This window comes from Siphateles boraxobius, unplaced genomic scaffold (assembly GCF_051911475.1).
Source record: "Siphateles boraxobius isolate OS27281-9 unplaced genomic scaffold, OSU_SipBor_1 12, whole genome shotgun sequence".
Taxonomy (NCBI): Eukaryota; Metazoa; Chordata; class Actinopteri; order Cypriniformes; family Leuciscidae; genus Siphateles; species Siphateles boraxobius.
The window spans coordinates 17,621,861-17,880,022 of NW_027508722.1; the positions used below are offsets into that span (position 1 = coordinate 17,621,861).

Below are 258,162 nucleotides of genomic sequence, written 5' to 3' on the forward strand. Positions count from 1 at the left end.
GTGGCCATAGCATGCAGTGAAGCAGCCGCCTGTCCCGCCGCTCTGTAAGACTTCGCCACCAGGGTCGACGAAAATCTACAGGCTTTGGATGGGTGCTTAGGCTCGCCCCGAGAAGAAGCACTCTGCGGACATAGTTGCATGGCAACAGAGCGTTCAACCGGGGGAAGCCCAGTGTACCCACGGGCAGCTGCCTCATCGAGGGGAGGAAAGGCGGATGAGACCAGCGAGCGGTCCCGAGAAGACAGGGGGGTCTTCCAGGACTTCGAGATCTCATCATGCACATCCGGGAAGAAAGGTATTGGGGTTTGCCGAGGACGAGGGTCGGCGGCCTTACCCAAAAACCAATCGTCCAGCCGCGAGCGCTCAGGACAGGGTGGAGGCCTCCACTCAAGTCCGATGCTCGCGGCTGCCCGGGAAAGCATGGCCGTCATCTCCGGATCAGACTCGAGCACAGCCGTATGCACACCGGAAGGTGGCAGCTGTGACGAGCCCTCACTTCCAGAAGAGTCAAACCCGCCTAGTGATGCTGCAACAGACATGGCATCTTCCTCTGTAGCTTCAACTGAAGCCCGCGGGCCACCAGAGGGTAGACCCGCGGGAATCAGCAGTTCACTAGCGGGCACCGTCATTGAAGAGGGGGGCTGGGGTCGCGGACACATAGTCGGCGCCTTGTTCCAGACCGTAACCCTCAGATCACCCTGGCCACCAGCCGCAGGACGGGGGGTGGATGAGGGGACTCTCACTCTTGCGAGTTCACGGAGTCTCGACCGTAATGACGCGATGGTCATGTTCCCACAGAGAGAACATGAGTCATCCACGAGCGCTGCTCTAGCATGATCAATGCCCAAACATACTATGCAACGCTCGTGCCCATCAGAGTCCGATACCAATCTGCCGCAACCAGAAGTACACGGGCGAGACATCTTTAAAAAGACGTGCCACGTGTAAGCTCTTTTAGTGAGAGAAAACTCAAGTGTTGAAGCACCCGGGGAGAAACGCACCGACTGGCAGACCACTGCAACAGATCAGCAGGAAGCACGCTCTCGCCGTAGATCGCCGTCACACCAACACTCGAGGTACTCGTTTGTAAAGCTGACAATTCAGAGATGGCTTGTGGAGAGAAGAATACACTTGGCTCCGAAGCGAAAACATATCTGCTTGCTGCCGGCTTCCTCCTTTTATACCCACGAGGTGGGGCGGAGTTACGCCATGCAAATTCCGCAGACCCATGGCATTTCTTTGCCATTGGCTCGTTTTGTAATACTCGAAGTTGATAGGCTTTCTAAGCGAAACCCCATTCGTCGTCATCCGACGTAACTCGGAGTGACAACGAAAGGGAACCATAATTTTAGCTCGTTTTTTGACTCGCCGGAAAGGATGATCCGATCTTCCAGCGCATGAACAGATGAAGAGAGGGCTAGGAGATGCGCGATAAAGGGTCGGCCCTGTGGAATAATGCGCATCGCATAATTTAGGTGGCCCAGCAGCGAGAGGTTTTGAACAATCTGTGCTGTCTGTAAAATTGGATGCGATTAAAATGATGCGATTGATTTTTTCCTTAGGCAGTGAGGCCTGGAATTTTGCTGAGTCCAGATTGATGCCTAAGAACTCGATGGATGTAGTTGGACCCGATGTTTTCTCCTGGGCTAACGGAATCCCTAGCTCGGCGAAAACTTTTTTCACTGTGAGGAGGTGAGCCTCGGGGATGGTATCGTGAGGTGAAATTATTAGGAAAACGTAGAGCAGATGGAGAAGATGAGGAATTCCATAATTATTGGAAAGGATCCAACATATGGCTTCAGAGAGACTGTCAAAGATTTTTGGGCTGCTTTTGCAGCTGAAAGTTAAGCGCATGGCGAAATAATACTTTTTCTGCCAGTTTACACCGAATAAGTGCCATGAATCGGGGTGGATTGGCATTACTTTAAAAGCAGAGGAGATATCTACTTTTGCAAGCCATGCACCTCGTCCAGCTATTTTAATCATGGTTATGGCTTGTTCGATGTCATGATAGTTGAGAGAATACTCTTTGAGAGGGATGAGACTATTGATGCTCGGATATGGAGAATTATGGGGGGCTGAAAGGTCGATTATCAACCGCTTTTTTCCAGAGAATTTCCTGGTAGCCACACCTATGGGGCTGATGCGAAATTTGTCAAAAGGGGGGCCTCGAATGGGCCCATCATGAAACCGGATTCAATTTCTTTTTTAATTAGCTTTTTTACTACTCCAGGCTCTGCTAAGGCGGACTGAAGGTTAGGTGTCCTAACCACTGATGGAGATCAGTGTCCAACGCTCCCCAATTCGGACACTGATTCCATTGGGAAACGCGGACGGCGCATTTTGCGGAAACAGCTTGTGGTACGTATAAAAAGGACTACCCCCATAAGACAACGCGAGCTCCGCTATGATAGACAGATAGTCGTTCAGCTCGCGCCATCTATGGGGAAAAGACGAGCATACGATTTCTGTATAGCGGCTGAAGGCAATACAGAATTCGGCTAGTGACAATGAACGTGATGTAACCTGTGAGTTATTTTTAAGAGTGACTGAAATGTCGCCGCAGTCTACTTGGCGATTGGACTCGGCTGGGGGAAACAGGGACAGGAGAGAACCCAAATCAACATCTGCACCTGCGAGGATTTGAGCTCTGATGTTGATCGTCACTGGAGGAGGTTCAGTTGCTACTGCATTCGGAGGGGCTGGTTGAGGAGTGGCTGAGAAGAGAGAGAAAGGAGAACGCACTTGGAGAGGGTTAAAGGGATGGAAAATCGGGGCTGTGGCCGTTTGCGGAGGCATCCTCGCGCGGACATCGGCCCCCGGGTTAGGTGGAGGAGGAATAGGAAGAGCATAGTGTGGAAAGGGAAGGGGAAGGAAATGCGCCGGCGATTGACCGGCTAACGGAGGCATCCTCACGTTAGGGTGAGCACCTGACGCTTGGGAAGGAGGAAAACTGAAAGAAGTAGAAGAGAAGAGAAACGTTTGGGGATCGTGTAAGAAAGTGGAGCTGCCGGGATCTAGAGTGTGAGGTACCACGAAGGGAGGGGCTGAGGAGGGGAATTGACCTGGAAAAGGTTGGCGCCCTTCCGTGACTGGTTCCGGGGCGCGGCCCAGGCTAGCGGAAGGTCTGTGACGGCGTAGCACGGGGGCGGGGCCCGGCGTTGCAAGTGAGGAAGGAGGTACTGCGGGACGAGCGATCGGGGCCCTGCGAGCCTTGTTTGTTCGAGCCGAAGGAACTGGAGCTGAAACAGAAAGGTGAGAAGATTGTAAGGTGACATATAAATTAAATATTTCTGCTTTTCTCATCCTGCGGGAGAAATTTGCATCGGAATTAATTAGGGCTTGTCTTAGCCCCCTAACTGTCCACTTCCCTATGGGAGGGATGTTTGTGTGAGCTGGAAGGTGGGAAGGCGCGGAGGAAGACGATGATGAAGATGATGAGTTCCTCGCTGGCGGTGGTGAGGGGAGTCTTCGGCGTCTTGGAGTATGCAAAGAGGATCTGGAGGGCCGACGTCCCCTGGTTAAGGATGGAGGCTCAATGTTGTCGTTGGCTGCTGGAGAAGGAAGAGTCGCTGGATCTGCATTTTGCGGTGGAGATGACTCCGTGATGAAAGATTCATCGTCGGAGGGGAAGAACTCGGACATGACTGCACGAAGGCGGAGTCAGATGCTGAGAAATTAGTCATGAGACAGGAGGTAAGGGAAGGCTTTATTTATACTGGCTTCTTCTTGTGCTGATTGGATGAATACCTGAACATGCTCCTCCCGAACTTTGATACATAAAACTTCATTTAGTATTAGCATTACAAACACTGAATTAATACCAACATATAACAGTAAGTAAAGGACATGCTATATCAGATAATTGGGAATGTTGGACAATATTTATATATAACAGCAATAGAATAGCTTTACAGTCAACTGTTGTTTTTGTTTTTTTGCAGTAGCTAAGTATTAATGACCGTTAAAGCAAGCCGAGATAAAACACACAGCCACTGTCCATCATGTTCTATAAGATCATCATGTTTGTAGCATGATCCAGGGGATTACCCATACAGAAATGTAATATGTCAATATAAGTAAATTACATATATAGCCTAATGTCAGTGCCCATGTATGTCTGCTGCCTATATGAGAATTCATATAAAACACATAGACATATATGAAACAATATAGCAAAAATGCCACATGTAAGTGCCATATATTTTCCCATAACTGCACATAAATGTTAAATATATGTAGCCTAAGACGCATATGTATGCATATATGTACTTATTTCAATGCATCAGTATCACATGCATGTTTGTTTACATACATTTATTAAATATGTGGGAAACAAATATGTATGTCACATATTTATACTTAATGTGTCAGGGTTACATCATCCAGATCACCATCTCTGCCCACTCGTTCCCTTTCACCCAACCAGACTTTTCCCCGTTCATTATCCCCTGAGTACTAATCACCGTCACCTGTGTCCCATCAACCATATGGACTATAAAACACTCACCTTCACTGCAGTCACTTGTCTGGTCTCGTCATTCCATGGCTCACAGACTTCCCGATCACTTACCTTCTACTTACCGTCGCTTCACTCATCTTGGATCAACCCATCCGTACCAGCCATCGCCACGCCACCTGCAAGAGAGGGAAAGAAAGAGAGAGACTTAAAACCACAGCTAAGCTTCATTGAACTTTCTATGTTACTTCTTCTCACCTGTTATCTCCGACCGCAATCCTTCTGCAAAATAAACACTGATAACTTACCATCTTGTCTGATTCCTCTGTGATCCGTGACAGAAGACCAGACCACAGAAAGGAGTAATTATGCAGAATCAGTCGGATTTAGAAGAGGATTCCTCAGCGGCTAATCCTCCGGTCGCCGCGGCACTCTTTCCACCACCTCCACTTCCGCAACCTCCCGCTGCTTCGTTCACTGCCTCTGCGAGTCCCATGGCCCTGCCAGCGCCCTACTCTGGTGAGGCGGAGAACTGCAGTGGGTTTCTTCTCCAGGTATCCTTGTATATCTCCATGAATGAGCATCAGTTCCGTAGTGATACCGCCTGGGTGGCTTTCATTATCTCACTGTTATCTGGTCAAGCACTTCGATGGGCACAGTCATTGTGGGATTCAGATGCCCCGGTGGTCAAATCCTTCTCAAGTTTTAAACAGCACTTTAAAGAGGTTTTTGGGCAAACAATATCAGAACTGTCCATTCACGACCAACTCTATAACCTCCGTCAAGGAAATTCTTCAGTGAGTTCGTATACGCTTCAGTTCCGCACACTAGCCGCAGCTAGCGGCTGGAATGAAACCGCCCTGATCACCGCCTTTCGTCATGGTTTGAATTCCAACGTCCGCCAGCTGTTGGTGGTGTATGAGGACAGCATGGGGTTAGAGAATCTGATCCAGCAGACAATCCGTACAGCCCAGCGTCTCACCGCTTGTGATAGGTTTGTACCCACTGTAAGTTCTCCGGCGCCTTCAGTCACTCCTCCAGCACCAGTTCCAATGGAAGTAGACTCCACCCACCTTTCTACAGCTGAACGCCAGCGCAGATTTCAACATTCCCTCTGTCTATACTGTACTTCCGACAAGCATCTCCTCAGTTCTTGCCCTGTACGACCTCCGCGACAGGCGGTAAGTGCCATTCAACTCTCCCCGAAGATTGAGCCTCTCACACGTACCGGAGTACATGTATTAACCTCCTGTGTTTGTCTCCCAGCGGAAGCCCTCATTGACTCCGGGTCTGCGGGGAACTTCATATCCACCCAGTTTCTCCAAAAGTTGAATATTCGGCGACGCCGTCTGTGCCGAGATCTTCCCGTCCAAACCATACAAGGCAAGCCATTAGGTCGTGGTCGAATTCGCCATTATACACCCACTCTAACTCTTCGTATCGGCTGTTTACACTCTGAGGAAATTTCTCTTATGGTGCTGGAGGAGTCCACCGCGGATATCATTCTGGGACGTCCCTGGTTAGTACAACATCAGCCGGTACTCCACTGGGGAACTGGAGAGGTACTCCGTTGGGGTGAAGATTGCCATAGATCCTGCCTCAGTTCCATCCAGAAGGTTCATTCTTCGTCCCGTTCCAAGTCACCCGCGGGGGAAACTAGAGTTCCTGTCTGTTCTACTTCGGTGGAAAGCCCTGAAGTCCAAGTTCAAGGCGAAATCCCAGTGGAGTACCAGGCGTTCCAGGACGTATTCAGTAAGGAACTGGCAACCAAACTACCTCCACACCGGCCATGGGACTGCGCCATCGACTTGCTACCCGGAGCCACCCTTCGCAAAGGTCGTATATATCCTCTGTCCATCCGGGAACAGAAGGCCATGGAGGAGTATGTGAAGGAAGCTTTACATCAGCAGTTTATTCGACCATCTACCTCCCCTGCCGCTTCGAGCTTCTTCTTTGTGGCCAAAAAGGACGGAGGCTTGCGGCCCTGTATCCATTACCGTCATCTTAACTCTCAGACTGTCAAATTCAGCTATCCCCTTCCTCTGGTACCTGCCGCCCTGGAACAGCTGCGTGGTGCACGCATTTTCTCCAAACTGGACCTTAGAAGTGCGTATAATCTGATCCGAATCCGGCATGGAGATGAGTGGAAAACTGCCTTTGTGACCCCCTCGGGCCACTACGAGTATCAGGTCATGCCTTTCGGACTGTCCAACGCTCCTGCCGTCTTCCAAGGTCATATGAATGAAGTCCTTCGAGAGTTCCTCAACCGTTTTGTAATCGTCTACATTGATGATATACTCATATACTCTTCTTCTATGTCTGAGCACCATCAACATGTCATCCAGGTCCTCGAGAAGCTGAGAGCACACAGGTTATATCTGAAGCTGGAGAAGTGCGAATTTCACACCTCTACCGTTCACTTCCTGGGTTATGTCATCAACCAACAGGGCATCCAAATGGACCAGAGGAAGGTGGAAACTATCCAGAACTGGCCACAACCCTCCTCCGTAAAGGAACTGCAACGATTCCTGGGGTTCGCGAACTTCTATAGACGATTCATCCGGAACTACAGTCATATCAGTGCTCCCCTCACTTCTTCCCTCAAGGGACGGCCCAAGTCTCTGTCCCTATCTCCCTCCGCAGTACAGGCCTTCCAGCGTTTAAAGGAAACTTTCATCACTGCTCCCATCCTCATTCATCCAAACCCGGACCTTCCGTTTGTGGTAGAGGTAGATGCCTCATCTACTGGAGTAGGAGCAGTTCTCTCTCAGCGGCAGGGTGAGCCACCCAAACTCCTTCCATGCGCCTTCTTCTCCAAGAAATTAGCCCCGGCGGAGCGGAACTATGACGTCGGTAACCGAGAGCTGCTGGCCATCAAACTGGCCCTTGAGGAGTGGAGGCACTGGCTGGAGGGAGCTAACCATCAATTCACAGTAATCACCGATCATCGCAACTTGGAGTACTTAAGGGAGGCTAAAAGACTGAACCCTAGACAAGCCCGCTGGGCTCTATTCTTCACACGCTTCAACTTTGTGGTTTCATATCGTCCCGGGAGTAAGAATTGCAAGGCTGATGCACTTTCACGACTCCATCACACCTCTGTTGAAGATCTTCATCCCGAACCTATGCTCCCTCCAGCCGTAATCCTCAGTCCAATTGTCTGGGAGGTTGACCAACAGATCGCCCAGGAACTGACACGTCAACCCGCTCCGCCGGGAGGTCCAGAAGGGCGTATTTTCGTACCTCCACATCTACGTACTCCCCTTCTGGACTCCGCTCACTCCCTTCCGGGCTCTGGACATCCGGGTAGCAAGCGTACCCTCTCGCTCCTCAGTCAACGGTACTGGTGGCCGTCCATCTCCAGAGATGTCTCCAGGTTCATCCGCGGTTGTTCAGTCTGTGCCATCACCAACACCCCGAGGAGAGTCCCAGAAGGCAAGCTCGTGCCGTTACCTCTTCCCAGGCGACCATGGTCACACATTGGTGTCGATTTCATGACTGATCTACCCAATTCAGAAGGCTTTACCTGCGTATTCGTTGTTGTGGACAGGTTCTCTAAAGGTTGTAAGCTGATTCCCTTACCTGCTCTTCCCACTGCGTTACAAGCAGCTGAAGCTCTATTCCACAACGTCTTTAGGAACTTCGGCCTCCCAGAGGATATCGTCTCGGATCGGGGACCTCAGTTCATCTCAAAAGTATGGCAAGCCTTCTTCAAACTCCTCGGGGTCACCATCAGCCTTTCCTCAGGCTACCATCCGCAGACTAACGGCCAGACTGAGCGGAAGATTCAGGAGATTGGACGTTACCTGCGGACGTACTGCCATCAGTACCAGGACAGCTGGAACCGTTACCTCCCATGGGCTGAGTATGCCCAAAACTCTCTGCGGCAGAACACCACCGGGCTCACCCCCTTCCAGTGTATCCTTGGTTACCAGCCTCCACTCTTTCCTTGGTCGGGTGAGCCCTCGGAGGTTCCAGCTGTCGACTTCTGGTTCCATCAGAGCGAGGGGGTATGGGACTCAGCTCATGTGCATCTACAGCAGGCAGTACGGAGACACAAGGAACAAGCGGACCGTCACCGACTCGACACCCCTCAGTATCAGCCAGGTCAAAAGGTGTGGTTGTCGACTCGAGACATCCGTCTCCGTCTACCTTGCCGTAAGCTGAGTCCTCGATTCATCGGACCATTCACCATCCAGAGGCAGTTGAACGAAGTGACCTACAGGCTCAATCTTCCCCCTCATTTCAGGATTGCTCCTTCATTCCATGTTTCCTTACTTAAACCCTTCACTGACCCTGTCACCCCTGTTCCCTCAGATAACCTTCCCACTGACGTACCTCCTCCCGTTCCCGTTGAAGAGGAGCCCATTTATCGAGTCCGCTCTATCATGGATTCTCGGCGGCGAGGTCCTCGGCTGGAGTACCTGGTGGACTGGGAGGACTACGGACCAGAGGAACGTTCCTGGGTCCTGCGAGATGACATCTTGGATCCAACGCTACTCACCCAGTTCCACAGTGATCATCCGGATCGTCCGGCTCCCAGGGGTCGTGGTCGACCTCGCCACCGGCAGCGCCCGTCTCAGGCGTCAAGAGCCGCCTCGGGAGGGGGGGGGTACTGTCAGGGTTACATCATCCAGATCACCATCTCCGCCCACTCGTTCCCTTTCACCCAACCAGACTTTTCCCCGTTCATTATCCCCTGAGTACTAATCACCGTCACCTGTGTCCCATCAACCATATGGACTATAAAACACTCACCTTCACTGCAGTCACTTGTCTGGTCTCGTCATTCCATGGCTCACAGACTTCCCGATCACTTACCTTCTACTTACCGTCGCTTCACTCATCTTGGATCAACCCATCCGTACCAGCCATCGCCACGCCACCTGCAAGAGAGGGAAAGAAAGAGAGAGACTTAAAACCACAGCTAAGCTTCATTGAACTTTCTATGTTACTTCTTCTCACCTGTTATCTCCGACCGCAATCCTTCTGCAAAATAAACACTGATAACTTACCATCTTGTCTGATTCCTCTGTGATCCGTGACATAATGTTGTCCATGTATGCGAGAAACCAATACTAAACTGTAATATATGCAGATATATGGTATCATATATACAGTAGATTAACTCAAGTATTTTCTTCACATGTTTGGACACATAAATGTTCATATATGTTGCAGGCATAGGCTATATTGTGTTCTCAGATAAGTCAAATATATGTATAAATATATGTCATGCTATTTAAAAATATAAAATATATGGCCATACATTACATTTTTGTATGGGTAAAAAGTACAAAATATATTTCAGGCCTAGTGGAGTTGGTAACTAATAATAGTAATAAATGTGTAAAGTTGCATAAAATGGAAATACTCAATAAAGCAAGAAAAACTACCTCAAATGTGTATTTAATGATTGGATTAACTGTTATCTGTGCTGTTGTCCAGTAACTCCAGTTGGAATTTTCACCCCAAAATGGCGGCGGCGCTACCAACGCGCCACCTAGTGGCTGTTTCCAAAAAAGCATCAGAGTTTCGCCTCTTGTTCTTCTAAACTCTGGCCGTTTCTCAATATGCGTTCTTGTCTGTACTTGTGTTCTTGTGGACTTGTGAAACGTCATCAGTCGCTGCCCAAGTACTGTCTCAATACACAAGTTTGCATTTTGGCAAGAACGGTTAAAAATCCCGGAAGTGTTCTTGACACGCCCATTTTACCGAGGATGCATCGGTTGGTTACTTGTGTGAACTTGACAGCAGAAATATCCCAGCATTCATTTCGGCATTCAAGGCAGGAGCGGGGAGCAGAAAGGCAGAACAACAGTAAGTCGTTTTTCTACAATTTCGTATGCTATTTCATCACTAAATTCATTTCTGAGAACATTTGATGCGAGAAATCTACTGTGTAGATTTCAAATATTGCCATTTTTACGAAAATGTATGGCGAATCGAAAATATGCTCAAACATTTTCGTTAGTGAAGAATCTCCATAAGCGCACGCGGGTGTAGCTAGTGAGCCAACCGACCAGTCATGCTAAAAACCTGGCTGTTTGCATCAATAATTCTTGTTATGTTTGGGTACTGAAGACGGCGCTGTGCGGGGGTATAGCGCAATACCAGCAAGAACACATCGCCTCAAACTGTCAGCAGCGTTCTGTGTGCTCGTCACCTTGTAAGTTCATTCTTCCAAGAACAACTAGCAAGAGCGCTCTCCCCAAGAACACAAGTCCGTTCTTTGCATTCTTGGTTTTGAGAAACGGCCTCTTTGTTACTAATGGCTGGCATCTGGATGTAAGCCCAAGTAGAGGAGAACGCGCATGACGTCACATCTTGTGAATTTTCGCGCCAATTCGGACCCGACGACTCCACACACAATTGACCTATGGCTAAGCCACGCCCCCAAACGCGATGAGCCAATCACAGTGCGCATAGCTCCCAATACACTCGGACATTCTCTGCTTCCACGTCCATTGAAATGCATTGCAGTTAGTCAGTTTTCATTCGTTTTTATATGTTTTTTCTTGTCATTTTAAGTTTAAAATGGTCAAACGGTGTGCATGGAGTACATGCAACTCCGACACAGGTATCCCGAGAGGCTGGGCGACGGTGTGTATTTTTTACCCTGTCCAAATTAAGCCACATCTCAACCGAGATAAGTGTCTGCTCTGGATTAAGTTATGCGGTAGACCACAACACCAACTAAACGTGGATAAATTAAACAAGGATGTCTACATCTGTTCTAAGGTAACGTTAAGTCAACAACGTATTTGAACGTTATTTTTAACATCTAACTTAACGTTAGGCTAACGTTAGCCTAACATTAGAAAACGTTAACGTTAGCTTCTAACTTAGCTACGTTGTACATCATGTCCCTTAGCTTCATTAACGTATTTGTAAATAACGGAGATAACAAATGTTAGCAATGTTGTGCTGAATGATTAATGTAAATACTGTAGCACCAAACTAATGGAGAGGTAAGTTACTCTTGGTAAAGATGGTAAAAAGGCTTGTCCTGGAAACGTATGCAACTTAGACCTGTACATATTTAATTTGATCACAAACCATTAATTACATATTAAAGCACAACATTTTAGAAAACTTTCTACCAAAACAACTGGGGAACTTTGTGGGGGTTTTTTAAAGCAAAAACATGTAGCCTTTTCACTCCTCTTCAACATAACTAAATATAGGGCCTGTCACCGAATGTTGACTGTTTGTCCGAGTGAGTGTAGGGGGCATGGCTTAGCCATATCAATTGAGTCTAAAGGCTGATAGAGACAACCGTGGTGGACATTAAGGTGTCATTCTTTCTATTACATTATGGTTGGCTCATAAATGTACAAATGAAAACTCTATCTTAAAGATTTTTTTAAAGGGTAACTAAACACTAAAACAACTTTTTTTAGTTAATGATCTCTATGGAGCTTCATAAATGCTGTTCATTGATTCCAGTATTTTTTTTTGTCATTTGGGTTTAAACAAGTGTTTTAATTCTACAATATATGGTTTAAAAAGGTCTGAGTGCTGCCCTCTTCAGGTTGAACGGTGGCTACTGCAGTTGAATTTTTCTATTGGTGGTTGCAGTGGTTCGTGACGTAGCGGTTGTTGGTGACGTAGGCAGGTTCCATACAAAGAGATGCATCTCAGGTGCACGCCTCCCTCCGCCGGGCTCTGCCCACTTTTCCAGCATTTTTCAAATATTGCCAGTGGGTGGAGTCAGGCTATGACCAGGGGTTTAGTTACCCTTTAAGTAAAAAGCTACACAATGCTCCTTTAAGAGTCCTGACCGCAGCGGAATCCTGGAGAGTGACGTAGGACTGAGAGAATCCCCAGTTCTGCGGCACAGCGCCACAATATAAAGTTAAGAAAACTAAACAATCGAGAGAATGTCTACTACCTCAGATTTAACGTTTTATCTGTACATCAGCATCAGAGAATAATATTATAATCTCGTTCATGGTAGAGAAAGCTGCTTACATGTGCAAAACTAATGTGAAGACTTTGTTAACACAGCTTTTGTGTCTTTATCAGCTTTTCCACGTATCTATACTGGTCCTGATTATCATCACAAATACTTACCACTTGCTCCATTTCTGTAAATCCGTTTTTATGAATGAATGACTCTCTCACGGTTGCTCTATAGTTTTCTTCGTCAACAGCCGCTTGCACCCCCTGCTGGTGAGGCCAACTAACAGCTCTGGAGATTATCAATCGGCAATCTACTGATATTCCTTCCGTTCCTGGATATTAAATGTTGAATTTTCTGTCGAATTTGAACTATTGAATATGTGGAAGCGAATTTGTAAAGCTTAATAAAATGGACTGAAAATTGCCTGTCGAATATTATAGGTTGTATTTTTAAACAGAATGAATATTTTGGAAGTGAAATCTGATAGGTGGAAATGGATTATTGAATTTTTAATAATAAAAACATGTGTCAAATGTTTTGATTTCAAATATTCACAGCTTAAGGTAACACTTTAGAATACGGTTCCTTCGTTAATGAATAACTACACAAGAACCAATGAGTAACACAATATTAAGAATCTAGTAACTATTATTAACTAACAAGAAACTCTGATTAACAAACTAGTAATAGCGCACAGATGAAAGTGGTAGTTCACTATTAACTAATAAATAACTACTATTTTTTTAATGCTTCCCAGAGAACTACTGAAAAAGTTTATTAACAATCTAGTAACTATACTATTAACTAAAAAGAAACTCTGATTAACAAATTAGGAAGTAATAGTGCACAGATGAAAGTCATACTTCATACTTTTATGGGAATTACTAATTATTTGGATCTGTATTCTAAAGTGAAGATCATGGGAACTAACTAGTAATGACTCAAGTGTTACTACATGATCTAGTCATGATTTGTGCAACCAAACAAAAAAGTCATTTCAAGCGTTTGAGATTTTTGGTGAACTTTAGTATACTTTTAGAAAATTTCTTTAGAAGTATAGTAACACTTGAGTCATTACTAGTTAGTTACCATGATCTTCACTTTAGAATACAGATCCAAATAATTAGTAATTCCCATAGAACTATGTAGTAACACCTGAGTCATTACTAGTTTGTTCCCATGATTCTTACAGTAGTTACTAATGAAAAGCCAATAAAGTGTAGAATCTTCTCACTCACAAGACACACACACACACACACACACACACACATATATATACACATATATATATATGCTAGGAGACATACATAAAAACACATTTTTTTGTGAGGTAAGTTAAATAATAAATTCAATCTATATGGTACTTGGATGGCTGATGACTCAATATGTTCCAGTCGTCACCGTGACTCTAGTGATTCAATGCCAGTCCAAAGGAAAATTGGCCACAGGACAAGTAAGGTCCTGAGTCCCGACAACTGCATTTAAAAATCTATTTATTTAAAATGATTCAGTTGATAAATAGACAGCATAGGCCAATTATTAAAAGCTTACATATTGATAATTTAAACAACCTTGTGTATTCGTTTACGGTAGCAGTTCAAATGTTAATGTAGTGCTAGTCATTTATCCTGCATTGGTTATTGATTAGTTTTGAATGAATTATGAAAATTTTCAGTATAGTTCTCTGGGAAGCATAAAATAATATAGTAGTTATCGAAGTACCAATTTCATCTGTGCACTATTACTTCCTAATTCGTTAATCAGAGTTTCTTTTTAGTTAATAGTATTTACTAGATTGTTATAAACTTTTTCAGTAGTTCTCTGGGAAGCATAAAAACAATAGTAGTTATTGATTATTTAATAGTGAACTACCACTTTCATCTGTGCACTATTACTTACTAGTTCGTTAATCAGAGTTTCTTGTTAGTTAATAATAGTTACTAGATTGTTAATATTGTGTTACTCATTGGTTCTTGTGTAGTTATTCATTAACGAAGGAACCCTATTCTAAAGTGTTACCCAGCTTAAATATACAACCATGTTGATTTTCAGCCCATAAAAATGAAAGCCCTAAAAATGTAATGCATTAAAATGCAAGCAGCGTTAATGCAATGCATATTTTTTCAAATAGCAATTCAACAAGCTTTTTTGTTTCAAAAACATTTGTCATTATTTTACTTCCATACTGGAACACAAAGCACAAGACAGAACTACTAAGGAAAATAGAAAATATCACAAAACAAAAGCACAAGCAATTTATAATTTGTGACAGAATATTACTATGTGCCTGGGAACAACAGCACGCTTGTGTGATATTGTTAATTAATCCTTTCACTAATTGGCTCAGTGTAGAACACAGACATTTCAGACATTTACGTTTATTTCATTTTGTGTTTCAGAATGACGGTCGAAATGAGACGGTTCCACTTATCTGAGTAAGTTTTTTAGTCTAGTCTCTTTACAAAGCATTGCTGTTATTAAACGTGAATGATCAATCATTGACAAATATTCCCATTTGTAAATGCCATTCAAAGTGTCAAAATATTTTTCTCTTTCCATTTCTTCACACTTGCAGTGTAATGGATTTGCAGGCAATCGAGGCAGTTTCTGGACCTCTAAATGAGGGAATTGTCTCTATCTGCAACATCTGCAAGTCTCTCTTGGATTCACAAGTAGATCCCAACACTGGCACATGCTCCAATTACAAACAAATCAGGACAAAAATTGAAGATGCTGAGCAGTCCCTGAAAAAATCCGAGACAATGATTGAAGGAAAACTGGAATGTTTGGATGAACACATAGAGCAACTTACTGAAGAAAAAGAAAATGTTGAGCAACGGAACAAAGAAAAACACATGGCCATGGATAAATTACACACCGAGAAGGAATCTGCTGAAGAATCATTAAAGAATTCTAAAGCAGCTTTGGAGCAGGCTAAAAAGATTGTAGCGTTAAGAAAAGATGAAATAAAAAGAGAGACGGATAGGAAGAACACATGTAAAGGTGTAGCAATTGCAGGGGCAGTAGTGACTCCAATACCAGTGTTCGGATGGATTGCTGGTGAGAAATCCTCTCTGATTCACTTTTCTTTATATAATAATCTTAATGAGTACAACTAGTATTTGTGGCTGATATGATTTCTTGCTTTCATTTAGGTCTAATAATGATGATTACAGGAGCATGTTTATGTAAGGATGCCACAAAGGCTATCAGCGATGCTGAAGATGAGCTAAAAAAAAATGAATCCCAAGTGAATGACAACAGCATAAAGGTGACTGATTACCAATCCGAGATCTCTACCATACAGAATGAGATTAAAGAGACTGATAAGGTGCTGGATAAAATTCAGAGGGAGATTGAAGAGGTGAAGCAGCATCTAGAGGCCACAGCTGATTTTCAGCAAATAGTCAGGAAAGCTGTGAACCTTCTGAGTGTTCTTAGTGGAAGAGTTACTGTATTGGAGAGGCAAACTCAACGTGTCATCCTCTGGGAGCCTGTGATAAAGTGCATGGAAGAAGTGATGAAGGCAGCAGGAAATGTTGGAGAGAATCGGCTCCTTTTTAATCAGGGTGTACCAGGCTTCATAAAGGCTTTGAAGGAGAATCTTGGAGGACTGCTGGCTTTATGCAACTCACTCAAAAATTCTGAATATGGCAGCTGTTACTGATCATCTAAATGTAGAATGCATAGAAACTACCTTACAAGCATGGCAAGAAACAAATAATGACATTATAAGACTTTGAAATGCATTTGCATGTAATATTTCTGAATGAACGCATTGTATAACAACAAACAGTATCATAGTAATACTTTTGTATCTTAAATGGTAACAGTAAAAATAATAATCAGAACATTTATCTAGAAACATTTTAAGTTGTATTTTATGCATTTATTTATAAACAGGCTACAAAATTAAAGGTTTTAATATCTATATATAAATATATAGCTGGCAAAATTAATTATTAACATGTTAAAATACAATACAATTGCTGTAAAAATTAAAAGATTTATTTTAAAAAAGTGGGGCATTTTACAGAGTGATGAATTGGTGTGAAATATATTCCCAGCTCCTCCAATGAAAAGGATTTTTTTTTTTTTTTTTCATTTTTTAAGTACAACCTTAGGGGACAATTTAGTATATAGCTATTTACCACCGACTCCTGACAGCTCATGGTTAGGGGTTAACTTTAAACTTTAAAGGGTTACTTTAAATGTCACCATTGTAATCACTGTGATATAATGTTGTGCAAGGTAAAACGTTTGTGTGTAAAAACAAACAAGATCAATTCTATTAAACATTTTATTAATACTGATGTTATTTAGGCTATAGACTGGAATGTCCTCAATTTGGTTTGGGAAAACAAAAAGACGATTACTGAACATAAATATGCCATCAAGAAGGTAAATTAAGAATATATCAAATGGCAAAACATTTAAAAAGTAATGCATACCGTAAAACTTCAAATAATAGCCGAGTCCTTTTACACGCCTGGTGTGGCGACAGGTTTGGGAAGCCTAAATAAAGACCGGTCTCAAATAGAGGCCGGGTCTGTTCTTTAGTTTCGGGTTGTATTTAATCTTCTAAAACCCGTCAGATCGTCCGCTTTTTGGCGGCCGCCAAAGCAAATTTGTGTCCCTCCAAAGGCTTTTTTGGTCGATGAGTGATGTAGAATAGAATGACTGCTGCGCGCAAACGAGCAGAGAGAGCGCCCCGGCCGCGCGCGCGCACTCACGTCTTCAAACAACACGAGCGCTGTCTTGCTCTCTCTCCCTCGCGCATATTAGTCAAAATCAATTGACACGATATTAAAAGGTCGGAAGACCGCAGTTTCACGTGAAGCATTTGGAGATTTTTAGAGATACAAGCCTTTGCAGCTCGACGATTTGGGAAAATAATCCATCTACCGAATACTGTATTGATCATGTGAATAGTAGCCTAGGCCTACTATTAGAAAAGGGAACAGATAAGTTAAACTGAATCAAAGAGAGATTTATCATATATGATTTATATGATTTATTTTGAATTTATAAACTAAAGGCTAATCCAGGACTGAATGAGTACTTGGATTTAACTAATTTTTATAATCTTCTTTTCTTTTTTCTTTTCTTTTTTTATTATTAACATTTGAAGTGATGTTTTTGAGTATGGAAATAAACTGTATTGGTGGATTTTAAATGCTGTAAAGAGATGTTGGTCACATGACCCCTTTAACTAATCATGACATAATAAATGATACTGCTTTCATCTGTTGCTGAGTTTGCTGTGCTGCTGAGGAAAGCATTTGCCGAAACGCAGAAAAGTGTTTAGGTTTTTATGTAGCCATCCGATAATAAAGGCTTTTTAATTTGAAAGAGTGCCATGGTCATTCGTTTTCTTTGATGGATTATTAAAACGTTTATTTAAAATGTAATGTTTGGTAATACATTTGTATTTTGGCAAGTGTCCACTAGGACACTTGCCAAACAGCACATTAGCACATTAAAGCAGCACATTAGACAAATATAGATGACAGTTATGATAGTTTTCAGGCATGCTTTTTTAATATTGCCGTAATTGTAAGTTGAGCATCGTCTGCCGCAACCTAATAGATCATCTTGTGTTTTGTTTTTACAGCTTCTCATTTTTGTCTTCAACCGATTACACACAGCAGGTAGCTCATTTGAACATGAAAATGAGAAAAGGCTTGTAAGCGTCAGCCTAAAAAGCTGTGTATAATTTAAATATATTTTATTTAATGTTCTTTCTACATTGCATAACATATTCATGTAACATATGCCCTTGTTCATATTCTCAGTAGTGCTAAAACATGAATGATTATACTATTACAATATAACTATAATAATTTATTATTAATAATAAAACTACTGCTAATAATACATATTATATCATCATCATGATAAAAAAGAATAACTTGATTATTTCAAGTAAATATATTTTTTTATGAAAGGAAGTATAACATTTTACAGTATCAAGTAAATCACTGCGAAGAATAATACTAGTGACCAGCAGATGGAGACAGTTATTGCCGTTTTTACACTGAACCATTCATTTGTAAAATTTCAGACGAGGTTTTAACATGCAGTTACAAGTTTGTCAGTTAGAGTAAATTTACCTCCCTAATGATACTTTAGAGCAAAAAAAAAAAAACTTTGAAGTCTGTTCAACCATTTCATTGGTACAATTCGTTCATTTAATTTACAATTTAAAATAGCACATTGTACTGGCACATGGTATAAAGTAAAATTATTAATAGTAAGAATAACAATGTTAAACAAAATAACACTTAACAACAGGCGTGAAAAATATCTGTAATGCTTCTTTTGTAGTGGATCATCGTTTATAAAATCCACCTTGTGCTATAGCTTTCAGAAACACATTGATAAATTATCTAAATAACACATACAGTTTGTTTGCACAAAACAATGCATGCATATGTAGAAAGGCAGTGGGTTTTCTCAATCACACAAGCTGTTAATAATTTTATATAAACCATCCTATATATAACCATATATATATATATATATGCTAAACTAATCAGATGTGATGTATTTGGACCTGTTGTCATTTTATTGACAGCATATGCCAATGAAGAAGATGTAGTTTATGTTATATATTGATATTTAAAAATAAGTACAAAAATGGATTCATGGGCTCAGGTTTAAAAGTTAAAAAAGCTGTGGAATAATATTCATTCCAACTTAAATTAAAAATTGAAGTCTAACAGTCCTTTGAAGAGTGATAAATAAACTGTTTTTAATAAATGCACATGAATGCAGAAGCAAATGTCTCTTGAGCGTTCTGAAATCACAGGAAATAGCCAAGTGTTTCCTGTAGCAGTGAACCCAATGAATTTCCTGTGACATTCCTACATGATTAAGCAAACAGTGATGGAGAAAAAGAAGGATGAAGCAGCAGGAAGTCTGACTTATTCAAAGAGAACAAAACTGCTATGTTTTACACCGTGACTCTTTTTAAAACAACTTCCGCATAATCATTAACCAACACTAAATTTGCTTCTGCCCTCTCTCTTCTGGCCATCATTCTTCTCTTTTTCATTAAGAAACGAAGGACAAAGATCATGGCAACCAGACTCAAACTGGTGAGCAGCAGTACCAATCCAAGAGCCAGAAGACGTGACGGACCACTGTTCTTGTACTCCAAATGGTCCCATAAACCCAATGACACAATACTCAAACCAACCAGAGTGCCCCAAACCCCAAAGGCCAACATACAGGTGCCACAGGACAGCTCCGCTCCCCCCGTCACCACCGTGACACCGGACACAGAAACCAACCCATTTGGTAACGTTACAGTTTGAGACTTTGGATCATATTTCACGGTTTGGGACGGGTTAGGCTGGGCTGAAAGGTCCTCGGATGTTGCCATCATTAATGTGCTCCACAAAAGTAATATCTTTCCAAAGTTGCCTGCCTCTTCTGTTGATGTATGATTTTTATAAACTCCTTAAATATCGATGATTTTAACACAATAACTATTTTAGGAAGCAGTTGTCCACCCAGGCTGTGCTTCTTCTGTGGATGTCCTTCTCATCTTTCACATAGGGTTGTGTCAGTCATTTCTATACTCCCTATAAATGATACAAAAGCACAATATACATCAGCATATAGCCTTTGCATAGAAAACATTGTGATGACACCAAATAAAGTTATAAATTGTAGAAAGACTACTATTAAGTGAATCAATACCCATGTATGAAAATGTAGACCACATAAATTTGAGAAATATTGATTGTGTTTTTTTTAGCTCTCATTATAAGAATTACACTTATGTTGTTCTGTTAATAGTCAAAATTAGTATTATCTATCAGTATCTTGGCTAGTTAAAAAATGTCATATAAAGTACACTACCAATCATAAGTTTGGGCTCAGTAAGTTTTATTTGTAGTTTTTTTTATTTTTTTTTTATGAAACTAATGCTTTTCTTCAGTAAGGGAGCATTAAATTGATGAAAAGTGACAGTGATGGCATTTATAATGTTACAAAAGTTTTCTGTTTAAAATAATTGTAGCTCTTCTGAACTTTCTATTCATCAAAGAATCATGAAAAAAAATGTATCAAGATTTTCACAAAAATATGAAGCAGCACAACTTGAGCAGCAAATCATCAAATTCAGAATGATTTCTGAAGGATCATGTGACACCAAAGACTTGAGTAATGATGCTGAAAATTAAGCTTTGCCATCAAAGGAATAAATTACATTTTAAAATATATTCAAATAGAAAACACATTTTAAATTGTAATAATATTTCGCAATATTACTGTTTTTACTGTATTTTATATCAAATAAATGCAGCCTTGTGGCGTATAAGAGACTTTTTTCAAAAACGTTTAAAAAAAAAGTACCGAGCCCAAACTGTATACCTTAAAATTAAAACGTTATAAAAAGATGTGTTGATTGAATACAAACATATCAAATGCATAATATGTATTTAGTCAAATGTATACATTTCTCACCTTTTTCTTGCATGTAAAGTTACACCAATATCTTTGTATTTCAAAACATGAAGAAAAAAATTCCTTTACAAATAAAAATCTTTATTTATAAATATTGTAAGTCCAGTCTTTTTCCTAAAATTCAGCAGTGTAAAAAATGTTTTCCAAGGACATGTTTTCTCTCAGGCAAGAACATGTTAAATGCGAGTGCAGTGCTCTACGTCCATAAACATAGTGTACAGAAGACCAGCCTGTACCCACCACAGAGCCGGTGAACTGTTGTTTTTATTTTCCTTATCATTTGTTTGTTTCCATTGCCCTTTGTGTCCTGAAGGAAAGCGATGTCTGTCATTAGACATCATTATGACCCATTAACTTGTATTTATCTAAGACTCCCTCCCTTCCTCTGCTCCCACCCTCACTCCTGCTTTTGCTTAAGAATCGGCTGCATTTTTAAAAGAGGTATTGTTTTCTAGGCAGAAAGTTTGGTTTTTCTTTCGAAAGAAATTTCCCCTGCCCTTTTGACATTTCAATCGCGATCCTGTCTTCGTGCCTCATTCTTTGCGTGCAAGAAATTAATTTAGTTGATTTACCTCTCAGATATCTCTCATAATCATTTCCAAGCTCAAGAAATATCTGAAGCCAGTTGGGTTTGAGTCTTTTCAGTAAAGACACACTGAATTTGTTTATCAGAGACATCTGTTCTTGTTTAGGTATTCCTTAAGATCTATACTCATTCAAAGCCCAAGTTGATCCGTTGAACACCCAAAGGCATAAGATGTTCGTTAAACATTTGAAAACACCTTGATGTCGGTAAACACTTGCATAAGAGGGTGTTTCCTTTCAAATCTTGTGGCACCATTGTTGTTTCAAGTGACTTACAAGTCAGCTTGTTTGGAGCTGTGCACCTTAAGGAAAGGGTACAAAGTATTTTTGATAGATTGTTTATTATGTTGTCATTTGCAATATGTTTAGATTCACTACAGTGACATGAAACCACACTCACATAACATCCACAACAACTATAGGCTAAATATCTACCAGACCGAGCAATCCTTGTAATTTGCTGTCAATGTGGGCACATTGTAATTAGCTCTGACAAGTAATCCAATAAATGTGCTCTTGAAATTCCTGGAATAGCACTGAGAAAATCCCTGCGCATGCTAAAAGAAGGAACAGTTAGGTATGTCTGGTGTTTCCGAGGGAGTTAAATAAATCCAGGGTGATTAAAGGCAGGGCAGACCTGTATCAAGAGAATGTTTTGGAAAGTTTCAAATGCAGCCTAAGATTTAAATGTATGACCTGATGAGGGGAAATGTATGGGCACAGGGGGAAAAAATCCAGATGAAATGTGAAAAGTTCCCTTTTTTGTCCTGTCAGTACTGTAAAAAGTTCAAATACTTGTATGCTTAATAGAACGTTTACAAGAAACCGCTTTCAACTAAAAACTGACTTTTTTTTATATGCGTTTAGCATGTGAACACCACCCAAGTGTGTTGCTCATTCATAGCAATGAATTGAAAACACCGCTTTGATCGCTCTTCACCAGTGTGAACGCATTGTTATGATAGAAAAAGCAACGTGGCTGATAATATTAACTATGGAAGAGGTGTGTCACTAAAGCCCAGAGAGAAGTCAATTTCTGCTACACATAGCTAAAATACTGCCAGTATTTATTTAGAATGACCCAACAGGATTAAGGATGCCGTGTGTCACAGGTTCAACAATCGTAAGCCAATCTTAATTTGTATATTTACAAATGAACCTAAACACAGCCCCTATGAAACAGTCATTAGTTACTAAACCAAATATGACCTCATGAATTTACTGGAGTAACAACAGTTTATGTGCAAGTGTCAAAGGACACCATGGGCAACATACAATCAGTGAGCAGGATAAAGTCATGTTGCTTATGAGTTTGACGCCGAACTAAAAAAGATGCATAATACATTAAATTAGAAAACCAGCACAAGCGATGACAACATGCAGTTCCAATAAAGGACAGATGACAAAAAAAAATTGTCATCAGGTGAGAAGTACAGGAATGAGATTAAAAGATTGTTCCTGGAAAAGAGGGTACGGAAGATATCGGGTCCAGGCTTAATGGTCCCCTGATTACAACTTGCAATTGAAATACCATCAAACAAAACCACAGGAGTTTCGAATAGACCTCAATGAACTTGATACTGACATCAGCAAAAGCTGCTGTAACTGGTCTGAGATCGCTCTTGTAAATGGTTGCGGTTCTGAATACTTGTTCACTACTTGTTGATTCACGCTCAGTGAAAGTGTTGACAGTTTGTAAATGCTTCTTCAAACAAAACAGATAAAGCTGATTTTTTTTAAAGCCATATAAAACCTATAGCAGGTGCTGCTATGAGACAGTTTTATAAGAAACAACATCGTTAAGTGAAGGAAAAATAAGTATATATCTACAACAAGGCCTTATTTTTAAGGTCACAGAAGGTCAGTTTGGTTGTCTGGATGCTGCTCTCTGTGCCAAAGTGCTCGGATGTCTCATTAAGAGGACTAGACTGTCAGTTGAGGACATCACTGTATATTCAGGACTCATTGATTGTTATTGACCTTATCACTGCGCTTTTGCTGCTGAAATGATTTGAAGTCATCTTATTCTTTCACAATAATAAACCTTTACTTTTTAAAAAATAATTGTTTATATTGTCCATATATTTCTATACAATTGCCTTATTGTATTTCTTGATATCAGTCAGCTGTTATCCAAACAAAATATGTCGGCCACCAAGAAAGTTCTGCACTTACTGTAAATAAAGGATCTCTGGAGTTTACCTGCAAGGTTGATTAATTAATAGAAAGTGAACTATATCATATATTTATTTACTGCCATTTTTAAATGGTATATATGATGCATAAATAAATCGATAATTAGTTAAATATGCAATTTGGGAAAAAGCTGGAAATTTGCACTACAATGCAATGTATAAATTCATAAACACACCTATAGTATAAGGTGTGAATCCTTACTGATTTGTGCAAAGTGTTCTTGATTTCAAGCCAGTTTCGCAATTTCAACATGTTAAATAAAAATGTAGGTTAGCTAATGTTAAAAATGTGACATGTAAATAAGCAGAATTCAAAATAATGCTTGATACGTCACACAAACTACAGTAAATGTTTATTTTGTGTGACATAACATGTTTATCATCAACAAGCTTAAGATGTGTGACAACTGGGTATTTCCCTTGTAAGGCAAGTGACAGTTTTGTCAACTGGCCCAGAACTCATTTACACTGACAAACGAACAATAGATAGATATGTTGATAGATAGATATCTATTATAGATAGATAGATAGATAGACAGATAGACAGATAGATAGATAGACAGATAGACAGACAGATAGATAGATAGATAGATAGATAGATAGATAGATAGATAGATAGATAGATAGATAGATAGATAGATAGATAGATAGATAGACAGATAGACAGATAGATAGATAGATAGATAGATAGATAGATAGATAGATAGATAGATAGATAGATAGATAGATAGATAGATAGATAGATAGATAGATAGATAGATAGATAGATAGATAGATAGATAGATAGATAGAAGATGTTGTTTTGATTGTATTCAGGGTTATTACTGTAATAATTAATGGAAGGGGATAGTCCCGAGCTGTTGATTTGGGGCTCAGAGGCTCAGCCATGTCAAATCCCTCTTTAGCGACTTAATCCCTGCATTCAAAGGTAACAACCTAAGTTCACCTGCCCCACCCTCACTCGCTCACTCACTCACTCACTCACTCACTCACCCAACAGCAGCCACTGTCATCAATCGGTGGTCACACTTCCCTGTACATTTGAGAGCTTCATTACAACGGACGTTGTTCTTTCTCTGCTAACTCTTTGGAGTAACATCTCTAAATCCATAATTTTCAAAGGAGTACTGAGCACCAGGATTTTGGGGACATTAATTACAAGCACCCAACAAAAAAAAAGAGATTCTCCGAGAACATCTCAACAAGAGCAGCTTCGAAGTAGAGTGTTTCTCTGATTGGGAAAGGAGGACCTGACAAACAACACTTCCTGAACCCCTGCCTGTGCCCTCCACCAGCTGCCAAAAATGGGGAATGCCAAAAGCAGTGCTATGTCCAAAGAGATCCTGGAGGATCTCAAACTCAGCACCAAATTCTCAGAGGATGAACTGGCACAGTGGTACGAGAACTTCCAGAAGCAGTGCCCGTCTGGCCGTATCACACCAGACGAGTTTAAAAAGATCTATGAACGCTTTTTCCCAGAAAGCGACGCCGCATCATATGCCCAGCATGTCTTCCGCTCCTTTGACACGAATGATGATGGAACGTTGGATTTCAAAGAATACATCATCGCTCTACATATGACATCAACTGGAAAGACGGAGCGGAAGCTGGAGTGGGCCTTTTCACTCTTCGATGTTGACAAGAACGGCTACATCACCAAGTCAGAAGTGAAAGAAATCTGCCAGGTAGGTGAAATGTTACCTTCACAAATGTGAAACGTTTGTGGCACTGTTGTGTGGCTTCCCTTCAAAATCATATGAGTGAGTGTATTTTTGTAGGGAGACTGGGGCTAGTTGTCACACTTTTTTACTGTGATTTCTCAGAGTATCAAATAATATTGAACATTTCACCCTTTTTCCCGAGGAACAAATTGACCTTTTGTGAAAACATGCCCCAATATGCAGGGTGTGTTGTCACACAGGGGCAAGTTGTCATAATGGAACCTCCCATTAAAAAGCCTATCATTTCAGTAAAACAATTATTAAATGAAAGAATTAAAAAAGAATATAGGAACAATGTTAAAACATTTTTCAATGTATAACACTTAAAGAAGTGACAACGTGGTAGGATAAAAATGTGCCAACTTACCCCAACCAGTCATTCATAATAAATATTTGTCTTGAAAAATGTTCAACTTTTAAGTTAAACTCTGTCTTCATTATAGCTGACTCTTTTCTGAATTTATCCCAGTGTGGTTTTAGTGTTCACTTGTTACAAATGATAATATTAACATTTTAGAGGACAAAATTATTCTGATTTAAGATGTTTGAAACCATCTTGAAAAACATTGGATTTAAATCCTTATACTGTAGTAACTGAAATACATATGGAGTCTTAATACAGACCACTTCCCCCTATGTGACAACTTGCCCTTGCCCTAATGTAGTGCTTATGCATTCTAACCTTTCTGCTGATCAATGAACCAGACTTTAAATATTCTCTTTATTCTCATTCTAAGTTTTGTTTTGTCAGCAATGTATTGAACACAAGGCCTCATTAAAAATAAGCCAAATGTCTTATCCTGTAACTTTGAAGCCAGTGCCTTGGAGCATGGCTAATGGAATTGGCCAATCCCAGAATAATCCATCTGATAAATGGTTTAGCTTCAACAATAAATGCACACAGAGGCCTTTTCGGAGGTAGACAGACAGGTGGCTGGGGGGATTACAGTGTGAGAGACTTTTTTTAGAAAGACTCTGGATCAGTGGGTCATAGAAGTCACAGTAAACAGTGGGAACATAAATTGCATATTACATGCCCAGAAGGACAAACATGAGGGGGAAAAAGCAAGAAAAGTGTCACGGAGATCGGTACAGTAATATAAATTAAAGCTTTGGAAGAGAGTACACCACCACGGAAACTTAAAATGCAATATGGATACTATTGGACAGGAGATACACTTACCTTTTTAACGCATTGTTTACGGCATTGTTTATACATTAAGGCATTTGTGGATGTATATTAAAATGGTTATTCTCACACAGTTAGTGTCAGATAAGCATTGACCTCATACTCAGGCTTTGTGATCACTGGTTTGGTGGTTTATAAGTGTAAATGTCTCTGTCATCTTGCCGGTGACTGAATGCCAAAGAGTAGCCAATTAAAGACTGAGCTTGTTGAGGCCAGCGAGTGGTTTTGGCAGGAGCTTTGCCACTGCATCTAATCTGTATTATTCTTACGAGTCTTATGTGTCAGAGATAAACATCTCCTCAGATCAATGAACCACTCAGATCCAGGTCAGCTGTGGTCAGGCAATACTAAAGCCTATGTTGATGACCCTTGGCATTAGTGGTCCTAATCTATGATGATTACCTCCAGACAAGCATCATCCGAAGAGCAGATGGTCATTCATTTGACACTCCCAATTATGGCTGATGACTAATGGATGTGGTTTTCACTGTCTGAAAATTAATTATGTAATAAAACATTGCATAGCCTGTATTGAGATTTAAGGTGTTTACTTCTGATGTTTTGGGGAGAAAATGCTATGAGATTGGGAAAGGGCTAGACTATTATTAATAATATAATAAAATAATAATTATCTATATTATCCTGTCTAATAAAAGGCAAACAGATAATACACATTTAAAAAAAACGCATTTAAAAAAAATAGCTAATTATATATATATATATATATATATATATATATATATATATATATATATATATATATATATATATATATATATATATATATATATATTAATATCAGTTAAATTTAAGTCACTGTGTTTGGATATACATTGTGCTTGGAGTTCCAAGCCCATAATCTGTAAATGAAAGAGAGAGGTTTTTGAAATTATTCAGGTTACACTATATTTCAACTATGGACATTCTACTAAGTAACTTTGCAAGTTTGTCAACTAACTCGCATTAATTTCCAACTACAAGGCAACTAACTCTCATTAGATTATTAGTAGACTGTTAGGTTAGGGTTAATAGAATAAGTTGATATGAACTTGCAAAGTTACTTATAGTCAGTAGAATGTCTGTTTGGGGAGCATCACAATAAAATGTTAGCAGATCTAAAACAGACAGTCTTACTGACTAGTTGAAATGTAGCTTGCAGAGTTACTTTAGGTAGAATGTTTAAAGTGGACTATTGAAATAAAGTGTAACAAGTTTTCAAAAGAGCATGGGCATTAGTCTGTTATTCGTCCTCCCTTCACAACTTCACTTTTCTTCCATCATGTTGATCTTCAGGCTATCTTTAAGCTGATCCCTAAAGAGGCCCAAGAGGATCTTCCAGCAGACGCGAACACTGCTGAGAAGAGAGCAGACAAACTGTGGTCGTACTTCAATAAAAAAGATAATGGTAATATCTTTGTTTTTAGATTTTAGATTTTAAATAGGCTAACTATTTAACTGTTTGTATATCGTTTAAAATAATACAATAGATGTATTATTATCAAATATCTGCCATCCCCGGTTACATGGTAAATAACTAAAGTTTCAAGTCCGTTACTTGAATATACATTTTCATGATAGTAGATGGTAATGTCAAAAGGCTGCTGTTAAAATCTATCTAATCTCGATATTGTCCAGTAACATTGAGGGTTCTCCCCCTCTCTTTCTCTTTTTTTTCCAGAGCGATTGGCTGAGGGCGAGTTTATTCAAGGTGTTCTTGACAATGAAGACGCTATCCACCTTATTCAATATGAGCCCAAAAAGTAACAAAAAACGTGAACAATAACTGTATTTTTATTATCATGTGGTTTCCTTTTGTGCCCCCCCCCTTTTTTTTTCATTTTCATTTTGTTTGTTTTTAACTTTTACCCCTTTAATCTGGGCACATCTGTCTGTTTCTTGTATTAGTGCAAAATCATTTTGTCAATATCTGAAAGCCCATTAACTGCAATATATTTGGAGCAAGTCATGATAGATGGAGTGAGGATAGGTTAAAGTGATTATTATTAAAGATTGTAAACTGATAGTAGAGTGTCACTGCTGAGAACATAATGTGTTGAACTGTGTGAAAAACTTAGACTTTCTGACAGATTAAATAATAACGATACACTTGAGCTGTAAGCAATCTTTTTTTTCTTTATAAAATTAAATGAGAGCAAGATAATTTATGTTCCTCTAGTAAAAGAAGTCAAATGCAGATGAAGGCCAACTAAAAAAAAAAGAAAATGATGTATCATCCAGGATGATTGCACAATATATTCAATAATGTTTGTCATTTAAATTGTAAACATTGAAGTTTTTTGATGTCCACAGCAGAGGAATAAAACTAAAACAATAAAAGCTACCATGAGTCTTACTATTCTGTGTCAGTATGTGTGAATTTATTTGGGTGAGGTGAAGAGTTCAAGAGAACCGCTGGAATGGGCTGCACATTAATCTCTGATGGTCTGCTAGCAGCCGAGAGGTTTAACATTCTCGTGGCAATATATTACCCGTAATCCTAGATTATCTTTGTGTGTCAACGCATGGCAAATTTGGGCCAGATACATACTTCATGCAAACAGGTAAATGCGAGTCTGTATGTGACTTTGTAATATTGTGTTGAAGAGAGTCATCTTTATGCTGTTTATGACACTGTTTACTAACCCTTCTTTTCCTCACTGTCCTAGTCCAAGTCAGGATTACTAACATAATCGCCTGTCCAAAATTGCAAAGTAGACATTTCAAAATCTCCAACTTCACAGTCCATCCTCTCTCTCCAGTCTCTTTAACTCTTTCTCTGCCATTGACACGAATTTCCGGTGTTATGCCGAATTTCGGCTCCTTGCCAAATTATTACCTCCCTTGTTGAAGTCAGTACTTGATTGCCTAATCCTAACCCCTCCCCTAATCCTAACCCCTCCCCCACAACTAATTCTAAACCTACCAATACTGGGGGGATCAGAATTCTGATTGATTTATTGCACGTTACGTGTAAACACAGCCATTACTCATTAAAAGAATAGGGACAACCCTTTTAGACCATGCGCCTGGCACTCTGACCATTTTTCCCGTCATTAAATTAGCAAAAGTGGATTAGGACACGCCCTAAGTGCACTTGCATTGTAGAATAGGGCCCACTAACACAGGTGAACGGAAGAAGCAGAAACAAGAGATAAAAATGCATATGTAAAATAACGCAATCATCAATATTAAACAGCATATAAATCAAAACTGCTTAATGTTATATGAAATGTCGACCCAGGACGATCTATGACTGAGCAAGGGGTCTTGATGGACTCGATCTACTCTATGTTTTGATCATTGTTCTGAATCCGATCCAGACGTAGCCTGACAAAAAACACGATTTTTGCTCAAATTTTCTTAATGAAACTTACCCACATTCAAGTATAAAAAAGAATGTATTAAGCTAGAATAAAGTGGATTTTTATGTTTAAAAGCAGAGGGTCTGTTCTTTCTTTTGATATGTTGCATGCTCAGATATTCATACAACAACATATTCTGGGGGTCATGATACTTGTGAATATGATCCAAAATGGTGGGGGCAACTTTTTTCAAAAATGCTGGCGGGGAAAGAGTTAATATAGGTTATAATTTTTTTCTTTGTTTTGACGTATTGAACATTTGTGATAATGAACTTGAACCGTTAGAAATACAAGGAACACAAAGAAGGTCACATTGGACAACAGTGAATAAGTTACAATATCATTTACAGTATTGACTATACCTCTCAGAAGTAGTAGAAAACCCTTTGACACAAATAATCACAACAATTGATGGTTGCAACAATTCCACATTTAGTAAATATTTCAAGCATTTTAGATTTTGTTAGTAATAATATTCTTTTAAGCAAGTCTGTACATTAGCTATGGTACCAGATGCTTTTCTGAGCAACAAAGTTATTAAATAACACAGATATAGCATAAAAGATTAGATAGAACACCTTTTTGTTTAAAATATAACAGATGAGATGCATAACTAAAAATAATACAGGCTTCGTGATCTGACACAATCTCAACGTAATCCACTCAAGAGTCTCATACCTTTCAATATATAAATTAAATCTCGTGGAATCCTCACACTTGAAAATCCAATCACTGAATGATTTACACACACCTTTCTCCTTTCTCACATCTGCTGTGTGTCAGTATCTCTCACTCATACTGACTGAATTTCAGCCACACACATACCTAAAAAAAAAATCATCTAGGGACATTTTGCATAGACAATTTTAGCAAGTCAGTTAATCAGACAAACGAAACATACAAGGCCTTTGTTGTAAAAACTCATTAAAGGTATATTTCACCCAAAATGAAAATTCTGACATCATTTACTCACATTCTTGTCGTTCCAAACCCGCATGACACAAAAGTAGATATTTTAAGATACGGCGCAGTGTTTTTTAATGGCAACCAAAACTATTTGATTACCAACATTCTTCAAAATATCTTCTTTTGTGTTCCACAGACAAAAGAAATGAATTGAGGTTTGGAACAAAATGAGTTTGATTAAATGAAGTCAGATTTTTCATTTTTGGGCGAATCAGCAAGGAGAATCTATTCCTTTCATGGCCTCCTTCATCTCATCTATCTCTCTCTCACAGTCCTCACACGTATCCGGTCTGCATCCCCCAACCAGTACCAAGGTGGGCACATCTTCTTCTTGCACCATTCTCATGCTCCCATTGGATGCCCACACAGAGTCCATCATCCCATTCGGGCACTGTAACAGGCCACTGACGGAGTAGAGCCCGCCCCCTGGGACCACCTCATCGTAGGATGGAGCATGGGTTGTAGCGCGGGCCTCTTCTAATCGAAGTCTCTGGCGGTGATGCATCTCAATGACTGTTTTGGTGTAAGAATTAAGGGTCATAACCGCAGCACCCATGCAGCAGCTGAAAGACACCCATGCCAACCTTGGAGTTGAGAAGTGAGAGAAAGGACCATGCAAAAGAAAGAGGGAGATTAACAAACAACTAGACAGGATTTACAGGTTTATGTCAACAATCAGTGAACTATTTCTCAAAAATATCTTAATAATAATCTTAATAATTGTTTGACATTTAAGTGGCATTTAACATCATGAACATACCAGGGCACAACATGTCTTCTATATACTGTATGTATATCATAGTTTTGATGTTCCATATTTTTAATATAGGCTATGAAAACTTATTTTATATTATATTTGACATCTGGCCAAGGGGAAGCGAAAAAATCTTTACAAATATTATATTATATATTTGTATATTTACATCATGTTGCTATTATTTGGATATTTTTAAATAAATGGTGATGATTAAATGATGACTGAATTTTCTAAAGCTTTGTTAAAGTGATAGAATCATATGAAACGTTGAAAGCAGCACAAAAAAATCACACAGAACAGAATGAATGCTTTGTGTCAAGTCAGAAAAATGCATCTAATGAATGTGATGGTTTTGAATTAATTTCACTGATTAAATACATAGAAGCAACCTTTTAATTCCATGTATTCAATATTCCATGAACTGAGAAAAAATCCTAAACATTTGCATGTTTCTAAAGTTCATTCCTGACCTGGACCTGCTTCGGCTATTTTTTTTTTTTTTTATTGCTGCAAATTGTAAACTACATTACCGCACAGTATATCCAAATTTATATCTGTCCCACAGTGTAGTACACTCAAATAAAGCAATATATACTACATAAATAGCAAATCTTGACTGCTTGATTGCTTGCATCCTTGCAAAACATAAACTATATTAGGGCGATCACCCAGCTCTAATCTGCTAAATGCAACTAAAAGGCATGAAAATACTAAAGATATGATAAACATTAAAATCATTATTTTCTGTAAAGCTGCTTTGAAACAATATATATTGTGAAAAGCGCTATACAAATAAATTTGATTTGACTATACTTAAAGTTCCAGCTACACTTTTGATCGGATATCAATGATATTGTGTAAACATGCAATTGTACTCACGCAAATGACCAACCGTAGTCCCAGGTCTGAGGTCTCCAGTCTTTGGGCCCCACAATCACAGTCAGCTGAAATACGGTGGTGTACATCATATGAGCCACCATCCCTAACAGTCCTGAAAGATATAACTAGAGGGAATTAGGACAATATAAGATGCCTGGTATCTAGACTATGTAATGCAAATGATCACAATATAATTATTTTAACAATAATTACCAAAGACTGCAATACCCAAATGTACCACAAGAGAGAAGCAATCTCTTACCTGAGAGCACAGTGCACATGGCTGCAAAAGCATTGATTTTGAGCGCATGCATTTCTTTATGAGCACACAACACTTCCACCCACATGAGTAGAAACCCCATCCCCAACAAACTGATGTACATGAACTCAGCAATCATTGACAACCACAGAACACCTGCAGCAGGCACAGAGGAACACATGCATGGTACACTTATATAAGAATATACTGTACAAATAGAGAGAGACTTGATTGACATTCTGCATAATATATATATATATATATATATATATATATATATATATATATATATATATATATATATATATATATATATATTAACACGCACACGCACTGCACTCTCACCATGAGTCTCTCCAGGAGTAAGATCTAAGAACCGGCGACATCGTTCTCCTGTAATGTAGCAGAATGAACAAGAATATCAATGAAATGGTACAATTTTACAATTTCTTTGAAAACTGGTTACCAAACTCAAGACATTAAACTCCCATCAAAATACACATTTTTCATTTCATTTTGATTAACATTCCATGTTATGATAATGGTAATGAAATCCACTTACACCAGTCTACATTATTGTGGAACATGAACCAACTGGTCTACATTATTTTGTATGTAATACTTCATCACCATTCATTTTCAGATACTGTTTCTATGGTCCCATGTTCCACTTTTCCAGACCATGTTTTTAGATTTGTCCTGACATTGACATGGCCCTTGTTAAGAATATAAAAAAGCGGGTTGAATTTTTTTTTGAACATTAGATAGCCTGTTACAAGTGATTGTTTTTTGTCAAGATTTTGCTAAATGCCATCAAGGTCCTGAAATTAGTATTAAAGTTATTTTTAAAAAAAAATTAATTTACCCTCATCTCGCTCAAAACCCCTATGACTTTCTTTCTTTCATAAAATACTTGGCAGAATGTTTATGCAGCTCTTCCATAAACTCATGCAGTATTGCAAGTCTTCTAAAGATTTGAAAAAGAAAATAATGCATTGCTGCATCTCTGAAATCTTGTATACATTTGCATGTGTACAAACATTGCACAAATTCTGAATTCAGTTTCATTGTACCGGAAAGAACAGTATGAAAGTGCAGCCTAACATCTCCTTTTGTGGTCCATAAACATAATGACATTGTGGCTTGACGGTGAGAAGATAATTTTAGGGTGAGAGAATTTCCATTTTGGGGTGAACTATCCCTTTGATGTCTCTCAATGAGACTTTTTCTTACCATCAGCATGTTTTTCACAAGACTCCCAAAATCCTGTGTGGAAATATCTGAAGGTGTACTTGTCTTCTCCCGTCTCCCAAATGTAGTGAACTGCATTGGCCAATTGTCTTTGACGAATCCTGGCTAGTTCCTCCCTTCTCTTTGGTGGTAAAGTGCCCCGTGGATCTGGGGTGGGGCTTTCTGAAAAGAAAAAAAAGACAACCAATTAGCCTGTTCGTAACCTAAATAAGTGGAGTGTACATGCACTGTAACTTTTCATTGCTCATATCACTCCGCTTGTCTGTGTTCCAGAATCCAGACAGTCTGTCAGTCATAGTGGAGATTCATTGACTCTTTCTACAGACTGCATTATTTCACCAGTAGGTGGCGACCATCTTTATAAACAGTGTTGGGGCTAACGCATTACAAATAAATTGAGTTACGTAATCAGATTACTTTTTAAAAGTAACTAGTTAAGTAATGCATTACTTTTAAATTTACAACAAAATATCTCGGTTACTTTTTCAAATACGTAACGCAAGTTACTTCCCATTTACTGTCCCATTGTTGAGAGAAATCAGGACTAATGTGCAGAGGTGTTGTGTGCGCTATGTAAACATGATAGTTATTGTAGTTCTAGATTAAATGTGAGCATGTGTTTACTCATCGCACTCGCATAAAGACAGATACAGTATTCCTCTAAATGAATAAAAAACAGCGAAATGCAAACTGCGAATATCACGCAAACAAGCGATAAATAAATGTGTAAAAAAACACAAATATATTTTATGTATTTAATTTCACTTTATAAACCAGTGTCTTTGCTGCTGACCTTCCATGATACAACTGAATTAAGATAAACATCACATTTGTGTTTAATTTTGTTTTTATTGCTGAAATGAGTGTTGAACTAACCTCTCCTGCATCCTATTCTTCTGCAGCCCAGAATTGCAGCACAGTCGAAAAGTTTGCCCTACTGTACATCCACCAAATATGTATTTCCTTCATCCTGAGGCTTATTCATTTCACTCTTGGTGCGAAAGGGCTTTTACATTAGCCAAAAATAGAATTTAGTTTTTTTTCAACACTGTTTATGAATGAGTCATTGAATCATTCACTCAACCGATTCATTCAAAACACTGGCTTATTCATTCAGGAACAAAAACACTACTGTTGCTTGGAGATGCGCAAAGATTAATTTACTTTCATTTAATTTGGGACTATTTATGTTGATGGGTCAAATAGGCAGAACAATATTGTCTCTAAAAAGTAAATAACTCAATCATAACTTCTTGTAATATCACACTCTCAATTGTTATGTCGGTCTGAATATCAGCACGATTGTGATTTATCACACCGGTAAAATCAAACCAGAAGATTAAGGTGCATGTGATATATCATACCTGTAGTGTAAGGCTCACTATTGTTCTGGCCGCAGTTCTTCATCTTGACAGGTGAAAGGCAGAGAGGTTTGACCACCTTGTGCGTTCCTTCACACCAGTAAGACGTACAGAAAGCCAGGACAGATAAAGCAAGGGCAAGGGAGGTCAGGAAAAGAGAGAGCAGGGAGCGAGAACGCCTGGACATGTGGTCCAACATGCTACCCAGACGTAAGGAAGAGAAGGGCAAACAGGGATGCCTGTGTCCACTCACAAAAAAAAATCTTTTGGGATGAGAATGAAATAGAGAAAATTATATAAAGCAGAGATGAGAAAGAGATCACTGTGACAGATGGTAGGATATACTACATAAGGATGTATAAGGATGAAGATGTGGATTTATTAAAGGAGAGGGTCAGACAAAGAAAGAAAAACATATGTCCAAGGCTTATACATTTAAACTTTGTTCTTGGCAGATGTTTATTAACCAAAGCAACAAATGAAAAAATAATTGAATAGTTCTAAAAGACAGACAGTTTACATAAACTACACAGACACATTACTTACTACTTTAGCACTATGTGTTAATATGGTTTGGCATTCGTATATCATTATTATATGGATTGTGTTAGCTTAAAGATTTGTTGATATTTTTATATGAAGTAATTTACTTTATTATTATTTTCTATCACCAAATTCTGTAACGCAAATCACTTCATGTCATAAAATTTCTTGATTAGAATTTTTAAAATATTAAAATATTTTTTATATTAGTGATCTGTTATGTTGCTTTGAAAACCAAAGGAAAATAAATGTACTAATTACTTCTTCCAATATCAATCATATACAGTTCTTCTCATAGGTTTATACCCCTTGCAGAATATGTAAGATGTTAATAATTATAATAAAATAAGATCATAAAAATTGCATGCACTGTTGCAAATTAGAGATGTATATAGTCTGCAAGACAAAATAATCACTTAATCTACACAAATGAACCAGTTCAAAAGTTTACATACCTTGAATCTTAATACTGTGCGTTGTTACCTGGATGATCAACAATTTTATGTGTTGATCGTTTTTCATGAGTTGTTGTTAGGAGCAGTTAAACTGCCCAATGTCCTAGTGTTATTTTATTGAGATACTACTTTTATTATTTTTTATATATTATGATGGGTTTTTTTTTTCATTTTCATCTCATTTAAAGTTTTGTTTAATTAAGTCATTTTTATAAATTTGTATTTCATTTTTATTTTTTTAGTTCTTTGATTTCCATTACACGAGAGTAGATGTTAAAACTTCATGCTGATTTGTACTCGGCTTTCGCCAAGATAATCACCAACTAAGACGTAGTTTTACAGTAACCTATGCTTCTCCATCCATTCTTTCCATCTGGTGACGTGAATCTTCTGTCTGGTGTTAATACAGTGTATTGCGCGTCAGCACACACAACGGCTGCAACCACAGTGCGGTCCCCCCATAACAACCCTCTGGATTGAGCGGAGTAGGGAACATCTCTAGGGTCTTCAAGTGGGCACCTTCCGTCCTCAGTGTTTCGTCGACTAGCCCACGACACCTCAAGAGGTCTCGACAGAGCAGAGTCCCAGAGTCACCCCCCTCCGTCCCCCACTCAACTCAGCCCAGCTTACTGACCTCTACTTCCCTCTTGCTGCTGAGACCTAACCACAATCTCACAATCTCTCCGCAACCCAACCATACGCGCCAACCCGTTTGACTAAGGCTGTCGAGCCCCACTGGTGCGTTAATATGCAGTTTCAGAGGCAACGGTTCCGTATGGCATACCATCTACCGCAAAACACAATATCTGCCCAACCACCCGTCATTCACGCAATATATACAGGAACGTAATGACTGTAAATACTATACAACCTATACAAATAAACCAACAGTTGCTGCTGAGACCTAACCACAATCTCACAATCTCTCCGCAACCCAACCATACGCGCCAACCCGTTTGACTAAGGCTGTCGAGCCCCACTGGTGCGTTAATATGCAGTTTCAGTGGCAACGGTTCCGTATGGCATACCACCTACCGCAAAACACAATATCTGCCCAACCACCCGTCATTCACGCAATATACACAGGAACGTAATGACTGTAAATACTATACAACCTATACAAATAAACCAACAGACCTTTCAAGTTTTCAAGAATTCTACGAAACCGTAGCATGGCGGCCTGTACACAGCCAGCTAGAATCTTTCCGTCTCAACCACAGCCAGTTGCTGCTCCTTTCTGCTGCTTCAGATAAGTTCTTTACTGTGCGACGCAACTCTTGGCCACTGAATCCGACGTCTCTGAGGAACCGGGTTGTAGAGTGTGCCACAAAACCACGACAACCCACTTCCACTGGATAAACCTGGACTCTCCATCCTCGCTGTTCTGCTTCAGTGGCCAGATGAGCATACCGCAGTTTCTTCCTCTCATATGCCTCATCTACCGCATCCTCCCATGGCACTGTTAACTCTATCAGTTGAACAATGCGTGCTGATCCAGACCACAAAACAATATCTGGTCGTAGGTTAGTGGTGGCAATCTCAGGTGGAAAAGTAAGCCGTTGATCAAGATCAACCAGCATCTTCCAGTCCCTAGCAGCTTCCAGTTGTCCTGGGCGAGAATTGGTGTTAGCACCTTTTCTTGGTGGTTGCTCGCCTGGGCGGAGGAATATTGTCTTCTGCGTGTAATGTTTTGCTAGAACAGGCGGCAATTTATTGGTCATACTACGCTTGCCTTCCAATGTTAAAGCCAAACATCGCAATACTTGGTCATGGCGCCAAGTAAACCGACCCTGGCTAAGAGCCACCTTACATCCTGTCAAAATGTGCCTTAATGTGGCAGGTGTTGAACACAAAGGACAAGATGGATCCTCTCCTACCCAGAGGTTTAGGTTCTGCGGTGATGGGAGAACATCATATGTTGACCTAATAAGGAAACTGATCCTACTCTCTTCCATTGACCAAAGGTCTTGCCAGCCCATTTTGCGTTGTTCCACACTCTCCCATCTCATCCACTCTCCCTGCTTGTCCTGGGAAATGGCCTTTATACATCTCATCCTCTCCTCCTGCTTTCGCACCTCGTTGACTACCAGCTTCCTCCTTAAACTTAAACTAAATGAAAATGAGAAATATTGCAGCTAGATGAGATAAAATAAGTTTATTTTTATATTTTATTTTATTTCAGTTGTTTGCAACATGTTTTTTTTAATGGTTTTAGTTTTAGTTTCAGTTATCATGCACTGTTCTTCAGAAAAATCAAATTATTTTGTTTTCTAGCATCTTCTGCTTTTCTAACTCTTTCCAGCAGAGACTGTATGATTTTGAGATCCATTTTTCTTTCACACTGAGGACAATTTAGGACTATTACAACTAACTATTACCAAAGCTACAAACATTCACTGATGTTCAAGGCGGCACCATGATGTATTAGGAACCTATAGGGTGTACATTTGTCTAATTTAGTTTCAAGATCATTTCTTTTAGTACTTCACTTCAGTACCGCACTTTTGGAGTATCACATATTGAATAAAAAATAATACAAAATAATCCAATTCAAAAAGTTTACACCCCCTGCACCATCTTGAACATCAGTGACTGTTTGCAACGTTTGTAATAGTTGTGTAGTTCCTCAGTTGTTCCTCAGTGTGAAAAGATGGATCTCAAAATCACAGTAACTGTTGGAAAGGGTTCAAATATGCAGAAGAATGTGCAGGACCTGAAGAACAGTGGGAAGTTTAACTGCTGGTTATGTTAATTCAGAACAGTACTAAAAAAAAAACATGCAATTTTGCAAGGGGTATGTAAATTTAAGAGCAGAACTGTAATTTAAAGGTAAAACATGTTTATGAAATGCAGAATAAATGATACGGAACTATTACTGATATTCCCTAACGCATCATCCAGCCTAGCACTGTATGGGATTAAAAATAAGAAAAGGAAAGAGAGGGAATTCAAAGGATTACGTTTGAAGTTACGTGATGAAATTATTAGTTAAGCTCTTGCATTAAGTCTAACTTTACTTGTAATCCTCTAATAATCTGTTTTAATCTGTTTGGGCTTTGTAGGTGTGCATGTTTTTTTAAAAATGCTTTTAAGGATTCCTATGCATTATTTTTATCCTCAAACTCACATTAAAATTGAGCTATATGATTATGTAAAATAAAAACTATATTTTAATATATCTGAATAAACCTGACTACATTATAGATTACATCAACAAAACTCATTTTCAAAAGTCATATCAACTGAAAACAGTTCTTTAAGGCAACATTTGCACATTTTCACTTTTTACAGAAAAACAGATCCTAAATGTAATTTTATTTGAATGTGTTTGTAAGCGATACGAAAGAAATGATGTGTGCTAATCGATAGAAATGCTTGAATCATTCATTTATTGTTGAAGAGTAGTACCAGATGTATCTGAGGTATCGAGAATTAAAGGTAGCTATATTTCACAAGAAAATCAACATTATTCTGCATTTAAAAAGCTGATTTTTACCTGTGCACATTAATCGTCTTACATCATGTCCATCGTAATAATTCCCCCCTGTTTCGATCCGTTAATTTTCATCTTTTTCTTCCTTCTGTGCAGTTGTTAAACACAGAAGGTCTTGTCTCTTTGGTTCGGCATGCGGTTTCCCTCTTTACCCTTCTGCGATTATTTCTGCTTTTCCCCTTTTCTGGTAAAATCCTGCCCAAATCTCCTCCTTTTCCTGCCTTTCCTTGGAAATTGGTGTCACACTCTACCAAGAGCATCCATAATCCCTCTTCAGTCCATCTGTTAACGCCATCTCCATCTTTCTATCCTGTCTTCTTTTATATCACTCCATCCCACCCTTTTTAAACAACCCTCTGTCCCACCTGTTCTTCACACCCCTCTGTGTCTCCACCGGCCCTTACATGTGACCTGTTCTGTCCTGGGGCATTACCCACCCCTCCTGTAAAAAGTAATCACTGTGTACTACTGAGAATCACATATTGTCCTTGTCCCTGTAAATCACTTCAACACGAGCTTAAATATAAAAAACATTCATCAGAATTTGTTGCTAAAGGTATTTGGTGTTCTTATGATTTCCACCTATTCCTCCCACCTCCACTGCGCTTTAAAAAAAGTCCCACGAGATGATGCATTGTTTTATAATATTATTTACACTTTATTATTTACAAAAAAACGAGACATGAAAAATGTATAAGACATAAAAACACTGATGATGCGTATGGGATGTTTTTGTTACTGTATGTGTATAGATGTATAAATGAAAGTCGGAAACGGGGGGGAAAAAGAGAGCTGCACGGTCATCCCCAGGCCTGGGACTTGCAGTAATGGAGAACTAGTTTCCCATCACTTCCAAAACACTGTAAAACAGAGTAGAAGAACAAGGTTTACCTATTAAATCAGAGAAACACATTGTTCCTTCACAGAAATCCCCACCAAATATGTATTAGCCTATTATATTCATTATACAGTATTACACACAAAAAAATAGACACTTGTGTATAGAGGATTGTTATGAGTATCAAGTCTTCTGAATCATGCCGATTTTGTCAGCAAAACAATGCTACATGTATGTAGTAATGACAGTAAATTATGCATAATTTCATCCAACTAAACCAAACCCTGCTTTTAATCCTAGCCCTATAGTAAGTACATGTTAATTGATATTCTTCAATACTTATTAAATGTATAATTACACTGTGATTAAAATGCAAACCAAATGGCCATCTGAAATGATTTAAGTCTACTTTCAATTTCCTTAAAAAGCCAGATGAGGGCAGAGTAGCATTTGGCAAAACACATACACACACACACACACACGCACACTCACACTCACACACACGCACGCACGCACGCACGCACGCACTTACGCACACACACACGCACACACACACACACAAAAACATACCTCAAAAACATACCTCAAAAAGCACACCCACTTCTTGGTCTGGTGATGGAGCAAATGACTGATTGACATAAATGAACTGGTGGAAGAGCAGAAAAATAAAGATAAAGCATTCAGTACAGAAGAGCAATAAGAAAAAACTAGCTCATCTCATAATTCTTTTTTCTGTTTGAGTTCATGAGTAAAATTACTTTGATTGGGTTGGTTAATAAATACAATTATTTATTAGAAAAATCACATAAATTATACATACATACAAACATACATACACTATATATACAGTATATATATATATATATATATATATATATATATATATATATATATATATATATATATATATATATATATATATATAAAATAAAGATAAAGCATTCAGGACAGAAGTGCAATAAGAAAAAACTACTTAATCTCATAATTATATATATATATATATATATATATATATATATATATATATATATATATATATATATATATATATATATATGTATATATAATATTCATTAATAAAAAGGTTGATACAAATGTATTCATTAAATATATTTATGACAACAGATATTTAACTTGACAAAATGTATTGTCCAGGAATGTATCTAAAGCAGTGGTTCTCAACCGAGGGCCAGGGCCCAATAGCACAGTGAATGCCAGCCCTGGTCCTGCACAGCACTGCACAGTTTAGAAAAAGACACTTGAAGGTAAGCCTGCAACTTTAGTCAAAAAAAAAAAAAAAAAAAAGCGATACGCAGAAAAGGAGACAAGAGGCCTTTTTTAATGGATGTCAATGAGAGAGGCTTCACTACGCTGAATAAACCGCTTTTGTGAGGAAATATCTTATTTCATGAATCGACAGCCTGCTAATCTTCAACGTGTTTTAGATCAAACAATACTTTTGTTGGTAACCGTATGATTTTACTATAATAGAAATGTCATTTTACAAGAGAAGGCAGAGTAGGGAATGTCACGACAAGTAGGACTCATAATACGGCTTTACCACCAGCAGATGTGTAGTGGTATTTAATAATTGTTGTGTTGTGTGATATTGAGTGATGTTGTATATTGTCTTAAGAAAATAAACAAAACATTTTTGTGGGTACAGTGTAATATCATATATTTATAAATCCCTTTCCAATTGATTATTAAATTGTTTAATTAAGATGTATACAAAGTTTCCATGACAGAGTTTAATATAGGCTAAATGTTTTCATTACTACAAGATGCCAGTTTGCTAAATTTCAAATGATTATAAATCAGAAAGCACAAACTATGCAAAAGCGGCAGCCCTTCCGACGCACTCAAGTGTCCGAATTCACTGACTCGTTTTTATTCACTCCCTCAAGTGAAATATATTAATGGAGTAATGTAGGGAATAGTGAATGAGGAGGCGATTTCAAACACAGCCCATCTCTGATTTAGACGTCTCCCTAATCAAACACACCTGATTCAACTTATCAGCTCATTAGTAAAGACACCAAGGGTGCGTCTCAATCAGCTCCCTAGCTCGTCAATCAGTATATCGTGTACACAAATCCAGCCGCTGGTAAGGACCCTGGTTCACTACACATTGGTACAGTGATTACTCAATTTCCGGCAAAATTACTACATACAACGTCAAAGTACAACATTGTAGAATGTTCCAATCTTGCAACATTTCAGCTGAATATTAATAATAAAAGCTAACTAGGTGTGTTCACTACCTGTCTAGCAATGTGCGTTTATGCTGATAAATAAATAACAAACAGGTTGTCTTTTCAAATCTTCGATCGCGTGTCATTATATTTATTGAGTTGGCTTGTGCATTTTATGCTTCAGAAATTTGACGAATTTTCCAGTAAGGGAGCATAGTGCGCATCGATGCTTCCTGGTTTTTGCGGTGTATTGTGGGATTTTTAGGGAGAGAACGTTTCAGGATTTCGTGATTGAGACAGGCCTTATAATGGCCGTCAAATATTGTGTTGGACAATGGGAAGTTGCTCAAAAAAGTTAAGCCCAATGATAACTCCCAGGAAATGGCATGGCATTTTCAAGACCTGTTCCCTTGCACCAGTCTCAAGGCCCGAGCATACTTCATTTTCCAAGTTCCGTGTCCGCACAGCTTTCAAATGTACACTAACTCAACCAGATGAGCGCAGACGGGCACGTTTGACACAATTGCTTTTCCAGACTCACAGGATATCATAGGGCAGCACTGAGTCGTGTAATTTACAGGATGTTCACTCAGAGGGATAGAAGAAGAAAAGTAGATTACATGCAAGAGTTAAATAAGAACCAAAAAAAAGATAACAACGGAGAATGATATAATGCTTTGTATACTGTTTTTGGAACAGCATATTGTTTTGTATCGCTCTGTACAACAACTGTACAATATATGCACAGTTGCGTATTGCCACCTACTGGACTCTTCTGTCTCAAAATTCACCTTGCGCATGCGCTGTTGTACGCTGACCCTCCTGATGGCGAAAATTATGATGTCTCAATATGATTATCTTTAAGAAGCTTTCAAACTGGGAAAAATTAGTGGTTGTGTTCTTTTGTTGGTGGCACAGTGGTCTGGCAGAGGAGGGTGAGCCCACTCTGCCTTACACAGCTTGAAGCGAGTTGGTCATGGTGGGGTGAATAACATACCAATTGTTCACTAGGCTCCAGTTTGAGAAATCGTGAGATGAACTGAGCGAGTGACTGTACGGTCCTCCCTTTCTCCACGGACCATTTTTTGGTCTTCATGATGGGCGTATCACCGACAGCCTTTAACAGCACATCAACTGAAAGATAAAATGAGAATAAAATAATTCACAACATATTCAGACAAGCTGAAAATAATTAGAGATTGCTCTTTTAACAGTGTACATAAGCGTGTTACGAAACACAAAAATGTACTCTTAAAACAAACAAACACACAGTCCAACTTTACATTAAGTGTCATTAATTACTAGCAACTTTTACATGTATTATTTCGGTTTATTGTGTACATACATGTTTTACATTGAACTTATATTTAAAAAAAGACCATGCATGTAATTACGGCTGTAAATTTTTAATTACATCTTTAATTAAACCGTTGACAGTTTCCTTATCTCTTAATCCACCCTTAAACAAAACCAGACCATCAAACCTGTACCAAACCTTCCCCTGCCTCAATAGAAGCAAAAGTGTTTTGCAATACAACATAAAAAACAATGAGTACATTGTACCTAAAAAGTTTTTTTATGGAAGTATGCAAGACATACATAGTAGCTAAAGGCACCTAATATAAATTAACACCCAATAAAATTAACTGTATTTTTTTACAAAGGCCAGCTAATTACTGTTTGATGTCAAACTACTTTGTTTATTAAATTTAAAGCAGGTTAAGTAAAAATGTATAAGTTATATTAAAATGTATGAGTATATTACTCTGTTAATCAATAATGATGCTAAAGGCTCTGAAATAAAACATTATATAATAAACACATTAATACGGTACGATATGGCCATAGGCTCCACAAAGGGGTTCCCAACGTCACAACAAATTGTGATTATAATACTCTGTATTATCTTGTCACCTGTTGTTGAATGATTCTACAATAATGTTTTAGGCCATTCGGTTAATTAAAACAGCGATTATGCCTAATTTTCTTTAAAAAAATACAACTCTTACAAACACTTTCATGGTAAAGAAGCACATGCCTGCTTGGCCAGACATTGGCTGCCTACATACAAACGGGAAGTTCATTGGCTGGCAGAGCTATCGATCTTTGCGAAATCACGGAAGTAGCTCGCTGATGACCAGCCGAAATAAACACTGCAGCAGCGTTTAGCAATGAATTTATAACAGTTTCTCAGGTCATGTATATAACTCATACTCTTTTTCTTCTCATCCGATAATCCAGTGTGTTCAGTGACAGTTTGTTGTATCGAAGGTTCATCTTTTTGATTTTCTGTAGGAGATTCTGCGTTGTCAGACATCCTCCGACGTACACAACTGGCAGCAACACTATAAGACTGCGCATGCGTGCTGAGCTGAGCTGAATTTTCAAATTAGAAGTCTCTGAGGGCGTTCTATTTTTAAATGGGCTACCATATAAAGCACAATTTATTTAGTTAATAATTAGCTTCAATACAGTTTAGTAAATAAAATTCGCTTTAATTTAGTGCCAGTAGATTATAAGAAACCGTATATGCTAATCCAACCACTGGATGGCAACATTTTCATAAGAATGGTTACATAAGATAAGAACTTCTGGAAAGCTTTTTGTTAGTGTGTAGTGACAAGTGATGAATATATATAATTTATGCGTGGTGGTATTAAAGAGATCTACTGTGTAAGAAGCCTAAACTTCTTGACTTTTTTTCCCTTAACATTTTTGTACTCACAGTACAACACTAAAGGCAAGGCAAGTATTCCATTCAAAAGATAGAGTATTCACAGGGGAGCATATATAAATCCATGTATAAATAGGGCCTACTGTTCAGACTTATTTTGGCATTGTAAAGATAAAAATAGCTGGATTTTGTTTCATTCTTGTAAATGGATATTCTCTAATAAATCCAGTGAACCACTCCCTCAGTAATTCTGGGTTTTATAGGTGACCTTATACACTGGCAACACTTCCAGCCATTCATCATTGTATTCGTAACCCTAGTGATAGTGTGTGACATAAGCTGTGCTAAGAAAGAGGAAGTGATGTGCTGTGATTCATGGCTCAGCTGCAGCATCCTTGAATTCTCTTTCCAAGCAGGATATGTGGGCCACCAAAGCAGAAAGGATGTCAGCCTTTAATCTACAATTAATTTAAAGATCTCAGTTTTCTTAACCCATGCCATTATATTTGAGGCATGAAAGGAATCTAAACTCTCAACAAAATTAAAACTTTGCTGAAAAACCTGTTGTATAACCTTCTGTCCTCTGATTGATAATTCACACTTTTGTTAGCAAGTAAAATGCATTTTAGTATTGTAAATATGTATCCCTTTATCTTACCTATACGTTTGCTGTGAAATCTTAGACCACTGTAAAAAAAAGTAAACTTAACAAGTAAAATAATAATTAATAATTAAAAACAAACAAACAAAAAACTATATATATATATATATAGTATATAATAAAAACTATATATATATATACTATACTACCTATATAAAACTATATATATTTTTTTTCTCTTGTTTTTTTATGAATGTATCATATTTTAAAAAAACAGGCTTTTGAGGAACATTTATTTGTACATCTCTCCATAACATTGCATTATATATTTTGCCTCCCAGAGCTTTGATCATAAAACAAAGCATTTAAATATCATCTTTTTTTAGACATATTATTGGGATATATGGAGTGATGACTGATATTTATATGAATTTTATGTAAGTAGTCTGTTATACTCATTGATTTACATTAAAATCAAAATGTCATCTTAATCTTTGGCCATATAAAAACTCCATATTCTGATGGTCTCCATCTTCTCAGTATATCATTTGCGGCATAGGATATAGTACTGAGAATATGGAGATCCATCATCAGAATATGATACACGCCATAAAACCCCGATGCATCAAATATGATACAAAATGTATGTAATTTATATATAAAATGTATAATTTATAGGCTATATAAAATTTATAAATGCCTATTTTTTAATTTTGTCTTAAGTTTGAATAAACTGTTCCATTCTCACAAATATTTCTATTATTTCATGTCACACTGTTAGCTCAAAGAAATCAAACTTTTTCATTATGGATTTGTCCTTCGATTATAATATTGATGGTGAAAGTGATAGGCCCATACATGGAGATACAAAAACAAAACATGGCATTAGAACAGGTTCTGCTTGGACAAGCTCTGTTCAAAATGTTGACAGACTGGATTCCAAAATGTGTTTTCATTGTGATTCACCCATGGCAATAAACTCAAACACGCAATGTACTAACAGGCCTACACAAGGGTATAACAATATCTCTTATATTTAAAATAGTCTCCTCACTTCTAAAAAAAAGAAAAAAGTTAATCACTTTTTTAGATGACCAATTTCCTTGTTCAACTTTTCATTTTTCACTTGTTCAATCAACCCTAACAATTCCCACTTTTACTCCTGATTCTACACTTGAGTGAGGTTTAAAATTTAAAAAGAAAACTCAAGTGAAATCATTCTGAAAAGAAAACAATGCCTAGACAGCGCTGCTTCAGTCAGTATCGGCTACTTTCATTCACTATTACCCTATGACTATTACAGCTGTTGCCAAAGCGCTCCCATGTAAAACATCACGTCACTTCCTTGCCCATCCCTAAAGGAAAAAAAAAAGGAAAAAGAAATATCGGAGTGAAGAGCGACGCAAGAAAAGTCTGTAAAAGAAGGAAAGTGATATTTACAGAATCGTTTAATTAAAAGTGGAGCAAATAGATACAATCCCGTTGACAAGCACACGGTGATCAAAGTAAGTCTAATTCCCTCGTTTTGATTCGGTAACTCCGTTGCGCGCGTAACTTTTGGCAGTTACTCCCACTTTAAGAGACTTTGCATTAAACTATAAATACTATTCGATACATACGTTGATTTTTGCTCTATTAACGTTACAGCTTCATTGGACAGGGCGACGCTTTCCTGGGCAACTGGCAGGTCTTCTGCTTAAAATTTTAATAGCACTGGTAAGTTAATTACTTGACTGCAATTAGCCTACTTTATTTCGTTGTTATCGAATGTGTATAAAATGTGTATAAAGGTGTTTTACCTCAGAAAGTACGTTAAACCTAAGATTTATTTTTACTTTATAGCCGCGGTAAATAGATCTGGTAAAGACGACTAGAAGAACTGATACCCTTTCCAGCTGTTGCAGTTGTTTATGAAAGAGTTAGGACCAGTCTATGCTTAGGAAACACATTTCGATAATCCCTCTTTTTTATTATTTATAAATAAGCTTCTCGGAGGATGCAAAAAAATGAATTTTAACAACTAGGCCTAGAAAGATTAACTTTTATTGAATTATAAAAAAAAAATTCTGGGGGGTCATTTTGTAGTAGGCTGTTAGAAACTATCCCTTGGCTTCAAATGTGCTCTATAGGCTCCAGAAACAAGTGACATTTCTGTCTGTCAGTTAATTAATCGAATTAAGTTTTAAAAAGATCCGTGGGCACGTTTATAATGTTTCTCAGACTTTGTGTCTCAACTATAGACTGTAAAAAAAAAAAAAAAAAGAAGGTCTCAACCTCGCGAGAATGCTCGAGGCAAGAATGCATTTATGCACGCTCTTCACATACAAGTCCGAGCTTGGATTTGGCGTCTGCCAACTACTCTTTTTCACTACCTTTACTCAATCATAGCTCTTTTTTGTGGAACGTAATGATTTCATACCTGTTTATTGATAAAATCCGGAAATATACAAATTGAAGAACATGAGTCTTATACTGATAATCTCACCTCACCCAAAACAGCAGTTGAGTCCCACTGAATTGAAACTTCAAGTTTTACAGAGAAAACAGTATGAGGAAAGAAATGTAAGAATGTCAAAAACAAGCAACATTATATTATAATTAACTATAATATAATTCATAAAATGATATATAATCTAAAATTATATTTATGATTTTAGGGGATTTAGAAATGTGGATATCAAGCAACATTAAATAATTATAATATAATACCAGCAGATAAGATGTTATTCACTGTAAAAAAAAAAAAACCTTGCTGCCTTAAATTTTTAAGTACAATCAATTTGGTTAAGTCATTTCAACTTAAATGACATTGAACTGACTTAAAAAATGAGTTGAATCTTGTATTACTTATATAAAAAAGTTGAACTTATATTAACTTATTTTGATGAATTAAAGCAATGTAAAAACATATGCTGTCAACTTTTTGATCATAAAATGTTTTACTGCGTAATATTATATTATAGTAATATAGTTATATAGTTAATATAGTATATATGAGATTTAGGAATGTGAATAACTAGCTTGTTTAAATAATAATTAACTATAATATAATATCATACACTGCCTGACTTAGGATTTAAATATGCAAGTGTCTTCCTAGTTCCTACATGGTTGTTTAAGAAATGAAAAGCTACATCAATTAGGGTGTGAAGAACTGTTGCCAAACACATAACATGCTAGAAACATAATAATCACTGCAATAATGATCCAATCATTGACTCTTAAGCAGTTGCCTATTTAAATCTAAACAGCAACTGTTGTTTAAATGTTTTTATTACACCTTTCCCTTCATCTTGCTTTGCAATTTTGTTCCTCAGTTGCTACCATGCCACTCCACAAATCATCTCGAACCCCTCGTCTGGACCCCACCATGATCTCTGCTCCCCTGGGTGATTTCCGTCACACCATGCACATTGGTCGTGGTGGAGACGCTTTTGGTGACACCTCCTTCCTGTCCAGCCATGGCCCCTCTAGTCCTAATCCCAACTCTGTGCAACCAGTCGGGGAAGCCACTGTAGAGACCACAGACATTCAGATGAACCATAATGATGATATTGAATATGCTGAAGAAGATATCGGTCCAAGTGAGCTCCGGCACGCCGATTCAGTTTCCTCCTTTGACCTCGACTTTGATTTAGGGCCTTCGATTTTAGGAGATGTACTGGGAGTGATGGATGGACTGACCATGGGTTTTCACAAAGACAGCGAAGAGGTGTTTAGTCCCAACAAGAGCTCAAGAGATGTGATGATGTCGCCAAGGAGTGCTGCCAATGAGTTGAATGAGAGGATGAGAATGGAAAGCGTGACCAAAGAGGTGAGCCAACAACATGAGCAACTGAACGAGATGAATGGCGTGAAATCAAAAGGGCTCAGGCCTAAAGTGCGATTCAGCGACAAGCGTGATGAGATCATCGGTCGGCAGGAAGCAATTGAGGGGCTAGACGTGGAAGGTGAAGAAGAAATGAGCTTGAGACCAAATAAGGAGATGCAGGAGATTAGTGGGAAAATAGTTTACGACAAAGACCCAAGACAAGAAGAGATGGTTAATCGGAAGGAGGACAACTCTCCAAGCACCTCTTCCTCAATGAGCTCAGAATATGAGGGAGTCTCACCGTTGGATCGGAGGAGAGAAAACCAACATCTTTCAGAAACAGATTCAGAGGAGGAGGGTGTCAATGGAGAACAAGGATACATTTTTGAGGACGAGTTCGATGATGAGATTGGCCTATAAGAGGACATCGCGACCGATTTGAGGACAAGAAATAAGTCATAAGCAGAATTTATGGATCATGATGAACAGGATCATTCTTTAAAAAAAAATCCAAACATGGCGAGTTAATGAAAATTTCCTTCTTGAGGTAATAACTGGACTATTTTGGACTATTAGACTCATTTTCAAGTCCATTTTATGAAAGACAATCTGACGGTTTTGTCTTTTTATTGGATTTTATAAGTACAAATTTTGAGAGTCTCCCAATGCCAGTGTGTCGTCTTAAAGAATAACCCAAGAACAATTTTCTGCCTATATTCCCAAGGTATATAAAACGGTTTAATATTTCCACTTAATAGTTCCGTTATAGGGTACTTTACCTTCTTCAGTTAACTGGATACAGCTTTAATCTTAATGGAGAGTGAATACCTGCAGTACAGACTCTTATTTTAAGCCAAACACCACATTATTGTTTATATTATGGTTATACAGTGCCTTACAGAAGGCACTGAAGATGTTTTCCATCTTTGTCTTGCTTAGTTTCACTGAAAAGCCATGCAGCGAAGAAGCTTTTCTTTTTGTGGGAAGTTGCAAGGATGCTGAATCCATTCACAAATGCTGGAATTTTCTCCTGGGAGTTTTCATTATTACATATGCATACATACATTACATACTCTAAAATGCAATAAGCAATCAGATTGCTTTTTGTTTTTGGAGATGTAGTCTTTTAAAAAGTGTAAAAATGAAATGCACACAATATAGTTACACACTACAAAAGTCTTAAAGCTAAACAAGTGCAAAATGCATAGTTTTTAAACTGTGAATGGAAAAACAAAACTCATATTCTGGTTGATCATGTAGGTTTTGACCAGATTCATAAAGGGAAGCATGAAAAGCTTTAATAGGTTGGGTTTATTTTTTTAAAGCAATTGCTTTTATCTTGCTTTCACATTTGTATGATTTGAATACTATAACGGACAATCAGTAATTATTCTACACTCAAAACCACTCTGCCAATTGAAATAATGTAGATAGACCAAAATGTAATTAAAGTTTTATAAAACTGCCAACTGGCATTTTGTATTCTTTGAATGTGCTGATGGAAGGTAAATGCATTTCTGTAATGCTATTTTTACTGATATATATTTTTTATTTTAAAATCAGGTAAATAAATGTTTTACTATCTTTATCACCCTCCCATTTTATTTTGATAGTATCAGTGTGGGATCATTTTTCCTGATGTTTTTATTTATGTATGTGTTGATGACTTTTCAGAATAATTCTAAATGACATGTTATGGAATTTTTGTAATTCCTGTTCTCCAACTACAAATGCCACAATCATGACCACAGGTCCAGAATTGTTTGTCTTACAGCATCAACCAAGGATCAAAGTAAAAAACTAACAATTGCTGGAAGTGGAGTACTTGAAAAAAATTCTTTAAACAAATTTGTTGAAACTGTAAACAAGCAAGTACTTCATACTTACACTGGAGGGCATCATTTTGTTTTAAAACCATTTCCTCTTTCCATCAAGAATCACTGAATTGATCAGCTATCAGTTTTTATTTCAGCCTTGAGGGTTGCACCTAAAACCTAAATTGTATTTAAAACTTTTTTTTAATTCAAGATTTGCATATAACGTTGTATCTAGTTAGGCTTATCAAATTTCCTTCAGTACTCTAAAAAATGTTTTGTGCAAACCATATAGAAGGAATTGAGGAGTTTTCTAATTTTTTTAATGAAGAAATAAGGACTAACAATTGAAAAGGCTACTATGGCTTTTGAAAATGAACCTTAATAAAAACCTGCAGTCTGCCTTTAGACCGAAACCTCTTCCTGTTATGTCCATTAATTTACCTGTGAAAACAATTCTAAACTTTTTTTTTTACTGAACAGATACCCAAGGAAAAGTGGCTCTTTGGAAAATATGCTGGCTGTAAAATAAACAAATGAAGTTAACAGACAACCAATAGACTTGATTCAGAACGGAGTTTTAACAAATTAATAATTTGTCACATACAATTACATCATTTCTGTCTCAAGAAGTTGAAAAATTGGTTCCACAAGTACAAGAAAAGTGTGGGAAACTGACAGAAATGCGTACAAGTCATCGATACCGAGATGTTTCATTCATCCATCTATGTATATGTACATTAAAAATTATACACATGCACACCGTTTCTGCCTGAAACAAATCTGTCCAATCTGTCGGTTTCATACTCTCTCTCTCTCTCTCTCTCTCTCTCTCTCACACACACACACACACACACACACACACAGTTAAACAGAAATAGTTCTGAAGATGTTGAATCCTGACAGCGCTGTGGAAATGAGAACTCCAGGAATCTGTGGGTGCCAGTGGACTTCCTTCACTTCTTTCTGGCCCTGGTGAAGGAACAGTAGCTGTGGTGGTAGCTGTTTTAAGCCCTCTGCCTGTCCTCCCACGTCACATGATTCCACTGACAGATCCCATTGGCTGATGACGTCATCAGCTCCAGAGGCAGCAAACACACTAGAGTCAACAGGGCTCCACTGGACCGACGTCACGGGCGCACTGTGCTGCTTAAAACTGGCCACTGGATGTCCAGACTGAAAAAAACAAAATGTGCAGTAAAAAAAATAATTAAAAAAAACATATCTACACACTACCAGTCAAAACTCAGTGGTCGGTAAGAAATATACATTCAATATATATTTATATTTTATTTTATTTACCAAGAACCAATGAAATAGATCAAAAGTGACAAATATTTTTCTAATGTTATAAAAGAGTTCTATTTTAAATAAATACTGTTCTTTAGTACTTTTATATTCAACCAGGAAGAAAAATGTATCCTGGAAAAGAATGTATCATGTTTCCAACTAAAACATTAAGCAACACACTGTTTTGTCAGACACTAAAGACTGAATAAAGGACTGCTAAAAATACAGCTATAATAAAAATCACAATAAATTACATTTCACAATATATGAAACAAATTTTGAATTGAAATAATATTTTACAATATTACTGTAAATGCAGCCTTAGTGGTGGGCATGAGGGTTTTTTTCCCCAGAAATCCTACAGACCATGAACAATTGATAGCTATATATTTGAAAATATCCGAACTTTACCACATTTTTCACAGTTGTCTATAACTTTTCACAGTACTGTAGTTTGCAGGTAGGTTGTTCCAAACATCCTGGAACAATATACCAGGCAAATAGTTCCCACAGTTGCTATGGGTTTATATGGCCTCAATTGCATTAGTCTCGTCACGTGATCCCAGACTAACCGGTTTCACTTTGCTATTTTCCAGTTGGATAATAAAACCATAATATTTGTTTCCTTTTGCTCATGCTCACCTGGAACTGCCTTAAATCCCAGACTTTCAAGAGGCCATCATCTCCTCCAGACAAAATAAATGGTTCAGTTCGGTTCCAGCTGATAACATTGACATCTGAAGAATGAGCCTCATTGGCTGAAAGCATAGAATTAGGTGGTGCCCTTAAGTCCCAAATGCGAATGGACTGATCCACTGAGCACGATGCAAAAACCTGGTGGTGGGAGAGACACTCATTTAGACATTACATCCATTAATCAATATCCATTAATATCATCTTACTCTGTAGACCGACACACCGTGGCTTCAGTAGGTGACCACTGGAGGTCCTCAACAGACTTGCTGTGTGAGCTGAAAGGCCGTTGGTCAATCTTCCAAGTCCCACCCTCCTGTGGCTCCCAGACATGAATGTTCTTCTTGCAGTCGCCGCTTACCAGGCGTCCTAAGGTAGGTAAAAACTAAATTATTTGAATCTCAGTAGTTCCTTTAACAGTTAGACATCTATTTACATAGAGATAAGATCCTGTTCTGTCTGTCATATACACTGTGTTCCAAAGTATTATGCAAGTGACATATCAGTACAATAAACATTTAGTTATAACAAATAAAGTGTGCTGTTTTATTTCTCACATTTTTTAGATAACTGGTATCAATTTCTTTGTTAAGTCTTTTTTTAAGTCTACTTATGGTAAACCTTCTTAAAGAGGTTGTTTCACATTATAAAGCAAGTTACAGTTCTCATGCACTAAGGGGAGGAAGAAAGATCTTTCTGAAGATGAAAAGCATGGAAGATGTTGAAAAAGGTCTTGAAAAATGCATGTAAACTCATTGGGTCTCATTTATGAAACACGAGCAGAACGAATTTGTGTGAAAATCGTGTTTAAAGTGGTTCTGGCGTAAATTTTCGGATTCATTAAAATTTTCCAAATGTTCCGTATTTTCCAAATGTTAGTTGATACGAAAGAAATCTACACCTGCTCCCAGCCACGTGTAAATAGTGCGCTTAACATCCGAACGTTTTGCTCATTAATACGGCTCCATTTTAATTCGCCTTAATTGGATACATATTTACACAGCATTTGGAAAAAAAATATTATACATAGTAAATACATTCGGTTTTTCTTTTTACTTTTATTATGAGAGCGAGGAATAGCATCTGCAAACGGAACAGTTTAATCAAATAATTAATTGCTTTCAATAGGGCTGGTCAAACTAACAGCCCCGAAATTGTTATGGAAATTGTTCCAAAATCAGGCATAACACGAAACATTTACAATGGCTGATATAGCACTTTTGCTAGATTTGGCAGATAGAGCGCTGCACAAAAGGCGTATTTTCAGAGAAAATTACAATATCTGCACCTGAGAAATTTTTCTTTTTCATTCGCTTTTGAGAAGACATGTTGAAATCCTTCCTTTTGTGTGATAATATGATGCCCATATATAGTTGTCAGTCGGATTTAATGGGCGGGATTTATGGTAATTGAGAATGAGCGTGCACACGCGCCCCATTTACGACTGTTTGGAATTCATTAACACACACACACACTTCACTATCACATCTGACGGTTACGAAGTATTTGTGAATCAGGAGAAGAGTTTTCAGAAAGGTCTCTTTGCGCGCAAATCACTCACATATTTACGAATGTTTCGTGAATGAGACCCATTTTATGGAAACTGAACGGATATTGTCAAACTATTATTTTCATGATTTCCATTACACGAGAGTAGATGTTAAAACTTCATGCTGATTTGTACTCGGCTTTCGCCAAGATAATCACCAACTAAGACGTAGCTTTACAGTAACCTATGCTTCTCCATCCATTTACGCTTCTTTCCATCTGGTGACGTGAATCTTCTGTCTGGTGTTAATACAGTGTATTGCGCGTCAGCACACACAACGGCTGCAACCACAGTGCGGTCCCCCATAACAACCCTCTGGATTGAGCGGAGTAGGGAACATCTCTAGGGTCTTCAAGTGGGCACCTTCCGTCCTCAGTGTTTCGTCGACTAGCCCACGACACCTCAAGAGGGCTCGACAGTGACTCTGGCGTCCCAGAGTCACCCCCCTCCGTCCCCCACTCAACTCAGCCTAGCTTACTAACCTTTACATCCCTCCTGCTGCTGAGACCTAACCACAATCTCACAATCTCTCCACAATCCAACCATATACGCCAACCCGTTTGACTAAGGCTGTCGAGCCCCACTGGTGCGTTAATATGCAGTTTCAGTGGCAACGGTTCCGTATGGCATACCACCTACCGCAAAACACAATATCTGCCCAACCACCCGTCATTCACGCAATATACACAGGAACGTAATGACTGTAAATACTATACAACCTATACAAATAAACCAACAGTTGCTGCTGAGACCTAACCACAATCTCACAATCTCTCCGCAACCCAACCATACGCGCCAAACCGTTTGACTAAGGCTGTCGAGCCCCACTGGTGCGTTAATATGCAGTTTCAGTGGCAACGGTTCCGTATGGCATACCACCTACCCAGGGAACTACACTGCGACCAAAATGGTCGCATATGCGACCTTTTGAAATGCCATTGCGACCCTAATTTTTAATGGGTCGCAAATGTATCACCGTTTGATTATTTTTGTACCTACCTAATGTTTTAGGCAATATGCTATGATTTACTATGAGCATTTATTAAAACAGAAATGTGTATTTTAAGAATACGTTTTATAACGCGCTCTGAGCATTCAACACATCAAGTTGGCTTCGCGGATTCGCGCTTGTTTAACTGAGAGAACGAGCAGAGAGAGTGAAAGCCCCAGTCGCGCGCGCGCTTTCTCTCCCTCCCTCGCTCATAATAATGAATTGAGTTGACTGAATATCTTTGAGAATACACGATGGTAAAAGGTCGGAAGACCGAAGTTTTTTTTTTTCTGAACTACCACTGGTTGTGAATTGTGCTAAAATAACGTTGCCTCATCTTCTCTGAAAAGCTTTCCACACATTCAGATGGCATAAACCACTCTTTCAATAAACAAAACAAAAAATCTATCTGGTGATGAAATGTTTTCTGTGTTGAGACAAATCTTGTGCGATGTCCTAAACTGCCTGGATAATCACACAACGTGTGCCGTGGTCCGTTAATGACACGTCCGATTCGCGAACTGACTCCTTTGAACCGATTCACTTTAATGAATGGTTAAAATAACAACTGATCTGTCCAACACTGAACTCAAGAGTCATTCTAGAATGATTCATTCTTTCCAAGTAGAGCTATTCAAGTCATCTGGTGAAATTGTTTTTATATCGCAATATATATCGCAGAAAAATCAAATATCGCAATGTCATTTTTTTACCAATATCGTGCAGCACTACTGTAAATTCCGTGGGCCTTCAATTGCAGGACTGTCCAAATTTGTAACTGCGTCAAAACAATTCAAACACGAATCATTGAAGCTTCACAATGACATATTATATTTATTTTACTTTTCCTTAAGAGTTCAGAAGTCTGCCCATCTGTGCCAACCATAGCATGGTGAAATCCAAAAGAAATTAATTTAGCACTTTATTGTGTAGGCTACTGTATTTTCTATTGCAGTAAATCTATCCCAACCATTTTTAAAGAAAACAAGAAGGCATGTGTTTTAAAAGATGGAGAGTAAAATAAAAAGCACATCTGTATGCAATACAGTTTCACTATTGGTCATTATTATCCAGAGCGGCTTACTATATAAATAATTTGTGCGACCAAATCATGTTTTGCGCTAGTAACTGAAAAAGTTAGTAGCGCAAGTGCCACCAGTGGAAAATGTTAGTGTAGTTCCCTGCACCTACCGCAAAACACAATATCTGCCCAACCACCCGTCATTCACGCAATATACACAGGAACGTAATGACTGTAAATACTATACAACCTATACAAATAAACCAACAGACCTTTCAAGTTTTCAAGAATTCTACGAAACCGTAGCATGGCGGCCTGTACACAGCCAGCTAGAATCTTTCCGTCTCAACCACAGCCAGTTGCTGCTCCTTTCTGCTGCTTCAGATAAGTTCTTTACTGTACGACGCAACTCTTGGCCACTGAATCCGACGTCTCTGAGGAACCGGGTTGTAGAGTGTGCCACAAAATTACGACAACCCACTTCCACTGGATAAACCTGGACTCTCCATCCTCGCTGTTCTGCTTCAGTGGCCAGATGAGCATACCGCAGTTTCTTCCTCTCATATGCCTCATCTACCGCATCCTCCCATGGCACTGTTAACTCTATCAGTTGAACAATGCGTGCGGATCCAGACCACAAAACAATATCTGGTCGTAGGTTAGTGGTGGCAATCTCAGGTGGAAAAATAAGCCGTTGATCAAGATCAACCAGCATCTTCCAGTCCCTAGCAGCTTCCAGTTGTCCTGGGCGAGAATTGGTGTTAGCACCTTTTCTTGGTGGTTGCTCGCCTGGGCGGAGGAATATTGTCTTCTGCGTGTAATGTTTTGCTAGAACAGGCGGCAATTTATTGGTCATACTACGCTTGCCTTCCAATGCTAAAGCCAAACATCGCAATACTTGGTCATGGCGCCAAGTAAACCGACCCTGGCTAAGAGCCACCTTACATCCTGTCAAAATGTGCCTTAATGTGGCAGGTGATGAACACAAAGGACAAGATGGATCCTCTCCTACCCAGAGGTTTAGGTTCTGCGGTGATGGGAGAACATCATATGTTGACCTAATAAGGAAACTGATCCTACTCTCTTCCATTGACCAAAGGTGATGATTTTAAGCATTGAAGAGCTTGGTCAAAGAAAGGCTTAAGGAAAATGTTAGCAGAGTACACATGAAATACTGTTTCACAACAACCAGTCTCTCTGACTAGCACATTTTATTTCAACAAAAACACCTGCGTTCATTCGGTCACTGATTAGGTCACATGACCTTGTAGTGTGATTGCCAGGCTCACCTGACTTTCTGTCAAACGAATGGATTGCAATAAAAGGGCATACCATCAAGTGTAGTACTAGTATGGAATTCTTCAGTGAATAAAACTATTTAAAAACGAGTCTTCATTTATTTCTAACTTTATGCACAACTGCTACCCTGCAAATACATGTTTGCTGCTCAACAGTGGCTTTTTATAGCTGCCCTTTTAATACAATTCATTTGTTTGACAGAAACTTTCATAAATAAGCCTTTACCTTACCGAGTGCTTCTGTGCTCTAAATTTCTCACAAATCTTTTGCTCGTTCGATAATCTCCATTCAGTCTTCACACAATATTAGTTGTTTTCCTGCCTTTTGCAAGACATTGCACCATTGCATGCTTTATCATCTTCAGAAACATGAGAACAAGAAACAAGAGACTTGCTTAATGTGGAACAACCTCTTTAAATAGGGTTTCCATTTACCTAAGAAGACCTGGCAAACTATTTAAAAAAACCTGTCTGATATTGATACCAGTTATCTAAAAAGATATGAGAAACAAAATAAACAAGCACTTTCCTTGAAAAACTAAAATCTGAATGTTTATTGTACTGAAATCCTACTGATATGTCCCTTGCATAATAACTTGGAACACAGTCTATAAAGTCACAATCCATTGTTGTGTTCAACTTGAAGCGGCGCTGCGCTCTAATCGATCTCATAGTAATTTGATGTCATACACCAAATTGTCAGCGCTGTGCCGCTTCAAGTCGAACACACTTCATATTACCCACCTGGTACCTTGGGTGACCAATCAATGGCAAATCCTTCTGACATGTGACCAGTAAAACTGAAAAGGGGCGTGGCTTCCTTCTGTTGCTTGATAAAGGCCGACATCACTGATGAACTATGTACTGCCTCAAGCTGAGGTCGGAGGTCAAAAATCTCCACCAGGCCTTTCTCTGACCAGACAGCAGCCAATGCCTGTTCCCCTCGCTGGGTGACCTATTCAAGTATTAAGATAATAATAATTTTAGATGAGTGAGAAAATTAAACTGGTCAGGCTGAATTAAATTTCTGATATGTACTCGGCAAAAAAGTTTCACAGCATTTTTTTTATGTGTAAATATTTGTATGAACATAAAAAGAATGAACAACTGAGACAAACTGAACAAATTTCACAGACTTTGGACAAACAGAAATGAAATGTAGGCCTGGTTTCACAGACAGGGCTTAGATTAAGACAGGATTAGTTAATTTAAGACATTTAAAAAGCTTTTATACACATGCCTTAGAAATGCCTTAGATTACTGGTGGTGTGCATCTTTTTTTTATAGTTGCTTTCAGTTAAAACATGCATTGTAGTCTGGGACTAGGCTTAAGCCTTGTCTGTGAAACTGGGCAAATTAGTCCCTGAACAAAAGGAAGGGTCAATATCAAAAATAGCAGTCCTCATTGCAGTTTATTGCTCTGTTCACCTCTGCAGTCCTCATATCTCCTGCACCAGGACTATGGCAGGTGATAAGGGACCCTGGGCATATTTCTTCGGGTGTTTTACAGAGTCAGTACTAGAAATGTCTATTTAATGTCCCAAGTTATTGTAACTGTGACTTTAATTGTCTAGCACCTGTAAACTGTTAGTGTCTTGAGGACTGCTCCACAGGTGCATATGCAATAATTGTTTATGGGTCATTAAACAAGCATGAAAAACATTGTCTAAACCCTGATCTAAAGATCTGTAAATCTTATTTGGATTTTACATAATTATCTTTAAAACAAAGCATACTGAAAAAGGGACGTTTCTTTTTTCCTGAGTTTATAAATAAGTAGATTAAATATGAAAGCAACTCGACTTACTCTGACTCTGTTGATCCCACCGTAATGTGGCATCATGGCCAGTTCCAACTGTGGTTTCTTATCCTCATCTTCCTCATCTTCGTCACTTTCTCCATCACTGCTTTCATTTTCATCTTTTTCTTTGTCAGTTTCATGAAGATTGTGCATGCGCATGACAATAAGCCTGGATAGAGATTGAGAACAATTCATTATCTTTAGGTCTTTGTAAGAAGCCAAACATAATAAAGGTATTAGATGTTTGCTGAAGATAATGCAAAGTAACAAGCTCTGCCAGTATTGTTGCCAGTTTACCTGTTGCTGAACGCAGTGTCTGCCTGTGTTCCAGCACAAAGCACCATAGAGAGAGGAAACTGCTCCCTCCCCTCTCCTTCACTATCACGCACCACATCAAAACTCAGACATGGGGCACCTGCAGGGGAAAGAGAAGTTCGCCTATTATATATGCATTTAATAAGAGAGCAAGTATGTTTTTTAGAACAGATACATCTGGTTATTAACGTAAGAGTTCTTCTATTTTAATTCACGTTAATAAGGCTTCAAAACATTCTCACAAAACCTGTCAAAAACTTATTTTCACTAAAATGAATATCACTCATTTTAAGAATAGGGGAAAAAAATCTAAGTAAGAAAATAAAAATAATTTAGCTAAAAAATTAATCAGTTTGATGAAGAACATCTTCATTTTCAAGCACATTTCACCCAAATCCCATTCTCACTTTCAAAATGACAAAAAGGATAAAAAGTACCATTTATAACAAAACAATATGTTTGACTAACTTATGTTAATTTTGTACTAAAAAATAATAGTTTAGCGTTATTGTTTTGTGCATAATTTGTATTGTAATAGGCATTACGACATTGAGCATGTCAAAAGAAAAATGTCAGAATGCATTAGTGTAACGTTAATGAATGGGAGTTTGTAAAATGTCTTAAAAATAATGCCTCAATTCAAAATATTGTTATTATAATAAACAAAAACAATTATTATAATTTTGAGAAAACAATGCCTACATTGCCATTAGGATATTGTGACAATTGTTTTAGGACAATTACACTTTAGTTACCTGCCATTTGAATTTTCAATGATGATACACATGTGAGATGACAGTTACACTTTAGGATCACATACCCAGACATCTCTTAGCACAGATGCAAATAAAAAACTTTGGCAGTTTCAGGGTATCGCAGTATTACAAACAGACTGTAATACAAACACCTTGGTCATTCTCTTGACAGAACTTCAAACAGTACTACGCGACACTAATATGCCCAAAAAACACGTTATTGCCATATTGCATAAACTGACCGGTCTGGCACTCGTGATACATGCGGTAAGCGGAGCGGTCCATCTCGAGCTCTTCTCCCGGCTGGAGCGCCTCCAGACCGGGGACATAAACTTTTTCCTCTACGTCCTCGTTCTGTCCACCTCCCTCCACATCACCCTCGTCGCTTCCACTCGCCTCCATGTCCTCAAACTCATCCTCATCCTGAGGCAACGTGTCTTCATCGGCCGCGGACATTTTGAGAGAACGGACTGTTTCCGCTTCACGTCACGTGGTTTAAAGCGCACCCCGAACCCTATACAGAGTTGGTAAGCACCCAAGTCCCCGGGCTAGCGGGAATTTTTGTCCCAGACAGTCCTTATATCTCTAACATTTAAGTAATCTTATAAATATCTGAGCATTGAAATATAATCTATGGCACCCTAATCCGTCCCATTGACATTGGTTAAAATGAACCAACAATGAAAAATTATAGTAAAGCATTTAATGTCAATTTCAGCATTTACTAATAGGCTACATTATCTAAATCGTTATCTAAGTCGTATCTGTTAATATTATTTAGGCTAAGGTCTAAAATGAACTAACAAAGAACAGTGTAATTTTTATATGCAAACTGTTTACAAAGAATAATAAATTCTGTAACAAATGTAGGCTATTGTTAATGTTAGTTACTGATCATGTTAACTAAAAGGACCTTTAAAGGGAGTCTTGGTCTACGTCTTCCAACCTGGCAATCTTAATTTTAAAATTGCCAACATTCTCTTTCATAAAGTCCAACTGAAAAGTGCCTAAATCCATCTAAATCCATCCAAAATCCATCTAAGTGGATCAAAAGACCAGCAAACCAGTTAATGCTGGTTTAAGCAGGGGCTTTTTTTACCTTCCAGATGGGTTGGTGCTAGTTTGCATGTGGTTTGGATAAATATTGTGCTAATCTAAACAAATGCTGAAATGTAACAGGGCAAAGTCCTGCAACATTATGAACAACCTTGTTTAATTTCAACAATGTAACTAAAATGTAATTTATTGTGTGTTGACTGGCAAATTTTGTTTTATGTGTGTTTTCGAGATGTGTCAGCCCTAGTCCATATTGTGGAATATACAGCAGAATTGTTAGAACAATAGGTCTCTGTGGTGTCTTGTTGTTTGTGCCATCATCTGCAATTCCTTCCAACTAGAAAGTCCTCATACAAACACTCTGACAAACAAAAGAGTCTCTTTCAAAAACAACTGCAATAAATAGACAGTTCAGGCAAACACAGAATTAATCTTAAGAAGATTTTATTCATGTATAAAAATCTACATGTAAAAACAGACAACACATGTACACCAAAAATGTTAAATTCATTTGAGTAAAATATTGCTTGTAGTAACCTTCTCTATGCAAGACAATAATACTTGTAAACATGACTTGAGTAACCCTTTTGTAAATATCTTTTCTTTTGCAGAAAGTAGCAGGTGCTGTGGTTCCAATGCTACAGTTGTATTTAATATGGCTTGAATTTACTGTATTACATGACATGAGTGTAGTTGTTCGCTCTTGAACACTGAGCGATAAGTGGAGCTTTTTGGCTTAATCTATTCTTTACTTTTTCACTACATTCAATGTTAAAACATTCAGTCAACAGGTTTTACCTGAATTATCTTGGATAACACACAATTCACTGTATAAGATAATAGAAACAATGGATAAATGATAGAAACAATAGTGCAAAGACATGATGCAGAAGAAAAAAACATAATTCACATACATAAAAGAGAACCTCATATTAGCCATGTTTCGGTTTCCAAAATATCCCTTTTCTCCAACAGAACTGATCCATAACTACATTTATCCAGAGAGCATTTCTTCGAAATCTCATGCAAATGCCAAGCTTTATTTATCAGTGTAAAACAAAATTGGCATTCCAACTTGACTAAAATCAAGGCAACACAGTAGCGGTCCTTTCAAAGTGAAGCCTTCTTCTGGCCAAGTTTTGTGGCATATTTAAAACAGATTTCTTGACTTTCACCAGATCAGACTTGATATTATCCATAGAAAAGATAAGCTCCAGTGAGTGAAACCTGTGCAACGTGTCTTAGAATGGCTGTTGGTCGGACCCCGGTCGAGCTGTATTTTACCCGTCTCTCCTTCTATCACAGGCTGTTGCTCATCCACCGGTTCACGATTCTCCACATTCTCTCCCTCCTTTGGATTTTCTTGATCCTCTTCACTTGGTGTGGGGAAGACGCAGTTATGCTCTCCGAAAGCACAATTCAAATCGAGCCATCGTGTGAAGAAGGATGAGGTGAAGGAGAGAAGTCCGTCAGGCGATGACTGAACAGATGGGAAATCAGAAAGATCTGGACGATCCGGGAATTTCTGTTTACAAAAAGATACGGGTGAGAACATGATATACAGATGTTCAATCTGTCAAGCCTACAATAAAGAATGAAAAACTTACTGATACAACATCTGATAAAACAGTGTAGTAGCAAGAAGTATGGTTTGATCAAAGTCTGTTAGAAAAAATAATTGTATATGATGATATACCACTTTTGCTATGTTGTCCAGCGTGTAAATCAGCTCACTGATGAACCTGTACTTGAGGTGAACTCTACTGAGGTGCTGGAAGAGCTGACTCCAGGAATTTGACAGGAACACAGCAGCACTGAATACACAGCACTAAAACACACACACAAACAAACACACACACACACACACACACACACACACACACACACACACACACACACACACACAAACACGCGCACACACACACACACACGTAATTTAGAGCAAAATTGGATCTTTGTAACAAAAAATAAGGACTATCATAGTAAACATTTATGGGTTAATGACAAATAAGGACGGCTGAGATGGTAAATCAGGAGAAGTTTTAGTTTTAAAAACATGTGACAAGTTCTTAGAAATGTAATCTATCTATTCCTGTTGCTTTCATTTGGGAAAATATGCCATATCCATCTAAAGATTTAAATTTAATGACTCAAAATTACTAAAAATGTAATATAGATGTAATGTAATCACGAATATAATATGGTTACTCAGTCTGACCTGAACAAAAAGTTTACTTCACTGCTATTTTTAAAGAAAATAATAAAAGATAATGCCATTCTATGCCAATTTTTTTGGTTTTATTTTTTCAATTATGTATTTATTTATTTATTATGATAGAATATATATATATATATATGTGTGTGTGTGTGTGTGTGTGTGTGTGTGTGTGTGTGTGTGTGTGTGTGTGTGTGTGTGTGTGTGTGTGTGTGTGTGTGTTTTACAATCTCCCAACAATTACATCAGGACATTTTTAATAGTAGGCCACATTAAATGGCACAAAAAAAGAAAGAAAGAAAAAAAGTTTTATTTCAGAAAAATAGAAAATGTTTATCAGGTTTATTTAAATGTTTGTCTGTGACTGAACTGCATACAATGTATCAAAATTGTGCGTCACTTCACTGACCCGTACAGAACTGTCATTCTTACCGGCTCATTGCACAGCGCGCTGTCGTTGAAATAGTGGGACACGACGTAGTTCTTCGGAAACACTTGTGGCTGCAACACATTTAAAATGTCAATTTACATCCTTTGATCTTTACTTTAGGTTGCATGATCTTCTCACACGTTACCAAAACCGCAGAACAACAATAAGGTCAGTGCAAAATGACACGGGAGAGATAAATGAGATTGTGAACTTTCTAATAAACAATAAGCAGTTTTTTAAAGGGCGAAACTCACGAATCCGTTCGTTCTTTCAATGTTTATAGAGTCCTGCAGATTTCTGATCGTCGTCTTCATAAAATCATTGCACCCACTTCCTTGAACAGTCAATATTGATAGAAGTAACAGCACTGAAAGGCAAATTAAACAAAGTTTCAGAGCATTAAAAGCCGTAAAAAAAAAATCAGAACAACTACGCATTTTAGTGTCGCAAACACCATGCACACTGTCTGATAATACAACCATTTTAATACGCGCATCAATTGATGGACCTTCGTCAGTGCTGCGCGCGTATCACGTTACCTGTTGGTGACATGCTTCTACCGGCCAATGCGGCCCATATTCCCCATGTTCTTCTTAACCAAGTCCTTTTGCGCGACAGATTGTTGCAGGAAAGTTATGGAAGAATCTCAGTCTCAGCCTCTTCTAGTGTCTACTAACCAACGTCTCCTCTTCCTCTTACTGCTGCACTTTCTCCTCGATCCCTCATTGACAGCTGCACTGCGTTCTGTCCCTCCCTGGGTCAATCCCAGTCAGTCACTTGGAAACTTCCAAGTCTTCAAGGGGGAGAGCAAGATATTCCTCTATTTCCTGTCAGATTTTAGTTTCCTGTTTCTTTTACTCTGCTAATTTTCCTTCTTCCTTTATAAATCCCTTGGTTTTGAGGCTTTTATTTTCAAGTGGCAAGCTAGTGAGCAGCATATTTGATCTGTTGTTGTAGGCTACTGGAGCAAACTGTGTGGAGGCTGTTTGCTCACTGAAAGTGAAACTCCTGGTGGTTCAATCTCACTCCCTGCTCTCTTTAAAGCTCCCCACCCCTTTACCTCATTAAACAGCATGCACTCCCCCTCTTTTCTTCTCTTTATCAGTACTCAATGCACGGTCTTTCCCGGGCTTAGTCACAGTCATGCACTCTGGCAGTCTGTTTTTAATTTCCCTCCTCCCCACTCAACTAGACCTATCCATGTCTGTTGCTTTCTCTATCCCACAACTCATCAAGTGAAATGATGACTAAGCACATAAACTTTCACATCTGCAATAAAAGGATGTTATATTTGATCATGTTTAAGTAATTCATACTGTTCTAGATTAGTCATTGTCAGGCATCGGCATGTGATGCCTATAAAATGAGAAGATTCAGCTATGTCGTCATTTATATAGACTAAGCGGTCAGTTTGTGGTGCATTTAGTTCAAATACAGTTACATTAAAGATTGCACCAAAGAAAGAGATGTTCTTAGTGCATAATTAATGAGTGAAAAAACATTTTCTCTGTTGGGATATAGTGATCTATTTTCATGTAGTAATGTTACAGTGTAATGAGTAAACAAAAATAAAATTGAGAAAGTTTTATGCAAAGTAAAGCTTGCCTTGTACCATCTGGAATAAATAAATGTATGATTGTGAGTAATAGATATCGTGGCAATGATCCAGCAATTCCTACTTTGCCATCAATCAACCTGTGCAGACAGGAAAGAGTCTCTTGCAATCCTCTTCAGGGTGACATTCACACCTACACACCACATTTAACTGAATTCATTTTTTATTTAACCTGCATTGATAGACTCGTTACACATTTTTAAATCTAAAATGATTTTGCACACCCAAGATAGTGTGTGATAGACAGTGTGTGTGTATAGTGATATATAACTTCTGCTCTGCACGGTGTACATTAATATAGGAGGAAATAACCTGATCCTTTCAGTTAGGCTCATGAAACACTAGTATGTCCTTATGTAAGAGGTGCTTATGGTGGGGGTACATGTTAGAAGTGTTTATTGCATAACTTGAGGTCTTGTAGCACTTTGAAACAAGTTGTAAAAGCTGTAATGGGTTTAGGGTGATTGCTAAATATTTCAGAAACTCTCAGCAATTAAACGGACAGTTCACCCACAAATGAAAATTCTGTAATAATTTACTATTATGTCCTTCCAAAGAAGATATTTTGAATACATGTTTAATAATGTTATTATTAACTATTTTTATAGTTAATAATAATGTCAATAACTATTTTTGTCCATACAATGGAAGTCAGTGGAGTCCAAAACAACACGGGACCTCTTTTTTTTTCTTCTTTTGTTTTGCATGGGGAGAAAAAACATTGAGACATTTATCAAAATATCTTCTTTTGTGTTCCAAAAGAAATGTGAAAATTCTTCGCCACAAGATGATCACGATTGTGGTCAGTAGCTAATGGAATAATCACATTGCACTAATTAATTACATTACTTAATAAAAAAAAATGTAAGTAGCATTTTACAAGATTTACAAGCAGCATACAGAGTTTTTTTTAGCATGTGTGAGTTTAAAATCCATTTATTTAAAATAAGTTAACAAATAAGGATAAATAAAATTGCTGATGAAACAGACATTTTCTCTCAGACATGTCAGATGAACAGAGATATGTGATGATGACGTGAATTATAATGGACATAAAACAGCATTATGTCAACTGATACTCTGCCTAGTTCCCATGAAGTCAGTGGACCATGTGCTATATTAGATACAGTGAAAAAGACAGAAAATGGACATGTCTAGTCATGACGGTAAAAAAACATTCCATTTAAATGCACATGCCTTAAGTAAAAGTTTTTTAGGTTTCAATCACTATGGTAGCTTTTACTTTCTCTCTGTACCATGCAGAAAAACACATTCTCAGGCTTGGCCCCTTTTTCCCGTAATTGACACACAAACACGCACCCACACATTCCTTTCATCTAACTCTAGCAATGAGTCTATTGTCCCCTTTCTCTCTCTCACTGGCTCAGAGTTCTTTCTCCACCTCTGACTGCAGTCATCAGATGGCTCTTGTAGAGCTTGCTGAGTCCTGTCATCCAAAACTTAAGAAGACGCACATTGTCCTCTTCCCCGGGCCCCGTGGCCCCGAGCAGGGCTAAAACCTTTTGAGTGTCCTCTTTACCTCTGCCATCCACCTTGGAGAACTTAAACAACACTTTTACTTTGCTGAAACAGAGAGAAAAAGAAGAGCATGTGGTGAGAGGAAGCACAGGAGGTTAGCAAGGGAACAATAAACAGACAAGACAAAAACAGGACAAAGAGGAAATTGGTAAGAAGGGAGTAAGTGAATAAGAGAGAGAGAGAGGGGGGGAAAAGAGAATTACAGGAAAAAGGCTGAATATTTCACTTTGTGAATGCTACATGACTTTTCTAAATTGTCTCAAATAAATATAATGGCACATTCCACAAATGCAAGTATATTTTTGGTAACCGGTCATTCACTGTAGTATAAGCTATTTTTAATTATTCATTAATTTTACCAACCAAAAATTACGTAACAATGGTCCTAAATCTTTAAACTGTAGTTTTCATTTTATATGTCATTCAAAAGTTTGAAAGAAATTAATACTTTTATTCAGCAAGGAAGCATTAAATTAATCAAAAGTGGCAGTAAAGATTTCTATTTCAAATAAATGCTGTTTATTTCTATTCCTCTAAGGATCTTGATAAAATAATCTCGCTTTCCTCAAAAATATTAAGTAGCATGTGTTTTCAAACTTGATAATAAGAAATGTTTCTTGAGCAGAAAATCTGTATATTAGAACGATTTCTGAAGGATCATTTGACCCTGAAGACTGGAGTAATGATGCTGAAAATTCACAGAAATAAATTACATTTTAAAATATATTAATATAAAAAACAGTTATTGTAAGGATATTTCACAATATTACTGTTTTACTGTATTTTTGATAAGATAAATTCAGCCTGGGTGAGCATAAGAGACTTCTTATAAAATCTTACTGATACAAACATTTGAACGATATATACATTAGTGAACATTTGAAGTGGATCAAAACCTTTCATCAAAGTTTTACATGAATTTTGAATAATACCTTTTCTTGTCTTAGGACAACTTTGATTAACTTTTTTGATCCACTTCAAATGTTGACTACTGTGTATGTATGTATATATGTTGACTAAAGTGTGTTTATATATATATATATATATATATATATATATATATATATATATATATATATATATATATATATATATATATAAATAAACAAATGTAATAAATTAGACAAAATAATATAAATCAAAATGAAAAGCAACTCTTGAGCAAGTATTTTGGATATATTAGGGGAAATTTTGGATATATTGTGTTTGGAGTAAAGACTGTCATGTTTCTAAAGTGATATATTTAAAAGAAATGGTGGTTGTATAAATCTAAATAAAAAATGCTAATTTACTTCATCCACTCCTCTTTCAGACAGAGGAGGCAGAGAGAGACCACCTCCACCGACAGATTCTCATTAGAAAGAGCCACTTCGATCTTATTCAAGAGAGTTGGACCTAAGAAAAAGAAAAACCATGAGGAAGCCACATTATAAATGAATTCACTCAGTACAAGTGCAAAATACAATAAATAGTGTGTCTGTTTGAATAGGGGTATACACAGGTTGCGAACTACGGGAAAGCTAGGCTCCCCTTAATAAGAAATGGGCTCCCCTGAAAACGTGATTCGTGAAATTTTGGGTGGTCTCAAAAAATATTGTCAAAGTTTTATTTGTGTAATGTGATCATCGTGGAGTATTATTTGTAAAATAGCAAAAATATAATTAATTCATGCATGATGCATGATGCATAATTCATGCATGCACCTCAATAAAGATAACTATGCTATTCTTGTCATGAGCATCAAGGTGTGGTGGCGCTGCGGTGCAAATTCCAATCATGTTTAGTACATGGTAACTCAAAGATTCGTAGAAAAAATATAAACTTTGGAGGCCATTGATCTGCACGCAAAGTCCTTGAAATCCATTCAGTGGTAAGGTAAGGTATGTTATTCTCAATTATGTGTTGTGGCTGGGATGTTATAGTTCTGCGTGACTCTCGATGTGTTAGGCCTTAATGAACGGAGGAATTATGGTATTCTTCTGTAGCCTGACGAGTAATTTAACCCTCGTTCAAGTGAACTCATGGACAGCCTATTTATAGACTATTTGTGGATGGCTGTTTGCTGTTTGACTTATCAATTAGTGTTGATAAAGTATAATAGGGTGGATCCTGTATAGTGCATACACTTGTAGACTAGCTGTTATGTATCTTTGGAAGTCCTTGAAATGAATGGATTTCATAGCGCAGCGCCGCGCATTCCGCGTTCTGTCTGAAAGGCGCTAAAGTCCTCGGCCACCCCGCCCCGCCCCTTTAAAGACTATACATCTTTAAAGACTGTGGCAATACTACATGTGCCCATGCGTTTACCTTTATCCGTTGGTTGTGCGTTGGCACTGCTAATGTTGAACTGGTAAAGTGAGAGTATGTCATCATCCGAGACAGGATTTACACAACCGCGCTCAACGTTAAGTACATCCACCAGCACAGAAAACTCTGGAAGACAGATTGAGAGAGAGAGAGAGAGAAAGAGGGAAAGGGGTTACACCATTAGGATTCTCAATGAGTGTTGAACTTTGAGATGAACCTGACACTGAGTTATAAAACAATTTCACTATGTTTAGTAAGAAAACAGTCACACAGAAGTTGAGAAACATGATGTAAATCACATTCCGACAAAGAAAACACCAAAACACTTTGTTTGAGGCCTCTGCTACATCCATGTGTGTTTGTCTTGATTAAAATAAAATACAATCATGTTATAAAAACATTATGTTCCCCTGAAATGATAGATAAAGATTACGAGAGCACTGCTGCCATTTCTCAGTGTCACATATGCATAGTGTTACTGTTTGTGTATGTTTGACCCAAAGGAATCTTAGCTACGGCAGCACTCTAAAGATAAAATCAGAATACAATAGGTTAATGGGGCTCAAATCCCTTTAAGGCTTGGATCTTAAGTGTCTTTTAATGTGGTGTAGACATACAAAAGTTAAACAAACTAGCTGTGTCAAGCTAAATATACAAAAGAGGGTTTACAGTGAAAGAGAAAATAAACAGTAGATTATTTTACAGTACAGTACCTGAAGAGCTGACATGGGCTGGGATGGGTACATCTGGGCTAAGGCCAAGGAAGTTGCATCGATATGCTTCCTCATAGTGAGGACTGTACGGAACTGCTCGGACACAGCCAACTGGAAGCAATGCCTGTGAAATGGTCAGAAAACTGAATTCAGGATACGCTTTTTAAGATCATAAGAAACATTGTCTTCAGTCAAGGGTGTCCAGACTTTTGCCTGGTTGTGTATAAATATAACACAGATGTGCTTTATGGTGAAGACCTGGAATCACTTGATTAGTGTGATGGAAATAGGTATTTAGCTAACCTTTAGCACATTAAAAGCTGACTGGATAAGACCAGCGTCTGCACCTCTCCATATGACTTGGTTTCCCATGAGAACGTGCCATGTCAGTTGTCTGAAATCTGTGGTACCCATGACCTGCCAATTAATCCAAAATAACATAGTCAAATTTAATATTTATATATATTTTTCAAACTGATGTTGGTAACAGAGTAAACATTTATTTGCCTGTCTTAAATGTCTCAATGATTTGAACTTGGGCCCAATAAGGTCCTCTTGTCTTCCATCATCAAATTGAAAGTCTTTAGCCTGTACACTCTTTGATTGGCTGGCCTGTGAGTTAGATCCGCCCCCTTCAGCACCATCCCAGCCACTCATCTCTTCCTCTTGCTCTGTGGAAGAATTGTACAGAATGTTGCGGTGAACCTTTTTTAAAGCTTAAGTCTACAGTATAACCTTAGGTTATGCAGAGTCATTGCTATCATTCTGACTATAAAAGATAAGTTGAACAATCTCTTCAGGGGTGTTTGTTTGTCAGTCTCTGGATCAGAATGTTGGAAAATGAAAATCTGGGCCAGACACCCAGTTAACAGTTCAAAAATCAATTTGTTTTAAAAATCAATTTGTTCGCAGACACTCTAATTAAAATATTCCTACGGAATCAATAGTATCCCATGATTTTTAAAAAAATCAGTTCAGCCATTTACATAACAGAAACATAACATTTGATCACATTTTCAAATCTTTATTCCTTTAATGTTTTTTTTTAAAGAATTATTTTACTCTGTGTATTAATTTTACCAGTTTGTCTTTCAATGAGAACGAGTGTGTCTTCTGTTGGTGCTCCTTCTAAAAGCTTCTCAGTCAACCGACTGCCACAAGCTTTCAGCAACCTATAGTACAGATAATTAAAGTAAGAGGAATTATTATGATTTAAAAATACAAAATAGAGAGGTTTAAATTGTATGTGTGTTTGCTGTGGTGTTTGCTAAGGAAAGCATCACTATTAATATTGCTCATACACATTTAGGGTTAGGGATCTTACCAAACTCCTAACCCTAAATGTTTGTTCCAGGTACATGAATGATACCTCTAACAGTGCTGTGAAATAAAGTGTAAAATAAGAAATAAATAATGTCACATTGTGAGATATAAAGTAGCAATTTGAGTTATAAAGTCACTATAATAAGAAATAAAGTTGTAATTATAAGAAATAAAGTTGTAATATTGAGATATAAAGTCACAATTGGAAGAAATAAAAAGGCAATTAGGAGAAATAAAGTTAGAATAGTGAGCTATAAAGTCACAATTGTGAGATATAAAGTAACAATTATGAGAAATAGTCACAATTGTGAGTCTCAGTTATGAGAAATAAATTTGTAATTGTGAGATATATTTACAATTGTGAGAAATTGGCACAATTGTGAGACAAATGTGCAATTATGAGTAATACAGTTGTCATTGTGAAATATAAAGTTACATTAGTAAGAAATAAAGCTGAAATTGTGCGATAAGTCACAATTATGTGAAATTAAGTCACTATTTTGAAATAGAAAGTCACAATTGTGAGACATAAGGTGACAATTATGAGAAAAAGGTGCAATTATGAGATCTAAAGTCAAATTTTTGAGATCTGAAGTCAAAAATTGTGAGACAAAGTCACAATATGAGTTATAAAGTCAAAACTATTCAAGATTAGTTTTACAAACCAGCTGAATGAGGAGTGCAGACTAGCCCACAGGTTTTGGTGCTGGGTTAGAGATGTGAGTGAGCGGGCTGCGTTTCCGCTGCGCTGGTGGGGGAACACTGCCGGAGAGAAGGCACTGTTCATTCGCACAGACCTCTGAGGACACACACACTGCTCACTGTCAAACACCTGCAGGATAACAAACAGAGCAAAATATTGTATTTTCAACACTGCAAGCAACTCATCACTCCAAGAGGCACTCCATCAATCACGGTACTAAAGTGGGTCTGCAGTCCAGTACCTTAAGAGCTGTGTTCTGTAGACTCTGAATGGTTAGCCGCAGGTGGCGCAACAGGAATGGCCAGGAGTTGATGAGGTAGATCCTGTCCATAGCTACCACGACAATGCTGTACCAGCGCTGGAAGCCCCGTGCCAGGCTGTCTTTGATGAAAAACGTGTGAGAAAAAACAAATCCATGCTGTTCGTCTCCAAAGAAGATAGGCCCCTCTCGACCAGGACAAACCTGCAAAAGCAGATGATATAAAAAGTATCTCATATATGCATTTTTTTTAATTCATTGATGCAAAAAAGCATATACATACCTCACAGCTGAGGCTGCGCACACACGCCTGTCGCACCACACTGAAGAGCTGTGGCTGGCGTGGATGTTGATGGCTCAAATAGCGGATTCCTGTCTCACTGTCCACACTCACAAAGCCTGGGTGAGATGCAGGAAGGGAGCGACAGCCCTGGTGAGAGAAAGACAGATATTATACGATATTAGAGAGAAAAACATTTTTGAGTGTATTTGGGCTGTGACAAGAATACTTTCTCACTTCACACATGTCTGCTCTTTGTGTGGCAGAGCTGTTGGCTCTCATGGTGAGACCTTCGCCCTCTCTGTCCCCCTCTCGGTCCCTGTCACCAGGAATGGCTGAACCAGGAGATGGGGATGGAGGGTGGACGGCCTCAGTACAGAATAGCGTCCGAGGGCCATGGAGTTCACAGAAGTGGCAAAGGGCAACTAAAGCGTTCATCTGGAGGGAATCAAAAGGTTATATGAGAATATGCAATATCATCAATATATATATATATATTTTTTTTTTAATATTTTGATTTTGATAGAATGAGGTTGGGTTTTAGATGTTTATAAACCACAACAGATATTTAATGCATAATCTTAAAGGGACTTAACAGTGATGCCAATGACTATGAAAGTAAACATAAATCTTATCAACTGTACAGGCAAAACCATTATACATTTTGAGACTTTGCTTCCATATCACATCTTCTTCCAGACTAGTGGAAAACATCCAAATGTTACTACACTTTCTCTATTTATGTCTGTAGATTTAAAAAAATACATATGTTTAAAGGCTGTTTTCTCAAAATTAATTTTTTTCCCTCATGCACTTAGCCAGAATTCTCCACATCAGTAACACTAACAAGTTTCCTGTTTTATTCCTATATATATTCTGAAGTTTTTCACAGAGGGTTTGTTCATATATAAATTATACTTATTTATATAATATTTTATTCCTAAAAGTATGGTGATTTTTTTTCCACAAGTTATAAAAAGATATCTAAAATCCTCTGTAAAAAGTGTCAACAAAATGAAACAAGATCCAATGTTTAGATTTCTGTTCTACAAATGAGGGCATTTTTAATTAGATAATGCCTTATTTGCATATTTAAACATAACATTTCAGGAAATTGTATGTGTTGTGATCAACTGGGGAAGTATGGTGACATAAATATATATATATATATATATATATATATATATATATATATATATATATATATATATATATATATATATATATAAAACAAACAAGATCCTTACCTTTATCAGCTGGGTAGAGCTTTTGCGCCGACTGGTACTGCCAGTCAACTACCAAGAGCACAACATTGCAATGGAGCACTGACAATATCAACTATCTACAGGTTTTGCATGGCTATCAATGTTGTTTACAATGTAATTTGTTACAAGTCAACATAAATGGCAAACTATCCTCGCCGATGTACAGTTTACTAAATCGTCGATGAAATGCGATCGTAATAATTAGTTTTATCGTGTTTACATTGTTAGGTGCATCCTTTTTTAGTCTTATGCGTCATGTGATGGGAAGTCACGCGCTAAGATCACAACAACGTGTGCGTGACTCACACAGCTGCTCTTGTCTCTCAATGGTCATCATCGGTACAGGGCAAATAATCCACGAATACGGTTTTATTTTGGACATGATGGCGCCATGTAAATGTTTCTTATTTCAAGTGATATAATTAATTATGGGCTCTTCCGTAATCCGCTGAATGCCTTTTGAGATCCCTGGTCAATGAAAGAATCTTCTGAGGAATCGGATCTTTTCGATGATTCAGTTAAACCCGTTTACAAAACCGGTCTGAATGAAAAACTCATGAATCATAGGGTGAGTTCACCCAAAAATGAAAATTCTGTAATCATTTACTCCCCTCAAGTTGTTCTAAACCTTTGTAACATTCTTCGTTTTTCTGAATTTTACTAATAACCTAACAGTTGTGGGGGTTTTCAATAAAGTCAATGATGCCCCAACACAACTTTAGAACGAAATCCATTAGAACAACTTGAAACTGAGTAAATGATGACATGATTTTCATTTTTGGGTGAACCATCCCTTTAACAACTCCAAAATATGCAAAACAAAAAAAAAAGTTCAGATCCTAAATTTACATCCTATGTAAATTAGTATTGTTCATTGTAAATGCAAATTGCATTTAATGTTTTTTTTATGAGTGGAATCATGGCTGCAATAGACTGACCTGGGATACATTAAATGACAATACATTTATTATTAATAAAACATCTGAAACACGAATACACCGTTGTAGTATGTGCTGGCATATCTATTGGAAAATTGAGTATTTATTATGGATTTGAGGTTTGTATGAACAAAGTGTTCGAAAGAATCGATTCGCGGAAATGAGTCGGAAATCCCATTAATAATGCTTTAGGCGAAAACTACAATACCCAAGACCTGAAACCGGAAGTGGTGTTTGTGGACATTGCCCTAGCAGCATAGTAAGACTTGAAAATAATAAAGAACTACATTATAAAATGTACAGTGAATGTTAGAACCAACAATAAAACAGTACGTTCAGTCAACAAACATTGTTTTGGTGTGTAATGTATTTGGTTAAAACATTCATGCAAGAATATGATTCATTACCAGATGATGTCATCATGTACAGGTCAACATTAACACCAACCAGTCGACTTCGAACCTTGTTAGTCTTACTCTTTGTGACTTGAGGTAGGATGATCATGCTCTTCATTATGCCAAAAAGATTTTATACATAATGTTTTTTTTTTGTCTTACCGACAAAAAATATTTTTTGTCTTAGGTTGCTTTCTAAATGACTGTTAATGTAATATAGCCTACCCTTTTTAAGGAACCTCTGTTGAAGCTGTCAAATATGGAGTTTGAGGAAGAGAAAAACCTCACAGAGGATTCTGACAGACAGTTCATCATAGGTAAGACATGTTACATTTATTTACACTTCACTGTAGTCATCGGAAAATTAAGTTGATAAAATACAAAAACCACTAAAGGTTGTATTTAGCATTTTATGATTTGTAGTGCTGGTAAACTATTTCATTTCTTGTCGTTTTTACTAGTTTAAAAAATATATTTCTTCAAAATGAGCTGAAAATTACAAATTGATCTACTTTAATAATACAACTTTTAGATCACCGCCTATAACAAATACACTAAAGAGGTGGAGGCTACAATACAAATGACCTGAAGATGGCAGTGAAAAGCCTTTTTAATTTATTCATAATTTCTCGCCAAGTATAGGTTTGTTTTGAACAAAATTGCTGTAGGCTTACTTTAAGTGGAGAGTAGAGAATATAAATTTTTACAAAGAGAGGTCTGCTTCTACACCACAAGTCTTAAGAGCACTTACAGGGACACGCTATTATTGTGCTATTTTCAGTTAAAACCTCCTGGTCCAAAAGCTTTCAAATGGGACAATTGTGCTGTGTTTCTGTTAAGGCACCCATTGTTTTACTTCGTAGTCTGTAGCACTACCAACCTATCAGGTAAAATGTTGTACAGAGAATTCCGTTCAAAAGTTTGGGGGTTTTAAGATCATTGTTTTTTTGAAAGAAATCTCTTACGTTCACAAAGGCTGCACTTATTTGATAAAAAATAAGGTAAAAACTGTAATTTTGTGAAATATTATTACAATTTAAAATAATTCCTAATAATTCCTGTGACGACAAACTGATTTTTCAGCATCATAACTCCAGTCTTCAGTGTCACATGATCCTTCTGAAATCATTCTAATATGTTGATTTGCTGGTCAAGAAACATTTCTTAATATTATCAGTGTTGAAAACAGTTCTGCTGATTAATATTTTTGTGGAAACTGTAATACAAAGGACTTCCAGGATATTTTTGATGACAAGAAAGTTCAAAGGGACCAGCATTTATTTGAAATAGAAACAAATATTTTCTAACATTTTAAAAGTATTTACTGTCTCTTTTGATCATTTTAATTGGTCCTTGCCGAATAAAAGTATTAATTAATTTCTTTCTTTCTTTCTTTAAAAAAAAATCTTACTGACACCCAACTTTCGAACTGTAGTGTGTCTGTTTATTTTGCCACAACAGGTGTGTAAAAGTAAAAGTGTATGTGGTGGGTGGAGTTGAAGACACGACTCACGAGTTCAAACATGCTGCACTGAAACCCACATTTACATCTTCACAAACCACTACATCCTATCTACCTTAACTGTTCTGGGAGAACTTAACTTCTATTGTCCAAATAGTTATAGATTAACCTTATCTTGTGTTATCAGTTGGTGCATGAATGTATTCATATCATACTGCTGTATATTCACTTTGCTGTGTGAATGATTTTACTGAACCTTTTTTTCCATTTCCCTTCATACCAGATGAGATGAAGCAAGAAACTAGCCGAAACATTTGCCAGCACTTCCTCTTGGGCAGATGTCATTTCGGAGACAGATGTCGACTGTCTCACAGGTCTGTCAATCACTCTGGATGGTAGAGATGCAACTAGCGAACTACCTTATGGTAGACATGCTTTGTTATCTGTATGTTTTCATTTAAACTGCAGTTGGTGTACAGCAGTTGTCCTCTTGTAGCTGCCGTAAAAGATGTCAAATTTGATAGATGTTGGGCATACTCATTGAAGCTTAGTGGATAAATAATGCATTGCTCTTTCCTGACTTCACAGCATGCTTGACGTCCCTCAAAGCACACACTCAGAGGAAGATGATACAACCATCACAGAAAAGCAAAGCAAGAGCCAGAAAAATGGAAAAAAGATGAATGCTGAAAAGCAGCATATAAAAACTGAGAAGGAAGGTGGGATGATAGATTTAGTGATGAAGTGCAGACACACTTTACCTTCCAAATTCACTCTTCATTATTACAAATAGATGCCTTTCTGACTCAGGGTGTAAGAAGAAGCCACGCATGCGTACAGCCGATGATGTCATCTCCAGAATTATATGGGACGCCTCAGTGGACCCAGCTGATTTTGTAGTTGGTCACCTCGACCGCTTCCTTGGGGTGCTGGAACGCCCATTCTCTGACTTCTCATGGGACACTCAGGTGTGTATAATCAGTACTAATGTGGTTCACTATCATGTGTCATGTATGGTCACAAGCAGCCCTAACACTCATTTGTTCCTCTTTAGGTGTGTGACTGTGACTTCTCTGAGGAGTTAGCTCTCCCTCGTCATAGGATCCAGTACTTCACCTACAAAGGCCAGCGGTTGTGGGATAGAGACAGTCGCACTGACAGGGTGTTCGGCTCCACTGGGCAGACTATTTTGCCCCCTTTTGTCGGTGAGGATCAGCAGCAAGGTGAGCGACAGTAGGGACTGTAGCAACAGCTGCTGAGGGAATGGCAACGGCGAATAGAAGTAAACTGTTAACTGCCGTAGCCAAAGAACACATAAATCACTAAGCAACAATAAAGAGGATGGCGTAACGGATCATTTAGTTATTTGACAAAGTACAAAAAAGTCATAAAACCAGCAACAGAAGGATTGCTTTTGGAATTAAATGATATACAGATACAATTTAAATGCCACATAACCATAAAATATAACATTTAATTATCTAATCTGTCACGCATTAATGACTACGGCAAATCAGCTATTCTCCTTCAGTAGACGGTTGCAGTAAAATGTCACGAAGTGTCAGTTAAAGTCGTCCATGCGCATTAGAACTTCAGAAATCCATATCCACCAGTATTTTGTTCTGTATTGTCCAGCAGTTGGTTACTGGGTCAATGCCATATAAGAATGTCCACAATCAAAATAAAGTCCAGTTATTAAAAAATCCAGTTTAAAACATGTGTGCTAAGCTCTTAGATATGTCTTTGTATTCATGTCAGTTTCTTATGGTTATGAATAACTTTAATACCATTTTCAAGAAAGGTTTCAATGTAAAGACTGTTCGACCATGTGTTTTTTTTATAACACCACATGACTTTTTATGAGTGGAATCATGGCTGCAATAACTGGCCTGGTACACGTTCAATTACAATACTTATATTATTAACAAAACATCGCAGACAAACTTTTTTCAAATATTAATAAGCAGTGACACAATAAAAAAATTAAATAAATAATAACAGTAATAATAATGATTAAACTACTCAATAAGGTTTTCTTTTCAAGAATATTTTTTTTCTTCATCATGATATGCCTTCACAAATATATCCAAATGCAGATATTTCAATACAGAAATTAAAACCATGTGATTTTTAATAAGAATAGGACAAAAAACTGGCATCTTTCCACTTAATCGTAATATATTGGAATTATTCAATTCTCAGGCACACCTGATACTGGACAACATGAAGAGACCACCAACACAGCAGATGTTTCAAATGACCTAGAGCAAGCAACTGACTTATCTGAAGAACAGGATGAGGTTGAGGTTGTAACTACAATTACAACAACAAACGATAAACAAGAGCTGGAAGATGCCATAGATCACTCATTAACCGAAAATGCAGAGGAAGGAACCAGTGATGACATTGTACCATTGCAACAAGAATCTGCACCAGAAAACAAAAAGATGGCGGCTACTGTAGATCTCAGTTTGAATCATTTGGCAGAGGAGCTATCCATCACTCCGAAAGAAGAACCGGCTGAAACAGTGGAAGAATGGAAGGAGAGCTGGGATAGAGTGAGGGCTCCAGAACCAGAGCCGGTATCATTCGTTCAGCCACAACCACAGCCGAGACGTCCACCACCACGCAGACCCACTCACTTCATCTGCTTCCGTGTGGACTCTCCCGCTGCTCTCCTGGCCTTCCAGCGCATTCAGAGGAAGGTTCTCTCCCACCTTCCTCAGTCAGAGCCGCTATGGGTGACCCCGGAAACTTTACACATCACTCTCTCTCTGCTTGTTCTCAATAGCCCAGAGGAAGTCAGCGCTGCTGCCGAGCTCCTGCGTAGCACTGTCAGAAAGTCCCACAAACCCCCTATATCTGTGTCTTTCCCCCTAAAACTAAGGCACTTTAATGGGACTGTTCTCCATGTGACCCCACAACCCCTGTCAGATGTCCAGAGCCTGAATTCCCCTCTCCAAGAAGCCTTCCAGGAGAAGGGCTGGCTTCACCGCCATTCCCGATGCCCTTCATACCATCTCACCCTGGCCAAAGTGAGGAGACCCATGACGGACAAGATGTTTGAAGGGATCGGGGCTGTAAAACTGGCCAAAGACGTGAATTTCGGCAAGCTTGAAGTAAATAAACTCTATCTTTGTGTGAATGGTCACACAAACACAGAGGACGGTTTCTATCAGGTCGTATGTGATGTGCAGCTGCCCAATGTGTAAATGTGTCAGAGATGATGGTTATTAAATAACTACATCAAATACTTGATGTATTTTAAACATGTATTTTAGACAAACATGTTTCCTACAGCATGACTAAATATTTTAAATCTAATAGTTTTTGAGAATTTGAGCATTTTAAAAATATGTTTGCAATAATTTCTAACTGATCTCTGTTGCAGTGAGAAAAGCAGACACTATTCTTTATATTCTTTTTTCACAAACTCAAATCAAATTTCGACAACACAAGCATTAACGACATTGAAAGTTCTTTATATTTAGTAATCTTTTGATATCTTGTTTTATGTGCAGTAGTCATATTTCAATTCAGAAGCTAAGTTGAATTGAATAGCCAAAGAACTGAATAGCTTTGACACTTGAATTTGAAACGGATTTTTTTCTTTTTTTTTTTCTGTACAAATATAACGAAGTCTTCTCTTACTTGAGGTTTGTGTGTGCATTTCTTAACCCTCGCTTAGGTAAAGACATACAGCATTCACCTGATACTATTTCTTCACGTCCTGTTCGGTCATTCATTGCAAAATGTTGCTAAGGGACTTATTTTTGGATGACTTATGGAATTGGACGTGAGGGCGAGTGTGTAAAGTGGACTGCATATAAATAAGTAATACACCATGTATTTCAGCTATGTTTTTATAGCATAAGCTCTCAATTATTCAAGATCAAATAAACAACTCAGAACAGCTGAACATTTAGCCCCTGGAATGTCCTGAGACCTAGTATGCCCAAACTGAGACAAAACCCCTAAAATCACACATTTTATTAATATTTGTTCTTGCATGTATGCGTGTGTTACAGTAGCAGCTCTGTCTTGCATACATATCATAATTTTCTCTTTTCTCCTGGATACATGCCCACATATATGAATGCTTGTGCAGTCTCTCCATCCCTCCCTTTTGTGCTTCTCTATATAGCACCCTTCCCCCATCTTCACTCGCTTTCTCTTTCAGTGACACAGAAAAACCAACGCCACCCTCCCTCTCTCATCCATTCACATACCCCCCCCCCCCCCCCCCCCCCCCCCATACTCCCTTGTCACACAAATACCCATCTCTCCATCCCTCGCTCGATCTGTTGTTTTTATTGTATTTTTTAAATCCTAGCTGTCTCGGTTAAACCTCTGGGGCCACCGAGAGTCTAGCATCCCTTCAACCCTTTTTTTCACCACCCATCACCTACTTAGTTTCTGGTAAATAATCATAAGCATTTTCGGGAATTCCCTGGGAGTTTGTGCTAAACTGAACGGATTACATTTGTAAAACCATTATTGTCATTTTTTCACTCTAATTTGACAAAAGATCCTCGGAGTACATGAGGTGGTTTTCTCACAATCAATCACCTTTATTTTACTCTCTGTCTTTATGAGTTGTTGTGCACTCTAAAGACGGTACATGTGTAAATCCCTCCATCCCCTTTTGTCTCTTGCACACAAACATCCCCCCCCCACACACACACACACACACACACTCACTCATACAGAGAGTGAGAGAGAGAGCCAAGTTCAGTCCTGATCATTGGGACCCTCAGGACCACACCATTTTCTTTGGTCATTTACTTACTAAAATTAGACTGTATTGAGTTTTAAAATGGGACAATTAAAATAAATACACCATTTCCCACCCAAAATATTTAGCCTATTTTTTAATAGACATAGTTAGCTAGTATTTTAAGCAAACACACTGAATGGATTTCATTTGCCCTGGATGTTATGGATTTACTACTTCTGCAGACTGAACATTTATTTTCTGTGGAATCGACATCGACGACATAGTTGTGGATTGTTTGAACGCGAATCCCGACAGAAAACAATTCATTTTTAAAGTTTTTTTATGACTCTGGGCGTCTTTTCGCGCGACTGTGGACAGTGATTCAAGTTCTCAGCGGATTTCTAATAAAGAGAGTGAAACCGACGGATTTGAAGGATTCATCCCTCTCTCTTAAAACATCCCACAGGGATTCTCGCCTCGATATCTCTGAAGACCTGTTTCCCATCTATCAGCGAACACAAAGACTGGGCGCACACTGGAACTAGACTGTAGTTTTCTCTTGAAGCCCAATACAACCGATCTCATCACTCAGGATGCAAACCGTTTTAACGGTCAGCTGTCTCAGTAATAGCATCTAATAGCAAACTAAATCACACGAGCGTGAGAGACGTGGAAGCATCACATTAGACTGCTGCAAATTAAGGTGGGCAACCCTTTTTAAATGTGCGATATAAAATTTTATAGCCTGCTGTGAGGTTCATTTGCCGTGTCAATTGGTCTTTGCGAAAATGGATGACAGTTAATTTATTATTCGAGGGAATCATGAGTCCATTCAAACAAAAGATCCATGTAATGTGTCTTGGCGCCCAGACAAAGCGCTATCGTGGTTGAATATGATTGCCATAAACAAGTAAAGTCAGTCAGAGAGAGATCGATTGGTCTCTCGCACCGGGTCAACTCACATAAGTGCAATCAATCACTTCTGGCCTATTTTGTTTCTGGTCATTTTGAAGGTTTCATCAATATCTATTTGATTAGGATCAGTTCTGTTGTGTGTGGATTGTTGTATATTTACAAATACCTTCATAATACGCTCCTTTAGTTATTGACACTAAACACAAGTGGATACAAACACAAACAATGGCCTGCAGTGACCTTTATGAACTTCCTTTGGACCCTCCTTTGGGCCATCTTTTTGTTCTGAGCCAGAGCGGCACTAAAAAATGTCCACTAAAGCAGAAAAAGAATATATGTAATTATCAGATGTGTATAAAAACACAATATTAAGTAATTATTTCAACATAGTACTATAATAGCGTTTTTAAATATTAATGGGGTGTGACAAACTATATCATACCCTCATCATTGGCCTTTTATTGTCAATTATTTCAGATTTAGGCTATTGCTTTCAAGAGACATTACAGGCTTTGGATATTCACGGAGTTATAAGTAATTAAAATGCTTTTATTTATTTATTAATAGCATAGTTCAGTCTTAGTGACCAATGATCAGTTCATTCATTCTTTATTAAATCAGACTACTAAATTAACGACACTGGCAAAAAATATTCAGGGAAGTGCATATATTCAGAATTTTGAAACCCTACTGTTATTAAAATTTTTTTGGAAAAATATTTCAAAGACATGGGACCATTTTTAGGATACACACATATCATTGTCATACTCATGTCTCTATGTTAAAACGTCATTTTTTTATGGTTTATTGCTCATGAAATGTCATAGAGCTAAGCCAAAAATGAATGCTTCCTCATAGTATCATGAAATGGCAATTCCAACAAATCGAATGACTTTTCAGTGAGCTTAAAATAGCTTGCTTTGGATGACAAACCATCATTATTAATCCTGAAAACCATTTTAGTTTTTTATTTAGCATACTTCTGTTGTGGTTTATTAGAGTGAAGCTAAAGAATGACCGATTGATGTTAAGCATTATTCAATCCAGATTATAAAAGAATGAATAGGAAGATGGAAGATGTTTTGTCCCTCTATTGTTCTGCACAAAATTGTTCTTCCTTGCTCCATTTCCAAACTCACATTTTTTCCCTTGCGTTATGCAATGCGAGCCATCCTATAACAAACTGACAGAATGCATCATGTTCAGATGTGCTAGCGTACCAGTCTGAGTCACAGTCTGCGTGTTTAACCGTTCCATAACACCGTTTCACTTTAATTTGGCTTTTATTCACATATGCATTTGAGAAGAAGACACTTGTGATAATGCTGTACCAACCATATACCAGAATTCACCAGCTTATTGTCTTGACCCACTGCATGCTGGTAGTCTTCTCTAAGAGTAAATGAATAGCCTACAGGAATCATTATGAACAGAAACACATCAGACACTTTTGTTAAGAATATTTGTGATGGCTGCAGTTTCTAGTTAATTTATTGATGTGAGATGTGAACTGTTTAGATGGGATTAAGTGTTCAGATATGACACATTTGACAGACATTATTTTTGGAAGGTTTCTGTTAACCAAAAGATCTAAGACAACTGGGGCAGGGTCAGCTGTTTGTCCAAACAATGCAGGACAAGAGGTGGTGCAAAAGGCACGGTAGTGAGTTTTGTAGCAATGCATAAAAACTAGCCAGGTCATTTGAATTTTACAAATCCAAGTTATAAAGTTTTTGGAATGTATCCCATGTATGTATTCCATAAATCAATTTAGGAATATTTGGTCTATGAGTTATTACTGAAAACGATGAAGTCATCAAGTGTTTTATTATGAGATCATAATGTTTTATTATGAGATCATAATTTAAATACAATGAAAGAATGACCCTGATGATATCATAATGACTTTTCCCATCTTGAGAACAAGATTTCAAAATGTAAAGTCCCAGATGAGGTCATAATTATTTTGTATGTCTGATGAATGGTATGATTTTGTGTGTAGCACCCACTCACCCACCTCTAAAACCCCATAATGATGTTGTCAAATGTATCAAGATCTAACATTTGCTCAAGTATCCTTTTAGAAACCTCTTCTCTTAACATTGATGATCTAATCACTTAATCCATGTTGTTTCCCAGTGGACCTCTGTCCTGGTAATGAAAACATTTGTGTTTGTGTTTCTATATTTAATCTACTTTCATCCTATGCCTTGTTTCCCCTGTTATTTCTGCATGTTATTCCCTTTTCCTCTTTGCTACATTCTCCCCCTTCTTGTTCTGGTTTGTTCAGAGACATCTAAATGATTTTGCCTCTTTTTTTTCCCCACATCAAAAGATAAAAATCAAGTAAATAGATCGATTTACTTTATTGTCATTCAACCTTATACACAAGTGTAATGATGAGTGAAAACCTGTGGTCCACACACTGCAGTTATTCACATACATGTGAACATAATATATATAATGTACAGAATTAGTCACCATGAAATCAAAATTGACAATTTGTATTGTTTATGGAATATTGCAGTTTATTAACAATATCTTTAATCAAATTAACTTCTCCCTCTTGCAGCGACATCTCTTCTCTGATGATGTGTTTGCTGGTGTGAAGGCGGGAAAACCTGTCACTCACATGACATCACTGCAATAGCAAACCACAACCATCCAATTAATTCCTAATTCTTGTTCGAGAAGCTGTTCACTCAGATAAATGTCACGCAACTTCTATTTCATGGCGACTTTAATAATATATGTTATATTTATGCAATAAACATATTTACAAAATGTTTGTCTAAAGATAATAGATTTTTTTTTAAATAATTTTTATAGTGGATACATTTCATAATCTAGGTTTTGGACATTTATGAGACTTTAAATGTAATCTATAGATAAAAGTATTAAAATAAATGGTGATATGTAAATAGTTTTTGAGGTGGTTTTAATGTGACTTTCATATATATAAATATATAAAAAAGCTGAAATCTGTTTTTAATAAAAAAAAAACTTTTAAGTGATGTATTACATAGCTGGCTCAGAGGCCAATCTTGGTGTTTTCTCTTAAAGGTGCAGTAAGCGATTTCTGAGAAACTGTTGATATTTGAAATCAACCCAAACAAACACACCCCTCCCATGTCTGCTCCGTCCTCAAAATGCACAAATACGCAATGCAAAAATAATGTTACTCGAAAAATGAAGCAAAGATGACGAGCAAACGACAGGGAAGAGCAAAAAAAACATTGTACACAAGAATATATACATTATAAGCAAGCAAGTGTTCTATTTTTAGTCGCTAGCAGCAACACCAGCTCCAGACAAACAATGATACTCAAAACTGTCCTGCTACTATAGTTAACATTACAATAACAGCAATTTAATGTGAAACATAGCAAAACCAATGTTACTCAATATTACTAAGCGGCCTTCCCGCATAGTTTACGCTGGAAAGTTTTTCTAATATTAGCGTGGGTCCTAAAACGTTTGCCTGATCATAACCCTTCTTTTTCCAGTGATTTCTCTGTTGTAATGTCTCTCAGCCATCTTGCTTTCTACAGTCTTTCTTCAAATCTCCCTCTCACTCACTCTCTCTCCTCCCCCATCATGAGTGTATACGCCCCCTACTGATTGGCTACAAGTGTGTTGTGGTGCTCGGTCCGATACACTTTTAACAGCGTTTCTCAGAAATCACTTACTGCACCTTTAATAATCACATGTTTCTCAACCATTACAGACATCTGAGAAAGACAGAGGTGATTTACTGCACTCATGGCGGCCATAGCAACTGTCCCCAACTACACCCCATCGGTATGGGTACGATTATGCCATGTCATTCCTCGCCTGGACTTGACCCTGCAGACCCGAGACAGCGTGTTCACTCCAGACAGCTGGGAGTACCAGCAGGTAACCCTCTCTCTCTCAAGCACACTCAATTCTCCTCTGCCCTTTCCTTATTTCTCACTCTCAGAAACAATTTTCACATCTGACAGCTGGCGGTAGGCTTGGAGAGACACATTTATTTTTGTCTAGCTCTTTATTTTCTCTCCTTTGTTTGCACCCTGTCATTTTGCCTAAGTTATATCACATATATGCAATATGTAAGAAATAATTGACGATGGGCCGTTGAATTATTAGAATAATAATGCACACCTGAGGTGGTAATGCGGCTACGCATTATTGCATTATTTTTCAATAATTCAATGGCCCGGAGTCAATTATTCTACTTATACTACGGTTACCGTACCTCAAAACATTGTTCAGATGTATTTCAAGACATTTGTCAGGTTTTTGTCCTTAAAATGCTCTTGTGAGTGGGACTAATTTCTTATGCGTTGCTAATTCCAAAATGTATTTTATAGCTAGTGACGGAGGCTTGAGTCATTGATAGCAGGCTAATGCAGTTATTAATGCATTTAGAGAGAGAGAGAGAGAGAGAGAGAGAGAGAGAGAGAAATTAAGCATATGCGAATTACCTGAGTCTGGTGCGTCTCTCAACAGTGTTCGGCAGCAGCGTCTCTACTAATAGGGAAACTGTATGTTTATCTACCTCGCTAGTGAGGAATTCATTTAGCTTTTAAGTTGTCAAAATATTTTACTGATAAAATCATCAGAGCAGCGCTGACCACTCGTTTCTGTGCAGGTGTGTGGGAGAGTTCCATACTCTATGTGTGTGTGTTTGAGTGGGAGAGAGAGCTGGAGAAAGAGAGTATGTGCTTTCCGTACATAATAAAACGTAATTTTGAGGCAAAAAACATGGACATAATTTGTCATTTTTATCCTATTGTTTACTATATTTATTTGCTTGGTCAGTGTCATTGTGGGTTTTGGTTCTTTTGCTGTTGTAGGCTGAGCCTCAGAGACAGAGCCTCAGAGCTGCGAGCTGAGACTAAGAGCTGAGACTAAGAGAGACCGCTCACTCCCCAATCACAGATCTTTATACTACTCCATATAAGGAGTTAATTAGGGATGGAATACACCTGTTGCTCAGCTAACACCTGGACTGTGTAGCAGCTCCAGTAGAGGCAACCAGGCGGGCGTAACACATGGTTATTGCAATTTATCATAATAGTTTGCAAATTGCGCTGATTTACACTATTTACAACGTGGCTTATTTATGTCCTGATAATTATGTGAGATATTGACAACTGTTCTCATTATAATCGCAGGAATCAACTTTAACAGTGAAAGCCTGAAAGAGTGGTACTCGTGTTCCTCACGCTGTCAGATTCTCGTTACCTTTTTCTAGACTCTTCCGACCGCACTTTCTTTGTTTTTTTTCGCCATTCTGGAAACGCAGGTCCGATGTTTACTCGTGTCTGACTCCTCGCTCGGTCAGTCTGCCGTTTCCTCTTTCTCTGTTCCTCCGACAATGCTTTCTTTGCTTTGCCTAGCTTTCTGCTTCTTATATGCCGGCTTAGCCATGACGATAGTTGTTCTTATAGCTATAGCCGGACACAGTGTAATGTGTGCACTGTGCAGTGCCGTGGAGCAATTTGTTACATCGCGAAAGCTGAAATCACGCGATACTTCCTGACGGATGTCCGCCGGCCCAAAGTTGCAAGTGCATTTTTTCCGCTCACAGGCACCAGAGGGGGGGCGAGACGACCACCATTCAACCCGAAAAGAGTCATATAACCATTCCAATAACTCCGAAGCTGTTCAGTTAAGCTTAAAAAACGGCATAGTGCTGCTTTAAAATAACTGAAATCATTTGACGAGGTGATATGGAACTGTAATGCGGTCAAGACCTGCCTGGAACTACTTTACCGTGCTTTTCCCTGAAAATAATTGCAGAAATGTCTTTTTTCTTGCTGTCAGAAATATTTACACATTGACTCGCATGACATTCTCTCTCTGCGGCACTCTTACACTCTAACACACTCTCAGAGAGATTAAACTGGAGTGTTATAGTCAAAACCATTAAAAGCACTTTTCTGTCTGCAGTTGAAAGATGAATTGACTCAAAATTGTATCTCAAATTATCTAATGTCAGTCGCTAAAGAACCATAGACTTGCAGTATCAGAGACTAAAAGCATGATGGACTGATGTAAAAATGAAAACTCCATTATGACAGAGATCCGTTTACGTGTATGTTTCCATTTACTTACATTTTGATAAACGATATGACTATATATGTCCAACACATTAGAAAAGGAACCATGAAGCAGTTACTGTGGCTTAAATGAGGATGTGTACATTCCATTTTGGTTGAGAAAATATGAAATATGTAAAATATTAATAAACATGTCATTTTTTTATGTACCATTAGTTTCGGCTCTCAAATTTGAATACAAGTCCGTGATTCGGCCATTTCAGACAGACGCTCAGTCCATGGAAGTAATTTTTCAATAACATGCATACGTTATATGTAGGTTACCATTATCTTTACACCAGTTGGTGGTGACCAGAGTATGTGAACGGAGTGGAGCGGCAACAATTTTCCCTACGCGCTCTAAGCATTTAATAATCACTCCGCTCCAACTCCGCTCCGGGTTCACCATTTACCGCTCCACGCTCCACTTCTCGCTCACTGATATCAGAAACACCGCTCCGTCTTCGCTCCCCGAGAAAAATTGCGACTAAAATATTTATAAGTATGCTTTGAAATCTCGCAAAAGTTCTGCTCATAATATATAAGCATATTAAATGAAAAAATAAAATAAAATAAACAATACTAGGAAAATAGTTTTAATGTGGTTTATTGCCAAGCTATGACATGCTAAGCTTATTACATGGTTATCAGCATTAAAGGTTAAATATCATTGCTGCTTTTTGTAGTGCACATTTTGTTTGGAAAGAAGAAAAAAAGATTGAAACATTTTCATCAGTTATTTTATCTACGGGTCGCTACATTTCTTACAGATTTCTGCTAATTCGAAATCAAATATAGACAGCACTGTAAGATTACATTTGTTTGAATGCAATGCATTAGTGAGAGAGAGAGATTACGTGTGTGAATAAGTGTTACCTGTTTAAAATGTGCTTTCAGCTTGAGAACTTTAACCTCCCGCAGCCACTCATGTCCATCGGTGTCATCATAACCTTCAAATTGTTTTCTGATTTGAGCGATCCATCTGTATCATCCTAGCTAAATGTGTTTAACGTGTGAATCCTCACTAAAAATGCAGTTCTATAATGTGCCATTGGCATGAATTGTACTCGTGATGGAGTGGTAGTGGAGCGCTCTCGGAGTGAGTGAAAACCACTACTTTAAAAAAATCCGCTCCACACTCCATTCAAAATCACTCCGCTCCGCTCACACTCCACTCCGCACACATACTCTGGTGGTGACCAGTAACTTTATGATTGAATCACTGATTAATTTATCCAACAGATTCATTCAACCACACTGATTAATTCCAGAACAAAACATGTGACAGTCTAAATGGATGATTCATTGAATCATTCACTTAACCAAATTATTCAGGATTCAGGAATGAAACACAACTAGTGTGTCTTGTACTGTGGCTTCTTTGAAGCTTTTCTTTGTTGACTGAGCAAAAAGTTTAGAAAGTCAATGGCAATATTGTTTCTACAAGTTACTAAATATTAATATCTTGTTTATTGAACTCTTGTATAAAAGTCCCCTACTTGTTGCTCTGGCCGTGTGTCCACCAAAGTGTTTTTTCACGCAGCTGGCGTAAAATTCCAATTGTTTTCAATGGGAGCGCCGTGTTTTTTAAACACCATGAGCGTAACGTGGCGCTGAGCGTGTATTTAACGCTCAAGCGCTGAGCGCCCGGCGTTTTTTACTGGTCGCCGAGAGTTGAAAAATTTTCAACTTTGGGTAAAACGCTGCGCTCATCACTGTCACTTTTTACACAGCCGTCCAATCACAGTGGAGGAGGGGCGGGACAAATACCACACCGACCAACTGTCACAACATTCTTTCTGTACAAGGACGTCAACCAGCAGAGCTAACCGAACAAAATGGATGAAAATTAAATTTTTTGCATGAAACAAATTATCTACGAAATCAGTTACAAGTAAACTGTCCTGCGGATATTCTGTATCATAGCAACAAATTGTCTCAACTGAAAAAACGCTGCGCTGCCAAAACGCTCTCAAGCGCCCACAGCTAGGCATTTTCAGCAGAGCGTCTAGCGTTTTCAGCTGACTAAAAACGCTTTGGTGGACACACGGCCTTAGTCACTTCTCAAAAACATTCTAAACTATCGCTGTTAGTTCTAATGTGATAAGTGAACTTAAAGGCAGTGGCACACTATGTATGATTTTTGGATCAAAATCCAAAAACCACTAGAACAATGTTATGTATTTTGTTGAACTATGTACATTATCCCAAATGATTTTAAGAATGTTTAAATCCAGAGAAATAAGCAGTTTTAACTAGGACACAGACCGTGTCCGTGCGTCGGATGACTATCAATGACATCATACCCAGGTTACCCTCGATTTCCGGTTTTATTTAGTAGAAACCATAGAAACACCAAAGACCTTTTAGTATATTATGTGTTTTATTAGACAGGCGAGCAACTGTTTGGATACATTCATGGACAGAAAACTAATCATTGTTACACTGTCACAGTGTTGGGTTTGTGTTCCCCTGATGTCCACTAGATGTCCTCCTTTCCCACGGTGTCCTTCACTTATGAACTACATTTCCCACGATCCTTTGTCTCATCATTGCACTCAGCTGTTTCTTATCACTGATCATTGCACTCAGCCAATTCCCCATTATCATTGTCGATTCCCTGTGTATATAACCCTGTCTGTTTCAGTATGTGTCACGGAGTCCTTGTATTATGTCCCCACACTTCCGTTATTTGTATCATTCTGGTTCTCGTTGTATTTTATGTTTTGGATTGCCTTATTGGACTTTTGACCCCTGCCTGGATGACTAAGAGTTTGGATTGCCCTTTTATATTAAACTACTGCTTTTGGATTTTCTGCCTCCAGTGTGTGTTCCGTGACAGAAGGACTCCGTCACACAAGATCCAGCGGTATGTTTCTCAATATCTCTTCCCCAGCCACCGAGCGGGAGAGAAGGGAGTTTTTTAAGGGGACCCGATTAGTTAAGTTTCGTGGAACCCGTGGAGGTCGCAGTGGAGGAGGTGGTCGAGAGCCTGTTCACGTCCCGTCTGCCCAGTCAGAGACTGTTCACGTCCCGTCTACCCAGTCAGAGACTGTTCACGTCCCGTCTGCCCAGTCAGAGAATCTTCACGTTCCGTCTGCCCAGCGAGAGACTGTTCACGTTCCGTCTGCCCAGCGAGAGACTGTTCACGTCACGTCTGCCCAGCGAGAGACTGTTCACGTCACGTCTGCCCAGCGAGAGACTGTTCACGTCACGTCTGCCCAGCGAGAGACTGTTCACGTCACGTCTGCCCAGCGAGAGACTGTTCACGTCACGTCTGCCCAGCGAGAGACTGTTCACGTCACGTCTGCCCAGCGAGAGACTGTTCACGTCACGTCTGCCCAGCGAGAGACTGTTCACGTCACGTCTGCCCAGCGAGAGACTGTTCACGTCACGTCTGCCCAGCGAGAGACTGTTCACGTTCCGTCCGCCTTCCTGGGCCGGGACTATCTGGAGCGTCTGGCTCGGATCCTGGACATGCCCGTGTCTGCTGTTCCAGAGCCGGAACCAGTGTCTGCTGTTCCAGAGCCGGAGCCGGAGGCAGAGTCAATGGCCGTTCCAGAGCCGGAGGCAGAGCCAGTGCCCATTCCAGAGCCGGAGGCAGAGCCATTGCCGGTTCCAGAGCCGGAGGCAGAGCCATTGCCGGTTCCAGAGCCGGAGGCAGAGCCATTGCCGGTTCCAGAGCCGGAGGCAGAGCCAATGCCTGTTCCAGAGCCGGAGGCAGAGCCAGTATCCGTTCCAGAGCCGGAGGCAGAGCCAGTGCCGTCTGCCTTCTTGGATCTGGACTATCTGGAGCGTCTGGTTCGGATCCTGGACATGCCCATGTCTGCTGTTCCAGAGCCGGAGCTAGTGTCTGCTGTTCCAGAGCTGGAGGCAGAGCCATTGCCCGTTCCAGATCCGGAGGCAGAGCCAATGCTTGTTCCAGAGCCTATGCCTGTTCCAGAGCCGGAGGCAGAGCCAATGCCTGTTCCAGAGCCTATGCCTGTTCCAGAGCCGGAGGCTGAGCCAATGCCTGTTCCAGAGCCGGAGGCTGAGCCAATGCCTGTTCCAGAGCCGGAGGCTGAGCCAATGCCTGTTCCAGAGCCGGAGGCTGAGCCAATGCCTGTTCCAGAGCCGGAGGCTGAGCCAATGCCTGTTCCAGAGCCGGAGGCTGAGCCAATGCCTGTTCCAGAGCCGGAGGCTGAGCCAATGCCTGTTCCAGAGCCAGTGTCTGTTCCAGAGCCAGTGTCTGTTCCAGAGCCAGTGTCTGTTCCAGAGCCAGTGTCTGTTCCAGAGCCAGTGTCTGTTCCAGAGCCAGTGTCTGTTCCAGAGCCAGTGTCTGTTCCAGAGCCAGTGTCTGTTCCAGAGCCAGTGTCTGTTCCAGAGCCAGTGTCTGTTCCAGAGCCAGTGTCTGTTCCAGAGCCAGTGTCTGTTCCAGAGCCAGTGTCTGTTCCAGAGCCAGTGTCTGTTCCAGAGCCAGTGTCTGTTCCAGAGCCAGTGTCTGTTCCAGAGCCAGTGTCTGTTCCAGAGCCAGTGTCTGTTCCAGAGCCAGTGTCTGTTCCAGAGCCAGTGTCTGTTCCAGAGCCAGTGTCTGTTCCAGAGCCAGTGTCTGTTCCAGAGCCAGTGTCTGTTCCTGTGTTTGTGTCTGTTTTTGTGACTATTACAGTTCTTGTGGCTGTTCCTGAGCCGGTGTCTGCTGTTCCTGAGCCGGTGTCTGCTGTTCCTGAGCCGGTGTCTGCTGTTCCTGAGCCGGTGTCTGCTGTTCCTGAGCCGGTGTCTGCTGTTCCTGAGCCGGTGTCTGCTGTTCCTGAGCCGGTGTCTGCTGTTCCTGAGCCGGTGTCTGCTGTTCCTGAGCCGGTGTCTGCTGTTCCTGAGCCGGTGTCTGCTGTTCCTGAGCCGGTGTCTGCTCCGCCCTGGCCGCCCGAGGGGTCTTCGCCGCCCTGGCCGCCCGAGGGGTCTTCGCCGCCCTGGCCGCCCGAGGGGTCTTCGCCGCCCTGGCCGCCCGAGGGGTCTTCGCCGCCCTGGCCGCCCGAGGGGTCTTCGCCGCCCTGGCCGCCCGAGGGGTCTTCGCCGCCCTGGCCGCCCGAGGGGTCTTCGCCGCCCTGGCCGCCCGAGGGGTCTTCGCCGCCCTGGCCGCCCGAGGGGTCTTCGCCGCCCTGGCCGCCCGAGGGGTCTTCGCCGCCCTGGCCGCCCGAGGGGTCTTCGCCGCCCTGGCCGCCCGAGGGGTCTTCGCCGCCCTGGCCGCCCGAGGGGTCTTCGCCGCCCTGGCCGCCCGAGGGGTCTTCGCCGCCCTGGCCGCCCGAGGGGTCTTCGCCGCCCTGGCCGCCCGAGGGGTCTTCGCCGACCTGGCCGCCCGAGGGGTCTTCGCCGACCTGGCCGCCCGAGGGGCCGCCCTGGCCGCCCGAGGGGTCTTCGCCGCCCTGGCCGCCCGAGGGGTCTTCGCCGCCCTGGCCGCCCGATGGACTTTGCGTCTCGCCCTGGCCGCCCGATGGACTTTGCGTCTCGCCCTGGCCTCCCGATGAACTGTGCGTCTCGCCCTGGCATCCCGATAGACTTTGTGTTTACCCCTGGATGCCCGATAGATTTTTTGTTTTGCCCCGGTCCCCGGTTAAACCCTCACTCCTTGTTCCTGTCTCCCTTCATGGACCTGGCCCACCTTCCCTCCCCCTGATCCTCCACCGTTCCACCTCCCTCCTGAACCTCTTGTATTATATTGTGTTGTGTTTTCTGTGTTTCTTGTTGTTGTCATGGAGCGTCTGGTAGCCGCTCCGTAGAGGGGGGGTTATGTCACAGTGTTGGGTTTGTGTTCCCCTGATGTCCACTAGATGTCCTCCTTTCCCACGGTGTCCTTCACTTATGAACTACATTTCCCACGATCCTTTGTCTCATCATTGCACTCAGCTGTTTCTTATCACTGATCATTGCACTCAGCCAATTCCCCATTATCATTGTCGATTCCCTGTGTATATAACCCTGTCTGTTTCAGTATGTGTCACGGAGTCCTTGTATTATGTCCCCACACTTCCGTTATTTGTATCATTCTGGTTCTCGTTGTATTTTATGTTTTGGATTGCCTTATTGGACTTTTGACCCCTGCCTGGATGACTAAGAGTTTGGATTGCCCTTTTATATTAAACTACTGCTTTTGGATTTTCTGCCTCCAGTGTGTGTTCCGTGACATACACAGCTCTACATAGTTAGTCTTTTTGTTTAAATCTCATTTTCTTGATTTACCGCAAGTACCTTATTTACCATGCCTAATATCGATCTAGCTCACTGCAGTGGGCAACAAGTGTCTCATCTGGTAGCCGCTAAGCGAATGCACAGAGTAGCAATATAAAAACTTTCATCACACTCAAATGTTTCTAATATGATAAAACAACGCTGCGTTACCCCACTTACGCATGACCGGAAGAAGCAGAAGCGTTTTACAGCATAACAAAAAGCTCCACTGCTTGAGCTGTGTGTCGTGCTTGTCTCTCTTTAGCAATCGCTCCAGCGGCCTCGTTTCGCTCCAGCGGCTTTCTTAACGTTAATAAAATCTTTAATACATTACCGGTCATCCATGATAATGATTTCTGCCCGAGTCCCGTCGTATTCTCCACAAGCTGTAGAGGTGAAGACAACAACTCCCTTGATTCCGCGAAATCAAGACATCATCAAGCTATGCCTTTGTTTTGAATAAACGACCTCTAGTGGTGAAAAATTACATAGTGTGCCTTTAACTAGCAAATATAAGTTTTAGACAAATCTGAGACACATTTTGATAGCCTATATATGATATATATCTATATATTTCTGCATTAAGAGATTAAATAGAAACAAAAATTTTGCATGCTGTTTGATGCTTTTGCTTCAGTGTGTAATCTTTTCTGTTAAAATTATATTTTCTCCTCTCCTAATCTAAGTATGCAGATTTGCAAAGACAGTTATAAGTTCGTCACACTGAAATTGTAGGTCGACTGCCCACAAAAAGTGCAAACACTTGTTGATTATTAGTAGAATATTTAACAGTGCTTTATGGTTGCGGGCGATCAATGGAGACGCCCATTTGTTTGTTGCAATTGTATGATTGGTGGATATTTCTCTGCAGCATCATGGGTAATGTATTTCTTCACCAGGAATTGCACTGTGAAACAATAAGATAAAATAATATGAACCAATGACTCTAACAGAAGAATATATAATTAAAAAACAGCCTCAGAGTTCATGGTTGATCAGTCTTTTCAGGCTATTGGTGACATTATCGATCCAGAAATTAAACATCTACAGTGAGATTGCTCTTAGGAAAAGAAATAGCTTCACCACAAATTGGATAAAGGTTGAAGAGAAAAATCCAGATTATGCTGGATGCCTGAATGGATTTACAGGATAAGATGCAGATGATAAGAGACAGATGTGCTTGAAAATAACGGACAGTGAGAGAGCAAGAGAGATGGTTGAGAGGAGAAATGAAAGAGCGAAATACTTTTGGGTAATAGTGGGATTGCGAAGAGAGGAGAAATCAACGAAGAGGAGAGAGAGCAGGAGATTAAAAAAAACAAGAGAGAGAATCAGAGGGAAAAGCAGTGAATGTATTTAAGTAGGTCACAGATTATTAATAGAGATCCAGTGGCGTGGATAAAAAGAAAGGGGGAGAACAGTGAGGGATGAGTGAGCGGAAACATGGAGAGAAACCATGGGGAAAGTAGAAGGGGATCATGGGGAGAAAGTGATAGTGAGAGAAACTGAGGAAGATGGATTGAGACCAGATTGCAGATGCATAGTTATGTAACCTGAATAGACAATGTGTGTATAAATCTGACAGCAACACTTAATTATACCTCTCCTTTCTCTCTGTTTGAGTGGAGCATCCATGCTGTATTAGCCAATAAGATTAAAGAGACATCCTCCATTTTATGTCACACTGGTTTCAATATAGTACATGCATGTGCTTTAAAGGTATGCAGCTATGCAGTATTTAGGCCTATATTCTGCTTTTTTTACACTGAAAACAATTTGATGTTTTCACCAAAGTTAGATTTACTTTAAACAATTCATACTCAGAAATTGCTTGTAAATTTCACAAATAATTTCGAAGAAAAAGAGTCAAATAACACATTGAGTTAAACATGACATTTTGAAGTGGAAAGACTGAAATAGTATTTTCTTGTAAAACGTAATACATATTTTTTACAGTGTAACTTTATATAAAAATTGTAATTAATAAATTTTTTGACAAGTCTTAAATTAGTTTAATGATGATCAGATTCAAGACTTGATTCACAATCCACTGCTCTTTCTTAGACCAAAGACATTATCTAAAAAAACTGATGTCATGCGCTAAACCAGCTAGTACTTAGTAAATTAATATGTAAAAAGTATTTTCTTCCTACTCTTTTTCCATCCTCTCTTTTCACAGACTCTCCTGGTCCTCTCCAGTTTCTCCGCCATTGCTCTCGTCCTCTCGTTGCTTGTCGTTCTCTCCTTCCTCATCCACTACTGCTGCTGCCATCGTGGCGAGGGGGGCAGGGATGCAGAGGAAGAGGAGGAAGACGATGATGCCAGCGGTGGCCATGGATACAGTGGGAAAAAAGGGCGAGGCATTTGCTGTGTCACATGGGTATCAGTTGCAGCCGTCACATTGTGTTGGTAATACCTGTTAATGACAGTAATTTTAATATGCCAATGATTACTATCTTTTAAGGATATTTTTTTTAATTCAAAAATATTTTTTCTCGAGAAATTCACCAGAATACCAGAGAAAAGTTTGGTGAACTCTGAAAATCCGACCGATGGTACATCTAAATGCCTCCTGGCTCAATAAAAACAAACAAATGTATTAACATTTTTTAAAACACATTGGACTGCAATATTTGTTCTATGCCCGCAATTTAGATTTATTAAGTCTATAAAGTTTAAAAGTTGAATAAATTATATATATATATATATATATAATGCTCCTCCATAATTTCTGTGTGTATTGTGTTATATTTTTGATGCGCAACAACAGGACTTTGATGACATCATCGGTGTCTTGTTTATGGCAGCTTCAGCGATCAAGCAATTCGCATCATTTAAAGAGTAGATGACATTTAGCACCTAACATCATCTATTCAGTCCCTCTGGGAAGGTACTGATGAGTGAAAAAGAGAAATGTTCCCCATTGTATTTAACTCGCGCCATATTGTGCTTTCACACATCAGAGTGCAGAAACAGTAAACTGTTCAGGGCTTCTATTATTAGCAACTAAATAGTATTCCCTTCCCCATTTCTAGACTTGCATTAGATAAAGAAATCATGATTTCTTCTAAGTTAAGCTGTTTCATATGCACAATTGCAAAGGATGGTTTCCTTCAATTATACAGAAACATCCCATTTAACATATTTATGAATATGAAACCCAATGCTTTTTCAAGCCTCATTGATCTGAAACATCAGCATGACATATTAATGCTGTTTATGTCACACATAAATTACTTGTGTAAATTATCATTGTTTCTATGAGAGTTGGTTTGGTTTGCTCTGTGCGTGATTGTATGATGCAAACGTTCTGATGTGGCACGTGTTCCACCCCCATGACATCACCACCTTCCCTTCCATGTTGACCTCTTTTTCTGAGGGATTCAAAAGCTACATGCTGATTTACAGCAAGGACTGCATATAGCCATATAAACACCTTTACTGCTCGCATTGCAATATTAATTATCGTTTAAAACACATAAACACACTCTTCTGCTTTCTTTGGCTTAATCTGGGTCAAACAGCGAGAGACTGGGCTGTGCTATTTTTGGCAGGTCGGAAAGGATTGGACAAGCATCTGGTCCAAGCATTAATCTGAATATTTGAATGTGAAATAGATATGTAAATGAGTGGATTTTCAGTGTTGATGGTTTGGATTCCAGTGCTCTTTTTTTAAGTCTGTTTGCATTAAAAACTATTTAATATGTACACTATCATTCAAATGTTTTTAGTCAGTAAGATTTTTTATTTTTTTTAAGAATTGGCAAGGATGTATTCTTTTGATCTAAAGTGACATGTTAGAAAAGATTTCATACTCAAATAAATTTGAACTTTCTTGAAATGTATTGAAATGCATATTAGAATGATTTCTGAAGGATCATGTGACACTGAAGACTGGAGTAAAAGCTGCTGGAAATTCAGCTTTGCCATCTCAGTAATAAATTAAATTTGAAAATATATTAAAATATCAAAACCAGTTTATAAAACCTTAATAAAACAGTTATTTAAATTTTAATAATATTTTTGAAATTATTAAAATTATTGATTAAATAAATGCAGCATTAGTGAGCATTATACTTCTTTCAAAAACATTTAAAAATCTTACCAACCCCAAATTTTTGCAGGGTAGTGTATACGTGTAACTAGATTAAATATGTCTCATTTGGTTTTCTCTTTCTTACTTTCAATTCTCTATTTATTCTGTCTTTCCTCCCTCTCACTTTCTCCTTCTTTGTTTCCTCTCCTTGTTTCCTTTTTCATATTTCTGCTTTTTGTAGTGTTGCCATAGGCATTGGTTTCTACGGCAACAGTGAGGCAAACGATGGGATGTATCAGTTGACCTCATCCTTGCTCACTGCCAATTACACGCTGGCTTCCATCGATCTTCTGGTGAGAACAGAAATGCACACACACGCGCTCATACATACACAAAAGCTTATTCCATGAATCTCCTTTTGAAGCGCCAGGGGACCAAAAGAAATACAGGATGTTCAGCAAACACACTGTGATTGCTATAACCAAACAGGGGAATTCAGATGAGTCTTATCTGTGTGTGTGTGTGTGTGTGTGTGTGTGTGTGTGTGTGTGTGTGTGTGTGTGTGTGTGTGTGTGTGTGTGTGTGTGTGTGTGTGTGTGTGTGTGTGTGTGTTGTGTGTGTGTGTGTGTGTGTGTGTGTGTGTGTGTGTGTGTGTGTGTGTGTGTGTGTGTATTGATTTGGCTGGTTGCTCATATGGTCAATCGATGAATGTATGTCAATCTGATTAATGACCTACTTTACTTCTAGTGTACTTTTATAAGACCCTCTCCATTCATTCCTACTTTTGCAACTCCATTCCATTGTTCTCAATATCCCACAGATCTTTTCCACTACTCTTTTCTTGGTAACACTTTACAATAAGGTTCCATTTGTTAACTACATAAACAAACAAAAAAAGAAAAACACTTGTAAAGCATTTAGTAATCTTAGTTAATGTTAATTTTAACGTTTACTATACATCATTAAAATCAAATGTTGTGATAATAAGGGCCTAAGCTTACATGAACTAACAATGAACAGTTAATAACATTTAAGGTCCAATGAAATCAAATTTGACTGTTCTTGTTTTTTTTAATGGAATATTGGAGTATTTATTATAAATTCATGTGCCGTCGTAATCTTTAATCAAAAAAACTTCCCCTCCCTCTTGCAGCGACATCTCTTCTCTTCTCTGATGACGTCACTCACATGACATCACAGCAACAGAAAACCACAACAGTCCAACGATCCAATCAAATCCCGACGAACAAAATCAAGTCCCGCCCTATATTTTTTCTTGTTCGAAAAGCCGGTTTACTTGTATATGCGTCACAATAGACTATCACAACTTTTGTTTCATGCCGACTTCAACAAAGGTTAATAAATGCTGTAACTGTATTTCTCATTGTTAAAGTGATAGTTCACCCAAAAATGAAAAGTCTGTCATTAATTGCTCACCTTCATGTTGTGTTCCAAACCCGTAAGACTTTTGTTCATATTCGGAACACAAATGAAGATATTTTTATTAAAATCTGAGCGATTTCTGTCCTTCCATTGACAGCCTACGCTACTGCCACTTTGACGCTTTAAAAAGTTCATAAAGAGAATGTAAAACTAGTCCATATGAATTGAGCGGTTTAGTCCAAATTTTCTGAAGAAACACAATCGCTTTATATGATGAACAGATTGAATTTAGGATTTTATTCACATTTAAATATTCATCAACTCACACAACAGTTGTGATAAATGGAAGCCCAAGCATGTTGGCTTGACATGCGAGAATAAAATGAGGTTCATTCTCGTGTTACTCAGGATGTTTGAGCTTCAGCAAGAACCAATGAGGTTTATTTTCACACTTCAAGCAGGTTCGGTTGAACCTCTGTTTATGTTCGCTGATCAAGGTTTAAATGTGAAAAAAGGCCTAAATTCAATCTGTTCATCATACAAAGCAATTGACTCTTTTGAGAAAGCAATTGAGAAAATTTGGAATTAACCGCTAATCCAATTCATATGGATTCTTTTTTTACGTCCTGTTAATAAACTATTTGAAGATTCAAAATGGTAGTTGCGTAGCTGTCAATGGAGGGACAGTAAGCTCTCAGATTTCATCAAAAAGATCTTCATTTGAGTTCTTAAGATGTTTGAAAGTCTTATGGGTTTGGGACAATATTAGGGTGAGTAAATGATGACATAATTTTTGGTTGAACTAACCCTTTAATGTTAGTTAATGCATGAACTAATGTCAACTAATGGGACCTTATTGTAAAGTGTTACCCTTTTCTTTTTTTATTTAAGCTAGAATGTTTATAAATCAGATCTGGGTATAAATGCATTGGGTTCATGCCATTCATAGTGAAATATTTCATTATAATCTTCTCCCCTTCACTGTCCAGGTGTCAGACACCGTGGCCGGGCTGCAGCAGTCTGTCTCAGGACCCTTGACCTCTTTGGAGGATGTGTTTGGAGGACATAAGCCGGCTCTCGTGCCCACACGCTCCTGCAGGCGTCTTTCAGAGCGGGTCGTGTCTATCCTCTCCAACCTGACTCTGGGAAGAGGTCTGATTCCCATCGGTGATGGATTTTACAGGGCGAATGGAAGCGAAAGCATAGTAGGAGCACTTACCCCAGCCCCACCTTCTGTAGCCACCACTCTCAGTCCATCCGCCAACAGCATGCCTGCGCCCTTCTCCCCAGGCTGGGCAGCCAACACCCTCATGGTGAATGAAGACTATAGGTGAGGAGATTTCAAAAGCAGATTTGTCCAGATTTGTGTGTTCAGTGTTAATATTTAGTTGATAAAAATATATCGTAAAACAAAATGCTCAAAAGGGCCATATTCTATGCCTTGAAGAATTTTATTCTTAGTCAAGATGTTTGAAGTTTAAACTGTCACGGTCCATAAAAGTTCTTTATTGTAAAAGAGCAAAGAAACTCTTGTTTGTCCTTTGAAACTGATTAAAATATTGAAATGTAAGAATGATACTCTGACCCGTGCTGGTCAAAAGTTTGGGCTCAGTAGGTTTTTTTATGTTTTTGAAAGAAGTCTCTTATGCTCACATTTATTTGATCAAAATACAGTCAAAGCAGCAATAATGTGAGATATTAATAATGTTTATTAATTATTAATGTTTTCTATTTTCTTGTAAAATGTAATTTATTCCTGTGATGGCGAAGCTGAATTTTCAGCATCATTACTCAAAAAACTGTAATATTGTAAAATATTCTTACAATATATAACAGTTTCTATATTAATATATTTTAAAATGTCTTTCTGTGAATTTTCATCATCATTACTCCAGTTTTCAGTGTCACATGATCCTTCAGAAATCATTCTAAAATGATGATTTGCTGTTCAAGAAACATTTCTTATCATTATCAATGTTGAAAACAGCTAGATATTTTTGTGAAAACTGAAATACTTTTTCCCCCCAGATTTCTTTTGTGAATAGAGTTCAAAGTTCAAACGAACAGCATTTATTTGAAACTTAAATATGTTTTTTAACATCATAAATGTATTTCCTGTCACTTTTGGTCAGTTTAATGCCTCCTTGCTAAATAAAATAAATAAATAAAAATGTATATATATACAGTATATACATCACATCAGCATATAGCACAGCTGAATATGGCATCTATGGCATAACATATTTTTTTAAATTATACAATTGATAATATTGAGGAATTAATAAATGATAAGAATATATTATTATTATTTTACTTTATTTTATTCAGTTTATTTGCCATTGGCAGGTGTTGCTAAAATGTGTGTCTAGGTTTTGAGATTTCACGGTCTGAAAAGCACTGTATTGAAGATGTTGTGAAAATGTCTGTTCTGTGTTTGTTGTTTAGGTGGCTGTCGTACGTGCTGCTGCTTTTACTGGATCTGGTGGTGTGTTTCTTTATTCTTCTGGGTTTAGCCAAACAGGCCCGCTGGCTACTTATTCTGTGAGTTACACTCATTTCTGAACAGCTTTAAGTGAGTGTCTGGTAGATTTGATATGCACACAGCATTCCTGTATAATGTAAAAAGAACATAAACATTCATAGTAATGTTTTAGTATGTATATTATGTATATATTATGTAAGATAGAAAATGCGTACAGAAAAAGGGTAGTTTTATTTTAGCTTACTGACACCCACTCAGCCACAGAGAGGCAGATGGTTAAAATGTGTGTGTGTGTGTGTGTGTGTGTGTGGTTGTGTGTGTGTGTGCGTGCATTTGCAGGATGACAGTGCTGGCCTGGTTGGCTCTGTTTCTGAGTTGGGGTTCTCTCGGCCTGGAGACGGCCACAGTGGTGGTGAGTATTCAAGCAACGTCTAGCCCGAAAGAAAAACAACAGCTCTCCGCAAGCCGACATCCAGCACAAAATACCGCCATCTGTGTGTGAATGAGTGTGTGTCAGCTCGCTTTGCAGAGGCATTTGTGTCCAGCCAAAGCTCTGTGAATTTGACTTTAAGTTTTCGAAGGTCACACCAGCCAAGATGCAGTCACTTATTGTCTGCTTATGAAAGAGGAAGAGAGGAATAGAGTGTGTTTGTGCGTGTTTTATAATGAAAAAGGTTTTCCACTCTGGGAACTCAGCAGTCATGGCACAATCCCAAAAACAGGGGAAAATAGGGCAGAGATTAAAGCTTCTGTGCGTGTGAATCTGAGTGCCTGTGTTTCTTTGTAAAAAAAAAAATAAGGGAAACATGGATGCTCTGTTGAAGATGAGGATAAGAGATCTTAAAAACAAATAGGAAAAGAAAAAGAAGAGAGTGAGAGAGAGTGAGTGTGCTGACAGGAATACAGCAGTAATGGTCAGCTGGACTTAAAAAATATATGAAAATATAAATGTAAAATTACAAATGGAAATACACTGTTCAAAACGGTAAGTAAGGGAAGTTTGGGGAAGAAATTAATAATTTTATTCAGCAAAAAGGCAATACATTGGCAGTAAAGACATTTTTCTCAAAGACTTTTCCCACAAATATACTAACTTTGATAATAAGAAATGTTTCTTGAGCCCCAAATCAGACAATTAGACTGATTTCTGAAGGATCATGTGACACTGAAGACTGGAGTAATGATGCTGGAAATTCAGCTTTGAACACAGGAATAAATTACATTTTTGAACATAAATTAAATATAAGAATTATTTTAAATTGTAAAAAAAAAAATCACAATATTATTATTATTATATAAATGCAGCCTTGGTGAGCATAAGATACTTCTTTTAAAAAACTTAAACTAAAAAGTTCACCAAGCTCAGATATTAGAAGGGCAGCGTCTATATGAAGGGTTGTATATTATGAATGATAAATATTATGGGTCACCAGTAAGAACCTCAACCAAAATCTTTAATGGCCATACCGATGATGTGAAAGAAACAAAGAAAGAAAGAAAGAAGGAAAGAAAGAAAGAAAGAAAGAAAGAAAGAAAGAAAGAAAGAAAGAAGGAAAGAAAGAAAGAAAGAAAGAAAGAAAGTGACAGGACGAGATGGCAGTTGCTGGCCTTCAAAACAAGAGTTTCATTGTCCAGTTCCAGTCAAGAGGAACAATTGCCTAGTGCTTCCCCTTTATAATATATACACACACACATTCTCAGTTTTCCTGTCCTCTCTCCAGCGCTCACTCTCTCTCTTTCTCCTGACCCTCTTTAGTCCTCTTGTGAATCTCGTGGCAATATTAAGTGCTATTCACTTTGATTAATTAAAGTGTGTGTTAAAGAGACAGACAGTGCAGAGTGGACAAGAGGAAAGATCGGAAAACTGGTTGAGGGATGAGAAAAAAGATGAGGATTTAGGGGCAGTTTGCATATGTGTCAGTGAATACTGTAGATCAATAGCAGTGAGAGCAGTGGGATGAGTGAGACTGAGGGAAAGTATGTCACTTGGTCACTGTGCCACACTGTTAACATCTCTCTTCTGTATTTGCTTGTGCTCACTTCCCTTTCTTGCTCTTTTTTTTTTTATCCCTCTCTCTCTTTCTCTCTCAGGCCCTGAGTGATTTTTGCTTTGACCCAAACACATTTGTGCTTAACTCCACACACTTCAACTCTAGGACAAGCACAGGTGCTGTAAAGCTCTTTCATACGCAATTGCTCTGTTTCAAAACTTATTGAGTTGCCTACGTTGGCAGCATTGTAGGGCATCAGTTACAGTCCCACCGTGAAGGCTGTTCAAAAAGGCACAATCGGTGTCATTAGAAAATTGTCAACTGAATTATGGCTAAAAAAGATCCATTGTCTATTGTCCAAAGTGTAACGATACACAAAGCCCCGCTCACACAGAAGTCACTTTCAAACCAAGTCAAATTCTGTAGGTTGACGTGAGAAAACCTTGTGACCAACTTGAACCCATTGTAAAATCCGTGTGGAGAAATGGTTCACCCTCATGGGAAAATCTTGATCTTGTGGATTCCTAATGAAATGACTGGATTCGTTAAACAACAGTAAATGTAAAAATATTTTTAGCTGCCTACTAAAATATCTGTAAAGCGTGTCTGTCTAGTTAATGTTGACATAGAAAACAATCAAAACGCAGAGAAGTGGATTGCAAAATTGTGAAAATTCATCAAACAACAGTAAATTTAAACTCTGCATGCGAAAATATCTCTGTCAAGCATGTCCGTCTAGTTTATGTTGACTATGATTTTTTTTATAACTCATCCGTTTAAATTATATTAAGCCTTAAAGTTCTGCATAATTAAGGGTGTGGCCACTGCCGCTGATGTCACTACTAGCCATTTATCTGCTGTCTGTTAGCTGTCACGTCACCTCAGCTAATCCCACTTCTTTGACCATTTTCGGTTATCCGGGAGTAACACACATTGACGCATAATTGACGAAGCCAAGATGGCGATGGCCGGCTCCGCCCACTTTGGGCTTAAAAAATGCTCTTCAGAAACCTACGTGTAACGTCACGGATACTACGTCCATATTTTTTTACAGGCTATGATGTTGTCATAGAAAACAATGGAAAAGCAGCACATTGGAATGCAAAATTGCTTCTGTGTGAACGCCCACTTGGAAGGCAGCTGCATATGTAGGCAGTAGGCAGAGAGGCAACTCACTAAGTTTTGGAACAGAGATACCTGTCTATCTGCCTTAATCTCTGACGCATACACAGTTTTACCCACGCCTTGTATCTTTTTATTTTCCTCGCTCTCTCTTTTCTCTAAATAGAAATCCTGGATTATTACCTAACCTGCAGCAGGAAAATGAGCAGCCCTTTTCAACAGGTGCGCTATCTTGTTACATGGCAGTGATGTCATAGATATTACTAAAGCGGCAAAAAATAGAATGTTGATGATATCACGAGGCAGAATTCCCCAAGTATAAAGAATTATAATGATGTCACAAAGCACAGATTAAGATTAAAAAGCAATGCCATTTATGTCACTGTAGGGATGAACAGAATAAAGAGGATTATGACATTGTAATCAAGATTTTGTAATCAAGACCTAGACTGACAGTGTATTTAGAGGGACTGATGAATGAAGAAAGGAATTTGATGTCATAAATGAAATTATAAGGACAGTGAAATAACAATATTGATGTGAAAACGAAAGGCCAGTTTCAATCTGACTGTGTAATAGAACTGCTGCTCTAGTGAAAAGAAAATGATTTCTGAGTTACTGTATTGAATATTTCCTTTAATATAGTCCATACATTTTACAATTGTTTTTTAGCCATTGGAAATTATTATATTGCTTCATAAATCCATTTGAGTATGTTCTCTCTCATAAAGAGGCTGAAATGCGTGTGGTGTGAATCATGCCTTAAGAACAGAATATGCATTAAAAATGCAGTTACAGGTTTTAGCCTGTGAACTTCTGTTAAATCAGTGAAATTCTGTTTGTTAAACGGGCATAAGATACTGACCCAGTCCCAGAGAGCGCTTTCCAGCATCCACTCTCACCTTTCCAGTCTGGAGAGAGACGCCCTCCCAAGGTTCCCAAAGGCAGAGGTATGTTAACACTGCTTTGAAACTGACAGGAAAGATCAATAGCAGCCGTACAGTTAAGTGGATCACAACACACTGCTTAGCTTCGTGTTATTTTCCCTTGTAGAAGTCTCTCAGGGAGGTACAGCAGATCCTCAACACCACTGAGGGAAACTTCCACCAGCTGGTAGCACTTCTCAACTGTCGAGGGCTGAACAAGGTAAACATAGCATCCTGTTTTCACCTCAGCCTGACTGCGAGTGAGAAACTAAAACTATACTTTTTTTTATATTAAAACAAACCATCTCAATCTCCCCCCTGTTTTCATGTCGCTCTCTCAGGATTATGTTGACTCTCTGAAAGGCCTGTGCTATGATGGGATGGAGGGCTTGCTCTATCTTTCCCTGTACTCGTTTCTCTCCGCGTTGGCGTTCACAGCTATTCTTTGCTCCCTCCCTGGAGCCTGGAGGAGTTTCCACAGGTTAGGTGAACTTCATCGCTCCAACCCGTCTATCATCCCATCTGCTGGTATTTTCAGAATGGCATTTCCGATTATATTCATGCCGAGAAAGTTAAGATGGATGAGCTACATAAAACAAGTAGTGTTGCACTTGAAGTAAATATTCGTTTATACAGCCTATATCATATGGTGATATATTTACATTTATTAATTGTTATTCATTTTATTATAGGTGTTATTTCTAGAGAGCGTGTTATAAATCAAGAAACAGAAAACTGCTTAAAATGCTTGTATTTTGGATTTTTCTTACTATTTAACTATTTTACTATTTCTACTTTTTTAACTATTTAAGTGAAAAATTTAACATAAAAAAATTACATTAATTTCCCAGTATCTTGTATATATGGAAGCTTGTTTCTGCCACTGAGTAAAAAAAAAAAAAGGTAATTACAACTTTTCTGACTTTTTTCCTTGGAATTGTGAGAAAAAAAGTCTGAATTCACAATTAATTACTTTATTTTTATTTTTTATTCAGTGGCGGAAATCCATAGGTATATCCACCTTTTGCTTTAATTCAGGGATTCCCAAACCTTTTTTTTTTTAAGCCAAATATGATTTAAGTTAATATTTCAATAATTTACACATTTGCATGGTCATGATTCTCTGATGTCAGTTAACGGTCACATGACATCCAGGTAAACAAATAAAATATTGCGTCTTTTTTAGTGTGTTTTTTTATAAAAATTATTTATTTACTTTAATTTTACATTTACCGGTACATGATTTAATTAATTATTAGCTTCATCAACTCCCAAACCCCAGTTTGGAAAACCCTGCTTTAATGCATGTGCTCAAGCTAATTTTTATCATTACGTTTCTTTGTTTTACATTTTTCAAAATCCTAAAACATTTTGTGCAGTTGCAGTTTTAATTAGATTAGATTGAATACCATATTTTCATTGTGGACTTTTTACACCCCACTGTGTTTATGAATGCAGAAGGTGCTTGATGAGAATGAGAAAGCACATTTTTTATACATACAAAATTTGCAAACAAAAAATCTTTCAGAATAACACAAGACTGAGGAATGCATAGTCTATGTCGAAGTATGTGTAATGTGAATATAGAGATTAATGCTCGCCAGGAACCTGAAAAACGCCTGATTTTTAATGCAAAACAAATGACATGATTCCATCATCCTCAACTACAAATGCAGCCGAACGTTAATGGAGGTTTAGTACGGTTTGACATAAACGGGCCTGTGGTAACAGAATAAACACTGACAACTGCTCTTATCAGCAATGCACAGATGAGAGAAATATGATCTCAATTTAAGGGCATTAGTGCTTAAATGCACTTCTCTCCTTTTATCTGGATATGGTATTAATGTCGCTATCACCATTAGTTCAGAAAGCTCAGCCACTTACTATTGATTCAGCCTGATTTGGTACACTCCCTCGAAGTGCCTGATGTTGGCAAATCAAATTTGAGTGAGAGAGGTGACTGCAGTTCTTAATTGCAATAAAATTGTGTTCAGAACACAAACTCCATTTGCACACACAGTAGATGGCAGATGCATAGATTACTGAAATGGCAAAGAGGAGCGGGACAGATTAAAGGATTACTTTTTAGACTGGGATTATTTTATTTCATGACAATATCAACATGTATGTAGTTAAGAGAGGTTTTTCAGTAAATGTCTTTAAAGCCTTTGTTTTAGCAAATGCACACATAACACAAAGCACATAAAGCATATACTTATTTCATGATGTTTTTCCCCCACTTTTTTTATGTTTCCATAATTCTTACTGGGTGGCATAGTGATTCAGAGGAATACGAGGACTCCGACAGCGAAAGCGAGGACCCCTTCACTTCTCATCAGGCACGTAGACCGACGGCCACGGGCTCCCAGCGAGGGGCCTTGCCCCCCTTCTATAGTTACCAGGGGGCCGGCTGGACTCCCCCCTTTTCTAGCGCGCCTCCGTTACCGTGAGTAACACATGCACAGACACACAGACAGACAGACAGAATGACCCTACCCATAAACCAACACAAGGTTGTGTACATCACTCACACATAGCTCAACAGCAGAACCTCAATTTTTCTCCTTAATTATTTTACTTAAGTATCTGGAGTACTAGGAGTGCCACTCACAAATTAAATGAAGGAATCAAATGTCAATTTACTAATTAAAAATAAATCACTTTTCAATTTATATATAAAATGTGGTTAAATGTAACAATAAAACAATCAAATTAATAACTTTTCAAACTGACAATTAAATGGACATTATTTAAAAATATGTAATTAATCTAAGTTTGAAATGTTAGCTAAATGTAATAAAATAAAATAAAATAGCTTGCAATTAGAAAAAACATTGGCCAATTACATTTTCTAAATGTTTTTCTTTATCCAATTGTCAAAGTTTAAAACATAATAAATTTGTAACAATAAAAAAAGTATGTATCATTTTTCACTACACTACCATTGTATTATATTCAGCAAGGATGCAATAAATTGATCAAAATGTAAAGAAAAGAAATTTATAATGTAAATTATAAATGTTTTTAGATTTCTATTTCATATGAACACTTTTCTTTTGTTCTGTTCCATTCATCAAAGAGTCATGAAAAATATTGGCCTCCACAAATTTTATGAGTTTTAAGCAGCACAACTGTTTTCAATATTAATAATAAAGAAATGTACTAAATCAGCATATAATAGTTTCTGAATGACGATTAATCTCTATTAGGATGATTTGTAACACAAATGTAACACAACACATTATTTTAAATAAACAGTAACTAAGTAAGGAGTAATGCAATATTGTAATGCATTACTTTTAAAAGTAACTTTCCCTAACACTGATCATGTGACGCTGAAGACTGGAGTAATGATGCTAAAAATTCAGCTTTGCCATCACAGGTTTTAAAATAAAAAACACTTAATTTAAGTTATAATAATATTTTACAATGTTACTGTTTGTTATTGTATTATTGATTAGACTTGGTAAGTATAACAGACTTACTGATCCCAAACTTTCGAATGGTACATTTTTAAACCTGAATTAAATAAACACTTTTAAACATGTATATTTATTAGTCCATTTTGTACATTTTTATTTTTGAATTATTAAATTGATTATTTTTAAGTGGCACTTCTAGTCTTCGATATGTGTCTAGGCATTAGAAACTCACATATTCTAGTTCCTCGCTTTAGCAGCTATGCATCTAGGTTATGTATGAATGACCTTTGCACTATAAAATATACATATATATATAGGCATACATGCATACAAATATAGAAAGTGTTATGGAGGAACACAAACACATAAAGCTCCAGTCACACACACAGACAGGTAGACAGGTAGGTGTTAGATGGAGCGCACAGACAGACAGACAAACACAAACACATGCACACACAGACAGACACACAGACAGGTGTATATGTCACAGTCCAGCCAAAAAAACAGACATGAGTCCAGAGGTCTGTCTGTCTGTGTGTCTGTCTATTGGTCTGTCCGTCATTGCAAGACAGACTTAGATCCACCAATCAGAGACGATCCACAATATAGGTAAAGTCCCGCCCCCTCTGATATTTCTGTCCGCTGTCAAAAATCATACTGTCCAAAGTACATGGCTTTTTTCAAATCTATGGCAATCTGCCTTGCAGTTTCTCTCTCCCTGCTTTATTACATCCCGTTTCTCTCTCTTTCAATTGTTCTGTTTGTAAAGATCATGTGCTGTTTTCATAACATTAGATCTGACACAAACACTTTTTCTCACTTCTATCACATTTCCATGTGCTTTAAAATGAAATAAATCCAAATTCTATATACTAAATTTGTATTTATATTTATATATATATATATTTTACATTCTCGCCTCCTTTTAAATATCCTTCTCTGTCTATCCTTAGATTCTAAAGGTTCTTAAAAGTGAAAATGTCACATCTCTCTAACTCTCTTCCACCTTTTCTCGTTCCTGTTTCCACCCTGGATCCTGGCTCTCGTCCTTCCCTGCTCTGTGTCCCGTAATGTGGCATGTCATTCTTCCGTCTCTTTGCTGTCCGCTTCCTCTCCTCCCCATTGTCCCCTTTACCTTGTTCCTCTCTGCATCTCTCTCTTTCTCTATGCAGGACTCCAAACGTTTCCTCCAATGGCAACCCTGGTTATGAGAACCTGCCTTTGAGTGACAGGCAGTCCCCACCCCCCTCTGTGAGTTCCCTTGTCTTTGTGACATCGCTGCAATCTGTGGCATTCTCATGATGCTCATGAACAGACAGATCAGACCGAATAACCATTCGCTAAGCCCCGCCTTAAAACGTTACTGACCAATCGCCATCTGTCCATATTATAAGATAAGCTTTTGCTTTTTTAAAATATAATCCTATAAAAGTCCCGCGTGTTTTGTGGAACGTGTACACTACCATTCCAAAGTTTGGGGTTGGTAAGATATTTTAATGTTTTTGAAAGAAGTCTCTTATGCTCACCAAAGCTGCATTTATTTAATCAACAATACAGTAAAACTATAATAATGTGAAATATATTATAATATATTTATTATATAATATATATATATTCACATAATAAAGTCTAATTTATTCCTGGGATGGTAAAGCTAACTTTTCAGAATCATTACTCCAGTCTTCAGTGTCACATGATCCTTCAGAAATCATTCTAATAAACTGTTTTACTGCTCAAGAAACATTTCTTATTATTATCAGTGTTGAAAACTGTGGAAAGCGATATAATTTTTTTCAAGAGTCTTTGAACAGAAAGTTCAAAAGATCAGCATTTATTTGAAATAGAAACCTTTTGTAACATTGTAAATGTTTTTAAGAAAAAAAGTCACCTTTTTGATAATTTTCACAAAAGTTTCATGGCCTCCAGATAATGTTGTTGTATGAATATTGAATATGCAATATATCAAAAGAAAGAACAGACCCTCTGCTTTAAAACAAACAAAAAAACCTGTTTTATTCTAGCCAGAAATTTCCGTCAATGGCGGGGAAAGAGTTAATAATCTTACTGACCGCAAACTTTTGAATAGTAAAGTGTTACTGAACATAATTTAATAGTTTACAGAAAACAATTTGCATTATCGTACAGAAATAATTTTCCGGTTCATTTAAATCAGTTTAAAAGCACATTTTAGTAAACAAAAATGTGCTGTTTATAGAAGCTTGGCTGAGTTTGCAACATGGGGAAAAAAATGTAAAATAAATAGGATATATACTGTGTATGCACTTATTAATGTTTCATTTTAAAATTAATATTTACTTTTCTTTTCTTTCTTTGTGCTCCTCCTCATGTGGATCTGGCTCCTCTTCCGACTGCTTCCATGTGGTTCTCTGAAAGTACAGTACTCTCCCAGCATGCTGACTGGCTACGGCGCCAGTCAATCACACCCCAACCCCTCCCATTCAAGAAACCTGTACTCGCACTAATTATTTTTCTGTATAGTAGAAAAAGAAAGATATATAGCAAGGTTTAGTTTTCATATGGATGGACACTTTATGAGACGAGAGACTAATTTAAAACTCTAGATGTTAAATATCTGTGTGTAACGTCAGTACCATTGAGTCTTTTGGGTGTAACAAAGTGAGTGACAGATTTAGTCGTACGATCCTGTCACTTCCTCTCCCTCTAGTGTCATGCTGTACATATAGCTGGTGGAAACAAGATGGTATTGACGTTACAGTAGTGGTCTATTTTTAAATGTATAACCACTTTATTTTGGAGTTTTTATATTGTTATATGTAGTCACAGATGCATAGTGGCGATGGCACAATTTCTTTGTATGATTATGCAGTTTTCTCTTCACCTTTCTTTTTTTTTTTTTTTTACTATTTGACAGGACCCTATTTTATAAGTGGAAATTCTGTATTACCTTGTATACCCTCTGATACTATATAATTATTTATTTATATAATATAAATATATATTCACTGTATAAACGTTTGATTGTTAATGCATTTTGATGATCAAAAAAACTAAAAAAAATGTAAAAAATTGTTGAGGGCTAGTGTGCGTTTCCTTTGCTGGCTCTGAGCAATACAGCTGTGTTTTGCCAATTGCAATGCAATGGCCACAATGTAAACAGCAATAATCATCAGGACATCTTGCAAACACCATCTGTGTCTGTTTGTGCCAGACGTCTATATATATATATATATATATGAAATTACATTGGTCCCTTCTCTTGGCTATCAACCTGTTGTTAATCCTTAAAAAATTAGTTTCTATGGTTTAATGCTCCTTTTGAATGGCATCCTTTTTCACTACAGAGTCTAATATAAATGAAATAAAAAAATAGAGTAACCAAAGTGGAATGTCTGCAAATGTTTTTGTTCCAAAGCACTACACGCATCTCTACATGGTTTGTACAAGTCAGAAATAAAAACGTTTTCATATTAAGGGCAATATTTTCAGTCATAATATTAATTTATATAGTAATACACGATATTTAATTCACATGATATTTAATTTATTGGTAACACTTTACAATAAGGTCTCATTTGTTATAAACTAACAATGAGCATTATATTCTTACAGCATTTATTAACCTTTGTTAATGTTATTTATTAAAAATGTTCATATTTGTTCACAGTGCATTAACTGTTAACAGATACAACTTTTAAATGTTGAGCTTAACATGAACTAAGAATAATACATTCTGTAGAAGTATTGATCATTGTTAGTTTAAGTAATCTAGTTAACTAATGTTAACAAATGCAACCTTATTGTAAAGTGTTACCTATCAAATTAAATATTTAAAAATTAAATGAAATATTAAGCAATTTCAGCTGTCTAACCGTATAAAAAACAGCATGCTGTCCATTTATGCCCAGTACTGACATGTACAGTACAATTAAATGAAATAAATTACAGCTGTATCCTATAAAATTAAGTCAATATTAAGCCAATAAAACATAAAAGATATTATATAAATACGGCGATATAATACATCCTAAAGATTAAAATAGTTTTTCTTAATTAAATTATTTTTATCTAATTAAAAATAATATATAAAAATAAAAGCAAATTCAAAATGTATATAAATAATACTAAAATATTGTATGAAGTAATATAAAAAGAAAATCTGTTTTGAGTGTTTTCTTCACATTCTGTAATTTTTTCCCAATAAAAAAAAGAACCTTCATATTATCCACAAATTCAACCACACCACAAATATCTGACAGCTGTAAGGGGGAAAATGTATCAAGTTATATATAACAGATTTTAAAATTTCCATGTGTTTTGAATTTATGTTTATTTTATACATTTTTGGTGCTTTTTGTGGCCTATTTGTGTTTAAATTCAGACCCTGCTCTCCACTTAATGTGATCATTTCTGTGAAATTCAACTGACTGAATCATTGACTTGGATTAAATATCATTTATATGACATTAAAATCCAGCTCGGACAACATTAATCAACAAACATTAGTAATCAGACAAAAGTAACAGCTCAGACATAACAAAAGTGCTTGTAGCCGTAATGACGATTTCAAACAGCTCTTCCATTTTGCTACACTACCACAAGCACTGTATGAGCAAAAACAGTCAAAGTAGAAATTCAATAAAATTCAAATAAATAACACAAATCAAATGTATTCAGTTTCCCTCCATTTGGTGGTTTTCACTGAGCCGATGTAAATGAGGCAGTTTCCAATAAAGCTTGAAAGAGTAAAGGATGTGAGCCTGAGATAGAGCTGCAATCTCTTATCTCCCTTGTTTATGCATAGTACACTGATGAAAGATGTACACTGATGTCTAAAAGGCAATGAATGATACATACTTAAACACTAGAGTACCCTTTCTGTGCATAGTTGTAACAAAGACACACACATTTTTGATCTACTTCAGCAGTGGAGTGCATAGATAAAGATAAAGTGAGAGATGGTAGTTCCTGAGAGGAGAGAGAGAAAGAGAGTGAGAAAGAGAAGGGTGACTGGCACAGGTGTAGTAGTGTCTCCCCACAAGCACACAGCCAGTGTGACTTCAGATAAACGGCTCCTTCATATGAGAAAACATGTCCCTTTAAACACTAGATCATTCTCTCAGACTTCCCTTTGTGTGTGAGTGTCTGTGAATAAATCTGCCATCTTCCTGTAGTGTCGCTCTCTCCAGAAAACTTTCGCCACTCCAGTGTTTCTCTTTCACGATTACGCAGCATTGAGTGAGAGAATGTTCGGTTGAATCACTTCCTGGTGTCATCTGGTTTCAGCCACGTCCCATCGTCGTCTACTTCCTTTTGAACGACGAGCAGCATCTCTGCAACATCCTGAGAAAGCTGTTCAATGAGAAATGACCTGGGAGGGAGAACAACCAAGAATTAATAAAAACAGAGATCAAGATTTATTGGGATTCATTTGCTAATAATTGTATACAACTGTCTGTACATTTCTTGTATAATAATAATAATATCCATGAAATTATTTTATTTTGAATGAACATTTTATGGTCCTACGCCTTCCACCGATGATATATATACACATATAAACATTTAGACCATCTAACTTAGTTATTGCTATCAGGATGTGAAGAGACTTTCAACCAGCATAAGAAAAAATGTTTCTAGAATAAATCACCAACCTTGTCTTTAATTGCCCTTTCTATGTGATAGCGCCCTGCCTTTTGAGTCATTTCGCTGCTTAGTGATTTTTTATTAGTTTTTGTTTTATTTAAATATTTCGAAATACTTTTAATTTATTTTTTATTACGGTTTAAGTTTTAGTCTTATGCCAGTTCTTCAACTTAAACATATTTCAGTTAGTTCCCAAGGCAACGTTTCCAAGTTTTTCATATAATATTTATATTTTCATTTCAGCTTTATTTCAGTTAACAAAACTGTTTTCAATAGTTTTAGAAAACGATAACAATACAAGGTTACTCTGAAACTTACTGCTTGTTGTGGGTTTTATTGAAGGTTAGAAGGTTCGCTGTATAATTTAATTTCTTACACATAAGTAAAATAGACAGTGTAACGGAATCAAATCGAACTGAATCAGTATCGAATCAAGAGCTTGTGAATCAGAATTGAATCTGGAAATGTGTGTTGAGATCCAGCCGCTGTCTCAGGCAGGCCACCCTCACACAGCAGCAGAACACTGTTATCAATTCTGAATTTGAGTCCTTAAAGGGATAGTTCACCCAAAAATGAAAATTAGCCCACGATTTATTTACCCTGAAGCCATTCTAGGAGTATATGACATTCTTGTTTCAGATGGTCGTACGCATCGATTTACGCAAAAAGAGTAACCCCTGAACTTGACGCACAACGTAACAAACAGATCGTCATTTCGTTGTGCGTCAAGTTCAAGGGTTACTCTTTTTGCATAAATCGATGCGCACGGCCGTCTGCTAGTTATTTTAGTCCACAAAGTTTTAAATATGGATATTTTACTTATACGAACGCATCGCTTCACATCAGAAGGGCTTTTTTAACCCCCACAAGCCATGTAGAGCACTTTTATCATGAATAGGTGCACTTTGATGGACTTCCACAGACATACAGCCATTCACTACCATTATAAAGCTTGGAAGAGCCAGGATATTTTTTAATATAACTCCGATTGTATTCGTCTGAAAGAAGAATGTCATATACACTTAGGATGGCTTCAGGGTACGTAAATCATGGGCTAATTTTCATTTTTGGGTGAACTATCCATCAGTTATTTACAGGAGTGACAACTGTTTTCTATTAAAAAAAAGATGTAACACCTGTAAATTTTCAGGTCTCACAACCGCATTCTCGGAAAACCTGTGCTGTGTGAACGGAACCGCACTGGGCAACTAGTTGTTGCGGGGTTTTGTGTGTGGTTCCACTTTCGGTAACTTGGAGGGACGGAGATATGAGCTGTGTGTTAGGCTTGCTTCGATAGTCAGTGTTACACGGTGTTCAGCCGCAACACCGGTTACATCACTTGCCCACCGCGGCACCGTCCCCACCAATGTTTTGATTTTGTATAGTAGTAAAAATCATTTAGTTCAGTTAGAGAACAGACAGTACAATTAAAAACTGAACCCGTCTGCTCAATGCAGCGTGTGCCGATTCTGCCGAATGAGCGTCACAGCACAGATCAGCAGCAGGAGTCAGATTTCACTTATCAAGTGACAAGGGTGAGCCGAGCTGACTGACAAGACAATGCCGGAAGATTTGATTTCAAAGCGAAATGTAAAAGTGCCTATTTGGCAATATTTTAGATTTAAACCCAATGCTAATTGGGAACCTGCAAAGGGTTAGTCGTGTGATGCGATCACCGCAATAAATACTAGAGTTGGGGTACTCGAACTCTGACTCGAGTCCAATTTTAAATGAACTCGGACTTGTCACGCACTCGGATGAATTTGTACTCGGACTTGACACGGACTCGGACATTTTAGACTCGGAAAAATGTCAGAGTCCAGTCGAGTCCGGGCACTGGAGGACACAATATTATTCAAAAGCGAAGCGAAACTTGCGTTGTTTCCGCGTTTAGCATTAGCCAATCACAGACATGTATATTAAGTGCATGAACACAGTGGCAAATCAGAGGCATTTTAGAGTCAACATGCAGAGATTTTGCTTAAAATGTATGTTCAGAATCAGCACAAGCTTTATCCTTTCACAAATCCCCTCATAAACAAAGTCTAGACTCGATATAAATGAGAGATTCACTGTGCAGTGCGGACAACTTCAGTGTTTATGACGAGAGTTTTAGGAAGAGTGCAGATGGCTTAAAGGGAGCGCTATTGACAATCTAAATAATAGTTTTGTTTTTCGTGCTTCTAGAGGACCGGTGGTTACATTCACACTGTAAATTATAAACAGTGATGAATGCATATAAATGTGGGAGTGAATCCGCTAAATTTTAGTCCTGCGAGTCATGAAATTGCGATGATTGACATTACATTTACATTTATTCTTTTAGCTGACGCTTTTATCAAAAGCGACTTACAATTGCTAGATATGTCAGAGGTCGCACGCCTCTGGAGCAACTAGGGGTTAAGTGTCTTGCTCAGGGACACATTGGTGTCTCACAGTGGATTCTAACCCGGGTCTCTCACACCAGAGGCATGTGTCTTATCCACTACGCCATCACCACCCCCATTAACCATTGCAACATGAGAAAGTGATAACCATAGCAACATTTTGACGTCTAATAATTTTATGATTTTTGTTACATTTACACTTTAGTCGTACTTTTAATTTATTAAGAAAGATCCTAAAAATATTGTTTGTTTCTATTTAGTACTGCACTGAAAAAGCTTTTTCACATAACAGATGTTTAATAGCCTAGTCCACAAGACAAAACACAAGACAAGTTACTTGATTTTAATATTGTGTCATTAACTGAATAATCCACAACTGTTTTTTTGTAATGGTTGTTCATGAGGAAAAATCCTCCAGCTCCTGCACATTCTTTGCTTTCCCAGCGTCTTCTGCATATTTTACTCCTTACTAGCAGTGACTATGATTGTGAGATCCATCTTTTCACACTGGTGACAACTGAAGGACTCGTACACAACTATTACAAACCCTGCAAACATTTAGTGATGCTCAAGAAGTCCGTTAAGGATGGAGCTGGATGTAAATTGTACTTATTTTGTTGAAAAATTATATTAATTTAGTCCTGTCCTTCAGAGGCTAAAGAAGATATTAGCATGTAAAACAAAATAAGAAACATTTAAACATCACCATCTTGCTCAAAAGTTTACCCCTGGCTCTTAATGCATAGTGTTGCATTCTTCAAGATTACCTTGCAGATTCTGAAAGATGTACAATAGGTAAACGTATGACTTTGACTATACATTGCAATCATTTTGTAAGGTTTAAAATATTAATTTAAGAGCACAGTGTTGAGACCTTTCACCGGAATTTGATTGACAGGCGATCTGACCAATCATAATGCAGATACCCGCCATTTTTGTCCGACAAACAAACCAGTTAGTAGATTAAAGTCAGTGGACTTGAACTTGAAAAATGGTGTGTATTGATTTCTTTTTGCAGTTCTGATTTTCATTCATGTTTAAGTCATGCTATAACTAGAAGATTATCTGTTTATGTGCTGCTTGAACTGAGGCCTACACATTAAAGCACCACAAAGATGAGACTTTATTTCATACCAAAAGTAGGCTGCTCTGTCTTGTATGTTGGCGCATTGTCAGTGTCCTCTTTACTCCGCAATATATGTTCCACTGTGTGAGAACATGTGGAGTGAGAGCGGAACGGCTTGTCGGACGTAGCAACAGTAACTAAGAGGGGTGGGTCTTTGTGAAAGGTCAATTTCAAATCATTTAAATCTTTGTGGACTCGGCCGGACTCGACTCGGACTCGGATGTTAAGGACTCGGACTCAAGTCCGACTCGGCCCTCTTTGGACTCGGACTCGATTTTTAAGGACTTGGACTCGGACTCGACAAAGGTGGATTCGGACCCAACACTAATAAATACAAGGGTAAATGGAGTTCGAGAGACCATATGATCCGGTTTGACTGTATGTTTGTTGTGTCCTGTGATATTTCCAAGGATCTCCCATTAGAGTCCTGCTCTTTTTCTTATTAAATTACCTGTTCTGTGTCATTATAATTGTGTCTGGGCAACAATGCACTGATTATCAGTGACATCTGGAAATACATGGGTCTTTTTTACTCAGTTTACATTGTGTACACACAGAGAGTCAAGACTAGTAGCCCGAAGGATGCAGGCTCGATCCTCAATACTGGCAGGAAATTACTTGTGTGCCCTTGACCAAGGCACCTAACCCCCAATCACTCCCCGGGCGCTGCTCCGAGTGTGTGTGTCCACAGTTTACAGCATGTGTGTGTGTGTGTTCATTACTTACTTCTCCTATTGTGTGCGCACAAACTTGGATGGGTTAAATGCAGAGGACAAATTCCAAGTATCGGTTGCCATTCTTGGCCTTCACATGTCACTGTCACTTTAACTTTTTATTGATTAAGTAATTTCGAAGTTGTAGAAAAATGAACTAATTCTTAGTAAAAGTCTCACCTGAGTTCGGTTTCTCCACCTATACAGGCAGGGCCTTTTAATTTAGAGTCTAGGTTATAGAACTGCCCTTTGACGTCCCGTACTGCCAGCCAGTGTCTGCGTCTCAGTGGGAGAGACACAAATCCCAGTGACACCCTTGATGGGACATTCAAAATGAAGCCTTCAATTTTGTCCAGGCACAAATTCTGTATTGACCTATAGTGTGTGACAGAAATGGAGAAAAGTGAATGCACCTTTTATGATCATTATGAAGCTCATGATTAACAAAGTCACACTCACTTGCGTTTGTCCCACCAAACTGCAGCGAGCCCACGACTCTGCAAAGCTGCCATGATGACATTGACGTCATAGTTTCCTGTGCCCAACACTGAGCGGTGTGGGTTCATCACACATTGTGGGGCAAGTCTGCAAGAAACAAATCAGACAACTTCGACTTTGAGAAGATAGCACAAGACTGAGAAGAGACAACGGATATAGTTTCTAAAATGTTATATGTTTGGCAACCATTCTTTAACATTCTTTCTTATTCGAGTGAAGTGGCTTCTCGAACAAGAAAAACTGTAAGGTGGCTTTGATTTTGTACATCAGGAATTGATTGATTGATTGATTGTTTGCTATTGCTGTGATTTCATGTGAGTGACAGGATGTCCCACCCTCGCGCCAGTAAACACGCCATAGGAGAAGAGAAGTCATTGCAAGGAGAAGTTATTTTTAATTTAAGATTACCAGGACACATGAGTTGTACACGGATAAATATTTATTTATATAAAGTGTGTTATTTTTCAAATAAATAATGCAATACATTACATCAAAAATTAAGAACGGTAAATTTTGATTTCCTGGTGACTTGAAATGATGTGAAGCGCGCCGCTCACCGCTTGCAGATGTCATCCGCTGTATCCTTGGTGAAAACTCTCTCCTGAAGCACGTTGTTCAAGGCATGGATGGCGCACAGCTCCAGTCTCTGTTTCTCATGAAACACCTCGCCCTCGCTCATAATCGCCCTGCCAGTACAAGTACATTCAGCCCGTCGATTAACAAATAAATACGCCCAAAAAAAACAGATTATGTAGTCGCGTTCACGCGAGCTGACAGCACATGACTGAATACAACATCATCATAATCATACCTTCTGGAAGACAGAATCCGCAGTGCAATGATTTATCCACAGAAAAACTATTGCCACCGAGACGAAACTAATCTTTATTGTTCCATTAAACCTCCCCTGTTGATAACGAAATCAACAATAATCTCCGACAGGAGGACGCTATCGGTCGTTTTCCGTGAGGATCGGCCGGAAGTTGTGTTGTTGTTGTTGAGTTGAGGGAACGCCCCGTGAGGTCATAAAGGAGTCATGTGAGCTCCACAGTGGGGCCACTGACATTCTAGATCAGTGAGTGGGACGCTGTTATTATATATACACTGTATAGATACTGCAATATATATATATATATATATATATATATATATATATATATATACTCTTTTGCCTAAGAGAAGTTATTTATTTTTTAAATACAAACGGGATAGAATAAGGAAATGCATATTTTGAATAGACATCCTATTATTGAGGAAGATCTATATAGTAATATATAGTATATAAAATAAAATGGTCTGGCTCCAAAGCAAAACAAAACTTTTATACATGTAAACAATACTGCAATAGTGCATTGTATGCATGTTAAAAATCAGTTTGTTATTAAATATGATAAATTAATAGATAAATAGATAGATAAATTAGATAAATTATGCAGAACTTTTTAAATGATATAGTCTACAATGGTGCCTTTATATTTTTACATTTTATTTTGCTGTATAATTTACGACTAAAAAATACAACACTCACATTAGCGCATAAAACGTCAACAGCGAAGCGATTGCTCTCTAGCGGCCGTTAAGTAGTACTACAACATTTGTATTGTTTTGTGGGTTCTCACAGTCCCTTATTTAGCAGGCTTGATAAGTAATAATGACGATCTAAATGACTAATTTAATGGGATAAAAAAAACTAGTTTTAACTCAAGAGAAATGCATATATCTAACTGATAATGTAAATGATCAATATTAAGCATGTAACTTAAAAACTGTAAATCGTTTATATAAATAGCTTTTACAATTAGTTTTACATTTACATTTTTGGGGGGATTGTACCGAAGTAATGTCGCGTTCAAATCTTATTATGTGATTCACAACACACTACAAGAGATGGCTAGATTTACAAATAACTTAGGTTAAACAACATTTAAGCAGAGTGACACTACACGCTAAAGTCTTTCATTGGATCATCAATAGAAACAACATGTGTCCCTGCCTTTGGGAGGGCACGAGTTATTCAAACGCACCTATTACCAAAGAGCATTTTTCGCATTCTCAACTTTCTCTGGTCCGTGAGGTCTCCGAGGTCTGCTACGTCAGTGCAACAAAAGCTTCTGATTGGTTAGATGTATTTGATCGTTGAGCACATGCGGTCTTTCTCGCATTCTGATTGGTTAAACCTCTTTCGAATTGCTTCTTAGACGAATTGTATTTTTGTTCCTGTGTCAAAGACTGTTAGCTGGTAACAGGCTACAGTAGCCGTCTGTGACAGTTAGCCATCGAACAAATCAACTTTATTAGAGACGAAACGGACAACATATTGGACTTTAAAACCTTTACATGGCAGATTTCTTATGAGTACAACATCGGATAGCAGTTTCACAAGGGAAAGTTCTGAAGAATAGCCAGACATCTACATAGCAAGCCCACCGTTAGCTTAGCCTGGTTTGATAGCAACACTAGCAAGCCAACCGATATTCTAGTAAAATTTAGATTGAGCTTTTGTATACTCTTTAACCGTCTTAATATATTTCGCAATCTTGATTGGTTGCAACTTTTAGATTCCTTATAAGTGGTTTCCGTCTATCTAGTTATAGATCACCAGATCGGTCTAGTCGCTGGTTTGGTTGCAGTTTAACGTTACTGAGCTTTCTCATTTGAGGCTATTAGAAAACCCTACACAGCTGGAAATGGTACGTTTAAACTTTGCGCCGATGAATAATGCTTTCAACTGTTTGGTTAATATAAGAAAAAAATAATTGTTTATTTTCGTGACTTTTTAGCAGTTTATCTTGTTCATTAACAGACGTTACAAGCTTTAACTTGATGTACAACTGAAACTTGATTTTTCATACATGGTTGATTTAATTTCTTGTCGATTTTTGACTTTTATTTATACCATTATCACTGTCTTGAGTTAACAGCCTCTGCTGATGTCAAACTATCCGTTGCTAGCTAAATTTCATTGATCGTGTGTCATTCGCTGAAGTACTATGTATGAAACATCCTAATGGATGCTGCACAGTGGCGGTGGTTGAGGAGAGATCCCGACATTATCGTAAAGCGTTTTGTGTGTACAGTAGTACATATGAAAGCGATATATAAATGCCTTATTCTATTCTAGTATTAGATAAGTTAACTGCTATTTTTGCGATTTGTGCTATGCAATGTTCTACAAATAAGTACAAATGTACTAATTTAAACGAATAGTTCACCCAAAAATGCTAAATTCTGTCATGATGTTCCAAACCTATATGAGTTTCTTCCTCCTTTTGTACACAAAATAATGCATTTTAGAGAACGTTGGGAACCAAACAGTTGACGTTAGCCATTGACTTCCACTGTATTTTTTATACTTACATTGGAAGTTAATGGCTGCTGTAAATTGTCTGGAAAAAAAACATTCTTCAAAATATCATCTTTTGTGTTCAATAGAAAAAAGAAACTCTTACAGGTTTGGAACAACTTGAGGGTGAATAAGTAATGACAATTTTATTTTTGGGTGAACAATCCCTTTAAGCCGTCTTTTTTGTCTTGTCATGAACGTGCGCAGCTTTACCAGCAAATGTCGATTTGTAGCAACCAATGCTGTAATTGTGACATTCATTAGCTGTTCTTTTGTTTTGTTTTTTCCTTGTAGAATTCAAACGTTGAGAACTTGCCGCCTCAAGTGTTGAGACTCGTGTATAAAGAGGTTTCCGCCTTGGCAGCAGACCCTCCGGAGGGGATCAAAATCTACCCCAGTGAAGAGGATATCACAGAACTGCTCACTGCCATTGAGGGACCAGGTAAGAAGTGCAGTTTATAAGAGGTCGTTTCTCATTTTTATAGGGTCCTTGGCTTACATTTTAAACTTTGTTTTCCCCTTTTACACAACAGAAGGAACTCCCTATGCAGGAGGCGTGTTCAGGATGCGTTTGGTCCTTGGGAAGGATTTTCCTGCTGCACCTCCCAGAGGCTATTTCCTCACAAAGATTTTTCATCCTAATGTTGGGCACAAGGGTGAGATCTGTGTCAATGTACTGAAGAGAGACTGGAAGGCAGAGCTGGGCCTGAGACATGTATTGCTAGTAAGTGCCGTTTGACTCTTTTTGTAAAGGCACACTGTCCCTTTAAACCTAGACTAAACTGCAAAAAAAAATGCCCTAAATATAACCAAGGATTTTTTTTACCTCTCTAACATCTTGGCAATACCAATTAGATAATTACTTTCTGAAATGTATCGTCTCTGAAGCGCTGCCACATTATTCAATTTTGTGTCTCCCTGTGTGTGTATAAAGTTTTTGGTCATTAAAGGGATAGTTTACCCAAAAATGAAAGTTTTGTCATTTACTCATTATCAAGTTTTTCCTTCTTCGGTTGGACACAAGATAATATTTTGAAGAATGTTGGTAACCAGACAGTTGATGTTAGGCATACATTCCATAGTATTTATTTTCCTACTGTGGAAGTCAGTGGCTATCTCAACTGTTTGTTATAGGCATTCTTTAAAATATCATCTTTTGTGTTCAACAGGAGGAAAATTATAGTTTGAGGGTCCTTTTTTGGGTGAACTATCCTTAAGTTCTTTTAAATGTTATGCTCACCACAACTGCATTTATTTGATCAACAAAAGAGTAATTTTACGCTGGTCTTCAAGTGTCACATCCTTCAGAAATTATTTTAATGTGTCTGCTTTGGGGCTTGTAGCAATGTTAAGGGAAGGAGGCGGGAACCGGCGAACATTTAACAAACTTTATTTAAAATAAAACAAACCAAAAAAAAAAGTCCCGCCAGCAGCCCCTCGCGGACGACTGCTGGCTACCGAAAATAAAATAAAACGCAAACAAAAGACAGGCCTGTTCCTCTCTCGATCATCCACGTCGTCGCTCCTCCGTGAGTGATGCGAGACCGGTGCGTCTCACAGGTGTCGCTGATTAACACTCACGCCACCGGCCTCGCTCGGCCTCGTCCTGTTCGCCATAGGGCTCAAGCCAAATAATCATTTAAAAAATGCTATTATAAACCTTTTTTTAGTTATAGCAGACATCCCATTGTATTTATAAAATGCTTTATGTATTTGGACATTGAATGTTCCTTACAGTTTTGTTTGTTTGACACGGTTGTAACAGACTTGAATGTCATGGTCAGTATAAATATATAAAGAGTATTGATATTTCAAGAGTAGCTGTTAGGGTTGGGTATCGGTTGTGTTTTATCCGATACCCGGGCCGTACCTACTCGGTATTTTTAAACGGTTCCGGTGCTTAAACGGTTCTTGAACCGGTTACTTAAGAAAACGAAACCGCACACACTTTGTCAAAAAATAATACAATTTTAATTACAGGGCCAAACTGGACACAATATTAACTTAAATCTTTGAACAATATAAATAGAACATATGATAATAATAAATAAACCAATAAAAAATAAAAATTCACAAATAAACCAATAAAAAATAAAAATTCACATTTACATAATATCGAATAAAACAATATTGTATCAAACAATGTAATACTGGAGATTAATAGAGATTACTACCAGGGCAATTTAATGTCGAAATGGCTCCATGTTCCCATGTTTTGTCTGCTTGATCCAGTCATGTAAGTTATCTGGTCGTTGTATTAGTTACGGCAGCGCTTAGCTTGGCGAGTTTGCTATTTCATTCCCACTGCATCTTAGCTACACAGCGTTGAGTGAACCTATGAAAGAGAACGTCTCTGGATACTGGTGTAACCTATGTTCTCTGAATAGGGAACGAGACGCTGCGTTCGCTGCCAAGCTTCTCGCGCTGCCGACAAGCTTCCTTTTTCGGCAGACAAATCTGAGGAGCGTCGAGGCGGCGCCCGCGCCATCAGCCAAGATAAATTGGCGTGATTCTATATGGGCTTCAGACAATCGGCACAATTCTGATGCATAATTTTACACTGATGCCCGCAAATTAGTTAAAATCTCCCGGAACCAAGAGCGAGCGAGCAAGAGCGCGCATGCGAGACAAGAGACTGTGCTCCAAGCCGTATAGCGCACACACGGCGGAGAGAGCGAGAGACCTTGCGCGCGTGTGCCTCATGAAGCGCATGAAAGAAAGAGTTAGGCACCGAAATTTTCGTTCTAATTCGGTCTGGTTAAAGGTCCGGTCTGGATCCCTATACCACTCTACAGATAAAGCGTTGTGGAATTTTTCGGTTCCAGACATACCCAAAGTGATAAGATAAAATAAAAATTCTGCATCAAAATTTATAGACAAGTAGTTTGTTTAGGCATGGTTTGTAAGGAATTACAAACCTGCGCACATATATTCAAACGCACATAACTATAGAATCAATTCTTAATGCGCATGTGAACGCCATCAGCGTCTATCACAGGTTCACGTTTAAAGTCTGTTTAGAGAGAACGGTGTCGTCTTAGCGGCCCCTAATTTAATAACAAATGATCATTTAGACGGAAGTGAATCAATCATAACTAACTTTAGCTGGAAAAAACATTTTTCAAGAGCCACTATACAACCAAACCAATCTCTGTTACCTTAAATTATATGTTTATCTCTGTAAAGCTGCTTTGAAACAATCTACATTGTTAAAAGCGCTATATAAATGAGGATGACTTGGTTACTACCGTTTACGTCGGAACCGGTTCCCTATTGGCACCGCGTTTCGGTACCCAACCCTAGTAGCTGTATTGTATAACTGACTACAATTTTAGCCAAAGCTAGATGTGGCAATGGAAACATGAATTTTATCAGATCTTCGTAATATTGAGTTATGTTTAACTTCTTAATGTAGGACCTGCATACTGTATATGTATTATGCATCTCTTATGAATCACACTCAAAAAAATTACTCTTTAAACTAACTTAATTCAATTATGGACAGTGGTTCCACACAAGCAAATTATTTTGTATTAATGTTAATGACATTTTTTGAATCTATGTAAGCTCCTTGTGTTGTGAAAAGTTTAGTGAACATGCTTTAGTTTATTTAAAACTGCACTGAAAAATAAATGTATGTGGGATTTACATGATTTCTCAAATGAATTACTAGACTACAGCTAGCTATTAGCTAATAATAGCACTTATTAACATACTAAATGCTGAGATTTATATGCTCTTTCAGCAACAAGAGTAAACCTATTACACATCCTAACCAAATGCTATACTCTTCTCCACAATGGTAACCCACTGTAATTTAAATGGTTCTAATAATTGCAATGTAATTGAACATTAAACACAAATTACACCCTATAAAGTCTTCCCCTTTCCTCATTTTCTAAAAAACACATAAAATAATGCTTCATTTCAACATTTATTCTGTCTTAATTCAGCTATATGCAAAGCATGCTGGGAACTAACAAGCACCGCCCAGTTTCAGTTAATGCAACACAAATCATTCATGTAATCCAACACAAACGGATTAAGTAAACTTTAATTTTACATATTTAAGCAGATTGAACACAGTCAAATTAAGTTTTTATCACGAAATTAAACCCTTTACATTAGTTTAACGATTGATAAGTAAAGTGGAAAATTATACAGGTTAAGTTAATTAAACGCAATACAATAGTGTTTTGGTGGTAAAAGAAATATATGTGTGTTACTTTAACAAAACATATTTGGGTAAAAAGAACAGTGCCACAAAACCATTTTTTTGAGTGCACCTACACCCCTCTAATTCTCTGTTTCTGTCACAGACCATCAAGTGCCTTCTGATCCATCCCAACCCGGAGTCGGCTCTGAACGAAGAGGCTGGGAGGTTACTTTTGGAGGACTATAAGGAGTATGCATCCCGTGCTCACCTTCTAACAGAGATCCACGCTATGGGAGGCACTTCAGGGGCCCCTCAGGAGCCCGCTGATGGACCCCAACCTAAGAAACATGCAGGAGACCCAAACAAACGTGTAGCCGGGGCTGGTTTGGCAACAATGGCTGCTGGCATCAACAACTCAAACAGCAGCTCTAGCGGCACAAGTAGTAGCAATACTAATATAGTTGCAAAGAAGAAAACGGATAAAAAACGAGCTCTTAGGAGGCTATAAAGGAGAATGAATCTGTGTTTTTTGTGTACATATAAATATTGAAGTGTGCAGACCCCCTTTTCACCTCCTTAAACTGTTATACCGTTTTAGGATAGCACATTCATTTTCTCATGCTCCTACCAGATCACTCCTCTCGTTTTTGTTCGGATGTCTTTCAACTTACTCTCAGGACTTGAACTGTCCTTGTGGCAATTCTCTCTGTTTTACTGACAAAAAGGGTTTTTCATCTGTCTGTCAAATGTTTTACAATTGTTCAGATTATGAAAAAAGTAGTAAAAGTTTTTGGACAAATTAATTTGTGGCCTCTAGCATTATGTAATGACCATCAGCAGGATTTTGATGTAATGTATTTAGATAGCGGGTGTGACGGGACAGCTACTGTAATTCTGTCCTATTGCATTTGGACTGAACCCATTAAGTTACAGATGAGTTTTTTTCAGGGGTTTAATGAAGAATAGTACATTGCACAGGATATGATCGTTGTGTTTGTGATGAAAGATGCAAGATCAGGAATAACAGAGAGGGGGTTCAGATGTGGTCTGAATATTATTCATGAAAAGTCTGTTTTTAATATGTGCATATTTGTGTGGTATTTTTTTATTTCCAGTTTTTACTCAATTTGTCTGTTATTTTATATTTTGTAGTTCACTTTTAAAAAGGTCTTTTTCCGTTTTTAAGTGAAAGGCTGATTTTACCCGACACTGATGCTTGAGAGAGAATCCTTAAAGCCTTTAGGCCAGCTGAGGTAGAGCATTTGGGCAAATTGTTAATCATGAAATGAGCCAGAAGTGGTGTTCAACCTGTGTCATTTTTGAAATAGATTTGTTTAGTTATACTTGTTGTCAAAAAGAACATTTACCCGCAGTTATATGACCACAGCTGCATTTTCCTCTGGCTCTATTGGTCTCTCAATCAAAAGGCTGTTAAGGATTCTTCTCTGGTAGTCTGTTGTTGCCCATTGTTACACTTAATTGGGGCCTTCGGTTCCAAAAGATCCTCTCTAACATATAAACTTTGGGCAGGATGTTGCTAAAACAGTTTGCCAGTGTTTCGAAAGCTTGTGGATAAACAATGGGGCAGTTTGTGGCCATTTAAGTTATTTAAATTAATAAGAAATAAAAGATTTTTAGGGAGCAATTTGGTTCATTCTTTCATTTGTATAGGGGAAAAAAATGATATTTGTTCAATCCTTGTGTGTGCATGATGAACAATTGAAAAGGGTTGAGAAAGTTTGAATATCAGGATATTATCTCTGACATTGTGTGTTGGAAAATGATTGCAGGATGTTTTCAGAAATCAAATTTACGATGCAATTTTTTTTGCAGAATTGCTCTTTTATTCCATATCAGTCTGTAAAAAGTGATCAGTTGACAACTTTAAAAAGTGAGGAAACCCGTTGCCTTAAAATTAAGTGAATAAACCATACATATTTTTTTTTTTATTATGCATGAAGTTTATTTACTTAATTTTAAGGCAACGGGTTTCCTCACTTTATTAAGTTGTCAACTGATCACTTTTTACAGTGTTGGCATCTTTCCGTTCAGGCTGCATTTACCTAGCACAACAATATTTACTTTTGAAGCATTGTAGCCTATATGATGGAGACGTTCAAAAACAAGATATTTAGTGTATTTCGCCCCTTGAAACATTTTATGGCTTTTAATAATCCCTCCTCATATTCCGGGAACGCATTGCGGGCTGTAATTTGCGCGGTTTATGAACGGATGGTCGGTTCTCGTCGCAGGTTGCCTGAGCGGCCCACCCACCGGTATAGGAATAGCTAAGTGCACACCGGCTAATTGCTGTCTGTAGGAAGGAAAGCCGATGAGGGGGAAGATATGAGTTTGAATTACATATATACCAACAATCGAAGAAATCCAAATCGTATATTTATTTAAAAAAAGAGGTTTCAAATCTTTGTTGCACACTGTAGATATGGGCCTACTAGTCTGCAAAAGAGCTCGCCCTTTTCACCTGTGAGAATCTGTGTCATGAAAAACAAATGAACTGCACCGAGTAGTTAATATTTCATGTCCTCCGTGGATTGTGTGCTGTGCAGAGAGTTGATTGCATCGCTCTCCATGGTGCTGAAATGGTTATTGACGGCTGTCGTTTAGCCGGCGGCAGAGGTTCATGAACGCATTCAGCACCGCCGCAGAGGATGTGTGGTTATCAACTCCAACTCATTTATAGATACTAGATTGTGTGCAGATTAATTACAGAAATATTTATTGCCAATTGAATCATGCATGCATTTGACTAGAACTAATTAAAACAAAGTTGTATTTATTGAAAAGAAACCCACGATGAGTAGTTTAAGGGAATCAGATTAGCAGTTTGAATTAATGAAAATCTTTACAGCTATCAGGGGGTATAAATCATTTGGCAACGTGCAGTATGTATTTAAATCATTGGGCATCTTTATTTTTTTCTATTAAGTATATTGTGAAGGTTAAGCTTTTACCATAGGCTGTGGCAAAGAAAAGGATATGGCTGTGTCATCATGCAGGGTTGGCTCTTTTTTTTCTTTCTTTTTTTTTTTTTTTTGCATTTTCTTTGCTAAATCCGTCACTGCCACAAACGGTATTGTGTCTTTATTTCGTTGCCTTACTGTTTTTCTGCAACCCATTCTTGTTTAAGGGTGTAAGGAATCAAGATTATTAGAGTCACAAACCAAATGACATCGTTGCCATGGCAACCGATCAGTGTGTCTCCCCTCAACACAGACACACTCACACCATATTGCTTAGCCAGCCATAATCGTGGCAAGGATGAGAAGTACTTTGAGAAAGGAAACACTTGAAGCGGTCTGGAATCAACGTATCAAACCCTCATCAACACCGTCTCGCGAAACCAATAAACGCACTATTCAGCGCAGCGGACCTCTGTGAGAACACCCGCCTCATTCCACCGGTGTTTCGTGACAGAGTCGGAATGTTCTTGTGTGCACACTTTGCAGGCGGCGTCGATTAACGGCAACGTTAAGGAGCAACACAGAGGGGGGAAACATTCATGGCGCACGTTATTCTGAGCGTTATAAAAAATATATGAGGGACTTAGGCAAAGGTTATCTCACCTGGAGTACTTTCACAGTACATAACATTAACGCGCAAATAAGTTGTGCACGATCAGGTAAAAATCGATGCTTTTTGTATAGTAGCTACGAACATGGAAACAACCGGGGTAGGTGAGAGAAAATCCTTGAAAGAAATTGGTGACTGTAACTCTTGTTTTGTTGCCAAAATTCGAGACTATCATCAATAGAGGAGTGTTGCAACAGTTTGTGGAAATAATTTCCCAGCCATCATCGTCGCTCAGGGTTGAGTAAGATGCGAGACTGTCGTGAGGATCAACATAATTCAGCTCAGGTAAGTCTCTCAAGTTGAACTACATTGCTGCATGTCATCTAATTGACTGATCAATCGTTCACGCGCATATGTTTCACGCGCTCTATGTTTATCGAAGTTTCGTGATTGCGCTGGGGGGAAAAACAACAACAACAAAATAAATGTTCGACATGTTCATGTCACATTTTATGTTTTCAATCACTTGCAAGCGGCCAGAGGAAGATGTTCTCACATATGTGAGTGTAATGTGGCTCCACATCACCCTTCGTGTAAACATGCATTCACGCCTACGCAGACGGCCATTCATTGCTCTCGCGCTGGTTGTCATGTCCACCTACTCACCCTCGTGCGAATTACAGCTCCAGAGACACTTCGATATACGACAGTTATATACAATATATATATATAATTTTAAAAACTGTTATTATTGGTTAATATGACTGTAGCGAGAGAAACAAAAGTTCGATTTGTTTGGTGGTTTGCGCAGAGGACTTTTCATACATACGTTGACAGAACCACAGGCTGATGGCATTTTGGGGGGGGGGGGGGGGGGGGGGGGGTAGGGCACACATTAGGTAGCAACTATTAAAGTATAATTGTAGGTGAAAAGCACAAATGTACTAAACTACAGGCACCGTGAAACAGTTTCAGAAGTAATAGAGTTCAGTAATGAGGTGAACCTTAGGTAAAGATAATGTGCTAGACCTGCAGATGCCATGTTTATCATTTAAATCACTGCGCTGTAAAAAAAAAAAAGTATATGTTACGACAACATGCTTTTACATTGCTTTAACTCGCCAAAATAATTTAAGCAATTTTCAACTTTATTTATAAGTTAAACCAGATTCAACTATTTTTTGAGTCAGTTTAATGCAATTTAAGTTGGAATGACTTAAACATCCAAGTTGATTGTACTTAAAAATTTAAGGCAGCAAATATTTATTATTATTAGTTTTAGTAATATTATGTTTATATTATAACTGGTTTCTTTATTTAAGCTCATATAAATAAAGCTGGTTTTCTAGTTTGCAAATTGGCGTAAGTGAAATTTGCTGTCCATAAGGCACCATGCAGAATTTGACAGAAGCACCTATTACAGAATCTCCCTCATTCTCACTTCTCATTGCATTCATTTGACAGGCCTTTAACCAGATCAAGACCAAGGTAATACATTTTATAATTAATATACATTTTTAATATGAGAGAATGTTATTGATGCATAAAGGCTTCAGGACATGATGGACTGTCCATTAATAGCCCAGAGTGTCACAGGGGTATGAAGGAAAAGGGCAAACCATTTGTCTTTTGAGAGAGAAGAGCGGGTTTAAAGGGGTAAAGGAGGTCTATTCATCCTATCTATCTATCATTCTCTTTCTCCTTCTCTCCTTCTATACAAGTCTGAACTACTGCAGTGCTATTCTGAGAGAGAGTGAGCTGCCTCAACCCACGCACTGAATATCACAGAGAGAGAGAGGGAAATGGAGGGAGATAAAGAGAAGTCGAGAGAACATTCAAAACAGACATGTTTTGCAACAGGAACAAATGAAATAGATGGAAAATAGCACAATTTCCTAAAACCAGATGAATCGCCCATGATTCCTGTGTGAACAAGCGTTTCTGACTGTTCTAGAAACTGTTTGTGAATGCGCCACATCTTTAGTGTCACATCTCTTAGAAGTCGCCCACAGTGCCTTGCTGATTGGATGCCGTGTTCAGGAAAAGCTAATCCAGTTTGTAGAGGCGCATACTGTTTCACATAGACAAGAAGGTGTCGAAATGGCCTACGCTTTATTATAGACATGCAAATGAGAGGTTACTGTTTTTAATATAATATAGGCTGTTCTTAGGTTTGCTTCTGTGAAAACTGTAGATGGCCCACATTAATCATTCAGCGTCACACCTGTTAAAATCGCCGTTCCGTGTCTAAAAAATCTCTATGAACTGTTGACAATTGTGCGCAATTTACATTCTTCCCACGTAGGTCGCTTGTTGCACTGTATTTGCAAAATTGGTAATAGCATATCTGTCAATGCAAAGTCCTTTCTAAAATAGTTCTTTCTCCATATTAATTATGCGCAAAATGGGGGCAAAACCACAAGCAGGTTATGTTCGGCTAATTAGGAATATTTTGTTATCAGCAGCAGCCATTAAGAGAATTATTTAAAGCCTTTTTGCAACATTTATCAAGTTCCCCAGCATTACATAAATAAGAGAATAGTCTGACCATTCAAATATTTTTTTTAATTGATCAAAATGTTGTATCATATTTCAGTAATCACAGTAACTAAACCTGTTTTTACATTAGAACATTTTGCCACATATTTAAATGTAATGAATAATATAATTATTATATTTTCATACAATATCTGCATTAACTTATCTTAGCGGTTCTTGTACCCAGATTTATATTATGTTTATTACTTTCAAAATATTTCAAAGAATAATTAGCTTATGTTGATTTATTTAATAATTGAGTTTCTCTTTTCCAAATTTTTCTGGATTTGAGCCTGTGCACCATTTTGTATTCCTGTACCCATGTATTTTGAAATAATACCTGCATTTAGTTTTTTTTTTCAGTCAATAGTTTAATAATTTAGCAGAACCAGCTTGATGCCACACCGCCACTGTAGACGTAATGCATAACCACTATTGCTAAGATGAGAGCGCAGCCTGCAGCAGCCAGGCACATGTATAATTTCATGGCTAATGCTGTATTTCTTGCAGATTTGTATGCAGCTTCTATCCGTGCAGTTTTCCTTGGTGATATCTGTGCCTTATTACATCAAAAAATGTGTTGTTGGCATTAACTTGTTGAGCTGTGACAACAGATTTTGTGTATTCACTCTTTTCATGGGCTGTACATTTTATATACCAGTAAAATGCATTGTTGGAGAACGTGTATTGTATGCCTTATGAGAGCATGTTAATGTTCCTGTGTGAGCCAGCATACTGTCTATATAGCACTGTATGTTCCCGGTGTTGTATACTGTGTGCGTATGTGTGTTAGTAAGTGGTGTCACTGAATGCTCTCCATTCTCTTCCACCCACACACTGCCCTCCCACATATACACACACAAACACACAAAGCACCTCTCCTCTGTCATACCTCTGGCTCTGTGCAATTCTGTTATGCTTTGCTCATATTTAAATCTCTACCCTGCATTTATCTCTCTTTTCTTTCGTACTTTTCCCAACCTTCTTTTATCTGCTTGATGGTTTTCAACGGGCTCCTACAATTGTGAAAAATAAAGCATATAGGCATTGATTACAGACTAACTTTAGCATACCTCTGTCTCTTTTACTTCCTCTCAAACATTCTGACACATAGACATACAGTGTCAGGAAAGCATCTCTCTCTCTCTCTCTCTCTCTCTCTCTCTCTCTCTCTCTCTCTCTCTCGCTCTACCCCCTCCCTCGTGTCATGCATCATGCATCATGCTATGCTCTCTGAAAAGGACTGATCACTATTTGTTCAGATTATTGCTACTATTCACTTCTCTCAATGCTTCTGATTCATAGTGACTTGTTGTAACACGTTAGACAAATGGTCATCACACCATCTTTTCTTTTCTTTCTCAGTGTCATGAGCTGAAATCTGCAGCTGTACTGCATTTAGTACAAATGTTAGATTTAAGTTTAAGATTTAAGGGGTGTATATTAAATGCAATCTATCTTAATCGTGCTTGAATTTAAATGTAGACATTAAATCTATATCTAAATGTTTAAGTCACCATGAAATGATGACGTCTTCTAAACATCTTCTCTGATGACGTGTTTTTCGGCGCTAGGATGAGAAAAACATTCACAATTCAATGATCCAATCACATCCCGAAAAATAAAGTCCTGCCATAAATTTTTTCTTGTTCGAGAAGCCGTTTCACTCGGATATACGTCACAATAGGGAAGAAAAGACTATTGCAACTTCTGTTTAATGCCGACTTTAAATGTATATGTATTCAAAGTATATTACTTTTACTGTAGTGAAGTATGTTTTTCTTTTACTTCAGTGCTTAATATCTTAGTTTTTAATCCATTACACTGTAGAAAATCATAGCATTCCTCATTATTTTGACGTAAAGAAATAAAAAAAATAAAAAAAAATTAAACAATTTTTAAAAAGTTTTTTTTTTTTTTTTGATCTTTCAAACTGGTGCTGAATTCATAACTGCATACTAACATTTACTTTTTCTGCCATAGAAAGATATGGTGAAAAGCTAAGCATAGTATGCAGTTCCGAATTCAGCTTGATTCACAAATCGCAAGGAACGATTTATTCATGAATCTGGAAAGATCCATTTCTTAGAGCCGCAGATCTAAAATCTCACTGATTCAGATTTCCGGTGGAAATGACGTTTGGCCAAATTTGATTTAAAAGGATCAAGGAACCAGAACTAATTTGATGCTCAGAGTGTATGTAGAGATGATTTTACCGATAAGGCTAAAATGCAAGTTAGCTTGTTACTGTAATGATGAGATTTTCTAATGTGTATTGAAAATGCAAATCATATTTAGGCTATAAACAACTCTAAGATGTTTATGTGCTAAAATTATGTATGTTTTTTAAAAGCTTGTTGTATTAAATGTTCAAGACTCATTTCATCAACATATTTTGAGGTTGTTTTCACTTGTTTCATAGACTTCTTAGTAACTTTGATTGGTGATTGTTTTGTGATAGAAGTGATATTGTGTCAGAATTCATTAATTTTTTACAGGAGAACGCATTTAAAAAAAAAATCATGGAGGAATGGGGGTGTCACCCGATGCCTACTTTTGGTGTAGCGCCTAAATAAAATCTCATAGGAACTTCAATTTTAAAACAAAACATGGTTAGACATCTGGCTTTGATTTTATAGCATATTCAGAGTAACAATTATTTTGTAAATATATATTTTTGTATAAAATAAAAATGGTTTAGTACAGTTAAACTTGTATAACTTTTTACACGTTCATTTGAAGTGCTTGCACTTCAGCAATAATCTACGGAGGGTCGTCTTTAAAAAGAGACCAACCTTAGGTCTGTATTCCATATTCTTAATGTAGATTTAATGTGAATAAACTGTGAAGGATTTTTTTTAATTAAACATAACTAACATTTCTTTTTCTTGCAGAAATAACATTTTCTATGCTTTTGAATACTAAGTGTTTCTAACAAAAGGGGAAATTAAACTAGACAGCTGTGTGTGTGTGTGTGTATATATATATATATATATATATATATAACCAATCATTTTAGAGAAAAATGATGAAATGGATTGTCACCTTTGCCATGCTCCTTTTTAAAATCTCTTGTACTCTTTATGTTTGTGATTAAAGCATATTGAAAGGGATTGTCTGGAGTCTGTCTGGTTACTGCTGCCCAGCAGGTTAGTGGAACACTAGAGACCTTATTCTCAAGTGATCATGTTCTTAAGGGGCGAAACTTTGTCCAACTCAGCAAGACCTCGATTAGGAGATGCGCTCGAATATAAATTTGCAAGCGTTGACTAGGAGACACTACGCTTGTGTGCCGATTAGGAGATTAACTTAAGTCAGGTGCGTAGGGGAATTTCTACCACAAAACATACAGTACAACCTCATAAAAATCTCTTTTGTGTTGAATTCTGTGGATTCTATATTGATTGGATTAGTTGCCGCATACCTTTTTTCTGTCACTTGCCATATGCGTCACAGTGAAAATAATCGGCTGCCATGCAGATGACAAGCTAACTATGATCTTTCAAAAACTTTCACTGATCTCTCTTATGTGTGTGTGTTCATGTAGGATGTAACATCAGTGTTTTGATTTCTTTTCAGAGGCACATCGCTTGATAACTGAACACGTCATAACTGCCAGTGGATTCCAAGATCAACCCTGCAAAAATCGTGAGGAAACAGCCATGTCCACACCATGGGATTTTAAACCATTTCACCAAGAGCAAACGATTCTCAATGAAAACTGGGCTTATCTGAAAGGCATATCTGCTGCGTGAATCTTAAGAAACTGGAAAGAGACTGGAAGGTTTACATAGTCACTCTCCTTGGAAATATTGTAAAGACAATCAGCCCTGAAAACGTTTTACGTCTTTACTGCCATCATCAGTTTTTTTGTGTGTTTGTCTGTGTCATCGGTTTATTGAACATTCTCACCTAAAATACGTGAAGAAGGGCATACATTTGATGACTCAATTCATATCTGATTTCTTTCAACTATTTTAAACTTGCACACCGGATTATTCATTTGGTCTTTCTTTACATGCTGAATGAGGATATGCACATTCATTTTAGTTCAGTAATGTAGAGTTTTGCAGGCAGAGATGCTGAACAAACTCAAAATGATTCCTCATCATGCTGCCCTCAAACCCTCAAAGGAGTTCACCATTCTGAGTAGTCCTGTTAACACGTAAACAAGAACAAGAAGATTAGTTTCTGAGGTTATTTTTTTTTTCAACAAGTGTATGGAAATTGTTTATACTACTTAATAATAGTAAACATTCAGGGAGCATAACAGGTCAGGGAAATCTGCTTAAAGACTAAGTGCCATTGTTGACTGTAAGGAAAATAAAAATTGTGGAGACAAGCAAAACTTTAGTTTACATTTTAAAGATGTTTACAGTTGCCCCTTTCTCTTAAATGAAACTTTCATCCTGATAAGTGCCAAAACAGAGAATTAAACCTAAATACTTCTAATGTACACAGTTATACTACAACTTAGATGCCTTTATGTGTCATGAAGACATTAGATATTGAACTAATAGGAGGACAGTAATGAGAAGCCATTTTGTTTGTCTGCGGATATGTGAAAATGTATACTTTTGAAGAAAGCCACAAAAGGGAATATTTGCCTTGTTAATGCATTCTTTCATTTCCTGTTTATACAAAAACTAGCCAATTGTACGTTGCCTGCTCAGAATATTGTCAGCGTTTGGATTGTTTTGCATATTGTTCAGGTTTTCCAGCTATATGCTGGTTGGAGACTCTGCATGATGAGAGAATATGTGTTGTATAACTCACCTTGAAGCTGAAAGCACATCAAAATAGTTTTTTTTTCTCTCAGATTGTGACCCTTCACATCGTACACTTTTATCAGACTTTGAGAACAGATTTGTCTTTTAAGACTGTTTTGATATAGGCTCAGATTTCATACGTCGGAGGGCTGCTACAAGAATATTTTACATGCAGCACTAAGCAGGCTGTTATTACAAAATTCGGCATTGTGCGGTGGGTTGAGTCAGCGAGAGAAAATAGCAGCATTAGTCATGTAAAGATGATGCCCACCTTGGAAGCTCGAGTACGTGTCATTATTCTCTTCCTGCTAATCGCTGTCCCACTTAACGTTTCCTCGGCGAGCGTCCCGGGCCCCTCCAGAAACGGAACAAATGGGCCCATCACCATCACCCCAACGCCCAGCCCCAGATCTCAGGGTAGAGGCTTTCTTTACCCCCTTTCTAAAAGTGGTGGGAGTATGCGAGGGAAGTCCATGAATCGTCGGCCAAAGCAGCCAGCTGGAGTGGCAGAAATGCCCCTCCGGCCGCTGCCTCAGACAATGCTGCCAAAGAATGTAACGACTGATGCTCTGAAGGCCCCTTTCGGAGCAGCAAAGGTAGCTCCGCCTCCTCGCAAACTGGTTGAAGTGGACGTGTGTCGAGGTTATTATGATGTCATGGGGCAGTATGACCTCACCTTTAACTGCTCCAAGGATGACTTCATCTACTGCTGTGGGACCTGCCATTATCGATTTTGTTGTCCGGACCGCACTAGAAGGCTGGACCAGAACATCTGCCACAACTACCATTCCCCTGTGTGGGCCAATACAGCCCCCCCAGCGACCAGGCCCCCACTGCCTGCTTATCCGGACCTCAGCCGCATCGAACAGAGCAACAACACCGTCTACGTCATCGGTGGAGTCATCTCGTTTACTGTGGCAGTGGCAGTGGCCATTAAAGTGGCATTCCACAAGGCATCCCGGCAGCCTAGGAACCGAGAACTCAACATGCCCAGGTAAGAGTTCATGTCTAAAAGGATGTCAAATCGACCTTAAATTGTATTCTCTAGATCAGTGTGGTTTTTAATCCTGGTCCTGTGGACCCATCGCTCTGCACATTTTGTATGTCTCTCTTATCTGTCACACTTCAGTTCATGGAGTTCTCACCTAATGAGCTGATGATCTCAATCAGGTGTGTTCAATAAGGGAGACATACAAAATGTGTTGAGCGGTGGGTCCCCCGGACCAGGGTCGAAAACCACTGCTCTATAGACTAATCATTTCTACATCCTTCCCTGTCAGGGCTCTTGTGGAAATGTTGCGTCACCAGTCGAGTCCAGTTCAAGAGGGAGAGAGAAACAACAGCGTAGCCTTGGGAACTGGGGGAGGAGAGGGGACACTTGGACGACCCCCGAAAAATCTATATCCCACACTACAGAGTAAAGATAACAGACGTGAGTGGAAAACTCCATAATCTCCATATGCAGGGGAAGAAGCCCCCGTTAAGAACAGTCCGCATTTGTGCGTATAATTAACTATGAAGATATGTAATATATAAGTACCTAAAAACTATTCATTCAGATTGATGATTTAGTTAGCCTAATTACTCTATATATTATGATGAATAATGATGAGGTTTGAAATGTACATCTTATATACATTATTAAAGGTGCTCTGAGCGATGTCATGCGTTTTTTAGGCCAAAGTATTTTTTGTCACATACAGCAAACATCTCCTCACTATCCGCTAGCTTCCTGTCCCCTGAACACACTGTAAAAAAACGCGGTCTCTGCAGACACCCCAGGCTCCAAAAACGGCAACAAAAACAAACTGGGCTAACCCGCACCACGAAACTGTTCCAGCAATAACCGACAAGAAGGATTTGGTGGTTGGGGTTTGGGGGGTTAGTGCGAGGATGAGGAGGAGGGGGGGTCTAGCTAGCCTCCGTTTTGTTTGACAATACTTCGAACGTCAACAAGAAGTGACGTCACCCAACATCGCTTAGAGCACCTTTAATAATCCAATAAGTCCAACATAGTTAGAATGTTAAGAATCATAATAATGATTGAATTAAATTATAAAACAACAGCAACCACATGCCAATGTGGGTGTTCTGCCCCATTTTTCAGGGGGACATTTTACCCCAAAGGGTTCACTTTAACTTTTCATTTGAAAAATGAAAACAAACAAAAAAACAATATTTGTTATCGTACACACCATCGAATTTGTGTATCCACATATCACCCATTAACAAAACAGCCATAAAAAACTTAAATAAGAAAATTAAATTCACAGGTAGGCTACTAAACTCCAAACTTCAAACTCCAATAACTGTTCAAATGTAAGAAACCTCACAAATAGTGATGTTCAGATGAAATTACAGGAATAATAATCTGCTAGCATCTGCTAAATGTATACAATTTTCACTGTAAAAATTTTTATGATCAATAAGTTATGACAACATATACAAAAACAGTTTTACATTGCTTTAACTGATCAAAATTAGTTAATAATTAGCCATTTTCAATTTGTTATATAAGTTATAATAGATTAAACTCATTTTTATGTCAGTTTAATTATTTCATTTTAGTTGAAATAACTTAAACATCCAAGTTGATTGAACTTAAAAATGTAAGGCAGCTTTTTTTCTGATTTTTTACAGTGACGTCTATGGTTTAAAAGAAATGTCTAATGTTTTATCCAGGTTTTCTTTCAACTTAAAAATGAAATTGAAATTGATTACTTGAAAAAAACATGTAAGTAAAACACAAAAAAACATAATGGTGCTTTTATTACAGCATTTGACTTTGCATGAAATCCTATTTCTACATGGATAAAAAGCCAATTAGGTGCATGTCACCAGCTATAATATAAAATAAAGTGTCTTCGGTCAAAAAATTCATTAATATTCAATGATTTTATTAAATTTGCTCTAATTTTACCCTCATGAACCTGGTTGCAGTTTGCAGGTATTGTTGCATTATATGTCATAAAGAGTTCCTTTCATGTTTCCATCTCAGCTTGAGTCTTATGAACGACCAACTGTATAAATTCAGGACAACAAATGAACATAGGGAAAAAGCAAAAGCCAAATGATGAAAGGGCATTTGTTAATTATTTAGCACGAAGCTGTATATGATGGCATTAGAATGAACAGACGGCGAAAAATGTTCAACACATTGTGGAGCTAGAAAGAGCTTAATAGGGCAACATTTATTGTATTAGATGGATAAATGTGTTCATAATAAATGTAAATTAGTCGCAAAGACATGCACATAAAGGCAGAAATCCATAAAACACCCTATGCCTTTTTTCTTGTTCACAGTGGGGAATATACAACATAACTTCATCCATACCACAGGCTCCAGTCCCAAACATACAGCCACCATCGGTAGGTAAAACCAACAATTCTACATAGTTATATATTCTGAACTGATGAGTTTGAAATAACCTCAAGGTCCATCATTGCATATGTGTCTTTAAAGAGCGCGGATCACGTATGAACAACATGCAGATGGCCACCGGTGGCACATTGAAGCCCAGTAAGCATACTAACGCCATGAAGCCCCAGCCGTCCTTCCATCACTCCCTACATAACCTGGCACAGCTGCCACCCTCGTATGAAGCCGCCATGAAGCCTGAGATCAACAGATACTCATCTCTCAAGCGTCTGGGTGAGTGCTTTATTACCATTGGAGAGAAAGATTCTTATCTTAAGGAAATTATGTTTTGTAAGAATTACATAAAAGGTTGGCATGATTGCTTTCTTATTATAGCCAACATAATTTCAAAGGCATAAAGCCAATTTAGAAGCAATAAGGAGAAAAAGATGGACGAATATCAAAAACAATGTGATATTTAGTACTGTTGGGATTTGAAGGAGAAATTACCTGCTCGATGATGAGGACATAGTCTCATGTGGGGCTCAGAATGTTGCGGAAATTTATCTGTACGCTTGAGTTTTTATTTAAAGCAGTGTCAGTGTTTCACTGGATAGCTTGGGAGATATAAATGTTTGTGAAGGTCATTTTAATGAGGGCAAACCATAGAAAAGCACCCGCAATCTTGTACAGATGCATAAAGCCTTAAGGCCTCTCTCTCAGCTAGACATCAAACCTCCTGGGAAGTGTGAGTTACAGTTGGATGACAAGAAAGTTCGGCACAGGCGAAGGTTATACAGGCTGATACAATGACTCAGACTTAATCAGCCGAAAGATGAAATGGCTCAAGGTACAGGATAAAATAGGATTGTATTAATATAGTTAAATTAATTGAATCATGATTCACATTAAACGCATAGTCCTGGGATGGACGTTGAAGAATTTATATTAAGAGTTAAGTAGGTTGTGAAGCTTGTAGCTAAAAAATCCTGTAAACATTTTTAGTTGTGCATCCATTTTTATTTGCGATACACAGCATATTGAAACCATATTGGTTATTATTAATATCGGTAAATCCCTAATGTTTATTCTTTTCTTGCCTAATTTTTGGATCTTTTTAAGCATGTTTTCCTCCACCTACAGAGAAAGGAGGATTGGAGGAATATTCAGGTTACTGTACCACCAAACGGAGACCCAACAACGCCCCTCCCTCCTTTCATTCCTCCCAGCATCACCTTCCCTGGGGTGGCGACTACACGCTGGGGGGAAGAGGCACGCTTCCCAACCGTGGCACTCGTCCTCGAATACCTCATCCGCAGTCTGCCCCAAGCCACACCCCGAATCCTTACCCTCTGGAACCCCCGGAATCAAAGCAAAATCAGAATTACGATACGCTTTCCAAACCGCCACGACGCGTCAAGTCAACGGACCAGCTCCTTGCCCTTGCCGACGGCAGCACCTTATCAAGGCTCTCGAAGAACCAGCAACATCAATACTACAAAGCCATGGCCACTGCATCAAAGAACTCCAATAACCAGAACACCCTGAAGAAGTCCAAGGAGAGGCTGCTGATGTCACCAGACCATCTACAGGAGGAGATAGGCGGGGATGAGTATGGCGGAAGCGGAATGGGTATGGGAATGGGAGACTACACGGGCGGAGGGGGAGGCGGAATGGTGCCCACCCTGCCCCGAGTCAGCCACCAGAAAGCTCAATCGCAGCAGAATGTTTGTGCCACGCCATCACTCGACCGTCACCACATGATCAAGATGAACTCGCACCCGACGTCGGGGCGAGAGCAGGAGCGGAATTCAGCTGCGATGTCAGGTCACCTGGGAGGAGGCGGGGTTGGAGGAGTGGCATGGGGCGACATGCCAGGAACAGGAGTTGTCATGGGAACAGGGACTCTTGGTGGACACAGTGCCAGGAGGCTTGCATTTGCAGCTAAAAGGCAAAATACCATTGAACAACTTCACTTCATCCCCGGTGGAGGGGGAAGTGGAGGAGGAGTGGCATCCAACCAAGGGGTTAGAACAGGAAGCAAGAATGAGGTTACTGTGTGAGCAAGAGGCTGGAGAGGGTAAGGAGGGAATGGAGAAGATGGGTGAGAGATAGACTGTGTGAAGAGTTGGAGGATGGTAAAGGGACCGTGGGAGAGAGAGAGAGAGTGGGCGGAAGAGGGAGAGAAATAACGAGAGAAGAGAGAAAAGGAGTAGGAGGATGGTAAAGGAATAAGAGAAACAGATTTTGAAGTAGGGGGCCACGAAGTGGGAGAAACTACGCAGAAAGCGAAGTGGCACCATATTTTTACATATACATATTGTATATAGTGGCAAATTCACAACATAAGATTAGATAACAACAGTCATAAGTCAGGTTTGATAGAGCTTCAAAGTTTTTGTGCTTTTTACGTTCATAAAATTGCCGCTATAATTATGATCAAAGCTGTCATATACAACTATTTATTTGTGTAAATTTTGCCTATAAATCTACCGCATAGAATATCAATAGAGTGTAATATAAATTCCACATGATGTGGACATTTTTTCAAATCTTTATGTCATGTTTTTATCCTCAAATATCTTACATTATTACACATTACAGATATAGCTGCTATGGAGCCATATATTTCAGAGAATGGCTTTTATCTTATAACTATGATGGAACTACTGGGAGACTAATAATTAACATCTGCATAAGAGGAACCAGTTGAACGTGGAGCGCTCATCCCAACTGATGAATTGCAAAGCTACTTACAGTTGGACAAACGTAATGCTGGATCTTATCTCTTTTTAAACCCTAATCCACTTCTTCATAATGAGGAAGTGCGGCAGGGTTTTTACAAGGTGTGTCAAAAGGAACTATGAAATTGAACAATTGGAGGAGCATATCCAAAAACTCTGAAGAATTTGAGGAACTCATTTGATGAATTAATTTTGAATTCCGTAAGATAAAAAAAGTAAGCCTTACCATACATTGTTACACCTGCATCTTATTCAGTGTGAATTTAATATGGATGTACCAAGTGAGTTTCTTTTCAATTTGTTTAGGTGGAATCCTGAAAATAGTTCACAAGAAGTTTCCTCAAGTTTGCCCTTCAGTACTTCACTGGAGATCGCTTTGAACAATCGATGAAAGCCATTCTGGGACACAATTGGGCAAAAAAGCCCAGATGAAAACCAAGAGAAATGTCTGACAATCATCTTTTTTCTCCATCTTAAAAAGACTCATTAATGATCAATGGCACTTTGTTTGGATTCTGAGCCACCACTTTCTACAATGTCCAAGTGCTGGGATTTGCAAGGGAGATTTATCATAAGGGACGCTGGACCACCAAAAGCACAAGAATACATTCGATTTATGTAATGCTGGGTACATACACATTTATGCTCCTCTTAGGTATACTGTGTAGACAAACGGTTCACCTTAAGCTATTAAATATGGATCTGAGATGAAGACAACGACTCAAGAGTAAGAGCACTCATCAATGTATTTGTATGTTATGATATTCTGGCATAAAATTAGTGCATAACATGGTGGTACCATTATCTCGCTCAGGTGTTGGTTGGCATTTGCATAAAGACAAACCTCCTGGACTGCTTTTTGAATCTCCATGTTGAAGCCATGTGTATATGCTGTTAAAACTGAGACTCTGCGAACAGTCTGAGGATACGGGCATGCCAAAACAGCTAACCTGTAATTTTTTAATCTGCTGTTACCGAGATATGACCACGACACGTCATACCTAATATCTTCATAACCAATAACGCTTATCAATACTAAGGGCTATACAACACACATGCGTTAGTGGTACAGCTGTTACCCACAGCTTAATCATTATTCAATGATAATAATCTCATTATTTACCAAAAAAGATATTAAAATAGTAAGTAAATATTACAATAAAAAATGTAAAGTGAGATTGTTCGCAGAAGAGCCAGATATAATTTACTGTATGGTTCTGACCTCTGAGAAATAGAGCTCATTTTACCAATGAAAATTAATCAATTTACATTGTAAAACCACCAACTGGTATTTTTTTTATTTTTGTCATAGACTTTTAACCTCTTGGTTAATTTTCAATGTAATGAAATTGAACAGTATAAGTTACAGACTATTTGAATATTTATGCCTCCCAGTAAAAGTGTTAAGGAGTAGTTTATATCACATTAGCATCAGGATTGGTGGTAACACATTCATTTAACTTTTCACTGGAAATAGTGTGTATCTTAATGAATTATGAATACAACTTAAAGACAATCTTCCTAACAGCTCTGTAATACATTGGTGTTTGTTATTGTCATTACTATGACAGTTAATATTATGGTTATTGGTGAAATTTCTTCTTGTTGTTATGGTTATCTTATGATTATGATGGTGATTTTTTTCCTCTGTGGTTTTAGTGTTTACTTGTTTTAGATATCTTTCTCATGAAATTCTTTTGAAATTATGAGTAGAAAATAGAAGCACAAACATCAAAGCCACTCATTGTTTGCCAATTCTTCATGCATTCCTGATGATGAGGAGTGCCTTCGGAAATTTCTCAGTGTGATGTCACATTGTAATTGTTCCAAGCCTGCAAATGTCATTACTTGTTGCAGAGACATCACAATGGGTTTATAAATGATGTCATAGGATGTATGTTGTATGTGTGTAACCGAATGTCTTTTTGTTAAGTGAAATTTCAACTTTTTAATGTTTCTTTCAGGGACAATTAGAACAGATGAATCAATTTAGTATTTTCTTTGTCATAAAAAGTCTGTAGCAATGTCTGTTTTGTATCCACAAGCCATAATTATGAAAAATGTTTATGAAATTTATTCACAAGGCATATTACTGCAGAAAATAACAAACATTGGATGTGCAAATAAAGCCCTGAAGCATTTTAAAGGGATGTAGCTTACAATGGAATGAGCATTGGTTGCACAAGCAAAGCGGGACAGTGAAGACTAAAACCCTTTGGGAATACAGCACCAAGTTCATGTCATGAAATGTTTAAGAACAAACATAGAATGAATGTTTGGGTATATCACTTCAAATCAAACATTATAATTATTATTATGTAACTATTGTAACAAATACCCTGAAATAATAACATATAGGCTACACTGCATTCTCAACTTGATTTCCATACAGGTTCAATTTCACCTTTGTAAAATAAAGTCAAATGATGAAACTGTTGCCTCGAATGTCTGATGACACAGGTTAAAAGAGAAAGAGAACGTTTAAGTTATTCCTAATGTCAGCATTTACTATACAATGTTTACAAACGTATTTTCCATGAAGCATCAGATTGGATATAAGGCAGCCATTTTGATAAGGACCAGCCTTTGAATTTGAGCTGCCAGGATGTAATAAAATGGCCACTGTAAGAGCTTTTAAGATACAAACAAGCTGCTAAAGAAATCATAGAATACATGAATAACGAATTTAGACCATTATATTCGCCGAGTTGTAATTCGAATTTACCTCATATTTTACTTTTAGGAGCTGGCTAACATGCCAAATTTGACTGCGCAACAACACCGAAAATGCTTACTTGAATGCTAACCGCAAATAAGTTACCATACAGCTAAAAGGCAGACAAATGATATCGTTATTAGTAGCTACCTATTATTAAGGACGCTGATATTATGAGTGCTTTAGTTTCAGACACAGTATTCCCTCCACCACAAATACAAAACAAGCGGACTGAAGACGGGGTAGGCGGAAGTATTCCAAGGTCCGGAAACGACTAATGTTAAAATCACACACGTCACTCGTTCCTCTCTAAAACACCAACATAGACCGTGCAAAATATTTTAGCCGACAAAAAAAAAAAGCAAATGCAAAATAAAAAAGAATCGGTCGTAATACCGTTTGGTGCATTTTCACAGGATATAAGTACGATAACTGCATCTGTTTTAAATTATAAGGGACACTCGGTCTCATGCTAATCGCACCACGGTGGTAACATAGTCTGCTAACTAGCTGTAGCTACAAGGCTAACCACTGGAAAACAGCGCAGAGCTGCTGGGGTACATGAACGAGGGGGGCAGGGTGGGAGAGAGTATAGCAGGCCCCGTTCATCTTGACCAGGCTAAAAGATGGATGCGTAGGTAAAAAGGCCTATTTTATTGTCTCGACTAATATTTAATTATGCCTAATTTACTTGCACAATAATACAGTTTTACTCCTGCATTATCTGGATTGATGTTAGGTCGCGCATATTAAGACGGCAAGCTAAGCCGTGTCCCTTAAATGTGTAGTAATAGCCAGCTGTTTTGCATGCTAGTTGTTTCATATAGCCTCAGCGCTAAAAGATTTCGCGTCCATTAATACGCAGAAGATATTTTTTTAAGCACTATTGGCTTTTGAAGTGTATTTTCCCCATCGTAGACAATTTTCCATTACTTCCAGGAGTCTGTCGAAATGGACCTTTTATTTAGTGATACGCGATGCAAACGGAGGATGAAATAATTGCATGAAATTCACCTCTACCCCTGACGATTCACACTGCAGTCAGCATCTTTTCCGCACAATGCTAACTGCTCAGAATGTAAGATGAAGTGATAGAAAACACTCGCAACGTTTCAATATAAGAAAACCGTGTAAATATTTGGATATGTGTCTTAACTTACTGTTTTCATGGCTGATATCGTCTGAAAACGTATTTTACAGTAGCCTACTTTTGTTTAGTATTGTGTTGTGACTAAAATGACATTTGTCAAATGCATCGATACTAATCAGCGAGTATCATTTGAATTGTTGCTAATGTCATTTAGATTATGCTGATAGATAAGACGAATTAATGTTTTAGATCTTGAATACAATGTATTATTTCAGAATTTATTATGAATGGGTAGATGTGGTCACTAGATCACTAGAAATAAATAGGTGCTCGGGTTTAATTTTTTATTGTTTTTGTTATTATGAGTTCTTTTATTTTGCTATTGAAGAATGCAAATGGACAAAAATGAAAACATGGAAATGTCTTTAAAATGTTTAAGTGAAGGATCAAAGTTTTTCAAAGATTTGCCAATACTTTCATAATTATTCACACACACATAAGATTTTATGTGTATTAAAAAACAAACACATATTAAAATGTCTGCTGTAATAAACTGTCTGCCTGTTGTTGTTGTTTTTAATCAAAAACATTTATGTGTTTTGAGATCTGATGGTTCATGTTGTTTATTAAGATAATTGTATCAGAGTTTTTGTTTAAAATAATTAGCCTAATTTAACATGTTGCTCCTTTTTTCCTCTCACAGTGAGAAGTGGAGTGGCAGCCCCCAAGAATGGTAGTGGAGGATTTTGCTTCCAACTATGGGAAAAATAAGAAAAATATCCTAATTAAAACTTGGACACAGAAATGAAATCCACGTGTGGATTAAGAATTAATAGATATTCAATGTAATAAAAACCAACCCATGGGATTTGAATGGATCCATCCTACAGTGGGATGGTCATGAACTGAAAAATGTAACCAAGCAAGTGGGAATATTTCAATGAACTCAAACTACATTAAGAACTTTTAGTGCACTTGTCAAAATGTGAAAACATAATTGCATCTTGTGCAATTGTGGCATTTTTCTACCAGTCCATATGTCTTTGCACTCTTATGGAACATTCAGACTGAAATCTTGATATCAAAGGTGAACTATCCAAAATAACTGATTATATGGAATCCAATGTGAAGCCAAAATGGAGTTGGAAGTTATTTCATAAGTGAAACATCCAATGGAAAAACTGCTTTTTGCAGAAATAACAAATTCATGTTACAAGGAATACAAAATGCCCTTCTCAACTACTTGCCCATTGAGTGAAAAAGTGGGTGCCCGCTTTAAATTAAACAACACCAGTGGCATAAGGAACATGTGAGATAGCACTGTTTTTGAAATTGCTTCTGGTTACAATTAGTAGGAAAGCATCAAAGAAATTGTGTTGCTGCTCACAGAGCAGAAGGTGTTGCAACTGCGCACCCATGTATCAGTAACTGGGAGATGTTCCAGTTTGGAAAATACAATGTGGACATCATAGAGATGCTGAGTGGACATCAGTCCCATCAGTTCAAAGGTCTTGGATTAGAGCGACAACTTCAACACCAACAGCAAGTGCAGCTTCACCAACACCAGTTACAGCAACAGCAGCAAGGTGAGACATCTGGGTCAATTTTGTCTGGACTTGGCTTAGGCCCCCTGCAAGGATCTAGAGGCAGTGCCTTTACAGATTCTGCATCAATTTTTGCAAAAATGAGTGCACCTCCTCCACCTCTACAACAGCAATCCCTGTCTTCATCGTCTCAAAGTTTGAGGAAATCCGGCAAAATGTCTGGAAGCAGTAGCAGTGGTGGAAGTCATTTGAGTGGATACCCCCAGTTTTTGCGCTCATTCCACCCAACTGAGGCCACCCTTGCACAAGAGCAGTTACATTCAGGAGTAGGACGATTTGATCATTTTGCCAGCAGTAGTGCAAGTGGAGGACTGGTTTCATCTGTTCCACCACCACCCCCCTTGCATCCTGGCCTGTCAGTACCTCAGGCCTCTCCTGGGCCACCGTCCTCTTCCCCATCTACTTCAAGTTCTGTTTCAACTTCCAATAACCCTACCAGCAGTAGTGCAGTGACTACCTTGGGCCATCAGTTGGCAGGATCTCAGTCTGATGCCCGAAGCCTACATCAACAGTTTAGCTGCATGTTAGCGGCAAATCAGTATTTTCTTTCTGGAGTACCGGCCAATTCCAGTCTAGAACAATTTTTAGTTCAGCAAGGTAGTCATAACCATCTTGGTCTTGGTCTGGGTCAAGCTGCAGGAGAAACAAGTTCAGCCCTTGCTCCACCCCCCGCTCTTCATTCTTCACACACTCATGGCCATTCAACCTCTCTATCACAGCCTCATCAGCCATCAACACAACAACAGCAACTACCACCTCACACTTTGTCTCACACTCCACATCCACACCATCCACTGCACTCCTCCTCGCAGCATTCTTCGCTCGGAGGTTTTGACTTTCAAGGAATCCCAGTACTCTCCTCTAACCAGCTAGCATCTCTGATGCAGCAGGAAGCTGGTTTGCCACTTCCTCTTCCGCTACATCTTTCTTTATCAAAAGATGAGGGAAAAGGGGATAGTGGTGTCGGAGGAGGTGGTAGAAGAAAAAAAGCCATGGCTGGCTACCTACCACAAAGAAAGACTGAAAGCAACAACAACAATGGCAGCAACAGTCACATCTCTACAAACCCTAACAGTGGCACTTCAGGGGGACTGAACCAGGATAACACACCAGACTTGGATGGAGGTGGGGGTGTTGGTTTGTCAGGTATTGGTGGAGACCCTTCTTCCCACCTAACCTCTTCATCTTCAACTTCTGTTGTCTCGTCATCTTCTTCTGCATCCTCTTCTGCAACAGCATCAGTCTTGGTGACAAATGGCTCTAAAACAGCCAGCCATGGTTCCATGCCACCTCAATCTCAGCCTGAACAAGAGCCCCTTTATCATTGTGGCGAGTGTGGCAAAACTTTCACGCATCTCTCTAGTCTGCGCAGGCACCTACGTAGTCATGAACTAACCACAGCTGGCACAAGTGGCACGAGAAGTAATATTGTAAACCCAGTTTTGCATCCTTCCGATCCAGGTATTCCCCACTCTACTCAAGACAGCTCTGCCTCATCTTCGTGTGGCAGTCATGACAAGACTTTTCATTGTTCTGAGTGTGGCAAAGGTTTCAAGAAAAAAGGACACCTCCTTCAACATGGGGTCATCCACTCTGGGTCTCGCCCCTATGCCTGCACTACTTGTAGTCGTGCTTTCAATCGCCGTGAGTCACTCACCCGCCATGAAAAAATCCATGAAGAGAAACCATTCCGCTGTCCAGCTTGTGGTCGCTGTTTTCGGGAAAGTACGTCTCTTTTGAACCATGCAGCCTCTGGCACCTGTGGCAAGTCAGGACGTACAGCGAGATCAAAGCATGAAAGTAATATAGTTGATGGCAAGAGCAATAAAGCTGGGGGCTCCCAAGATGGAATAGCGACTAATGCAGCGGGTGAGTAACGTCTAGAGTAGTGTTTATTTTTAGTAAACCCACTCAAAGTCAAAATTTTTCATAGGCACTGTGAAATTTTTGTGCATAGCATTATTACTGTTTAGTCTGTTGTGCAGGTTCTTACCGGAGTGATGATTTCAGTGATGACTACAAGGACCAACGCTCTCAAGGTAACATGTATTCTGGAACAACCCCATGTGGTGCTGGCAACATGACAGGGCTTGAACTTAGGAAGGCACCATTAGCTCCTACTCTGCATCCACACCCACAAAACCAAAGTCAGCAGCATCATCAACAGCCACATCTCCCACTTTCGTCCCTGTTAGAGGATTCTGAAGATGATGTCACTAGCTCGGTCAACAATGCCATTTCTGCCATCACTGCTGCAGCTGCAAATTGTATGAGCGGGGATCTTGCCCATAGTGGAGGTAGAGGGGATGATCGCAGGGATATCATTGGTGGATTGCTTGGAGGTCTGGGTCTAGGGCCTCTTGTCTCACCCAGTGGTCCGTTATCAACATCTGGCCTGGAAAAGTCCTATAGAAGTAATGCTAACCCAAGTGCAGTGGGGCTCAACCAGCAAACAAATCAGCAGACACCTGGTGGAAAGCCCAAGCGCCCTCGTAAGCCCCGCAAGAAAAAGGAACCAGGTGTTGTTGGTGTTGAGCCCCTTAAAAGAAGGCAGTCCTCTCACAGACCAGGAGGGCCTGGTGGGGATATTAGACCATATTTGTGCAGTGTCTGTGGTCGAGGATTTGCAAGAAGAGAGACTTTGCGGAGGCATGACAGAATACACACTGGAGAAAAGCCTCACCATTGTACTGTGTGTGGCAAATACTTCAGAGAGGCATTTCATCTTAGCAAGCACCACACAGTGCATTCTGGAGAAAAGAACTACAAATGTATTTTGTGCGGAAAGGACTTTGGATATGCTCAGAGCCTTAAAAGACATGGCAAGCTACACCAGAAAGGTGAACTGCAAGAAGTGCCAACAACACCAGGTGGGGAAAACCTTAACAGCTATCCTCCATCCTCTGGTGGCAGCTTGATTCAAGGGGGCCAAAGTAGCTCTTCTTCTTTCTATTCATACTCTCAAGATGTCAAACCACAGACATCAAACACTCAGCCCCCTCCTAGACTGTACACATGTGCTATATGCTGGAAATCATTCCGCCATCACTTTCACTTGACAGCACATCATCAAACAGTTCACGAGGGTGGTGGAGAAAAGCTATTTTCTTGTGAAGTCTGTGGGAAGGCTTTTGCATACTCTAACAGCCTTACACGGCACAGGCTTTCTCAGCATGGTTTAACACGGACTGGCCAGCCAGTTGCTCAAAGAAGCACAGGCGAATGTAACAGTGTTGGTGGTTCGATATCAGAAAGTGAAGCTGCTACAAATGCTTTGCTTCAGCTTGCGCCACCTAGTGGCACACATGGCGAACAACATGGACTTCTTCATAGCCAGCAGGCTCCACCCCAAACACAAACTGGCTACTCCTCTCTGTTCTATATACCCGATGCCAACATTACACACCCTACTTCATCTAATGCCTCATCTTATTCCCATTCTCTGCCATCAACTTCCTCAGGGCCTCTTCTTTGTAATCATCAGCATCAACAACACACTGGGAAAAAGGGTGAACCCATTTATCACACTGGTCACAGGCATACTCTTACTCCAAACATACCTGTGCATTCCCTTGCTTTGCCTCCATCAGAGCCACATCAGCAACACCACAATCCCCAGCAGCATTCAGCTGAGATTCATTCTACACACCACCACACTTTTCAATGCCAAGAAGAGTTGAGGAGACGAAAAAAAAAAAAAAAAAGACGTCCAGAGAGAGAGGAGATAGGCTACAAATGGACCCCGGCTGCAAAAGTAGAGAGAGAACAGGTGGAAGTTTCCCTTGGGGAAAGGCAGAGAAATCTTCTTAGAAGAAAGATTTTTAAGAGAAAAAGGAGAGCAATTCACAGAACACAACATAAAATTAGGAAGCGCATGGCTGTGCTCGTAAGAATCAGGCGTGGAAGTGGAGGAAGTGCTGTGTATGAACTGGGCCTTCCAGGTGGACTGAGGCTTCACAGGCTTCGTTCTCTCAAAGTTCCTCTGAAACGAAAGTCTTGTCCCCTTTGCCTTGGTGCTACCTTCTCACAACAGGTAGCACTAAAAGTTCATATAGCAGCTAGACATTGTCCCAAAGTGAGAGGCCTTCAGCATCGTTTGAAATGTCCAGTTTGTGGAAAACAGTCTCGCAAGTTCCTCTCAGCTCTCATTCACAGAAGCTCCCATTTAACCAACAGAGCATTTTCTTGTAAACATTGTCCCTGTCGTTTCTGGAATGCAATGCTCCTCACACGGCACAAGAAGGTGTGTAGAGGGACGTTGGCTAGGTTTCGACAAGAGAAGTCTCTTTGTGTTAAATTAGTCATGGGAGCAACATACAAGAGGTTTGAGTGCAAAGGAAACTCTTCATCCATGCATATGGAATACAGTCACTGAGTTATATCATTAAATTCATTTTCATATGCACTTTAAGAAGAGAAGTGTTGGGATTTTCGTGACAAAAACTGAGATACCTGACTGAATACACCTTTTGCTCATGTAGACTTTGACTTGTGTGTCATGAGAGCGTTTTCTTTTCTCTCTCAATCATTACATTTCTTCTCATAACTTGGACCCCTAAAAATGAACACCTTCAACAAACTCACAGATGTATCAAAGGCATTTGTATTGAAAGAATCCTCAGCCTCTCCATCTATCCAATTCCACACCAGTCTTCTAAGATGAAAATTCTTGTTCAGATTGAAATGATCATTGGATGGCAATAGATGAAGATTCAGTGATTTGGCTAATATTGTACTATGCCATAACAATAGGCTATTGCTCACTATTCCTCAACAGATGCTCTGTAGATCTATTCTGTCTTTGATATATATTGTGTTGTTGGTGTTCACTTAGAACAAGTGTGGAGGTGTGATTTTGTTAATGTAAAAAGTGCATTCAGTATCCGAAGGAGAAAGGGGGGTCCTGTTAGGAAGTTGAGTGTTTTATTTTAAAGAGTATTTAAATTACTGCATGTTGGACATTGCTGTCCATGTATTGAATGGTCAGCGTGAGTGATGAGACTGTGGGCTTACATGGTTACATGACAAATCCAATTGAAAATGTACCTTAAATCTAAGTAGAGGAACCAAAAGAAATTAATGTATAATAACAAATGTTGATTAATACTTTGTAATATCAAATGTGAGCCCTGTTTTGATTTATTTACTCTTTTGAAAGAAAACTACCATTAGGATGGTAAAGCCAGCACTTAAACAGGAAGAATATGATTTTTCACATAACCAGTCAAAGGACAAAAAAAATGTAAGATGTGAATTCACAGATTCTTGCCCTAAAGGCAAAAGCCTTACCAAATTGTGACAATTAATACAACACATATTATAGGTAGTACAATGTAGCGTTTATGTATAGAGTTTAAGGGAGGAACTGAAAAATATAAGTGTACTGTAATGTAAATTGTGTCAATATTTTATTATGTTTTTTTAAGCAAAGGTCAATTATCTTTTTATCATAGCTACACTTCAGGTAGTTGGAGAGATATCACTTTAGATCAGGTCTTGATTAAGTGTATTAATGTGTGACATTCTGTCCATTTGCCAACTATGAACGTATCCCATGTACTTTTCTTACCTTTTAGAGATGCCATACTACTTATAGCCTCTCTTTTTTTTCTTTAAAAGAAGAAAAGTAATATGTATGTTTCTATCATTTTATTTACACATGATAAGCTGGTTGTTGATGATACCCAAGCATTTAATAAAAGTTCAAAATGTTAAATCCTCATTAATTCCATCTACACATTTATCATTTTGTCATCTCAATGTTTCATATTTATTTGCTTGTATTAAAATACGCAGACATTAATTTGACATTCAACTGTATTTTATGGTTCCCGATGTTGTTATATTTAACGTTTATTATTTTATTTATTGCTTCTGTTCATTTTGTTACAAAGGTTAAATATTTATTATATTTTGTTGCTGTAAGGTCATTTTTACCCTGTATAGTAGTGTGATTCTTACACATGGAATATTTGTGTCTGAGTATATATCTACACAAATACCCTACATTTCGGTAAATTTTGATGTAGCACACGACAAAAACACGACAACACAGACTACAATTACTTTTATATTGATTACATGATTACATGTTATGCCCAAAATGGCAGTAAATTATTCATAATTCATTGATTCATTAATTCACATAATTTCATATTTACATGCAATGCAGGGATTTCCCCTCTTTTTTCTTTTTTTGTCCCTTTGACCTAATAAGTTAACTTGAAGTACCCGATTTGAAGTTAATAAGTTAGGTCAATAATAAAATTAATTTAATAAAAATAAAATTAAGTTCACAGTTCTCTGATGTCAGTTGATGGTCACATGAGATGCAGGTAAAATTAAAAACTTCTTTTTAATAAATTGTTTTATTTTAATTGTTATTTATTTTACATTTTTTGTTTTAAATGATAATTTAATTTATAGCTTTTCATTAATCTCACGAACCCCCTGCAGTTCCATTGCTAACCCCAGTCTGGGAAACCCTGGTGTAATTAAACATTTAATTCACTTCATGTTGTTGATTACAAAGATTGGAATATATTTTCTTTCTCTTTGTTTTATATCAATATGGTACAGGATTATCCTGTTCAAATCAATATGGTAAACGAGTTAGGTGAAAAGTAATCTAAAACTAGTCAGATTATATTACCGTAAATGTGTAATGGATAACTTTACTACGATTTTTGTCATGTAATTTGGAATCAGTAAACGATTACAATTTGTATCTTTACCAAGCACTGACAATGAGCTACAAAGGATGTGTTAATAACACAGAATATGGCTTTTTTAAAATGGCAAATATCATTTAGTAGCCTAATGCTAGAATGCATGTTGCCCATAAAATCTCCCCCCAAAATCCATGATGTCTAATTTTTATTTTGATCCACTGAATTGTAACTGCATTGAGTGCCATTTTTTTCATCATTTGATCAGCACTTGGACATTCACTGGTCAGTTTCTGTCTGAACATGATGTATCCTACAATGTTAACCCCAGATTGTTTATAGAATTATAGCCTACTAGTTGTTGGGAATTAATTTATAGTTTGTAGATTTTATCAACTGCACTGTAGCCTACTGAATACACTGTACGGCTGAATGATAGCTAGGTGTTGATGTTGTGAAATTAACTCAACAAAAATCATTTAACCGTTTACAGAGCTGTATTCATTCTAGCACTTAACGTTGCTCTTTCACATGTTGGTCAGTTGGTGGCAGCAAGGATCCTACAGAATGAAGCTGGGAGACAAGCAGAACAACTGTCACATGGAATTAAACGCTGATAGTGGGTGGAACTAGTACTCCGAGTCCTCGAGTGTGTGTGTACGAGGGAGACATGGAATTAAAATGAGTCCAAGAGAGACAGGATGGTTTATTCGCCTATTGTTTCTGTGTTGAGTCTATGGAGAAAACAAATAAAAATATCCTTGTTAGATACCTTCCATCTGTATTTTACATGTTCACATTCTTTGCATTATACTGTCCTCATTAATTCGTTTGTTGTAGCCTATTAATATTTTAAATTGTTATCCGCATTGAGTATTATAACATTTAGATAATCAGTCTCGTGAGGTTGGGTTCATCAGGTTTGACCCTAACAAATCTATTTCCTTTACTTCTGAATCTGTTGTGTGTGTGTGCGCGCCACTCTCGCCTGGGTTCACGCGGTTTCTGTATTCTCACGCGGCTGTAGCATGGGTGTGATGAATGGGCGGAGCGCTGTTCTACACGGCAGCCAATAGTGGGGCGAACAGGGAGGAGACTCTTTTCTCTCAGCCAATGGGAGCAAAAAAGCTCAGCCGTGTCTCCGCGTGCGGACACCATGTGCACTGGAAAGCGCGTCTGTGTTTCTGAGACAACGTGTAGTTGCCATCTCCTCTCGCATGATGTGATCACGTTTCCCCCGGATTAGGCTACTAGTGAAGTGAAAAAGTGTGCCATTCGCTTGACAGGTTTTCCCCCAAAAGGTTGCTCTCTGATAGGACTGTGTAGAAACGTGATAGGTTGTTAAATAGAAAACCAATTCCATATTTTGTTTACTGATAATTCTGATGCTCTTTGAAACGGTCCACTTCCCAATTTAGTAATTATGTGGCCGCATGTTCATGCTGTTCCTGGGTCCCGAACATAAGCGTCATCGGCACAGCTTGGAGTGAAATTATTGAACAATTTGTTTTTAACCAGTGCTTCCCACCCGGAGTAGCGTGTCTGTCACGAGGGGCGTGCCTTATTAATATTAAACAGTGATGCGCCTCTTCGTGCAGTGTTCGCGCTTCTACTCTGGGAGGTGTGACGTCACGTGAGCGGCCCGTGTTCGTTCCAGCTGAGCGAAAAGATCGGACGGTTCAAGCTCAAAGCGTGCGGCAACTCACATGCAGAGAGAACTGAACAGAAGGGGGTGACCACAGGGGGGAAAAGCGATAGAGCGACTGCATGGAAAAAAACGTCAACATCCCACCAAGCGCACTACGCAGCAGAAATTGACTCAGCAACACTTTCTTCGTTTTGTTTTCATTTGTTATTTTGAGACGACGCATTCAAGAGTTCAACGCATCAAGTTATCGTTTGCATGATTGGATTTTTTTTTATTCTCCCAGATTTTTCCATTATCCACTGTTCTCTACTGGAACCATTATATCCGGTCAATTGCTTCTTTTTTTCCCCACGTTGGACTTGGACATAACGCTATTTTGGATATTCGTCTATATTTTGTAAAATTTCCAACTTAAGTAAAATAATTTTCTGGAAGTACTGGGAATGTGTTTTTTTATCCACTCGACCAATCTACAATCAAATGCAAGCAGAATGGCACTCTTTGCTTAAACGTCTTGTTTTCAAATAAAGGTAATTTAAAGTGTATTTTTCTTTAATGTCAGATGCTCTGATGCACGTGAGCCGAGCAGGTCTTTCCTCTGTCTCTAAAGTAAACACGGTCTCGTGTTGCATGACTTTACAACTTTATGTGTACTTGTATAGTAGCCTACCCTAGTGAAACTCAATGCAAATGCATAATATATTATTATTTTTGACTGTTTGACTACGAACTAATGCTATACCTTTATTTTTGTTTGTTCATTTCCTCTATGAATCGTCATGTGATTGATTTGACGGCTGCACAATTATAGTACTGAACCACTCAAGCATATAGCGGTCAAGGGAGCTCAATCCGGCAGACGTTGGATGATGGCCAGGCCGCTTTCACAGCTCCTTCCCCCGGACCTTCCCTCTGCCGGAGCCAGTCCGCAGTTTGGCAACAGTAGCCAGGCAGGAGGCTCACTTAACGGAGGACACTTAAACTCAACAGCAAACTTAAAGTCGCTCCTGCAGCTTCCCGTGAAGGGCGACCAGCGCGTCAAAGACTGTAGTGAAATGAAGGGTGAGGAAACGCACCTGCTTCCCTGACACACTGTGTATTATAATATACAGGCTCTCTATCAACCTTTTGTGTGTGTGCTCCTTTAGACAGTCAACATAATGTGTTAATAGTCACTATTCCAGCTAGTTTGCTTATTATTACAATTAGTGTGTTTTTTATGCGTGGTTTCACATGTCAAATGGCAGAGCTATGTGCAATTGTCCGTATCTCTCAGTGAGCCGCAGACAGGACATCACATGTGACTTAGTAGAAGAGATAAACAAGGCTAGGCCATTCAGCCAATTAGCTCTCTACCCAGGTACTTTGAGGTCAGCTATTGGCTAAGCCATTTTAGCCATTACAAACCTGCATAACCACACAGACAGAAGTTTTCCATTGCCTGCAAATACAACGTGATTATTGGAAAAGCTTCTTTATTGATTGCTGTCAGTGTTTTGTACTGATTATCTAGTTACCATTAATGCAAACTGACCCTGAAAATAGAAAGTGGAAAATCTCTAATCCAGTGTCAATCCAGTTTCTATGTGCATGCCGCTTGGGAATCATATTATCTAACATTAAAAGCACTGCCATTACTTTTGAACACGTTTAGTTCTCAAACTGCATTTCAAATGATTCAAGAACGGCTTTTGCTCTTTTTGTGTTTGTTTTTAAGCATTGGTATTTTAGGCGACAGTCTGCAGTTTTTTTTGTCATAGAGAAAAGAACAAACTTTAACAAAACAAATGTTGCAGTTACATTTTTATGGTTTGTTTTTATACAGTATAACTAAACCAGAAATGTCTCATTTCAAACAGCCTTTACTGGTCCTGGTTTCCACACCAATGCACCGTAAAATGCCCGATTTAGCCTAACTAGTGTTGTTAAGATTTTAGACCCCACCTAAATAGTTTTAGATGGAAACCTTCAGACTGAAGACCTTCAGCCACCATATCCGGTTTCGCATTGTGCCCGTCCATTAGAATTGTTTTTATACCAACTAAACTTAACCAGTACCACACTACTCTATATATCAGCCTATACCACAGCAGAGCAATGTAGTATTGCAATGTTACACTAGCGTAATGTTGCGTTATACAATACACGTCTGATTGTTGTGTTACGCCTGTTGTCTTTTGTGTCATGGCTTTGGTTTTGCCGTAATACGGTAGTTTTGTAACGTTTAGCCATTGTTCAACGGTATTGTTGCTGTACCACAGAGTCAAGCAGTGTCACTGCAGTGTAACATTGTAATCGCTTTACCATGGTCTTTCAGGAATGTGAAAACACATTAATCTTTAGCAAGTTTAAAGGAAGGATTTTCAAAGGCTCTTCGTTTTGCATTGATGCACCGAGAGTCAGAGCTATTCACATGTGTTGACATTGCAGAGGTAGTTTTCCCAGAGGGATGTGAAAGTAGCTGGGAAGTGCTATTCTTCCCCTAACTACGTAATCTTAGCGCCATCAGAAATATTGCTCTCTTGAAATCTTGAAGTCAAGTCAATATATGTTCATAAGAATAGTTAGTATGTCTTTTTAGATTGCTCGAGATATGCCAGTAATATTATCTGCAGATTAAATTGGATTTCACTTTCCTTATAGGTAAGGAGAGGTTGGATATGGATGAGGACTCTCTTGGCCGTTGTCCTATGCGCAACGGCTGCAACAATGGACTAGCCACTGACAGCAATGGAGCAGGCACTGGCAGCTTCTCAAACGGCAACAACAGTTCCTTCCTGGGCCCGTTGCTATGGGAACGAACATTGCCATGTGATGGCGGGCTGTTCCAGTTGCAGTACATGGATCTCGAGGAGTTTCTGACAGAGAACGGGATGAGCAGCATGCACAGTACCTCCAACTCCACCTCAGCTCAGATACCCTCGCAAAGCTCTCAGTCGGCCATTCCCAACCAGGGCTCCCAGTGCCTGCCCACCTCGCCCCCACACTGCTCCGCTTCGTCCTCACCGACATCCTCCACCTCCTCTTCCTCGCCCTCTCTGCTTGGGCTGGACATGCATACGCCGCAAAGCATGATGGGAACGGCAGACTGCTTGCACGGTGAGTTTTCTTTCGCAACTTGCTGCTGCGGAACATAAGCTAGAGAGGATGTTAAAAACCCACGAGACGAACGGTCTGAGGGCAGGCCGTCGAGATGAAGAAAGGAAATGCTGTGGGCCGAAAATGAGGTCTAACGCGGTTCAAACACTTTCCCCATTCTGCTTACAAGAATTCCCCGGGATTTTTGTACGTTTGCGAGTTGTAAAAAGCACCAGGCTTGTCCCTTGGGTGTGTGTTACTGTGTAGTTTCAGAGTATTAATGGTTTGGGTGTGTGTGTTATGAGTGTGGATAGATGCTATTTCACTATTTGGATTGTCAAGAGGTTTGGGCGTTTTTTTTGGAGTGAGTGTTAGAGGGTGTGCAGCTGTTGTGTTCTATGTGAGTTGTGTTTTGTAGGTATGTGTTAACAATATTGAGGTTCTGTCAAATCAATTAATTGCAATTAATCACAGCTAACATAAACGTTTGTAAATATGTGTGTTTGTTTGTATGTATGTGTATATATATATTGATATATACACATATATGTTTTATGTTAGATGCGATTAATCGCAATTAATCGATTTGACAGCACTTTAACATTGCAAATATTTAATTAAAAGTGGAAAGTTTGTGTGCTTGTTTTTGGAAGCTACAGTATATGAAAAGAATGGGCTGGTTAGAACTGTATAAAAAGGCTTGCAGCAATGAAAAAGGGGATATAAAAAGATAAATAAGGATGACAGCACGTGAAAAGAGAGGAAAAGATTGTGATATAGAGCTGAGAACATGATGGCGATTGAAAGGCTGGTAAGTAAACAGTGAGAGACACAGGTGAGCCAGAAGCAAAGAATGAAAGGCAGAGACGGCGTGTTTGTGATTGTGCTCGCATGTTTTTAAATCTCCTCCTCTTCTCACACGCTTGGTCCATGTGCTCTCGCTCGCTCACGTGCTGAGGCAGGCAGAGCGAGGACGGGGGAGGGGCAGAGCAGAGGAGGTATGTGTGTGTGGGAGTGAGTGTGTGTGTGTGTGACTAACAGACAGGGAGAAACTGAAAGATTGAGATGGAATGACTCAGTGCGAGTTGATGCTGTACTTCCGATTAGATGTTTGTTTACGTTTCTGTAGTCGCTGAGAGGAGATAGAGAGAGATTAAAAGTGCTGCTGGTAAACATTTAGAATGTTCAGGGCGATTAAACAGCACATGCAGAAGCCAAGCCATCACTCACATCACATATTTCCACAGATTTGATCAAGCTCTCTCAAAAAAAAGAGGGCCTGTGTCAGTGCATGTGCGCGAGGGACAGTAAAAAGAGGATCATTGCCAAATGGGGTTAAAGTTACTCTTAAGGGTACTTTATACAGATTTTAGATAAGGTTTATGGCTCAAACAGATTTTCAAAACATAGCTACAGTAGTTTTGTTGTGCTGTCGTGACAGGGTTCACTTTAACCGTGTGTGTGTGTGTGTGTGTGTGTGTGTATATATATATATATATATATATATATATATATATATATATAAATAAATAAATAGCTTTTCAGTATATAATATTTAATATTTTCATGCAGGTGTGTATGGGGTTATAATATTGGAAAAATATGTATGTGTGTGTGTGTGTGTTATTATTAATCATTTTTTTCCTTTAGATTTTTTTCTTCTTGTTAATCAATTTAATATAAATGTATATATTTTGTTTATCAGGGTATGGTTATGAGTATGTGTGTTTGCGTGTTTATTTTTTAAAGTTAATTCTTAATTATCTCTAGTTCATATTATTTCCTTGCAGATGTGTATATGTATGTTGTTCTAAGTTAAGTATATATTAAATATATTATTGTTTTTTCTCCAAATATGTGTGTATATATGTGTTTGTGTGATTCACTATCAAATTATTTGTGGAATGAAAGTAATCATTTATAAAATGAAACCATCATTTCAATGTTCTGAAATCCAGAGATTAGGGTAGAAATATTGGAAAATGGAAAAACAAGAGACGGTTTGCTGGATTGAGTGGTTGTTTGTTGCCTGTTACTGCACCCTTGTGGGTCGTCTGGGTACTGTTTTAAGAGTCCCATTGTTTGAATGCATACATTTAGCCACGTGACTTAATCAAGGCATCTACTTTGTGTCTACCTTCAGGCACTCCACCAGGCAGCTTGGAGCCAACACCCTCACCATCTTCCACTACATGTCCACCACTCCCTACTCCACCCAATACTAACTGCAATGAGGTGGTGCCGTCCTTTGACCCTGATCCCGCAGACGTCGCACTGTCGAGTGTGCCTGGACAGGAGGCGTTTGACCCACGCAGGCATCGTTTCAGTGATGAAGAGCTCAAACCTCAGCCCATGATTAAGAAGGCTCGCAAGATGCTTGTCCCTGAAGACCTGAAGGTGAGAGTCTCACCGCAAGATCATTTTATGGACATAATTCATATCATTTATCAGATATACAGAGATCCTAAGAGATTTATGTTCATAATCTTGCCAGCTGTGATGGTACATGTTTTCCCTTATCTCTTGGTTATATTAACATGTGGATTTTGTGAAACATGTACTTTTTGTTATAACAGCTTACAGTCAATATTATTGTGTAGCTGTCTATCTAAGCACCACTAGTCATCTATCACAGTGTATTTTTTTTCTTACGGATTATTTTGCAAAAAATGTAGAACTAGGTTCTGCGCCACTTATTCATAGATATTGGATGGAAAATTCCACTCTCATTTTGTCCAACAGGCCTGGCGTTCTTCATGCCTCTATACAAATGCAGTAATGCAGAGGTCAGGCATGTTTGCATCAGTACAGATGTTGACACTGTGACATTGTCACTCACTGATAACAACTAGATTTCAAAATTAAAATAAGACATATTAAAAATCATCATTAGTTCCCCAAACCCATTACTAGAATAGTTTTAGTATTATGAAGAAACAGACAGTTATTTATAAAGTATGTCACATTGACTTCATTGGGGAATGGGTGGTACCATTATGTGATCATATCTCAATTCTGAGGCAGATGTCTTGGAAACAGAGGTTCTCAAATATGTCCGTTTTTTTGTTATAAAGGGCACAGCAGTCAAAAGGGGGAATTCCTTTGTAATCACAGTGACCTCTCCTCTGGGAACAAATAGATGTTTTGAATACTTGGAAAGAAAGCGACATTCTTTAATGTTTTTTTTAATATTTTTTTTATATAGGAGTTATAGTTCACGCCAAAATGAAAACTATCATCATTTACTTGACCTCATGTCTTTCCAGACCTATGGAACTGGATTTGTGGAACACAAAATAAATTTTTTTTTGAAGGATGTTTTCACTTTGTTTGTCCAAATAATGAAAGTCCAAAACAGTGTTATTTTAGTATTATATATGTAGCCTACTATTATTGTATTTATTCATTTTTTGAACCTGCTTTTATTATTGTTTTAGTAATTGTGTAAATGTGCTTTTGTCATATTTATTCGTTTACATGTTTGTTTATTTATTTATCTTGCCTTAGCACAGATTCCCTATCAAATTATTCACATTTATAAAAGGAAACCAGGAGTTTTAGTATTCTGAAATACAGAGCTTATGGTAAAAACATTTTATGCGCTTTTAAAAAAAAATGTATTTACCTTTTATTTTTGTTTGTGTTGGTAATTTTATTTTTATTTGAGGATTTCAGCTTTTTTTATTTCACTTAGTTGCCAAGGACACATTTCTAATTTTCACTTTTTTTCGCTTTACTTTTATCATTAACAAAACATTTTGTTTTAGGTTTAGCTTTAGTTTTGGTTTTTGACACTGCTTCAAAACAACACTGGACCCCATTGACTTTTAATTGTTTGAACAAAAGATTTAGACATTAAAAAAAACAAAAAAACGTAATTGTTGTTTCATTAAATAATGAATGCTTATAAACAGTAAATTAACTAAAAGTTTAATGATCAGTAGAATAAATAAGGGTTTCCCAAACTGGTCTTCGTGAGGGAACTGCAGGGGTTTGCAAGTTGAGGAAAAGCTGATAAGAAATTCAATCAAAAAAATGCAAAATTGAAATAAAATGCATACTAAAAAAGATATTTTGTTTACCTGCATGTCATATGACGGCTAACCGACAGCTTTAAATTAATAAATAAGTAAAATGATTATCTGGATTCCAAAAAACTGAAAACGTAAATAGCATAATGGGAATTGACACTTTTATGAGAATGTATTTAGTGTTTTTAAAACGAGATTTATTACTGTTATTTTTCACGACATCAAATTTACTGTTCCTCACCACTACTGATAGAGTGATGTGAACCACAAGCCTGCATCTGGCACTTTGAGAACAGTCACAGAACCTCAGTCAGACCTCAGACTGTTCAAAGCCATTTCTCACTGTAATGTCACTCAGAGTTGCTATAGAAAACCTCAAACACTTACACACAAATCCCAGTCACACATCTGACAAAGCTCCACACCTACAGTTGTAGACATGTTCTAATGTATACTTTTTTTTTCATTTTCTTTTTTTTTGAAGGATGAGAAGTATTGGAGTCGGCGTTGTAAGAACAACGAGGCTGCAAAGCGTTCTCGCGATGCTCGTCGACTGAAGGAGAACCAGATCTCTGTGCGCGCCGCCTTCCTCGAGCGTGAGAACGCTTCACTCAGACAGGAAGTAGCCGACATGCGCAAAGAGCTCGGCCGATGTCGCAACATCCTGAACAAATACGAGAGCCATCACTTGGATCAATAAGAAGGAGAGGAAGAAAACGCAAAACGAGATGATGGATGGAGAACGCAATGAATGTTCCTATGATAGTCACGCTAAAAGACAGATGGAAAGTGCATCAAATATATGGAAGGATGTCTGAAGACGGCACAAGAGATAAAGTTTCAAACTGGAGTGAGAGAGCATGTCACCTCTCTTAACTTTTTTTTTTCCTAGTAAGGTACAATGGCAAGATTTTAATTACGGAGAGAAATGTATATTTTTATAAGATAGAACAATGCTTAATGGTGAAAGGAAAATTTTGAAATTAATTTTTGTATATTTTCTATATCTTTGGGAGGGCTGTAAAGTATAGACAGAGGGAACTGATTGGGGTATCACTGCAATTTAAAATTAATTCATGAGGTATTTTTGAAGCGATCAACTCTTGTGAAGGAGAAAAATTGAAGCCTAGACTTTCACAGAACTTTAAAGATTTAGAAAATAACTTTCTAGAGAAATTAAACTGTAAAATACAGAGAAAAAACTATAAATACATTTAAATTTGTATAAAAATGTTAATATAGATTTATTGAAGCACTTAAGTTGTGATAAACCTGTGTAATATTTTGGCAACGGTGACCGAGGACAACCAAGGGTGAGGGGAAATGACAGGTGCATCTCAACTCTTTAGGGAAAAACATTGTTTATCAGTTTACTGCTGATATTTATTTGTCATTCTCCAAGGTAAACTAAACATGTAATGATGATAAGGAGATGGTTCAGAAAGACATGCATTAATTGTCACATATTTTATTGGCATTTTCGTGTTTATTTCCTTGGTGAACTCCGTAGGATTCTTCTCCTGTCTACCATGTACTCATCTTTTTATAGGAATCTGACTCTCAGTTGCAAACAAAAAACAGCTTTTTAGCAACAGCACACATCCACAACGTGCAGATCGTAAGTGAACTTGCAGAGGCTGTTCTTGCTGTGCAAAAACACAATTTGGACCTCTATGGATAGAATATATATATATTGGACATGACTTTCATCTGATTGTACAGAATGATTTCTTATATTGGAAGCACGGGAAATTGCATTTCAAAAGAGGTTGACGTGTAGACATTTGGCTATGTCTGTGCTTTTGCACCTGTATATGCAAACACATTGAAGCCAATGAGCGCTCTTACTTTTATTGAAACAATATTGAATTTTTACAACCTGTTTACTGGTGTCAGTAAAAATGTTTCAGAATCTATTAGTTTTGTGGTTCCTCGCTGGTTCTCCAGTCATGTCGGTCTCTTTCCTTAATGACCATTAAAGTAACTTCACTTATTATGAATTATTATTGATCTGATCATTATTATTACTATTGTTGTTAATACTACGAATTAATTATTATTTTTGTTGTTTTATTTCCTTGATATTGTCTATTTTATGTTCCTTTCTTTAAAGACACCCAAACACACACACACACACACACACACAAGTCTCCTCTCAGCTGTGGAGATTTTGCCAGTTCCTCTTTGTTACAGCATTCATCGTCAACACCAGTTATAGAAGAAGTGTTCCCCTGACAGCCAGGTCAATTTGTGTATCAAAGGAACACTGGAAACTGGTGCCCTTGGTGATCACAAACTCCTTCCTTGAAATAAATGGATTTTTTTTCTCTTTATTTCTGTGCACTAGCATTATAAAGTCCCATCATACCATTTGCTCTGTCTTTCTCTTTTTTGTGCATGTAGGTGTTTTAGCAAACCGCCTTTTTTACCCAGTAATTTGCTGCCTGTTTCTCATCAGTGACAATATACTTTTTACAGATGGATTTTGGGGTAATGTAGTCCTTATTTTTCTGCACTTCCACATGTGGATGACTATGAACATTTTGTGTTGTGACTCTTGTTTTTTTTTTGATGTACAAATGCCCTAATGCATCAGTGTTACCCACACTGCACCTAGCCAAAGTAATGCAGGGGAATGTAGTCTTTTTCTCCAAGACCACAAATAAACTCTTGTTCTTACTCACTAAAAACTAAGGTTGATTATTTTGTATGTCGTTTGTGCCTATTCTGTGCTACCAAGTGTAGTATCTTCCACGTCCTTACTAAAAAAATTGTTCATTAATAAAGCGCAGATCCGGATGATGTGTGTTCTTGAATTTTAATCAGCATGAAGGAAGCACTGCAAACAGCAGTCTGTCAAACAGATGTAGCTTGCAGAAAACCTTTCTACCATCAAGCTAACACACAATGCTGTCATGAACTGCAGTTCAGAAAAGGCTGTGCCTTTACAGATAAATATTTCTAAATATTTAACAATATAAGATGTAGGGGAGAGTACAACCTAATACTTTTTGACTTTCTCAGTTTGTGTAAACCTACTTGGCATTAAGAGTATTTATTTTTTCCTGCATTAATTTTACACGTCTAGTACAATTATGTGGTTTTGTTTAATTAATACAGTGTATACTTTGAAATTTACCCCGAAAGAGTGTGACATGCCCCTTAGGTGGGGTACATTGTAACTGGCAAACACAGCTGTACAACATAGTACAAAAATAATAATAATTAATCATATCATTTTTCAGTCTCTATTCACCTTTTTTAATGGTTTCTCAATAGATTTCATACAGAAAAGCATAGTTCTAATAGGGGCACATTGAAACGGAGTGTTACAACATGCGCCACCTGCGTAACTGGGATTTAAACCGGGCTAGTGTCTTCTGCTGGTTAGATCAGCTTTAAAGAACTATCTCAACTGTTAAATAACATATTGGAGATTAAAATAATATCAGATTTGTCTAATTTTAAATAAACACAAAAGACAGAGATGAAAAATTAACATAAGAAATTTACTTTTGCTATGGTTAAGTAAATGGTCAGTGATATCTTCCAAAGATTTCTGAATTTTGGCATAAGTTTTTCTCTATATAGTGTTGATATGGCAACTAGTAAATGCACCAAGTTTCGTCATGCTATCATGTGTGGAAGTATTTAAAATAAGTGTGTTAGGTTGTGTCCCGCTCATCCCTACAGTAAATGAAGAGGTACTCAAATATATAAAATCATACAAAATAGGGTAGAAAGATATTTGTGAAGAAACTAAATGAAAAAAAAAAAAAAAAAAAAAAAATATATATATATATATATATATATATATATATATATATATATATATATATATATATTATATATGCAGAAATTAAAATTTGGATTCCTCCAATTTCTACAACCTCTATGACTGTGGTTCCCAACCAGGGGACCTAAGCACAGTTCAAGGGGGCCGCAAGATGGCTTAAAATTATTTAAGACTAACTATGCTTTAAAAATCTAAGTGTATGCTGATATAATATTTCTTGTTTCAGTTTGTTCCCCTAACAACTTCTATTTAGTTTTTTTCTTAGTTTTTTAAAGCAGGGCTTTAATACTCTTGGAAAGCCTGGATATAATGAGGGAATTTTAAAAGTGTGATCTGCAAAGTCATGTAAATGAATACAATTTATATTTAAATTATAAATATAGCCTACATTTTTAGTTATGTCAAGTTTAATGTTTAATTGGATTAAAAAAAACTGTAATCACAAATGATTATTGGTAATACAAAATTATATAATAAATAATTATGGAATTTAATTATTTGTAATATTTATAATTATTTTGTTTAATTATTTCAATTAATATATATCATTAAACATGTATTATTATAAATATAATTGATAATATTTCTATAAATATTTAAACAATTAATTGAACTAATTTAAATTCCCACTCTTTGTCATGGTAATGTTCAGAATTATGGATCTCTTACTTTGATATTCTGTTCCGTTCCTTTGGTTCCTATTTCCCTGATCTGTTATGTTTTTCACTGCGTCCCAATTCGGCTACTTATACTATTGATTTCCACTAGAGGGTCCTCCTGTCTCCTTAGCTTTCCCATCATGAAATACACTTCCCATAACGACTCGGTTACTAATGTAACCTCGGTTCCCTGAGAGGAGGGAACGAGTATTGGGTAAGTAGCTTACGCTATGGGGAAAACTCCTTTTCTCGCGAATATTGAAGTCTTTATGTAAAACGCATTGCAGCTGCACAGCAGACAGCAATGAGCGAAGGAGCTCGGTCATTGGCTGTGCTGCGGCAACTTGCTCGAACCAATGACGGGGCGACTCTGAATGCGCGACCAATGAGCGCGCCTCGCGCCCGCGCGCGTCAGAGCCCGTCTAGATAGGCGTGGCCAAGAGCTATATATTGGGCGCCCCGTCATGAGAGTTCTTTAGGTTAAAACGACTGAAGCGAACTAACCAAGCACAAGCACGGCAGCTTACGCAATACTCGTTCCTTCCTCTCAGGGAACCATGGTTATGTTAGTAACCAAGTCGTTCCCTTTCGAGAGGTCTCTCCTATTGTGTAAGTAGCTTACGCTATGGGAACACCATGCAAAACGCTGTGCGTGCTGAACTTCGCCTTATGATAGCCAGAGGCAGGTGCCTGAGCTGAAAAGCAAAGTTATCATCCAACTAGCCGGCAGAGGCAAGCTTTATATGTGGGAAAAAGTATAGAGCGGCTAGAAGGCACTCAGTGTGACACAAGCACATACATAATCTAGATACGAACTCATAGTTCTACTAGCATCCTGCTGATAGTACATTGGAATGCAATGTCGGGACCTGTAGGTTGTAAAACCTGATAAAAGTAGACGGTGAGGCCCAGCCTGCCGCCGCACAAATATCCTCGATCGGTATCCCGCTCGACCATGCCCAGGAAGAAGCCACACTCCTGGTGGTGTGTGCTTTGACTCCCCAGGGGCATTCAAGTCCCTTGGCTTCATAAGCCAGCGCTATAGCCTCAACTATCCAGTGAGAGATTCTCTGCTTTGAAACGGCGGAACCTTTCGCACGGCCGCAAAAGCATACAAACAGTTGTTCTGTCTGTCTGAATAGGGCAGAACGCTCCAAATACACTCTGAGAGCCCTAACGGAGCAGAGTAGATAAGCGTCGTGTTCGTCTGCTGGTGACGATAGCGCAGTTAGGGAGATAACCTGTGCTCTGAAGGGAGTGGTGAGCACTTTAGGAATATACCCATGTTTTGGCCTAAGGACGACCCTGCAGTCGTTAGGTCCGAATTCCAAGCAGGCAGCGCTTGTCGAAAGCGCGTGCAGGTCGCCCACTCTCTTGAGTGAGGCGAGTGCCAGCAAGAGCGCAGTTTTGAACGAGAGCTGCTTCAGGTGCACGGTTCGGAGTGGTTCGAACGGGGGCCCTTTAAGAGCGTCTAGGACAGTAGCAAGGTCCCAGATCGGCACTGAGGGGGGGCGTGAAGGGTTCATCCTCCTAGCGCCCCTTAGGAAACGAATAATTAGGTCGTTTCTTCCCAATGGAATTTCCATCACAGGGTCGTGTGACGCTGTGATGGCCGCCACATTTACTTTGAGCGTGGAGGGGGTGCGGCCCGCCTCCAGAAGCCCTTGTAGAAAAGCGAGTACGTTCGTAATCTAGCATGTTTCAGGTTTCAGGCCCTCGGCGTTACACCAGTCACTGAACACTTTCCATTTCTGGGCATATAAGCGTCTCATGGAGGGCGCCCGCACCTCAGCGATGGTTTTTAGCGCTCCACTCGTGAGGTTCCTTGGAGCCCGTTGAGGGGCCATGCATGAAGGGCCCACAGATTGGGGCGGGGATGAAATATCATCCCGCTGGCCTGACTGAGGAGGTCTGGCCTCAGTGGAATCGGCCGTGGTGCAGATTGCATTTGCATCAATTCTGGAAACCATGTTTGGTTCTTCCAGAGTGGGGCTATCAGGAGCACTGCGTTTTTCTCCTCTCTGACACGACTGATGACCCTCGGCAGCATCGCGATCGGGGGAAAAGCATATAAGGGGTGCATCGGCCAGCTCTGGGCGAGCGCGTCCGTGCTTTTCGTGAAGAAAAGAGAGCAGTGTGCATTCTCCTTGGAGGCGAAGAGGTCGACCTCCGCCTCGCCAAAGATTTTCCATAACCACTGAATCATCAGCGGGTCGAGAGCCCATTCTCCTGGGAGAAGCTTGTGTCTGGATAGCATGTCTGCCCCTTGCACGCCTGGCACATGCGCTGCTCTCAGCGAGCGCAAGTTGTGCTGGGACCATAAGATGAGTCTCCTGGCCATTGAATGCATGGAGCTCGACCTGAGTCCACCCTGGCGATTTATGTACGACACTACCGTCATGTTGTCCGTTCGGACCAGGACGTGTTCGTTTTTCAGATGTGGAAGCAGGGCTCTGAGAGCCAAGGTCGACCGCTTTCATCTCCAGGCAGTTTATGTGTAGGCGCTTCTCCGGGTTTGACCAAAAGCCGGAGACAGGCCTGCCCTCGTAAAGGGCCCCCCAACATATTTTGGAGGCATCTGTTGTGATCATCTTTCTCCTTGTGTTCACACCCAGACCCACGCCTGACTGGTACCAGTCGGCGGCTTTCCAGTGCGTCAGGGCTTTTATACAGCCGTGGTTCGCTCTGATTAAAAGGTGGCCCGAACGCCACGCGTGAGTAGGGACGCGGCTCTTGAGCCAGCGTTGGAGAGGACGCATATGCAACAACCCTAGCTGGAGTACGGCCGATGCTGAGGCCATGAGACCTAGCATCCTCTGAAACCGCTTGACGGGGGCGCGCGCACCCGCCCTGAATGATGTTGCAAGGCGCCGGATGGTGAGCGCGCACTCTGATGAGAGACGAGCTGTCATCTGCATCGGGTCTAGAACTATTCCCAGGAAATAAATCTTCTGGCTGGGAGATACTTTTTACAAAATTGATCCTTAGACCCAGGTATTCTAGATGGCTGATAATCCAAGATCTGTGTGTTATTAACGAACTCTCTGATTGTGCTAGGACCAGCCAATCGTCGAGATAATTCAGTATTCGCACTCCCCTTCATCTCAAGGGGGAAAGTGCTGCATCCATACATTTCGTGAATGTACGGGGAGCCAGGGACAGGCCGAACGGAAGTACTGTGTACTGGTAAGACTGTCCCTCGAAAGCGAATCTCAGAAAAGGCCTGTGATGAGACACTATTGGAATGTGAAAGTAAGCATCTTTCATATCCACTGAGAGAAACCAATCTCCTGGGCGTACTTGCGCGAGGATATGTTTTGTTGTTAACATTCTGAACGAGCGAACCATTAGTGCTTTGTTCAGGTGTCTGAGATCTAGGATGGGGCGGAGACCGCCATCCTTTTTCGGGACGAGAAAATAGCGGCTGTAAAAACCTGCCCCGCTCATAGAGGGGGGAACAGTTTCCACAGCGCCCTTTTCTATTAATTTGCGCACCTCGGTGCGAAGAACATGCGAACACTCCTTTCTCACTTTCGTCTCGACCACAATCGTAAAACGTGCTGGTCTGCGAGCGAACTGGAGCGAGTATCCGTGCCTTATTATATTCAACACCCATTTCGGCATATCTGGAATGTTTTCCCATGCCGCTGCGTGTACAGATATTGGCTGAATACAGGCTAGGGGCGGGCCGCTGTGACGTAGGGACCCGGCCAGCGAATCGCCTGAGCTCGTAGCTCTCAGAGGCGCGGGCGCGCGCTGAGCAGCTGAGTGAATGGGCGCGTGTGTGATTACAACAGCGCGCGCTATGTCTGTAAAACTCGCAGCCTGAGCTGGGGCTGTGTTTGACACTGTAGGGACAGTGTTTATAAGTGGGGGTGCATAGACAGTGGTAGGCACACGCGTCACTTTTATAATGTTTCCCGCTTTTACTGGGGATGAATTCATAACTGTGTGAACAGAGCTTGTGTGTAGTGGTGCGTACATGACCGTAGGCATGTGATCTACATTCATGGGGCGTGCAGCCTGAGCTGGGAATGAATTTGGCACTGTTTTGACAGTATCTGGGAATGCACACTTTGTGGACATGTGAACCCTTAGTGACACAGGCAGAAAAAGACTCTTTTTGTGTTTTCTGTGTTTCGCGGTAAAAACGGCGTTTGTTTGCAGGTGAGCGAGCTCTGTGACTGGCCCATTGACTGCTGTATGGACATTTCCAGCCGCCTGTAAGGGAACTGGGTAATGTTTGAGATTTTGCAGAGAGAGTGGTCCGGCTTTTGCGAGACACGCACTCTCTATTCTCATTCCTGTGGCTAGGAAGGCTTTCGAGGCTCAGGTTTCAGCACAATCTTGGGCCGAGGACCCCGTCGCTCAGGAGGCGGCTTGCGGTTGTGGGAGCGCGAGTGGCGTCGAGCGTCAGTCTGAGGCGCGGGCTGAGAGGCGGTGGGGGCTGCTCTAGCCCGCTGCGGCTGTGGCGGCCTCTGTCTGCTCTGCGATGAGCTGGAGCGTTTAGGCAGGAAATGGCGCATAGCTTGTGAAGCGTTCTGGGCCTCAGTGAAGCGTTCGGCGAACCTTTAACCGCCGGTCCAAACAGCCCGCTGGCGGAGATAGGCGCGTCGAGAAACGGGGCCTTATCCGCGTCCTTCATCTCCGTCAGAGTCAGCCACAAATGGCGCTCGAGAACAGTCAAATTAGCCATGGCGCGGCCAATAGACTGGGCGGTGGCCTTCGTGGCTCGCAGGGCTATGTCCTTGAAGGCTTCGGGTTCGGGGCCAGACTCGTCCGGCGAGCGGAGAAGCCTGGCTTGTAACACTATAAGTACCGCCATTGAGTGAATCGCTGACGCAGCTTGGCCGGCGGCGGCGTAGGCGCCAGCAGTGAGAGCCGAAGTAGTGCGGCAGGGCTTCGAGGGGTGGGAAGCCTTGGCTTTCCATCCGGTGGTGGAGGGCGGGCAGAGATGATTGGCCACGGCCTCCTCGAGGGGCGGCGTTCCCTCGTAGCCTCTTTCCCTCGCGCCGTCCACAGAGGAGAGCGACGAAGAAAAAGAAGGCTTCAGACGCACAGAGTGGGGGGCTTTCCATGACTTGGTGAGTTCGTCATGAACTTCCGGGAAGAAAGGAGAAGGCCTTTGCCGAGGGGCCTGCTGGCGCCCCTGCAGAAACCACTCTTCCAGTCGGCTTCGGGTTGGTTCTTCGGGAGAAGACCAATCGAGCCCGAGGTCCTCCACGGCCTTCGAGAGGATGCGGACAATCTCTGTATCCATGGTGGAGCCCCCATTCGTGTTAGTTAGTGTCGACGGGGAGGGGTCGAAAGCGGAGCCCGGCCAGTCGTCAGATGCGGCGTCGATAGACAAGGTGTCATCTACTCCCCCGTCGTTCTCGGACGCGCCGAAAGTCACAAGGCCCACCGCTCTGCTAGAGGGGTGTGGGTCCGGCTGAGTGAACTGAGCCGGCGGTGGGGAAGACAAGAGCGGCGGTGAAGCACGCGGAGACTGGCTCGGCGTGACGTCACTGAGCTCAGGTTCAGGAAGCCTCTGTGAGCGGCGCTTTTTCTTAACGCACGGCTCAAACAGAGGGGTGGCGGCGATGGGCTCGCTTGCAGCGAAAGCGGCGAAGCGAGCCCGCAGTGCGGAGAGACCCAGGTCGTCACATTCTGGGCATCCGCCCTTGGTCAAAGCAGCTTCTGCGTGGTCCCGGCCCAGGCAGCGAGCGCAGATGATGTGACGATCCCCGTCTGGAAGAAGGTCTCTGCACGATGCGCAGGAAGGCATTTGAAACAACGCCTCGGAAAATTGCTCTTTTACAAATGTCGCGGGGCGAACAGATGTAAAATACTTGCGTTTAGCGCGCCGGATGGCTCAGTAGGATGGCGTTCAAAGGCGGCTGAAGATGCCGACGTCTTCGTAGCAATCCTGCTGGTATGCTTTTCCACGGCGGCGAAGGTTTTCAATAATCCGGAGGATCCAGCGAAGAAGGTGTTCGCTGAAGGAGATTAAATCTAAAGAACTCTCATGACGGGGCGCCCAATATATAGCTCCTGGCCACGCCCATCTTGGCGGGCTCTGACGCCTGCGGGCGCGAGGCGCGCTCATTGGTCGCGCATTCAGAGTCGCCCCGTCATTGGTTCAAACAAGTTGCCGCAGCACAGCCAATGACCGAGCTCCTTCGCTCATTGCTGTCTGCTGTGCAGCTGCAATGCGTTTTACATAAAGACTTCAATATTCTCGAGAAAAGGAGTTTTTCCCATAGCGTAAGCTACTTACGCAATAGGGGAGACCTCTCGAAAGGGAACCAATTGCCTCAACTCAATATCACTTCCACCTGTAAGTCATTGGCCTTACAATCAACTCCATTACTCTGTCCATCAAGCCGTGCTTATTCAGTCATTCTCTGCGAAGTCTTGTATGTCACACTGCATTTCTGAGCGCTCTCCCTTGTCTCCTGTGCTTTGGTTTTGACCTTCTGCCCAATTTCCTGGATTCCCCTGTTTGCCTGAGCTTTCTACCCTGTTGCTTATTTTGGATTGTTTTTCCTGTGGTTTTGCCCCTTGCCTGTCAGTCATATGTATTATGATTTTGGATTACCCCTAATAAAAACCTCTGTTTGGATCCTCAACCTTTGTGTCTCGGAGCAGTTTGTGACATTAACATTGTATAAATATGTATTTGTAAGGTTAGATATTATTAATCACACAGCACAGACCCCTTTATCTAAACCTCTCTACTTAAACGACGGACTTCTACATCCACCATTGTTTGTAGTTTTTAACTTTATCTGTGTTTGTGGTTCTGATTGAATCCTCGTCCAACACACAATGGGTTGAGGGCAATATTAGCCGTTAGAGTGTTCACGGATCTGCACTTTGGATTCTAACTGGAAAAAGTAGACCATCTGGGTATCTTTGGAATACTCATTTCAACATACTAAGATTTGGGACACACTGGCTGCGTCTGAATTTGCATACTCCCTTGAGTAGATGCTGTACTTATTTTGAATAAATAATTACTTCACTATCGCTAAAAAAGTATGTTCCAATGTGAATGTGTGTATAAATGTAATCTGGACATGCTACATTCGCAATGTTGTCATTATCATGTGACCTACCAGCGCCAGTTATGTCACTTCACTGCCATTCAAAAATCATCTCCCGTGGCCTCATGGGATGGTAAAGTGTCCATTATATGCACACTTCAGAATATTGCTGAAAGAAGTAGGTCATCCGGGGACTTTTTGCCTACTTTTTTATGAATATTGTGAATTCGGACATACTTCTTTTGACACATTCTGTTTTTCGCCTATTATATACAGTAGTCAACATTTGAAGTGGATCCAAAAAGTTCATCAAAGTTATCCTAAGACAAGAATGGACGGGCCTTTTTCAAAATTCATGTATAACTTTAATGAAAGGCTTTGATCCACTTTGCTATATCGGATGCAGCCTAATTCTAAATTTGAATACTATTTAGGACGTATTGTCTGTTTCGATGATTGTTGATTTAAATACGCACATGTCTTTAGTTTTGTTAATTATCAAGTCCTGGGTATTTAAGCCCTTTTAGTTTCCTCAGTGTTCGGTCATGTCTTTAGTTTACTTGGTTGTGTGATCTATGTGTATAGTTAATAAAAGTCTGCTTGCTTTGTTCTCCATCGTTTGTGTACTTTATTACTGCAAGCCTACTTGCCACTCTTGTTTCTGTGAAATGAGCATAAATACCAGAAACATCTTGCGGGTCTTCAAATATTGTCTTTGACAATGACAGGCCTTGGAGTCAGAAAGGTTTAGATCCGCTGCTCTAGGAACCTTTTTCAGGGTATTTGAAAAATCTTATTGTCCTCTCAAGGTCAACTAATATTTCAAGTGCATCAAAACCCTTTTCCTGTGATGAGGAAATCTTTATACAAAGAACATGATGGCTCTTGCATGGATTTATGGGTCCAAATTAGCATGTTCAAAGAACTCTGTCTTTTTTTAAAAGGTGGTCTTTTTTTTAAAAACCAATAGGTTAACCAAAGGATTCTGCAGGTGGGGCAAACCCAGGAACCCCAAAGTGTAGTTTATTGTCCACACGTAACCTAAGCACATGTAGACCTATATCGCCTCAGTGTCCTCACAGAAAGGGAAGAGGAACAAACAGGGAAATAAACATTCAGTACACACGAAGGCCTTAGTGAGTTGCCTCCAATCTTCCAAAAACAATAAACATAGTCCAATATGCTCTTCAAAGTACTCTTAGTAGTCTTAATTTTATTCTTTAAAATATTTATTATGGAAGAGTTCACCCTTTCTGACCAGTAAACAACAGCTTAAAAGTCAATACCGTGGATGTATGTTCAGATAAAGAGGTTTGTGTCATTCACTGAGTGTGACATTCATCAAAAGGGTGAGATAAATCAGTGGACGTAGCCTGAATGTGATTGTTTGTTGGTTTAAGCTGGCCGCTCTGTGTGGGAGCGTGTCACGTTTATCTGTCAAAGTGTGTATTTACTCTTGCTAAAGGAAGTTGGTTCCTTTCTGTCTTAGGATGCTGAGTTTAATTGTGGTGTGTTGAGATGTGTCGGCACACTCTTGCCGTATAACAGACACTTTGTCACAGTATTCGACTTGGTACTGTGCGTCTGTATGTGGGGAAGAGTGTATCCACGAGGCATGTCATTTGATGTGGGGGTAAATGTTCAAAATCTTTTGGCATCAATGAAATTGGGTGAAAGGTCTTTTTTCTGCGGAATTCTACCCTGTATTCAAAACACTCAATACGATCCAGATGTGTGTGTGCATGTATGGCAGCTCCACCCCTCCCTCGCCATCACACCATCACAATACCCCCTCCTCCAGACTCTCCCCCATCTTTATATTCCCCCTCTATCTCACTACCTCTTTCATAACCTCTACAGTAAATGTCAGGGAAAGATGGAGCGATCTCTGCTTGTGTCTCTTCTGTGTGTGGGGGCCCTCAGCAGCCTGGCTGCAGCATCAGGTGAGCGTGTTAGTGTGCGTGGGTGGCTGAGAGAAAATGAAACGATTATGGATGGCTTTTCATGTAAAACAGTTTTTTTGTAATGATTTGTTAAGGAATATTGAATGAATGACTGCTCATTTCATGGATTTTTGCCTGAGAGACTCTAGTTTTAAACTGGAGGTTCAGTATTTATTAATCATATTTTGTATTTAAAGAAAGTGTGATCTTTTTCATTTATTTGAAAATACATTTTGAGTCTCCATTACATTGTTTATGAAATTTCTATTCAGCCAAAAATGAAAATTCTGTCATTATTTACTTAACTGTATGTTACTCCCAACCTCCCAACCAACACATAATATATTTTGAAGAAGGATTCAACTGTTTTTGCCTATACAGTGAAAGTCTATGGGGTCCAAAACAACTTCAGACTCCACTGACTTTTATTGTAGGATAAAAAAATAGACATTTAATATATATATATATATATATATATATATATATATATATATATATATATATATATATATATATTATTATTTTTTTTTGTTATACATACATGTACAACTGTCTCTTTAAAATATGTCCTGTTTTTTAATTTGATAAATTTTTTTACTACCCTTTCACATAATTTGTCTTGGTACTTTTCCATGAAACACACACACACACACACACACACACACACACACACACACACACACACACACACACACACACACACACACACACACACACACACACACACACACACACACACACACACACACACACACACACACACACACACATGAAGTAGCCTATATAATGCTTAATAAGAAATGCATAATTGTGTTAAGCGCTTTCATTCTACTTCTAATATTCTGTTTTATTGTGAACTTGTAACATTCCAGTTTATGGGTGGGCTAAATCCATATCACTGTCTGGTTTGTGTGGATGTATTGTGTTAAACACCTGGTTCAGCTCAGAGAACAGTGTCTGACTGCCCGACATTTAACAGCCTGCTGTTTTATGGCACGGATTAATAAGTTAGACAGACAAATGTACACTGTATTTAAAATGTGTTGATGGCATGGACACTATATATATACTCTCTTATGCTGCTTACCAAGGTTGGATTCATTTGATAAAAATACAGTAAAACAGTAAAATTGTGAAGTATTACATTACACTGAAGACTGGAGTAATGATACTGAAAATTCAGCTATGCCATCACAGGAATAAATTACACCTTAAAATATATTAAAATAGGAAACCTTCATTTTAAATTGTAAAAAATATTTCAAAATTTTACTGTTTTTACTGTATTTTTGATAAAAATGAATGCAACCTTAAGCATAAGAGACTTCTTTCAAAAAAAATGACTTTATTTGATCCTTTGACTGGTAGAATGTGCGTCAGCCCACCTGCCTGTGAAACAAATTTTGACCTGAATATTGTCTTTATTTCTGTATAGTGGATGTAACAGAAAAGTGCCCAGAGAGAATACTGGGTAATGAGAGAAGACAAACATGCCCAAAAAAGTGTCAGCAAGATAAAGACTGTGGCAACAAACGTCAGTGTCTCTGCGACGGGCAGTGTGGACTCAGCTGTGTGGCCCCAGGTCAGAGCTAGAAACCCCATAATGCATTTATTATTAACCTTAAGAGCAAATAAACCTAAAAAATTTACTAAATCTATAATATATTATAAGGCAGTGTCCACAGTTTTCATTTGAGTATTCTTTGTGAACAGGTCGTATGTGTCCGTGGCCTCTCCCACCTGCAAAAAATTCGGATGTAGTTCTCCTTTCCCCTTTGCCCTCTTTCTCCGCTCTGCTAGAGGTTCGTTGTAAGCCTGGATACACCATGCATAACGGGCTGGACGCTACAATACGCCGCTGCCAGGATGACCGGCAGTGGAGTGGAGATGAGCCTGTTTGTACAGGTAGAAAAGAGTAAAAATATTTAAACTGTCATGTATTGTTTTTTACTGTTTTTACAAAACATATTGTTTCAAAGCAACTTTACAGAAAATGACATCAGTCCTGTTGGGTCAGGTTGACCGTATCTTGTTGGTAAACCATCAAGTTATTGTCAATATTATGCAATTTAGGGAGAATGCCTTCATAGCAGCAATATTATGGTGGTGATATTTAGCGCAGCCAGCTATGAATGCGAGAAAAAAAGAGAAATATGTGTCAGTGTCTGCATAATAATGCATTTTTGGTTGCATGAATATTATGGAACAAAAGCTTGGAGCTTGTGGACCTGGATCAGCGCTTATTTCTGGATGGTGGGGTTTTAGTCTAAAGACTCCAGCTCTGTGGAGAGGAGGCGTAAATCGGCAGAGACCTCCAGGCTGTAGCAATTCCCAGTATCACCCCCTCTGCAACACATGCACACATTCAAACACTCATTTCCTGGAGTAACATGAGAGGTATTTCTAGGAATGAGCTGTCAAAGGAGCTGAAGTGTGGGCGTTTGGGGTCTGTGAGATCTGTCCTTCAATACTCTATCATCTGCAGATCAGTGACATGGAATATTTAACAAGCAGAGACAGGCATGTAGATTTGCCGGATTCACACACAAAGTTCAAGCGCATTCAAAGCTGAATTGATGTACAATGGAAGTTTGGTGTGTGTGCATGTTGACTGTATGATTTCCTCCCCCTTCATTAATCAGTCATCCTCACAAACGAGGGAGAGATTCGATACATACAGTAACTGCATGAGTCAACTGCACAAGAGGGAATGTGAGAACAGCTTGTTCCAGATGGATTTTTCTGATAAAACTCAAAATGAAGACGCACATTCTGTCCATCTATCATCTGGGTACCTGCTCAGCCACGCGATGACCTGTGAATCCATTTGTTAACCCTATTTACCTATCTATTCATTCACCTACTCATGTATTGTGTTACCACATCTAGTTAAAAAGCTCCATGCCATTATCCACAGGGTCATCCATTCGTATTCCTTTTCCGACTATGTATCAAAAATCAGGGAAGCTGAATAACGGAGGGCTTTTGACTGTAAATTCTCTTCACTTACAACGTCTAAGCTTGTTTTGAACTTATTCGGTGAAAAAAGGCACTTACCACCTCTAAACAATGCATGAAAACCATTTAAATTATGTAAAACTCATTTTTGTCTGTTTGTCAAGAAATACATGAAAATGCAATGTAATATTTACAATGACCTGCTTGAACAAACATTTTATATGTTTTTAAAATCTATATTAATACTTTTGCGTTGCCTCAAGATTTGCATTCTCTTGCAAAGCTTTTGTGTTCACCCAAGAAACTTTCCCTGAAAAACATTTATGACTACTCATGTAACCCTGGTTCCCTGAGATAACGGGAACGAGCATTGAGTCAGTTTTAGCTGAAGCTTATTGGCTGGGGAGCAGCAAGTTCTTGCCAAAGTTGACCCTGAAGCCCAAGTCCTCCAGATGGCTGAGGAGCTGGGATCTGTGTGTGCATAGCTCCTGTGTCGATTGGGCTATAAGTAGCCAATCATTGAGATAGTTGAGTATGTTGTTTCCCTTCTGTCTCAGAGGGGAAAGAGACGCTTCTACGCACTTCGTAAAAGAACGGGGAGCTAGAAAAAGTCAGAACGGAAGGACTGTATATTGGTATGCCACCCCCTCGAATGAAATCTCAAGAACGACCTGTAATGGGGGGCTATCTGTATATCTAATAAGCATCTTTCAGATCCACTGATATAAACCAATCCCCGGGGGGCAAATTTGCGCAAGGATTTGTTTGATATTTAACATTCTGAAGGGCCATCTCATGAGTGCACGATTCAGACATCTCAGATCGAGGATAGTCCTGAGGCTGCCATCCTTCTTGGGGACAAGGTAGTAGCGGCTGTAAAAGCCTGACTCGCTGCGTTCCATGGGGACTTTCTCCATGGCACATTATTCCAGCATAGACCAGTGTAAAAATATCTTAGGTGGGGCTGTGCCATATTCAGTCAGTTTCTATAGTCTGCTGGTAACCAGGAGAGCCAGGTCTTTTAGCATTGTGGCTTCCAGGTTGTGGAATAGTCTCCAATCATTATTAACAACCACCCAAACACAAGTTAACACAAACTAAAGGATATCAGTGCTCTGTGAAAAATTCAGTAATTATTTAATGCCAATTATATTAAAAGGTTGAGCCATTCTTACACAAAAACAAACATATTGCACAAACTTTCCATTTGCATTTGAAATTGAACTCAAACTGTTCCGTTACTTTCTCAGACAGGTGCTTCATATCCCTCACTCTGGTAACTGTCCATGCTGGATCTGTCCCCATTGTTTTAAAAAGTAATCATGGAAAGCAAAATAAGGCATTAGCATGACCACATCCAGCTAGCCAGGCATAGACTGAACTTCAGCTCTGAAGACATGTGAACTGAGATCGTCTGAGCCCAATGTTTGAATCATGCCCCTGAAGCAGGGCGGTCTACGAGCGAATTGGAGCAACCTCGTTCTATTATCCCCAAAATCCTGCTCAACACTCCTGTCATGGCCCGTCATGCCTGGAGTGGAATGGCTAATGGTTGAAGTACTACAGGCAGTGTCCTGTGCTAAGGCGGGAGAACAGCACCTGTTACAGCATTGAAAGGAGACAATTTTCTTTGTGAAAATGTAAAAATTTTATTTGGTGAAGGGGGAAGGGGTTTGGGTGAGCAAACTGGACTGAAGTCCAGCTCTAGCTTGGAGCGAGCACCTTGACACTTCAGATATGGGTTGCATTTGGCTGGGCAGAGGCATTGCTTGACTTTCGGCTGGGGCTAGACGGGCGCTAAGACTATTCTGGGTCGCTGCTGGGTTGGCGGGGCCGTCTTGGAGCGACTGGAGGCAGTGCTGGAGCTGGTTCATTTAGGCAAGAAGTGACGCATAGCCTGTGATGACTTTTGGACCTTGATGTAGCATTCCGCGAAGCTGTCCACCGCGGAGGTGAAAAGGGCCGATGGAGTGACAGGGGATCAAGAAGAGTCCTGTCTGCGTCATTGATCTCAGTGAGATTGACACACAAGTGGCGCTCCAGCACCACTGGACTGGCCATAGCGAAGAGGAACAGTGGATGCATGCCACTCCTTAGTGAGTTCCTGGTGGACCTCCGGAAAAAATGGGGCTGGAGACTGGGTTGGGTCCTGCTGGCGCCGCCCCGGCTGCAGGATCCATTCGTTGAGTCGGCTGCTGGCGGGCTCTTCTGGGGCCGACCAGTCCAAGCTCACCTCTTCGACAGCTTTGGTGAGGAGCTTTTTCGACAGCTCGCAAAAGCTCTGAGTCGATGCAAGGCCGTGCTTTATCACTGTTTATGCGGCAGGGGGCCGGAGTCATCACCGGCGTTCATCCACTCTTCGCAGTCAGAGGCAACCAAAGACATAGAGTCTAGTTCTTCCTCAGACCCGCCAAATGAGACCATGCCACTCGCACCAGATGAGGGACGTTGATCCTCGCGGGTGAAGAACACAGGGGACTCGTGACGGTGAGGGGAAAGTGAGGCACATGGGGGCTGGGCCGATGTGAACTTGCTTTCGCCTTGCTGCTCAGCCTGGTGGCATCGTTTCTTCTTTCACCTCGGCTCGAGAGGGGAAGGAGAAGTGGAAGCGGCAGGATTACTGAAGAGTGCTATCCGGGCGCTTAGCATCACAAGGTTCAGCTTGCAGTGCGGGCAGCTAGAGTCTAGATGCGCCGCCTCAGTGTGGGCCCAGGCACATCTGGGCCCAAATGAGTGCTCATCCAGAGCAGGCAGGTGAGCCCTGTACAAGCCACATTCACGGCACAACAGACATTTGAAACAACATCGCTGAAATTGCTCTTAAAATTTTCTCTTAAAAGTTGCTCTTTTATTTAACCTTCGGATGGCCGCAGGTGAGACACTCAATCAGCTTGCTTGCAAAGTGCTGTTTCAGTCAGCTTGCTTGAAGAGCGCTGTGCAGTCATCTTGCTTGCAGAGCGTCTTGTTTCGCTGCAAGGCTCGTTCGACAGCAAGAAACGAATAGAGGCTTCAGTCTTCTTCGGAACAGTGAGATGATCTTCGTGCTGAAGGAGAAAGATTCTGACTGATGGCATTTCTGGGTGACCTATATAGGCAGTCAACCCCACCCTTTTTGGCGGGCTGAAATGCCATGCACAGACGTGAACCAATCAGGCTTCAGGATTCTGAGAAAACAGGAGTTTTCCCCATAGGTGTCAGCTTACATACAAAAACATAAAACATGAAATGATATTACAGAGAGCCCTCTGCAGACCCTCGTGACTGTGTGTAAAGGTCAATAAGTCTATAGTAATATCAGATAATTTGACCATTTTATGGCAAACAAGGTTAGTTCAGATTGTAAAATGTCAATGGACACCCCAAAAACGTAATATGTATGAATTAATAATAAAAACGGAAAATATGCTACAACAATTTATTTGTTTTATTTACTTGTTTTCATTTTCTTTCATTTTAAAAACAATAAGAAACAAAGTGTACATTTCAAAGGACTTGACCAAATCAATTTAGCATTTAAATGTATACTCAAGTCAAGAGATAAATAAGCTATTTTATTTTTATTTTTCCACCAGCCTCCCCAGGTCTTGCAGCAGAGTCGGTTTTGGTGACTGAGGTGTCCTGTTCTTTGCCTGATGATGATCTGCTCTCTGTGCAGGGCAGTGCTGCTGTGGGATCCACCATCCAGTATCAATGTGCATCTGGGTGAGATTGAAGAGCAAAAATAAAACTGGAAAGAGAAATCTGTGACTGATATACAACAGAATGTCTCTTTTTATTATACTTATGCAATCTACACACCTCGGCCTTTTCCGCATACAGATCTGTGCTGATTGGAAATAGTGAGAATATCTGTCATGAGAACCAGACGTGGCAATACCCTCACCCCATCTGTCGCCGTAAGTGTGTGTGTGTGTGTGTGTGTGTGTGTAAACATCCTCCGCATGGGAATGACTGAGACAGAGATCTTGCTAAAAGAAAAATAACAGGTGTATTAGAATGTATGCTTGAGTGGAAGATGTTGATTCAAACTAAAGAGATATTGTGTAGCTATACTTGCACAAAATGGTACAAAGTAATGAAAGAGAGATGAGAGGGACAGCGGGAGAGAGAAGAGCAATAAAGACTGTGTGGGTTTGAGAGTAGGCGGATAGGGCACTATGTGCACATAGTTTTTTTGTGTGTGAGTGTGTAGAGCTAGCGGAGCTTCACTAAAATGCCGGTTTCACTAAATTATTCTGGTGCAATGATGCCCCCTGTTGGATCAACATCATTTTTGCAGCCAAGCTTATTTTAAAGGCTTATTCAATTATGCTCCATCGATTCGATAGCACCGTAATTTTGACTGGTCCTTTCTTTTCTTTAAAAAAATGCAAGAACTTGCGTTACTGTGAGGCGCTTTAAATCAGACCGATCTGTAGATGTTAAAATAGCCAATGTCAAATAAATATGGTTGTAAACTAGTGGAAATCAACTATTGACCTTTTTGGTGAATGTGATTTCACCAAGTAGCCTACAACTTGTTTCTGGATCAACATCTTTGCTGATCCTGGAACAACATTCCAATCAACCAATCGGATTTGAGGGTTTACAGTTTATGCAAAGGACATACATTTCGGAATAAGTTATAGGTAGGGTTAGGTTCAACTAAATTTTCAGACAGGAATGTTGTTCCAGGATCAACAAAATATATTGATCCAGGAACATGTCATACAAAATCATGATGACCACGAAAACTTTACAGAAATAATACACGCATTATAACACAAAAAGTTATAATACATACAATTTGAAGGGTTACATTTCTACACTTTAACATAAACACATAGCCTACCCCCCGGTTTCACAGACAAGGCTTAAGCTAGTTCCAGACTAAAATGCATTTGAGCTGTCTGTGAAACTGGGCCATAAACATTAAAATAATTTGCTACTTGTAGCATATAATCAACATTGTGCCACAGTGATGTCGACTGAGCACAGCATTATTCCTTTAAGAGTTTTCACGTTAGACTTAATAAGGTTTTTAAACTGTAATTCTGCAAACACATTTATGTGTATGAGTGTGTGCATATGTTTGTTATCAGGTGTGGTTTGTCCTCCTCCCAAGGAGGTTGATCGTGGACACCTGGTGGCTGTCCAGAGAAATGAATATGAAGTTGGTGACACAATTTATTACCTTTGCAAGAAAACCTTCTTGTTGGATGGACCAAATCAAGTGACTTGTCTACCTAATGGGATATGGAGTGCAGAACCTGCTTGCCGGGGTAAGAAAAGCTGGTAACAACACAATACATTCGATCATTTGCGCTGTGTTAAACTTTTACATTAAGCATTTTAATTTTCTTCAATGTAAGGTTTGGAGTGTTTTGGTTTCCAGCCGTACATAATAAACCTCCTTTCCTTTTTGTCATGACAAATATCTCCCAATCATTCTCTTCACCATTTCTTCCCTTGCCTTTCCGATCAGCCCGTTGTCCAGTCCCAGCTCAACGCAGCAGGGTGATTGTGGGAGCACTAAAGCGCTGGCCATATGATCTGACGGATGGTGTGGTTGCCCATGGAGAGAATGTGACATTTTTCTGTAAACATCCAGAAAAACATTGCAGCTTCACTGCCACGGAGGTCTGTGTAGATGGACAGCTCAAAGCACCTAGTTGCTACCTCGGTACACAGTTTCCACCACATGTATACACATAATAATTTACACTTAAAAAATAACCCTGCATCACCTTAATCTACCTCTTTTCTCTTTAGACCCTACCTGGCTTCAGTTCAAGCTCTTCCCTCATCGACTGGTTTCTGAGATTGATGCATGTGATCCTGCTGACCTTCAGTAAAATCATCAAATTATGACAACACATTTTTTATTTTGGCACACATAGTTCTCTCCTCACTTTGGAGGAGAGAAACAATTGTTTTATTAATGTGCCACTACAGTTTTATTTCATTTAACTCCCCTCTCTTCTATTTTGTATGTTGCATTGACAAAGTTAACTTAAACCGAGTTTGTATCATATCTGATGTATGCAGACACCCTCATACTTGCTTGAGGTTGCGATTGTCATAAGCTGCTATCTTTGGTTGTGTTTTGTGGTCATGCGTGTAAAAGGGCTTTTTTAGTTATAGCATTTATGTTTATCTTGTTATAATATTTTATTTCTTTGTTAAAGGGATATTTCACCCAAAAATGAAAATTCTGTCATCATTTACTCAGCCGACTGTCTGGTAACTGACATTCTTCAAAATATCGTATTTTGTGTTCAGCAGAAGAAAGAAATTCATAGAGGTTTGGAACAACTTGAGGGTGAGTAAAGGATGACAGAATTTAAATTTTTGGGTGAACTGTCCTTTTAAAAAATTATTTCTGCTAACTGATACATTTGTCAGTACCTCAATCAAGAAAGCACAGGCCAAAGGTTATCTCTGAAATCATGCTATGTACAGATTCTCCATAATTTTACTGTATTCCAAAAGCAGTTTTAAAGAGTTAACTGATTTTTGACTGGACTGCTGATTATAAGAAAAGAGTAAATATTATTGGAAATATTATTGCATAAAAGCTTTGCTGATATACAGCCATGCTGAATTGTGCTTTCATAAGGATTCAGTTTTGCATTGTGCAAACTTCATTATAAATCGTCTTTGAATGTAGTTCTCTTGGCATGATTCTACAATAAAGAAACTGTTTGTTGTCATTAAAAGTACTGATCTTATTTTATTTGGTAAGTCTGTATAAATTAGAAATAAGAAATATTTGAGTCATATATCTCAAAACTTAAATGAAAGTTAGAAAACTTAAATAAGTAAAACTTAAATGCATACAAAGAAATGTTTGAGCCTCAAACCTCAAAACTTATAATACAGAAAATACACAAATATTTTTTTTAATTAAGCTCTATTTTTTTGCATTGTTACATTATTTTATGGATCCCCTTGCATTTGCGTAACTGAAATGTATAAATATTGACTTAATACAGTAATGAAAATTAATTAACTATTGGATTATACAATTAAGTATCGTTGTGACATTATAAATATTGTTTTTGTATTTTTTCAAACCAGTGAATATTAAATTCAGCACAAAAATGTAAAAAAATAAATGTGTGTGCTCAATATAAATGTGCCCTGAAAATAATGTTTTAAAACAAAAAATAATTCCTTTTGTTTATACAATGTATTTCCTTTTAATTTTGGGGTGAGATTTTACCTGTAGACAGTTAAAGTGAGATTAACCCTTAGGTTTATGTTTTGTTTTATTCATTTCATAACCATACTGACAAATACACAACTAAAGTTACACAACTAAAATGTCCAGTCCTAAACGAGTCCAGGTCGGACGTAGAAAACTGCAACACCACGACATCCCCCCTCCCCGCTCTCTCGCGCTCAACTTCTCCGCCCAGTCATTCATTCATATTTGGTCTTCCGGAAGTATCTCAGGGTCGGGCCAGTCAGTGCCTGCGCGAGCTGACTCGTGGGGTGAGAACAGTTTCATATTCAATATTTCAGTTATAAAGAAGCAATGTGTGCGAATGCCTGTAAGCTTTTGGTAAGAAATGTATGTTCTTGTGAGTAGCAGATAAAGAGCGTTTGTTGTCTTGGAAAGTTTGAAATAGGGTTTCCTAAGCAGCAGTGCGTGAGCGCTGTCACTGGCTCGAACCCTCGGTACGCATAAAATGGCTGGTCGCAGGTTCGAGCGCAGTCAGTGTTTTGACCAAAATATGGGAATAATTCAAGTGTATCTGAGTCTGACATACCCACGTTATGGAAGGATATGCCCCTCAGACAGATACTTTTGGTCATATAATGGCACGGGTTCTACTCGCTGTCTGGACCCCGCAGACATCAAACGCGGTGTTTGGTTTTATATTTTTCTTCTTTAAACGAACCTCCGGCGCTTAATGGCGTCGAATGTCCCCGTGTTGATCTCTAACTCTCCCACAGTGCTGCATGGCTGACTGTAGGCTACGGACAAAGGCGTTGGTGTCAAACCCTGAGCCATGCGCGCTGACAGATGAACGTACTTAATTTGTGATGAAAACCACGGGGAGGAGGAGTGAACCTGCTACCACGACAGCGCGACGTTCAAGCTCATTGCGTTGCGTTCTTAAAAACTGCATGGCATGTGAGCACTTTTTCCAAATATTACACAGATATTGAATGTTATAACTATTATAGGTTAGAACTGTTCCTTAGCATGGCTAATTAGTGTTGGCGTCCTTTCAAGCTTTTAATTTCCAAAGAATTTGTCTGCTTTTAGTGTTTGTAATAGCCTATTGTTAAATGTAAGAACTTCATAAATGTGTGTTTATGCAACACAATCTAAAACCTTTAATAACAAATTGCAATTATATTGTGTCATTCTTCATATTAAAAATAAAGTACTGGTGGATTTATTGGTTTAGGCTATTTATTGGCTATTGTGTATGAATAGTATGTCATAATAAAATTTAATAATGCTGTTTATAAAAAATAAAGTGGTCTATTGTTTTAATTTACTGTCAGAAGTGTTATAATAAATGCTGTTAGTTTTGTATTGTTGACATATTAGAGGTTAATACAAATGAAAACAACTGCTAAAATATGACCCACCAACCGTGTCCTCTGAAATGTGATTTAAAGCTTTCGAAATATATTACTACTAGATTTGTTGACCTATTGGACCATAACGACACAGAGAAAGTTGATAATAACAGTATCCTGTAGTTTAGGAGGGTTCAGGATACACCTGAGAAATTATGTACTAAATTTGTAAGTGATTGTTAAATTCCGATATAAAATATTTTAAGCTTTTAAAATAACCTTTCAAGAAGTTTGTGTTTTTGTTTTTTCTATGCGAGTTGCTCAGGGATGTCGTCGTTGTCAACATCTGATCGTACTGTTGAATGTATGTTTTAGTAGGCATCAGTATTAAATGAAAATAACTTGAAATTTAATCATGTTGTTGTTAACAATGATGAAAATTTGTTTATTATTTTTATATTACTATTACATTATTAGCACTGATCCCTAGATGAAATATAACTACAGATTCTTATCAAGGCGCCCTTTATCGCCTCCTTTGTTTGCTCTGTTTAACTGCAACTGCAGCAGTCTGTTGTTTTTAATTCAATATGTTATGATTCTGTTATGCTTTTGAAGTATAAGTGCTTCATAAATGCTTGTAAACCAACCCCTTATAGATCAGAAAATTATTAAAAAAAAATTCTTAGCCACATCAAAACTTAGTATCCATTTTTATGCACTGTATGATGCTGGCTTTTTATATTTATTAACATTTATTAAATATATTATTAAATAATGTTTTAAAAATGTATTATATATGAATATATAATCAGAAACTTTAAAAATGTGATTATTATTAAAATATGCAGTTAACTTGTACATTTGGACAGCACTGAAGTTTTCTGAAGAATTGTTACCTTAACTCAATATCTGTCGTTGTATTTTAAGTTGTGCTATTTCTATTATAGAATTTAGAATCATATTTTGTCTTTTTTTTTCAGATTGATGCCTTAGATGAGTAGAAGGTCCTGATTGATGGCAGTGCCAGAGACATGGGTTAAAATCAACAGCTACGTCAGATGGACAATGAAATGGATATGGTGCCATTACTTGGATTATGCAAGATTCTGTGGCCCTGCCAGGCAATATTTCAATGTTCTCTCAGGTTATAATGAACTGACTTACTCCACAAGTACTGAATAATATGATTTCTTCTCTACTGCTGAATGTACAGAGGTTGCTATGCGCAAACGACATGCATTGGATAGGATAGGTGAGACCATTTCACATATTAAGTGGACTGACCTTTCTGCAACCAAAGATTGCCAAATGTCTGTGGGTCAAGATGCCGAATTATCAGACGAGAGGCTCTCATTGAGGACAGAAACTAAAAACAAAGATGTGTTTCTTGTTCCAGCACAAGAGCAGACAGAAGTTGTAAAGGATTACAGCAAGCAGAACTATGTGAGCAGTGAGCAGAACTCGCCAAAATATGAATCAGATTCAAACCAGACGATTCCTCTTGAAAACCAGACTGTTAAAAATAAACGTCTTACTTTTGATGAGAATACAAGGAGTCTACCAACAAACATGCAGCTGATACCCAAGATGGAGTCTGTTAATGCTAGGACCGAAGTTTGTGAAGTCACAACCAAAGCTACAAACATTGCTAAGATCTCAACCAATGATTTACTAGAGATTAAAGTTCAACAACAATCTATTTTAAATAAAAGTTTCCATAATGGTAAACTACCAGCACCTGCTGGAGGCAACCACACCAGCAAGGAGTTGTGCACTAATAATAAGACACATGTTGATGTGGCACATGCAAGAGAGAGTAAACTTGGGATGGACATAAATCCAAACAAAAGATTAGAATATTGTAAAGACCGCATTGAAGATTATAAAACACAAATTCTATGTAATGTAAGAGAGGAGAGACTTGGTTTTGGAAGGAATACTGCAATGACAAGTGCAGGAGATTCTTTGGGACAAAATGAAGGGGATGAGGTATTAGATTTAAGCCTCCCAAAAAAGAAAGACCGAAATAATGAGAGGCAGAGCGAATGGGTTGTAGACCCTGAATATGAAGGTTCACTTCATATGGAAGTAGATGAAATTGAGGATGAGCCTCAGCATATAGAAGTGGAGCAGGAGGATGATAATGAAATGTGCTGGATTCCATTAGTAAGTGAAGCTCATACATATCTCCCACAGCATTGGGATGGACAGTTTTCCTCCCCTGCGCTTGAACCCATGCCAAATCCATCTTACCCCACCGTCATAACCCCAGATCCAATGGATACACTACTTATAGATGACCAGGGGATTCCTTACACACTCACCCCAGATGGACAGAAAGTCCCACAAATTGATAATATACAACATGCTGAGGGGCTTTCCGAACAAACAGCTCTAAGCCCAAGGCATGTTGAAGATAAGCCCTCTTCCTTTGCTGATGTAGAGGATATTGCAGACTCAAGACTGCAGACACAACCCAATTCACTGTGTCCAAATATGTCTCTAGGTCATGTCTTAGTGAAAGCCTCACAAGTTGCCCCAAACCAAAAAAAACCAACATCTTCTGTAGCTCTTGCTGAACCCTCCAACATACCTGCTGTGTCTGACTTGGCATCAGTTCCAATAGAGATTTTGGCTAATACTACTGGGTCAAACACTCCCATTCTTCTTCTTCCTCCATCTCAGCTTCAGTCGCTTTCCTCATCAGCCTCCTCATCAGCCTCTAAGGCTAGCCCAGGGCTAATAACCCTTTCCTTACCGATTCCTCTTAGTCAGAACACTCAGTCCTCCCCCATGTTCCTAGTTTTGTCATCTCCCGTGTCCTCAACTCAGAGTTCATCCTCTCCTGGTCTATTATCTCAGATTTCCCCCTCTTCCAATGTTCCCTCAGATGCCTGTCCACTTGATTTGGGATCTACATTAAGTTCATGTCCATCACTTCTTAGCCTCAGCACGGTTTCCTCTGCCACAGCTACAGACATCTCAGGATTGAATAACCCTTCTAATTTTCCTACTAGCCCTACCTCATCAACTGCTTCCTCTAGCACTTCCACAGTGACCTCTACAAGTCCAGCCAAGCAATTTAGCAGTGACGCCTACTCCGACACACCAGTGCCCACTTCCTTTCGGGAGGCTCTTCTCAGATTGGCTGTGTCTGTGGAGAAGAAACAAGAAAACAAGCCTGAGATTCATTCGGTCACCACTCCATCCTCATGTTCTGAAGCAACTAAGTCAGATTCCTCTTCCACTGTACATGAGAGTAAAAACCACGAGAGAGAGAGAAACTGTGACGGTGACACTGAGTCTACCTCGGTAGACCCAACGGACGCATTAGATACCATCTCTTCCACATCACCCCTTCGACCCATATCCCCCGTAAATCCCATCAATCTCCCAAAGAACCAAGACCCGCAAGTATTAGGCCCACGTCGCATTCTTTACTGTCAGTACTGTCCGCGGGTCTTCTACTATCTTTCAGACCTTGAGCGCCATTCCATCACACACTCCCAAAGCAAACCCCACGTATGCCATCTTTGTGGCAAGGCGTTCAAAAGATCAAGCCATCTTGAGCGACATAAACACATTCATACAGGTCAGAGAAACTTTGTGTGCCAGCTTTGCCCGAGGCGTTTTCGTGAATCAGGGGAGCTAATGAGGCACCAGAGAGTACACACCGGTGAGAAGCCATTTCAGTGCTTAATATGCCACATGCGTTTTGCAGAGCGCAACACACTGCGACGTCACACAAAGCGCAAACACCAAGGCCAGCATCTGGAGGCGATGGGCATGAAGGTGAAGCCAGAAAGTGGAGAGATTTCCCTCACTGGTGTACAAGGAGAGTCAGAAGAGAATGCAGAGTGGTACAGTTCAACATGTCCTGAAATGGAGTCTGACAGTGACACAGGGGAAGAATGAACTACATTAGGGCATGAAAAAACAGATTTTCTTTTTTTTTCAAGAAGTTTCAAGACAAACATAGTTGTAAATACGTTTAATGATATAACAATTCTTTACTTCTCAAAAGACTCATATAATTGTCTATATTTCATTCCATTAACTCTCGAGACCTTTACTGGTGATGACTGAATCCTGCAATATTCACTTCTAACTTCTAATAAGCTTTAGTTATTGAGATAGATCACTTGATTAAAAAAAACATTTGTTTCAATTATTCATCTTGAATAACTTTAAATTACCATTATTTGCTACTTATTGTTCTCATTTCAGTTTTTTGCATGCACAGCTTTCAAGGGTATGATGTAGTTATTGTAAAAGTCTACCGGACTTGGTATCAATATTTATAATTTTATATTATGATATATTGAAGTAATGACACAGAGACAAGGATCTGCCTAGATCAGCACATCTCTAAATCATGACTAGGCCCACACAGATTTTGTATCCACAAACCTGCAGATTTCGACCGAATTGTAACATACAGCATTCTCAAAGTTCTAAACATCTTCCACTCCTTTCACGTTCATTTGTATGGCTAATTTGATCATGCTTTTACCTACTAAAAACTATACTTTGGTTTTCTTGTTTTTAAATCATGTTCAGTGCAAGTGACAGTTAAAGCAACACCCCAACTGTGTGAGTTGCTACCAAGTAGAGTAATGACTCCAGTCAATTGGCAGAGGGTGTTTACAGACACACTCATGTGTATGTGGATAAAACATTTGTGTCATTTGTGTCATGAGAAATATATATATTATATATATATATTTTTTTCTTTTTACAAATTTACTACGGAAAAGGAAAGCATGCACCTGGTTACCGAGTTCATGCTTTCTTTAAAATCTATTTTACATCGGCATCTGTTATGTAGAATTCAACAGATTTCCCCTAAAATGGTAAAAAAAAAAAAACCTTCTGGGCCTTCTCATTACTCAACTTTTATATTTCATTTTCAGATATGCATTATGAAACATTTTGCTCTTTGTTCATTTCGGTTTCTCCCTCTTGGCTTTTTTTCCAGAGGAGAGAATTTTTGGTCACCTATTTTTTCTTTTAAATGATCTGCATTGTTCTTTTTTAATATTGAACATGAACTATTTGGTTTATAAACTCTTCCCTCTTCAGGGGCCTGTTTCATTTAATTAGCTTGAAATATTTTTTTTTTCATTTGGATAAAGAAGGTTTTACTTCTCATGATAGCTTGTCAGACATCTGTTACAAATTGTTACAAAAATTGTTACATCTGTTACAAAGTTCATCTGCACATGTTCATTTTTATATATAATTTAATTTACTTATGACAAGATTTCAACTTTGAGTTGCAGTTTTCAACTTTAAACTTTGATTAGCTGAATGTCTACCTTATTTGTTTTAAAAAAAATTTAGTTCTCTGTTTGATAAGTTTAAAAAACGTGCTTCAAAAAAAGGTTTAACCCCTGCTGATTGATTTATGTTTATGTAATTCGCCGTGTAAATAACCAAACATCATGCATGGACTGGACACCTTAGGCTAATCTAAAATTCTGTCGGTTAAATCTCAGATTTGATTAAGAATCTGAATATTTGTGCACGCTAATTAAAGCTCGTCAAGCCCTTTTATTTTGCGGTGGTTCCCGTGCTTAATTAACTTTGCTTTAGGCTCATGGCAGCACATACTCTGCATGCTGTGGAAGTGTCCAGCTCCTGAACAATATCACTAAATTTGGTTTGCACAGTTGTTTACATATTACTTTATTCATATATATTCAGATTGATTTAGTGTTTTTATTGAGCACATTTCACAATAGATTTACCATGTATTTAAAAAAAATGTTTGGTTCCTTCTTGCAATGTTAAGATGAATGCTCAGAGTGTGCTTAACGAAGAACAATCATGCACCAATGATAACTATTTATTTATGGTGAAAATGTATATATTTAAAATGGTGTGTTATGTCACAGAACACTTATATATTTAATACACAATTTAAAAATAAGACTGCAGATATTTAAACAGCCTTATTTCTGTAACCTGTGTCACAGGATTTTGAATAAAATGAATTAAATCGAAATGCTGAAAAGTCATCCATCTTTTTCCAGACACTATTAGTATTATTTTTTTTAATGACATTAAGACTATTATGAAAAGTGTGCCATAACAATGTGTGTTATACATTTATAGACTATATGATACATAGACTTTGTAATTTATTCATTACTGGTCCATTTAACTCCGGTTTAAAGTGTTTATGAATGTACTTCACCTCCTTTAACCTTACAAGCTGTGCTAGACTGGAGTGTCTGTGTACGTGGGAGTGACAGCTCAGATGTGCTCAGAGGGTCGGTGTTCAATTTGGCAGCATCAAGGAGAGAGGCTCCCACAATCAAGCTGACAGCAGGCGTCTATAAGTGTCGAGTATGAATGCGTGCATTTGTGTGTAAGAGCGAGAAAGAGAGAAACGTAAATAAAATGTTGTTGACTTTTTCTGCGAGACTATGTGCTTGTTACATTGATGGTTGTTACCTGCCTTTAATGTGGTATGCGCATATAAACAGTAGCCTATCTGTGTAATCCTGCAACAGTCTCTTGAAATGAATTCTCAGGCAGTAAATAATTTCCAGATAATAGTGAAGAGGCAACATTTTAGGCAAAATGGCAGATGTTTTGGTGGCAAGGAGAGGCTTGTTACTATGAAATGCTCAGGGAAGAGTGTTATTTTAATTATGATGGGCATTGATGTTTTCTGAGATGTAGATGTTGAGGCACAAGGGAGATCTGCAATGGAGTTGTTAGCATAGTGGTGAAGAAGATTGGATGAGCGGTCTGAATGACCTGGCGGAGATGGAGATGATTAGAGGTCCAAGCACAAAGATTTATGAAACTGTAGCTGTTGAGGAAGCTGGAAGAGTATTTTTTTCGGATAGGAAAGCGTAATGTATGACAGATCATATTCTAGTTCTAGGATGTTGTTGCATATTTATGCCACCAGAGGGCAAACTCACTCCAAGTTATGCATGGCCACATCAACCTGAAGCCATGCAAGAAACTAGCCTTGCAACATTTAAAGTTATCCATCTTCTCTATTTTCAGTGGTTCTCAACTGCTGGGTCGTGACTCATAAAAGGGTCACACAGTGGGTTGTTGTGCTGAATGAAAATTATTAAACGCAACTAACTATATAATCATGAAAATGTTACCTTTAAGGGCTAATTTAATACAATATTTGACCAATTTTTCATCGTTTTTGTCATTCCTGCTTACATTTGAACGATACTCAATACCGTCCGTAAAAACTGGTTCCTAAAGTGACACCAGCTGAGAACCACTGGCCTATTTACACTGCTTTTGATCAATTACTAAAAAAGCTGACAATTTCTGTAGCTGTAAAATGTAATATTTCTTTGCAGATATTAGTGATTATTGTTTTGACACGATTAGCAATTCCAACCCTATCCTATTTTCTGCAGGCCTATAAATTCATATTGCTTGGAGAATGACAAGAGATGAAATAGAGGTTCCCACCTTGTGTGCAGAGATATTTGTCATTTTGACATTTTCTCTTGCATCATTCAAAGCCAATGAGACATGTGGCATCAATAGTATGTATGGAATGTGTTGTTTCAGTTAAGCTGCTCCTGCTGTGACACATAATGAAACAAGCTAATTGAGGTGAGCTAGAGGGATGACAGAAAGACAAAGATGGACAGTAACAGGTTCTAATCACAGAGGGATTCCCAAAAGGGGGGCTCGGGGGGTCGATGGAAGGAAGCGTGATTACATCACTTTTCCCCTAATAGTACATCATGGCATAAATTGCATGTGCGTCACAAAATAAGCGGCCAAATCATGCTCATAATGGGTCGTATGGTTATATTCAGTGTCAAAGTTGAGACACTAATGTCTCTTATTAAAATGGCTAATATTGGCTTTACCAGCTGCTCAATGCTGTTATGTACAGATTTCAACTTTGTGTGCATTTCTTTTATCTTTCTTCTGTCTGTCTCACACAAATTGTTGTGCACTCAACTTGTAACTTGTTTTGGACTGTTCTGCCTTTTTTTGCTCTTGTATCTCTCTTTCTCTCACTCGCTGGCTGTCTGTGACCTGCTGATACAGCAGCACACACCAACCTGTCCGTCAAAGCCACCAAACAGGTGGTGCAGTAATGATCTCCCTTTCCCAACCCCCTCCTCTTCCCCTGGCCCCCGTCTCTCACTCATAGAAAAACATATTTGCATGTTTGTGGATTAAAATTGAACTTCTTGGCTAATGTGATGTGTTTTACATGCTATGTATCTCTATATTTATACATATATAACTTTTGATGGAGCAAATTCATCATCCAGAGTATATTAAAACTGGATAGTTCACTCAAAAAGGAAAATACGGTAATTATTTCCTCAACCTGATGTTGTTCTAAATCAGTTGTTTGAAGAACATGGGGGTCCAAACTGCATTGGATCACATTGACTTTAACTGTGTGGACATTTTTAAAAAAAAATATCTCCAAAAATTAGAAAATTATACAGGTTTGGAATAACACGAGAGTGAGTAAATTATAACAACATTGTCATTGGTCACATTGTCAAGACCTCATGTCTGCATGACTGACCTTTTTTCATGAATACATAGGAATGCAGTTCACAAAGTCAAGCTTCCCAATAAAAAAGTTGAGTTAAAATAAAAATGAAAAATTGAATGCAGTGAAATACAGTTTCTTTCTCCACATCCCTTTCTGATCCAGCAGCGTCATATGTCTGTAGTTTTTATACTGTACATTATGTGCCACGGAAAGCTCCTTTAGGTACCTGTGGGGGAAGGTCTGGCCTTGTCACCCCAGACAGAGAAAGAGGAGATAGGGAACACCGCAAGTTACCAACCCATTAGTGTCACCCACAATGAATTTATCAGGAAGTGTGTGTGTGTGTGTGTGTGTGTGTGTGTGTGTGTGTGTGTGTGTGGTGGTGGGGGGGTGCTCTTTTGATAGCCCAACACAGTTGGCTCAACCCCTCGGTGTGGGGGTAGAGAGAGAGAGAGAACGAAGTGTGCTGGGTGAATTCTGCGTGGAAGAAAAGAGGAAGAAACACTGGGCCCTTTTCTCCCTAGATTCACCTGTGGAAGGGAATGAACAAGCAGGCACAAAAGAAGATAAGGAACAACCTTGTCATTGAGCGTTGCCTCGATTTAGCGTGCCTCAAGTTCTGCCCTCATTTTCCACCTCAATCACAAGAATCTCTCTCTCTCTCTCCACTTTAATCTCTGTTCAACGCCACTCTTGACAAAACTCAGGGGAGTTCAGTCTGACTGTGAGTATTCATTTTCATTCATGTGTGTGTTTATACATTTATCTGTGAATATATGTGTTCTTTTGTGAGGGCATCTGCGTATGTATGTCTGACAATAGAAGTTTTTGTGATTTTTATCTAAGGCCAATTTGTTGCTTCAGTATTTGTTGTCAGTGGGTAGTGCATTCTGATTAACATTAAAGAGAGATGTACATTGAAAGGTACTTGAACTCCAACTCTAAGGCACATAAATAATAACAAATAAATTCTGTAACTCAAGCCTCTGAACATACACTCACTTTCATAGGCTCCAACAAGCCATTTTAGCCTTAGCTAGTTGGGCAAAGTTTCCTCCCATTGGAAGAGTTTAAAAATATGGTTAATCCAAAAATGAAAACCTGCGTACTCAACCTCATGTAAAACCTGTGTTACTTACTTTCTTCTGTGAAACACAGAAGAACAATTTTTATTTTTAATGTAGCTCTTTTACATGCAAATACAGTCTGAAAAACAGCCACAAATTTTAATTCTGTCATCATTTACTCACCCTCATGTGGTTCCAAACCAAACTTTTGTTCATCTTCAAAGCATAAATGAAGATATTTTCATTGAAACCTGAGAAACCTCATTTTTAATGTATACCACCAAAACGTTGATGCTTCAAAAGGCTCATAAAGGTATTGGAAAAGTAATCCATATGAATCAAGTGGTTTTCAAAGATGAATGAAGGTCTTGTGGTTTTGGTACGACATGAGGGTGATGACCACATTTAAATTTTTAGGCGAACTAACCTTTTAAAGTTTCAAAAAAGAATTAAAAAACACATGATAGCTTTGTGTGAGGAACGGATAGAAATTGAGTTCTTTATTTAAACCACTGAGATGTTACTCGCTGCGAGTCAGAGATTTAAACTCAAGAACCAGATCTCTGATTTATAAATAAATTATTTTTGTTTAAAAGAAAGATGATGACTGGTTTTGTGAATCAAATTAAAGGTTTCATTAAAAAGATCAGGCTCAAAATAATGATCTGTTAAGTCTCTACTTCTATAAGAACATACCATGGACCACTAGTGTAGATGCCAAGATTCTCTTAAATAACAAATTGAAAAATGTCCTGTTTGTTACACAAACCCATTGTATGACTGCAGAAGACTTGGAACATGGACGTATGAACCACTTTTGTTGCTTTTGCTTCCTTTTTGAGCCTTGAAAGCACTAGTGTCTGTTCATTGCATAGAAAAAAGGAAATCTGTTGTGTTTTAAGCAGTGCCGTTTACTTTCACTCTGTGATACTGTTAGAATAGCAGGTAGCTTCTGATTCCTCCTGTTTCTGTCTGTCGTACACAGACTTTGCTAGTTGTTTGGTTCTGGTGTTTTTCCCTTGCCGTTTTGATGGCGACTAAGATAAGTTCAGACCTCCTGTGACTTTGCTTTCTTTCTCTTCAGGTAGAGGAAAGGGCGTAAGAAATCATCACAAGTATCTGCCCTGCAAGAGGAAGACGTATCTTTAAAGCCCCAACCCCTTCTTCCTCTGCTGTCTCTCCATTATGACCTTGCTGGCGTCTGAGAGGTCACTGCTTATCCGCAATAAGTTCCGTTCAGGTAAGAACAAAGGAAGGTTCACACGACTGTATCCAAGCTGGTTTTGAAAACCCACATGTGTAGCTGTCTGTCTATTTTGGTTGGTGATGTGAGTTCTGATGATGCTGCCAGTGGCTGATCTGGTGATGGAGTCTGAGTGAAGTTCTTTGCGGCTTTGCAAATCTCTGTGAATATAGCTGGTCTTACAAATAGGAGGCCTGTTCCATAAAACAATTTTACCAAATAAGCCAGGCTTTTTTGAGTTAGTCTGACTCATTCTCAGTTGATTTGGTTCCATAAATTAAATTTAGCAGCTCAGGATCAGTCACTCTGCTGAGAAAGTAACCTGTTCCAACGCAGGCTGTCAGCCTAAGACTGAGTTGTTGCAGAGTTCATCTGAAGCTTGGGACACACCAATGGAATGGGAAATGACACGAAATAGGAGTTGTCTATTTGAAAATGGACGCTGGGACAAAATTGGCGGTGCAACAAAAAAAAGAAAAAAGGGAAAAAAAGTTGTTTGCGCAATGATCTGTTTAGAACCCTGAAATAAAATAAAAAAAGGATATGGGTGAAAGGATGGATAAGCACATGCGGGCAGCAGGGATTGTCTGTGCTACAGAAGTAGTTGGAGGTGAGTAAAACATGTTTATAATGAAAAAGCAGCTGCCTGCTCATGTAGTGGTTTGGCAACGATGGTTACAAATACAAAAGGCTTGTGTAATGTGATAACAAGCTGATCATTGGCTGTTGATCATCGCGACAAGTGACACCAAAGGCTATTGAGTCGGTCGACAGCTCCAGATATTTAGCATGCTAGTTATTTGTCTGGCGTCGGCGAGGTGTCAGCGAGCTTCTTTGATGCGTAGTTTAATATTTCACACATAAAGATTGGTGAGCGCGGATCACCCGCAGATTTCAACAAGATTACAGCCCTACCTGTCGGTGAGCTCTTAATTTGCAAATCGGGCTTTAATCGGGCTTAAAATCCTGTAGTGTGACTTAGGCATAAGCTGAACAGCCAATCAGAGTTCTCTCGCTGACTGACGGCACAAAAAACCCAGACGGCGTCCGACTAGAGCCAACGATGTGGAACCAAGGGGGTAATCCATCAGCAGGAAGTTGAAGCCTCGCGGGAGCCGCCATTGTAGCAGAACTTCACCTGCTGTTAGCATTCCATTGACTCCCATTCATTTTGGCGTCACTTTGACAGCGAATAACTTTACATCTGAGGTGTCCAAAGACTTCATTTGTCCATAATTTATTTCTAAATAAACACGACAATGTATAAAAGGCTCCATTACTTTGTATCTTACGTTATGGCCCCGTAGAAGCCGTTTTTGTTAAGAACAGGCTAACGATTGCGTCATAACCACGCGACTTTATGTCGCACAATAGAGACATTACCGTATAGACAGGAGGAGAAGCTCGCAGGCAATCTTTTACTGTCTATGAGGCAATCGGGGGGACATAGAGGCATAAAGTCAAGGGAGAAGCCCATAGATAAAGAGTCCATAAAAACAACGGGACAAAATATTTCAACAACGTTTTTGAGGAATTAGGTGATTCAGATTTGTTTTGCCACAGCTACTAGAAGATGTACAACTGTCAGACTATCGTCACGCTCAGTTTGAGCCTGCGCAGTCGCTCAGCGATCAGACAGGAAGTGCAATAATCAGGCTTCAGTCTTCTCCGATGAAATCAATGGGGTCGCTGTGTCCATTTCTTTTACTGTCTATGTGTGGAACCCATAGACAGAGCCATCTCATTGGAACTCAGTTGAGACAGTTGAAGTTCATTTTTAGCGATTTTTTAGCACTTCCGTTCCTGACGCGCAGACTCAAACCGACTCAAACTAAGCTTGATGACGTGAGCAACCTGTCTGACAGACGTAAATCTTCTAGTAGCTGTGCGTGAAAATTGCCAACGTTAATCTATTCATATGTATTCACTTGCCACATACCGAATTATTTCCAATTCCCCAAAAACGTTGTTAAAATATTTTGTCCCGTTGCTTTTATGGACTCATTATCTATGGGCTTCTCCCTTGACGGGACGTCTCCCCGATTGCCTGCGAGCTTCTCCTCCTGTCTATACGGTAATGTCTCTATTGTGCGACAAAAAGTCACGTGGTTATGACGCAATCGTTAGCCTGTTTTTAACAAAAACGGATTCTATGGGGCCATAACGTAAGATACAAAGTAATGGAGCCTTTTATACATTGTCGTGTTTATTTAGAAATATATAATGGACAAATGAAGTCTTTGGACGCCTCAGATGTAAAGTTATTCGCTGTCAAAGTGACGCCAAAATGAATGGGAGTCAATGGAATGCTAACAGCAGGTGAAGTTCTGCCACAATGGCGGCTCCCACGAGGCTTCAACTTCCGGCTGATGGATTACCCCCTTGGTGGAACCAAGCGTGCCGCACAAGCCCTGAAAAGTGAAGCCAAAGCGTCTCGATCGCCCCCCGGTGACCGGTCCTAGTATAGCTCATAAACCCCGCCTCCCCGTGTTATTCAATGGGACGTGAGACCAACTAAATAATTAAATTACACTTCACATATCTTTTTTCCAAAGATAGTTTCTGTCATTTACTGTAGTGTTCATCACATTGATGTAAATTCAAGTGTTTGTTTTAAAAATAAGTTTGTTTTTAGTTAGTTATTTGATGCTATAAAAACGGCACTGTGATCTTGACGCATTGAACATGGGTCAAATTAGTGAGATTGTGTGAACTTAAATTGTCCTTTATGGAACCGCTTTAGTCCCGACTGATTTGTTAGGTTAATTCAAGTCAGGTTTCGGACTATAATCCCCAATTTTCTTGATGCACTTTATGGAACAGGCCCCATAAATTGATGTTGCTTGCTTGAATAAAATTTTTTTGAATGAGCTACTCATGCAGCTTTATGTATTAAAAACTGCGTTAATCTATACCTTTTTAGAGCTGTAAACATTCGGACAAGGCTGTCATCTTTTTTTTTTTTCTTTGACAAACCTTCCTTTTCTTTTTAAACTGAACTCTTATTGGAGTTATATGAATTTCAGTTCATTACAATTGGAATTTAAAAAACATTCTCAGTTCAGTTAAATTCAAACCTGTTGTGCATTCTCAATGCATCAAATTATAAAATGTGGAGATTTTGGAAATGTTACCAACCAACCCGTTTTTATGAGGTTCCACGGTCTCTCGCACTTCCTCATATTGTACAAATGGGGCCAGCAGTGTGGTCCTCCCTGAAGGACATGTGGACAGTGGACAGATTGTCTTTGTTGGTTCCCATCTGTGGTTGGAACCCCTTCAAAAGCGGTGCCCTCTCTTCTTGGGTTCCCTATAAACATCCTGCTGGCAAAATTCTCAGACAATTGTCCAGCAGCACTCTTTGGTAATAACAAGACTCTTCCATCACAAGTGCATTGAATTAACACTTTGTAAACTTAGACAGTTTAGCTAATATCCTAAAAAAGACTGTAATTTTTAAAAGGAGGATCACATATAGACAGCACAGAGAATGCGAAGAACCTTGTCTTGCTCTGGTACTGAGCCTTGGATCAGCTGTGACCTCGGATATGCTGTGTTGTGTTGTGTTGTGAGAAAGATGGCTGCCCCTCTGGAAAATCCTGAGTCACAGTGTAAACAAAAGGTAAATGTAAAAAATACATTTGGAAAACAATGGAAGAACGTTTAAGATTTATAACAAAATTGTAATTTATTTCTCATTGACTATTATAGTCTTAATGCTCCAGCAATTAATGAGCAAAAAAAAAAACTGAAGTAATCTGAAAAGTTTTTTTTTTGTTGTTGCTGAAATAGTGTGAGGATGAACAGGGACATTTGCCAAAATCTATGAATTTAGTCTATGTTTATGAAATTTGTATATTTAAATTATTACATAGGCATCAAATATGTATTTTTTTCATTATTGCTTTACAGGCTACCAGGTAATTGAGCTATTTTTTCATCATGTGTTGATTATGCAATCAATATTGAGAATTAGCCATGGAGGGTTCTTGTATTATTGTAAATTATGACATTGTTTCACATTTTACATTATTTTTTAGAAAACCAGATTCCAAAGATGAGATAGACTTCTTATTAAAAGTAAATATTAAAGATATACTATATTGAAATCTTTCCCTCTGTTGTTTGTTTCTAAACACCAAAGCTTGTTTTTAAAACTAGATTTCATTTTAAATTTTACTTGATTGTTTGTTCCTTTTTTTTCAATACCACACTGCTAATCTGACAGATATCAGTGAAATTGGTGTCCTGAGAAATAACACTGGTCTCTGTGGCAGCCTTAGGCTCCACCAAAAAAAAAAGAAAGAAAGGAAGAAAACAAAATCTGATTCTACACATAGCAGCCTTCATTTTTTTCATCTTTCAGGTCTGAATGAAAAACCTAATGATAACACACTTACCTTATTAAAATAACTACATAAAAAAAACACACACAGATATTATTCAGGTTGTGAATCTTAAAGACAAGCTGTAAAAATGAAGAGTAAATACCATTTCAAAGATGTCAGAAACAAATGCATAAGGGTACATAACCATATCCAAGTGTTTGGATGTCTCAGAGGGCACTTTTGGCTCAATTATCAGGAAGGAGGCTTCATTAAAATGCCCAGATGCTGCCTAGAAAAGGTCAACCGCTAAACTTTCTGCACAAACAAGAAGGATATTTAGAGAAGCCAACAATCATTTTGAAAGAGTTCAGTAGCTGAGAACGGAGTAAAAGTGCAGTCAACCACAACAGGAGGCCTTTTCGTGTGTTTTCTCGTGTTTTCTCCAAAACACGTGTTTCTCCAAAACACTCCAAAAGTGGCGTGTTGGGAACAATTATTTGCCCCCTAAAGTTTTTAAATACTTTTTGAAACCTCCTTTTTCCAAGATAACAGCTCTGAGTTTTGGAGAACAACTGACAAGAGATCAGAGACCATTCCTCCAAACAGAATCTCTCCAGATCCTTCAGATTCACATAATGTGATTCCCCCCCACTTTCAATTCTTTTACTTCAATGAAAGGTTAGATTTTTGCTAATTCTTTTAATAAAATATCAAAAGGATAAACAATGCAGATTTATTTTTTACGGCCATCTTTGATCATATTTACCAAGGGGGCAAAAAATTCTGACCAGCACTGTTGATAATGCAACTGTTGGTATATATAGTAGAATACGTAATAGAGACCATATATTACTTTCTTTATTGTAAGGAAACAAAACTAATTTAATTTTAAACTGTTACAGTGAATTAATAAGTGTTTTTTTTATATGTATTGATTTTCAGGCATATAATAGTAATATCAGTGGCTTCTACAGTTAGTAGTGAACAAAACTTGAACTATCATTATGCATCTCTGCCATTATGTGATCAGAGCACACCAGTTATCATCATTACTACAAGTTGCAGTGGCACTCAGCAAATTTTTCATCCCACAATTCCAACCTGATTTGGCCTGATGCCACTCAGCATGTAATTCTCTTCCAGAGTAAAGTAAAAGGAAGAATTTACTTAGCACGATTGACAGCGAGAGGGGGAGCGAAAGACAGACAGCGAGAGAGAGAGAGAGAGAGAGAGAGAGAGAGAGAGAGGGAGAGGGAGAGAGAGAGGGAGAGGAAGAGAGGGAGAGGGAGAGGGAGAGGGAGATAGACAGCTGGATGGGGGATGGGAAGGATACAGAAATAGACATTCAGAGGGATAAATAGTTACCCCCTTCCTCTCACGTCCACTCTCAGATCTCAAAACTCAGCACAGAAGTGCATCATGGGACAAGCGACTCCTCCCACCTCTGGCCTAGCTGTAATTCACCTGCTGGTTCCAGTATGTTTGTTTGTGCAGACCTTCTTTTAAGTGCCACAAACAGTGATTGTATATTTGACAAGGTTAGGGAACAGTTTACAGTGCCTATTTCATATCTAACTCATTTATGATCATCCGAGTGGTGAAATTTACTTGTAATATGCTGGGCTTACAGTCATAAATTGATATGATCCACAGAGTAACACTGCACATTCCTCAAGGTGGGAAACTCAAGCTTTAAAGTTTTCTGAAACACAGAGACTGTATTTTAAATAAAGCATTGTAGATATTGTTTTAATTGCATAATAATAAATAAGTATATGTTTTTCAGTTCTGCAGTTGAGAATACAGAACCGCAGACAGCAGAATGAACTTAATGCAGAGTCTGGTGAGTGTGTCTGTGTGTCTTTATGGATTTTGATCCTTGTGTTTGGCCACAGGGAGTCAATGAAATTTCCCCTTATGGGGCAGGACAATCATAATATATTTGAGTCACATTTTTTTAAATCAGCTGGACTGCTGTCTTTATGCATTTCAATTCTAAATTATAGCTTTATAACAGCTTGTATTTTTGTTCATTCTTAATTTCTCTTTGCTCTATAGGTACAAAGGCCTCTGTCTCTGATAAAGTTGGGGAGAAAGAAGTCAGCAGTGGTTTGGTGAGCCATTATTTATCTATGTTTCAGGAGAAATAGTCAAATATAGACCTAGCAGCAAACCAAAAAAAAGGTATGTTTCCATGAAATAGCTGATTATGCAACTGAAACCTTTTCAAAGTTAATTTGAGGGAGAAGTTCCAAACTAAAACTATGGTTGGATCTAATGGCTTCCAGGCTTGACACACTCCAGCAGCAGTATGTGTATGCCTTTGGTTTATATGAAAACAGACTGATGTGAAACAGGGTGCCAGTGTTGATAAGCAAAGTACTCAGTGATGCCAAAAACGGTCTGATAACTGACATGAGTTGGTCTTCAACCTCTTTAGCATAATTTAATGTTTGTAATTACATGTCTAGTTACTGTCGCAAACTATTAGTATTAGCCGTGAAACACTGTTAGCACAGTTAATTATGTTTAGTAAGACAGTAAACAGCAGCTGGTTCAAGATAATTACTGTCAGGAGGGAAAATGTAGTCTTACAGGAGAATGTTACCACCAAAAGCAAACAATTAGTTCTTTTCAGAAACTTCACCCCTGTGCTATGTTTCATTTACTTTTGGAGAAATAAAGGTTTATAGTACTTCTTGATGTTTTCTGATGGTGATTTGACTGGGCTGTTTCCCAATGCAGCGTCAGACAGAAGATGGTGCCATTCAGAAGTCGCCTCCTAGTGGTCTGACTGCTCAAACTGCACCAGGTGATGCCATTGAGAGTTTTCCAATATTCCCTGACCTTCAGTTATAGCCAATACCAGTACTGAACAAAGGTGTAACCTTAAAGCTGGAATGAGCGGTTTGTCCATTAGCCATTCACTTATCCATCGGTCCCCATTCATCAAACAGCTCTTTGTGTTTGCAAATCATTCAGCTGAAGGTTCTTCTGTACTGCACTTATTATCAGTAGCTTTTTGAATGCCTGAATTGGATTACCCAACAACAAATTCTTTTGTGAAAAATCATTCATATCTGTCTTTAAAATATTCTTCTTCTTCTCCTCTCTTATTCCAAAGCACTGCAATTGATCTTCCATTTACATTCTCCATCTTTCACCATTCATTTTGTTCTCTGTCTCTGATTCACTCATTTCTTGTTTTCACTTTCTCTCTTCATATTGTCTCTCGCTCACAGACAGGAGTTATAGTAGAGCTCACAGGCAGAAGAAGGCTCGTCTGGCTGAGGATCTGAGTGAGAAAATTCAGAGTCGGCCTGGACCACTTGAACTCCAGCAGAGGCATATTCTGCCTCTAGAGAACAGTGAGTCATTGAAAATAACTAAAACTGATGCCTCACAAAATAGCATAAACTCAAACTAAATATTTCATAGAGTCATAGACAAACACTCACACACAAACAAATACTCTCTTATATAATACTAACATGTAACTGGGGTCATTTTTCTCATAGTTTTTGTGATTAACGAATTGTTTTTTTGTCAACTTATGCAACAGTGACAATATAAAAAACATAAAGTGGAACATTTTAGGGTACAGTCTAAGCAAGAAGGCTAATCGTTTAGCAATATGCTAAGCTTGTATGCTAAGTGGTTAGCTTGTAAAACGTAACCAGCTAAAAAAAACCTCAATATATAGCTTCAGGTTATGTATTATTATCTGTAACGTTAGTGATAATAATTTTAATGGCCATTATAACAGTTCAAATGGCCCACACATCATAAAATACCATAAAGTCCCATACCATAAAATAAACTAAATTAAAAGGTTTTTTTCAGCCAGTGGATTTCGCTCCTAGGCAGACTTAATTCAGCGGGCAAACCAAATTTTTTATAACAGCAGCCCTGATCAGATCAGTTGACTTAGAGACTTCCTTTTATTTATTTTTTTTTAGAAATCACACCAAATGAAGTAAAAATCACATAAAACAGTAAACAGCATTAAAAAATGTTTTATGAAATGTAATTGTAATGCATATTGTGCATTGCTATTACAGGTAAAGTTTCAATTATTTCAGTTATATTTATACGTTGTTTATAGTGTACCTAGTGTATTAATGATAATTATATTTGTGGGAGCCAATAGCCGGCAATGCTCCGACACGCAGCTTGGTTGCGCTTCGGGTGACCCAAGTTTGAATACTGGCTTGTGGACCTCTCCAATCCCATTCCCTCTCTCTCTTCCTGCCAACTCTCCAACTATCCTGTCTAAATAAAGAAAATTATAAAAATGAATCTGAAAAAATATACATTCTGACAAGGTGTAGATGTGTAAACAAAACTTGCATTACTATCTATTAGTTTCACATTTCCACATGAAATTTAACTTATACCCAGAATTGTTGCAGAAAAGCTTCACACATCACCATTTCTTCTGCCTCAGCTGCTTCTTTGCCATCAGATGTCTTTGAAGATGACAACTCCTCTTCTGCCTCTGCATCCCCCGAGCAACTCGGGATGCACCAATCTCCTGGCTTCTTATCGTCACCTGGGCAAGGAGGTGACCAATCACCAAGTGATGCGTCACCTATTGCTACGCCGATCAGCCCAAACAATGTACAGGTATAAGAGGTCTAAAACACCTACCCAATATTAGACGTTTTGCCTTGCATCCTCTTCTTCAGTTTAAAGATGAAGTATGTAATTTTGCGAGAACTGTGGAGCTATCAAAAATATTTCTCTGTTCATTGGAGCATCCCTACCACCCAAACATTGCAACAGTGGGCGAACCGATGTGGTGATATTGGTTGCTATCTGTTTGCGGTGTTTGATGGAAAACAGCTGAAGGAGAACATATTCTGTTTCGTGCCATTAGTGGTGCAGAAATTACGCAAATGGCTGGAAGATAATTACTCAGAATTTTCACCACTATCAACTCATCTTCTCAAAACAGTGCAGATTGGCATTGCTCCCGGCAACTGAGTGCATCAACCAACCAATGACCATGACAGTAATGGGGTCAAACTCCATATCCACAACTGGGAGACCCAAAGGGACGTACATGCCCTCCCAGACACCACCACTGCTGCCAAAGGTACGCATTCACAGACCTAGATTTGAAATAATGATGTAGTTGTTTTACTCCTCGCCCCATTTCATCATTCATTATTTCCCCCTTCCAGTTGCTCATGCCATTTTTCCAAATTATAGTACTCACATTATTTCTCTGTATGCCTCAAGACAGCACAACCTCGAGCTCCATCTTCTCATTCCATTCTGGGTGGGTCCTTAACATCATCCCGCCCTCCACGGCCACGAAAGCCTCGCGATTCCAAACCTAAAATGAGGAAGCTGAAATACCATCAGTACATTCCCCCAGATCAAAGGACTGGGACTGGAAACGGAGCCGGAAATGCTTCACAAAAGAATAACAACAGTCAGACTCCGGCCACTGATTCCTCTTACCCCCACCTGTTGCAACAACAGCAAGTGTACTTACAACTACAAATTCTTAACCAGCAACAACAGCTCACTGTGACAAACAGGTAAACCTCCAAATAAAGCACCCATGAAAAAGACCATGATTTGTACAGACCATGATTGAAGCCGGGAGTACGCTGCATGATTTTTACAGTCATCTTGAGTAAAGGCCATGGCACACTGGGCAAGATAACCTTTTCATGTTAGACTGTATAATCAGAGCAGTCACTGACCAAATTGGGTGGGTGGAGTGGGGGTTTGAAATCCTCAGAATAGATGCCTGTAACCATCATACACAATGTGAAATCTGTCAACTCCAAGCTCCCAAAATGTGTACAATGGCTCTGACTCAAGGCGACAAGCATCAGCTTTCCCTAACTGCAAATTGGGGCAAAAGTTTGAATTTAAGTTCTGTAGTGTAAGCCAGCGGTATGTGATCTAAGACTGATGATTTTACACTATGAGGAGAAATCGTTTGTGATCCCTAAAATTTGTCTCAGAGAGCAAAGTCATATCGTACAGTGCCAACCCAGCTTAAGAGATTCTACTCTGTGATCTGAATAGCAATCAGGAAACAATTACTTATATACCTATACTATACATCTAACTAATAGTGAGAACCATTCGAAGATTTCTGGAACTACACCTCAAAGTTCCTCTCAGTCTGGAACCCCTTCAACAAACCCCTCTACTCCTGATACAAGTCCCATCCACCAGGCAGAGTTACTCCCCTCAAACCTTGATGACCTAACGGTAGGAATATCATTGGTTAAGATTACTCACTCTAGATCCAGGTGAGCAGGTGTCCAATCCTGCTCTTGGAGGACTGCTTCCTGCAGACTTCAGTTCCAATCCTTCTCCAACATACCTAATTATTGTTTTCAAGCAATCATGAACACCTTGATTATCTGGTTCTTGAGAGGTTGATTAGGGTTAGAGTTAAACTCTGCAGGACAGTGGCCCTCCAGAAGTAGGTTTGGACACCCTTGCTCTAGATTATATGATATTCATAAACTGTTTGTTTGAACAAGCTTTGTATAGAACATTGACTGTATTCCTCCTTCTCAGGTGTCAGTTCTTCGTCAGCAGTTGCGGAAACGTGGACTCCCAGTTTCCGGCACTAAGCCGGCACTACTAGAAAGACTCCGTCCTTTCCAGATGCCTCGTCCCCCGTTAACCCCTGCCCCACTTTGCCAGCTAGGGGCCACACTAGAACCCTCCCACCCTGCTAGACTCAACCAAATCGCTTCCAGTGTAAACACCTCCACCAAGTCTGTTCCCATGTACATCCACCCTTCGGGTTTAGCGGAGCAAAGCATAGCTGCTGACAGTTACCTCACTTCTCCTTCTTCTGCTGGCTCCAGTCCTACCTTACATACATCCTCTTCTCCAATGTCCTCTGGTGCCACGTGGAGGCCAGGCCAGCCAGTAGATGAACTTAGTGTGGAGCTGGAAATGAGAGAGAGGTTGAGGAGCAGACCCAGAGAAGTAGCGAAGGACTCTCAAGTGAGTATGGATAATTGATATAGGTGGATTTTTTGGACATTGGTGGCATTTCATAATATTGGCGATTTTTTATTCTCTTAATTTGTGGTGAATTTATTTAGTCATAAGTACTTTAAGCATTCAATGTACTATTTCATTCCTTCTGTTTTTTCCAGCTGTGTGGAAGTTCCCTTCATTCGTTCCTGCAACAGGAGCCGGGATGCACCAGAGGGAAACCAGACACAGGCGGGCAGGAACTGCTCTTTTCTTACTGCACTGGTGAAGGAAAAGTACGTGCTTTGAATATTTAGTAAGACAAGCAGGGACATACCAGTAAGATAGTAGTGTGACATACTACCACACCATTAAAGGGTTAGTTCACCAAAAAATGTAAATTCTGTCATTAATTGCTCATCCTCATGTCATTCAAAATCCCTTCAACTTCGGAACACAAATTAAGATATTTTTAATGAAATCTGAGCAATTTCTGTTCCTCCATTGACAGCTTCGCAACTACCACTTTGACACTTCAAAAAGTTTCTATAGAGATTGTAAAATTAATCCATATGAATGAGTGGTTTAGTCCAAATTTTATGAATAGACACTTTATACGCTGAACAGATTGAATTTAGGCTTTTATTCACATATAAACATTAATAAAAGCACACATCACTTATGATAAATGGAAGCTCAAGCATGCTTGCTTGACGTGCACGAACCAATGAGGTTAATTCATGTTTGTTACGCAGCACATTTGAACTAAAAAGATGAGCTATTAAAATATCTTCATTTGCATTTCAAAGATGAACAAAAGTTTTATGGGTTTGGAATGACATGAGGGTGAGTAAATGATGACAGAATTTTCATTTTTGAGTGAACTATCCCTTTAAATTGCATCTTGATGTATTGAGGTATTTCGTAGTTTAAATAAATATGGCTAATATTACGCACAAAAAAACATGCACATATATATATATCACTATTGAAATGAATTACATTCTTTGTATTTTTTCCTAATATTAGGCAAACTGCTGTCAGCTTTGTGATGTAATTGGTCAAGACTTTGATTTGCCTATGCAAATCACTGCCAGTCCAGCACAGGCATCGCCCACTGTTCGGAGTTTGGAAGAGGAACTACAGGAGGCTATTCAAAGAGTGCAGGTGAGTGTTTTTGAGTTTGTGTGCTGTCTGTTCTCTCACAATTACCTATGTTATGCAACTATTGATGTATTGATTGCTGTTCATCAACAATGAGCAATAAGCGTTCGACTTCCTGTCCACTCTTTTTTCTCACCATTTAAGATGGACCCTACTCAATCCATAGATGACATTTTGGACGAGACTATTGATTGTTCAGGTGAGTGAAATTTTGATCAGTGGTGGTTGAAACATTTCAGGAGAGAGGAAGCAAAGATGTTGCTTACCAATGGCAAAAAACAATACATTTTTAAGATGACATTTTAGGTTGGCCAGACATACTGACATGCCTGTATTGAGCTCATGTCCTTATCTTTCAGATAACTCCTCCGTCATCACAGACGTCCAATCAGCCACCAACATCCTCTCAGAATCCTCCCCTGCCCCGCAGCCTGACCAATCACAGCTGACCAAGCGGCAAAAAGAAGACAACTTTCTTTCCTCTCCTCTGTGCTCTTCACTTCTTTTAGAGCTTCCTCCCTCACCTAACAACGCTCCACTCCTCGGTTCACCCCCAACTCTAATTCCTCCTCCCCCCATCTGCACCACTCCACCATCCAGCTCACTGTCCAGGAAAAGAAGGTCAGAGGTTCTTGTTTTTGACCCTGCTGATTGGCTGGAGACCTTGACCTCTGGCCTGAACCCGCTAACGCCCCCCACCGCCCCATTTTTAGAGAACGACTTTGGCCTTGACTCAGACCTTAATGTCAACAGGGTCCTCGATCTGATGGTGGAGCAATGGTGAGGAAGGGGCGTAGTGTGTGTCTGCATGTGTGTGGCTAATTGGATGCATGATTGGCAATCTACCACCTTTCAAATCGTGTACCCTCGAGAGGCGACCCCTCATCCTCTCATTCGTTCCTTCGTTTTTGCATCCATCCATCTCTGTCAACTGATGTGACCAAACAGGTCTGACTGGTGTTGACTGCTAACCTCTACTCCACGCAATGTCGAGAGAAAGAGGGAAAGATATGCTTTGGTAACTTGTTCAGAAAGAGCCACAAAGAGCATGTGCACACACTTTCACAATGACTTGTATTTTTATAAAAGCTTTAAAAATTAAAAAAGAATAAATTATACAAAAAAGCAGGTTTCCCCGTTGATTTACCTCTTGCTTCAGCGCCAGACAAACTGTCGGCATGTGGCAACTGTGTGGAGCAGCGAGAGCTTCAAACAATCTGTGTATATTTACAGGGAAGTGTATGCGCTCCCTGTATGTGTGAGCACGCTTCTCTTGGCTGCTTTATCTGCGTGTGTGTGTGTTTGTGTGGCGCATACACACGTGCCAGCATGTTCTGTATCTACAATTTCAATGCAACATAAATGAGGTGCCTAAAGCATCCAAAAGCACTTGTTTCTGTGTATACGGGTGTACATTTTTCCATTTAGGATCAAATTATGACCTGCTTTGTCTGAACTAGTGCATCAGCACTAATGTTAACCCAAAAGCATTAACAAAAGATTTTAGGACAGAATAACCAATATACCTTTAGGCACCAATACAGTGCACAATAATGCTGGTCTGACGCCAATACGCACCTTCAGCAAGATTGAAACCACAAATTAGGTTAGGAACTTGTGAGAAAATGTGTTTTTAAAAAGCCTAACGTAATTAAGTTGGAAAATCTAAAGGCTTTTATAGCTGATTCATAAGCCTGCCCAGACAATACTGTGCAAAGTTAAAGAAGGAATCTTTCCACTGCTACTGTTTAAATTTTCTTAATGGGACCCATATAACATTGTCTACCATTGTTGTTTACAGACATTTGACCTTTTGACTGCCCGTTGCTTTTATGCATTACTACAACAGGGAAATAGCACATTTAAATGTTCAAAGAAAGTGACTCTTTATTCTGTCCCAGTCTTATATGTGAAAGTGTATGTGTAAATAGGACAATGTGTTTGATAATCAAATATATTGCCCTGAGTTCAGTATGCAGACAGGTGCTGGAGAATCACAGCATTTGTGCAGCTGGATATTGTTGGCTCTCCAATTTTTTTTTTTATGTAATCCTACAAAACACAACTATTGTTTCTTTTAAGCCACATGTCTAAATAAATCAATGACCAATCAACCAACCAACAAAAAGAAAATATATTAAGTGTTTAATCAGAAATGTTCACTGATGTATTTATTGAGTAATTTATTTAAACTCTGTCAACTATCCACGTTAAAGTCCTATAGTAAACTTAAAACAGTCAAATTAAAGTCTTAATTGATTTTCCCACCTGTGTCTGTTTCTGTCTTTTCAATTTTTAATTTTTTTTTGTTATATTTTTATTTTGTTATACTGATGAGCTCAGCTTAGTAAGTTTCATTATTAAATACGTTTGGTAAATTTAGTATACCTTGTGTGAAATTACTCTAAGCAATCATGGTGATCACTATGCCTTCATTTTCTTTTAAATGTCCCTTAGGTTGCCTCATTGAATTATATCACTGCCCATAATGTTCCTGTAATGTGGTGTCAGCAATTAATTCTTCGTACACCGTTTCAGTCTATAACCGCCTTTGCTCCTGCTGGAAATGGGTTGAGCCTCTGTGAAGTTCATTTAATTTTCAACATTTCAAGTCTACATTTGTAGATGGTTAGAACTTAGCAGGAGCTTGATTGCCTTTCTGTCTGGATCATGGTTAGTGTTAAACTGCAGTGTAAATCATCTAAGCAGAGAAGGCTTTTGAAGTTGCTGGATGGTAGAAATGAAACATACACATCAGGTAACCCTTATGAAAAGATCTGCTTTCTGATTTGAAACACACTTCACACCAATCATATTAATTCACACAAACTGATTAACTATTCAGTGATCCCAATGAATACAGTTTACACAACCATGCATTATTCATATTTGCTACCTTTTGCAAAGCAGAATTTCAGCTTCTCTGTGCTTTAATTACTTGAATGTGTTAATTAGATCGCTCAAAATGTTTGACGGGATGTGAGCTCACTAACACAATGTGATCAAAACTTGATCAAAAAAATATGTAAAATTGATGCTTATATGAGACATTGGCATAATATTATTGATTTATTATGGTTAAAAAAATTCTCCTTTATTGTTGATTCTGTTGTAATGTGGATTACTCTGTAATAGAGCATTTAGATTTTTTTTTTAATTATAATTGTATAGTTTTAGATTATTTCATTATTTTATTACAAAGTTTTCTGGAATACTCATATTCGTTTGGATAATCGTGGCATTGAGTGATAAAATTTTTCTTTATATTCACTGCTTAACTAGATATCACTCCGCTATCTCTCACTTTTCATACCAATACTTCATTGCTGCTATATTGTGACTCACAATGGTTTCTATAACTATCATATGAAATAAAAATAGCAGTTTTTATTTAGTACGGTTTATATGGATCAACGCAGTTTTGAAAAAAGAGAATCGTTCTGCCTGATAATGTCAAAGAGTCTATTAAATTTGTTGGTATAGGCCACTTTTTTCTATTTGAAATGAAATGATAGCCCTCTAACATGCAAGATATTGCCAAAAAAACAATTATGTGAAGTGGACATTATCCCTTACTTAAAGCATGTGAAATACACTGATGTACATACGATAGTGGTTTGACAAATAGCAGGCTTACTGCAAATTTCACAACATGGACACACCTCTTGCAATTACCAACAAATTCCATCTGACATAGGCCACTCAGGCAAATTAAGATGAATAATGTAATACAGGGATTTTTTTTATTTGCTGCAATTCTGGTTTTTGATGTTCAGAGAGATGAAAGGGTTTTAAACGTGAACTGTGTAAAACGATGATAACCATCAAACAAGAAGCTTATTCCAACATAAATCAAGCATGCATTCATCCTTCTCCATACTGAAAGCCTCGCTCAAGCCAATCCAGCGATTTAATGCTCTGCTCACGTGAACGGTATGTAATGAGCTTCTGTATAATGAATTATGCTGTCACGGATAACCTGCTTTCTTGCTTGGTGCTGAGTTTTACTCCAACTTCATGGAAATGAACCGCTAAAAGGTACTTTCATGTGTAAAGCAGCCGAGTAGAGATGGAGTATCTATGCGTGTTTTTGCATCTTCTTCGTTCTCCCACCGCGTGAATCCATTGGGACGCACAGTGAATGAAGGTCAGGTTAGTTGCATAATATTTTGACCCTGATCAACCCCCCTCAGACGCATGAGTGGAAGGAGCATTTAGTTGTGGGGATTTGGAGCAACAGAGCATGATCAGACACTTGAAGCATGGTTTTCAACTGAGGGTCCAGGAAAGTATACATACATTATATTGCCAAAAGTATTGGGACACCCCTCCAAATAATTAAGCTAATTCAGGTGTTCCAATCACTTCCATGGCCACAGTTGTATAAAATCAAGCACCTAGGCATGCAGACTGCTTGTACAAACATTTGTGAAAGAGTGTAAAGTGTAAAATGTTTGGTGGAGGGGGGATTATGGTGTGGGTTTGTTTTCCAGGGTTTTCCAGGGACTTGGCCCCTTAGTTCCACTGAAAGGAACCCTTAATGCTTCAGCACCAAGACATTTTGGACAATTTCATGCTCCCAACTTTAAGGGAACCGTTTGGGGATGACCCCTTCCTGTTCCAACATGACTGCACACCAGTGCACAAAGCAAGGTCCATAAAGACATGGATGAACGAGTTTGGTGTGGAGGAACTTTACTGGCCTGCACAGAGTCCTGACCTCAACCGGATAGAACACCTTTGGGAGGAATCAGAGCGGACACTGCGAGCCAGGCTTTCTCACCCAATATCAGTGCCTGACCTCACAAATGCGCTTCTAGAAGAATGGTCAACATTAACACACTCCTAAACCTTGTGGAAAGCCTTCCCAGAAGAGTTGAAACTGTTATAGCTGCAAAGGGTGGGCCAATTCCATATGAAACCTTACGGATTAAGAATGGGATGTCATTAAAGTTCATGTGCACTTAAAGGCATACGTCCCAAAACTTTTGGCAATTTAGTGTATATATATCTGGCACAGGTTTTACGCCGGATTCCCTTCCTGAAGCACACTCACACCCATACACACTCATACGGTCAATTTTGCATATCCAATCCACCTCATGCATGCATGCATTCATACATACATACATTCATTCATTCATTCAAAAGAAACAACTTATTATATAATCCTTGGCTGATTTAGTTGCTTTACAGTACAACCAGATGTAAATCTCTTTCTGTACAATACAGTAGTGGGGCAATGAACCCAAACAATGGTCATATAAGGATATTTAAAGTAAGTATTTGATAAAGTTAATTGCAATGCATTTATTTGTGTTTGTCAAAGTTATTAAAGTTATTAATTATGTTGTGTTACCAAGAAATCTGACATTTTCATCCAAGTGTTGACTGAAAAGTACTGCAGAGTGTGCTTATAATAAACAGAACAATATTGTTTGTTGGTGTGGACGCTAATATATTAATGATTATTTATTGTTCATAGTTTGAACGGACCTAGAGGGGGGTCCATAGGTTCATGATTGACAACCTCTGACTTAGTGAGCAGTAAACAAAAAATGTGAGAGTATATCAATGAATCAATGAGAGAGAGAGAGAGAGAGAGAGAGAGAGAGAGAGAGAGAGAGAGAGAGAGAGACCATGAGTTAGAGGAGCTCATGATCCATGTTGCCTGCCTGAGCTTTTATCGATGCCTTTAGATTCTCTTACCTTGACCAATCATAATTTTTACAACTTGAGTCGTATTCACTCCATTACACACTGAAGACAGACCACATATCAGTATGTAAAAGCCCTGCTGGGAACTGGAGACTTTTATATATTACTCAGTGGTCTGATGTGATTTTGATGATATTTTTGTAACAACTTTGCCTCTTTTAGACCTAAAATAAGTCGCCTCTATCTTCGAAAAGGCATGGAGTGTTTTGAAATGAAGAGGAGATACAGGGGTTTTGCACACACACAAAAAATTCTGTAACTAATGGGGTCCAATGACTTTGTTACTATAAAGGAATTTTCCCTATTGATTTTCCCCCAGGATCTTTTCAATTTTGATATGTATATTTTCTTACAGTGCACTTCATTGCCTCCCATAAGCAGGACAATCTGTGCCCCTTTATTACTGAACGGTTAATTAAAATGTTAAATCAAGGAAATTCGGTATGGATAGAAAACCTCTCTCCATTTTCTCATTGAACATGTCCAAATTAAGGTCAACTTCCTCCTGCTGACTTTATATGTAACTGTGTTTTGCTAGTTTGCCAGGTGGTATTTCTGTACAGGGTTATCAGATTATGAATAAACAGGCGGCATTCCAGGTGATAAATAGAAACAATTATATATTCAAGAGCTCATCATATATGTATATGAAAGTTGCCATTTGATCTGCCAGCACGTCACAACCACCACACATTACTACCATTTTCAAAGAAAGTGCAATAATGGTTAATCGTCATGCTAAATAGCAATCGTTTTCAACTGTCCAGAGGGCATGTTTGGGTTTGCAATGTCTTCATCTCCCCTAATGGTCAATAGTGCCAGAGAGTCCATTTATAAATCAGCCACTAAACATGAAAGAATTGATGGGTTAGTTATAATAACCAATTAGCACAGTGCTGGAAAACCCAAAGCAATTAAACTCTTAATCAGCTGCACTCACTGACCCTCAGTTCCTCTCAGGTTTGATGAGTCATCAGCACCATTGCAAAGAAGTAGCCCATGGGGGAATTCAATGAGCTGCCCTGACCTCCTCCGACACTGAAAACACACATAGGATGAGGACTGGATTAAAACCTTTCTACATCGGTAATTGCAGAAATTACGTGTCTAATATTTGTCTGCTATGATTGGTTTAGAAATGTACTATGATGGAATATATGTTGCTTTGAATAAAAGCATTTTTAAAAGCATAATGGAAATGTGAACTTTTATTCCTTTTTTTTTTAAAACATGAATTTATCAAATTTACTGGTAGGCCTACAAAATAATTGCCAAAACCCCCACCCCATTTCATTGAAGCATTTTAATGAAACATAGTAAACACACAGGAAGGATTTTCATTTAAAGTAGCACAGAAATAAATATAGAACAAATAAATAAAACAGTGCAGAAGTACACTGAAAAGCCAGTTTTCCTGTCCGTTTCATTGATTCATCCCATTCACCAGTTACCTCTATAATTAACTCGTTAGCTTCTTTATTTGTACTTTACACGACAACGATATGCTTAAAACGGAGAAGGTTTTCCGCATACAGACGACACCATTTGTCAGGGATGTGGGTGAGGGATGAAGCAAGGACTTAATTCCAGCTTTTATTAATAATAAAAATAATGACTTGACTACAGGAGGAACAAACAAGGGTAAACATACGACGACGAACCAGCACAGGACTGAAAACACAAGGAGAAGAATAAATAGGGAGAAAAAACAAAGCAGGGAGGGAGGGACTAGACAATCGACAGGAGAGTAGCCTACATGGCACAAGGAAACACATGACAAGCCATGTGCTCACACCAAACATGACAAACACATGAGCACATGGCCAGTAAAACAAATCACCAGCCATGTGCTAAAGACACTAAAGAGACATGAACAGGCAGCTAATGAAAACACTCATAAGCCACATGTTGACACATAAAAAAACAACAAGTGTAAAACAAGCTGTATGCTACACAGCACAAGACAACACATGACATAATAGCATGTGGCCGATGTAAACATGAACCGTGTGCTACACAATTAACACAACACACGTGGATAGAAGAAGCTACGGCCCGAGCGAACTCGAAACCGCACGCTCACACGACAAGACAGAGCGCACGAGAACGAGCACTCATCCTGTGCGCACGTCAACACCAGAGGGCAAACACGCGGAGCATGATGTCCGAATCCCTTCAGAACCGAAACCAAACTAGACAGATGTGCCGGGATCCAAACACCACGCCCCGCATGTAACAAGGCATACAGACAAGAGGGCGCACGGCTCGAGAATACTCAAAGACATGACAAAACAGGACTGTCAGAGGTGCCACAAAACTAAGAAATAAACTAGACAGAAGTGACAGAACCCTAACAACCATTGTCAAAACAATCCCCATTCACACGGATACGCGAAAACGATTAAACCCCCATGTATTCTGCTGCCGGGCCGTTAGATGGCGATAAAAAACTATAGACTGAACATGTAATACTACACATGTGCATGACGTCATAGTCTTCAGAGATTCACGTTTTTGTTGTTTGGACAGAGACCGTTTTCAGAAACATGCACTTCGAAAACCTGTTTTCAAAAGTTTGCTTTTTCAGGCATCCAAAACGCCATTGTCGTGTAACCGAACGGCCAAAACGCATAACAAGTTTTACCTTTTTAGTTGAAAATGGTGTCGTGTAAACAGCCCCTCAGTTTTAGTTAGTTCTTTGTCCTGTATTGTTTAATGTTTATCGTCTATGTGTAACGTGGTTGTATATTCTCCTAGATTTTCTTCTGTTTGGTGTGTTAATTATTAGATTAAAGTCTGTTTCGTGTATCTTTTTCATCGTACTCTTCATTACAGCCACCTCACCCTGACAGTGTCTTTGTTCATGAACTTTTATTTTGGTATTTTTTGTCTTGTATTACATGTGTTCATGTGTTTGGTTCCGGTTTCCTTGGTTGCCATTATTTGTTGTTTCACTGATTAGTTTCTCACCTGTACCTCATCATCCTGTGTATACCCTCAAAGGCCATTTACACAACAAAGTTTTCAACTAAAAACGGAAAACTTTGTATGCGTTTTGGCCATCCATTTATACGATTATCCATTTTGGGGGCCTGAAAATGCAAGCTTTTGAAAAAAGGGTTTCAAAGTGAAAGTTTTTAAAAAGAGATACCGTTACTGTCCCCATGTAAGCAACAAAAACGATTTGTGAAAATGCAGACGTCATGCACATGCGTATTATGTGTCTCTAGGCGCGTAGTTTCTTTACAAAGTGACATCGCCAACCACGAGCCTGGCGTGAATAATACAGCGTTTTTAGTTGTTTTTGCAGATCCTTGTGTTGTTTTTGAAAACGTTGTCGTCTGTATGCAAAAAACATTTAAGTTTTTAGTACATTGTTGTCGTGTAAACATGCCATACCTTCTGTTATCTTCTGTTCTTTGTCTTGTGTTTCATGCTGGTGTTGCTCTGTATGGTTCCAGGAGATTATTAAATGTGTTTTCATCGTTCAAGTCAAGCATCTTTTTTGGATTATCACGTCTAGCCAGCGCATGACCTGTTTTACCAATAAATGCACCATTAAATACTCTTATTTTAAAAATTTAATTTATTCCAGTGATTTTCAGCATCATTACTCCAGTCTTCAGTGTGATCCTTCATAAATCAATACTGATTTGCTGCTCAAGAAACATTTGTAATTATTATCAATCTTGAAAAAAGTTTTTAATAATATTTGCCGAAAACATGACACATTTAAGGATTTTTGATGAATATAAAGTTCAAAATAACAGCATTTATTTGAAATAGAAATATTTTGTAACATTATAAGTGTCACCACTTTAGATTAATTTAATGCACCCCTGCTGAATAAGTATTAATTTTCTTAAATCATTTTTTTTGTTATCATACTTACCCAAAGAGTATGTATGGTTGTTATAGATCAAATGAAACAAGAAGACCTGCTGATTTAGATTTAGTCTTTAACATCTTTAACAAATTTTGCCTCCTTACCTCTTGTCTTACATACTGTCACCTCACCTTAGGAGAATGGTGGTTCCCTTTCGTTGTCACTCCGAGTTACGTCGGATGACGACGAATGGGGTTTCGCTTAGAACACCTATCGACTTCGAGTATTACAAAACGAGCCAATGGCAAAGAAATGCCATGGGTCTGCGGAATTTGCATGACGTAACTCCGCCCCACCTCGTGGGTATAAAAGGAGGACGCCGGCAACAGGCAGATATGTTTTCGCTTCGGAGCCAAGAGCATTTCTTCACTCCACAGTCATCTCTGACTTCGCTCTACGAGACGAGCTTCTCTCTCCGGTGTTGGTGTGACGGCGATCTGCAGCGAGCTCACAGTGCCTGCTGATCTGTGCAGTAATCTGCCAGTGTGTGTGTGTCTCCCTGTGCGCTTCAACATCGCGGAGTTTTTTCTCTCCTCTCATAAAAGAGCTCGCACGAGGCACGTCTTTTTAAAGACGGCTCGCCCGTGCATTTCTGGTTGCAGCGGACTGGTATCGGACTCTGATGGGCACGAGCGCTGTCTAGTGTGTTTGATCATGCTTGAACAGCGCTCGTGGGTGACTCATGTTCTCGCAAGGGAACGTGATCATCGCGTCATAAATAGGTCGAGACTCGGTGAACTCGCAAGAGTGAGAGTCCCCTCATCCACCCCCCGATCTTCGGCGGGTGGCCAGGGTGACCTGAGGGTTACGGTCTGGAACAAGGCGCCGACTATGTGTCCGTGACCCCAGCCCCCCTCTTCAATGACGGTGCCCGCTAGTGAACTGCTGATTCCCGCGAGTCTACCCTCTGGTGGCCCGCGTGTTTCAGTTGAAGCTACAGAGGAAGATGCCATGTCTGTTGCAGCATCACTAGGTGGGCTTGAGTCTTCTGGAAGTGAGGGCTCGTCACAGCTGCCACCTTCCGGTGTGCATACGGCTGTGCCTGAGTCTGATCCGGAGATGAAGGCCATGCTTTCCTGGGACGATTGGTTTTGGGTAAGGCCGCCGACCCTCGTCCGTGGCAAACCCCAATACCTCTCTTCCCGGACGTGCATGATGAGATCTCGAAGTCCTAGAAGACCCCCTTGTCTTCTCAGGACCGCTCGCTGATCTCATCCGCCTTTCCTCCCCTCGATGGGGCCGCTGCCCTTGGGTACACTGGGGTTCCCCCGGCTGAACGCTCTGTTGCGATGCTATGTGTCCTCAGAGTGCTTCTTCTCGGCGCAATCCTAAGCACCCGCCCGTGGCCTGTAGTTTTTCGTCTACGCTTGTGGCGAGATCCTGTAGTGCCACGGGACTGGCAGCCGCCTCTCTGCATGCCATGGTCATTCTGCTGGTCCACCTGACCCAGATGCTCATGGACCTGCACGAGGGCGGGACTGACCCAGGGCTCTTCACTGAGCTGCGCGCCGTCACTGACCTTGCTCTCCGAGCGACGAAAGTGACCGTACGCTCCCTGGGTCAGGTGATGCTCACCATTCTGTGGCTGAACCTGTCTGATGTGCTGGATGTCGCGCGGACCCGTCTGTCCGACATTCCCATATCCCAGGTCGGCCTCTCCGGCGGTGCGGTTGAGGGCTTGACCAACAGCTCTCAGCCGCTCATGAGCAGACTGACGTTGATTCCGTCCCGACGGCCCCGCCGTCCGCCCGGGTCCCTCGGTCTGCCCACCGCCGAAGGCGCCCTCCCACGGCTCCCACCCCGCCCGTTCACCCGGGCCGGCTCTGGGGGCCGCGGGCGGACGCCACAGCCCCTCTCCAGCCCCGCCCCCCGCTACACGCCGGGTTAAGCGGCGCTCCTGAGACGGGCTCCTCGGGGATGGAGCAGACTGAGGTTGACTCTGTCCCGACGGCCCCGCCGTCCGCTCAGGTCCCTCGGTCTGCCCACCGCCGTGGGTGCCCCCCGCGGCTCCCACCCCGCCCGCTCAGCCGGGCCGGCTCTGGAGGCCGCGGTCGGACGCCAAAACAGTCCTCTCCAGCCCCGCCCCCCGCTACACGCTGGGTTAAGCGGCGCTCTTGGGATGGGCTCCTCAGAGATGGGACTCAGTTCTTTCCAGGAGCTGGTAGCAGGACCACTCCTTTCCCCGGGTGAGGGCCGGGGAAGAATCCTTATTCTCCAAAGAACTGACTCTCCCGTCTCTGAGCACAGAGAGTTCGGACGTCACAGAGCGCCGCCCACATGCCGTGCTCTCCTCGTCCCCCTCTGTCCCGGAGGTGGTTGTCACGGCGTGCCGTCCACGACCGCTTCGCCCCTGTCCCCCTCTGTCGCCAGACCCTTGACAGAGCAGGCCCCCGTGGAACGCTGGCCCTTCCCTAGCCTCCTCTGTCAGGGTGCGGTTTTGACCTTGCCCCCACTCCGGGCCGCTATGCCGTCCACGTCTGGGCCGGTCATTCCGCTTCGCTGCACCACCGGGGGACGTCTGTGGTTCTCGACGCCGCTGGCACAGTTGGGAGCCTGCCTAGAGCTTCCCTATCTGTTCCGCTGGGTCGCGCGAACCATCGGCTCGGCTTTGCGATTCAGTTCGCACGGTCTCCTCCCCACTTCTGGGGAGTCCGCTCCACTTTGGTCGATGGCTATGCCCTATCATGAGAGCGGAGGTTGCTACCCTACTGGCGAAGGGTGCGATTGAGACTGTCCCTCCAGCCGAAAGGAGGTCCGGGTCTACAGCCCCTACCTCATTGTCCCGGAGAAGTCTGGTGGGTTACGGCCAATCCTGGTCCGAACCGCTCCCTTCACAGGCTGCCGTTCAAGATGCTCCTGGCCAAACGCATTTCTGGATGTGTGCGGCCACAGGATTGGTTTGCAGCGATCGACCTGAAGGACGCCTACTTTTATGTCTCCGTTCTCCCTCGACTCAGAACATACCTACGGTTTGCTGTCAGGGCGCGCGCATATCAGTACGCTGTTTTCCCATTCGGGCTAGCCCTGTCTCTTCGCGCCTTCACAAGGTTGTTGAGGCTGCCTTTGTTCCTCCATGGGAACACGGGGTTCGCATCCTGAACTATCTCGGTGACTGGCTGTCTTAAGCTCACTCCTGAGACCAGGTTTGCGAATACAGGGACCCAGTGCTCCGGCACCTAGCTCGTCTGGGCCTTCGGGTCAACCGGGGAAGGAGTAGACTTTGCCCCGTGCAGAGGAGCTCTTTTCTCGGTATGGACTTGGTCGCCTTCTCCACTCAGCCATTGCTGACTTGCCTGAGACTATCAAGCGCAAGAGTGCGGTTCCACTGAAGTTTCTTCAGAGGCTCCTGGGGCATATGGCATCTGCAGCCGCGGTTCGCCGCTCAGATTGCTTCATATGAGACCGCTTCAGCTTTGGCTCCGCGACCGAGTCCCGAGGTGGGCATGGCAACACGGCACCCTCCGAGTACCAGTTACTCCGACCTGCCGTCAGACCTTCACCCCGTGGTCGAACCTCAGTTTTCTACGGGCCGGAGTGCCCCTGGAACGAGCTTCGCGGCATGTTGTTGTAACGACAGATGCCTCCTCCACGGGCTGGGGTGCCATGTGCAATAGACGTGCTGCCGCGGGCTCCTGGACAGGACCCCGACGCCTCTGGCACGTCAATTGCCTCGAGTTGCTGGCCGTACGTCTTGCCTTGCGCTGCTTCCGGGCCGTGCTCAAGAACCAACACGTACTAGTCCGTTCAGACTATACCGCCACTGTAGCGTACATCAACCATCAAGGTGGTCTACGCTCCCGCCGTATGTCGCAACTCGCCCGCCACCTCCTCATATGGAGTCAGAAGCATCTGAGGTCGCTTCATGCCATTATATCCCCGGAGCCCTGAACTGTGCAGCCGACGAGCTCTCACGGCTTCAGCCCCTCCCGGGAGATTGGCGACTCCATCCCCAGTCGGTTCAGCTGATTTGGGACCAGTTCGGGGACGCACAGTTAGATCTGTTTGCCTCTCACGACTCGACCCATTGCGACTTGTATTATTCCCTGACCGAGGGCACGCTCGGCACGGATGCACTGGCGCACAGCTGGCCGCGGGGCCGCAAATATGCGTTTCCCCCAGTGAGCCTTCTTGCGCAGACCCTGCGCAAGGTCAGGGAGGACGAGGAGCAGGTCATTCTGGTCGCGCCATACTGGCCCGCCCGGACCTGGTTCTCCGAACTAGTACTCCTCGCGACAGCACCTCCCTGGCCGATTCCCCTGAGGAAGGACCTCCTTTCTCAGGGACGGGGCACCCTATGGCACCCTCATCCCGATCTCTGGAACCTCCACGTGTGGCTCCTGGACGGGACGAAGCAGGTTTGAGTACCCTTCCACCTACGGTGGCGGCTACCATCACTTCCGCTAGAGCGTCGTCCACGAGACACGTCTACGCGTTGAAGTGGAACCTCTTCGTCAACTGGTGCTCTTCTCACCGAGAAGACCCCCGGAGATGTTCGATTAGTGTCGTGCTTTCCTTCCTTCAAGATAGGCTGGAGCGAAGGCTGTCTCCCTCCACCCTGAAAGTCTATGTTGCCGCTATTGCCGCACACCATGACCCAGTCGAAGGTAAGTCTGTTGGAAGGCACGACCTGATCATCAGGTTCCTGAGAGGAGCGAGGAGACTGAATCCTCCTCGCCCTCCTCTCGTTCCCTCTTGGGACCTCTCAGTGGTTCTAACTGCCCTGCGGAGTGCTCCCTTTGAGCCTTTGCAATCAATGGAGCTTAAGTTCCTGTCTATGAATACAGCGCTCCTGGTTGCATTGGCCTCCATCAAGAGGGTGGGGGACTTGCATGCATTCTCCGTTGACGAAGCGTGCCTGGAATTTGGGCCGGCTTACTCTCACGTGATCCTGAGACCCCGGCCTGGATATGTGCCCAAGGTTCCTACCACTCCCTTCCGGGACCAGGTGGTGAACCTGCAAGCGCTGCCCCCGGAGGAGGCAGACCCAGCCTTGGCACTGCTCTGTCCAGTCGCGCCCTCCGCGCCTATGTAGACAGGACGCAGTGTTTCAGGACCTCAGACCAGCTCTTTGTCTGTTATGGTGGGAAGCTGAAGGGAAAGGCTCTCTCCAAGCAAAGGTTGTCTCACTGGATAGTAGACGCCATTGCCTTGGCATACCAGCAGCAAGGTCGACCGTGCCCCCTTGGTGTGACTGCCCACTCCACCCGGAGTGTGGCATCCTCTTGGGCTCTAGCGCATGGCGCCTCGCTAACAGACATCTGCAGAGCTGCAGGCTGGGCGACACCTAACACATTCGCCAGATTCTACAATCTCCGAGTGGAGCCAGTGTCCTCTCATGTACTCGCTTCAACCAGCTAGTACTGGACCCGCTCAGGTGTCTTCGCTTGCTCGCCATTCGACTCCACGGACTGGATACGTGCGATATTCTCCTCAGGTGAGCTTCCCCGAAAAGCCCTGAGTTCCTCCAGCACTCCTGACGTTGGCGCCAGTGTCTATTGACTGTGCGTCGGCTAGGTGCCTCCCGTGTGCATGGTCCCTCCCCTGAGCGACCCCCACATGTGTATTTCCACTGTAAGCCTCTTGAGCATGTGTCTTTCCTTGGCAAGCCACCTTGCCACCCCTGGGGTTGAAATATTCCACCTGCGGCTGGACACCCCAGTGTTCTCCATGTCTCCTTCGGGTCACATGTGTATTCTCTAAGTCCCCCCCTCTGGGTTGGCAGTAATTGCATATTTCCCCTGAATTTGGGATATGCTCCCCAGTGTACCTTGGTATTCCTGTGCTAAATAGGAGTCCTTCGTCCGTGCCAGTCTCACGACAGGGATCTCAGATTTACGCAGGGCACTGGAAGACAGCTGAGAAGGTGGCGTGATTAGACTGGTAACCCCATTCGTCGTCATCCGACGTAACTCGGAGTGACAACGAAAGGGAACGTCTCGGTTACGTATGTAACCCTCGTTCCCTGAGTAGGGAACGGAGATGTTACATCTGCCTGCCACTTTCCGCTGTACCGCGGGGATCGCCTGAGCTCAGTCTTGGCTCCTCAGCGAAGAAACATATCTGCCTGTTGCCGGCGTCCTCCTTTTATACCCACGAGGTGGGGCGGAGTTACGTCATGCAAATTCCGCAGACCCATGGCATTTCTTTGCCATTGGCTCGTTTTGTAATACTCGAAGTCGATAGGTGTTCTAAGCGAAACCCAATTCGTTGTCATCCGACGTAACGTCTCCGTTCCCTACTCAGGGAACGAGGGTTACATACGTAACCGAGACGTTTTGCAGGCTATAATAGTGATTTCAACCCTGATGCCTATTTCTAATTGGTTAAACTGACAGTGTGTGACAACATTACAAATGGACCTGAACAAGCAAAAGAGATAAAATAATCTTAATGTGATTACCGTTTACAGTGTCAATATTTTATTATCATTTACAGTGGCTGGACGGCTTCTGAATCCAATGACTGAAACTTGCATGCTATCAAAATATGAGGAAATGGAGCACCTTGTACGTATTCCTTTATAAAAACACATAAGCTGTGCCATCATTGGGCAGCAAGCAATCAAACCCTACACCTTTTTACTCCCGGCTCTCACTTTTCATCACCATTCTGGTCTCCAAGTCAAGTCAAGTCAAGTCAAGTCAATTTATTTATAGAGCACAACATAAACACAACATTTTCAGATTCAGACTCCAGATTCAGATAGTCAGTTAGTGATAAATTATATGATTTATATTACACTGGTTTAATGCATTTAGAATTAAGTTATAGAAACTTACCTCACTTAAATGAATTTATTTTGATACTTATTGTTGGCTATGTTGTTATATTGCTATTTGTCATGTAAAGTGAAACTCCTACAGTGGCAATAAACATTCAAATGAATCAAATCTAGTTTGTTGATATTCCAAGCCATTTATGCTGAGGTGTAAGTGAACAATGCTGTGGAACCTACAATATAAACCATAAAAGCATGCCTAAAACCCAAAAAGAAAAAAACAAGACTTATTGATGTATTTGGTGTGACATTGAATCTGGAGAGAAGTGAGACTAGAATTACCAACAAGTGGTTACAGCTGTGGGACAGCATGATGCACCTGACCTGTCCTTCCCGCTTTCACTTTATCTTTTTTTGTCTGAAGCGCAGTGAATCACTAGAGTAGAGGTCAACATATGAAGCAGGCGCAAGCGTGCGAGCGGTGTGTCAGTGTTTGAGAGTTAGCTGAGTAGAAACACATTGTGGAGGATCTGTTGTCCCTGCTGGATGCCTGTTTGAACAGGTGGAACCGTGGGGGCCAAATGAACCCAGAGAAAATGATTACATAATGACCAGCATCATTACCTTACATATGTCAACTCGGCCAAGCATACAAGGTCAATTCAGCTTTGATCAGCCGATCAGTTCCATTCAGCACGAGGCTGTTTATTCTGACGGAGTTGTTGTATTCCGTTTCAATTGAAATGTTCTGATTCACAGTCAAGGACTTAACGCACAGTTAAGCGAGGTCATGTTTAATATGATTACGCTTTTTTTAAGCTCTGAAATGATGTAATGGATGGTGTTTGAATGCAACAAAGTGCAGCGGAGACGGGGTATGAATTTGTAGGTCAGGCGGAGAGGAAAGGAGGGATAGAGTTGAGAGAAGAGGTATAAAAGATTTTTAGAGTAGAGAGGGGAGGAGAGAAAGCGAGAGGGCTCTCTAAGTCTCAGGAGATGTGCCTCTTGAGTTAGTGATTATAAGCTCTTTCAGTATGTAGATAACAATCTGAACAGCGTGGCAGGAGAGAGAGAGAGAGAGAGAGAGAGAGAGAGAGAGAGAGAGAGAGAGAGAGAGAGAGAGAGAGAGAGAGAGAGAGAGAGAGAAAGTGAGAGATAGATAGAAAGTGAGAGAGAGTAATTACAACCTCAATTAAACAAGAGAATCTGAGATTAGGGTCGAGAGCCCTATCACACTACATCACTGATACAACTCTGCCACTTCATCTCTATCCTTGTCTTTTCTCTTTCTTTTTCTCTGTTCTCCGTTTTCCAATGTTCTCTATACTTTCGATGTCTCTGGTTTTTGTTGCTAGTAGGCTATTTTTTTAGTTTTATAGTAATGAAACTTTTGATATGAGCTGCAGCATTAAGCCCTAAGGGAGGTCTTACTCCTCTTGGCTAATAAATATTCATGAGCGCACAGTCGACCATCTCCCCCATATACTGAAGGTCAGCCTCTCTGATATTTCTTTTTTTTTTTGCCATGAGGGCCTTGACTTATCGAGAATCTGTACATCGGAAAAGCGCTTCAGGGCCCATTGTATCCTATGGGAGGTGTTTCAAGATTATATGAATGAACAGTTATGCATTACCAGTTAAAATTTGCAACCGGGTTTGCTCAATATTCAGTAAAGTACATGCTCCATATTTAGAATATTCGGAAAATGGGATTTTTTACTGTTGTTGTTGTAGTAAATATTTGGAATAAAAAACAAAAAACAAACAAAACAAAAAAATCAAATAAATTATGCTTTCATTTATTTTTACATTTATTTATTCCCACATGTATTTTTTTTTTTACAGATTTAATTATATATTTATACATATATTTCTTTTTACTTTTCCGTGTACAACAAGTAAATGAGGGAGGCGGTCCAGTGCATCATTGTTTGTGCGTTCACGTAGAAGTGAGGTCGGAAATTTGCTTTATTCATTTCCCTACCATTTATTTATTTATCTATATATTTAATTATTTATAATTTTATGCAAGATTTATGCAAGATTTGTCCTCCATATCTGTAAACTGCAAAAAATATATAATAAATAAATAAATAAATATATATAATTCGCATGATACCAATGGCAGGCCGCGCAGCCTGTCAATCATTTTGTACATTCATGGTCACCCCGTATTGGGCAGCAGGAAGCTAGAGCGTGTCAGTTCTCACACCCCTTCACACTGACAACGAAACTGACCGGTTTTTAATCGTTTAAATCGCTGTCAACGATCTCGCAGGTATTTTAAGGGTGGGGTCTTGGGGAAAGTGGGCGCGTCTAATTCACCGTCTGCTTTTTGGCAGAAGTTCCAAAACGGCTAATGCTTCCAGCCCTTTTAGTTATTTATTCATGAATAATTGATATTGATTATAGTGATGTCAAACCTCTCAAGTGCTTCAACAAATCACCCAGATACGTCCTGGTTATGGAGTATAGGAAAAAGCTTCGACAGCATTCCTAAGGCAGGTCCATCGTGCAAACTGGTGTAGTATAATTGAACTGCAGCTCTTTCTTCACAAGATTAAATGAGAAGTACTGGGGGTTTAAAGCTTTGCATTGGACGATGTAGCGTTTGAATCATTTCTTTGTTTAGACTATTTATAGTCCTCAAGTGTGCAATCTCTTTGTTAAATTTTTTGTTGTTGAGCAAATGACTTCTATTGTGCGGCCTAGTGTGCTGCGCGCGTATCTATCTATCTATCTATCTATCTATCTATCTATCTATCTATCTATCTATCTATCTATCTATCTATCTATCTATCTATCTATCTATCTATCTATCTATCTGTCTGTCTATCTGTCTATCTGTCTGTCTGTCTATCTGTCTGTCTGTCTGTCTGCGTCAAATAAAAAAGGAAATTAAAATAAGTGTGAAAAGGAATGAGGTAAGAGAAAGGATAGATAAGAGATGAGGTAGGAGAAAGTAAGTAACAGGCAGAATTGCAACATCTGATGTTTTAATAGAAGCAAAGTGCTGAGGAATCGGATGAGACTTGTGAAGATTTCCTGGTTTCCTGAATAGGATCTCGTTACTATTATGGACATGTTTAGGGTGGATAGGCTTTTTTGGCTGCTTATTGGTGAAGTCTCATTATGTAATGACATATGATGACCCTTGTATGTCATGCCCTGTGTGTTTTTGTGTGTGTGCATTCACATAATGCCCATATAATGACCATACTAACTATTTTATTTTCTACCCTTGTTTGTGTCCATGACAACACTCAAGGGTGTATGTGTATGTGTGTGTAATTATCGCAATGTGTGCTTTTAGGTTCTCTGCTTATATGGAAAAGTGTAATTCCACCTTTGTGACTCAATAATACATCTCTATTAAGATCAATTGGGCTTTATTAGGCAACATATGCTGTGTTGTACTGCAGTTCTGGCTATGTAATTAATGGGCTGGGTGGGCCAATTAAATTTGGGTCCTTTATGGTTGTGCTGATTGCTATGTTTAGGGACTGAATTTCAATGAATGCCTCCCAAACATTCCCACCCTCTTGGGGGAGTATGTGCATGCATGTGTAACTCTACATTTGCTTGCATGAGGGGATGCTTGTGCCCGTGTGTCAGCTGGGGGTGGCTCCAGCAATATAATTACTGCTCATAAATTACCCTCGAGATCTTTTTAACCCACCTATACGTTTTTATGATAATAATGATTAGAGACAGACAATAAATGCACCGGTATCTGGGTTAGTTCACAGGGCTTGGGTCAGTCTGTCTTTTAAGCAGCTCTGCTCTGTGAGATCCAGTTTGCAGTTACAGTGAATTCTGTTGAGAAAATGAGTGATGTTATCTTTGTCAGGTAAGTCTAATGTTAAATATGAATTATCTGTTGACATTTAATGGTTGTGAGAAACAGTGCAGATGGATATTCTGTGTTTAAATGCGGTTTATCACTCAAAGATAATATGGACTGTCAGATATAATGACATTCATTCTAGATATGGTGTAGATACTTTTGAAGGTGAATTTCTGATGAATATCGAAAATAGTATTTGTTATAATAAAAGAAAGTGGATGAGGATAGGAGGCTGTCTGGCTTTAAAATGATGGAAAACCCCCAAATATAATAAAAAGAGGTCCATACAAATGGACTCATGCACAATATTAGTAGCGCTTAAATGACATTAATATTGTTTAGGTCCTACGATTTAAAGCATTTTATTCCATTGGTCTGTTTATTCTATTCTGAACTGATCTTTTAATCTGCCTGCACTAGGGGTACTGCCTTAGAAGCTTTCTTCTAATGAAATTTATACATCAGAAATGCTCTCTTGAGAGCGATATAAATTGGGATGTGAAGGAGGGGCAGCAAGGAAAGGATGAGAGAAAATGCAGATACTGAGAAATTGAAAGAAAGAGAGAGCCAGAGCTAACAGAACAGCCTGGAGTTCTTTGAGCGCTACTAGGGGACTTCAGGAACCATGGATTCTCAATCTTTGCCTTCCACATCCCTTCGTCAGAGAGATAAAAAGAAGGAAATAAAACGCTAGTAATGAATGAATACAGCAATTGCCACAGGAGGAAGCAGTAGCAAGGATCTTTGCAATTATATGTTCTGAGAAAAAGTGAATGTACCGATGACAGCAAAAATGCAGTTTCTGGAACGCTTAAAGCTTACAATATGCCTGCGCTCAGACTTTTTGTTTACAAAGTCACTTTTTGTCGATGTTTTTTGGGGTCTTTGACCCCTCATCAAGAAGTGTGGAATTATTAGCAAGTATAATGTTACAAAAGAGTTCTATTTTAAATAAATGCTGTTTTTTTTACTTTCTACGCATCGAGGGTCCCGAAAAAAGGGTTCACAGTTTACAGAGAAAAATGTAAAAACTGTTTTTAACATTGATAATACAGTAATAAGAAATGTGGTACAGATGTATCATGCATCCTTTAGTAATCTTATTATTTAAAAAAAAAAAAATATGATGTGACCCTTTCAACATTCATCCTTTAATTTGAGCTGCTTGACATAGCAACATTGGCTTTACCAATGATGCGAGTTAAGGGTGGGGCTACTTGTCTGTTCAACCAATGGCAGAAACTATTATGCCCCTTACAAGATGTAATATAAGTCTAAGGTGTCCCCAGAATGTGTCTGTGAAGTTTCAGCTCAAAATACCCCACAGATCACTTATACCATGTTGTAAATACCCATTTCTGAGTGGAAGGAAAAACATGCTGTTTTCGTGCATGTATCTGTAAATGCAAATGAGCTGCTGCTCCCCACCCTTCTTTCAGTGAGAGGGCGAAAGCATCGAATAGGCCTATTCTGCCAAAAACTAAAACATCTGTTTGCTTTTGATTATCATTTTAAACGCGGTCGGTCACGCTCGTGTGACATCGCAATTCTTCGTCATCATGAAGGTTTATTATATGCATGTTTTAAAGCCATATCAGTCAAAACTTCTGATATATGGTTTTCTAAGTGCACACATCCAAAGCACGCGCACAGAAAGCTGGCTGTCAAATGGCGCACCGCGTGAGAATGAAACTAAATTCTCTATTGCGCTTAAACTCTCAAATACACACAAGGTAATGTCACATAAACACAGTCAGTTATATCTGTGAACGTAAACAGCAAGTAAAGAAATCACATGTGTATATTAGATCTGTGTATTAAAGTGAAAACAGCGTAATATACAGTACCTACTGCTATAAATGCTGTTAATATGTATCAAACAACAAAATAAAAACGGAAAATCACTCACTGCATTTGATTTGAATAGCTTTAGTATTAATAAGAATACATTTCTTACTTGAATGCTGTTGTTAAATTCTTTGGCAAGGAGATAAAAATGGCGGACTGTGTACAGCTCACTCAGGGCTGGTCTATGCTAATAGGGCAGAGTCCGTCAGCAGTTGTGGGCGGGGCCTATGCAATGTGATGTCACATTGCATAGAAACTGCAAACAGCTTATTCTAAGACACTGCTTATGATTTATGGGGATAAAAAAAAAGGAGTGGATGGATTTTTTACCATTATAGGGTGGTTGGCTTACACACACTGCCTACACACATTTATGTTAAAACACCATTTTGCATAATAGGTCCCCTTTAATTCTGAATAACCAGAGACAAACACAGAATATCACCAGTGGCTTGTATTGAATGAAGGGTGTCAAATAACGGATAATGTTCAGTCCATTGTAGTCTTTAATCTTCTCACCAAAAGTACTATTGATAATGTTTCTACTATGTGCTGCCTGACTAAACAATCAGTTACGTTCCTTCAATGTATTGATACAGAGTCAAAGGTTAGTCTCAATAACCCGTAACCCACTAGAAATTTCAGCTAGTTGCTCACAATCACCAGAATCCATATGATTGGGTTTCACTGAACCGGTCTACTGATTTCATCATTATATCAATAGAGGCTTTTCATATCCATTCTGGGCTCAGGTGGGTCTGTTGTCTCCTTCTTGTTCATTTGGCACTGGAATAGACTGTTTGTTGAATCCATTTTGGTGATGTTGGCTTGTCTATGAAGGGACTATGTTTTCACTCCATGGAGAGCCAGAGTCTTTATCTTATATTCTTTAGTAAGATGTTTTGTTAATGTCAACCTCTGCATGAGCACAAACATACAAGGAATGGAAAGCAGAGGGTGACAATGTGGAATGTCTTTCTATCAGTTTTGGTTAGAAGAGAAAGTCAGAGTCGAGAGAATTTTGGGAAATGTTTCAAGAAGTGGTACTGGTGCGGTTCTTGTGGGTATTATTCCGGGGTAGAGTGTAATCTCAAGGGACTTTTGACGGAGAAAGGGCTGGATGAAGAGTCTGGCATGTCTTCAGTCTTTACCCCCATCTTTTTCAGTGACGATTCATCCGTAACAGAGATGGAGCGAGTGTAGCTGGGTCGCTTTGGAGGAGCAGAGTCTGAAAAGCAGACAAGAGAATCAGTTTTTGCCACAAATGCTTCTGATTTATCGGCTCATGTTGTAACAGTTTTGTTAGATGAGCCATGATGACTTCCATATTAATTGTGAAGTTGCATCACTGTGCTGACTAAACTGTAACAGCTGTGGTGCAGTGTAAAACATTCACCAATAGAGGGCAGTGAGAGATGACAGAGTTTACAATGAAAATGTATTCAAACTCTAAATCTAGAAATGTTCTAATGAAAATTATTATTTTTTAAATGTATGGTTCGGCACTATTTCTAGGTCACTAATCATTAAGCAAATTTGTGATATTGATTGATATACATTTTTCAATTCCAAATTTTTACTTATTCTTATGCTGATGATATAATTCCAGCATTTTTCTTGCTTTTTCTCTACCTGTGGAGGAAATGTCACTCTTGAGTTGGCAGTTGGTTTCCTCCTGCTGTTTTCTCTCGTACTCTCTCACCTGCTCGATCGTCATTCCTGCACAGTACGCAAATATTTGTTATACGTTTGCTGGTATTTGCGAAGAATTAAGACAGATGACATGCAGCATTTGAGTGCCAAGTGAGGGATCAGGATTCTTGTGTGTACTTAACAGAGCATGTGACAAATTATGGTAATGAACAGAGCATGTGATGAATTATGGTAATGAAGCATTACAATACGTCTCATTTACCATGCCACTCGTCAATCCATGCCACCGCCTGTCTGTGTCCCACCAACAGAATGTCACGAATGTTCTATGATGAATCATAACATGCCGTGATATGACACATGATGGGATTACATGACTAAAAGCATGATGTAATGAATGGGACGTAACGGTCAGTACCCTGTGAATGAAGTCCTCTGTTTTTCCCTGGAAGCCGTAGACCTCAAAGCTACAGGTGACTCTTTTGTAGGAGCACATGATGGGTGTAGTGGAGTTCCTCCAGTCATCCACTAGGGGTCCCCGACCTGTTTTCTCTGACACCCAGTGTCTCAGATCCTGTTTGTTTTAAGTAGATACACATTACCTGCTGAGTAAGCAGATTATTGTGTGTGTGTGTGTGTGTGTGTGTGTGTGTGTGTGTGTGTGTGTGTGTGTGTGTGTGTGTGTGTCGCATGCTGTGCATGAATCACTGTGCAGGGGTGACATTACTTTTCACAGTTGGTCATGTGGTGTCCCATTTTTAAAGCGTTAGAGGCACAAATTCCATGCTTTTTGTTGTGTGACCTTTTAGATATGTTTGATTAACGATTATCTAACATAAAATGAACTTAGCATGAAAAGTAGTTAGTGCTAAACATAACATTTTGGGTTCACCCCTGCGTAAAATGAGTGATTTTGGCTTGTCTGTTGTCTAACAATAAAAATCTTTAACATTTTTACATCTGTTGAAATGATGTTCAGTTAATTGTCATAAAAGCGGTTTTAATGAGCAAAAACTTGTATTTAGCTGTGTCCCACATTTGCTTTGCTTAACAATTTTGGTGCATGGATTGTATTCTCCCATTACAAAAAGTGTAACACTCAAGAAGTAACATCATTTGGACGCTTTTTAAAGCATGAGAAGTAAGTTCTGTTTTCTCATTGTTTCTACAAATTGTAGTTTTGATTGCATTCATCAAGCTCAACCATTCAACTCTGTTACTGTCATAACTAACAATTATCAAACAATTTACTTTACTTTTAGTTTTATAAAAACGTTTTATAGCCAATATAACCTCCATTACATGGAAATGTTATTGTGATTTCTGAGGATAAAATGGAAATTAAAGTCATCTAACATTGTATTTGAAAGCCATCATTAAAGATTGGATTAGATTATCAGGCACTGTTTTCGTTCATTTATTAATATAATTGACAATTACAGACCATAATTAGTCTCAACTATTTATAATAATATAATATAATAGTATTTAAAGTATTGATTCACCCATCCGTATTTTAAAGTTTTGCTCCCTTGTCTGTAGAAATTTTAGTTTTGTCTGTTTTTTTTTTTGGGTAGGCTAATCCTTGGATTTGTCTTATTCCTAACTTGGCATATGACAGCTATGGATTTGAGGTTGCGCATGACTGAATCTGAAAGAACATGGAAACATGCTTTCCTCTGATGTATTGTTTGTCCACTGAAAAAGCAGCAGGTTCCGATAAACTGTATCACTAAGTAGAGCAGACTGACGAATGTGGTTTTTATGTAATGTTTGTCTTGAGGTTTTTGTTTCTGCGCTTGTGTGCAGTGCACGCATACTTATGTAGAGCTGTGTTAGTCTCTGTTGTGTCATTTAAATACTAGCGTTGAAGACATTTGCACTGCTATGGGGTGCAAAGAGAACACAGTAGACTGGATGGTTATTTCTTTGTGTATCAGAGTTGTCCACCGTTCGGAATTGAGCTGAGAATTTAATTCTAATTAAATTTGATGAACATGATACATAAGATTCAAATTTAAGGAAGAACAAGCAATCTGCTGTAAGTGTTGTTTTTAATAATAACTGTTCGGTATGAATTTTCCTGTTATCATACCAACATATCAACAATCAATATTTGAAATGCCACGTATAGACATTAATTATTTCATGGCATGGTGGAAGAACATTTCATTTCACAGAATTTTCAGATTTTCTCAACATATTAAATGGATTTAAATTGTTATTTTTTATAAAGTTATCTGAAAAAAGATTTTTACTGTTTGATTCTGCCTTTCTGTTGTCTTTATAAAGTCACCTTTAATATTTTTCTTTAAAAAGTATAAATCGCTCTTTCTACATAAAAATAAATTATGTTTTATTTTAGGAAGGGGTCCCTCTCAAGGGGATCATTATATTTGGGTGGACTTTTGCATAAAAAAACCTTATGTCAAATCTGTTTTGATGTTTGTGTTAACTTGACGGCACTCAGTTTAGACTCTGTTTAGTCTAATGAGCTGAGAATTTTTCAGCCTAAATATCAGGAGATAAATAGGCATAATTAGTCAAAATGAATGATTTATTTATGTTTTGACGAAACTTCTGTTACACTATTGAATTTCCTCTTATGTAGACTGCTGGTCTATACATTCCTCTTCCTGACGTTCCCAATTCAAATCCCAATTTAGCATTTGTTTGCGTTTGTTTGGCCAATTCAATTCACATTCCAACTCATGAATTGAAAATGAGCCCACTCATAAATTCTGAATTTTACCCACCCCTGATTTAGTTTTGCCTTGTATTTATGCATATATGAATGTATATGTACCTCCGACTTCTTGTAATGCTTATCGGGGATTGGATCACTCAAAATATCCAAAAAGCAGACTGTGTCCTTTGGAGTTGGCACTTCACCAAACACCTGCACAGGAGACATCAGACGACATCAGACAAATCCAACAATGTATCAAAGAAAACCCTGCTTTCTTATTCCAGGAATGCCCAAGTAAAATATGACAGTGTGGCTTAAAGTTGTCTAAACATAGAAGAATAGAAATGCACCAATGTCGGCATATATTTGAAGACAAAGGGAAGCCGTTTCAGTGCTCAGCATTGCTCAGAGCAATCTTGATATAAAATACCACACATTGCAATGCAACTGGTTAAACATTCTGTAGCCCATTACAGAACATTGACACACTATATAACAGAAAGACCGTAGGGCGTAGGCAGAGACTGAATTAATGCAAAAAACATGGAAACAAAGAGTGCAAAATCAAGCCTACTATAGGCAGAAGTACTGAATTATGCACACTACTGCAGGCCAGTGGAGAAATAAACCAGATAACAAGTCTTAACTTAAAGGAGTGCTGCCTTGACTCTGCAGTATTGCAGGTGCTTTTTGCACCCGCTGGAATCGAAGAGAAGAGAATGAATGAAAAATAAGCAATTAAGGAAATAAGTGGTGTTTTGATCTTTTTTTTTGGGCTCTCTGTTTAAAAAAAAGAAAAAAAGTTGTTTATGGGTTAAAAACAATGCAGGTGTTTTAACAAAACCCTGCTCTTTTCCCTCTCCTTTTCTTTCTCCTCTCTTTGTCTTGTTATCTCTGTCTCCTCGTGAGGAAAGCTGTTTACTCTTCCTCTTGTCTGATGTGTTGACACTTGCACCAGTATTATTTGGATTTGTTTGACTGTGCTGGTGTTGTGAAACTTATATGCAGTGCTTGTATGAAAAAAAACGATATGTTGATGTTCATTTGGAGGTTAAGTTTCGGAACAACTTAAGGGCCAGAAAATGATGACCGAATTAAAATTTTTGGGTGAACTATCCCTTTAAGTCACGTGTATGTGAATGAGGGAGTGTGTCTGCTGGTATGTGGAAAGAAAGTTGGATGAGTTGGAGGAAATTGTATAATTTATAAAGTATCAGTAACAAAACTCTCCCCGCCATCTCCCTCGCTCTTTCTTTCTCACAGGCAGATACTCATAAATCTCGGAGTTTCTTTGTGGCAGGTTGGATCTTGTATAATGCTTAGTTTTTGTTTCTTAATAACAGAGAGCACTCCGGGGCACAACGGCCCCTCTCTGTCTCTCTCTCTCTCTCTCTCTCTCTCTCTCTCTCTCTCTCTCTCTCTCTCTCTCTCTCTCTCTCTCTCTCTCTCTCTCTTTCTCTCTCACTCTCTTTCTCTCTCACTCTCACTCTCTCTCTCTTTCTTTCTCTTTCTCTCATTCGCTGTATGTAAACAAACACGGCAAACCAGTAATAAAAACTCATCTCATCTCAATAACTACTAAGTAAAAAGTCTGAATGACAACATGGCTAAAATAATTGTTTGTTGACAGCTATACTGACTGTTTGTTGTCTTTATTAAGTAGGTGTCTGAAATGACCTGAGGGCTAGTAGAATTTTTTTTATGAAACCTCAAACTTTAACTGTCTACTGTAAACAGTGATTAGTGCAGTTTTATGGTTATTGATGAATTAAAAACCTCAAATACCCCCTTTCCACCAAAGCATTTTGAGAGCCGGTTCGGAGCCGGTGCCTACTCGCGAACCAGTTCTTTGTGTTTCAACAGCCAAAGAACCGGTTCTCGGCCAGTAAAACTGGTTCCAAAGCAGCACCAACTCTTTGCTGGACTAGAACCGTTCTTTTACCACGTCATGCTTACGTCGGGGGCTGGGGACGGGTTTAGATGTGTTCTAAACATCTTTTCTGACAGAAAGTATCGCGAAGCCAGGAGAAACATTTGCAGAAACACGATGTAGTCCGCCATTGTAATTGTTATGCTTGAAGTTGGCGCAAGCGTTTCTAGTTTTTTTTTAAAATTTGTTTTAATTGAAAACATTATGTAAGCAAAGAATAAAACAGTCACAATATAGAACAAATAAACGGAAAGAACAGGGGTACATAACTATTCAGAAAAGATTACATATCAAAGGAAAGGATTAAAAGACTTACAAATTTCATTTGTTTTTAAAGCCTTCTTGGTACACAAGTAAGAGATAATCCCAACGTAATATTGTACTTGCAAGCGTTTAAGCTAAGACGTATGGCGACGTACACAGTGACGTAACGACGTTGTTCGCTGGGCGCTCTAGTCAGTGGAAAAACAAACAGGTTCTGAGAAGGTTCGCAAGTTGAACCAACTCCGGACCAACTTTGAACCAGCACCAGTTCCGAACCAGTTCTTTTTTGGTGGAAAAGGGAAAGTGACTCATGAGATTGTATCTCCTGAGAACTTTAATATCTTCCATTAGCTGATATGGTACAGATATATTGTGTATCCATGTAATTTGAAGACTACAAACAGAAATCAATCAAATTGCATATATATTTGTTATTAAAATTTGATCTCAGATGAGAAAGCCAAATAAAGTTTCTGGAGTAAACTACAGTTTAAATGGTTGGGGTCGGTAACATTTTTCAAAAATGTTGTTAAAAGAAGTTTATTGCCAAGATGCTCATCAAAGATTGCATTTATAATTGTGACATATTATTACAATTTAAAGTAACTGTTTTCTATTGAAAAATATTTTAAAATGTTATTTATTGCTGTCATGGCAAAGCTGAATTTTCAGCAGCCATTACTCCAGTCTTCAGTGTCACGTGATCCTTCAGAAATAATGCTGAATTGGTGCTCAAGAATATTATCATATCAGTGTTGAGAACAATTATGCGCTTGTAAACCTTGCTTGTAAACCGTGATACATTTTTGCAGAATTCTTTGATTAGAAAGTTCAAAATAACAGCATTTAGACAAACATATATTGTATAAAAAAAAAAATGTCTAAGTCTTTACAGTCAGTTTTGAACATTTTAATGCATCCTTTCTGAATAAAAGTATCAGTTTCTTTAAAAAAAAGAGAAATAAAATCTTACTGACCTGTGCCGATTAAAAAAAACATTTAAAAAAATGATTGATGTCCGTTAACTTAAGGTGCGTCAACAGCGCTGTTGATTTTTCAAGAGCCCTTTGCTATAGTCTGACCGAAACCAGTTTTTGAGGTCCTGCTTTTAAGCCACTGGTGTCCGGTGTCACAGGAGTGAGGTGGACTGTTTGGATCTGCTTACCTGACTGTTACTACTGAGTGCTTCACAGACGGACACGAGCACAATGGCCTTTACAAGGACGCGACAGCTACGTGAGCCTCTGATGAATCGCCCTCCTTTAAGAGGATTATCTCCTGTAACACACACTGTGTGTCTGTGTGTGTATGCATGTGTGTTGGCATCTCTCACTCACATTTTCACTGCAACCGTTGTCATTCTCAAAGTGCGTCTCGATCCTGACATGGAACCTCGGTAGGAAGGAACACTTTTGGAAGGAGTAAAGAAACGAGAAAGAGGGAGAGTGAGGTGATTATCTTGTTTGCTCAGTTGGTCAGTGAGCCAAGAGGAAACTGCATGATTTTGAGCTGACATGTGAGAATACTTACCGAGTACTCTGTGGTAAAACACCAATGGACGTAGAAGGAGAAAAGTTTGCAGAAGAGAAATAAAGTGTTAGGTTACGCCTGGTTACTGGTGCATTAAAAAAACAACAAGATGGGTGTATGTGACGGCACATTACGATTCAAACACTGAATAGTAAATACTTGGACTGACCAGTTATGGTGTAAGGGTAGAAGTTCCAGGCAGTTTCTGTTATATAAAAAGCCATGGGAACAAACTTTCTCATCCAGGTTGGCAGTTTGCTGAACACAGACAAAAAGGGAAACGAGAAAATGTTATGACGCAACAGACACATTATACAACCCCCGGCTTAACTCCAAGCGTGAAGTTTGGAGTCAGTAAGATTTTAATGCTTTTATTCAGCAAGGATGCATTAAATTGATCAAAAATGACAGCAAAGATATTTGTAGTATTCTAAAAGATTTACATTTCAAATAAACGCTGTTCTTTTAAACTTAACCTTCATCAAAGAAACCTGAATTTTTTTATTTTTATTATGCAGCACAACATATTAAGCAGCAGCATAACTGTTTTCAACTGTGATAATAAGAAATGTTGCAACACTTTACAATAAGGTTTCATTTTTTAACATTAGTTACTGTATTTAACTATCATGAACTAACCTTGAGCAATTCATTTGTTACCGTATTTGTTAATCTTTGATAACTTTAGTTAATAAAGATGCAGCTGTTGTTTGTTCATGTTACTTCACAGTGCATTAACTAATGTTCACAAATACGACATTTGATTTTAATAATGCGTTTGTAAATGTTGAAATTTACGTTGTCGACTTGCGCAGGCCGTCCGACCGAAGCTAGTTATTTTAGTTGATAAATGTGGTGTTAAAGTGTTAAATATGGATATTTTTCTTACATGGACGCATCACTTCACCTAGGGATGCTAACCGATGACCGTTTGACCGATGGTTGACCGTCTCAACGTTAACCGGTCAAACTTGTCGGTAGTCGGTTAAAAAAGAAGAAGTGATCTCTAAATTAGGCTATTATAGACAGTGGACTAAACGCTACTACAGTTAGCCATCTTATTCGAAGATATTTTTGTGTGAAGTGAACAAATCCCTCACACTCAATTTTTCATAACTCGCCTGTTTGTACTTAAACCAATAAAAACATTTGGCGCGAGGTCACAGCGTTTGGGTTCGCGCGCTCACAAGGTTTGCTAAAAGTAAAGGCTACAGGCTAAAACACTGGAGGTTAGAGCATGGGCAGACGACAGGATGAAGCGTGCAAAGAAACGTAAGGTTAGTGTGTGGGACCATTTCACCAAAAATAATGATACAGTAAGTTGCAACTTGTGTGATACAGTGCTTAAATACAGTAGTAATACTGTAGAAATACATTACATTACATTTCAGTGGTAACAGATAAGGTGATGATGATCATCATCTTTCTTTATTATTGTTAGCACTAACGTTACCTCAAACTAAGCGGAGTCTCTTCGGAGCTGTCATTTTCTTAAATGAGACGCTGCAATGTTTCAAATGAGCTTCTAACGCTGGACCAACGCCTTTATTTTCAACGCGATCACCTTGTACCCAAACCATTTCGAAACTAAGGAGCCATTTGTCCTCCGATTACATACAAGCTCCTCGGCCCCGCGTTTGCGGGACTCATGTTTCGCGCTGTAGGGGATTTTAAAAAAGTGACGTGAGTGGAAGCGCAGCGCCGGGGCAGTGTGTGTGTGTGTGTGTGTGTGTGTGTGTGTGAGCGGGAGGCAGAGAGAGATGCGACAGAGTTGCGAAATTGCAGGCGCGGCTCGAAATGGCTGTTATTTCAAATTGCGTGGCATATTTTTTAAACTAATCGGTTAACCGGTTACAACCGGCTAATGAGGCTCTGTGGTCGGTCAAGAAAATTTTTAGTTTTCGCCATCCCTACTTCACTTCAGAACACTAGCGTAGCCAGAAAAGCGTCTCTGGGTGTGCATAAGAAAAATTGGGTGTGCCACATTTATTGTCAAATTAATGTGCAAAAAAAAACTCGGACCCGGCTTATCACTAACTTTACAGAATAGACTGGGCTGATGTGTAAAACTTGCTTGCCACATAAACATAGGCCTAATACTAGGCCTACAGTATATAAAATATAACTCAGGGTTCAACATTAAGGCTTTACTTGTGCTTTTCCTTCGAACAAGTAAATCAGCCATTCTCTTGTCCAAGTAAAAATGCAGAAATCGGTTTAAACGTATGCTTCATCTTTCATTTTAAATTCTTAGATTTGATCAATACATTCAATTGAAAAAAATAGACACTATGCTGTTACCAATCAAATTAATTAATTTACACTGAAAAATTACAACTGCATTAAATAATGTTACGAGATTGTTTTAAATCTTTTTTGAAGATACAAAAAAGATATTGGAAAGAATTATAGCCTACTTTTAAACACGAAACTAAACTACCAGTAGGGGGCGGCAGGTGACTGTCTTAATGAGTGAGTTATTCGGTCATTTATTCAAATGATTCGTTCAAACGGCTGAATCGTTAAGGAATGAGGTAGTTGTTTAATGGGTCATTGAATCTTTGACTCAATCGATTCATTCAAAGCGCGGAATCATTCAGTAATGCAGTTATGTGTTCCGGTGAGCTGCGCTGTGGTTCTTGGGATGTTTGTTTGGAACTATTATCGCTGCTCAAATAGAAAAACAGTCAATATTGTGTCTAAAATGTAAGTGACTTGATATTGATTACTTGTTTATTGAACTGTCATATGAAATCAGTGTCATATTTTCAATCGTGATGGTATTCAGCAGTCGTGGTGCTTAACTGTATCATATCATATATTATAAATATGAAAACTCCACATTCATTTTTTAACCGCTCTATGTTCATTAAGTTTCTTTGTGTGAACTGCGCTCATTGTTTCTATTTCTCCTCATGAGGCGCGAGACTCAACAGCACAACCGTATTACCAGTCTGCGGCTGTTTGCGGATTGGTTGGCAGTGCGAATGTCGGTAGATATTTTTTTAACGATAATAATTAAAAAATTAAAATACATTTTAAATGTACAAATATTTTAGGTAAACAACAATAGTCCAAGTTTAGGAAACGTTTTATTAAAACTTTAAAAGAGAATTCTGCATCTATTTTAGGTGTACGCCAGTGCTTCAGAAGGCCTTTATTAACCCCCCAGAGCCGTGTGGGGCACTTTTATCATGGATGGAGACGATTTGATCGACTTTCAATATACAGCCATTCACTGCCATTAATAAGCTTGGAAGAGCCAGGACATTTTTTTATATAATTTGATTGTATTCGTCTGAAAGAAGAATGTCATATATGACTTGAGGGTGAGTAAATCATGCGTTAATTTTCATTTTTGGGTGAACTATCCCTTTAAATACAGTGAGTGACCGCATTAGAGATGATAATCAAAACCAAATGGATGTTTTAGTTTTTAATCAGAGTATCAGGCACAAGTTGTAAAAGCTCCGCCCTCTTCTGGAAAACGAGGCGGGGAGCAGCAGCTCTTTTGCATTTAAAGATACATGCACTTCTACAGCATGTTTTTCTTCCACTCAAAAATGGGCTATCACAGTAATAAATTACATTTTAAAATATATTAAAATAGAAAAGGTATTTTAAATTGCATAATATTTTAGAATATTAGCTTTTTTACTGTATTTTTATTCTTACCGGCCCCAGACTTTTGAACGGCAGTGTACATTGTTCAATGGTTGGCTAAAATTAATTGGCAAAAGTTAGTTCTGAGAAAATGTCTTGCATTGTTTGTTTGCAGTTGGCAGTTGCCCTATGTTTTGATTATTTTGTGTTTTGTTTAATGGAAATCATTTAAAGTTTGTCTTAAGGGTCCAGATAATTTTGGGGCCACTGTAGATGTGAATGTGCAGAGGTGAGAGAGGTCAGGCGGCTGTCACAATAGCTATAAGTCTCACTTCCAGAGGTGTCTGGTGCCATCTGTCCCTCACAAAAAAAAAACAGTCAGAGTCCAAAAACCCCCCCACTACAGAGAGAGAGAGAGAGAGAGAGAGAGAGAGAGAGAGAGAGAGAGAATGAACTCAGCACTGTAAGATAAGGCAGCACAGACAGCGCTTGAGATTTACAGCCTGAGGACTTGAGTGATGGATGAATGGACAGAGGATGAGAAGAGAGGGGTGGAGAAGATGTAGATCATTCACGGTCAGCCAGTTGTGTCGAGCGTCACGGATGTGGTCCCGCGTTCTCACACTCTTTCTATCTCCATTTCTGAGGTAACAGACATTTCCACAGTGTGTCCCGCCTAACAGCAGATTCCCACCAAACAACTGCCATTACATTACAATCCTTTGACGCTTGTATCTTGACGATACAAGTTAAATTATTCATAATTACAATGCAGCGGTTCAGCACGATATACTTGTAAACAGCATATAATGATCTCGTCTGTGGTAATATCAGCATTTGAATTAGACTCACATGCTCACGATAAGATTTATTTGACCATTAGGAACTTAATGCTCTGCCCTTTTGGTCTTTCCTAACACATTAATGGCTTGAAAATTTTGCTTTGGTGCTAGAGGTGCAGTAATTCATATTCACAACAGCATCTAATGACTGAGTGTGTGTGTGTGTGTGTGTGTGTGGGGGGTGGGGGGGTGGGGGGGGTATGTTCTGTCCTTGTAGGGCGAAAGTGTACAGAATATAAGAGAAAACAGGCAATTGCAACAAGTGTGTATGCACGTTCACACTCAGCGTGGGATGATATCAGACTGAATACCTACGTGATCTTCCTCAGGACGGTTATGTTGCTGTGTATTTTTGCTTGAAGCTCGAAAGGGAGAGAAAGGGGTTTTTTGGAGGTAAAGTTAGAGATGGCAGGAGCTCTGCTGCATGCATAAAGGTGTTAGCTGCAGTCATCAATAATAGCTGATCGCTGGCACGTTGGCAGGTGTGTGATGTAAACCGTGAACAAAATAGGATGGCTTATGCGTGCCTGTGTGTGTGTGTGTGTGTGTGTGTGCAGTGTGCCGCTCTCACCTGTTGAGGTAAATGCGTTTCTCTGTGATCTGACCGGCTCCGTGTTTGTGGTCTGTGCAAGATTCATTACGGACGACCTCCACCCCTTCACCTCCTCCGCTCTGCTCTTTGCTGTGCTTGCTGATCATGTATAACTGGCCAATCCTGTACTAAGGAAGAGAGAAAGAGGAATTGCTGACCCCTGTTTGTGACCTCATGTTTCATTTCTTTCTCTTTTTTGGCCTTGTTTTTTAACTTGGTTGAGCAAAATCCAGGATTTTAGAAATAGCTTACTTTTTAGCTCACAATTTGGAATGTGAATTGAATTGGCTACGTTCCACATGCGTTCCACATCGATGTTGAATTGGAATTTAAATTGGAATGACAGGAAGTTGAATTCCCCTAGTAAAAAAACCTATACTAAAATCTATTTAAAATGCATTTATTTCATAAGTATAGTACAAATCTATTAAAATATTTGCTGACATATCACTTGAGACTAACTGATATAAATATTATAATTCAAATTTTTTTTGGAGTACTATTTTTTCCACAATGCACATTTATTGCCTAAAATGTGTTTTAATGTCACTATTAGTATAGGATAGTATGATCACTGTATAATTTAAATGCAATATGTTTATAGTGTACCTAAAGTTTACTTGCAATAGTTCCATTTTAGCACAATCAAATATAGCCTACTTAATTATAACTTTAGTTGGACCTCAGAACTACTTCCAGACAACTAAAATGCATTACATACAAAATTAGTTGTTACAATTCAGCAGACTTTAAATATATTCATTTAGTATAGCCTACCAAAGTTACACCTGCAGGGTATTTGTTATAAACACATACATATGTAAATGTATTTGTCGTATATTTAGCATAAAATAAATGTATTTAAAATATATTTTGGTATTTTTTTCCACTTACTAATTCTGCCAACTTCAAGTTCAATTTTGCCAAATGAACCTATATCAATCAAGATTTAAATTTTGTCATGCAGCAATAAAAAAAGTGCATCACAATTTTTTCAGAAATAGGAAATATTGACAAAAATGTGAATCTATTGACTATATATTATTTATTATTATTATATAATTTATTGTTAGTATATTACTGTGTGTTGCGCCATAATGATCCATGAAATAAAATTTTATTTGTCAAATATAATAAAACATCTATAAATTAAATATTTAAAGTAAATGTATTACATTTCTGTAGGTGCCATTTTCCAATCAAACATTAATAATGAATATAATATATTTCTTTGGAATACATTTTGTGGTATTTGATATTACGATAACGTTACAATTTATTCTGAAAAATGTTATTAACAAAGAGATACAATTCATGAGTTTTGTTTCATAATGATCTATGAAATGAAATCTGATTTGTTAAATCAACTATAAATTAAGTATTTTCTAAAAATTATTACATTTCTGTAGGTGCCATTTTGCAACCAAACATTGATTTATTACTGTAATATAATATCTTTAGATAATATATGTTGTGATATGTGCTATTTTGATTACGGTTCATGGCTAATTTATTCTGAGAAATGTAAAAAATGTAAACAAAATGACACATTTCATGAGTTTAAAGCTTTTTAAAAAATACTAAACAGTCACTAGAGATGTTTCCATCCAAAGTTGTGAGTTTAACTTTTGCGCAAAATTGGAATGTTGCATATGTCATTGTCATAGTGTGCTTGATCTGTCATGGAAATGGAAAGGGCACAAATTGTCTCCGGATAATTTTTTCCACATATTCTCCTGAAAAACAATGTTGGCAGCACTGACAATGTTCCTGCTGTTTGTCTGAGGGATACTTCTTTTGAAATCTGTTAATGTGAAAACCCATTCCGACAATCATTGTCACTGATGATGACGACAGAGACCCTGTGAAGCTTGGACCATAAAAACGCTGTCTGTACGCACACCAGAGTTTCTCCAGAAGAAGGGGGCAGTGCTCCTGTCTGGAAACTATGCGGTCTAGTGCTGATGTTGTCCATAGACGAATTCTAAGGCAGACTTTCAGGTCAGGTGTGCTTGTTTGGGCTTGTCTGATCCGAAGAGCACAAGTTTGGGCTCCTTGAAGGTGAAACATAGATATACGAAACAATCCCTGACCCTTCTTTAGAAACCCAAGCTGTTTGTTGGAAAAGCCTTTGTGTTTTGTTTCTAGCCTTGAGGTGAGTAACTTAAAATGAAAATACATAACTGGTATGACCCGTTTAGGTAAAGTAAACAGCTGATATAGGGAGATTATGAAGTGCAGCCCACAGACATGCACAGAGCTAGATTAAGGTTTCATCTGCATAAACAGAGTGGAATAAACATCTTGATAATGTTTACTTTCATGCACACTAATCATGTGGACAGCTGCAGTACACACAAACATATGGAAGCAAACCCAAACACATGTAAAAAGTTAGGTACAAACTTACTTCATCGACAGTGAGCGGCATGCATATCCGGTATTCTTTTATCAACATGGTTTGGTTGAAATTAGACTTGTTTGATCCTTTTGTCTCTCTTTCTCTTTCTGTTTCTCTCAAGCGTCTGTTAGACTGTGTCAGCGTATGAAACGGCAGTTTCCGTAAAGCAATGTTGCACCCCTCTTCCTCTCTCACTTCACTGATGTCAGAGCTGGTCCTGTAAACTCTGCCAATGTGTATCCGCCGTGTTTATTTTATTGTTCTCATAGTCTCTCTGTCTTTTCTCTGTCTTTCTCTTTCAGTGTCCCTCTTTCCTGGCTCTCTGTGTCATGAATGTACTCACTCCTTTAGCATTCAGTTCTTCCGTTTTGTTCTTAATTTACGGTTTAATGTGATATTGCAGAGATAAGAGCAAAACCGAAGCTTCCTCCCTCTACTTCTCTCTTTCTGTGTCTGTGTTAAAGAAGAAAACAGACTGCAGTTCATGTGTAACCTTGCCATGTTCTTTGCCCCTCCCTCTTCCCTCCCCTCGTCTCCGTTCTGTGTGCATTCTTTTCTTCTGTGCTTATCTTTGCTCTTTCTCTCCTGCCTCAGCCCATTCCTCCCCTTCCCTCCTCTACCTGACTTTACTTTCCTCTGCTGGTTTCCCACACAATACCATCGCTCCATCTTTTTCATCTTTCATACTTACAGTCCTACTTTTACTTGCTCTCTCAATAAACTTCACTTTGCCCCAGATTAAACAACCACACGCTGTTTACAATACAAAATGCACTAAACTGCTCAGTCTATAGAATCCTTTCTGCTAGATCCGTGTGTGTGTGTCTGTTAGTGTGAGAGAGAGAGGTTTACACTATCGTTCAAAAGTTTGGGGTCAGTAAGATCTTTTTTTTTAAGAAATGAATGCTTTTATTCAGCAAGGGCACATTAAATTGATCAAAAGTGACTGTAAAGACATTTAAAATGTAAAAAAGATTGATTTTTCAAATATGCTTTTCTTTTGAACTTTCCATCCATTAAAGAATCCTGTAAAAATGTATTATGTTTTTTTACAAAAACATGATCTACTGTTTTCAACATTGATACTAATAATAATAATAAGAAATATTTATTGAGCATATCAGCATATTAGAATGATTTCTGAAGGATCATGTGACACGGAAGACTGGAAATTCAGCTTAGCCGTCACAGCAATAAATTACATTTAAAAATATCACATATCACAATACCACATTTCTCAATATTAATGTTTTTCTGTACTTTGATCAAATATAATGAGACTTCTTTCAAAAACATTAAAATTATTTAAAAAAAAATATATAGCATTAATACAATGACTTTATTATACTTTTATAATGAGCTTTTTTTCTCTTTTTCTCTGAGTTAAAGTTATATAGATTTTTTGGGGGCAAAAAAGGTCAGTAATGTCAGCTTTCATGATGTTGTAAAGAAGGAAAAAAGCTTTATTAAAAGAAAAGAAGAAACTTGCAAAGTTCAGGTTGCAGAATCCCATGTGTTGCGACTCCATCCCATGTGTTCAAGTGAACAAATTGGTCACTTCCTGGGAAAATTGGCGCAAAATATCTGTAATAAAAATGCAAGTTGCTGCAATCAGGGAAGCCACCAAATAGGTGGGTGGAAAAATAGAAACGAAATTTTACTGATTATTTCTGAATGAATAATTTGCGACATTTGTAAAGATGCATTCTTGAAAATATATTTAAAGACATTTGTGTGTACACTGACATATATTTAAGACATAAGGAAAAAGTTGTACTACTAGTGGTTATATACCACATGACATTTGTTGAGGCACTATTGAATTGTTTCTTGAAAATGGTATAAAAGTAAAGGACTGGATTCATGAGTAGTGGATAGGGAATCAAAATAGCATTAGCTCAGAAAAACAATAGAAGTCTATGGAAATTCCCCATTATGGTGGAAAAACAAACCTGTGCGTGTGTGAATTTTATCAGAGGCGGCTGCAGGGCACTCGCGTACCCCCTTGGATTCCATGGTGCACATCTGATTAAAGATTACCTCAAGTACAGGAAAGAGGTAATTAAGCATTACAGGAGGAAGTCTATGCAATTTCTCATCTCCCCCACCCTACCCTACCCTCACTCTGCAGATCCAGTCCCCATTTGCAATTTAAACGCCCCCAGCAAAGCACAATAGTTTTCTGCTCTGGTTATTTTGGTTTCACTGTGAACTGCCCTGTTTTCTTTACTTTGCATAACTATGTTGTCTTCTCAAACACAATAGTTTTACACATTTAATCCTCAAACAAAAAGAACCTGCTCAGCTTCTGATCGAATGGTAATGTCTTTCGGTTTCTGTTCTGTTCAATTGTTTTATCAGCTTAACCGGGTCAGGCTAAACTAAACCCTGTCATCTTGTAGACAACAGAGTCAATATGTCTTATTTTAGGGATACCGGTAGCTTGTGTGTAGTAGTTGGTATTAGTATAGAATGGAAACTATGAAAAAGAAAACAGGGAGTACGAGGTAGAACTGAACACAAACTAGCCTGCTGTGCTCTGAATGAATCTGTGAGAGCTGGTTGAGCGACTGTGTCAGTGGAGTGTGCAGACGTTTTTGATCTTTATTTACAATGTACTCTTTACACCAATGACACTACACAATGACTCTACATCTGCTGCTCTCATTCCTGGGATTTTGTAGGGCAAAGGATAGATTAATAGTAGAGATCAGCAGGACAAAGTCAATATTTATGTAATGGGTTTCCTTTCTGTATTTTTTTTACTGTAAAAGTATGTGATAAGGATCTCATTTGTTTGCTTTCCAGCACTGGATTACCATTATGACACACTAATGAAATGAAACCTGTTTGACAATTGTAAATTCTCTCTCAGTATTACTTACACCCTTGCAAAAATGCAAATGAATCTCCTTATCTGTCATTTCTTGACAATGCTCTCCCTTTCCAATATAATGTAACCAAGCAGGCCATATGTGTTTTTATTATTATAATTTGTATTATTATTTTTATTGATAGTTTAGAACCGTGGGGTGACACTCAGAGTGCCCACGTTTTTTTTAATTTCGTTTTTTTTATATATATATATATATTTTTTTTTTTGTACACATTTTGTGTTTTTAGTTTGTACAGCATTTTGGGACCATGTTTACAAAATTAATAAAATGAAAAGATTTCATTTCTTGGTAGATGCCCTTATTTTAAGTCGAGGTTAAACAGATCTTTCCTTTTGCATTTTGACGTTCATCTGAGTGTAGCGACTTATCGAAAAAGAAAAAATGGAGGGCAGGGAGTTGGTTCTGTTTTGATTCACTTGTTGTTGATTAGATTTTGAGATTTGGGCATTTTGAAAATGTTGCATTGATGTAGTCAGGCCCTCGTCGGTGTAAAGTTAAGTTCAATCAGTCAACTCATTGAACCCTTGTTTTCTTAAAAATAGATCAAGGTTGAGGCGGTTACAATGGATGGGAATGAGGCCAAAGATTTAGAAGAAATGTGAAGCTTATCATTTTATAAAAGCATCATACATAATTCTTCTGTTATGACACTTGTTGTTGTTGTTTTTTGAGCTGTTCAGCTGTTAAAATAATTTTACAGCCAATTCAGGGTTTATGGCATTTCGTTGTCTTGGACAATTGGACAACTTCATTCAAAATAGGATCACCCCTCCACGCACACGCATCAAAATCATGTTAACACATTGTTCTGTCGCTTTATTTTTGAAACGGTGGTATTTTAATGTTTACGGATTGGTCCCATTCATTTCCATTGTCAGTTTCCCCAAGTGGAAATACATTTTTGTGGTAATCAGCATTATGCCACAAATGCTGTCGGCAACACTTTAGTTTACGGTACAATTCTCACTATTAACTAGTTGCTTATTAGCATGCATATTACTAGGATATTGGCTGTTTATTAGTACTAATAAAGCACATATTAATGCCTTAATCTGCATGACCATATTCCACATATTCCACATCCCCTACCCAATACCTAAACTTAACAACTACCTTACTAACTATTAATAAGCAGTAATTAGGAGTTTATTGAGGCAAAAGTCATAGTTAAGAGCAAGAATTGGACCCTAATCTAATGTGTGACCATGCTTAACTAACTTAACTAGTACTGAACCCAGAATATTCCTTAAACATAAACCAGAGTGGATAGTACAATGTTCACTTCATAATGGCTGAGGCTCTGTGTCTTTAGACTGCTATAGAGTACTGATTGGTTGGGACTTTTAACTGATATATCTGAGAACTTGGCACACACTGGGATAAAGCCCAAACCCCTGGTGTTCAGGATGATGAAGGGCTTTCCAATCTTCTCATCGAATCTCTATCCGACCCTGTCGAATACCTCTCGAGAAAGAAGGATCTTGAAACATGCGGCATCATGCCATCATTATCCGTGGGTGAAGCTGTTCGTTGAGAGTAATACTGTTTAAATGGAATCATAAGTGATCAGAGAAATGACCGCGGGGACTAAAGGCTCTTGTGGCTTCCATCAGCTCCTTTTGAACCCTCCGACTACACTATACCAAAACAAGCGAGGAGTCTTAAAGAATTATTCATACAAAGTCTTTAGATATTCACAAATGTGGATACTTGAAAAACGGTGATGTACATTTGCTCTTGTCGCGATAATTAGCTCGGGATTACAATGCCCATCATTTACCGCCTGTGAAAATGAATGTGGCGTTCCGTAGCTTTTTATTTCTTTGCTGAAAGACTAATTTTGAGTCTACGTTTAACACAGACCCAGTCAAAGACAGAGTTCAGTCTCAATGTGAGAGGGGGAAAAAATGTATCTTTAAGAGGAAGAAAATTTATTGAAGAAATGAAATGTAGCGGATTTGAACGGAGCCGTTCTGCGAGGGCACCGTAAAGGATTAGCCCTATTCTTTTCAGAAGGTCGCTGACAGCTATTGCGCGAAAGTACTTGGTTATTTTCTATTACAGCTAGGACTGAGAAGAAATTCAATCGTCGTCGAGGTCTCCCAGTGCGAAAGGAAAGCCTGTGTGGCACTGCTGAATAGGGCTCTCACTCTCTCCATCCTCCCTCAGGCAGTCTCTCTCTTTAGTTCTCCTATTAGTTTCTTCTGCACTTCTCCCTCACGTCTGCTTGTTTTATGCGACACTAATACCAGATGCCATGTCGTAGTCCGTAATATTATCCCAAGGCCTGTACGACCCTTCAATATGATTCCTATAAGGCCCAGTGTGTGCCTCTGGGACTGCTGCTCAATTCCTCCATCTTCTATTTACTTGATTAATTGGGATTTTTCTTTATCAACTCTAATCAGACTTTGTGAGGAGTCGAAGAGAGAATGAAAGAAACGCCTACAGAGAGAGAAAAAGAGGAACTGAGAGTGCGGGCATGAGGGAGCGTAGCCTTTGCATTCCCCAATTTGATTTGATGGGATTTACTTGTGACTATCAATGTTTACTCATCTGTTGTGCTCTGAGCTGTAACTCAAACAACAGGACACATATACAAAGAGTGAGACTGAGAGAGAGAAAGAGGGTGAAAAGGGTGTGAA

At 39.2% G+C, this 258,162-nt stretch overlaps 19 protein-coding genes across 40 annotated transcripts; 11 read left to right on the plus strand and 8 right to left on the minus strand.

Annotated features, from left to right (window-relative positions):
- Positions 1 to 14,681: 14,681 nt before the first annotated feature.
- LOC143713795 (uncharacterized) lies at positions 14,682 to 16,086 on the plus strand. Its single transcript, XM_077204891.1, has 3 exons — positions 14,682 to 14,785; positions 14,941 to 15,425; positions 15,521 to 16,086. Exons 1-3 carry the CDS (start codon positions 14,766 to 14,768, stop codon positions 16,030 to 16,032), a joined length of 1,017 nt encoding a protein of 338 aa, XP_077061006.1. The 5' UTR covers positions 14,682 to 14,765; the 3' UTR covers positions 16,033 to 16,086.
- Positions 16,087 to 18,284: 2,198 nt separating this feature from the next.
- LOC143718655 (transmembrane protein 100) lies at positions 18,285 to 19,891 on the minus strand. Its single transcript, XM_077209673.1, has one exon. The coding sequence runs from the start codon at positions 19,753 to 19,755 to the stop codon at positions 19,321 to 19,323; it is 435 nt and encodes a 144-aa protein (XP_077065788.1). The 5' UTR covers positions 19,756 to 19,891; the 3' UTR covers positions 18,285 to 19,320.
- Positions 19,892 to 24,779: 4,888 nt separating this feature from the next.
- rcvrn2 (recoverin 2) lies at positions 24,780 to 28,881 on the plus strand. Its single transcript, XM_077209683.1, has 3 exons — positions 24,780 to 25,305; positions 27,824 to 27,935; positions 28,209 to 28,881. The coding sequence occupies exons 1-3, from the start codon at positions 24,925 to 24,927 to the stop codon at positions 28,292 to 28,294; spliced, it is 579 nt and encodes a 192-aa protein (XP_077065798.1). The 5' UTR covers positions 24,780 to 24,924; the 3' UTR covers positions 28,295 to 28,881.
- Positions 28,882 to 30,300: 1,419 nt separating this feature from the next.
- On the minus strand, positions 30,301 to 40,188 carry LOC143718666 (germ cell-specific gene 1-like protein). 2 transcript variants are annotated; one of them, XM_077209680.1, is made up of 7 exons: positions 39,860 to 40,188; positions 35,369 to 35,709; positions 33,987 to 34,166; positions 33,099 to 33,146; positions 32,757 to 32,909; positions 32,495 to 32,606; positions 30,301 to 31,442 (listed from the first exon to the last, which is right to left on the minus strand). In XM_077209680.1, exons 2-7 carry the CDS (start codon positions 35,562 to 35,564, stop codon positions 31,070 to 31,072), a joined length of 1,062 nt encoding a protein of 353 aa, XP_077065795.1. In that variant the 5' UTR covers positions 35,565 to 35,709; positions 39,860 to 40,188; the 3' UTR covers positions 30,301 to 31,069. The 2 variants fall into 2 exon arrangements, with proteins under 2 accessions (XP_077065795.1, XP_077065796.1); XM_077209681.1 differs by lacking the exons at positions 32,757 to 32,909; positions 39,860 to 40,188 and having other exon boundaries at positions 35,369 to 35,686.
- A 302-nt stretch (positions 40,189 to 40,490) lies between these two features.
- On the minus strand, positions 40,491 to 45,243 carry atg12 (ATG12 autophagy related 12 homolog (S. cerevisiae)). The gene is made up of 4 exons (XM_077209684.1): positions 45,104 to 45,243; positions 43,887 to 44,023; positions 41,278 to 41,340; positions 40,491 to 40,716 (listed from the first exon to the last, which is right to left on the minus strand). Exons 1-4 carry the CDS (start codon positions 45,204 to 45,206, stop codon positions 40,657 to 40,659), a joined length of 363 nt encoding a protein of 120 aa, XP_077065799.1. The 5' UTR covers positions 45,207 to 45,243; the 3' UTR covers positions 40,491 to 40,656.
- A 2,232-nt stretch (positions 45,244 to 47,475) lies between these two features.
- Positions 47,476 to 51,563, plus strand: cdc42ep5 (CDC42 effector protein (Rho GTPase binding) 5). 2 transcript variants are annotated; one of them, XM_077209686.1, is made up of 3 exons: positions 47,476 to 47,669; positions 47,812 to 47,880; positions 49,482 to 51,563. In XM_077209686.1, the coding sequence occupies exon 3, from the start codon at positions 49,490 to 49,492 to the stop codon at positions 50,393 to 50,395; it is 906 nt and encodes a 301-aa protein (XP_077065801.1). In that variant the 5' UTR covers positions 47,476 to 47,669; positions 47,812 to 47,880; positions 49,482 to 49,489; the 3' UTR covers positions 50,396 to 51,563. The 2 variants fall into 2 exon arrangements, with proteins under 2 accessions (XP_077065801.1, XP_077065802.1); XM_077209687.1 differs by lacking the exon at positions 47,812 to 47,880 and having other exon boundaries at positions 47,516 to 47,669.
- A 788-nt stretch (positions 51,564 to 52,351) lies between these two features.
- On the minus strand, positions 52,352 to 62,014 carry grwd1 (glutamate-rich WD repeat containing 1). Its single transcript, XM_077209685.1, has 7 exons — positions 61,745 to 62,014; positions 60,730 to 60,847; positions 60,439 to 60,601; positions 59,376 to 59,586; positions 53,999 to 54,141; positions 53,722 to 53,913; positions 52,352 to 52,965 (listed from the first exon to the last, which is right to left on the minus strand). The coding sequence occupies exons 1-7, from the start codon at positions 61,956 to 61,958 to the stop codon at positions 52,657 to 52,659; spliced, it is 1,350 nt and encodes a 449-aa protein (XP_077065800.1). The 5' UTR covers positions 61,959 to 62,014; the 3' UTR covers positions 52,352 to 52,656.
- A 971-nt stretch (positions 62,015 to 62,985) lies between these two features.
- Positions 62,986 to 66,089, minus strand: LOC143719236 (uncharacterized). Its single transcript, XM_077209729.1, has 5 exons — positions 65,743 to 66,089; positions 65,458 to 65,570; positions 65,206 to 65,274; positions 64,255 to 64,386; positions 62,986 to 64,083 (listed from the first exon to the last, which is right to left on the minus strand). Exons 1-5 carry the CDS (start codon positions 65,753 to 65,755, stop codon positions 63,730 to 63,732), a joined length of 681 nt encoding a protein of 226 aa, XP_077065844.1. The 5' UTR covers positions 65,756 to 66,089; the 3' UTR covers positions 62,986 to 63,729.
- Positions 66,090 to 66,963: 874 nt separating this feature from the next.
- flcn (folliculin) lies at positions 66,964 to 75,754 on the minus strand. Its single transcript, XM_077209721.1, has 12 exons — positions 75,190 to 75,754; positions 74,180 to 74,380; positions 73,946 to 74,092; positions 73,645 to 73,866; positions 73,366 to 73,532; positions 72,458 to 72,549; positions 71,885 to 72,048; positions 71,681 to 71,794; positions 71,378 to 71,501; positions 70,665 to 70,790; positions 69,650 to 69,752; positions 66,964 to 68,402 (listed from the first exon to the last, which is right to left on the minus strand). Exons 2-12 carry the CDS (start codon positions 74,378 to 74,380, stop codon positions 68,195 to 68,197), a joined length of 1,668 nt encoding a protein of 555 aa, XP_077065836.1. The 5' UTR covers positions 75,190 to 75,754; the 3' UTR covers positions 66,964 to 68,194.
- ttyh1 (tweety family member 1) lies at positions 75,685 to 114,431 on the plus strand. 13 transcript variants are annotated; one of them, XM_077209708.1, is made up of 15 exons: positions 79,104 to 79,225; positions 87,362 to 87,531; positions 98,101 to 98,330; positions 100,199 to 100,310; positions 102,330 to 102,670; positions 103,786 to 103,881; positions 104,162 to 104,234; positions 105,914 to 105,989; positions 107,102 to 107,157; positions 107,793 to 107,885; positions 107,989 to 108,081; positions 108,203 to 108,342; positions 110,143 to 110,310; positions 112,459 to 112,537; positions 113,686 to 114,431. In XM_077209708.1, the coding sequence occupies exons 2-15, from the start codon at positions 87,397 to 87,399 to the stop codon at positions 113,767 to 113,769; spliced, it is 1,776 nt and encodes a 591-aa protein (XP_077065823.1). In that variant the 5' UTR covers positions 79,104 to 79,225; positions 87,362 to 87,396; the 3' UTR covers positions 113,770 to 114,431. The 13 variants fall into 13 exon arrangements, with proteins under 13 accessions (XP_077065828.1, XP_077065831.1, XP_077065827.1 ...); XM_077209709.1 differs by lacking the exon at positions 79,104 to 79,225 and adding an exon at positions 82,683 to 83,422 and having other exon boundaries at positions 113,681 to 114,431; XM_077209706.1 differs by lacking the exon at positions 79,104 to 79,225 and adding an exon at positions 82,683 to 83,422.
- Positions 114,432 to 115,576: 1,145 nt separating this feature from the next.
- Positions 115,577 to 122,633, minus strand: josd2 (Josephin domain containing 2). Its single transcript, XM_077209688.1, has 5 exons — positions 122,447 to 122,633; positions 122,193 to 122,321; positions 121,597 to 121,722; positions 121,318 to 121,512; positions 115,577 to 116,636 (listed from the first exon to the last, which is right to left on the minus strand). Exons 2-5 carry the CDS (start codon positions 122,312 to 122,314, stop codon positions 116,525 to 116,527), a joined length of 555 nt encoding a protein of 184 aa, XP_077065803.1. The 5' UTR covers positions 122,315 to 122,321; positions 122,447 to 122,633; the 3' UTR covers positions 115,577 to 116,524.
- Positions 122,634 to 123,824: 1,191 nt separating this feature from the next.
- On the plus strand, positions 123,825 to 130,779 carry ube2s (ubiquitin-conjugating enzyme E2S). Its single transcript, XM_077209689.1, has 4 exons — positions 123,825 to 124,325; positions 125,273 to 125,420; positions 125,512 to 125,702; positions 129,298 to 130,779. The coding sequence occupies exons 1-4, from the start codon at positions 124,323 to 124,325 to the stop codon at positions 129,640 to 129,642; spliced, it is 687 nt and encodes a 228-aa protein (XP_077065804.1). The 5' UTR covers positions 123,825 to 124,322; the 3' UTR covers positions 129,643 to 130,779.
- A 1,557-nt stretch (positions 130,780 to 132,336) lies between these two features.
- shisa7a (shisa family member 7a) lies at positions 132,337 to 148,506 on the plus strand. 2 transcript variants are annotated; one of them, XR_013196484.1, is made up of 7 exons: positions 132,337 to 133,010; positions 138,783 to 140,966; positions 141,253 to 141,404; positions 143,276 to 143,341; positions 143,436 to 143,624; positions 144,474 to 146,289; positions 146,381 to 148,506. XR_013196484.1 is itself a non-coding variant. In XM_077209705.1 (6 exons), exons 2-6 carry the CDS (start codon positions 140,233 to 140,235, stop codon positions 145,391 to 145,393), a joined length of 2,061 nt encoding a protein of 686 aa, XP_077065820.1. In that variant the 5' UTR covers positions 132,337 to 133,010; positions 138,783 to 140,232; the 3' UTR covers positions 145,394 to 148,506. The 2 variants fall into 2 exon arrangements, 1 of the variants encoding a protein (XP_077065820.1); XM_077209705.1 differs by having other exon boundaries at positions 144,474 to 148,506.
- Positions 148,507 to 149,067: 561 nt separating this feature from the next.
- LOC143718937 (uncharacterized) lies at positions 149,068 to 157,206 on the plus strand. 3 transcript variants are annotated; one of them, XM_077209703.1, is made up of 3 exons: positions 149,068 to 149,868; positions 150,584 to 153,353; positions 153,470 to 157,206. In XM_077209703.1, exons 2-3 carry the CDS (start codon positions 151,316 to 151,318, stop codon positions 155,857 to 155,859), a joined length of 4,428 nt encoding a protein of 1,475 aa, XP_077065818.1. In that variant the 5' UTR covers positions 149,068 to 149,868; positions 150,584 to 151,315; the 3' UTR covers positions 155,860 to 157,206. The 3 variants fall into 3 exon arrangements, with proteins under 3 accessions (XP_077065818.1, XP_077065817.1, XP_077065819.1); XM_077209702.1 differs by having other exon boundaries at positions 149,068 to 149,428; XM_077209704.1 differs by having other exon boundaries at positions 149,068 to 149,424.
- A 1,717-nt stretch (positions 157,207 to 158,923) lies between these two features.
- On the plus strand, positions 158,924 to 169,599 carry dbpb (D site albumin promoter binding protein b). Its single transcript, XM_077209726.1, has 5 exons — positions 158,924 to 160,330; positions 160,612 to 160,862; positions 162,444 to 162,899; positions 165,022 to 165,275; positions 167,394 to 169,599. The coding sequence occupies exons 2-5, from the start codon at positions 160,667 to 160,669 to the stop codon at positions 167,607 to 167,609; spliced, it is 1,122 nt and encodes a 373-aa protein (XP_077065841.1). The 5' UTR covers positions 158,924 to 160,330; positions 160,612 to 160,666; the 3' UTR covers positions 167,610 to 169,599.
- A 10,628-nt stretch (positions 169,600 to 180,227) lies between these two features.
- Positions 180,228 to 189,991, plus strand: ntd5 (ntl-dependent gene 5). Its single transcript, XM_077209693.1, has 8 exons — positions 180,228 to 180,335; positions 181,771 to 181,917; positions 182,049 to 182,240; positions 186,866 to 186,995; positions 187,113 to 187,189; positions 188,375 to 188,554; positions 188,758 to 188,955; positions 189,045 to 189,991. Exons 1-8 carry the CDS (start codon positions 180,269 to 180,271, stop codon positions 189,125 to 189,127), a joined length of 1,074 nt encoding a protein of 357 aa, XP_077065808.1. The 5' UTR covers positions 180,228 to 180,268; the 3' UTR covers positions 189,128 to 189,991.
- Positions 189,992 to 190,111: 120 nt separating this feature from the next.
- Positions 190,112 to 196,017, plus strand: LOC143718797 (uncharacterized). 3 transcript variants are annotated; one of them, XM_077209692.1, is made up of 3 exons: positions 190,112 to 190,769; positions 191,235 to 191,415; positions 192,797 to 196,017. In XM_077209692.1, exon 3 carries the CDS (start codon positions 193,038 to 193,040, stop codon positions 195,729 to 195,731), a length of 2,694 nt encoding a protein of 897 aa, XP_077065807.1. In that variant the 5' UTR covers positions 190,112 to 190,769; positions 191,235 to 191,415; positions 192,797 to 193,037; the 3' UTR covers positions 195,732 to 196,017. The 3 variants fall into 3 exon arrangements, with proteins under 3 accessions (XP_077065807.1, XP_077065806.1, XP_077065805.1); XM_077209691.1 differs by lacking the exon at positions 191,235 to 191,415 and having other exon boundaries at positions 190,112 to 190,839; XM_077209690.1 differs by lacking the exon at positions 191,235 to 191,415.
- A 4,669-nt stretch (positions 196,018 to 200,686) lies between these two features.
- On the plus strand, positions 200,687 to 217,366 carry LOC143718849 (uncharacterized). Of its 3 annotated transcripts, none has more exons than XM_077209695.1 (15): positions 200,687 to 201,058; positions 202,486 to 202,641; positions 208,759 to 208,815; positions 209,031 to 209,086; positions 209,718 to 209,784; positions 210,215 to 210,340; positions 211,420 to 211,598; positions 211,930 to 212,070; positions 212,217 to 212,521; positions 213,071 to 213,209; positions 213,525 to 213,962; positions 214,118 to 214,231; positions 214,965 to 215,102; positions 215,244 to 215,298; positions 215,459 to 217,366. In XM_077209695.1, exons 2-15 carry the CDS (start codon positions 202,587 to 202,589, stop codon positions 215,881 to 215,883), a joined length of 2,295 nt encoding a protein of 764 aa, XP_077065810.1. In that variant the 5' UTR covers positions 200,687 to 201,058; positions 202,486 to 202,586; the 3' UTR covers positions 215,884 to 217,366. The 3 variants fall into 3 exon arrangements, with proteins under 3 accessions (XP_077065810.1, XP_077065812.1, XP_077065811.1); XM_077209697.1 differs by having other exon boundaries at positions 200,743 to 201,058; positions 209,031 to 209,156; XM_077209696.1 differs by having other exon boundaries at positions 200,758 to 201,058; positions 211,438 to 211,598.
- A 19,700-nt stretch (positions 217,367 to 237,066) lies between these two features.
- On the minus strand, positions 237,067 to 253,095 carry pitpnc1b (phosphatidylinositol transfer protein cytoplasmic 1b). Its single transcript, XM_077209730.1, has 10 exons — positions 252,630 to 253,095; positions 250,199 to 250,347; positions 245,352 to 245,440; positions 245,183 to 245,190; positions 244,990 to 245,061; positions 241,576 to 241,668; positions 239,188 to 239,343; positions 239,032 to 239,095; positions 238,749 to 238,835; positions 237,067 to 238,344 (listed from the first exon to the last, which is right to left on the minus strand). Exons 1-10 carry the CDS (start codon positions 252,675 to 252,677, stop codon positions 238,184 to 238,186), a joined length of 927 nt encoding a protein of 308 aa, XP_077065845.1. The 5' UTR covers positions 252,678 to 253,095; the 3' UTR covers positions 237,067 to 238,183.
- Positions 253,096 to 258,162: the final 5,067 nt, after the last annotated feature.

What these genes read in the sequence shown, in the direction of transcription:
- pitpnc1b (XM_077209730.1), bottom strand. Translation starts at nt 252,677, where the DNA reads ATGTTGATAAAAGAATACCGGATATGCATGCCGCTCACTGTCGATGAA. An exon ending in AGCATTACAAGAAGTCGGAG is followed by an intron (nt 239,344 to 241,575) that starts GTACATATACAT and finishes TAAAACAAACAG; the next exon opens with GATCTGAGACACTGGGTGTC. An exon ending in GAGTGACATTTCCTCCACAG is followed by an intron (nt 238,345 to 238,748) that starts GTAGAGAAAAAG and finishes TCTGCTTTTCAG; the next exon opens with ACTCTGCTCCTCCAAAGCGA.
- LOC143718849 (XM_077209695.1), top strand. Translation starts at nt 202,587, where the DNA reads ATGACCTTGCTGGCGTCTGAGAGGTCACTGCTTATCCGCAATAAGTTC. An exon ending in GACTGCTCAAACTGCACCAG is followed by an intron (nt 209,785 to 210,214) that starts GTGATGCCATTG and finishes TCTCGCTCACAG; the next exon opens with ACAGGAGTTATAGTAGAGCT. An exon ending in CACCACCACTGCTGCCAAAG is followed by an intron (nt 212,071 to 212,216) that starts GTACGCATTCAC and finishes GTATGCCTCAAG; the next exon opens with ACAGCACAACCTCGAGCTCC.
- LOC143718937 (XM_077209703.1), top strand. Translation starts at nt 151,316, where the DNA reads ATGTTCCAGTTTGGAAAATACAATGTGGACATCATAGAGATGCTGAGT. An exon ending in AATAGCGACTAATGCAGCGG is followed by an intron (nt 153,354 to 153,469) that starts GTGAGTAACGTC and finishes TCTGTTGTGCAG; the next exon opens with GTTCTTACCGGAGTGATGAT.
- atg12 (XM_077209684.1), bottom strand. Translation starts at nt 45,206, where the DNA reads ATGTCTGACAACGCAGAATCTCCTACAGAAAATCAAAAAGATGAACCT. An exon ending in ATCGGATGAGAAGAAAAAGA is followed by an intron (nt 44,024 to 45,103) that starts GTATGAGTTATA and finishes TTTATCTTTCAG; the next exon opens with TTGATGTGCTGTTAAAGGCT. An exon ending in AAGTGGGTGTGCTTTTTGAG is followed by an intron (nt 40,717 to 41,277) that starts GTATGTTTTTGA and finishes TCTGTTTTACAG; the next exon opens with TGTTTTGGAAGTGATGGGAA.
- shisa7a (XM_077209705.1), top strand. Translation starts at nt 140,233, where the DNA reads ATGATGCCCACCTTGGAAGCTCGAGTACGTGTCATTATTCTCTTCCTG. An exon ending in CAAACATACAGCCACCATCG is followed by an intron (nt 143,342 to 143,435) that starts GTAGGTAAAACC and finishes GTGTCTTTAAAG; the next exon opens with AGCGCGGATCACGTATGAAC. An exon ending in CTCATCTCTCAAGCGTCTGG is followed by an intron (nt 143,625 to 144,473) that starts GTGAGTGCTTTA and finishes CTCCACCTACAG; the next exon opens with AGAAAGGAGGATTGGAGGAA.
- grwd1 (XM_077209685.1), bottom strand. Translation starts at nt 61,958, where the DNA reads ATGTCCGCGGCCGATGAAGACACGTTGCCTCAGGATGAGGATGAGTTT. An exon ending in GTATCACGAGTGCCAGACCG is followed by an intron (nt 60,848 to 61,744) that starts GTCAGTTTATGC and finishes TTTCCCCTGCAG; the next exon opens with GTGCCCCATGTCTGAGTTTT. An exon ending in TTGGTCACCCAAGGTACCAG is followed by an intron (nt 54,142 to 59,375) that starts GTGGGTAATATG and finishes TACCTACCTTAG; the next exon opens with GACGCCTGGTAAGCGGCGAC.
- flcn (XM_077209721.1), bottom strand. Translation starts at nt 74,380, where the DNA reads ATGAACGCTTTAGTTGCCCTTTGCCACTTCTGTGAACTCCATGGCCCT. An exon ending in CATTGAGACATTTAAGACAG is followed by an intron (nt 71,795 to 71,884) that starts GCAAATAAATGT and finishes ATTAATTGGCAG; the next exon opens with GTCATGGGTACCACAGATTT. An exon ending in CTGAAAGAGGAGTGGATGAA is followed by an intron (nt 68,403 to 69,649) that starts GTAAATTAGCAT and finishes TCTCTGTTTCAG; the next exon opens with CAAAGTAAAAGTGTTGTTTA.
- cdc42ep5 (XM_077209686.1), top strand. Translation starts at nt 49,490, where the DNA reads ATGCCACTCCACAAATCATCTCGAACCCCTCGTCTGGACCCCACCATG.
- ttyh1 (XM_077209708.1), top strand. Translation starts at nt 87,397, where the DNA reads ATGGCGGCCATAGCAACTGTCCCCAACTACACCCCATCGGTATGGGTA. An exon ending in TGGAGACGGCCACAGTGGTG is followed by an intron (nt 104,235 to 105,913) that starts GTGAGTATTCAA and finishes TTTCTCTCTCAG; the next exon opens with GCCCTGAGTGATTTTTGCTT. An exon ending in TGAGCAGCCCTTTTCAACAG is followed by an intron (nt 107,158 to 107,792) that starts GTGCGCTATCTT and finishes AACGGGCATAAG; the next exon opens with ATACTGACCCAGTCCCAGAG.
- LOC143713795 (XM_077204891.1), top strand. Translation starts at nt 14,766, where the DNA reads ATGACGGTCGAAATGAGACG. An exon ending in ATGACGGTCGAAATGAGACG is followed by an intron (nt 14,786 to 14,940) that starts GTTCCACTTATC and finishes TCACACTTGCAG; the next exon opens with TGTAATGGATTTGCAGGCAA. An exon ending in AGTGTTCGGATGGATTGCTG is followed by an intron (nt 15,426 to 15,520) that starts GTGAGAAATCCT and finishes GCTTTCATTTAG; the next exon opens with GTCTAATAATGATGATTACA.
- rcvrn2 (XM_077209683.1), top strand. Translation starts at nt 24,925, where the DNA reads ATGGGGAATGCCAAAAGCAGTGCTATGTCCAAAGAGATCCTGGAGGAT. An exon ending in AAGTGAAAGAAATCTGCCAG is followed by an intron (nt 25,306 to 27,823) that starts GTAGGTGAAATG and finishes GTTGATCTTCAG; the next exon opens with GCTATCTTTAAGCTGATCCC. An exon ending in CTTCAATAAAAAAGATAATG is followed by an intron (nt 27,936 to 28,208) that starts GTAATATCTTTG and finishes TTTTTTTTCCAG; the next exon opens with AGCGATTGGCTGAGGGCGAG.
- LOC143718655 (XM_077209673.1), bottom strand. Translation starts at nt 19,755, where the DNA reads ATGATGGCAACATCCGAGGACCTTTCAGCCCAGCCTAACCCGTCCCAA.
- dbpb (XM_077209726.1), top strand. Translation starts at nt 160,667, where the DNA reads ATGATGGCCAGGCCGCTTTCACAGCTCCTTCCCCCGGACCTTCCCTCT. An exon ending in AACGGCAGACTGCTTGCACG is followed by an intron (nt 162,900 to 165,021) that starts GTGAGTTTTCTT and finishes GTCTACCTTCAG; the next exon opens with GCACTCCACCAGGCAGCTTG. An exon ending in TTGTCCCTGAAGACCTGAAG is followed by an intron (nt 165,276 to 167,393) that starts GTGAGAGTCTCA and finishes TTTTTTTTGAAG; the next exon opens with GATGAGAAGTATTGGAGTCG.
- LOC143718797 (XM_077209691.1), top strand. Translation starts at nt 193,038, where the DNA reads ATGCGCAAACGACATGCATTGGATAGGATAGGTGAGACCATTTCACAT.
- LOC143719236 (XM_077209729.1), bottom strand. An exon ending in GCGCGCTGTGCAATGAGCCG is followed by an intron (nt 64,387 to 65,205) that starts GTAAGAATGACA and finishes TGTGTGTTTTAG; the next exon opens with TGCTGTGTATTCAGTGCTGC. An exon ending in TGGACAACATAGCAAAAGTG is followed by an intron (nt 64,084 to 64,254) that starts GTATATCATCAT and finishes TTTTGTAAACAG; the next exon opens with AAATTCCCGGATCGTCCAGA.
- ube2s (XM_077209689.1), top strand. An exon ending in CACTGCCATTGAGGGACCAG is followed by an intron (nt 125,421 to 125,511) that starts GTAAGAAGTGCA and finishes TTTACACAACAG; the next exon opens with AAGGAACTCCCTATGCAGGA. An exon ending in GCCTGAGACATGTATTGCTA is followed by an intron (nt 125,703 to 129,297) that starts GTAAGTGCCGTT and finishes TTTCTGTCACAG; the next exon opens with ACCATCAAGTGCCTTCTGAT.
- josd2 (XM_077209688.1), bottom strand. Translation starts at nt 122,314, where the DNA reads ATGAGCGAGGGCGAGGTGTTTCATGAGAAACAGAGACTGGAGCTGTGC. An exon ending in GCGGATGACATCTGCAAGCG is followed by an intron (nt 121,723 to 122,192) that starts GTGAGCGGCGCG and finishes TGTTTCTTGCAG; the next exon opens with ACTTGCCCCACAATGTGTGA. An exon ending in GTTTGGTGGGACAAACGCAA is followed by an intron (nt 121,513 to 121,596) that starts GTGAGTGTGACT and finishes CACACACTATAG; the next exon opens with GTCAATACAGAATTTGTGCC.
- LOC143718666 (XM_077209680.1), bottom strand. Translation starts at nt 35,564, where the DNA reads ATGTTGGACCACATGTCCAGGCGTTCTCGCTCCCTGCTCTCTCTTTTC. An exon ending in TTGTGAAAAACATGCTGATG is followed by an intron (nt 33,147 to 33,986) that starts GTAAGAAAAAGT and finishes GCTACATTACAG; the next exon opens with GAGAACGATGTCGCCGGTTC. An exon ending in TACTCCTGGAGAGACTCATG is followed by an intron (nt 32,910 to 33,098) that starts GTGAGAGTGCAG and finishes TGCCTGCTGCAG; the next exon opens with GTGTTCTGTGGTTGTCAATG.
- ntd5 (XM_077209693.1), top strand. Translation starts at nt 180,269, where the DNA reads ATGGAGCGATCTCTGCTTGTGTCTCTTCTGTGTGTGGGGGCCCTCAGC. An exon ending in CAGCCTGGCTGCAGCATCAG is followed by an intron (nt 180,336 to 181,770) that starts GTGAGCGTGTTA and finishes ATTTCTGTATAG; the next exon opens with TGGATGTAACAGAAAAGTGC. An exon ending in ACTCAGCTGTGTGGCCCCAG is followed by an intron (nt 181,918 to 182,048) that starts GTCAGAGCTAGA and finishes CTTTGTGAACAG; the next exon opens with GTCGTATGTGTCCGTGGCCT.